The sequence below is a fragment of the Zosterops lateralis genome (assembly GCF_965231275.1).
Source record: "Zosterops lateralis genome assembly, chromosome: 5".
Classification (NCBI taxonomy): Eukaryota; Metazoa; Chordata; class Aves; order Passeriformes; family Zosteropidae; genus Zosterops; species Zosterops lateralis.
This window is the reverse complement of record NC_139766.1, coordinates 9028329-9277871: the sequence shown is the minus strand read 5'-3', so window position 1 is coordinate 9277871 and position 249543 is coordinate 9028329. Positions and strand designations below refer to the sequence as shown.

At 39.6% G+C, this 249543-nt stretch overlaps 3 protein-coding genes across 8 annotated transcripts; 1 reads left to right on the top strand and 2 right to left on the bottom strand.

The window, feature by feature from the left end:
• Window positions 1-14024: 14024 nt before the first annotated feature.
• Window positions 14025-32880, bottom strand: RNF4 (ring finger protein 4; the record flags this gene model as incomplete). Its single annotated transcript, XM_083862360.1, has 9 exons — window positions 14025-14699; window positions 15037-15085; window positions 17673-17838; window positions 19643-19729; window positions 20446-20566; window positions 21016-21179; window positions 29290-29416; window positions 29459-29602; window positions 32875-32880. The coding sequence occupies 9 exons, from the start codon at window positions 32878-32880 to the stop codon at window positions 14550-14552; spliced, it is 1014 nt and encodes a 337-aa protein (XP_083718486.1). The 3' UTR covers window positions 14025-14549.
• A 789-nt stretch (window positions 32881-33669) lies between these two features.
• On the bottom strand, window positions 33670-86924 carry CFAP99 (cilia and flagella associated protein 99). 3 transcript variants are annotated; one of them, XM_083862016.1, is made up of 16 exons: window positions 86744-86924; window positions 83972-84099; window positions 72608-72752; window positions 70491-70585; window positions 63925-64037; window positions 61644-61821; window positions 55448-55528; window positions 52343-52408; window positions 51330-51389; window positions 47341-47429; window positions 44921-45125; window positions 43073-43214; window positions 42137-42288; window positions 40671-40876; window positions 34765-34924; window positions 33670-34147 (listed from the first exon to the last, which is right to left on the bottom strand). In XM_083862016.1, the coding sequence occupies exons 2-16, from the start codon at window positions 84089-84091 to the stop codon at window positions 33980-33982; spliced, it is 1980 nt and encodes a 659-aa protein (XP_083718142.1). In that variant the 5' UTR covers window positions 84092-84099; window positions 86744-86924; the 3' UTR covers window positions 33670-33979. The 3 variants fall into 3 exon arrangements, with proteins under 3 accessions (XP_083718142.1, XP_083718140.1, XP_083718141.1); XM_083862014.1 differs by having other exon boundaries at window positions 83972-84121; window positions 86744-86802; XM_083862015.1 differs by lacking the exons at window positions 72608-72752; window positions 86744-86924 and having other exon boundaries at window positions 83972-84071.
• A 513-nt stretch (window positions 86925-87437) lies between these two features.
• ZFYVE28 (zinc finger FYVE-type containing 28) lies at window positions 87438-234636 on the top strand. 4 transcript variants are annotated; one of them, XM_083861469.1, is made up of 14 exons: window positions 87439-87687; window positions 152305-152445; window positions 172344-172481; window positions 174985-175187; window positions 176946-177035; window positions 179385-179474; window positions 182189-182290; window positions 190935-192299; window positions 203334-203438; window positions 217978-218129; window positions 218700-218816; window positions 220369-220473; window positions 231658-231761; window positions 232679-234636. In XM_083861469.1, the coding sequence occupies exons 1-14, from the start codon at window positions 87649-87651 to the stop codon at window positions 232808-232810; spliced, it is 2883 nt and encodes a 960-aa protein (XP_083717595.1). In that variant the 5' UTR covers window positions 87439-87648; the 3' UTR covers window positions 232811-234636. The 4 variants fall into 4 exon arrangements, with proteins under 4 accessions (XP_083717597.1, XP_083717596.1, XP_083717595.1 ...); XM_083861468.1 differs by having other exon boundaries at window positions 87440-87687; window positions 217975-218129; XM_083861471.1 differs by lacking the exon at window positions 203334-203438 and having other exon boundaries at window positions 87438-87687.
• Window positions 234637-249543: the final 14907 nt, after the last annotated feature.

Below are 249543 nucleotides of genomic sequence, written 5' to 3'. Positions count from 1 at the left end.
GATGCTGAGCAGTAAGTACATCATGGACACTTAAATCAATGTTGTTAGCACATTGAAATGTGCTGGTGGTTGGAACAAAGTAAGGTCTGCCCCAGCCTGATCAAGAAAGTCCCCAGGTCCAGAAAACTGGGAAAGAGGAAGATAGATGGAGATGAAGAGAGCCTGGTCATCTCCTCTCCTCCCTCCAGTCCTCACCAGGAGCATTATACAGTTCTGGTCTGCAAACAAGCACCCACTGAGCTGGAAATCTTTTCAACCATGGCCTCTGATGCAATGGAGACCTGTGGAGGCTGGACGAGTATCTGTGGTTGTGCAGGAAGCAAAAGGAATAAGTAAATCATCCATGGAAGAAGCACTTTCTTTAGATGTTAAAATGTGAGACTACAAATGGATTGGTGTCTGTGTGAGATGGGTGGTTTATTCTCCTCCTTCTCAGGCACAATCCCATGGGAGGACCACCATTCTCACAGCAGGATTTGCTTTTCAGAGAGAAGACCAGGGGGACTCTCCTGCTTTGTAGGCAAGATACAGAGTATGACCTCTATTGCAAGAGAGACAACCTGGGACCAGTTTAGCAGTTCAGGTTTAACTCTGTTAGCACTGCTTAGCCTGGCACAGAGCAGAGACAGTGTGGCAGGGCTTGACTGCCCCTCTTGAGCTCAGGGCTGTCCCCACCCTGGCTGACCCAACAGCAGGATGGCAACCATGCAAGAGCTGCTGGCAGCTGTGGAATGCTGCCTGAGCATCAGCATGGGATGCTGCAAATCCTCTGCCTCCACATCCAGCAGCACAGCACTGCTTTAGGTCATGTATTTGTTATTTGTACCGAGAGGAATTGGGCTAGGGCGTGGTAGGGAAATAGTGAAAGTTTATTTTCCATGGAAAACGATGAAACCCACATGGAAAATCAAAAGCAGACTGACACCTATGCTGTGCAAATCCTTGGCATACAGCTGCTCTGCTTTCTATCTGTGTGAAAAAATGTGTATCTATTTACTGTGCTGAGTTCCAGACAGCACTGTGGTACATCCAGAGGGCACAATAGGCATCTCAATTAGGCTACAAGAATCAGTTCAATGCATTTTGTGTATATAGTTACTGGCAGATTATAGACTTACTAGACATTTCTTCTAACTGGCACAGGGAGCACTAAAGAGCTCAAAAGCTGTTTCAAAATAAATCTCTCTTAACACTTACGTCTGCTCATGAAAGTTATGGTCTTTTAATCTGTCTCTGACGTACTGAACTTCTGCAATATGCTCATTGTTACTGATTTACAGTTCTTGCAAGTGCATTCAGGGCTCGCAAAAAGGTCCAACGAGGCAGAGGAGGGCAAAGGGAAAGAGGCTGCTGCAAGCAAGGGCTGCAGTCCCCTGCCTGGAAGCAGGCACTGTCCTCAGCTTGGGGTACATCACATAATGCCATGGGCTGTGCTGATGCAGCGGCTCTGCCCTGGGGATGAGACAATGCCCTGCCCTGTTCCTGGGGGGCTGATGCCAGTCTCCCTTGGGCACCTGGCTGCCCACTCAGGATGGGGTGCACCTGTATCCCTGGGAAACATGAGACCTCAAATCCTATGTTCAGTTTTGGGCCCGTCACTACGAGAAAGACACTGAGGTGCTGAAGCATGTCCAGAGAAGAGCAAGGAAGTTGGAGAAGGGTCTGGAGCACAAATCCCATAAGGAGCAAGTGTTGGCACTGGGGTTCAGCCCATCACTTGACTGTCCAAGTCAGGCCAGTGAAGGAACCTGATGCCTCCTCTGTGGCCATCACCAGGTTCCAGCTGTGCACAGGCACAGACTGTCACTGCTGGCAGGGAGCCGTGGTAGCAACACTGACATATTCACTTTTCATCTTTAAGGGTCTTGAAACATCAGGATAACCTCAGAGGAGGCTTGGGAACCCTGAGGAGGGCATAACAGAGCTGGAAGTATTTTCTTGTGTGATGGAGGGGCTTGCAGTAGGTGCAAGCCAGCAGCACCTTGCTGTGGATGTGACTTGGGCTGACAAAATGCAATTACTGGATCGGGCATTTCTCCAGGACCCCAGGATTAATGATCCAATTCACATGAAATCTATTACCTCCCCATAAATACTCAACAACATTTTAAAGAGTTAATTTATTTTCCTCTCCTCTTCTCTTCTTCTGCAATTTGCATTATCTGTTGCTAAATATATTATGGCATGCTTTACTCCAGTTCGCCACTTCAAAGACCTCCCCATAGCAGTTTCATGAGTAAATCACTACTTGATCTTATAACTCAAGCACATAGTGTCAACCACAGGAATTTTATTTCAGTCCAAATCACCATGCTTTTGAAAGTTAATGTCCATTATTTTCCTCTAGTAGTTTCATCTGCTCTACTGCAGCAGAAAAAAAAAAAATAATCTGTCTAGCTGAAACCATTAGGTGGAGATCTGTTTAATGGAGGCATCCCAATGCTGCCTGTTAATCTCTCCTGTGGAGCTGAGGTAATTTAAAAAATATGAGTGTTTACTTTGTTCACCTCTCTAATCTGAGGCATAATTTTTTTTTCCTCACAGACTCTGCAGTACACAGAGATAATCATTGGTTAAGCACATCAGACATCTTTCCTCCAGGGAAAAAATATGATACAAATTTATAACTCAGGGATCCTCAACTCCTTGCTGGCCCATGGGTGACTGATGTGGTGGCGTGCACCATAGCACCAGTGACCACCTTCTGTGTCAGGCAAATCAATATCTTCCCACCTTTTGACCCTTTTACAACACCAGCTGGCCTTGTGCCAACCAAATGTGCTAGCAGTTGTCAAGATTCCTGGGAAAAATAGCTTTGGAGGTGGTCCTCTGTTCTGAATAGAGTCTGGTCTTTGCCTCTCCAAGTAGCAGTGCCAATATTTTATGCTGTTGGCAGACTCTTGCCCTTTCTCCAGCCAGAGAATGAGAAAAATGGCTCATTTGGCCTTTGCTCCTGGACTGCTCCACACTGAAGTGCACCTGGCAAAGTCACAATTAGCTCACAATTGGCCAAGCTGCTGGCACAGCACGGCAAGGGAGCAGCCCCAGAGGCAGGCACTGCCTCACCAGTCACCACCTAGAAGGGTGTTCAGCTGCTTGACAGAGAAATTACTATCACAGCAAAATTAATATGAATTAAAATCAGCATGAGTTGAAACAAATTTGAGCTAGGAGAGGAGGGATTCCTCTCTTGGCTCAGCACAGGAGCTCACAAAGGCCCATGTACTCTGGTGTGGGGAAGTCAGCAAGAGCTGCATGCTGTGTATTACTGTCCTGCCCTGACTTATGATCACAATCATAAATAAAAGTGTTTTTCAAGAAAATACTTAGCTCTTGAAGAAAAGTATTTTCTGGTTTTGATGATTCTGTGCAATTTTTAATTTCTAGGCTGCTCAGAAAACCCTGAGAGAGGCCTTATTTACTCTCCATATAAATATTTTCAAGATTTTTTCTGCAGCAAGAAGTTCTTTTCCTCTTTTCCTTGGTTGGTGAACAAGGTGTTGAACCAAGAGGGGCAGCATTAAGAGCACAAGTGACCACCACTATGCTACAAAGTTGCCTACCCCAAACGTCCCTCCAGGACTTGCACAAGGCTGCATTTGTTCTAACCTGCTTAAGATGAGGAAAGACAAATTTTGCCTGGATCTACAGCTGCAGAAAGGAATCAGGTTCTAAATATACCTGAAAGCAAGATTGAAACACAAACAAGGTTAAATGTTGGTATTTAAGTTATAATTCAGCTTCATTTTTTTCATAAAAGAGGCAGAAAAGAGAGAAAATAGTAAGGTGGGAAAATGCCAAGAGTAGTTACAGGAAGCACAGAGAGGGGGTTACCACCACCATGGGCCCAGCACTGGCTCAGAGAGTGCAGCAGGGAAGATCTGTGTGCTCGCAGAGTGCAGCAGGGAAGATCCTGTGTGGAGTGGGATCCCAGGCAGCACCAGCAGGGTGAGGCACGGCAACCTGGCACCGGCAGCACAGACAGCAAAAACTCTGACACTTTGTAGATTTTGCAGCAGCCTCTGCGGCAGGTTGGGCACTTGCCTGTGGAGGGTTTTGAGAGCGGCAACCTCACATCCTCCTCATTGGAACAGCACATCAGTAGAGAAGTTTTTTGCTCCCTCGAAGTTCATTGAGTGCTCATTGGTATCCAGAGGAAGTTCACCTGATGTATCAAAGTGTTCCTCCCTTGTTCACCTCAAGTATCAACTACAGACCTTTTAATGACCTTCACACAGCATGCCTCATTTCCTAAAACGAAGCCGTTCAAAGTTTTAATTTTCAAACCCCAATCTTCAAAGAGGCAATGGAGAAACATTGCTTACTTCAGACTCATTCACAACAGCACTTCTCCCTTTCCAGCATAGGACACTTCCAAGGGTTGGGAAGCTCCTGATACTTGCTGCAGACTCCATTGCTAAATCCAAACTGCCCTTCTCTGAGCTGTATCTTTTTCCATTCATCCATCCACCCATGTGTTGGTCAGAGGTTTCTCCTCTTGTCTCACACATAAAACCCAAGGCAAGATATTGGTGAGATGCCTGGCTCACATCTTAGTGCTGAAGGGGAGAACCACGACTACACATTTTAATGTTTGCCATTAACCTTTAATAATCACTTCCCTCTTACTGGGCCTGTCACTGCTATAAATTTCAATATACTAAATACTTGTGTTAAATTCTCTCTAACAGTCCCCTTGTTAGGCTGAATAAAAGTCAGATTTCTTCAATATGTCCCACCAAGATCCCTAATCATCTCCATTGTGTTTCTCTTGGCTTCCTTAATATTAACAGTATGCAGTTGAAACAGGAACTGCCAGCTTCCTCATCAACTTTAATAACAAGTGTTTAATAATTGCAGGTATAATTATTCACAGCACTGACAAAATATGCTATTCACTACTAATTTCTTCAAATTACTGAAAGCATAAAGCAGAAATAGACTAGTTAGAAAGACATTAATTTTTAATAATTTTCATTACTGTTGTTTAATGAACAAAATTTGCAACTCAGCGTTCCAACACAACATAAAAAGAAAGCCAGCAGGATTCTGGGTTGCATCAACAAAGGCATCACCAGCAAAGATAAATATGTCATTATCCCACTTGTCAGGCCACACCTGGAATACAGTGTTCAGTTTTGGTCCTCACTATGCAAAGAAGATGTGGACAGCCTGGAGAGGGTCCAGAGGAGGGTCAGAAAGGTGATCAGAGGATTGGGAAGCCAGCCATAACAGAAAAGGCTGGGAGAACTGGCTTTGTACAGCCTTGGGAAAAGAAGGCTTAGGGGAGACTTTATTGCCATGTCCCAGTATTTAAAGGGTGGCTACAAAGAAGGTGGAGACTCCCTTTTTATAAACAGTCACATGGAAAAGAGGGGAGGTAACAGGTACCAGTTACTCCTGATGAGATTGGACAAAAGAAGAATTTTTTTTCACACAGAGAACAGTCAGTCATGGGGATGAACTCCCCAGGGATGGGGTGGATTCCCCAACACTTGGCATTTTTAAGATTCAGCAGGACAGGGCGATAGGCCATCTTGTCTAGACTATGCTTTTGCCAAGAAAGGTTGGATCAAGGTTCCTTCCAAGCTGGCACTAAACCATAATAAGAATAAAGATAATGGTGACATACATGCACATATACTTTGGACTTGGCTAGAAAGACTTGACTATCCCAGACCTCTGTCAGGGTGTGTGCCCAGACCAAGATGGTGCAGGACCAACCAACATTGTATTTCCTCATATCGGTTTTATCCTATTTGTAAGTTTTGATTAATCTTACAACCAGAAATCAGGGAGTTATGGCACAAAACCCCACACAAAGGGTTTGGCATAAACCCAGGTCTCCTGTGCACTGTCACTTCCTCCTGTCTCAGACGTCAGTGCATCCAAGAGATTGTTTCCCACCTGTTCCCACCTGGCACAAAATCCTTTTCCAGAAGAAATCTAGCACCAGGGGACAGATTCCCAAGTCACTGCAGGCAAGTCAGTGCTGGATGGTCTCTCCCATAGGATCTTGACTGAAGCACAAGGTAGGAACAACATAACTGAGTTTGGGGAGGTGAGCCCCTGCCTGTCCAGGAACCAGCCAGAGCTGTGCTGTAAAACACCAGGTGTGTCCCAGCAACAGCCTCAAACTCTTCCTGTGTGTTGGACCCAACCTAAATCAGACACAAAGTGTTTTCTATCCTAGTGAACTGCCTCGTGTCCTGGTCTGGCTTGCCATGATTCTGTCTGGGCATCACCATGGCAGGAAATGGGGAACACAAGCCCAGGACCACAGGGTATTTCCCAGCCTATAAACACAACACCTTTCCCAAGGGATGTTTCAGATATTAAGGGTGCAGTCTTGTGGATATTTGCTATTTCAGATGTGGAAGCCCAAGAGGGATGACTGAGGAGGTTAGAGTTGACAGTCTCACTCTTGTCTAGAATATCCAAGCATTGCAAGTCCAGCTGCAAAATCAGTGTGTAGGATAGGTAAATACATACATATTTGTTTTCAAAATAATGTCCAAAAAGCTTTTTCCAGGCAACCTAACAGATACAAAACAATACTAAAACCAATAAAACCCTATAAAATATCTAGGTAGCAATGTTGAGGTGTAACAAGAGTATACACAGCTTTCTTGACCATTTTTAAATAGCAAACACTTTCTACTTGCATGTTTCAGGAGCTGCTCTGCACATGACACAATTATTTCATTCATCTCTTCAGATGAATAGGTACTTCCCTGCTGTGGCTCAGTGAAACCCCATTGCTGCCAGAAGGAGTAGTAGGTTCACAGCAGATCCAGCAAACAGGGTGTCAGCCTTTTCCCTTGGCATCCCTGAACACATGGCAAACAACAGCTCTTCTTTCTCAGGGAAGGAGGCTCCAAAATGAAGGCTCTGCCTGATTTCATGCCTGGGAACCTGGTGACATTTATTAAGTCCCCAGCCTCCAGCACTGCTTGAATTGCTTGTCTCTGCTCCCCTTGGAAAACAGCTTTGGGGGACAATTTGCAGCTCCAGCAGATGGCTGTAGAAGTTTATGGAACTGGCTGATTTTTGCTGATCAAATAAAATTAATAATAAAAAAAATCTATTTTAGGGTCCCAGCACCTCCAGCTGGAAGTCCCCTTTCTTTCCAAATGATGGTGACAGCAGCTGAGCAGCACTTTGTTCCATGCAGTGCTCTCTGCCTTCAGACATGAGAAGACAAAAACAAAAGGAACACTGATGGTGAGTCTAATAAACTGTCTCCACCGACAGAGAACCCTTGGAATGCCCAAAGCACTTCAAATATATTTTAGGCAGAAGTGTCAGAAAATCAGCCTTTTGTGAGCCTTTCTCCTGATTAGCTCTTTGCAATTCATGAGCAAAGACAGCTCCTTCCCAGCGGAGTCCTGGCTGCTCCCACAGCCCCGCGCTCCGTTTGCTCAGCTCAGAGGTGTTAATGCCTCAATATGCAGCAGGCGTTTTCTTAAATGTTGAAAGACTTAAACAAATTATAACCATCCTATCATTTGGCAGGTCAGAAAAGAAGCTTTTAAAGAGCCTTGTAAAACGAATAGCTTAAAACTTCACCCCAGGCTATTTTTAAAATTCATTTGTCTTCACTCCAGCAAGAAGGAAGGCACAAATATATGCATGCTCCATGTCTAAAATTTTGATTTCTGAATTACTTAGAAATACGCTTCAATTTTTGTGGCAACTAATAAATGGTTTGGGGAAATGGTGTTGTAATACTGGTCATGGAAATAGCCACAGTTTCATACCCTTCCTCTGCTGAGCAAGGCTTGAAATTAGATTTATGGAGATATTTATGGCAAAGGAAAGAAACCACAGAACACCACCTCCTTACAGCAGAGTTTTAATGACTAACTTTCATGCTCCTTTCCACTGCAATATATGTGCTTTTAATCACACTAAATATGAATTGCCCACTTGTGATGATGCTGCAAATCAAGAGGTGCCAAAAGAGCCACACAGAAGTTTACATAAAATAATGCTACTCTATCTATCCCATTCCATAGGGGATATCCCATCCCATAAGTGGTATAAACTACTGCTGGAGAAAGCAGAGGCCCTTCACTTTCCCCAGGAAGCAAGAAAAATCCCTCACTATATATGAATACATTTGGTGTACTCCCTGTGAAAAGAGTTCCCATGTAAAGAATTAGAATGTGTTTAAAATTGACATCTGGAAGTGCTCATACAGACACACCTCTATGAACATTAATCCCTTGACCTTTGTAACTTCTGCATTAAACCAACACCATAATCTGTCACTTTCCTGTGCAAGACTTTTAATGCTAATATCTTCTTCATGAAATACGAGAGAGGAAACAGGATAAAAATAAGCAGTTCTCCATTCCCATATTCATTCCTAATGTATCTGCTTTTAACTGCTTACCTAAAACCTCAAGGTAATAACTACTAGGGAAAATATATATGAGGTCTGAATCTACAATCTGTGGGTAGCAGTTACTAGGGGGAAGTAAGGCCTTCAGGTTTACATTGCTGGTGTAATCAAGGGCTTTACTGAGTGAAAGATGTGGCAACCATTCAAAATATTTTTGAAATGGTCTTTGAGGCCTCCATCTCATTCCTGACAAAACCAGGATGTATCACATCAGTCCTGCATTCATCCTGCACCACTGACATGGGTGGGACCCCTCTCTGAAGGGATTCATCAGACTCTTGGTCTGCATTTGGGCTCAGCACTGACAACTCTCCTCGGCAGAGATGGGAATCCTCTCCTACGGGGTTGGGGTTATGTTTCTTTCCTTTTGTTCCTTTTTATAGAATTTTTTTCCCATAAGTTGTTAGGAAACATTAATGACTGAGTGCTTAAGAAAAACAAAAGAAATGGCCAAGCTCAGGGGAGGAGGGCACCTCGTTGCACTTCTCTTATCTGGGAGTTTCTCTCTGAGGGCAGAGATACCACAAGAATGGGGCTGATAAGACACAGGTCTGGGGCAGCTGTAGATCTCTCTCTCTCTCTCTCTCTCTCTCTCTCTCTCGGCTTCAGAGGAGGATGTTTGGAGCTGCTGTTTTGAGGGAGGAATTCGCTGCTGCCGCCAGAGCCCAGCCCAGAGCTGCTGCTTCTGCCCTGGGGTGAGCCTCTGCTCATGAGAGCAGCCACTGAACTGGGACCTTATTAACACCCACCCCACTAAAAGAGGGACCTATATCACCCTGTGCCCAGGTCCCGGGATCCTTGGCTCACCTCTCCCTGCCCTGCCGGGAGCCGGGCTGCCACTGCCTCACCTCTGCTGCTTCTCCAGCACTGCTCCGAGCTCTCACTGCACTGCAGCCTGCACCTCCTGCCTGCCAAGGTGTCCTGCTGGCCCTGCCTGCTGCTTCCCAGAGTCCTGCTGGGGCACTGGGATGGGCTGCCCGGGGTTTGTGAAGTGAGGCCTCCCCCTTCCCTTCCCTTCCCTTCCCTTCCCTTCCCTTCCCTTCCCTTCCCTTCCCTTCCCTTCCCTTCCCTTCCCTTCCCTTCCCTTCCCTTCCCTTCCCTTCCCTTCCCTTCCCTTCCCTTCCCTTCCCTTCCCTTCCCTTCCCTTCCCTTCCCTTCCCTTCCCTTCCCTTCCCTTCCCTTCCCTTCCCTTCCCTTCCCTTCCCTTCCCTTCCCTTCCCTTCCCTTCCCTTCCCTTCCCTTCCCTTCCCTTCCCTTCCCTTCCCTTCCCTTCCCTTCCCTTCCCGCCTGGGCGGAGCCGCCATTACCGTGTTCTCCCGCCCCACAGCGCCCCCTGCAGGCACAGGGGAATCATGGCGGAGCCCTGCCCGCCGGGAGCCAGCAGCGCCCCCGCTGGCCGTGACCGGAACTGCACCCAGGGGAAAGTGGCCGAGAAGGGGCCGCTGCGCTCCTGGGGCTGTTTGTCGTTAGTGCTGTAGTTGCTGCTCTTTGTTTGCTTTGTTATACAGACTAGTAAAGAACTGATATTCCTATTCTCATATGTTTGCTGGAGATCACCTTAATTTCAAAATTGTAATAATTTGGAGGGAGAGGGTTTACATTTTCCATTCCAAGGGAGGCTCCTGCCTTCTCTAGCAGACATCAGTCTTTCAAACCGAGATGGATTTTGGTACCCAACATGGGGCATAAGGACATTGAGAGTAAAAGGGAGAAAAAAGGAATAACAGTTCTTGAGTGACCTAATTTTTTGTGTGCTGGATATAGAAACCTTGTTAGGTGGTGGTGGTGTTGGCAGCAGTGGGAGGAAGTCTCAGACCAGATATTCATGTTCCTTTTACTTTCCCAGAACCCTCAAAAAGAAACTGTAGGAGGATTTAGGATTACAGAAGGAATATGAAGCAACTCTAAAGCATCTCATTGTTCATAAGGCTTAAGTCAACTGTAGAAACAACAATGAATTTGGTTTTTAGATGAAACACAGTCAACCAAGCTGGATTTTACATCATGAGGCAACATCAACATAAAAAAGACAAAGTATTTGGAGGTAAAACCATCCTCAGAAGCCCAAGGGCTCAACTGCATGCTCTCGACCTAGAGATAAAATAGATTTTTACAGAACATTTGAAATAGATTTTAACAGAACATATGAAATTAGCATACACTGCCATCAAGTGAAGATCAGACACAATGCAAGGACACATCTCTACAGTTAAAAAAAACTTCATAGATGGCATCATGTCACCTGTCAGCATTGCCCCAGACCTGTGTCACAACCCTAATCCAGGCAAATTGAGGCTTGAGCTCTGCAACCAGAATGCAGCTATGGCCCTGCTAATCTGTTTCACCTGATATACACCAACACTTATCCTTGGCAATTCTCCTTTGCCAACTGTCTGCTCAAACACAAAAAAGCCGCAAACACATCTGTACAGTTTCCTCTGTAGTTCCAGTTTCTAGCTCATGATGTTCCTGCACTGGTCCCCAATCCATAGCTGTGGTCTCCACTCCAGCCCCCAGGACCATCCTCCCAGTCTCAGCCTTCACTTCAGACACTGCAGCACTGCAAACATTACCCAGATTACACATTCAGCCCAGCCACTGGACCATACCTAGCTCCTTAGACCAGTGCTGGTCCACCCTGGGCCTGGTTTTCTATCTGGTTCATGCTTCATATCCACCCTTTCTGCTTTCCAAAACTGTGATACAGAATCAAACTCCAAGTGAGAACAGCTTTCTGTGGTTGCTGCATGCTTCATCCACCCAAAGTGCCAAATCTGGCAAATCAGAAAGCGTATCTGATTTATCCAATATTCCACCAGAAGCAGATCAAGGGCTTAACTGTAGAAAGGACTCCCCATAACAACAGTCTTCCTGTCCACACAGCCCTCTGTTTAAAACATCTGACAGCTGTTGAACAGCAGGTTACATTATTGCATGATGGAAGTTGTCACTTTAATCCTGACTCGTAAAAAAAGATCCATTATTACAGAATGTACTGTAATAAGGCAAAAGTACAGCAGAAAGCAAAAAAGTTATAAGCTTATTTTAGGATAAAAACAAAAGTATAATGAAATAGCAAATTACTCATCAACATGTGGAAAGGCAGCTACTCGATAGGTGTACAATATAAAGAGTAAAAAATAACAAAATACAATAAAAGCAACTGAGAGGGATAAGCTAAGACCTTCAGGAAACAGCGTCTCTAGTTTCTTTAGAGAAAAAAAAATCAAGTGAGCTTTATTGAGACTTTGAAACTCCCCTGTGCCCAGCTCTCTCCTCAGTGTTCCTCCTTGCCCTCTCTCTGGTAGCTGTTTCACATCCAGCAGGCAATGGGACCCCAGGGAGATTGCCCAACATCCTCCCCCTGCTCTCTCTCTGGCACTGGATACCAGGCTCCCCCATTCACATGCCCACCTGTACCTCACCCCAGTGCCCCTGCCCTGAGCAGGACTTCCCCCTCCTGCCCAGGGCAGCACCTTTCTCCTTTGCCCCACACAAGCCACACTGGTCCCAGCATCTGAAAGGCTTTGGCCTTCAGGATTATTTCCCTCCAAATCAACGACTCCAGCGCAACAAAAAGAAGAAGCACTTGTGATTGATCAATCCAATCGTTTTATTTTCACCTGTTAAGAGAACCCTCTGCCTACCAGCAGAGCTCAACATAGATGGGCAGACAGACTTGAATACAATTAAATACAGGAAAAATTGAACTATATACAACAAGACAGACATCTACATAATATAAAGATTTTTTTCATTTTCTATGAGTTCTTGCCAATATTGCTGGAACTGAAATATATCAGACTTTTTTTTCCCCCCTTGAAGAAAAAAAGCATGTAACGAATTTCCGATTTTTTTCCCATGTACTGAGACATAATATCTGTTTTGAGATGCACAAAATTTGTGGCACTTCACAGGGTACACAAAAGCTAAAAACTTTTCGTTATAGTTTATGATATCTAAATTTTGATTAGATCTATTTATTGAGACACTAACTCTAAAGTGGTATTTACATGGAGGAAGTTGTGCAAAATCATTTAGGCTATGGCTAGTAGACTGTGAAAGATGTATGGTTAAGTGACTCACCCTCATCCTCCATAGTAATCCCTCAAATCCTCTTCTGGTGGTTTTTTTCACATAGCAGCCTCCCCAGGAAAACCAGCCATAATTCACTGTTTATTTGTTAAGCTACCAGGAGAAAGTAGTTTCTGTGACTCCAAAGAGTCTCTATAGTTCTAATGCTGGGCTGCTTCTCTTCACACAATGAATACTTTAAGCATCAACTCTCTGCTTTTTGGGACACAAGTGCAGCCATCACTGTCACCACAGTATCCTGAGACAGTCATAGTCCTTGTGTACCTGTAGTAGCACACAGGAACTCCCTGTGTAACTTTGCAGGAGTCATCCTATTGCCACAATACAGAATCTGCATATTCCTGCTAACAGCACTGCTAAAGCCAGTCCAAACCAGAGTGGGGGAGGTACTGCATTTCTGGAGGCAGCCTTTATGTAACAAAACTCTCTATTACTCTACCCAGAAACATCCTAAATAAAATTGAAAAAAAAAAGTCAACTTCACTTTGGGTTGCAAGGCAGCTTCAGACAGCTAACTTCAAAAGAGCTTCTTTAATTAAAGGCTCCCTACAGATCCCAAGGACAGGGTGGCAAAAACACGTGTGATACCAACATTAACTAAACACATCCTTGTTGTGCTGCACCAGGGCACAGAATGGTTCTTATGGTTTCTATAAGCAACCAACTGTCAAGGGGTGGCCAAGTTTAATTCTGGAGTTTTTTTACAGATGCACCTACCACAGCTGTGAATCATAAACCACTGATTTTAATCATCTCGTCTACATCAACCTGTTTGTATCAGCTCACCCTGGATTCCAGATCAGCTCGGACATTTTAGCTGTAACTTTAAAATAGACATTTACAACTCAGTCCTGGGGAAAAGGTGACTGGATAAGAGTGCATAAACTGGTGTATTCCTGCCTTCTCTACTAGAGAAATTATCTTTCTTAGGAGACATATCTGACTTCTTTTTTAAAGCTGCATTTAAAGAAAACTGGACAACGCCCAGGGCAAAGGGAGATTAGATTAACTTTTCTCTAACAAGCTGTCAACATTGCTACCAAACACTTTCTAAAGTCTCAACTCAATAATGGCAGTACAGTTATTTAATTTTCAATCCTATTCACCAGGCTACATCCAGTCAGGTGTCAATGTAACAACCAGCGAGAACAGCAAAGGGAACACACTGAACTTAAAGCATTACACTGGGAACAACTGATACAGTAAGATGATCTGTAGGTAGTTTGGTATTCAGCATACAGATGAATTTGCTTCTTCATCACTAGGAAGATGAGAACACTGTATTCTTGGTAGTTATTAGGAGAGAGTGTTACAGCATAAGTAAACTCAAGAGATCACCTCATCATATTAGAAAATAAGTTCAGTGTTGGGATTAAAATACAGGAATTCTTGGCAGTTGAAACAATCAAGGAATTATTTTCACATTGTACATGCTGCAATGTGTGTATATACTTGGGATCCCATGGAGTTCATAAAAACATCTGCATGTTCAAATCATCTGCTCAAAACACTTGACTGCTGGTTAACAGCAGATTACTTTATTGCATAACCTTTGTTTTCAATTTAAGACTGATTTATGAAAAAACAACCCATCAATACAGAACTCACTCTACTTGGGCAAAGATGATATGCAAGAAAGCAAGAGTCATGAGCTTTTTACAGGATGAAAAAAAACGTGTAATGGAATTGTAAATTGCTATTCTGTCTTCTGAAAGGAAACCATTCCAGAGTAAGAAAGAACAAAATATTCACACTCCCTCATTTAAGCATTAAAAAAAGTAGAAGGAAATGGATTAACTGCTTCCTTCCTGGTCTAGGTTGCTGGTCTAGTTGAGACACAGTCATTGATGTAGCATGATAACCAGGAACATAACAAAAAGCAACTTGGACCATAAAAAAGCTGTCTAGATACGTTCAAGTTGGTCTCCAAAAAAACCAGTTTTATTTGGATTTGTGCACAACCTGCTGCTCTTTAAATCTTCAGAGCACTGAAAATATAACATTTCCCCCAAAATCCAGTTGAGTCTGTCCTGAGAAATAAAAGTACTCATATATAAATGGGATGATACTGTCTGTGAGTGAGTTTCTTCCTGCAGGTTGGGCAAGAGTTGGCATTCCTAAGGGAATCACGGAGGCACTGACTGCAGAAGACATGGCCACATTTTGTTGACACAATCAGTCGTCCACTTTGCACAATCTGGAAGAAAAGAAACCACAAAAGGCAATGGAATTAAAGAATTCAACTTTGCTGGTCTACTGCCATCACACAAACAGGACTTAGTGTATCTGGAATTGTCCTTGTGGAATAGTAAGGAACCTGAAGATCTTTCAGTGCCATCCTGCCAAGGGCTCCTCCCTCTACCCCCACCACCAAGAAGTGGCTTAGACTGACACGTTATTATGAGCTTCAATGTAAGCTCTGTGCTTCAAGTCAGCTCTCTGTAACATCCCACACCGGCCAAGTGAGTTGTTCACCCCCCTCTGCCCCTTTCTCCCTCACAGAATGTAAAGCATGACAGCATATGGATCCTTACCTCTGAGTAGACATCCATGCAAATTGGACAGCTAACAGTACCAGACGGCCTTGTGGTACAGAGAACAGAACAAGAAAGAACATGAAGCCATTAATTTCACTGTGCATCAAAGGTTACCCACACACAAAATGTCACGTCACTATCTGAGTGCCATGATGCATTTCTTTTCAAGATTCCTGTGTATCTTTAGCTCCTCAGCTTGTGGCATGTAGTAACAAGACTGGGTCTCCCCATCCCAAAGGAAAGGATTTCCCCAGGGGGAAGATACACTCAGTCACCCCGGTCTAGCACAAGAGCTCACAGCAGCCTCTTGCTCTGTTCAGCACCAATCTCCAACAGGCCATCAGCGACAGCTCTGTAACAAAAGCACTGAGCTGTGCCTTGGAAACAAGTCATTCTAGAAAGAGAAAAGGCTGTCAGAAGTTCAAAAATCCCCTGCCCTAATTTAGCACAGCCCAGTAACATGTGCATTCCAAGAACTCTTTATAAAATGTAGGTCAGGAACACACTAACATGAGGAAATACTCAACCTCAAATTTCTAGTTCCAAGGCGGAAAGACCGACTCAGTGTCTGTTACTGAGCTGTGGTTACAGATGTGCCTCTGCTGCCTTCAGCCTCCAGGACAGCAGTACTGCACACACACTTAGCAACAGCCACAGCTCTGCTGCCTAGGGAACACGTCCCAGCCCAAGTGCTGAATATTATCAGCTAGCTGAAATAAAAAGAGCTTCCTGACACTTGTCTTTACAAGCTAATCTCTAGTTTAAACCTTCAGAACTCTTCACCCTAAACACTTGGCTTTCTTATGTCACTGCCAATGCTGAACCACAGTTTGTAACTTATTAATCAAACAGGAATAGAAAGCATGAGATGGCCTTTATCCCATTATCTTCAATTCAAGCAGAGAGCACTACTAACATCTACCCCTAGTTTCACCTACATAATTTAACTCCACTAATTCTCCCATTTTTACTCCTCAAATTCTTGGGGCACCAGCTATAACACTTCAGTAACAAATTACAATTGGTGATAATCTTAGAAGGATGAAGAGTCCAACATTACAAATGGCTCTAGCAATCCCCAGCATCAGGAAGGACCCTTTTGTCAATGTTAAATGCTGCAGCACTGAGTTCTTTCAGCCTTACCTACACAGAGCAGGAAGATGCAATCTTTAACAGAGGAGGCTGAAGGAACAAACTACTACTTTTTATACTATCCAATTAGTGGTATTTGTTCTCTGAAGTACTTAACAACCAAAATTTAAACATCTACAACATCCATTGGCAAAGCACATCCATTGGCAAAGCACATTACGGATTAGAATAGCACAGAACCTTTCGGTGCCATATTTATGACCCGGCACCCAAAAGCTACATACTCAAGTTCTCTCCTACACTGCCTTTCAGTCATCCAAAAGACTCAAAGCACATCAGCCTCAATTAACCCTGTACTTCCCCTGCTCCCCACAAAAAACCCCATCCACTTTAAAGGAATTTTGTGCCACAATTCTTATGTCCTGATGCTTTGGAAGAGGCTACCTAGAACAAAGGCTAGACAAAGTTAAAAGAATAAAGTAGGTATTTATTAAAAGGCCTTCAAAGGCTACACCTTGGGCAGTGCAAAGCCTCACAGAGGCCACACCCAAGATGGACAACAGTCACGAGTTTCTCAGACTATTATAAGTTTGGTCTTTTTGCATATCAGAGGTTAATTGTCCAATTAGAGTTTCACGTAATGAAGTCACATTCCCCTGGTTTGCTCCCACCTGCCCTGGTTCATTTTTGTTTACACTTTCTGGAGCCTGAGGAAAATGGTGTGACCTTGGTTGCCAGGCCCAGAAGGATTGTTTAGTCTGACCAAAATGGGAAGAAAGCTAACTAACATTCTACTAATGCAGTACAGAATGTGAAAAATATAAAAGCTAAAAACTTAAGGCATCACTTCAACTTGCCTAGTCACATAGACACCAGATTTCATTTCCTTAGAGTACATCCTGCTGCAGTGTGTTAGACTTTCTCTGGAGAATGGGGTCTTTACTCACTCAAACAGCAAGATTCCCATCCCACATGCAAACATATCAGGGCTCCATGATATCCAAGGGACAGAACAAGAATTGACCATAAGAGCATGACCTCCAGGACCACCTTGCAATTACACCTTGGGAAGGATAGCAGCTGCTTCGAGAAAGGCAGCAAGGCACAGTATTGTAAAAAAAGCAGGGAATGCATAGGTGTTTTTAGTGGAATTTGCCAGTCTGCTGCCTGCCAGCCTTGTGATCCCAAACCTTATGGATACAAACAGAAGTATTTTATATCTTACTAACTACTGGAGCTTTGTAGGAAAAGGAAATGAAATACATTATGAGCTCTGGCCTGTGACTAATCCCCACTTCCTTGCCATACCCCACACACATCTTTAAAGCTGTATACAAAGCTGTAGATCTGTTTTGGGCTGGCTTTTCATTCTAAAGTGAAAATTGTATTACTTGACTATCATGCAACGTGGGATGTCACACTTATTAAAAGAGGGAACTGAGTAGGTGAAGGCTTTAAAGAAAGTCAAGTGATGACAAATACAACTGTCTCACAAGAAGCACCACTCAATGTTTGGTAGGCCATGAGGCACACACACATACTTTGAATTGGCAGTTTCCTCTTCCAGCGGTCCCAGTTCTCGAGAGGCTTTATCAGCCACATACACGTCGTTATCTCTTGTTTCATCTTCATCATCACTGCTCAGGACACAGCTGTCTGACTGCCGCTGGCTTCGTAGCCTCAGATTTCTCCTCTGTCGTTGGTTCTCTGTAATTTAATTTTGTTAAGTTAGCTATACTATTATATCTCTCCCTGGAACTATCCTTGAAATGAAATATTAGATCATATTCAGCTGGGTTAAAAGCAACCTTAAACTAGTTTCCAAATAGTAAGGCTGAACATGTCCAGACATTGTGAATATTCTGCTACATACTGACACAAAACATTTGCTCTTCTCGCCCTATGAAGAGCTAAAACTTAATCTTGAAGATCCTCAATGTCACACGTTCCATGTAATTACACTACCTGTGAATTAATCTCCCCTATAAAAGGAAGATACTTCTCCCAATCCCGACTGACAGAAACTGCTACAATCCTGTTTTGAGGAACTGCAACAATTGCTGTGTTCTGGGAGAGAGGACTGAACTCAAGTTTAACTCTGCAACTTCAGTATCCACGTAAAAATAATCAAGCTATGAATCAATAAAACAACATAAGTCACAAAACCACTTCCTGTCTAAGTGTTCAGCTACAATTTTTCATACAGGCATTTTTCACTTACTCTTGCTTCATTCAGAGCACAGAACTGATTACGTTCTAGATAAGCAGCTGACAACATACTAATAATGTAATCAGAACCACGTCTGAAAGATGTAAAAGATTAACTTCTCTAGATCTGTAACTATTTTAACATCTAAAGTAGAAAAACAATTAATACTTCTCAGTGTAAAATTTGAAGCATCTTAGACTAGTGAATACTATAAGCACAAATCACTTTCTTTAGTTCCTTCAGTTCCTTCCAATACAGGTTAAACCAAACTTCTGACTTTTTTTCATTCACAACCAATATCCTAGTGCTAATTAAAATTATGGTCAACTTGGGATTTAAAGAAATTCTGTCTTTAGAAAGTAAGTATTTAGAGCAGGTTTTGATATATTTTATTTCAGATACTTTCTACAAACTCTGATACTGACTAACAGAGCTTGTCTAAAGCACTGGACAGATGCTTTAGCAATGTCCTTGGCCTTCTGCAGTTTCAATAAATGCTGCTCAAATTCATTGGAAAAGGCAAGCAAAAAATAATAATTATTACATTTAGGAGAATTCCATCATCAATTTTAAAATGTCAACTCACCTTCGACAATCTTGCATCAATACATATGGGAAGGGAGAGAAAAGAAAATAGAATTAGACTTTGTTGTGCACCCCTAATGTTACATACAAACACCAGCTAGGCACAGGAGTTCCAGCAAAACAAGCTAAGAATGGTAGACTATAACTCTTATTTTGATTAGGAATATCAAAAGTAGTATATTAAATGCTTCTCTGTAAACAACTATGTGGATGCTGATAGTTCTGCTCCCACTGCTCCAATGGGGTAGAAACAGAGGCAACTTATGAACCACCTGAACCCACTCCTCCCTGCTCTCCCAGTTCAGTTTTAGGGTTTCAGGTGATCCTTTCCTGTTCTCCTCAAACAGGCCAGTTCAGCAGTGATGTCCATAAACACTTCATACTACAGCAGCTGCTGAAGAAAAGAAACCAAATTCTATGATTCTATCTTTGCTATATCTAGAAAAACTTCAACTATCAACTGCACCTTTTTATGTTACACTACTTATGATTCATCTATATAAACTCCAGGTTCTGGAGCAAAAAGTTATGTTATACTACCCTATCACTAACTGCAAGTGCATCTCCAGAGCAGCTTCTTTGTTATCTGTAACACAGGACCTTCATGCCCTGACAAGCCAACTCTGAACTTAAAACTTACCCATAAAGTCAGATTCTATCAGGCAACATATGAGAAAACTAATTTGACTACAATATTTAGGCAAGTGTGCTATTCACTACTTACCACAACGGAATCATTGTGAGTTAGATCAACGACTACAGGATCAGAAGATTCACATGTGAGATCCACTACCTCTTCACCAGCTGAAAAACAAAGTTAGAATCGAGGTCAGAGATTGCAGAGGAGGAAAACTGCCTGCAACTGTGTAACAGCTTGAGATTCAACCATCTCCAGTCCATCTTCTCTCCAGGAATGAATCCAACATTTCACTCAAGCTTTACCCTCAGCAGTCTACAGAGAGACTTTACCAGCCCTGCTTTCAGCAAGCTGAAATGCAAAAGAGCAGCTAAGCTCCTCACACAGTTCTGTCAGATGACTACAGCAACAGACAATTCATCTGACAGGAGAATGTTTATCACACAGAAATATAACATGAATCATATAGGATATAACAGTGCTGTGCTCTGCAGACTCCCTTGAGGGATTGGGCACAATTAATGATCAAAGTTTTCCACATCTTAATCAAACGTGGGAGTTGCCAAATTTAGTTTGGCACTCTGTGTAGTGGCAGCTGCTGTAACTCCCATCTCATCTGAACAGACATGCAGATGTTTGAGCAGCTCTTGAGGACCTTTCCTATGCAACTCATCTATCACTAGTGGCAAATGCATTGTAGGTCAGTAACAAACCAACCAGTTTTTGGTAGGCTTGTCATTTAGCAATGCCATTCTAGGCACCTCCTAAAATCATGTTTCCCTTCTCCAGTAAACAGCCGAGAAACTGGCAAAAGCACATATTCAGCTGGACCCTAATCCTCCAGAAGCATTTTCTGTTCTTATCACTTCAAAAGAAAGCTTACCACTTTCCTCAAGTTCTATTGGCTCTGCTTCTGAAGCCATTTCAGCAGTAGAAGCCATGAGCCTGTTTCTTTTTCGAGCTTGCCTAGAATTAACTGTTCCTCCACGGCGCTTCCGTTGAGTCTAAGAGAGAACAAAGACTTTGCATTTTCTGTGCAAGCAATATTAACATAGCCCTCAATTTTGCAACACCAGTGAAAGCACACAAGGGTACAGAAAACACTCCTGTAATAGTGATCAAAAGGTGGTATAGGTTATTCTTACCTGAATTGATTCCAGCAAGGAAAAATCATTACCCCAGATCTCTTACCAGCTGCCTCACCAAGAAAAAGCCTATCATGGTGGTTTGCAAATGAGAAACTAGTTCAAAATTTATTAGGTTTTGCTGACATTGTGACTATTTCTGTGTCACTGCTAGCACCTAGAGCGATTAAAAATCTTTACTGAACTAACACAAAGATTCAATATACTTATTGTCCTGTGCATTAGCTCCAAACTCGTAAAACAGTTTGCTGAAATACAATGGAAAACGTTTCAAGAATCAAGTTTGCATTGAGTAGCAAAATACTTACTGTGCTCATAGTGTTTCTTGATTTAAAACCACTGAAAAAGAGGTACAAACACCAAAAAAGTAATGGCAAGGAAGCTACAGCTATAATTTCCTTAGACTCCTTTAGGTAGCTCACTGATAAAAACTCCAGGTTTCTGAAGGTCAGAGGACGATACTCTTCCAAACCTACCAAAGAGAAGAGAGAAGGTTACCTGTATGAAATGCTTGTACTCTCCAATACCCCCTGCTCAAAGATTCCCATTCCTGGGCCACTAGTTTCTGCCCAAAGCCAGAGGGGAGGGAAGCCAAGCTCAGTATGTGAGCCCCAGACACCTGCAGCTGGGCCTGAAGCCTCAGTCATTCTCACCCATGAACTTAACACCTGAAAAAATGAGTTTGACAGCAACCTAGAAGAATATTAAGAAATCCCAATGACATTGAACAGAAAAGCAACTGAATGATACTCAAGACAATGTCTGTGGGCAGGAATCAGTGGGCATTTTGTCATAAACAGCCATCTTCAGAGAACCTAAACTCCAGATGAGCAGCTTTCTTCTGCAACCCATCTCCAGATTCCAACAGCTGGGAGCCAAACAGCTTGAGAGGGATTTAAAGCAAGTGAAGCAGACAAATTTCAGTTTCAAAATACTTGCTGATGTGCAGGGAAATATGAGTTCACTATAGCTGCTCTGTTACTTGTACCTGTGCATGCCCAGCTACCTGCCAAGGGGGAGAGTGAAAAGCATGAAGGCAGCTCTGAGTAGCTGACAGGGTACTGAAGGTCCCATCCTGGAGCCTGGCTGTGCTACAGTTACCACCTGTCCAACACACAGTGCGGAGCTGGGGCTGGGCACAAGTGGACACGGTGGAGGGACCAGGAAAATGACAACTACGTGTCTTGGGGTGACTGTGTGCTCTGGTATCCCCTGTCATCTGCTCTGTGCTCAGATACGAGTCCTGTAGCTTCAAGTTAGATCCAAGGGGGGTGGGAGGGAAATTGGTGGAATTATTTTGGCACCTGTGTTTAAAAACACAGAGGTAAAACACAGAGGTAAGCCTCTCGCTTTCTCCCAGCATTCTGCTTTCTTTCTCCAGAGAGAGAGCGCAAAAGACAGAGTTTTTCCTTGTTTTTTTTAGCTAGCTTTTTGTTCCTTAGCTGAGTCAATAAGGTTTTTTCCTGGGACTGTGGCTTTTTCTTCTGGAACTGTTCAGCTTTTCTCCAGTCCAAAACACCAGAACACCACCTGGGCCCCCCTCACCACCAGTGGGCCCATGCTGCACCCCAGCTCTGGGGAGAACCGAGCCACACTTACAGAAAGGACTCTGAATCCCCCGTCCCTTCAGAGCAGTGAGAGGTTTTATTACTTAACATTGTGAATTCTTTCTTTCATGCCTGTGAGCAATCTGACTGTTAAATTAACAGGGTTTTTTTCACTTTCTCCAAGGGAATTCCTTTTGAACCTGTGGGAACCCGTGGGGGAGGGGTTGCTAAAACCAGGCTTCTATTAGAGGCAACACTCTTTCGGAAGATTTCTCCTAAATTTGTTGAAAACCAGGACACTATGTTAAATAAGAACTGCTGAACTGCCTCCAGAGCTGACTGATTTTTGCCATAAAGACCAGCACACATGCTGTAGCCTACTCCCAGATGGGGAAACATGTGAACATGCAGTGAGATGGAACTGGACTGGTAGTCAATCCTAGCCTTCAATTAAAAGGAACCTGACTGATCTTTTTCCGCTTCAACTTACTTCATTTCTTAAATCGCTTTCTTAAGTGATCCATTAACACTGAACTGTGACATTATTAAAACAGGACATGCTTGAGAAAAATGCTTACTCTCAATTTGGTACTTATTACAAAGCTCAAAGATATATTTATGTATAGTTTAAAGCAACACAATACACAGTTCATCAATTTTCTCACATTTTTTCATTTTAAAACTGGCGCAAAAGCCCAAATGAAAGTCAATATGCCTTTTTTCCCCCCAGTTGAACCACATATGCCAGACTTAATGCTTAGTGAGTCCATGGGCACAATAGATCTCATTTTCAGAATGATTATGTCTAACACCCTCTCCCACTTTTTTTTAGAAATCTAAACTGACATGTTCTGTTTTTCTGGTAGATAAGAAATAGTCTTATGTTGTCACCTGGGATGTTGAAGGCTCAGGCTACCAGAGAAGGCAGACTGACTCCAGTCTCTTGCTCCCTCAATGCAGGACTCACATATGCAATCATTCCCATAACATTTTGTGTCCAGCTAAGCAGAATTCTCTTCTAACACTTCATCCAACTGTTCTTAAGGTCTAGATTTCACTTCACTTGTTAAGAAAGAAAGCTTCTCTGTGAGTCTTATCAACATTCCTGGGAAGATCCTATTTTACTCACTTTACTGAGTTTCTGGGATAGGAGACAAGAACTTTTAAAACCAGAGCATGCCTAATGTTGCAATCATAAAGAAACCCAACCAAACAAAAAATTGAACAGAGAAACTGTTCTGTGAGCACATTTTCTAGGTGCTATACAAGCTCCTAGTTCCATATGACTATTATTCATGGGTTTGGAGGTTTTAGGAGACCAGGTGAAGAGGAAGGGGGAGAAGACACAGAACAAGAGACGAGGGATGGAGGCAAGGGAGAGAACCCCCCCCTAAACCTTACATATCTGCTCTTTCAAAATAATTGCTCCAAGACAAGTTACCATCTCCATTGACCAGCTACAAATGAAATGAAAAATGACTTAGGTAAACCAGTGTTCTGCACAGAGCAAGAGGATGAACAGGAGTGAGCAACACCTGAGGTACATAAAGAAGTTAGGCCATTGGATTATCTGTAAGTCTTATTTCAACAAGGAAGCCAAGAGACATTTTCTTTGATTCTGCTCAGATACTGAATTAGAAAAAATACCTGGGCATTAAAAAGCTGGGAAGTGTTAGTTGGTGCACAAACCTGAGAAATACAAATAAATGAACTTTATATAAGCTTATGTGCTGGTTTTGCATGGAAGTGACTTTTTCCATGAGAGTTATAGCAAAATCAATCAGTGACTAGGCTTGAATATTGACATCTGGTAAAGCCGCTAGAAAGATGAAACCTCCGTGCCTCTGTGAAAACACAGGTTAAAAATCACAAAAAATTCTGAGAAGTTCTCTTTTCCTTCTGGCCTGGTAAGAGGTAACAACAAGAGGGCCTGGCTCCCTCCTTGCCCTGGGGGAGGAGAGAGGGCCCCGTTCCCGGCGGGATCGGGCCTGTGGCTGCTGTAACATCCTCTGCTAAAGCCCCGGCCCCGGGAGGTCCTGCCAGGCCAGGTGACCCTGCCAAGGGCCAGGGCCCTTTCCCCACCGTCACACCCTGCAGGACCTGCGGGGCCGGGCCCCTCCCCAGCCCCGCAGAGATCACACAGCTGAGAGCAAAGGCAGCTCTGGGCAGGTGGCCCCACAGCAGCCAGAAACCCCAGATCCTGGCCTGGCCTCAGGCTTGATTTTACCACCTCTGGCCACTGCCCAGAAGAATCACCGTGTCTTCTGCAGGCTGTTAACTCTTTCCAGATGAAACTTGCAAAACATTAAATCCTCTCTGCGTGAGAGAAAAGAGAGTGAAGACATGTAGAGACAGTATGAAGACATCTAAGTCAATGAAGGAAAAACTGAGGCCTAGATGGAAGAGAATGAGAAGATGCCTTGGTTTTAGGCTGAAAATCTTTTGTGAGCTATGCGAATAGACTGTAATATGCTAGAGTATCTCTTTAAGTCATGGAAATATGTACTGGGGAGATGATAAGAGTTCAGATTGCAGATATAAATAAGCAAAGGCATTTGTGGTGGACTAAGTAAATACTGAAGTAGCTGTGGTCTTATGAGAAGCTTGAACAGAGAGAGAGAGATGAGATGAAGATGAGGATCTGCCCCTAGAAAGAGAAAATATCTCTGTTCCTAAAGATGAAGAAAAACTTCATCTTTTGGAACCGTTCATCCTTAAAATGATACCCCACAAGTACATGGCCCATATGCAGCTGTGGGAGGCTGTGTAATATGGGAGGGACTTCACAAATGCAGATTCCCGGGCAGCTGCTTTTATGAGAATTAAAAAGCCACAAGAGAACTGTTCTTTCTTGTGGGGAAGTTATCATGACATATCAAAAGAGACTTCTCTCTCTAAAAGAATTATTTTATAGGTGGTAAACTGAGCAAGGGTTTCAAGTTTGTCTCTATACATTGTCTGGGAGAAAGAAAAGAAACTTTTGGGGGAGAGGGAAGTGTTTTAAAGGTTTTATTCTGATTCGTACTAATTTCTTTCTCTCATGTAGTTTTGTTAATAAACCTATCTTTATACCATTTTAAGTTTTGAGCCTGCTTTGCTTTCCTCCTAATCCGATCTCACAGCAGAAATAGAGTTAATAATTCTAGTAGGCACTAGGACCACTACACATAATTCGGGAAATAGGTGAACTTGAACCCACTACACAAATTGGTGTTTCTGCCTGGTTTCAACCTGAAACCGTCACAGCTTATTTTAAATTACAAGTTTCGGAACCGTTTCAAATAGAATCTTTCAGAACAACAAACACTGACATATCTGCATTGCTGAAAGACAGCAAAAAATAAGCTTATTGTATTCATCAGGCAGCACAGGCTTGAATGTAAAATACCCAGAAGGTTTCACAAGACCTGATGCTTTTCAGACTTAACACTCAATACAACCCAGTGCAATGGTTTGCCAATTAAGTATTTTTAGAAAGGGTTAAAAAGTTGTGGGGAACACTGTGATGACTCCAAACAAAAACCTGCACAGATTCTCTTTGGCTATGAGTGACTTATATGCCAAAGGAGAGCTAAAACAGAAGAAAAAATTAAGCCAACCAGCCAACAAATTTAAATCTTAAAATTATGGTGAAAACTGAAGTAACACACAACAGACACGTTAAGACCATCCTATCCACTTTAAATACCCAAACACTTCTTTATCCAGATACGAGAAACCAGCTTATTGACAGGATTACTGTGATGCCTGTGAACACAGGATTACTGTGAAATGTCTCAGAGGATCTCCTGTCAACCCTCAATTGCAGCAGAGGACAGAACTGCCTTTTGACCTAAGTGACAGAGCATACTGTTGCTATTTAAATGGTTTAATCTTCAGAATCTTAGAACAAGACAACTGGGTTTCTTCATAATGAATGCAGAGAGTACATATAAAGCACAACTGTTCCAGCTGCCAATGGCTCAAACCTTCTTCAGAGGCTGGTTCTAAAGAATTAAGGTGAGAATAGATACCCACAGGGAAGCTCATCACTGTAAAATTACCTCAAATCATCACAGGTAGGTTCATCAATATCAACATGGCTCATCTCAGGAGAGTCCTGTTTACTAAGAAAAGCAGACAGCTGGAATTTATTAAGACTACGGAAGGAGTCTTATGATCCAGTAACATTTTTGTTTTATAAGAACAAACCTTTTCTGTGGGGCTATAGATTCCCACATGTTATTGGCTTACTTGGGAAACCTCACTGACCATCAACTCCCAAACCTTCTGAAAACAAAGCAGAGTTTACTTTCTTAAATACACCACAGATCAAGTTCAGTAATGTACAGGAACAGGGAATACACACTGCATGTGAAGAGATACACCCATCTGGACGAATTTCTTAAAAATCTTCAAAACTGCAGGACTAGTTAATTTAATAATGAAGTTTGTTACACAGGACAGCCCAAGTTAATGATAAGGTCTATAATAATGACTTCTTCCAGTAGTCACTATGAAACCATCCAGCACCAAGACTCCCAGGAGATAATACAAATAATTACTGCAGCAACTTTCCCCCTCAACCCACAGACATCCAGTGACCTCACTCACAGCTTTAGCTGCAGTTATCTGTGAGATTTATAGCAAGTCTCACAGCAAGATGCATGCAAACATCAATGAGCAATTCTAAAATGATGTCTTTTTAAAAAAACAAAAGACTTCTATTTGTGTAAAAACTTAGCAGATCAACTTAGCAAGCCAATAAATACTTTTAACTTTTACAGACTTTCTACTGCTTCACTCCAGGATGGTACAGTCCCAGAAAAGGCCACTCCCCTTCCTGTCATACACAGAGTTCCGCACATGCAGTTATTGTTCCTAAGCAGTGTTGATCTCAGAACAAACAGCATTTCAAAGACTACAAGTACCAACTTTGCTCTGTACTAGAGGAAAAAGAAGGTCAAGCTACTTAAAATAAGAATGTTTCACTAGGAGTGGTAACTATTGCTGTTTGTCATTTAAGTCTCCTGTTTTTTCCTCCACAAAAAGTCAACATTTTCACCGAGTTCAAGCTGAGCTAATTAAACATGTTTGAATCACCACTCAAAAACAATTGATTCCCTAGAATACTGAAAACTTTTCTTGCACCACTCTCAAAACAAAGTCTTGTCTCCCACACGAAAGAAGGCAAATTGTCTGAAGCAAGAGAGAGGCATTTTCTCCATCTAACTACCACAAACAAGACTTAAGTTCATATTCATCCTAAGCATGAGAAATACCCTGAAGTACCCACTTAAAGAAACCAATAATGTAAATCCAAACATTGGGAATATGCAAGGCACAGCTAACAACACCATTACATGTTGAATTTGTCAAAATGGGATACTCAAATGATATATAGTTATAGTTTTATATTTTTCAGATCCTCTACTGGATTAGTGTATAACTAATACATAGAGTGTTAGTAAGCTCTCATCACAGTTTGGTCAGATAAAACAAATCCTTCCAGGCCTGAACACCAAGGTCATCATCACAGCCTCAGGCCCGAAAAGTACAAACAAACATAAAGTGGGGGAGAGCAAACTGGGGGAATGTGACTTCACTGCCTGAAGCTGTAATTGGACAATTAACCCCTGATATGCAATTAGAGCAAACTTATATCTGCCCAAAAAACTCCTGTCATCCATCTTGGGTGCAGTGTCTGTGAGGCTCCTGCACGGCCCAATGTACCTGTTAAGAGCCTTTAATAAATACCCACTTTATTCTCTAACTCTGTCTAGCCTCTGCTCTAGGTACCCAGCCCAAGGCATCACTTTAGGACTGCTTCTCATTTCTACTCCAGATGTCTTTTTGTACTCCTAAGAACAGGAAACACTGCCTCAAAGATATATCTGAAAACTACATTTTTGTCCTCAAGAAGATGCACATACCAGACATAAAGTGCCAGACTCAATTTTTTCTTAACCATGGAGAACGCTAATCTTTCACTCTTTTAAACTTTCCTGTTCTTGTTTCCAGTACTTTGAAAGATGCTCTGATTTTCTCAAATGCACTACACCAACCTGAGTGAAAAAAGAAACTGAGTCTCTGTTACCCAAATTAGGTAAACTGCTCCCATACCAAAAGACATTGGTGAGAGGCACCATAAAAAGAGTAAAGATTAGAGATAACCAGGTTACAAACAGAGATACACCAGTCTTTGTGCTCTAAGCAGGCAGCTACATCTACAGACAGACATGACATGTTCATGAATAACCTAAAAGACCCCAAACAGTTCCAAAAACAACCAAGAATCCCCCCCAAACCTACCCACGGAACAAAACAACACACTAAACCTTTTCATGGGCCGTATGTCCCATTCCAGACAGCAAAGAAAAATGGATACTGGCCAGAAGGAAAGGTCAGTGCTCTTACTTGCACAAGTTTCTCCGAGAGACGCCACAACTCACTTTCAATAGTCCCAAAAACCAAATACAGAAGAAAGAAAGAAAAAAAAAAAGTAGTTGAGTTCTTCCACATCCTGTAATCAAGTGCAGGTGCGGGCTGAAGTAGGCGAGCAACATTCCCCCCACTCCTCCTGTCACACAAAATGGGAGGGCAGAGCGACAACTTCATGCAGCTACATCCACCGAGCCCCGGCTGTTCATCCGGAGAAGAACAGCTCCGTGTTCCCGGGAAGAGGGGCAGGAGCGGCGGTGACCCAGCCGTGCCCGCACCGCGGCCGCCGGTCAGGGCAGGGCAGGGCAGGGCAGAAGCGGCGGGGCCGTCCCCGAACCGGGCGGCGGCGGCCCCGGCCCCGGAGCACCTGGACGGGCCGGGGAGGGCGGACCCGCCACGCGGCTTTCGGGGGGGCTGCGGGGGAGCCCCTCGGACGGGGCCGCGCCCGGGGAAGGGCCCGGGCTCCGTCCTCAGGCCGGAGCGGGGGCGGCGCCGGCCCAGCCCCGCGCACCGGTAGGAACGGCCGCATCTCCTCCGCTCCCCCCACTGCGGCCGGGAACGGCTGCTTCCGCTTCCCCTTCCCTTTCTCCTTCCCTTCCCGTTCCCCTCCCTCACCTGTCGCCCCCGACCCTGGGGCGAGCGGGAGGGACGGACCCGCTAGCGCCGCTCCCTCCCGGCCGAGCCCCCGGCCCGCCGCGCTCACCTCAGAGCCGGCCGGCAGCGGCGCACGGCAGCGCCCGCCCTCACGGCCTCACCATTGGCGGAGCCGCGGACCTGCGCTCGCCGAGCGGCCGATGCGGACGTCAATCAGATAGCGGTTAGACGGGTAGCCCCACCTCCTCTGGTGCCGCGGGGCGTGCTGGGAGTTGTAGTTCCACACGGGCCGTGGGGCCTGTGCGGGGTTGTCGGGGCCCGCTGAGTTCTCTTGCTACCCTCGGGAAAGATCTCCTGGTCCTCGGGTTAGTTCGGCCCTGACAGACCCTGAAAGGGCCGGCCGAAGCCAGAGCGTGCTTTTGCTGTGTTCTGTGGAGCTGTTGTACCTGGAGAGGGAGTGTGTGTGAGCTTTGGAGTGGTGTTCTCCACCCGCCCCACCCCCTCCCCGTCTTCTGGGAGCGTTTCACAGAATCTCAGAACCGCGGCATCAGTTAGGTCGGAAAGACCTTTGACATCATCAAGTCCAACCGATGACTAAACACTACCATGTCAACCACAGTGATATACACTGCTAATGCAGAAGGAACAGTTAATGGAACTGTGTGGTGGTTACTGCACCTTGTAACAAGCCAACCCAATCCAGTTCCTTCAGAACATTGCGCAGCTTTTGTACCGAGGACAAAAACTGAAAAAACCCCAACACCTTATGTGGCAGACCACCAGGGCTTCCTAGAAATCCTCAAGAGGCCTCTCTGAGGCTCACAGGGCAAACCCAGGCAGCTTCTAATAGCTAACACTTCTGTGATTAATATTGTCTCTAACACTTCAATATCTAACACTTCTCTGATTAATATGTACAACACAACATAAGGAAAATATTAAACTAATAGAGGCCATCCAAAGGAGGATGGTGAAGGGCCTTGAGGAGAAGCAGCTGAGGGCACTTGGTCTGTTCAGGCTGGAGAAGAGGAGCCTGAGCAGACAGAGTCACTGCAGTTACAACTTCCTTGTGAGGGCAAGAGGAGGGGCAGACACTGATCTCTGCTCTGTGGTGAGTGACAGGAGCCAAGGGAATGGCCTGAAGTTGTGTCAGGGGAGCTTTAGGTTGGATATTAGAAAAAGGTTCTTTCCCCAGAGGGTGGCTGGGCACTGAACAGGCTCCCCAGGGCAGTGGTCTCAGCCCAAGCCTGACAGAGCTCAAGGAGTGTTTGGACAATGCTCTCAGGACAATCCCATGATGTGATTCTTTGGGAGGGTGCTGTGCAGGGCCCGGAGGTGGGCTCAATAATCCTTGTGGGTCCCTTCCAACTCAGCATATTCTGTGATTCTGCAATCCCTGGTTAATAAACACTTCTATCATCTTCAGCCAGGCATGCACATTAGGCCAAGTTACCCCCTGTGCCTCTGGTGCTGTAATAAAGTAACGCCTGCTTCTTAACACTGTATTGGTGTTAAGGAGTTTTATTCTTGCTTTTCACTGACAAGATCATGGCCATGTCCAGTTTTCCTTAAACACCCCCAGGGATGGTGACTCCACCACCTCCCTGGGCAGTCCATTCCAATATCTAATCACCCTTTCTGTGAAGAAATTATTTTTCTCAGTGTGTTTCCAAAAAGCAAAAAAACCTGACCAAAATTCATCAGAGCATTCAGTGTGGGAGACTGTTACCTCATACCCATAGAATAATTACTCCAGATCCAATGTCTGACTCATAAACACTTGCAGAAGTGTTTCAAGGCCTTCAGCTCACTATCAAAAAAGGTTTTATCCAACAGTTTTACCTCAGTGCAATAAGCAGCTGTCCTCTGGATTCTTACTGGCCTGTGCCTGGCAATTGGGCTCTTTGTAGATGAACTGGTAGTTTTCCCTAGTGACTTATCTTCCCTTCTCCTCTTCTGGGTGAGGAGTGCTGGAGATTTGTAGTAGGTATTTCTTCCCTGCCAGCCCAACTTAACCATCTCTGTGTCTTTAACTTCATTTAAATAATAAAAGGCCTGTGTTCTCTAGGGCAGTTTAGATTACCTGGCATGGCAGTCACTGAATGTGAGCTTTCCCTCGTTCCTGAGGCAGATGTGGAAGAGGGAGCCAAATGCCACCAGCAGTGACTGTGTTACCTGAGTGGGGAGCACTCAGTGTCCTGTGCCTGCCACATGGCAAAACCCCTTGGTCTTCCCCAGGTAATCTGGGCTTTGTTACACCTCCTTACACTGTAGTGGCATGTGAAGGCTTCTGTGGCTGTTTGAGCTAAAATGAGAGATCTCTGGAATGTGCAGCTTCCAGCGCTATAAATGTTTCCTTATGAGTCTGTCACTATGATCGGGCAGGTGCAACCTCTGATTTTGTTACTCTGTTTTGATGGATGATTTCCGAGTCAGCTTTGTTTGCTCAGGCTCCTCTTCTTGGCTGCAAATGGTGTAACAAATGAATGAATCATGAATTATTCATCCACCTGCCTTCTTGTGAAGCAAGTGTAGAGGCATTGCTCACTCAGTTATCTGTGTGTGGCTGCACCAGGTGGCGGATGGTCCCTGCCACAGGCACCAGCTGAGACAGCAAGTCTCAGTGAGCTGTGTGGCTCCACAGCTCACCTGGCTCCAGTGACACTGCAGCTGCTTCTGTAACACAAGGCTAACAAGTCCCACCAGACCTTTGATGGCTCTGCATTGCTCACCTCACAGGAATACTGGAGAATGTGCTCTAGAAGCCAAGGCAGAGTGGTTCTGGATAGCATCTGCTGTGGCCAGCATCAAGTTATACCCATTTGTCAGGAGCAAGGTGGTATTTTTTATGTTATTCTGTGTATTCTGTTGCAAGGCCTGCCATCACTGAAAAATCAATGGGTTATATGGATACAAAAATACCAGTATAAAAATATATGGGTATTCCCTTCAAAACACATTCTTCTACATTCCTCAGAATGCTGATTCTGAAAATGACTTTATGCATCAGATCCCAAAGTAACAATAGGGCTACTTGTGACCTCTAAAGGCAAAACTTCTACAGCTGGATTATTGAGATTCCTCTATTCCTCAGTCCTTTCATCTGAGAGCAAAGAAAATATAGAGAAAGAGATAATTCTGAATCAGCTTGATTGTAATTCAGTAAGAATTTTGAAAACTTGGTCCAAAATCAAAGGTCAAGAAGGCTGCAGTGTGATGGGGTTTTGAAATTTCCATGACTTCAATATCTGCTTAATGATGCTTTTCTTTTTTTTCTATTTTAAATTCTTATGAAAAAGTTTAAAAACTGTTCAGCCATGCAATATCCTCGACCATGAGTGTCAGCTGTTAATTGCTGGCTTCTGGAAAATCGAGGTGTTGGAGTCACCAATTAGCTTTATTGCTCTGGAATACAGTGCAAAAGAATGCTGAACAGCCACAAAGAAAGACAAACTCCCTGCCACCAAGGGTTTGTCATTTAAAGATATACAATACCATACTAGTCATGGCATCATAGTTCCCTTTTTCTATGTAATTCTACTTCTATGATTCCTTCTTTTCATACTTCTGTGTTCCTTAACTCCTGCTATGGAGCATGAGCCCTACCTGCATTGCCTTTGTGAACTACAAGAACATTTATTTGGAGTGAAAAATACAGCACATTTTATCCACTTGTGGGTTGTGGAAGTGATCTTCACAGCTAGATGGCAATAAAAGAATTGCATTAGACCTCCTTCAATAAAAAGTGAGAAATGCAATGTTGTGAGAGCATTAGAAGCAGCTGCCTGACTCTAATGTCAGTGACAGTCTCCTTCAATTTAAATATTTGCAATAGCCATAATTAAACACTTAGTAACTGGCATTGAGTTAAAATAGAAATACATTACATAGTCTTACTGCTGGGCAGATTTTAATTCTGATTTATATCATCTTTGGCTCTGTGCCTGGATAAGTTTTCTGATTTAAACGCTGCTTTACGCAATATAGAAATTGTCAGAGGGAAAATTACCTTCTAGGTGAGTAACAGAATTTTTACTTTTTCTGGAAGCAGAAAAAATTAAAGAGATCAGTCTTATGTTCTCCTTTTACTGTTTAAAGACTGAAAAAAAATTCATCTGCAAATAGAGGGAAGGTCTGCCTGGGTCACAGAATCTAGACTGACTTCTGGAGGCTTTCACATCATCTAAACCTTCTGAACTGTTTTTCCTCTAGAACACTGTTGAAACTGACAATCCTCTTACATAGTTCTGTTGTGTAAGGAGACAGGTTAGGAACTTGGGCTGACCGTGCCTTCTGAAATTATGTATAATGTAAACAAATATTCCTTGAGGTTTGCCCTCATTTTTATTCTTTTGGAAAAATGAGTGTAGCAAACCATGGCATAATATACAAAACCAGAAATACAGGTCTCAACATTGTTACACAGATATTTGCCATTATGTTGTAGGAGCTCTGATGACAAAGTTTGAGTTTCTTAAAGTTTTGATTCTAGCAGAAAACAATTATATAATTAATCATTACATAATTATAAAAGAACATAAAAAATTAAGTTATATCACAACCCTCCAAACAGGTTTTTGTTCTATTGTGCCTATAAGACTCACATTTTTCTAATCACACTGTAAAGGTGAAATAAAGAATAAACCCCCACCTTGTAGTAAACAGGTAATCAGATATTTCCAGCAGGCCTGAATTTGTTCCAAATGTATTTTTATTTTAAATCAGAGCGCAGTACACAGGCTTTGGCTCCACTTCGTGCTGCTGCAATGAGCTCCCTTTTCTGAGCTGCTTCTCTGTCCATAAAGCCATGCTGAAGGATTCTGAACTGTCTTTCCCGACTCTCTTCTAATTTTTTCCAATGGTCCCATTGCAAGGAATCCTGCAGGAAAGACACAGAGATGATCAGACTGCAGGTGATACAGTGGTTCACTTTAGAGAATACCCCAAATTTCTATTTGATAATCCTGCTGGCTGACAACATGGTTTGTTTGCTAACACGATTGGGAAACTTGTTAGCATCAAACTTGGCATAATGAACAGAAAAGTAAGTGGAGTGGGTTGCCCAGTTTAAGATGAGTTAAAGATTGCTGCAACTCCACAAAACCATGGGAATGATAAACTGTAACATGCCTTGGGTGGGAGAGGGGTGAGCATCCCAGGATGCTGTGTGATGGGATGTGTGTGATAGGAGCTGGGAAAGACAAGAGTTGGAGATGGGGTCAGGTGCTGTCTTGTTGGGATGAGTGTGTGGTGGTAAGAGTGGGAAGGCAGGTGTGGAATGAACGAGCCCTGCTCTGTGATAGCAGAACATGTGAAAAATAAGTGAGGTCAAGGCCATGGCTGAAGAAATTGTGCCTAGGCAGGAGACAAGGTGTTGCTACTGCCAGCCATGTATGGCACCATCTGCCTCTGCCCCTTGCCAGTGCTGGCAGTTGAGCAAAGGTCTGTGAACAGCAGGTCTATTGCAGAGCTTTTCTCCTTATGTAATAACCAGACCTTGCTTGACACAATTCTGGTTTTCTGGGGGATAATCTTCAAGAGTCCTGCTTGCTTTTTACGCTCCATTGTTTTTTCTACAATCTTCTTCTGCAGGTTTAAAATGCGTTCATCTTTCATGAGCCTTTCACCAGACTGGAACTTTTTCTTTTCTTCTTGCCTGAAAATCAAAAAGAAACAATGAGAAGGTAAAATAATATTATCCCACAGAATAAATCCATCTGAGCACATACTACCATGGTAATAATGAATTTGCTCTTGCTTCTGAGAACCAGTTAGACTCAAAAGAGATTTAAATCATATAACTTGCATCCTTTTGTTGTTTACAGAACAGCATTACCAAACCACATAGAATTTTTTTTTCCCACAGGATACCCTGATGACAATATCTGAAGTATTTCACGCCTGACATTCTTAAGAAAAAAAAACACGTGCAAAACCTGGGATAATACTGGAGCTCTTTGCTTGTGTGAACTATGGAGTTTACCTTATATGATCATTAGTATTCATCTTGATTGCTGTATTCCTTGGCAAATAAAAGATTTTTTTTTTCTGTGTAATAATGCTCAGATACAGAATCAATGGGATGGTGATGTATTAATTAAGGCTAGTTGCTCTGTGTGAGTATAAATTGATAGCAGTGTGTGCAGAATAAAAGTAAGGCATACCAGAGACATTATTGGATAGGCTTCCTTCCCCCCCTCTTCTATTGTAGCCACTTTTCTGTCCCCTGGAATTTAGAGTTTATCTGGTTTTAAATACTTTCACTCAATTGGCCCAATTTACTCACAACTTCTCCAGGTAGGTTACACCATGTTACAGAGTGACTCACTTAATGTCCAACTTTCTCTTTTATTGAACATTGCCCTCGAATTTAGCTTAGTAAGATCAAATTGTAGAGTTAATATTATATCATGAGCAGCTGTGATTCTCTCAGAGCTAAAGCAAGTGTCAGATCTTCCAAGGAATGTACACAATTGTATAGCCATGTTAAATCTGCTAGGTGCAGCTAGCTGGCAAATGACAGTTTTATAAAATGCCTTTTTATGTTGCAGTTGTGCAACATAACAATTGCTTTTATTGGAAACCAAATAAAGCCTCCAAATGACCCAGAGCAGAGTGCACCAGGGCACTGTCCAGCTGATTCTGTAGCTGTCATTCTGTCAGTGGCAGGACTAGTTTCACAGACAAGTTGCCTTTTGAAAAGAAATGTTTTACAACGTTTTACAAACATTTACAATGTTTGAACTCTTTCCTTATATCTTGGGTGTTTTCAGTATAAGAAACGCTTCTCAAGAAGCTGGCAGATGGAGAAGAAGGAAGTTCCTTCTGATGCTAAACCCACCAGTTTGCCTTTAAAGAGTGTCTGTGTCAAGAATCCAAGGATCTAAAGACTTCTTTTTTCTTGGGAGTGATGGCTTTTGCCTTTAGCTTTATCTCTGCTCATAGGAAACTCTGTGACAGCAAGTTTTCTTCAGTGCAGCCATTCCAGACTAGAGGTCCCCAAATCTTTAGGAACTGGATGAAGGGGAAATATGACCTCTGTTACATTCTGAAATAAGACTGTGAACTCTAAGGGACACAGTAAAGCTTGGCTTCTAATTTCCAATTGCTTTCCTGAGATATTCCTGAACCCCTCTGCTCCATGTGTCATGCTCTCTGGTTAGGATACAATTCCTTATCCTCTTTAAGACTATGCTATACTCTGCTACACTGAGATTAATTTCTAACACTATATTGTAAATCTAAAAATTGTTGTAATTGAGGACATGGTTTATTTCTATTTGCACTGTATCAAGGCATTGTATTCCAAAGGATATAGGAGAATATAACAGTAAGGTTTAAGTAAATACTTGATGGTTAAATCTTGTCAGTAAGCAACAAAATCTTTCCTTACATGCAAATCCAGATTCTTGTAAATACAATTAAAGGAAATATAGCAATAAGTTTAACAGCAGCTGCTCCTATCTATTAACATTGTAAATAGTTGCTTATTTCCAGAGTAATAATCATTCCTCTTCTACATGTAGTCTTGTGCCAGCCATCTACACTATTCCAAAAAGCTGCCAATCCCATAGATTTTCAGATACTGCACCATATCATAACAGAAACTCTTAAGAGAGAAAGGAAAGGAAAAAATAACAATCTGGTTTTCTGTTGTCGGTTGAGAACTTTGAGGGCTCAGGACAGAAAAACCTCTTACGATCTGTCGCTTCATATCATGCACTTCCTAAGGAAGTAAGGTAACAGCCTTATTCATAGCAGTGTTTTCCTCATTTGGAGTAAAAGTTTTGAAGCTGCATAATCAAAGTTCAGTCACTGAATCACAGAATGGCTGAGTCTGGAAGGGACCTCTGGGGGTCATCTTGACCACCCCATCTGCTTATGCAGAGTCACCTTGAGCTGCTTGTCCAGATCTGTGTCCAGATGGGTTTTGAACATCTCCAAGGATGGAGATGCCACAACCTCTCTGGACAATCTGTGGCAGTGCTTGGTCATCTTCACAGTAAAAAATGTTTCCTGATACTCCTCTTGTCCTCTCAGTGGCCACCATTGAGAAAAGCCTGGCTTTGTTTTTTTTTACAGCTTCTCTTCACATCTTCATATTTCTGATCCGTCATTACTGATAAATTTCCCCCTTCTTTTCAATGATAGTGAAGAACTCATTATCTCCTTCTCCTGCTCTGGTGCCTTCACACTATGCCCACTTCTCCCCACCTCAGGCCAAGAGAGAGGGGTTACCCTTCCCTCAGTGTGTGTGGTCAGTGTGGTTGGGGAGGGATTTGAGCCCTGGCAGTGGCAGGGAGAGAAGAGTGCTCTGCCATCTTGGCAAACACACCATCATTTGTAATCCAGTGCTGGGAGCCCAGCGTGCTACACCATTACCACAGTGTGAGATGGGGATGTAGGGAAATTTTAGTTTGGTGGGAATCTGTACATCTTCCTCATGTACAAGGAAATCAAGGAGGATTAGTGCCACTCTCCTTTGACAGCTTGAAACCAAGTGAATAGTGAAAGCTTGCAGTCCCAGACTTTGAATCCAACACAAAGTAACTCTCCTGCCAAACCACAGATAATGTGGATGGAGGGAGCCTCAAACCAACTGGTTTCAACTACTGTGTGATTCTTTGGGCATTAGATTGATTGCAGTAATAGATGTCCCTCACTGGAATGAAAGGGAAGTTGTATCTCAAGTACCTAGGCATGTAACTTGAGTACATTAGCATGTATTCAAACACACACAAATCAGCTGGTGCTCGAGTTTGAAAGCTGAGAGCAGAATTGCTTGTCCACTTCAAATGACAGTGCTGATTTTCAAACTGTGAAATTGTAGCAATTAAAGGGATGTCCTGCATATATACCATGCTGCACTCACAAAGCACTCACAAAGCTACTGCTGTGATAGATGTCACGGCTTACAGTCTATTAAAGACCAATGTCTCTGTAATTTTTCATGTTCCATTCCTTATTTTGTTTAATATAGCTCATTATATGCTTGCACAATGTGCTTCTTTGTGTTGATGTATGTAAATGATATTGAAAGGAACCTGGTAGGGACCCGATTAAACTCCAGCTGTCACTAAAGCAGGTTTGCTTAGCAGAGTTTAGCTGCCATACTTTAGCTGATTAGCAGTAGCCTTCAATATAATGCAATTTAAGATATAACACATAATTTTATATTGATGCATAAGGCTAACTTATGAGGACCATTGGTAAGATTTGCTATTCTATCCCTATAATGATTAATCAATTCTGTAAACATAGAAATTAGCTTTTTGTATCTCCTGTGCAACATATGAAGAATAGAACCCAAACAATTAATCACTCACACTGATTTGGGCGGTATTTCAGGATTTAAGATCTGCAAATAAGGCTTAATACACAAAGCCCATAGTTTGTATATAGAGAAATAAAAACTGCATGAAAGCGTCTAGCATTTGTAAATGCCATGGGCAGTATACCCTATTGCTGTATTAACAGAAATAACACCAGAGATCTGGATTCTGTATGAAAATGCATGAAATATACTCCCAAAGAACATTTTTGCTATACTATAATGATGCCTTTTTATAGGAGTTACTTCCAAGTTGCATACATAAATTGCCTAGGAACCATGAAAGGAAAATATCTTCTAGCATGTATAATGAAACATGTATTTCTTTATTTAGAAAGCAAACAGGGCTACATTAAAATTACTGTATAACTTATCAAGAATCTGACCAGATTGACTGATTGATTCAGAGGCTTGAAATTTAGTGTAAAATTTAATTTGGATTCTACTATCTTTGGCATGCTGGTCTGTTCTAAAAAACATTTCAAATGACAGAACAAAAAGTGAATCAAAGCTTCTCATTCAAGCACAGCTTATTTTGGGATCAGAACAATTTTAGTTCTGAATTAAGCCAGAGTCTAGTTTAAAGAAACCCAGCCCTATACAAAATTCACACACAACACATCTAGCAGAACAGATGATTCTTTAGGCAGGTCCTAGTGAAACAGGTTTTATGTAGTACACAAGTTCTTAATGCTTAGTTTGCATGTCTGGTGGAAAGCAGTGGCTTGAGTTGTTCCCACAGGCTTTCACAATACTGAGTGTTTAGCAACGAGAGTACATTTCCAGCTCCAACTCCATTTCAGGTTCTTAAGTCTTAAAATCTTTTTCTGATACATGTTGTAGAAAAGAAGGTCACTGATCTGTGCAGTCAATCCACTGCAGCTGCAGTTATCGATTCATTAAATACATTAAACTATCTTCTCAAGTACTAACATAGTAAAACCCCAGTCTTTAGATATTAACTATCAGCAACAAACCAAATTAGAGATGAGACGAGTGAAAACTAAAGGAATACATCAATACTGCCTTCTGTAACTGAGATGTAGAACTGGATGATAATTGGTTAACATGAATTGAACTCTGAGAAGCCACCTTTGGCAATAAACATGAATCTAAGACATGTCTAAAAACATGTGTTTGTAGCCTGATAGAATGTCTTCTGAATATCAGCCTAAACATCAGTTTGCAAATAAATATGGCAAGACAAGGACTTACCTCTCAAAGCCACAAAAGGGAAAAGATGAAAGACAATTTGAAAGAAAACAGTGGAAAATATTTAAGATGCAGTAAAAATGGTATAAGATCAAGAGGTGTGCTGTGTTGTATACTTTTACATAGACTTTCTTCTTCTCAGCTTTATTTGTAAATAGCTTTAACTTCGATTTTAAAACCTTTGTGGAAGGGACCTGGCTTCTGCATATCTGAACCATCTATGATGGTTATGGATCCTTTATGACAATGAATAATAAATATGATCATTAACAATATTAATGCAGAATTTGATCAGAGAGTCTGTAAGCAAATAATTTCCTTTCTGATCTAATGCTATAATGTATTTAGTTTATACCTTATTTTTGCTATCAAAAAATCTTCATCGTAAAATATTTTTAACTTCTAGAATAAGACCTTTCTTTTCACATTACAGATGATACTCAAGGAAGAAAACTACAGCCATAATATTGGTTTAGATGAGAATGAGAAACAACTTTAAGTGGCAAGCTAGAATGATTCTAATAACATCAAATTAGTTCTGATTAGCTGAAAAGGAACAGAAGAAAGGCAAAATTTCTTTCTAAATATATATTATTGGCTCTGAATCCTGGGGCAATACTGTCAACACTAGCCTATGGAGTGTCTTCAACCATAAACGATGAAAACGATTTGTTAAATCTGATGAAAATTATTTTCAAGAATTAAAATGAAATCCTGGCCCCAGTGTAATCCTTGACAAAAGTCATAGTGATTTATAAAAGGGCTCTATTTTGTTCTCTACTTGTTCTTCTCCTCAAGGGCTGGCAAAATAATAACTAAATTGCAATGTCTTAAATGTCACATGCTGTTTTATACTGACTTTAAAGCAGCTGCTCGTCCAAGTTCTGCTCTGAATTGGGAAATCTGATCCAGTTTGTCTAGAATAAGTTGTTCCTTAGCTTGTTTTTCATGAATTATCTGGTCTCTCTTCTCTTCCTCTGCTGCCTTCTGTGCTTCCTTGAGTAGGGCGAGGCGTTCACGTAGTTCCACTACTGACATTTCACCAAATAAACCATGGCCACCAGTCTAGAGAACAGGAAATATAAGTTTAAATAACACTGTAAATACCAAGAGGAGAGTAAATGAGTAAAACCAGAATATTTTGATTGTGTTCCAATTCACACTGAATATATTCTGATTTCCAGAAATACAGCGATGGTCCTAAACTAACTGGTATTTAGAAACTGTTTTTAAAACCAGAGCATATCTTTCATAAAACATTTAAAGAAAAAAGCATTGAAAAATATATAGAAGAATAATCATAAATACAATATATTTGTTCTCAAAAATTTCCACTTGACTTTAAGTTTTAATTAGATTTTTGACTTTTTAAAATGTGTAAAAATAGGGTTTTTTAAATGTGTGAAACCAGAACAGACTTTACATTAAAAATATGCTTTTTTTGTATTTATCTATTTCCAAAGTATGCATTTCATCTATAATCTATAATGGTATCTACTATTTTAATCAGAAATAACTATGACTAAACAATGCTGTGTACCCAGAAAGTTCAGATCATAATGCCCAAATTTAAAATATTCAAACCTGAATGTTTAATGAAGGCTTTTTAGTATCCACTTTGCAATGTGAATGATAATGAGGTTCTGAGATCTAAAGAGAGACTTCTCTGCTTTAGTTTGCAAACAAAGATGGATCATTTCCTAACAGCCTTGTGAAGGCTTTTAAGTTTTTGGCCCTTGCTCAGTTACTATGAACTATAGACTTACATACACAGGTCATTTGCACAGAATTGTAGCAACTCAGAAGGTTTTGGGTTCTCTTGAGAACCTCTTTCATATACCTGAATGTTCACAGTTTTGAAAGCAAAGGAAATTATTCTTGCTAATTACCATGACCATCACCACTGCAATATGACTAAGTAAAATCAGTCCAAACTTTGTGTTGATTCAGTTCTTACCCTGACAAATCTTTGAATTTGTGAAGATGCTTAGAACATCTTGTAATCACTGTCCAGTCTCTTTTTGGAAGATATTGGGAAACCAAGATTCTACTGGCAAAATTCGAAGAAGGTTCAAGAGGACTAAGATTTCACTTGCCATCAGGATATTCTTCTTGATAAAATTTTCATTTTCTAGACTTTTTCAATGCTCCATTTCAGATCTAACTTTTTCATGCAATATAACAAAATACAACATGAACGGGGCCACCTTGTACTTCATCCATCCAGACTGTGATATATCTGCAGTACACAACCGCTCTGAATGTATGAAACATATACAGTATGTTTACTACTGTAAAAACAGTAGTTTTTCCTTTTGAGCTTACCTCTGTTAAATCAACAAACTTGTGTCTGATGCTAGGTGTAGACTCAATAGCTCTTATTTGTTGAATTAGTTCATATCTTTTCCTATTCTCATCCTCCTTTTCTTCTAAAGCTTGCCAGAGAAGCTCTCCACTTTCTTCGCAAACCTGCTGAACTGAAAGATCAGAATTAATCTCAGTTAGCTGTTTGCCTATTTTAACAAGTAGTCCATCTGGAGGAAAATTCATATGCATTCATGAATAATGATAATAATACTGATCTAAAGGTACTTGAGGGAACAGTCTGGTATTGGTGGGAGGAATCATTAAAGAAACAAATGAGTACTTCCCACCTCCACCATCTATCCTTCTATTCAGCACATAAATGTACTATATACATACACAGACACTTTGAATTACTGATTTGTGATTTTTGTTATCATTTGTACATACTGTTTCATTACTTAATAAAAGGATATTATAAAATAGAAAATATTCATAGTCTTCCAAGCTATGTATATCCTAGAAATAACTGAATTGCAAAGGCTGGTAGGCTCTGCTAGTCCATTTTAGAGTGACTAACACTCTTTGTCTGCTTCAATCCTTATGACTACAAGTATGGAGATACACAAGCAGAGAAGTCTGCATTTGACAAAAAGTGGAGTCATTTACAAGTGCTACTTTTAGATGGAAGGGAAACTGGTTGCAGAACATTAGTGATGTGTTTCTCCTGTTTAAACAAAGAGTAATTCCCGTGACCAGTAACTTAGAATTTCTCATCTACTCATTACCAGCTGATTCCTGAATTCCTATTCATACATTCATGGGAATGTATAGCCTGGATCTTTCCCTCAATTTCACTTTCCCTTCTGTAAAAACTGTAATTGGCCCACTAAAAGAAAGATGAAGTAATTTGGGGATATTTAGCATCACCTCTCATTTTTCTGGCAATATATATACCTATCTGTTGTTTGTATTCCTGGATCTTTGCTTTTGCTTGCTTTACATTCTTGTGTCCTTCCATGACCTGTTCCACCAGCTCTTTTATTTCTTTTTGTTCCTGAAGACGTTTCTCTGCATACAGGTGCATCAGCTCTGCTTTCTAAATCACAAAAAACCAGGTGAATACAACTCCTGATAAGTGGTGATCTGAGTGCCTCAAATCACTGAAACAGGGCAAGGAAAATTGGATTCAAACTATTACATCATCCACAAAAGTAGTAAATGGCTGGAGACAAGAAAGACACCCAGATTTTAAATCCCCTCTCTGTGTTTTATTTACACACTGCCCTGCATGACATTTCCCTCCCACATGTTTCCAAGAGTAGACAAAAAGAGTAATTTCTGGATCTGGTTTTGAGATAGCAAGAAGTGTGCTAATCTAATATACTGCCAGTTGTGTGCCTGCAGGAACTTCTTGGGCCCAATTATAGTTCTTTAATGTCAAGTCCACTTTTGGGTACCATGTTCCTTTCTTTGTCAGAGGAAAAGAACAAGAAGCAAGAAAATTGATTTTCTCAGACTAGATTCCTTGCTGTTCTTCCTGTTTTAGATGGAAGACCAGAGTTTCAAAAGAAAGAAGTGGGTCAGCATGACAGCTGAACACTGGGGAATGGGCAATTGGTGCCCAGCACATCTGGAGATCTGTGTATGGATGACATGCCTGCTTCTTGACAAGCAAAGGGAGCTACATGGCATTGGTTGGGTTAGAGCAAGTCTTATTTGCACATCCCCAAATCTATTAATTTTGGGACATTTCTGCTAATAAATAAAACACATATGCTCTGAAGTTGAAGTGAATATAACAATTGCAATAATTTTGGAGTGAGTATGAGCAATCATGCTGTGCTCAGTTGTACACACTAGGGTTCATGTAAGTTCTTGCTATTGTCTTTCTAAACAAACATGAAGACTCAATGCCAAAAAAGATTGAAAGGTATTATAGGACAGAAAAGAAACTCATTCAGCAAAATTTCCTTTTGTAGCATGGTCTTTATGAAAATTTCATACATTTGTGGTCCCATTTTATGTTGCTGAGACACTGCACTGACATTTGTGAGATGGTCAAGAGACAGATACTGGCCTACAGGGCATAGGAACAAACTGGACAAATAAAAAAGGAATGTGATGGTTGCTGTGAAAAAATTTAAATCTATAGTATTTGGTGATTCTTGAGCACCTGTTTAGTTTATAAGAAAAGCACTGGGAAAATGTAATGTGAGTTGTGAAAATAACAAAAAGATCTAGCAATGATTTTGAGAAATTGTGATTTGCCAGACTGAAAACAGTGTGAAAATATTTCTTGGCATAAATATTCAGTTTTCCATATAGATGGATCCAAAGAGGGTTGCTGAATTTTCACCTAAGAGAGATCTAGGTGTGTCAGATAATATGAAGTAAGTTGAATTATATCAGTTTAAGTTTCATATTTTTGGCTCTCATTTTAACAAGATAAAGCAATCAGTTATATATTGTTGATTTCAATGCTAATGGTGCTTAGTATTTAATTATCTGTTCCAAAAGGATTTGCATAATGACAGAATATAGGGGACCATGCTTTGACCTTCTGCTGTTATTCAATTTACTCGATAAGTGTTAATCAAATAAAAAAACGTTGTAAAAAGTACTTTCATGTATAAGCAAGCATTGCTGTATCTGGAAGTTATAGCCCTCTTTTTCCTTTGTTTGCAGATTACAGTGAGTAAAGACACTGCATAGAATTTTACACCTCTAATAGTAGGTATCATCTGTGCTATGATTTGCACAGATTGGTAGTCAGCAAAATTTGAGCATCCCTGTATGTATTACCTCTTCTCTCAATAGATCAGCTTTCTTCTTATTTTCTTGGATTACATTCTGATGAGCTAGAACTGCCTCCTCATAACTCAGTTTTCCTTGAAGCCTCCTACACTCTATTTCAGTCAGCTGTTCTTCCAAATCTTTTCCACGCATCTGTTTCTGCCATTCTAAGAATTCAGATGGGTCCCCAGCCCCTTGTTGCAAATTTTCAATTCTGCAAGAGAGGAAAAGAAGAGTATACAAGTCTAGGGATCTGGCTTTGTAGCTCTGCCTTGGTTCGTAAAACAATTCCAGTAGCCTTTGATAGAAAGTGTTTGATCTCTGCAGAGAGAAAAGGCAGTCATCACAAAGTCCTTTGACAGATATATTTTAATTCCAGTCCAAGAGGTATTCTTACTATGTGTAAAGCCTGAGAAAGCCAGACTGGAAGAAAGTGCATGAGGGCATGGACCTGAAAGTTTTCAGTAAAACAAAGCCCCAAGAGAGGGCAAACTTTAGCTATGTATGGATTCTCATAAGGAGCAGAGAGAATCAGGGGAAAGGGATGTACATTTTCTCAGAGGACTGCTTTGCTTGGAGGTAGAAAGAACAAATAACTTCTCTCTTTGGCAATCTTCTTGTTCACTTTAACACAGAGAACAAAAAACTTCTGCTTAACACTATTTCTCTTTTATATTTTGTCAATTAAATAATGCTGTAATGAGGCATAGAAGTATTCAGCTGTTAGGCAAAGTCACAACCCTATTTTTTGTGGTCAGCTGAGAGAGAAAAACATAGCAAAGCCCTGGGGCAGGCCCATCAAAGTCCTGCAGCAGAGGAGGGAATGAGCCAATAATTAGGGCACAGACAAAAACATGGAGTGAATTGCCTCCTACAGCCACTTCCCAATGCGATACATCTATATATATTTCTCTCTCTCTCTCTCTCTCTCTCGCTCGCTCGCTCGCTTGCTCGCTCTCGCTCTCGCTCTCGCTCTCGCTCTCTCTCTGACTATTCCTTTGCTGAGTGGAACAAATTTTGCCAGCAAGAGTGAACAGTAATATGGAAGAACCTGAATATACGTGAATAGCTGATAACAGAATCTGAGTGATGTTTAATACCTATCTGCTAAAATCCTGATGCCTGTACCAAAACCTGCTAGGTCCAAAGATCAAATCCAAACTTACATAGTCTTTCCCAGACTTAAAAAGCTATCAATATTTAGTGCTTAGCCTGCTAAGCTGGGTGGATTAGAAGTTGTACTAAGCAAGATGACATGATATAAGTTTTATCTTTATGAAGTTTTTTAGTGAAAATATAATGTGATTCTAGCTGTAGAATACAACCTTCAGTGGCCATCCAGGAGTCACCCTCTCCCTAGTAAACATCCTCTGAAAACCTGTGTTGCTGACACAAGGAAGAATCCTTATGTCAGGATTTCTTAGAGTGCTAAACGCACAAAAGGACCTGCAACTTCTCATTACCCTCCCTTTCTCCCCACCCTGGATTCAGTGTTTGTGTTCAAAGACAGCTCTGCTGCAGTGGGACTGTCTAACATTGGATGGGACTGGAGTGAAAAGATCTGTGTGAGATAGAGCTATAAAAAGTCCTGGTTGGTGTGTGTGTAGTTTCTTCCCAGGAGACAAATTAAGCCCGGGTTAACAGCCTTGGTCCTTGCCTAAGCTACTCCCTAGATCAGCCTGCACCCAGCCCAGGGCCGAGTTGACCCTACCTTCTTGACTTGGCTTGCTGGCTGGACCTCAGCCCAGACTTGTCCCTTTGGACTCTTGCAGCACCCTTGGCTGACCCAGCTGTCTGTCCCTGGATCTGTCCTGCTGCCTGCCAGGACACTGTGGAGCTGCTGTCAGTGAGGACACTGTCCCTACATGTCCTGCTGTCACTCTCAGCTCTTGTCTTATCTTGCTTTAAGGAACAGCACATTCTTAGTGTGCTATATCTTACTGTGATAGAAATGGACAGGTATTTTTATGTACATATAAACAAGTTCAAGTATCAAACTTGGCATGCAGTTCACCACAACCACTGAAGAAAATGGAGATATATGAAATTATTTGGCTTAATACAGATGCATCTTGTACAAAGGACCCAGAAATAGATGTGCATTTGGGTCATTATTTAGTCTGGAGAATTGGAATAAATATAAAAGTGATTCCTGTTGGACTTTGCAAGTGAACACCAGTCAGAGTGCTAAATCAGAACATAGTAACACTGTACAGCAGCTACACAAAAATAATTACTTTACTGTAGGCTTTTTCTTCAACCCTCTCCAATCCACTTCTCTCTTCATTTGTCTGTTTTTATAGAATAGAACGCCCTACAACAGATCCATCAGTTTAGTTTACCTGGATTTTACTTAATTATTTTTGATGTGGTTCATTATCCTATATCCAGGGATGTGAAAAGCAGTCCTGGGTGGAACGTGGGCATACCTTTTGAGCTCCTCTTCCAATTTCCGCTGGTAGAGGGCACCCTCCCTCAAAATGGCTGCTGTGTTTAATTTAATGGGTATATTGTCAATCTGTCAGGAAAGGGAATGTATATCCCATAGTTAGTAATGTAAACCATAAAACAGAGTATAAAAACATCTCAGTGGGTTAAATAAATTGACCCAAGACAGCATAAATTTTGCTTAAAGCATTAATCTGACATTCACAATGAAATTGCATGCTGCTCATAAACCACTCAAGCTGCTTAAGAAATCAGCAAAGTCCCCCAAGTGGATTATAAATTTGTAATCACTCTTGGACCATGTCAAATCCCATAGAATGTCTTCACTTCTTTTCATATTTTCCAGTGCTCGTGTACATTGTGCAAAAGGGTTTCATCTGATTTGGACAAAGACAATGAACTGCCTCTCTGAAAGATGGTCAGTTAGCCAAAACAATGAAGTAAAACAAAAGTGGCACCTTTCATAGGAAGATCTTAGAAGCCTTCTATAAATAATCACTATTACAGTGTAGAAGTATTTCCAAGATGACTGCAATCACCCATTGCCATATCCATTTTCTAGATAGTAGAAGTGCAGAAAAGTTCTCAGAGACTTTCAGGCCTCAAGGTGTAACTTGGACTAGATCCTGTGGCTGCTTTGTTAACTCTTCAAAGTATTGTGCTAAGACTGACTCCCAGACAACTTCTAAATACTGAGGGAGGAAAGGATCAATTTCTCTGCCAGTTAAAATTGTTCCCTGCACAGGTAGGGTATTCAGAGAAAATGGGTCACCTTTGCAGACACATGTAAGAGACCTGATCTGAACCAAGGCAAAGCAGTGCTGCTGAAATAAGAACTGGAATCATTCCTGCAGAAAACAAAGCTTGATCATAACACGTTTGACGTAAATCCAGACAAGTTCTGCGTTCACAATTCAAACATATATTTAAATTCCAAATGAAGAACTTAATGAGTAGCTGAGAAACAGATGCACAGAATCACTCAAGCTACATACTGCAAATATTGTATGTAGAAATATGAAGTCTCCTGAAATACATAACTGGAAAAATCATGTGTTATAAATTATATTAATTAGGTAGGTTGACAATATCAAACACATTCCATCACCTAGAATTCACCAAGTAAAAGGACTGTTTTTACATAGATAGCATATTTTAATGCAAAAAAAAAAAATTACCTGTCAGTTTCTTGACAAAATGATGATAACTTGAAGAATTTAGGAAAAGAATCCAAAACAAAGTATTTTATTTCTTTTGTTTGACTTACTATGGCTTCTTAACGCCCAGTGATATTCTGCCTTTTGATCTGCATCTCAACACATTTCAAAGCCTTCTGTATTATATGAAGTTTGTATTTTATGCTGTACTGTGTATAAAATATTTCCTTAGAGAAGACATTTTCTCTTGTAGATGTTTCCATACTTTTGACAGTTTTCTGTGTCTACAGATTTATTGTTCTGTATTTACCAACTATAATTTGGATAGAGAACTGAACTAAGAACGATTGTGGAAATACCTTAAATTTCAGTTTCACAGTTTATTGACCAGAAAACTGACTGACAATGAAACAGAAATATGGCAATATAGTCAAAATAACTAGGACTCCCAAGAGATGTGCAGGCAGGTATAAGTAAAATAACTGAATAGATTCTTCTATGTCATATAGTAGCAATGAAGTTCTGAATTTTACTCATTCTCTTCTTCTTATGAGATATATTCCCTTTTTTCAAGATGAAAAAATGGAAGCAAGTGGGAAAATTACAGAACAGTAATTCTTGTGGAAAAATAAACTCACTTTTGCCACCTAATGAGCATGCAACAGCTCACCAAAACCAATAAATATGTAAAGAGCAAATACGATATGAGCAAGAGGCAGACTGAGACAGAGTGATGATGCACTTGTACTGTCTCATTCTCCCAGTGAAAAGGATGAATAGATACGTTGGAACAGCAAGAGAAATAATTGTTGCTGCACATAATATATGACTCTAAAATGAAAAAAAAAATCATATATTGTGGGTGTTCTATAAAGAGGAAAGCAAAATACTAGTTTGTTAAAGCATCATATAATTTCATTAATTTTAAGATAGATTAAATTTATATATATATATAGCATAAACTATCCTCTTAGGATTTGTCTACTCAGAGAGTTGCACAGGCAGGAAGGCAACAGGAATAGAAAGTATTTTAAAAGTCAATAACAATATGCCTATCTCTGCTTGAAAGTTACAGCAGCATCTTGAATATCACCTAACTAACCTTAAGGCAAATGTGTTTAGACAAGATAAAACTGTTTATGCATCTAGAGAAGATACCACCAAGTTTTAGAAGTGGCCTTAATCAATGCCAGAGGATACCAGATCCATATTTTTCTCAATGCAATTTAGGCAGATGGCTTGACTCTTGTTAGTCTGCACTAAAGTTTTATTATTTTATATTATCAGAAAGGGCAATGGAACATCCAGAGTTTTGAACTGAGCCCACGTAATTCCAGGTCACGTGTGTTTGTTCTAACTATGTAAATATTTCCTGGTTTGGGTTTTTTCTCTTTCTTTCTTTGCAAAATGAACTAGGATCTTATTACCTTACTGTAATTTAAATGCTGCTGGACTGTAAGCAAGCAGACTGAGTAGCTGATACTGTTACTAAAGATAACTTCAGTGTGTGATAAATGCCAGACAGGCTTTAGAAATACTTGCCAGATGCCCAATCCCCCAAGTGGAGAATCAATCTTTTCACAGTGTTTATGAGCTGTACTTAAATGCATAGTTTTAAAGAGTAGGCAGACCTGCTCACAAGATATTTGAGACCACAGCTGAAATTATTCTGTATAAGAACTTGAAACAGATGAAGGGTGCCAGATTGAACAATATAAGACTGAAGATTATCTGTAGTGCAGTTATTGCAGAAACAGCAATGTGAGTTTTCATGTGTTCCACTGTTAAGGCTGAAAAGCTCTTTTCTCATGTTTACAATTCTCTGACCCTTGAAAATTCTACAAGAGAAGCAATCAGGATAGTGGATTTCATGACCTCAATATGTGTCTGAAGGAAACAAGGCAAACATCCAGCCTGATTGTATATTGTATATCAGACAGTCATTAGCTGGAATGATTGCTCAGCATTCTTTAGGATCTCGTTTTGAAACAGTGATGTACTGGTGCAAGATTCTTCTGTCTTTGTGCTGAGTTCTTAAACCAAGGTTTCACAATTCCTTTTTTGCTGGGGACAACTCTCATTTCATACTATTTTACATAAAATCTTCTTCCTTTGTAGCTGAAAGCACTCTTTAGGCAATATGGTTAGCTTGTGTACACAATATGGTTACAACTGCACACAATTTACCTCAGGGAACCAAAAGGTTCAAGGATCACCCTGACCCCACCCAGAAGGTTTTTATCATCCAGTCTCACCCAGGACCTCCACTTACACCATCTGCTCACTGGCCTGGGAGCTCCAGTTAGAATCAGAAATGGGTTTCAGTTTCCATTATGTTGGGAATTCTGCTACTCCTGGTTGTCTCTCCATTTCTGTCTCCTGCTGTCATGGACCCAGGTTGCTGTTGTAGCTTTGTCTCCTGACTGGACTTTCAGGTGTACCCCAGATCTGACTTGTTACCTTGTTTTGTCCAAGGGTGCCTTGCTGTCAGCAGGACCCATCACTGCCACCAACCTCCCCACATTCAGACACTGTGTCCTGCTTGGTCAGGGCACTGCCTGTGCTTTCATCACCTTGGGCTCCTTATTTCTTTTCTGCCATAGAATAGCCCTGCTCTTGTCAATCCTTTATTTGTGGATTATTAATGGTGCATAGGACAAAATCTATGAACAAGAGACCCAATCCATACCATGCTCCTGGCCAAAGACCTTAGTGTAAAAACATGGATTCAAGTCGAGTTTCCATCATCACAAGATTTGCAAGTGTACAAATTTTCAAGTACATATGACAACAGTTCCTTAAAGGTTACTCACCTTGCTTTGGATCTCTTGAGCCTTGAATGCTGGTTTTCTCTCCATACTGTCATATATGTTCTGCAGTTCAAACCAAAAATATATTATTTCAGAAACAACTTTTCAATTACTCAGCAAAAGATATTAGGTATTTATCAAAACTAACACTTCAGTATTCACCAAATATTATTTTGGAGACTAACAAATACACAGGGGTCATATTTTGGAATTGTAACATACACAAAAACTTGCTCTGTACACCCAACTAATGGGAATACAACCACAGAAAGGTATATTGACTAAATATACCAAATGACCAAATATTGACTAAAATAATGTTAAGAAGTAACAGTGATTCTTTCTTTGACTATGAAATACTATTAACTGAAATAGATAAAAATTAACTGAAATAGATACTGAGAGGGCAAACTAGGATGTCAAAACACACTTCCTGAAATTATTAATTAGTGGTAGAATTCTACTGATGCTTATTAATTTAGTGATGTTAGCTATAGATATGGATGTGAAACTCTCTGGTATCATGGGGATGAACACAGTGAATAGAATATGCAGCACTGATGCTGAAATGAATATATTACATACATAGTTTGATGACATTACTGTGAACTGGGAAGCAACTAAAGCAAGGATTCTGTATGAACAGGACCAGTATTCCCTCAGCTTGGCTGCTCTGAGGCATCAAAATTAATGGAAAAATAATATGTGGATTTAGAGAAATATTACCAGTTTGGAGATTTGTTTGAGCAGTTTCATAGAAAGGTTCCTTGTCTCAAAATTAGGAAAATAATAAAGCAGCACCAGAAGTATAAGAAAAGGGGGTTATGCATTATGCATACAAAGAGGCAAATGCTGGTATAGGGATGTGAAATGACACTATAGCTATAAATCATAGCACATAATTCTTAAGCCCAAACAAACATAATTTTTTCAAATACTCTTAAGATATCTTTAAACATTCCAGTCACTTTTCATCTTCCTACTGGGAAAATTTTAGTATGTATTTTGCACCATACCTCTCTCTTTTCAGGCTTGATGGTTGCACACCTGAACTGGTTAGTATTTGCTTTCAGGAGCAGATCCTAAAATTAAAAAAATTATCTTAAAGAGTGTGGTACATTTAAATTCTCTAAGAATAATTTTATGTCTTAAAAAGTCTTGTAGCCCCAACCACTATATTCACAGAATCATAGAATGGCTTGGGTTGGAAGGGACCTTAAAGATCATCTCATTCCAAAGCCTCTGCCATGAGCAGGGATACCTCTCACTAGACCAGGCTGCTCAGGCTTCCATCCCACCTGGTCCTAAACACTTTTAGGGATGAGACATCCACAGCTTGTCTAAGCATCCTGTGTGAGTGCCTCACCACCTTCACAGTTAAGAATTTCTTCCTAATACCTAATCAAAACCTACCCTCCTTCAGTTTGAAGCCATCCCTCCTTGTCCTGTCACTACTTGCTCTTGTAAAAAGTTTCTCTCCATCCTTCTTGTGGACTCTCTTCTGGTACTGGAAGACCACAATTAGGTCACCCTGAAGCCTTCTCTTGTCCAGCCTGAACAATCCCAATTCTGTCAGCCTTTCCTCACAGGAGAAATGCTCCATCCCTCTTGGTGGCCTCCTCTGGACTTGCTCCATCAGGCCCACGTCCTTCCTGTGATGGGGCCCCAGAGCTGGATGCAGCACTGCAGGTGAGATCTCACCAGAGCAGGGCAGAGGGGCAGAATCCCCTCCCTCACCTGCTGCCCACGGGGCTTTGGATGATCCCAGGACAGGGCGGTGTCTGGGCTGTGAGTGCCCATGGCTGGGTCACGTGCAGCCCCTCACCCACAGCACCCTCAAGCCCTTCTCAGGGCTGCTCTGGATCTGTCCATCCCCAGCCTGTGCTGACACTGGCAGCTGCCCTGACCCAGGTGCAGCATCAGCTCTTGGTCTTGTTACAGCTCATGAGATTCGCATGGGCCACTTCTCAAGCTTGTCCAGGTCCCTCTGGATGGAGTCCTGTCCCTCAGGTGTGTCCACTGCACCACCCAGCTTGGTGTCATGAGGAAATATGCTGAGGGTACACTCAATCCCTTCCTCTGTGTCATTAATGAAGATGTGAAACAACACTGGCCCCAAGATGGATTCCAAAAGCTTGACTTAGTATTTATATAAATTTTCACTCCTGATTCAAGACCTGAAGTAAGCAAGTATTGATTTTCTACACAGTTCTGCCTGAATGTATCCTTTGCACAGGACATCAGGGCTTTGATAGGCCTGCCCATATGAAACATGTTGCTTGTCCAAATAGTAGCTTAAAAGTGTAATAATTATCCATGGCAGTAACTGTTTCCAGCTGACAAACAATGGCTTTGGTTTTGAGTTACATTAGAGAATTATGATCAGGGGATCACTGCACACAATAGGCACACCCTGGCATTAACGACCCAGTCATTATACAGGGAAGTACAGGCAACCACATTTCTAGTTTTTGGATATTTATTTTGGTTGTAAACCAAATCTCTAATCAAAACTGTGAAACACAGTCTAGATTTTCTAATGGCTTTCTGGGCACAGCTGATAACATCAGTGCTTCTATAACTGTCTAGAGTGTGGCTTCCAGTGTCCTCATTCCTCACAGATGCTCAGATGTGGTTCTTACAGTTACAGCTTCTGCAAAAATGCTATGAAACAAATGGCATTTTTCATACATATTTCTGCTAAGACCCATCATATCAGCTTGCTTAGCAAACAGTCTAGGGAATTGACCTTTGTGAATGCTTTGGATGCCTTTAATAAAATTCCAGACATGACAAAAACTGCTGTTATTGCAGCTATAATTTCTGTGGTGGCTTATCTTTGTTTCTTGTATTAATGCATTTTCTTTACTGAAGAATGTGGCTGGTTGTTAAGTGATTTTACAGTTGTCATAGATTTTTGATGGTAAAGGCACTGTGATATTTTAGCTTTTCTTTCCCAGTTTTTCTAGAAAGTTTTTAACATGGAAATAAGCACACAGACAAATAGACGTGCTTTCCCCACAATATGGAAACTATAAAAGATAAAAAATAACATTGTATTGTTTTATAAAGAAATATCAAGCATAGGTAATGTGATGGGCCAGCAAAAGGAATGCAAAGTTTATCCCCCTAGAATCTGTCACACATTAAAGCTTTCACTATAGTTCAGGAACAGAATCCAATTCCCCTTTCATATGGACATGAGGACAGCCCAGAACAGTGATGAATGGACTTGTACTGACCCATTGAAAACTAGAGTCAGGCATTTTCAGAATGAGGGTGGGAGTGTGCTAATAAAAAGGAGTCACCTGGCACACCTTTTATCAAGTTTATATTGTTATTTGATTGGAGATGGTGACTGCATTGTGGGAATGGGAAAAGAAAGTGGAAATGGACATTTAATTAATTCTTTTCCAAGGAGAAGACAACAATCTACATTAACTATGAGCTACCACATTGAACAAGACTCATGTCAAAGGTTTGGATCAAATATGTTTGTATTTTCCAGGCCCTCCCTTCTCCTGCTGTCTTAACACACAGACCATGTACTCTGTTTCTTTACAAACCAGGATGACTTCACACTCCTTCTGTCTACTGAAGGGAATGTATGAACAATATGTAAGAGTATGAATGAAGTCTGCACAAAAAAAGTCAGAATCTGCTGATATTTTAAAAAAGTGAATAACACCTGGTTATTTTTCAGTTACTACAGAAAAAAACTCCAAATATTTAACTTATTTTGCAATTTGAAGCTTTAATAAATAAGTGAATACTTTATAAATCTACATGTCCATGGGACTAGAAGAACCATTGTCAAGAAAATTATCATGTTTCTGCTACTTTGTATGACTGCTTGCAAAATTTCTCTTATGGTACTTACATAATGAGTAAAAGGTGGACCTTGTCCTGGACAATTAGTAATAAAATAAAGAAGGTGGGAAAAGGGTGTTAAAACAGAGTAGAGGATATGAACTTCATGACTCTAGAGAAAAAGCCATGAGCTATTTACTTGCAAAAGCAGATATGTTTCAGATAAGTTCTAAGATTTGTGAAGATGAAACAATACAGAAGAACCAGTTTAGAAGAAAGGAAAGGATAGAAGAAGAACAAAATACACTTACTTTTGCTTTTTGGATATTTTTTGTTTTGATTTCCTCTAGTTGCTTTCTTTCCTTTGGAGGCTTATAGATGCTTGAAGGAACCTGTATTAAAAGACAAAAGTCTCTAGAATATGGGATATAAAACATTCCAAGTGACACATTCTTGCAGGCAAAAAAAAGCTCATTCACTTTTACCACAGAACAGCAGCTATTTTTATTTTTAATATTGATTCTTTTCTATTAGTGCCACTCTAAAAGACAGAGACAGATTCCAATTAGTTGGAACTACCCAGCTTTTCAGTTCTGTTCAATATAACATAACCCCTGGTCAAAAGACCAGAAAGGAAGACAAATTTGGAACTAGTATAAGAAAGGCTAAAGTGATAGTAAATCCTATAGGCCCTATCAAAAGGAGAAAAATGTTTCCAGAATGGGAACAGTTCTGTTTGGTATTTCATAAACTTCACTTTCAGATCAACAACAGCCAAATACAGCAGCTGAATAAAGTGAAGCTGTGGCACCGTGTGTTGTAGTAGGAACAAGTTACAAACTCCAAAGAAGTTCAGGGAAGAGAAATCCTTTGAAGTTTAATAAATCCAGGAACTTCATTGTAACTGAGGTCTTTGAGCTGAAATGGTGGGGCCCTGAGAAAGAAGCTGGAGAAAAGCATCAGATGTCCAATCTCTCTGGTCTTCCCAGGTTTCAGTGTTTAAGCACTGCTGGAAAAAAATACACTGGGCAAAAGGGGCCTTTGCTCTGGTTTACCATGGCTGTCCCAATGTCCTTGTAAGGGAAAACCATTGGAGGTGTGGATTAAATGTTTGGGAGGTAAAGGACTCAGAGCTAGAGTCCCTCTAGCATTAGTCAAAGATCTGGGAAAGCAATCACATGTCAGCTAAAAAGACCAGGACATGACTGGCTGTCAATTGGATCAGCAGGACGCTAGGGACTTCAGGCTGATTTCTGTATGTGCTTGAGCAATAAGTTTATCCCAGAGTAAGCCCTGAAAAAAGACTGGATGTCTCCTTCCTGTGTGGGTGAGATAATCTGACAGTTTACTGGACATCTGCCTAAATATTTATCTTGCTAAAAGTGTGTTAGATCAATTAGAAGTTACGGAACTAATGCAAGAATTAATGGGAAAAATATATATTCTGTCTTGTACTGGAGGTCAAGGAATACGGGAATCCCATCCAGCTTTTTTGGACTATATAATTACAGAATCACAAGGTTGGAAGAGACCTTCAAGATCATCAAGTCCAACCCATGCCCTAACACCTCAACTAAACCATGGCACCGGGTGCCACCTCCAATCTTTTTTTAAACACATCCAGAGATGGTTACTCCACCACCTCCCCAGGTAGACCATTCCACTACTTTATCACCCTTTCTGTAATTTTTTTTTTCCTAATATCCAACCTATGTTTCCCTTGGTGCAGTTTAAGACTGTGTCCTCTCGTTCTGTCAGTTGCTGCCTGGAGAAAGAGATCAACCCCCACCTGTTAGAACCACCTTTCAGGGAGTTGTAGAGAGTGATAAGGTCACCCCTGAGTCTCCATTTCTCCAGGCTAAACAATCCCAGCTCTCTCAGCCATTCCTCACAAGGTTTGTGTTCCCAGCCCCTCACCAGCCTTGCTGCCTCCTCTGGATGTGCTTAAGCATCTCAACATCCTCCCTAAACTGAGGGCCCAGAACTGGACACAGCACTCGAGGTGTGGCCTCACCAGTGCCCAGTACAGGGGATGAATGACCTCCCTGTTCCTGCTGGCCATGCTATTCCTGCTACAGGCCAGGATGCCATTGGCCTTCTTGGCCACCAGGACACACTTCTGGCTCACATTCATCTGGCTGCTGACCAGAACCCCAAGGTCTCTTTCTGCCTGGACACTGTCAAGCCACACTGTCCCCAATCTATAACACTGCAGGGGGTTATTGTGGCCAAAATGCAGGACTTGGCACTTGGATTTATTAAATGTCATCTTATTGGACTCTACCCATCTATCCAAGTGTTCCAGGTCTCTGCAGAGCCCTCCTACCTTCAAACAGATGGACACATGCTCCCAGCTAAGTGTCATCTGCAAATTTACTAATGAAACACTCAATACCCTCATCCATGTCATCAATAAAAATATTGAACAGGGCTGGCCCCAGCACAGCCCCCTGAGGGACATCACCGGTGACTGTCCCCAGCTGGATGCAGCACCATTCACCTCCACTCTCTGGGCCCGGCCATCCAGCCAGTTCCTGACCCAGCAAAGAGTGCTCCTGCCCAAGCCATGGGCTGCCAGCTTTTCCAGGAATGTGCTGTGAGAAACACTGTCAAAGGCCTTGCTGAAGGCCAAATAGACAACATCCACAGCCTTTCCTGCATCCACCAGGCAGGTCAGCTGGTCATAAAAGGAGACCAGGTTGGTCAAAGATGATCTACCCCTCTTAAACCTGTGCTGGCTGGGTCTGACACCCTGGCCATCCTGTAGGTGCTGCATGATGACACTCAATATAAACAGCTCCATTACCTTACCAGGTACTGAAGTCAGGCTAACTGGCCTATAGTTACCAGAATCCTCCTTCTCACCTTTTTTGTGAATGGGAGTCACATTGCAAGCTCATCTGCCAGCTCCCTCTTCACCCTGGCATGGATCCCATCTGGGTCCATAGATTTATAAACATCTAAGCAGCTCAGCAGTTCTCTGACTGCCTCCCCCTGGATTACAGGGGACCATTCTGCTCCCTGACATCGTCTACCAACCCAAAACTACACTTTCAAACAGTCATGAATCTGATGGAATTTACACTGCCTTTGCTATGTGACGTCTTTATCTACAGGTAAAACAAATGCACAAACAGAAGAAGCTAGAAATTAAGTGTACTGGTGAGACTGCTCAAGTATTTTTGTGAGCTCTTAAAGTGAAACAGCAGTGAAAGTATTTCTCAGAAGTATCTAAGAATTTCTATTATGCTTTTATGGATGGAGAAATGAAAGCCTGGAGGATTTGCAAAGGCTTCCACAGGCAGTGAGTATCAGTTTATTTCACTCCTCTTCCTACTCATGTGCTTTACCTGCAAACTGCACTCATCTGCTAGAGTAAGCTGAAAATCTCTTCTCAGAAAGTGCTATGCTTATTCCAAGTAATTGAAAAAGAAAACTTTTCCATCAGCTATTTCAAAAACATTATTTGCCTTATGATTTTAGTTGTCCCATGGGGATGAGTACCAAGCAGATAGAGAGACAATACAGTAATTACCCAATTGTTGGAAGAAGATAAGAAGTCACTATAAATAAACTGTAAATTACAGCAACAGAGAGATCAAAAAAGGCCAAACTGTACCTACTTAGTCCAAATGTGAAAAAGGGGCTTGGGAATAAGAGACACCAACTATGCTTTCCCTCCCCAGGCAATGGTTAGCCTCACATAGCCTGTGTGACTTCCTTTAACCAGAGGATTATTTAGGGAGTAGGCACCACAAGAAGTTTAAGGACTAAAAAAATGAATTATCACTTTCAACTTTGGTACTCATCACTCTAATATTTTTTAAAATTACTGTCATAAGATGGACAAGGGAAAGCTCATGCAATGATATTGTATTGTGAATTTCTTTTTTTATAGATAAGATCACAAATATATTGGTGGGTCTGTATATTTGCAAACAAAATCCTCTGTACTGGCTAAATGATTTCACCCATTTAATTATTTTAAACAATCAGCAGCTTCAGTCATGAAGCTGAAATAATAGAAAAAAAATCTAAAAATACATTAAATTTGGCTGAATGGTGTTACAATGTCATCCCAGTGCAGCCTTTTAAAAAATATATATACATATGGTTTACAGAAAATTGAAAAATAAAATAATTGCATAAACTTATTATTTTAGTATAGTGCTGATATTAAAATAATGGATTTTGTTACTCTAGGCCAGGATATCCAAGAAAGTTGAATGTGTCTAAATAATTTTGCATGTTATCAGGTTTATGCACCTGTCTCTATTTGTTTCCTTTGCAAATCTCAAGGTAAAGCACTCATTTTTCCTTATAGAATTGTATTTATGAATGTGTGCATGCATATGGACATGCTTGTATCTGCATCCACGTGCATGTGTGCCAAGGCCAGTGGAGACACAAATTTATAACCTTTAGACCAAATATTTGGAGTGAATTGTTTTATTATTAAATCTCAACATTAAAATGCTTTTCCTTTTTACTTAGTATCCCCCACTTTTGATGAACATTTAAGATGACGAATGATTATCCTAAGCTTCTAGGCTTGGGTTAGCCCAAGGCCAGTTACTTTCCAAGGCCAGTGGGGAATCCCATCTCATTTTAGGTCACTAAGACAACTACCCTGCCTTCTGCAATAACCCACAGGCCAGCCTTCCCCTGGGGAGGGAATGTGTGCTCAGCACACAGGACAGCAGAGCCATCCCAGCTCCTGACCCAATGTCTGTGTCTCATTTTACCTCCAAAGAAATGCCTGGAATAAAATAATGCTAGAAAGCAATACCTAAAATAACAATCCTGTTAATCAGAATGAACTAATTGCACCATAGGGTTGCAAAAACCTATTGCTCAAATTCCAGATGCCTCCACACAGTTCTGTACAGCTGCTCCAATGGGGAGCAGTAACTGTGGGTAGTGACTACAACAGTCCCTGCTGATTAACCACCTGACAAGTTCTTTGACAGGTGCATAAGAACCATGAGTGAAAAAGGGATATATCATAAAATGAAAACTTTTGTGACAAAATGGATGAGAACATTTCTGCAGCAGATTATGGGATGTAATGTGGAAGAGCTTTATTTCTTTGTGTTCCTCTGAATCACAGACAACCCTTCACCATACAGGAGCCACACCTATGGCTGGCTCTCACCTTACTGACCCTTTCCTGCCATGTGAGCTGTGTTTTCAGTCTCTATTCATTTCAGGATGTGAATTGGTGAAACTGGTAACCATGTGGCAGCGTAAAGTCAATCTTAATTTGCTGAGAGAGGTACAGAAATGAGTAGAAGGTATGTCACTACTACACTAATGGCTTCAGATTCACACAAGCTTTAAATTTGCAAACCTGGCCAGAATGTAAACCAAATTTAGTATAATCCAAACAACACAAATGAACTTCACTAAATGCATCTGCATTAAAGCAAATTTATTCTAAGAGGGGCTGCACAGCATAAAGTTCTAAAATGACAGCAACATGACTCATTCCTATACTGATTAAGTAGTTATTAAATGCAGTTTTTCAGAGCCTGGTATTAAGCTGTTTCAATGTAAAATCCCATTAACTGTATAACACACTACCATTAAATTGCTCTGCCATCCTAAGATGTAAATGGTTTCTAAGAGCATTCAACACATGTATTATTTAAAACCTGAAGTGCTAATACAATGTGGCAGATAATGCCCAAATCTATGACTTCTAAGCCCACTTCCCACTGCATTTAAATACAGATGATTTTGCAGTCTATTAAGTTAGTCATAGTAGCTTGATCCCAGATCCTGTTTGCTTTACACCAGTGAGATAACATCAGCTGTGGGTCTCTGATTTGTACCAGTGTAACTAAATCACAATCTGAGATAATAAGTAAAATAACTTAGCATTTCAAAGACAAATCTAGTCTAATTTTTATGTGAGTAATGGATTTAAACTGAAGGCCTTAATTTTAGAAATTCAGCATTAAGACAAATAAAAATAAAATACCACCTTCAAAGAAGAGCTGCAAACCTTGAGTCCATATAATTTCCAGTGGAACTATCAGTTCTCCATTTATTTGAATGAGAATTCGTTTACAAAAAAAATTTCTAAAATTATGAAACATTTTCATTTGATTATCCTTTTCTTACCTCCTTCAGTGCATTATCCAAAGCAAACATCTTACAAAGCCAAGGGCAATCAGAAACATTCATATCAATGCCGTCATCAATTTATACCCATTTTGTAGTTCTACATCTGAAAGTCAAAAAAGAACTGCAGGAACCAACTTTTCCCTTTTCTCTGCTGGCTTATAAATCACTTACAGAACACTCACTGAAATGAAAATAATTAGTTTGTTGTTTTTTTAAGAAATCTGACCTTTAATAACATAATTGCCAAAGTCCTTTTCAATCTGTCAAAGGTTGTAGATTTTCTATAATTGCTTTAAAGAGATTATTAACTCTCCTACCAAGATTTTGTGCGAAAGCATACATGAAATTTAGTGTCTTTCAAAAAATAAACCAACTTACAGGTCGTCTTTTTGGCAGTACTGGCAGAGGTGCTGGTGAAGGAGGAATGGCACGTGGCTTGGGTACAGTCAAATTAAATTCCCTTGGCTGAGTGACTCTTGAAGTCTTGACAGTGGTGGTACGATTGCTTAATTTATCTGTGAGCTTTTCAATCAGTTGCTGCACTTTTGGCTGCCACCTTCAAATAAACCCAGATTTTTCAATTTTATCTTGTTTTTCATACAAACAGTATGTGAGGTTGGAATTGGCGCAAATTCTGTAATGCTTTCTGCCATTCAGTTTTAATAAAACTGACCAATGAACCTGTACTCAGGATTTAGCTACACTGTATTATTTCACCTCTTGATAGATGCTATCCACCCAGATTACTAGTGGTGAAATAGTCACAGTTTGTATGGAATAAGCAATTACCTGGCCAGTGGATTTTGTGGCAGGATCAGATTAGGAGTCGGAAAAGCAGCTGTCATAGCCTAATTACACACTTAACATACTTAGATGAAGAGACTATGAACAGTGGTCTGAGTGTTGCCACATGTACCAACAGAGCACATGCAGATCAACCTTAAAGCACAGGCAGTTCTAATAGAAAAAATAGAAAGGTCCAAGGAGCTTGGTGAATTATCAAGTGAACACTCAGTAAGCACTGGGGCAGCCAAGAAGATCTTGATTTCTGTGGCTTTGGGCTTGTATCAAGGTTCAGACTTCTTCTAAGGATTGACAGGAAGATGCAGATTAAAGGTAAAACACAAACAGGTATCACAGTCCAATTACGGTGACAGCTTCATGCCTGTTATTATTCCTCTCTCTCTATTTTATCCTTACATATTACACATGCAATGGAGCTTTCCCAGAACTTAAAAAGCAGATGACAGTGCAAACTTACAGTAAGTTGTTTATATGACTGTTACCTGAGGTAGTACTGTCATTACAGGGTGAGGCTTGCAAGTACAAAGCTCCACTAATATAAGACTCTTTATATTAACCTCACTGATACTAGAAAGAGAAACACAAAGACACATTGAAAAGATTTGCAGCTACTGCACTGACTAAATTCATCACTGCATCCTCAGACCCTGAAGGATGTTTCAAACCCAGTAACCAAATCTAGTCTTTAACATTCTTGTATAACTTACATTTGCCACTTCCAGGCAAAATGTGGGTTCATTACATTGAGTGTAACTGACTGTGAAGGACAGCTCCAATAAACTTGGTGCTAATGAAACAAGCAGTGGCCTAAGCTTCAGCCTGCATGAAAGAGTATGTGCAAGAACTGTGTGGGTATGGATGTATATCTCCCTATCTCTCTATCTGTATTTTTATACGATTCCAACCATTTTTTATAAATGGAATCACTACAACAGAATATTCTGAGTCAAATCCTAACTTCAGATATATCCCTATGGTCCTATAGAACTCAGTGGAATTCAGAGTAGAGCAAGCCAAACCTATGTTATATATTTGCTAAAGTGCTAATAAACTACACAGTGTGAAAGGATTAATTCTAGGGACTTTGATATGACAGAACCAGATGCAAAACTTCTTTTCACCTGATATTGTTTGTAGCATGTCTTTTTGTCTGACATTGTTTGCCATCATCTGGGTTAATCTATACTGCATTGAGAAAGATGTGTGACTGCAGCCATATTGGTGTAATTTATCTGTTCTGGGTAAAAATGAGAGTAAAAAGTGATCCAGGAGACTGCCGAGCTACTATTTCTCCACATGAAAATGCTCCATTTTGGCAAGGGTACAGTTGCTACCATATCACCACCTAACCAATGAGTGGATGCACCTCAGAGCATTTAAGCTGTTCAATGGAGCTGCAACTGTGTAAATAAATAATAACTTCAAAAGAATTGCTTATATACTTATCTGATTTGCTCAGAAGGGGTTTTATGACCATCAGTACAAACAAATTTGCGTAAAGCCAAAATCAACAAAGTCAAACATTTTTTCAAATACTTAATGTCATACAGATGTTGAAGTGACTGATGAGGCATGACTCTAAGGTAATTTGAACCTTCTATTTTACATTTTTACAGAGTACAATGTTTTATCTATTGAGGGGCATCAGGGAGCAAATGTACAACAGCTGTGAAAGGACTTTTCTGAGAGAGAACCTTGCCGCTAGGTAAGCTAAAGGGATTGCTAAAGACTTGTGTAGACAAGAAGGGTTCTGAGTGACTTCAATAGGAGAAACACTTTAACAAAAATGTAAGCTTTCAGGGGAAGCTTTCCCCAGCTTTCTGAGGTGGCCAGAGGCTACTTAAATACTACTTACCTTAGCAGTGGATCAATCAAGTTCTCTTTTACATACTCTGAATCGTAGAAGTGACACCATTCATCTTTGATCCATGTGTTCAGATACAAGTCATTGAAGAAGAACCTAAGAAACTAATAATAAGTGGTTTCTTTTAAATATGAATGTTGGATACATGGTGTATATAAGACTACAAAAAGTTGCTTTTTCTACAGACACCACTGAAGAACTTGCTTGTATTTGACCTTGTAATTACAAACATAGATACTTGGTATTTTTAGGTTCTTATTAGCTGGTGACATGTCTTTTATCTCTACTTTGTAAAACACTGATAAATACTAAAATTTTTTTTGTGGCAAAAGAAAAAATAAACTAGAGCCTACAACAAAGAGGTGTGCTGAGTAAACATTAATTGCTTCAAACATTGTGAGGTAAAGGTTTTATTCAAAATTAATTACTACTGGAATACACTGCTTTTATTATAATTTTACAATAGTTTCAGAGTCTAATATACCCAAGGTGAAGTTCTGATTATCTATAAGTGGAAGACCCATGAAGCCCAGAAATATGTCAGGCCTGGCACTGCACCTGAATGACTTGAATTCTGTTCATCTCCCTGGGAACTGGGCAGAGACAATTGCTGAAAACCATAGTAAATGCTATACAATGTGCCTTTTTCTTTTATTGAAATATAGTTATTGGCATATTCCCATTAAAAGAAAAGACTGAAATTTGGCACACTTACACATTGTAGGGGTCTACATGCTAGAGTAATAACAACTAACATTCGAACTTTTTTTTGCCACTCCAGTTCACCAGAAGGTCAAAAGCCTTTAAATCTTGAACTATTCAAATGGCTTTCTGAAACACTCTTGAAAAATGGCACTCAGATTCAGCCTGTGTCATTTACAGCAATATAAATTCCAAACTTGAACCTTAGCTCTTCCATTAAAATTCTTGGAAATGAAAGTACAAGCATGATGCTGAAATAATCACAGTAAAAGAAAAAATGTTCACTAAATAATTTTGACATTATGAGACATACTGGGAAGCAGTGCACTGTCACTTTGAGAAGCTTCAAATAGAGACTTGCAGAGCTTATTAGACTAGACTTGGCATCAGCCGCATCTTAAGTTGTTTTACACAGAGCCATAAAGTTCTTTGTATTGAGTTTTCAGTTCTGCAGAACTACCAGAGAGCTTCTTAATTCAAATGTGGTGCCAGGCTCAAGGTGTCTCAGAACTTTGTGAGTAATTCAGGTTCGACTCAAGGTGTTTGCTATATAGATCTAGATCTATATTCAATAGATCTAGAAAGCCTGCTACTTGGAATCTAGAGTCTTGGTGTGACCATTTCCAAGGAATTAACCTTTAAATTTAGCTATATTTTAATCTATTGTGCTTTTGGTAGTCAAAAGACTGATTAGCACTGCAGGACTAAATGAATATTAGCCCCTGGATTTCCATTCTTGTCTAGAAACTTCTGCTGCTCCTTAAATTTGCAAGTGTCAGCTCATCAACACATTGTCCAAAAGAGGTTATTTCTTCCCTAAGAGCTTGATTATAAACTAAGTGTTGAATTGTGAATAAGTTAGGATTTTTGATGCTTCTAGATTCTGTGGCATTTAATAAGCTTACAGTGAGGAATGCATTTCATCCCATTGGTCTAGAAAGTAATTTATTGTCCTTACAAAGGATTGTCCACCGTAGCACATGCATACTGGATTAAATTTGTCACCTAACAGTAACTTTGTACTTCTGCAATGTGTAAATACAATGTCAAAAAGTTGTAGCAGCCCTCTTGTTAGGGGATAGAAATGAGCCGAGACAGAGACTTCTGCTTTATCACAGCATGAAAAGGGTCCTGGTTTATTCCTCTTTACAGTTCAACCATCCTAACTCAAACTATTCACTGACTCTGGCTGCAGCAGCTCCTCCTGTAGGTTTCCCTTGCAACTTCTGACTGCTGGTTATTGCCTGCTAAACTATGACTACATGTATTAGTTTGCAGACTCTGACTGAAGGCTTACCTAGCTAGACCATGACTGCAGGTTCTAACAATAGGCTCTAACTACAGACCCAGACTGACCTCTCCCCAGAGAGGATTTTCTCTCCCCAGAATCCTTTTTCTTCATGAGCCTCTCATTCCCACTTCCGCAAGGCTCTGATTCCACCACAATCTTCCTCCCACTAGATAACCCACTCCCTTTTATCACACTTATTTTATTGACTATAGCTGTGACTCATCAGGGGCAAGGCTGTATTGGGTAATTAACACAGCTGTTACTTATCAGGGGCAAGGTCACCTGTATTGCCTTCTTCTGCATCAAAAGTCCAGAATGAATTCATACCTTCCACCAGAAAGGATGCACGGATCACTATTTCTACCAGTTGTTGTTACAACATTGTACATCCAGTTATCTCAGCACTGGGTGTGATTACTGTGAACATATCCCCTACCACAGCACTGATCTTATGGGAAACCCTGACTATACATGAAGTTTATAAAAACTCATGTGGACAAGTGTGTATACAGAGATTATAATGCAATATTGATGATGAGCTGATAAACTTAAAGTAAGACAGACTCTGAGGTCTGACCTGGTTTTCAAATTTCTAGGCATTCAGAGAGGTCAGAGAAATAGAAATACTGCAAGTGGTGACTTTTAAATATTCCAGTTATTTTTTTTTTCACTAACTAACATTAAGCTGAACTCCTCCCTCTCTGTGTCCTATTCTACAGCCTAGTCCATCCTCTGAGGCTTCAGTCAGTTGTCCACTACAGTGACATGTGAAACTACTCATCTGAATTGTTTCAGCTCTCACTGACTCTCTGCCTCCTAAATATTTGCTGTAACTCTTTTTCACAAAGCAACTTGACTAACTCTTCACGGCAGATGAAACTATAATAAAGGAACACAGTGATTTCTAACTGTCATATTTAACAGCTGGCTGTTACAGCTTGAGGCTTCCTACAGCAGCACCAGTCTGGACTAGTTACTAACATTTCCCCCTATACTAAAACAAATAGGTAATTATGTGATTGATAAATGCTATTATGTACTCCTGAGGTACAGAGAATTGTTAACTGAGTAATCAGATATCAACAATGTGATGTATATTTTTGTACATTTTTAGTCACAGTCCCCACAGAAATGCTACAGTAAGGATAATGCCACAATATGCATCATACTAGAGAATTCTTGGAACGCAACCCTGGAATGGTCATCCAGGCCCTGCAGGGATTGCAAATGGCAATGTAGGATGACTGGACATCATTTCTGACCAGAGTGTGCCTGAGCCAAGTCCACAATCTTACTTTTGATAAACCCTATCACAGATGGTGATAAGAAAACAGAAACTTTTGTGTTTTGTGAACTAAAATGCTAGGAAAAAATCCCTAATATTTCTGTTGTCTTTAGCCACATGTGACAAAGTTGGAAAACCCAATATCAGCAGTCATTGCTTTGACAGCAGCAGAATGGGGCTTCTCTCAGATTTCTGTTTGGATGTTACCAGTCTCTGTCTCCTTAGCAAAGTCACTTGAAGTCATTTTAGTAACAGCATTATTCTGCTTACTTCTCTGTCTTGAACATTCCAAAACTTTCACTACTCAGACAGCCTGATAATGAAGATCCATTTCCCTTCTGGAAGTGATGGAATTACACTAGCAATGAATTGTACCCGTGGTTATATTTTAATGTATACTCTGGCTGTAGTGACACAAGTGTGTATAATTAAACACTGTTTTGTAATGCATTTTTACAGGTGGGCTGAATTAATACCTTACTTTTGAGAATTTGAACTTAATATTCTTAACACACTTTTACACACTGGGATCATACAGATTTCTAGAAAACAAATAAAAAATGGGAAATTTCCTCATCTGGTATTATCTTTACATCTATGTAGGCATTTGCAGAGCTGAAACGCTTACATTCACAATATAAGCTTTGACTCTTGTGTTAAGGAAGTAACTGCAGGAAACAGCATGTTCTGTTTCTCCATACAGATCAGCCACTGCCTGAAAACATTATTGTCTCAACTTGGACTGGTTTTACCCACCATCCACCATGAGGTTAGTCATGCCCTGCTGTTCCTAACTCATCTTAAATTCTATTACAATGCCCAGTTCTTATGTAGTGGCATTCTTTGACGATCTCAGAAATTCTTTAGAACTGCTTTTAGAAGCAATCAGAACATGAAACAGAATCAACAGGTTCTTAACTGCTAAAAAGAAAACACTATGTATTTTGTATTTTTTACAAGACAATTCAGAAATTACAAAGCTGTTTAAACTTTTTATTTCAACACTGTATTTTCTCTAACACACAAACTCTAAAATTTCAAGATAAATATAGAAGAATAGCATGTAGAATAATAGAATACAAAAATGGATTTGAGCCAGCAATGCATGGCTAATTTCTTAAAAGGATAACCACACTAAAGTTACAAGAATGGTTTTTATCCTATGGTTCTGTAATTCTATCACCATAAAAAAATTTGCATGTATTCTTAATATTACAGAATGAGAGCTTGTGATTTTCTGTTCAAGCAGATGAACATGTGTGAGGTAGCATTGTTATTCTGCCTAAATGAAAATATTTGAACATTCATCAAATGTAGGGAAGCACTGTGACTTTGAGTTGAATGGATTCCATCACAGAGGTCTTTAAGAGAAAGGTCTTAAATTTCCCACAAGTCAATATCATTCACCTGAAGACTATTCATTTGAGTCAGGTTTATCTGCATGATGAAGAAAATTCCACTCAGCCTGTGATGTGCTAAATTTATTTTTTAATTAAAATAAATCTGCCCTATGTAAATATATGTGAATATTTTTTCAGTGTCTTTACTGAACTCAGACACAATAGTTATCAGGCAAAATCTGGAGGTCAGCATCCTAAAGGATGATCCCAAATTTCTGATAACTTCTGTTGCTAAGGCTGCAGATCTGCCTTCTGCTCTTTTGTCTCTGTTGCTGGGGGGACAAAATGCTGCTTCTAAATCCTCTGCTGCAGGTGCATTAATTTAATCCAGCATCACTTTGGAGACAAAGAAACTGTTCTAATGGAAGGGAAGAAAATCTAGGTACCATGGTGATGAGAATCTGGAAAGATACTTAAGCAAACCAAGCCACACCTGCTACAATGATAGCAGGTGCACGACTTTGGAATATGCAGCACTTCCCTATCAGAAAAGAGTTGTTCCAGACAAGGAAGGAGACATTATCTAAACCAGAACATCAGGGCAGTGATGCTTAAGCCATATAAAGCTAGATGAATGGAATCAACAGGAGATAATTGGCATGATGTGGGAAAATTGTGTTGCTAGCTGAATGAGCTCAAGATGCATCCAATCCAGTAGCTCCTGTCTAAGATGTTTACCAAAGAATGGGGCTGGGAGAGCATTTTAGACAGAGTGATTTGTCTGTCTACCAGATTATGATAATTCTTCCAGCCACTCCTCTGTTCTTTCTAACTGTTAATGAAATATATAAATTTTGTCCCTGAATGGAATTAATAATAAGCATTCCATAGTAAGTCCATCTAAAACCAGACAACTTAACCTACTGTGTCCCTACATATTGCAAAGCAATTCTGTTCATTAAAGAGACACTGGCATCCACATGAACATTCAAAGTAATCACTCTAAGGATAAACCTTAGCCTTTTGAGTATTAATTATTAAAATTTGCCTGTCTCTTTAATTCCATCTTTGTTATTCAAACAGCGTGTTTGGACTATGCCTTGAAACATCTGGATAATCAAAGGCTGCAGATGCTGTGTCACCAGTGATTTAATTTTTAGCCCATTTTTCTGAAAAAACAGAGCTTATGAGAAAGCACTGCTGCTCACTTTATCCCTCTGCTCCAGCGTACAACATAGCTTTTAAGATAATTAGCACTTTCATTTTGAAAGAGAAGCAGAAGATAATTATATTTCTACAGTTACAATGAAAAATAGCAAACAAATAGTGGAGCAAACCCCAAATTCATTACTCCAGAATTTTGTTGTTCCACTTTTTATTTGGCAGCACTGGTTTAGTCAGTTGCATGGTGTACTGGGGCAATTGGTATATGCATAGCTCCAAGCCAGGCAATGTTTTTTAGGAAGGAGAAAAAGTGATGGAAGCACAATAGGCTTGATAATGAAAGTGGCAGTGGATTGTTCAGGGGAAAGAAGAACACTAAAAATCAGGAACTGCAAGTTTCAATAGATTCATTGCATATGGAAAAAAAAAAATCTCCTGTCAAAGTCAAAGAAAAAATGAGAGCAGAGGAAAGAGTGAGTGTGCAACTTAAAGGGACAATTGTAAATGAAATTAACTGTAAATTATGTGATTATTTGACCTTCTCAGATTATATAAAATAGATTTTAAATTGATCTTTGACTGAATATAAGAATCACCCTGTAAGTAAAGAAATTGAAGGGTTTTTTGATAACAAAATACTAATTTAATTTCTGAATTTTAACAGAAAATAGTAATTTGTCCATTTAATTTACTCTCAAAGTTGAGAAAAGTCATCTGATCAATCACATACAATGAACAGATAGTTATTTTTTAAAATGTCTTGTACTTAGATTACCTGTTGCATTTTTGCAGTGTCCAAGGATGTCACAATTCTGCTGAAGCGCTGGAGACCAATCTCTTCTAGTTGAAAAGTAGCTAGATAACAGATAACTATCAAAAGATACATACATTTAGAATGCAGCAGGCAATTCTAATAAACCTATACCCTATACTCAACATACTCTGGGATTTAGACTGTTACTTTAATTTTAAATAGTTTTGATAGTGAATTTTTCAACATACTCTGGTTTGTTTTCAGAGAGCATAGCTCTTACTCTTCTGTTACAAATTCATAGTTTATTATACATAACAACACTATAGATAACAAAATTTTAAACATAAAACTTAATATTTCTAGTATTTATTTTGCTTTTTCTTTTTTCCCCAAGTGACCATATTGCCTAAAATGTTGTAACCTTTGTTTTTATTCTGAATTGGGATAAAATCAACTTTTTAAATTGTGACATTTCAAATCTGAATCTTGCACCCCCTCTGCAAGTTCACAGTTCAATGATTGTAGAGGTCTGTTCCAACCTAAATGATTTATGATTCTATTCTATGATACAGGAAGAGACACAGTCAGTACTGTGAAATTTTAGTAGACCTGTAAAGTTCATGGGCTCCTGTATCAGCTTTCATTTGTCCCCACTCACTTTGATCAATCAGGCTTCACTTAGAGTGCAGTGTTTTAGATGCCACCAAATTGTAATGGTAAAATCAGGAAATTCTGACCAATGTGCTGCAGCCAACTCAGTGTATCTTTAGTCTTCAATCTCATGTGCTTTAGTACAGCAACGTATTTAATCAGTCTTAGCAGAATATACATTTATCTCCTACAAGCTTTATTAAATTCAAATCTGCTCACACATAGCAACAGCCTTTATAAGCAGCTTTGATCATTTAAGTGTCAATGCAGCTTGGCAAAGAGAATCACAAGCAGCTTAAAAAAATGTAAGCCAATGACCTTAGACTCTCAACTTGTTGATAAAGGAAAATTTTCTGTTCCTACCCTCTGCCTATGATTAATGGAGGCTTTTGAGTGGACCAGTCCTGACAATCCAATTATAGCAACACTCAGCTTAAAAGTATAATTTATGTGCCCCAGACAATGAAAAACACGGCTCTGGAGAAATGGAGACAATGAAGCATTACCATTTAGAATAAACTCGATACACTAATAATTTTATCCTTGACAGTTTAGGCTCCCTTTTGTTTGTTGTTTGATTTAGATTTCTGTACTTTTCCAGATTGTGACAGAAGTGACCAGAATTGTAATAAAAATTTAGTAGCTTTTAAAACATAAAATGTAGATATATTTATATTAGATAAGTTTATTTGTATTTTTCAACTCCTTTGAATTGAATTGACTTTTAAATATACCCACAAAGATTCAGAACTTATCTGATTAAGAGTACCAGTGATGGGGTATTTGTGATTCCAGTTTACTTAGGGACTTAATAGATCAACCTCAGCACATGTGTATTAAATAAATAGAATAAAATATTTTTAAAATTATTTTTTCTTGTACTTTTCAATACCTTAAATAACTTTGGGAGTAGTAACTGCCCTAATTAACTGTCTCATATTATCAGATATAGTTGTATCAGAACTGATTCTAACCAGGTAACCAATAAAATGAAAATAATTGACCTCACTTCTGGAGACAGAGGGAAGTTTACTTAAGTCATTGTGATGGTCAGTAATGAAGAAACCCATGCATGGATAAAGGCAGTTGTGTCTGCATACTGTGAGATGTGCTGTGTTCCTCAGCATAGAGCTTTGTTACACATTTTTGTATCTGAATGGCAGAGGTACTTGGTTGTATAGAAGAGAATAAAGGGAAATCAATGAAGGACATTTTTAAAAGGGATGGTTAAACTTCCAAGATGCTTCTCTCAGCCACTGATGCTATTTTCCAACTGCATCTTACCTTTCTCAGGTAAAATTCCAGTTAACACTTGTAAGATTTCAGACTAAATAACAATTTCAGGTTTTGGACTTCACATTCATTAGGACATTGGAAAAAGTCCTGTACATCACATTGCACTAGACACAATGACAGTGCTTCCAATGTAAAATTATATTTTTTTAAATTTTGTGGTAAATACATTTGCTATTGTAAAGACAACTTACCTATATAGAGATTATGCTCAGAAATTGGGCAGTATCTGCCATCCTGAACATAAAAGGCATTGACGACCACATCCAACATGGATTTATATTCTGTGCATCCTGCTACTGTATCCAATACAAATTTTTCTTCTGTCACATTAAGAGTCTATAGAGATACAAATTTAATAATGACTGATGTATTCTGGAAAGAAAATAGTGTACAAAAAGTACAATCATTTTGAAGTAACTGGAAAACATGAACAATGAACAGCAGTGCCTTTGGTAGTGCTGCTGCCCTTCTTATGCTATCAAATAGGGGCAGTCCTAGCAAATTAATGGCCCTTGTTAAGTAAAATGTAACTTTCTCCAATGTTAAGTGCTCATTTTACCTGCTGACACAAGCGTTGAGTTCAAAGACCTTCATGTGTGAATGTCAGCAGCTGATGCAAAGAAAATCTGAAGTCTCTGAGCTATGAGCAATGATTAACTTAGTCAACAGTATGAGAAAGTTTCAGTAAGATTTTGTTTTCCCTCAGGAAACCTCTTCTTTGTGGGTGAAGTCTGTGCTACTTAGGGAGACTAAACGAAGGGGAGAAGCTGGACAGAGATTATGGAAAAGACTCTTAATTGTGACTGAAACCCAACTTTGGAGACATGACTAATATAAGCTAAACCAGTGAGTGCCAGGATTCTTTTTAATGAAGACTGTTTCTTATCCAGCTAATGCTCCTGTCACTTGTAATGTTCATGCAGTATCCCAAGAGAACAGGAGAGTAGGATGCTCACTGCCTTCTGGATCCAACTCCATCATCCCTTTAAAAAGTCTGAATGCTCCTCATCTTTACAGAGACTTTCAATCACAATAAATAATATGCAATATCTGCTACTATATGAGATAAACTTCTAGTATGAACCACCTTTAAACATTGCAATAAAATCTGAGGCCCACAACAGTTTGTTATTACATGAATTGAAAATGGCCAGCTGAGCTATGACAAAATGACAAACAATAATGATCCTTTGATTTAAGGAGGTTAGACAAGAAGCCAAGAAAAAAGGCTAAGTGCATCTTCTGAAAACGTGTAGTCCACATTTGATGTATAATCTCTCCCAGAGCTCTGAGGTGTGGGAACAATTGAACTGCAATAATATATCAGATGAGAGGCTCACCTTGCCTGGTAAGCTGTTTGCTACCCTCTTGATGGCTTTATTTCCCTAATGTGATTCATTTCTAGTTTATGGGTATTATTAGAGGCTGCTGGATAGAACTCTGTGAGTTTTCTGATGAGTGACACTATACAGGGCTGTAAGATCAAGCAAATATAAGGCAAAACTTTAAAATTACCACTCTAGTATTTAAATGTAAAAAATTATGCAGAAGAATTCAAAGTGTATTTTCTCAGGTTGTCATTCAGAGCAAGCATAATTTTTTTTCACTACTCCTGCTCAAAAGCCAAATTTCATTCCTTTTAATTTGTGCATCATCACCAGGAAAAATGAGGAAAGAGACTGAAAAAAATCTCAAAATATGCAAAAAAATGTAAAAAATATGGAAACTATGGACTCCATCTTGAAAGCACTGAGGATTCTTGTGAGGCAGACAGTTCATTCCAAATGCACTTTTTATGGATGAAGATTTATGTAAGTCCTTTCATGAAACTAATAAAGAAAACCCATAAATATAAGCCCCCACTAAATGGTGAAATATATATATATATTTATATATATAAATAAATGTTTGATATGAGATCTCTAAGAATTTACCACAAAAGACAAAAGCAAACCTAAATAACTGAATTACAAAGTCAGAGAGGACATAGTCCCAGTAAAAACAGGATTGTGACATTTTGAATCTAAAACAATTGCTCCCCTTGAGCAAATGGTGTTATTTTTGAAGAAACTGCAGAAAAAAGTAGCTCTGTTAATAAACAGAAAGTCGACTGTAAAACTGGTCAAGCCTGTTGAAAACAAGCCCAACAGAAACTCCCTCAACTACCTCTGATAGAAAGCTAAAATTTCAGTTGTTTTCAAGATCTTTATTAGATTAGAATCTTTGCATTCATGTTCTGTGTCATTTGATATAAAGTGCTATGGCAAACCTGTCCTTTTCAAATGTACTTTGGAGAGGTGGCCAAAAGTAGACAAACAGGTAACAACAGGACACCACTTGTGCCCAAATCATCTCCTGTACAGTGGAGACTACACCATAAAAATGCAATTCCCTGTCTACATTTACTCTACTTTTACTGCTCTGAGTTAACAACTTGGTCAGAAGTGTTAGGGTGAACACAGAAATGCTTACTCTTGCTTACACCTTGAGCAAGAATGTACATAACCACTACATGGCCTTGAGAAAAGCAACAGGGTGACAGAAGTGCAGCCTGGGGACAGCTGTGCCCCACAGCATCAGTACTGTCTGGCAATTCTGGGGACCACAGGCCAAAAGGTCTTGTTGTGAAACAGAATCAGTTGAATCTGCTTTCAGCCACAGAAGGTACTAAATGTTCTATTTCTATGTGTAAAAATCGAGAAGAGTTGAGCAGCCTGCAGCTGTGTCACCTAAGGAGTGATCTCACCACTACCCAATCAATTAAACAAGACTGGTGAGGAGGAGTACTTGGATAGGAAATCCCAAAGGTGAGCCAGTTGTTGGTTAAGTCCTGAAGATAATCTAGTGACTCAAAACCCAAGCCAGTGCTTTAAACCAGTTAGGATACTCTCTCAATAGAAAGTATGTGTGTCCTCTACAAATTTCATCAAGGATATTTACAGTTTATCTGTATATCTGAAATAATAATGGCTTTGGAAAAGTAATGTGTTGGATAGGTGTCATTTCTAGCGCTAATTCCTAAATGCATTCTTTCTGTGGGGCTTTGTGCTGTTCTTTATGTCAGTGGGATGTATTTCAGAGTGGGTCAAGTGATCCTGAAATGGTACAGTATGACAGATTATATGTTTATAACACCTTTTGTATGAGGTTTTTACAACACTTTTCTAGCATTAATTGTATTTAATGAGATTGCTTTTGGCTAATATAATTTTTTACATGCAGGAACTATGGCATGGAGCAGGTAAGAGATTTGCCCCAGGCAACACACTAAGTCATCGGTGCTAACAAGAATTAATAAACGCTAATTTGTGAGCATTTATTCTGTCCATCAGAGCAACTTTTTACCTTTTTAAATACACTTTAATCACGTATTTCTCCGAAACAATTAGCAGTTAGCGAAGTTTGCAAGTATGTGTGAGTTCTTCAGCATAAGGAAGGCCAGATAATTTACAGCTGAAAGTAACACATGCAGTGATCATCTTCTGTTCTTTGAATATTAAAAATATCGGAAGACAAAACAGATCTTGAACAGGTACAAATATCTGACAGTGTTTCCTCTATGGCATTAAATTCTAGCTTTTTCTGATTACTAAGTGTTTAAGTTGTAAAAAAACCCTCATTCTGTCTGAATTTATCCTGAATAGTCCTGGGAAAAAAATGTGATTCTTGTCCAATAACATGCTGATTGGTGTTGCCTCCCCCTTTTGGGAAAACTCTAATACCTGTAGCCTGCTTCCATGGACGTATTTCTCCTGCTCTCTGACACACAGTTGGGAAACAGTCAAGTTTCCTCAAGGAGACTGGGTAAGAAGAGGTTTGAACACAAACAACTTCCAGCATGGGTTAGTACAAGGAATAGGATTAATTTAATGGAGAAATATCTGCAAAAGGGAAGCTTTTCCACCGTGAGTCTATCATAATAAGGCTGGTTACAGTGGGACCTGTTTGGAGGGGCCAGAGAGATCAGAAATGGAGAGAAAAAAGGAAAGAAATATCAGCTGTGCTCTGTTTGAGACTTCTCAGGCTATGGATATAATTTAGGTGAAACAAATATTTTAGAAAGAAGATAATATTTGATGAAAAGATAAAATAGCTTTCACCTCCTGAGAGAACTGTGCAATAGTATGTAGTGAACTTGTCTTCTTCTAGGAAGAACGTGCACATTTTGCAGATACAGTCTGATTAGTTTAGAGTGCTTCAGTTATCAGTGCTAGTCCTCTCCAAGGGTCTAATCAAAATGCTGTGAAAATGAAAGAAAATATTCCTACTGACGTCACAGAACCCAGTCTTCTTTCTCTCTGAAGTCAGTGGGAAAAAAACCCCTGGGATCTTTGGATATAAGTAGGAAAATATCCTGCTTCTACTATTCACAGTCTATGTGGGAGTCACAACCTAGTATTTTCCATCTTCAGCAGCCAATGCTGCTGACCAATGCTTACTAAGAGGAACAGTGAACATTATTTTCCCTTGTAATTAATATTAAATCCCAGAAAAATGCAGAAATTCCATAATTTCCTTGAAAAGATCCTAATCTGCAATTATGTTAGTAACTAAAAATACAAAATAGAATTCTATAATTTAGTAGGATTTTTTTTCACCAAATCTATCATTCTTGCATTACATTGTCTTTATATTTAAAGCTATGACTTTTGACATTTTGAGGATTTTACTCCCAACTGAGTAAAATCAGTTAGTTGAGTGGGCATGTGTGAGAAACAGCTGAACCAGCACAAATAAGAACTATGAAGAGTTGTGCCAAATCACACCATGTTCTTGTGAAATGGGAAGCTCATAAACAGACTTATCTTGCTATCAGCATGAGAGGGATAAAGGAGCAGAAAAGTGAATTTGGGGTGGCAGTTCTGGTTTTACAGAAATAAGCTTTTCTGTAGCTGGCATGTATGTAGGAAGGTCAATACGATGGGTCTGATCCTGCAACACTGATTGAAGCAGATAATTCCACTGAAAAGAAAGTGAGTTATTTGCATAGAGAAAGGCACAAACATTGCATGGTAAGTCTTGTGTTAAAATCTGTCTCTTGTTATCATTGCCAGAGTTTGATTCTAACAGTCACAAGGAAGAACAATACCTGAGATGCTTCGGTTAGGTATAAAATTTAATCTATTTTCAAAATGAACAGATGCAGTCCATTTCTATAAAAGGTCTGATGAAATGATACCCTTATATATAACATGCACTGGATGAAAGATCACCTTTGGATATGGATCATTTTTGATAGATTAAGTGAAGAATTCTTAATAAAAAGAAGGGGGTTTAGTACACAAGAATGAAAATATTATCTGGACAGCATCGTCTGATAAAAGGAACATTAAAAAGCATTTAGGAAGATAAACAAGGAGAAGTAATCTGGCCATTCAAATGAAGAACAATAGGAACAGATGTATTTGAATGTGAATATATAATAATTTAAAGATCTGAGACAGACTTAGGAATTATTTTAAGCTAATGTGTTATTCAGGATAATTCAAACTGAATTCTGTTTTAATACCAAGGTCACAATATTGAAGCAAAACCATTTAACTGGACTTACTTGTTTTTAGGAGGTTTGAGGGAAAATTACGATTCTTTGTGATTGAAGGTGAGGGCTTGTTTGTTGCAATTATGTGTCGCCCTGATTTTTCAGCCTTCTGATGTTTTTATTCTTGGACTGGAGTGTTCTCATGCATTATAACATAAACAAAGTAGATTGTTTTCACATTCCTCTCTGTGATGGACTTCTGGCTTGACCAGTGGGGTCAGAGAGGTGTCAACCTCATCCCCTAGTCTCTGGTCCAAGTCCAAACCCTATTTAAACCCCAAACCAAAATAAACTCTTTCTTTTCTCGATTCTCAGCCTGACAGGTTTTTTTCTGTCCATCTAGTGACAATTAGGAATCATCCATCATATTGCTAATTAATCTGTGGTTTTATTGAAAACATTTGCAGTGAAAAACAAGTCCAATATTATGTCATAAACATTGTAAATTACACTACAATAAACACGAAGACTGTAAATAACTAAATTACAACTCAAAGTTCCTGGAAGAACATAAAGTCTGATCACTCACTGAGAACAATAAACAGAAATCCCTTTTATGATGTAAAGTTTACATACTGCAGAAACAAAATATATGGAGTTTAACACCTCTAGACTGATTTTGATCATAACATTCTAATTAGAGCAAATGGTGTTAATAATCTCCCATTATTCAATAATTTAAAATCCTTCCATATTTTCTATCTTTTTCTCTAAAACAAGAGGCTTATAATCAGTGAATTTTCCTAACTCCACTTTTATACAAAAGCCTGAACTAGGAGCTGGGAGATAGAAACTGAGATTTGAATGTGTCTTTCTTGCTCCACGAGTGGCCTTGTGGAGCTCATGCTCTCCCTTGACACCTTGGTTTTAAACACTGACAGCTATCTGGCACTCAGCAATTTGTTTATTCATTTCCATCACACCAGAAGAACATCATATCTTTATATATACAGTGGTTCAGACAGACCTGAAGTACTGTCCCAGTAATAGTTTACCTTTCTTTAACTCACTTTCTTTTTTTTTAGCACTGATTTTCTGATTTTCTATTTGTACATTGAAACATTGAGTGCCTGCAAAGTGCACTGAGTGAAAAATGTATCCCAGTGATTATCTGATGTGGTATCTGCTTGATCTACCTCAATTACAAAAATGCAGGGAAAGATGGGTGCTTTTTCAAAGCACCACACAGGGATTAGGTGTGGAACCATTGCTGCTGTATGGGCTGTGTAAGGCTAAAGCTCACATACATCTAGGAAAAAACATACCACTGGAGAGCAGAATCTAATGCCATCATTCCCTGCAAATAAACTCCTTTTCTCCTGTACACCAAGGTATGTACAGGGTAATGCTTCTGACTTTGGGCAGTCCCTCTGGAATATACTCAGAAGCAGACTGTACAGCCAAATGTTTTCCAAAGGCATTTCTGTCTCAAAGCTTGAAATAAAATTTCCTACACTGAGAGAATATGCTCAGGTGGAACACTGATATTTGAATAAAATTATAAAGATGCATTAAAAAGTTAAAATAGTAATAATCAAGAGTTTAATTCTGCTTCTGCTGAAGTTAATGGATAACCTCCTATGTTATTTGAGAGGAACAAGTTGGGAGCAGCTCACGTGATCATACATGTAACTGATTTTTGACAGGAAGTTGTCAATTTCTCAGGTTTTTACCTGGAAAAAATTGAAAATATTAAGTTGTTTCAAACGAAATGCAGAGTAACAGCTGGGGACGTATTTCAAAGTGGCACACGGGAGTCAGCAGTGCCTTACAAATTTTGGCCTTTTTTGTTTTCTTAGGAAAACCCATGCACATTTTGCCAAGTGAAAAATAGCCATGTGCATGTGTTTTGTGTAAATTTAAACTGTAGCAGTGAACTCCCCTGAAGATTCTGTGCCCTTACCATGCCCAGTCCAGGGCAAGCAGAGCTTTCACTACAATGCAGGGTGAGCCTGGGATAAGCCATGCTGAGTCAGTCTGGGAGCTCAAACTGGTAGAAGAGAGCCTGTCTCACCCATCTTCTCTGTGGCATCTGCCTCTTGTGGGCTCCAGTTTGGAGAGAGAGAGAGAGAGAGAGAGAGAATGAGAGAGAGATTTTTTCATTTGATTTGGGTACAGTAGAGATTGGAACTGAATGTGCAAGAACTTTGAAGTGAGTAGAACAATACCAAAGAGGTGAGCAGGACTTGCTGCACAGGGACAATAGTACTGGAATCAACCACTTGAAGAGATGGAACTGGGACAGGTTAAATAAAGAGACCTGGGCAAGTAAACCTGAGGGCAAGAGAAAGGACAGGGATAGAAAAATGATGGAGCATAGAACAGAACTCAGTTTATCCTTCTCTGCCATCCACTCAATATTTGGCTAGCAGAGTATTCCAAACCTCTACAGTAGAGCCATTGAGCACTGTCAAAATATTAAAATTTCTACACAGTCCTTGTGAAAGAACAAAATATACAATTTCACATAATCACATATTTTGACTTTTAATTATTTATGTAACGTTATATGCATCTAGAAATTAAAAATAAAATCTTGCTGAAGATTGACTATGCTCTGAACTGTTGTCACCTTTGCAGGAGCAGAGTGAAACCAAAAGAAACTTGCTGAATTTTGATCAGAATATTCAACAATGACTGACTGTATATTTAGTAAAAGATACAATATGGAAATCTATGAATTCCTTCTTACTATCATTTGCAGAGCAAGTATATTTTCAACCTGATGGTTTCAACCTGATTTATTTCTTGCCTTTCTTTTTTTCATACATTAATAATGTAAAGTCCTTCATTTTAAAATATAATTGTTTGCCCACTTTCACTTCTTTTCCTGTGCCTCAGTTCACCGGCTATTTTTACTGCTTTAATTTGCAGGGATTCCCACAAGAATGGTCTCATGCCACTGGTAAATGGCTGACAGGGATATTTGGATCAAGACAGATTGTGCCTTCCACACTCCCTCCTGTAGCACTGCATCCAACTTCCTTTCATAACATATTCCCATTTATCATGTACACCAATAAGAACCCTAAACTTCAGTCTAGGATGCTGACCTCTCTCTGTGACATTTCCTTCTCGTTATTGTCAGTTTAATTTCAACAGTGCAATGACAAAGCTTCAGTGCTCTCATGCTACTCCTTTCCTCAGCTATTGGTTCTGTTGCCACCCTGCCTTTCAGTCAAGCCCATAACTCCAGAGGTCATTTTTCATGACTCCAGAGGTCATCTGATTTTTCAGATTTTCCAGAGGTCATTTTTCATAACTCCAGAGGTCATTTTTCAGATTACTCCCCAGGATATCATCACTAGTTTATGTGCACATTTTCTTCACTCTTTTTGAACAGTACATTTCAAATAGTATTTTCCTATCACTTCATAGCTAAAAATCTAAGGTAGTGTCTCAGAATTTTCTACTTTATTGAAATAAGTGTCTCTTTCGTGGGTTTAACCAACCCCATCTTAGGAAACCAACCATCTGGAATGCTACTGTTAAGTTCATCCTGCTAGTCCATTGATTTGACCCACTTACTCCACCTACCATCTCACAGTTGATTCTAGCACATAAAACTAAAGCTGCCTGTCAAGATGCTTCACAACTCAGTTCCATTCTGCATTTCATTTCTTACTCTTTACTGATGTCTTCCCCATTTCTGATCAGCCAAGGATGCTCATCTCTTCACTTCCTTTATTAGATTTCCAAAGAAGTAATTTTGTTTCCTACATATACTTATATTGCTCTTAAAATCTACTTTATTCTGACAGAGGTTTTGCTCTGCAAAATGTCCTTGGCTCCTGGCAGTTTAGGTGACAATGTGTGGCTGTCAGTGGCACTTATTTTGAGGATCTGGCACTTGACAAGACTGGCATCACAGTGGCTCCTGCAGCCTCTGCCAGTGGGATGCTGAATGAACTCCCTTGAACATTTTCTGGAATGACCTGTGTGTTTTTATTTTGAGGGAAATAATCTAGCCCAAAATTGTTGCTATGCCCAGGAACATACCCAGACAGGGAAACAATAGGCTAAGGAGGATATTTCATGGAGGCCATCAACAAGTTGTCAAAGAACTAAACAAGACCTCAGGTATCCCATTAGAAGACATAAAAACTCCAAACCATCCAAATACAATAAAGATATATATTATGAATAAAACAGTGCTAACATCTGAATGCACTGTAAGAGGATGGAAAACTATTAAAAGAGTTTAAAAGAATAGAAGGCTTGTAGAGAAGTCCAATGTGATATACTGCACTAAGTCAGCAAAAAAAATAAATATAGAGCTGTGTCTTGTAATTACTTCGATTTGGTCTCTTGGAATCTGACTCTCCTGATATTTTTCTGGTCAGTAGACAATGGAAGGTTTGTTATTTGTCATGCTGCAGGCATGAGACAAACAGGTATGAATCCAGTCTGTGATTTAGAGCCAGGGTGTTAATCAGGATACAAACTGAAGGAAGTTTCTGCATGGGTTAGTTAATATTGGATAATTGGTAAGTTTTCAAGCCTGGAAATCATGTGTACAAAAATGCTACAATATTTTTAGGATCGTGAAACAGAAAATAAAGAAGTAAGTGAATTTTTCATGATGAATTCAGTACCATTTGGTGCAGAAACAAAGCTGAATTTTATATAAACACAAGTCTTATTTTTTACTTTCTTTGATAAATCCTATGTAGTAGGTGACATGAAACTAACCCAGAGAGAGATTCTGGCCTTACCTTTGGCCTTAGCTAGCCTCCCTGTCCTTCCCCTTCTGAAGGGTTTATTATGAAACTTTAGATTCCTATTTCTCTAACAGAGTTACTGCTTCTTTTGTCTTTGTATCACCTTGCCTGGGCTGAGAAGAACAATGATCTGAAGACTCATTTTTATAAGTATTTATTTTGGCAGCAGTGCTATATGAATTTACCTGCTCTCTGCCCAGTGAAAAAAAATCATTATTTTGAAACTGGATCAGTTCCCTGATGTAATCCAGGGTATGAATGCACAAAGAGTTATGCCAGTACTATAAGGCAGGAGGGCAGGGTAGGAAAGAAGGGGCCTGAGTGGCAACTGTTAGAGAAGGGAAGCACTCAAGGAATGGGTGTGAAGCCCCTCGTCAGCCCCTGGCTTTCTTATCACACCTCCATGGTTTTATATTCTTTTAGTCATTTGTATTTATGCAAAATCAATGCAAAAGACTATCTGACTGAAACAGCAGTGGTTTATACCTTATTGTCAGAAGGGGAAAGGAGCTCTGGAGCCACATTGCAGTGTGGAATCAGAGCTCCAACAATGCCATTTGATAACACATGGCACACACAGACAATAGCAGTCTAAACAATATTACTGTCTTCCCTTAGTGATTTGCTGAAGCTGATTCAATCCAGTAGCTGCCTCAGCACAAGTCAGGGTGACACTGAGGACAAAGAGATGGGAAAGAGGTGACAGATATGGTCAGGAAAGGATGGGAACTGCTTTAGCCAGAACAGACACAAATTGGAAAAGCATGGTCTGGTTACTTGCAGTATTAAATTATAATCTGCTGGCTGATTTATTGTCACTGTCATTCTATCCCACTGTTCTGGTGGTCACTTATGTCCTCAAAGCAAGAATACCTGATTCCTGTGACTCAGCTTCTGAACTGCATTTGTACATACAAATGGATGGTGCTGTCAAAAACTTCTGCTTGGAAAAAAGAAAGGAATAAGAATCTACAAAACGGCTTAGTCTGAACTGGAACAGAAGTTTTCCCTATCACAATCTCATCAATTTTAGAAGGTTGTTTCTTTCTTTTTTTTTTTCCTCTTCCCCTCTTGTTGCCATCCAAGCAGTTTTTCCACCCCTCTGATCTTTACTGCCTTGTTTTCTGGTGATAACCATAAGAAATCTGGACTTTTCTCATGAAAAGGAAATGAAAAATATACTGTACGGGAAATCAATGGAAGTTACAACAACATGTTAGAGAACAGACACCTTTGCATTTAAAATCACACAGTAACAAAATAAACTGTGTACGATCAAACAGAACTTAATATACCTGCAGCATTGTAGCTGATTCATTCAAGAAATCCTCCAGGCTCTGAATTTCAGGGTTAAACTTGTTAAGGTGCTGCACTATTAGTGCAATAAGTTCTCTGTGGCTGACCATCTTCACCATGGAGAATCCTATAAATACAGAAAATCATTACTTTTTCATGCCTCCTTCAGTTGTGGCATAATGGATGGTGATAGGCTCATACAGAAGTTACAGTGCAGTAATGAAGAAGAGAACATTTAGGTCAAGCTTTCAAAATCACAGTTACTACAGATGACAGGAGAAAGGAAAATACAGTAAAAATATAAAGAAAATAGAAGACATAATTACATATTGTAAATATCTTAAAATAGCTTAAGGATAAATGGTTACTGCACCAGGTTATTTGAAAAAAATAAAATAAAAGATAATCTAGAGAAAAGCACAGCCTGTGCCTGTGTGCATACAGGTCCTATTTAACACACTGCTTTTCCCAGTGAGATGCACCAGACAGCAAAATTTTAGTCTTAAATCTCATCACATGTTGCTGTCAGCAGCCTGTTTGTCAAAAGCAACAAAAGAACAGGAACAGAGAGGAATTATAAAGAAGCAATGACTGTTGGTCAGCAGGCTGGGCCATGACCACAGCACTTCAGTGGCCACTGCCAAGATTTCTGAAGGCACAGCAGCTGAGTATTTATGTTTGATGCTTTGGTTGTGAAATGACTGGATTTTGTCTGTCTCAAATGAAGTTTTACCCATATGTCTGAGAATGTGTAGGACTTGTTACCTCAATTTTAATGTTCAGATGACAAGAACTATAATGCATTTGTTCCTACACACACATGTTGTGTGTATGAAAGACCAATGACAGCAATTATCAGGCCTGAAAGTCATTAATCTGGTTTAGCAATGGGAAAAAAATATGAGCACAAAAGTAACTTTTCATGAAAATAAAAATGTATTTTTGAAAATAGTTCTTGTATTTTATATTTTTGAAAATAGTTCTTGTATTTTATATATCATCATATTTTGATGTCAGAAAAGGATTCCTGATCCAGATGACTCATTTCCACTGTGATAAACATAATGCATTTCTTGCTTTTAAATATTATAACACTTCCAGACACAGTGGTATTGTACTCTGCTTTTCAGTACCATCTTACTCAATAATTGTCTAATCTCATAGCACTGAAAAAAAAGTTTGCCTCTGATTATGTTCAATTGAGCCATTTAGGTACCTGTTAAGACCAAGACAAAATGTCCAAATTAAAAAAAAAAAAAAATTCAGCAAAAAAGGGTTGGATCATTACAAGGGATGGCAAATACAGAAAGAGGCATCACTGTGCAAGGGAATCATTGTTCCTCCACTCCTCTGAGAATCATTTGTTTCTCAGGTGAGAACCTGCCAAAGTTCTTACACTCACAAGGGATTTTGGATAAGTGGGAGAGAAAAATCTCTGTACTTCAGACTGAGTCATAATTCAGGCTCCAACAGCTCTACAGTAACAAATGCTTTTTTTCTGGCATACCAGTAAGAAATTTGAGCTCTCACGCTCTGATATCCACCCCTCCCCCCAAATGGCAATCATTAAACCCAAAAACTGGAATGTGAAAACTAAAATGTGTAGTAATGCCTTCAGATCTCTGAACATACAGGGGTTCTTAATAGAAAGAACCCCATTTCTAACTAAAGAAGCTGCTATTATTATTGTCAATGTTTTAAACCATACACATCAGGAATAAAATGCTTTTGGTATGATATGCACCCTTATTTCCACACAGCCAATTAGAAAACTACTCCAGTTGTTACGTATAAAAATGATATAATTTGATACAATGTATAAAATGGCAAAAAATTTCTTCCATTGTCAGCTGTAGATTTCAGTTAAAGGAGGTGAGAACCTGACTTAGCCTTATTTGATGGTGGAACTTGGAGATACTTTGAAAGCAATTACACAGGATAAGAGTGGCCACAATTGCAGGAATTGGTTTCAATGACCTGAAAGGTCCTTTCAGGTTTTAGATCTCCTCGTAGATTCCTGGCCTAGAAAGACTGTGATTGCATTTCCTCCAATGAAAACTGTCCTTCTTAAAAAGAGCTGAGCTAAGCCTCCTTGCAAAATTCAGACAGATCAGATGAAAAATGTTCACTTTGATGATCTTAATTTTAATTTTCATGTATTTTAATGCTTTGCATACCTACTGCAAGTGTTTTCTTTAACATGACACTGTATTTTTTTATCTTTTAGAACTTTACAATTAGATACTTATTGTACAACACCTTCTGCAAATAAGTTGTATTATGTTTATGAGCTGGGTTAGCAAATGGACACCAAGGCTGGCTACTTGCCCAAAATTCCAGGGAGCAAAGCCCACCAACCCAGTGTAACAGAGGCCCTCTTGATTTTATTGCACTTATAAACATCTAATAAATACAAACACTGACAGAGGGTAGGTTTAGATTTGATATTAGGCAGAAATTGTTCCCTGTGAGGTGGTGAGGCCCTGGCACAGGGTGCCCACAGAAGCTGAGGCTGCCCCTGGGTCCCTGGCGGTGCTCAAGGCCGGGCTGGACGGGGCCTGGAGCAAACTGGGATAGGGGAAGGTGTCCCTGCCCATGGCAGGGGGGTTGGAAATAGATAAACTTCAAGGCTCCTTCCAACCCAAACCATTCTGTGATTCTATGACTGTATGAAAATACGGGAACGAAGGAGTCCCGAGCCTGCCCAGGGCACCCGCCCGTTTCACGCATCGGGAATTGCACCCGGCTTTCTTTCCGGAGCTGTCACGTACGGCCACGTCTGCCTTGCAGGCCGCTCCCGGCCCGTCCCCGGCTGTCCCCGCCGCTCCCGGTCCCGTCCCTGGCTGCTTGTTCCTGACTGTCCCCCGGGCGCGTCCCCTCCGTGTCCCGGCGCGGTCCCTGCAGCCGCAGGCACTCCGCGCGCGCCGTTGCCAGAGAGCGCGAGGGCTGCTGGGAGCTGTAGTCCTGCAGTGAGCCCGCCTCAGTGGTACGAAACGGCGCGACCAGGGACCCGGAACTACACGGGCGGAGAAACAAGATGGCGGCGGTTGTTTGCTGCCGTTGCCAAGGAGCTAGTTCCTCGCCCCCGCGGTGTTTCCGCTCACGGGCAGCCAGCGGTGGGCGACCCGCCGGTTGCTGGAGCACGGGCAGCGCTGGCGGGCGCAGGTAGGGCCGCGATCCCCGAGCGGAAGCGCGCAACGCGGCCAGCGAAAAACTACAACTCCCGGCATCCACTGCAACAAGGCGGTCCGTGGGGCGTGGCCGGCGCGGCACGCAGTCTCCCCGCCCCCTCCGCGTGTTACGCAAATGAGCAACCAGGTGGGCGGGGCGACAGCGCGGCCCCGCCCCAGGCCACCCCCCGATTGGGTGGGGAGGGGAGGGCGCGGGGGCGGTGTCGCGCATGCGCGGTGGAGTGGCGCTGCCGCCGGCCGCGCAATGTTTTGGGGGCGGTCGAGGCGGCGCGGAGCGCGCGGAGCCGCCGGACGGTCCCTGCGCTGAGGGGAGCGCCCGCGGCCGCGCCGGGGAGGAGAACACGGCCCGGCGGAGCGGGAGGAGAACACGGCCCGGCGGAGCCTCCCGGCCAGGGGCACGGCTCGCTTCGGTCCTCTGAGCGGCACGGGCGGGGAGCCGGCAGCCCCCGTGGAGCGGCGGCAGCGCGGTGTCGGCGGCCGCGGTGATGATGAACAGGTTCAGAAAGTGGCTCTACAAACCCAAGGCAAGTTGCGAGGAGTCGCCGCCGCCCGGCGCCGCTGCCCGGGGCCACCGTCAGCCCGCGGGTGAAGTCGGGACGCGGTTCCCGGCGGCTCCCGGCGGGTCCCGGGTCGCTCGGCGGGCGGGGGGCGCTCCCGGAGCGGGTCCCGGAGGCGGGAGAGGCTCCGGTGTGGCGGAGCGCGGCGCCCGCTGCGGCGGGGGATGACAAAGCAGCGCGGGAGCCGCGGGGCCGCTCCGGGCCGGGCTCGGGGCTCTGCGGAGGGGCCCCGCCGTGCCGAGCCCGGCCCGGTACCGCTCCCGGCACCGCTCCCGGGGCCGCCGCCGAGCCCCGACCGGGGGATGCTCCGCGCTCCCGCTGTGCTGCTAACGCCGTGTGTGAGCACCTGGAAACTTCCTGAGTTAGGGGATTCATTGGGAGGTGCTCTGTAGGTGCGTGTTTTGTGCCCGTCTCGCTTTGAAAACCTTGGAAGGAATCCAGGAATCGCAGTTTGCTTTGCAACGAAATTATCTTTTTTCTGGCACGAGTTAAGTAACAACTGTCTGCAGAGTGATCTTGTCTGGCGAGTGATGTTCGGATCGTAAATCAAGGGCATTACTGGTTTTGAACGTCTATAGCATCTTTTTCTTGTCCAGGCATTACAGCAGTCAGAATAGTTACTCACTTCCTGAAGAATCTGATTTAATTTTGATTCCTCTTGATCACTATCAGTCGTTTTTTCCTGTCAGTAATAGTATCGAATCTCAGTTTGTAAACCTTCCATGTACTCAGTTCTTTTGGCTGAATTATGGCCAGCGTGTTGCAGTGGGGAAAAAAAAAAGAAAAAAAAAAAAAAGTCCGAGGTGATGCTGCAAAATAAAAGTTCATATTATGCTTTATGGATTTTACATGTAGTCATAAGTCTTCGAGTACTGCTGGAGAGCACATTATTGTCAGATATTGCTGCTAATAGCTCCAAGGAAGATAATGTACAGATTTAGTAACTGAAAAATACAGCAACAAGTTAGAGATAACTTTCATTGGATTTTTCTTATTTTTGTATGTTTTATACTAGGGAAAAACTAAGGGAAGAATAGTTAATGAAAAAAGGAAATACCGTTAATATTAAATGCAGAGGAAATCATTGTGGGTATAGGTTTTGTCAATATTTTTTAAAACAAACTTCACATTGGCTTTTTTTCTAATGGAGATTTTATCCTTTTGTGATAAAACTTGTATTTTGATATACTGTTTTTGTTGTAAGGTGTATGCTTGGCATTCAGGGTCTGTATCAAACAATGAACACTTAAGTTCTGTGGGGCTTCTCTGGGGTGAAGGAACTTTTCAAGCCTGTGGCATGACACTGGGCCTCATAAATCAGGAACACCTATTGCACCACTGCTTTTTGTTGTATATTTATACCTCCTTTGCCAACAGTTTTTCTTAGTTTCAGCAGCTTACAACCTCATTTTTGTTTTGGTATTTGGAATGGGTTGCTGGCAAATTGTTAGAGCTTCAGAAAAAGGCATTTTTGGTGATGTGCCTGTTGAGTGGGTGTAGATTGTGTCATTAAATACACAGAAGTTCGAATAGCACTTGTTTTATAGAGGGTGAGAAGAAGATCTCATACAGAGACTACCTTTCCTGATTGTCTTGCTTGCTTTTCTATTTAAAGGAATTTGCAAGAATTCCTTCCTGTAAGGTTAGTGGGTTCCAGGGTCTGTTTTGAATATAATCCGTTTTGAAGAGGACTTTCTTGGATATTTATTCTGATGGGGGCTCTCACCTCTCAGGATTTATGTTACTTATAACCCTCTGTTGGGTACTATGGATGCCAGGTGCATTTTATCAGTTGGGTTTTGCTACTCCCAGTGATGGGGAATGCTGCTTTTGAAGTATTCCAGGTCCTACTGCCATATAATGGGACCTCTGCATGGCAGCAGATTTTGATAGCACTGGACATTTGGTCCAGAGCTTTGATGGCCATTCAGAGGTACTTTTGAAGGTGAGGGGTGGGATGACATCAGGGTGCAGAAAATTCATAGTACAGCCTGCTCTGAAACCTGAATATATGGTTTAGCTTAATCCTGGGGGAACTATTTCATAATTCATCCCTGAAAAAACACAGCCCCAAAATATGTAAATTAATTCAGCTTAATCTTTTTTAAATGGTAGCGACAAGGAAATGGAATAGAACAGAGTGCGTAACAAGGTGGAATCACAGAATTCTTAGGGTAATAATCAACTATTGCAAGATGCAGGACCTGCATGGAGGCAAGGATATTTACTTGGTTACTGCTGCATGTGTTTGAACATACCAAGAATGGGAGAGAAAATGTGGGTGTAGGAAGTGGAAAGACTTGACTAATGTTGTGAGCATGTCACGAGAACAGCACGACTTCCCTGGGTCCTCTTCCTGCCCAGCTCTGTTCCTCAGGTATGCTGATGTGCCAGATTTTATAAACTGGATCAAATGCCAGTGGTAGAGGTAACCAGAGAATGAAATAAATAGCATGACGTGATCTGTAGAGCTGCTAGGAGGCAGACTTTTAACTGATGTATTGGAGACAGAGCAGAGACAAGATTTTGTTCCCAGCCTCCTGTGCCACATCGATTGTTGTTTAATTTTTAAAGTGTTGTCTGTAATATGTGTTTTGTTTTCGGGGACCGTGGATTCAATGCGTTTTTAAGTGTTTGGAGGGGAGGCTGGTGTTTGCTTCTGAACACTTTTGCAGATGGGTGGTTTGAAGCAGTGATGTTCCCGAATTGCAGCACATCGCTGGAACAAGTCACTCTCTTTGACCTCCTCAGGACACTGCAGGTTTCACAGGCCACCTTCCTGAGACAAAAGAACGATACATTCTAAACCAGTATACTTGTCTCTATGCACAGATATAATAGAAATGTTCTCTGCCACTTCAGGGAATTTCTTATCTTGTACCCTCTGCTGCTGGGACATTCCACAGGTGTCTGGTCAGAACCTGCTCCCAGGCAGAGCTGAGCGTCCTGCACAAATATGAAACTGAACTGGTTTTGCAGAAGTGCAGTGCATTTGATAGCCAAAGAATTCAGAATAATTTCTGTGAATGCTGCTGCTTGAATCTGGAGACTTGCTTAAAAAATGCGTGGGTAACTAGCTCACAGGGGTACCTGCTTTGAATTGTGCTCATGTTTATTGATATTTTGAAAGAGCTGTTTCGTGTATGATGGGAAAAAAAGTCTGTCTCTAACCACAAGTTGAATGTTTTTAATCTGTTCAGCATAACAGACTGAAACATCTTCAGTGTGTATTTATTTTTCCATATTTTTATTTTTAAAATATTGCTTATTTGGTGTTTATATCTCTGAAGTTTTTTGCTCTTAGCTTCTTTCACATAGTAAATCTAGCTGTTAAGGTAAAGAATTTCTTACGTTCCTGTAATTCAGTCAAAATTCATAGTCGTTGGTAGTAAAGCTATTGCTTTGTGAATGCCTTGCCCCAGTTAAAGGATGCTCACAAAATATGCATTGTCTGGAGGTTTTGTTAGGTGTGTTTTTTAACACCCCTCTCCTCTAAGTCTGACCAAAGCTCAGCTGTGCCCTCAGTGCCTGTTTTAAATAAAAAGCTGTCTGACTCCCATGGGAATGTGAGGTGGGTTTGCAGGAATGACCCGTCTTGTAGCTGGGAGTGAACACTTGGTGAGGAGTGGGTACTCAGCACAGCTCTCTCACACCCTTGAGGCTCTGCATCTTCTCCCCCTGGAGTGCTTGAGATGCTGACAATTGTCGTTACTTTCTTCCCGTGCGTTTGTTCTGAAATACTGTTCATGGGTTTCTTAAATCCAATAATTACTTTCTGCAGCTGGATTAACAGATAACAAGAACCTCTTAAAGATGTATCTGTTAATGTGTGTCTGCAGTGGTGCTCTGTGATCAGAAATAGCGTTTAGAGATAAGTGGAGTGGCAGGTACTTGGAGAAGGCTTGTTTCTATGTTTGTGCATAGTGCCTTTTTAAGGATCTTCTTAGCTATATTTCTACGAAAGTAAGCCGTAGCTAGTAGTAATTGTTGCTCCTAGTAGTTGTTAAAGGACTGGGAACAGTAGATATGTATGCTAATTAAACAAACCCCCATAACTTTATAGATAGTAAAAGGCTGTGTTGGAACAAGCAAGTAAGATGAAGAGAGTATGCCAGCAAATCTAGAGCAATCACCTAAAGCAGAAAAGTGAGAGGCAGTGGCAAAACTCAAAAATAGCAAATAACCCCTAGGAGGTTTTCTATTACTTTGCACAAGGAGAAGAGTTAAAAAAAAAAAAAAAAAAAAAAGGTCTTAGGTGAATGTTGAACATCAAAAACTTTATAAAGAGTAATCTCTCTCCTTGTAAGGGTTGCTTAGTGGCAGAGCTGACTCCAAAAAGTAGATGGGAAATACAATAGGAAATAGCTGATTTGGTTTTCTAATGGTAAGAGAAGAAATATATTTGCAGCATTTTTTGTAGGCAGAGATTGTAAGTAGTAAAAGGGATTTTAAATACGAATAGAAGTTCCTTATAAGAATGGAAGATAGTAAAAAAGTACACAGCCAACTGGGCTAAACATAATGCAAAAAGCATTTTTAAAAGTGGGTCAGTAGAATGAGATGCAAGAAGAGAGAGAATTTTTTTGAGCAGCATTTAAATGGATGGAAATGGTCAGAAATGAAAAAGGACAAAGCTGCTGGAATTGCCAAACAGCTGTTGATACTGTGTTTTGGGGAAGTGAATGAAAAAGGAAGGATGATTTCCCAGTGATAGACAGAAAGCAGCTAGCATCTTATTTTAGCTATGATTTCCAAATCTTAAAAGTGAAAGGTTTGCTGTTCACAGAAGAGAATTAGAGTGAGTTTATTCTTGGGAAAAATGTCTTACAGTGAACAATGAAAGAACAGGTAAACACTATTTATAACTTAATTTCGTTTGACTGGTGCCATACAGTATTCAAAACCTTTGGGCACAGCAGTTTGTGAACAGAATTTATTATTTAATGTAATATTTATATTAGCAGCTAATGACTTTCCAAGACAGAAGATTGAGGAGTTTTTCTTACTTGAGAAAACAGCTGTTACTGGGTTTTTGAAAAGTCACTGTTTTAATGATCAGCTCTTTGATCTCACTTATCTGTGTAATTATTCTTGTTGCCCCTCTCTGATCAGAGGCTGCAGCTATTTAACTACATTAATCAGTGTTATTGATAACAATCTAGAGGAAGGCAACTTATAAATCATCATGCATTATTCAGGGTTTTGCATATTGAATTGCTTCATTTTAGAAGCACCATCTAGTGGTTTGAACACAAGTGTGGGAGCTAATAATTCTTTCCTGATGTATTGTAGCACTGCAGTTAAATCAAGACAATTACCTGCAGTCATATTGTTTCTTAGCCTTGGTTTTACCTGTCGCTGGAAGAGGGAAGGAGGCCACTTTTGCAATTGTCTAAGAGAATTGCTTGTTTGTTTTTAATTACTCTGATGTGAAATGTATTTGTACCTTGTGAAATTATTTTTTGATGTGGATTGCTGTGAGCAGAATCATAATATGTCAGATCAAAGATCCATCTAGCCTGGTGTGATGTCTGGTGGTTATTTCTGTCTCTGTCCTGTAACAGGTGCCTAGGGACAAAGAAGAGATGAATGGAAACTGGTATTTCCTCTGGACTCTTTTTAAAAATTTGATGGTCTGCAGCATAGGAGTTTGAGCTATAGATTGTGCTCTTACAATTCAACAGCTCATGAAATTATTTCTTTTAAATGAATAATAACTTTTCAATTGTTTTATATTTCTGGTCTTCGTAATAGTTGCTGGCGTCTCAGTGCTTAAAGCTGTGTTTGATTCCAGTGAAGTAAACGTTTTCTTTAGAGGCTTTTTCAAACAGCCAGTGGTGTGACCTAATGTGTCCCTTGTCCTGCAGACCCATCTTCTGGTGTTTCTCTAGGAAACTTGATTTGGATGTTTAGATTCTGTTGCTCTCCTCCCACAATGTGATGATACTTAACAGAATTTAGAAAAAGCTACTCCTTAGAAATCACAATGCATTTGTCCTAGGTTATTTTAGAGGAATGACAAAAGAATCCCATTAAGAATATCCTCAGCACTGGACCACAGTAGAATATTTTCTTACTGAATTAACTGAAAAATAAACAGTCCAAGTGCTGTTTTTGTGCTTCATTTAACTGCTTTAATAGTTATGATGATCTAGTTTCCTGGCAGTTGTGCTGGCAACATTGACTTAAATTAATTCAGTAAGACTATTTTTAAATAATGGTGTTAAAAATAAATTAATTGAAGGCTGTGTGTGTTTATTTGGTTCACATTTGAAGACTGACCCACCTTCTTAGTGCATGTGAAGGAGCAAGTTTCTCCAGCTTGGTTGTTTTACTGAGGATGATGCTAAATTTGAGTCTGTCTTACCTGTTCTCAGCTGGGTCTTTGTTGTCAACTTGTAAGTATGCAATATTCCAACTATTTATTGTATCTCAAATGGCACACTGGGATCACTGGTGTAATGGCCATATGTCCCCTGCTTGCATTCAGGAAGGGAACTGCTGCATTCCGTGCAAGCTGAGGCTCTTGAATCCTATAAACTGGAGCTGTCCCTAAGTCAGCTAAAGCAAAGCACTCAGCCCGGCTCTGGTGGACAGCTCAGGGTAACAGGATACGGTTTTCCTTTGGGGCAGTGTCAGCTGCTCCTGCTTGAAAACAGGTGAGTGACAAAAGTTGTTATGCATTTTCTGGAAGTCTAGATTTAGGGTGTAACAAAGAATGAGGGTTTTTGAGAGATAGAATGTTTAGATAAGTTAAATATAAAACATTCCTGGCTCATTCACACCTTGCTGCTGTGACTGTAAAGTCTTGCTCTTATTTATTTGTTTTGATGACGTGGGTCAAACTTACTACATCCTGTCTGTCTGTTCTACCCTGCAGCCTTTAGGGTTTTCCTGCTTGTCACTCCAGTAGTCAGTGGCTTTTTTGTATTATTATTTAGGCCTCTAGCCTGACAATTCCTCTTGACCTTTCTGATCCCATAGATGATGCCTCTTCCTCTGGTCCCTCTACATTCACCACCCTCCCCTCCCTCACTGTTACTGCTTTTGAGACTGTTTGGGAATAAGATGCCCTGAAAAGCTGATCAACGGGAACTGAATTGTGCCTCTACTTTGCTCAGTCTGGGTAGGCCATAAGCTTGTTTTTCTTCTCTTTTAGGGTCTTTACTAATACTTGAAAGTCATTTAGAATGAATAATGTAAGAGAGGGCATCACATCAGTGCTGGGTACATCATTCTGGGTGAATGAACTAAAGGGAAGCAAATAGGGGAAAAGAAACTGGAGGAGACAGGTGAAGAAGATGGGGTTGAAGGAAAGACTTGGCATAGAAATGTAAGAAAAATAGTTTGAGAGAGAAAAAAGGAGGATGGCTCTCCTACTCTTTCAAAATGCCTGCTCTTTATTTTGGAATGGAACACAGGTTAATTTAAATTAGCATGATGCTTATGCTGGAATGTGTTAATTCCTGTCATCAAGTGGCACTTTGATCTCTTAGAATTATAGGTGGCTGAGGCTAAACTAACCGGATGCTCAGGGTGTTCTGCATTTCTGCTTTGCATTCTCCTAATTCTCACCTTCCTTTGTAGCTTTTTAATGTAGGAAACATTTCCTGACATTCTGAAGTTCATCAGATGTTCGAAACCACAGTTTTTTCAGGTTATTGTTTCCTGCCAAGAAAGGGGATGAGCTTGAAAGGGGTCTTGAGTGTTTGCCTATAAATGGCTTTTGGGTGTTTGTCATCTAATAAACTTTTCTATGGATAGTGTGGGCTCTCATAGAATTGTCTTTGTCTAATTCTCCTTCTGTAAGCACCAATCTACAGGCAGAAATTTTACTTTGCTGTCTTGGTCCAGTTAAAGTTCGTGTGCTCCTAGCATACAAATGAGAACCTACCAGCATTCTTCCTGTAAAATCCTCCAAATCCTCTCAAAGCACTGTCTGCTTTTTACTTTTTTTCAAGATGTATATATAGAGACTGGATGCTAAGCATTTAATGTTTTTTTTCTAAGTATTTTTTGTAAAGCTGGACAAGTACATCTGGTCAAGTCAACAGCCTTACAAAATATCTTGATGGAATTGATGTCATTTTATGGTGTGAGATGGATGGAAGCCCTTAAAGAATAAGGAGGAGTTAATACAATGTAAAGAAAAGGCAAAAATGCAAAGGGGCTTCAAATCTCATCTGGAACCCATGATTTATTTTCCTTTGTATTTCAGGCAATCTTGCAGGTGTTCACGGAGGTGTAAGAGATGAAGTGGCAATGGCAGCCAGGTTTTTTTTGCATCCCTTGGTGATGAGTGGTGGTCCTGTGGTTGCATAAAGTCCTGTAAGGACATGTGGTGCCATGGGGGTTTATTGCAAGTGTACCCACAGGCCTTTTTTATGTGACTGTAAAGACATATTAGTTTTGCAGTGATTGTTCTTTGTCTGTTTCTCTTTGATATGAATATTTATGGTGGTGAGCCTGGCTGGATCTAAAGGTTTGTTTTGAAGACCATAGACCAGTGTGTTCTTTTGAGGAATGATCTTCCTGTGCTCTGTACAACTATCTTACTTTTTTTGTATAAAGCTGAGCATTAGGAAGTTATGCCATGATCAGCAAAAATAATTGGAAGATGCCTTATGTTAAAAAGTGCTTATTGTGCCCTGACAGGTGCTCACTGGTGTTAATCGTTGATTTGGCTTATATTTTCTTTATACTGAGGTGGTTGAGAACTGATGTGTTCATGTTGGAGGATCTGGTTTCAGCTATTGGAATGGTGTCCTGGAGTTATTTTATGGAAGGGCATCTTTGGTAGTTTTATTGTATTTTGATTATTCTTTTGTTAATGGTTTTGTTGAAGCAGTTGGCTAATTTTATGTTTGAACAGAATGTTATAGCCACCGCAAGTATTCTCATTTTCGTTAACACTGGGTTTTGTGGTTGGTTTTTTGTTTACTTTGTTGTTATTTGTTTGGTTTTTAATTTTTACTGGTTCCTTTTTTTATTATTTTTTTCTCTTAGGCTGTGTCATATCCTTGTGTTCAAAAGTTTTGTTTACTGCTTGCAATGTCTTTGGTTTCCCTAACATTACTTCCACCTAGATTTTTTTGTAGGGTTTTGTGCATAATTGCAAACCTGCTATAATTTTTTTTCCTTCTTGATTTCAGTCAGGAAACTTGACAGATATTAGACCTGATAGTGGTGGTGACAGTAAGGAGACAGGGACTGAAGTAGAAAGGCAGTAGACTTTTTTCTCTTCACTTCTCTCACTAGAAGAGACAAGAAAGCAAGACTTCTTATTGGGCATTTAGACATTTATCTTTACTTTAGAGTCTGTATTCTGTTGACAATTATTTTTTGTCGAGTTATTTTTAAAGTTATATTTTCTCAATTAATTGTCCACATTGTTTCCTTTGACAAATAGTTTATTTCAGAAAGCCTTAGTCTTAGGTTATAATTGTTTTTCAGTTTATTTATTTTTCTATTGAAATTTGAGAGTTACTGTTTGGCAGTTTGATATTAGACAGTCCTGTGTATAATTGATACAATAAACCAGTAAGTTAATGTTAAAAAAACTCTTACTTCTGAATTTGGAGGTATTTTTAGATATGGAACTGGGATTCATATATTTTCTAAAATGAATGAATCTTTAAAAAGACTACATGCTTTTCAGTAAGAAAACATTAAAACCATGTTTTGCTCTGTATTAGAAATGTTAATTTCTTGGTGTAATATATGTATATCTGTTTTCATGGATATATAATCTACTGTTTTGGTGTTAATGAATCAGTGTTGGTGAATTGTGGGTGCCTCATTGTGTTTATCTCCTGTGTGAAACAAAGAGGTTGTCTATTGTATAATGTCATCTGACTTGTTCAGTGCATTTGATCAGCTTGATGAGCTTTTTGATTAATTTAGGAAAAAATGTGTGTGGTAGATATACTTCATAAGAAGTCATACACTGTATAAGACTGTCATAAAGAATAATTCATGAGTAGTCCTGAAGAGTTAATAGCTGACAACCTTTCTCCTGGAAAGATTAGTTTTACTGTAAGAAAAATAAGCACAATTTTTGCTTAAGCCCAGAGTCATTTGGTATCAGTCAGGTCAAGCAGTGAAATGTTGTGAGTTTGGTTCCAGCTCTTCTTACAGTTATTTGTCTCTCTGTTTATGTCCACATGTGCCTGCATGTTGTGTGTGATCCAAAACTTGTGTATTATCTGTGCATCTTTCAAATACAGTCATGCTTCCTATCTCTGAAATGGGGGACTGCAGCATGAAGGTGACAAGAGGTTATTTGGTGCCCTAAATGTAGGTCAATAGCCAAACTAGCCAGAAAAGCTTAATTTGAGGGTTTATCAACCGTTTTATTCCTCATTTGCCACTTCTTTCTATCCAATGGTCTTTATGAGATGGGTTTTCCTTTTAGGTTACCCTGCAATATCATTTTACAGCTGAAGCAATAGACCAGATTGTATGTACTTTGCTATTCAAAGATTGGAGTGCAACTTACTGTTGCCATATGTTTAGATTTAGTGTCCAACTCTTGCTTACAAATGAGAACATATGGGAGATAGGTAATGGTGATTTTCAACTGTTAATTAGTCATGGTTAAAATGATGCCTCACTAGCCATCCCTCCAGTTAGTTCTCTGTCTCATCTCCCCCTCGTGGTACCATCTCTGGTGTATATGGACTTGCCAAACTTCTGAGGGGGGAAAAAAAAGTTTCCTTCCTCTAAAATGGTTCTGTAATTTGGAGAGTGTGAGTCCTGAACTGAGGTGAGGCCTTTTACTTCTACATTTTATATTGTGTTTACTTTTTGTGAAATCAAGTTGCTGATGTCATGCTGCATAGTAAAACAGGAATTAGATGCTAAATGCTGGTATCTGTGATGTAAATAGGCTTTACAGTGTCGGATAAAAATTTTATCAGCAATGACTGATCTTAACCTTTGAACCTGTTCATTGCAAACCTGTGATAGGATGTGGATTTTAGTTACTCAGTCACAGTCTGGTTACTTGAACTCTTGTTATTACACACTCTTTATTACTCCCTTCTTTTACTGCTTATTAAGCAACTTTTCCATTGCAATAACTGAAATCTTCTGTAAAAGAAGATATGGTCAAATGTATTAATGCAACAGTGATGACTTCAGAGCAAAGAGAGAGACATATTTGCCTGTCTCCAGTGTCCAGGATTCTGACTCTCATCAAGAATTCTTGTGCACTCCCCTTGTGAATTTTAAGTCAACCAGGACAGTAACAAAAATGCAGAAATGCTGCTTGGTGCTCAGCTGGTTTTTCAGCTTGCAGCCGTGTGCTCCTGTCTTACCTCCCTGATGTTGGTGTTGGAAATTGTGTAGCTGGGTCTTGCATTGGATCATCTTTCTAGCACAAGTAGAAACTTCCTTGCTTTGTTTATGTAGTTTCTACAGGCTGTTACCAGCTAAACTGGGGAGAGGGTGGCACAAACTCCTCATTTGGCGCCAGAATGATCTTTATATTACCTTGTACCAGCTATGGAGTTGCATCTTCAGTGTCTTTAGGGCTTGTGTCTTATGTTCTACTCATAATGTAAAATAAAATAAAACCCCAACCCAAACTGCACCAATTCTATTGCTCCTTGTTTTGCATGGAAGGTGTTAATTTCTGTAATGCTGAGGCTGGTCTGAAACCCAGGTGAAGTCCTGTGGGACTGAGAGTTGGACTTCTGATTCAGTTCTTTAGCATAAAATAGGCTCACCCAAAGTTATTTTTAGGTGGCATACCTTGTATAAAATGTTAATGCAAGTAATGTTGCAGTGGCAGAGGCACAGACAGTGTGTGCTGGAAGCAAACCTCTGCAGAAGTAGTGAGGCAAGGCACTGAGCTATGCAAAGGGCAGGGTTTCCATTCCTGGACTGCATGGTGCTTTGAGCGAGCTGTTCTTATCAAAAAGAGCTGTGAAGGTATTTGGTGAATTCTCTACTGTGAGTTTGGCATATCTGTTCTGTTTCAAGTTCAATTCAATATGTGAATTATCAAACCTAAAGCTTGTTAATTTTGGGCTTGGAACCAGTAGAGTAAAAGATCAGCTAATTATACTATTTAAACATTAAAAAAATTAAATGCTTTAAAACCATTTCCTCTATTTAATTTTCATTAGCTGGCTCAGAATTAATGTATTGAAATGACAATGTTGTCAGATACTGTAATACTTTTCACTGTGTGCTTACTGTAATGAGATTTAAAAAACTGAGAAAGAGGAGAATACAAATCCTTGTTAATTTTAACCAAAAGCAAGGTTTTTCCTTTTTTTTTTCCTTGCACTTTGTTTACTTGAAAACTAGCCAATAAAACTTCTGCACAGCTGGGATACACAAGTAGAGGTATCCATTACTTTGTAGATTCCTGCCCCCACCTCTCCACTAAAGCAAGCAGTACCCGCACAAGTCACTGCATTCTGCACTGAGTGGCACTGCACCACTTTATACTGGCATTGAGTGGCCACAAAAAGAAAGTTTTGCTCTTCTTGAGGAGCAACTCTTTAAGCAGCAGAAGCTGCTTCTGGGGAGGTTATTTGCTTAATCAACTTAACAGCAATATGAAGGATGACATTGCATAATGTGTTTCCATGTCTTTGTGCCTGCTTGCCCTGGTCCCCAGTCCATTAGATTCATGTGGAGCAATTAGGTGCAGGAGAAAGGCAATGTGATGAGAAGGGCTGCATTCCTGATGTTATTTCCACTGATAACATCTTGTATTGGTGGGGGGGAGGAGAATTTCTTTTGTGATTCATATCACTTTTCTCTTTGGATAAAACACGTTGTTATGGGAAGTCTATTCTTCACCAGCCTTCAGAATTATTTGGAGATCCTAATTGTTTCAGTGAGGGATTTGCTGAGGAATATGGAGATTGAATAGAAACTGTCTATTAAGTGGTGTTGGAGCACCCTCTGCAGCCTCATAATAATATTTAAATGAGCTTTGTACGTGTTTGGTGATAGATTAATGGAATGAATATTCAAAAAGAAAAATTAAGTATCCAGATGCTTTATGCTGCTCTCTAGGCTTATCGAAGTACAATAGTAGGTCCATGGGGAAAATAATCAATTAGCATGCTGAAGACCTTTTGTGTCTGTTATCCTACTGCACCTCTCCTGTAAAGAAAACTCTCAACAGTTCCTGTAGGTTCACTGAAGTTCAGACTGAAAAGTAAAGAGTAACATGTCCAGTGGGAATGGTGTGAGAATTAGATCTGTGTGACAGACAAGTTATAATGCTATTTAACAAATTGAGGAGAAAATCTTAAGAAGTATTCTCTTTTGAACTGCCAGTTCACTGCCTTGTGATCTCAAGTTTCCAGGATTTGGTGACCTCTGAATCGTGTCACAGCTCCATGTTCAGCAAGGGGCTAATTGCTGGTGTCCTGCTGGGATGTTGGTTCAGGTCAGGATGGGAAAGCTTGTGACCAAATGGATTTCCAGTGCTGTGACCTTTTCTCAAATGTTTGGGTTTCCTCTAACTTGCTGTTGTACAACCTGACCCTCCTTAGTTTGAGCTGCAGTAGTTTGCATGAGTGTAATAAGGCATGAGAGACTACAGAGCTGAACCATGAACATGAGTTGTTTTCATAGGTGAAGCTCTTCTTTATGTACAACAGTAATTTAATTTTTGTCTGTAATTTCTTACTACGTCAGTCATAGTATTTATACCAGGATCGTGTCAAGCCTTCTTTGTGTTCCTTCAATATTTTTAAAGGATTCATACAGGATATTTTCATGATACCTAATGAAGCATATAGGAATTTGTTGTGTGTGTGAAGAATTACCTGGCTTTGGGTGATACTATCATAGCTTTTTGTACATGATAGATGATTTGTAGCTATGATAATCACAGAACTGATCAGAGGGTGGTGTTGGAAGGGACCTGTTAAAATTGTCTACTCCATGCCCCTTGGCTTCTCAGGACTCTGTCTAGTCAGGTTTCAAATGTCCCTAAAGATGGAGACTCCACAACTTCTCTGGGCAGCCTGTGACAGTGCTCAGTCACCTTTAGAGTAAAAATGCATTTCCTGATGTTCAGGTGAAATTTCTCACATTTCAGTTTGTACTTACTGCCTCTTTTGCTCTCACTAGGTATCACCACAAGTCTCTATGAGTATTCTGTCCATCTTCCCATCAGATATTTATATACATTGTTAAGATCCACTCTGAGCTTTCTCCAGGCTGAACTGTTCTACTTCTGTCCTAGCATGACAGATGTTTTTAGGGCAGAATCATCAGCCTGAGATAAACTATCTGCAATGTGTCCATGTTGTTTCTTTACTGTGAGGTCCAGAGCTGGACCCAGCACTGCAGATGCCTCTCTGGTCCTGACTGGAAAGGCAGGCTCTCCTCCCTCTTCCTGCCAGCAGTGCTCAGGATGCACTGTTGCCCCTGTGGTGCAAAGGCCTGTTGCTGACCTGTTCTTCAAATTGGGCAAAAATGGTTTTCACCATCTCTTTGGAAAACCTATTGCTCTGCCTTTGTAACTAGTCCCCTTCCAACTCCCAATGCCAATCTAAACCATTCTAACAGCACTGTGACATTTCTGGCCTCTTTCCCACTGCTCCTCTGGTTTGGCTGTGGCATTTGTTGGAGCCCTTGTGAGCTGACTCAGCCTAAAGAAAACAGTTTGGACATTTGTAAGGAGAACTGAACTCTTTCCCATTCCTCTTTCTGACCCTTGGAAAGCTTCTCCTCCCCACATTTGCTGATAAAATCAATTTGACAGTGAAAGGGCAGATGGGCTGTAGTCAGTCATCCTGGAACTGAGTGGTGGCCAGCCAGGTATGCAGAGGTGGGGGTAGAGGATTGAGACAAGTGGGATTACTCTTGGCAACAGCAACTCAATAAAGTTCATCAGTGGAATTGAATCTTTTGTAATATTGGGGAAATGAACATTTCCAGGCCTGTGGATTCATGAACTTCTTAAAAAGTGCAGTTAAAAACCTCACATTCTTCCATATTGAATGAGACTGCCTTAGGTCAAAAGCAGAACATGAACAAAGATCTGAGAGAGAACCTAAATACACATGATGTGACTAAAGCTATTGAACAAGGCAGTGAAGTTAATAAATTTTCTTCTTATTTTTTTAAAAAAGTCAGAAAATAAAAAGGCTGGGTTTTTTCCCAGCTTCTCTTTTGAGGAAAGACAGGTTTTCTTTTAACTTTTCATGTTCAATGGCTGATACTTATTTATTGGACCATAAACCTTGAAAAAGTGTTTATTCTGTTTCATTCTGGGTCTTCTTGGCAGGTTTATGTGTGGGTGCATGGTGTGGGTGGATTTTTTATGATGAGCATAAGGAATCATCAGTTTTGGTGGGGAAAATTCACCTGGGAAGATAACTTTTACACAGAAGCTTTGACTCTGGATACTTGGAATATAGCTGCATTTGCTGATTTAGGTTTTGGTCTGCTTTGGCTTCTAAAATGTCATGTTGAGGCATCTTGAAAGGTTTCCTATTCATGGGAGGTTGGGTAGGCTTTGGACTATTTTTAGAGAAGTCTCTAAAGAAGGTTTTCTCTCTATAATGAAAGTAACCAAAATCCAGAGTGGAGCTGTTTATTCTTATATATTATTCTGATAGGGGTTTCCAGAAGGCACCTGTGAGTTGATGAAAGAATGAAGAATTGAGTAATTTTGCAGATGGTTCCTTTGGGGATGTTGGCACATGAGGAGAGCCTGGGCCAGGGCTGCTGCTGCCTCTGCCACTCTCAGTGGGTTCAGCATCTGTGTGCTGCTGTCACAGAGCACACCTTCAACATCCTCGTTTCCCAAAACCATAAAGCTTTAAAATAAAGCTGCGTTGACTTTTTCTGCCTTCTCCATTTGGAAATAGTCTGAGAGTATTTGCAGTTCTGTAGGCTTACAGGAGTTGCAGAGAGGGAGGAGCACTGCCTCCGTTTTCCAAGGGAAGAGGTATTGCCAAGCTATTCAAAGGCTAACTTTAGCCTGGTGAGGCTTGTCTGCTTCCCACGTTGAGGAAGTGAAAGACACTTCTGCGGGAGACAGTCTGGAGCATCTGTAGCTAGTTTTTAGTGTGACTTTTCTCCTAGAAGAGCTTGTCTCTTATTCTTTCTGCTGACTGCTAAGCATGGCTAGTCACTGCATTCCTGCAAGTCTTGCTTCTGTGGATGCTCCTCTTGGAATTCCTAAAGCGAGCTGGCAAATCTGCTTTCAGCAGTTGAAGTAGTGGTATTTTCTCCAGAAGGGGTACTTCTGTGCTCTGCACACACACACACAAAAAAAGGTAAAATTTTAGAGTTATCAGAGGATGGAAATGTCATAGCTGTCAGTTAAGAGTTTGTACAAGCTATGTAGGATTCTTCCAGTTCTGACCTTTCCTGAAGTCCTGTTCTGTAAGAAAAAAACTTAAGTAAGCCTGACACTAGAGAACGTTCACAATAATGATCATGTTGTTTTAGTCTTTCTCTTCTGACTTTGTCCTTTTATCTCATGAGAACAACATCAGGTATCCTGAATTGTTGTTTTAAAGGTATAATGACTTCCAAGGATGAAAAGAAATGTTAGAAAAGTTTTTTAGTGAGATTCACTAAAACTTGGTTTGAGTGCTTTCATACAGCTTTTGTAAATGGAATTTTTTGTTGGTGCTAGAATGCTCCTAATGGCAGCAAATGTCTCAAGGTGAAATCCAGTTACTGTTTCAGAAAATTCACACTTTGGCTGATTTTTTGTTTAGGGACTTGAACTTGAAAATATTGCATCTATTTTAAGGTAACTTTTTACTTTTTGGTTTAGTTGAGATGGCTGAAAGAAAATAACTTACCAGGATTACAATATTGTATTTTAATACCATATTTAAAGTATTGTATTTTATAATTTTAATACTGCTTAACTGCAAAATTAAATGCCAAATTATATTCTATTGGTAGGTATAATTTTCTTGTTAATTTTGCCATGTCTACAGAGAAAATTTGAGAAAGGATCATTATCTTTGTTTTCTTTCTTGATGCATTTTTTCCCTCACCTGAACTACAGAATCACAGAATGGCTGAGCTCAGAAGGGATCTCTGGAGGTCAACTGGTGCAGCCCCACTGCTCAAACAGGCACATCTAGAGCCAATTGCCCAGGATCATCTCCAGATGGCTTTTGAGTATCTCCAAAGATGGAGATTCTGCCACGTCTCTGGGCAACTGTGCCAGTGCTCAGTCACCCTCACAATAAAAGTGTTTCCAGAGGAAAGCCTCCTGTGTTTCAGTTTGTGCCCATTGTCTCTGGTCCTGACACTGGGAGCCTCTGGAAAAGCCTGTCTCCATCCTTCATCCCCTCTCTCTTTACACATTTACAGATGTAGATGAGACCTTGTTCTATTCTTCAGGATGGACAGTTCCAGCTCTCTCAGACTTTTCTCACAGGAGCAATGCTCCAGTCCCTTCATCATCTTAAATTAAAAATGTTTGTGACAGATTCTTCTTAATACCAGAACTAGCCAAAATAGCTGTTTTGAGAAACATAGTTAGGGTTGTCAGGCCACATTTATCATGCTCTTGTTTGTCATCCCCCAGCAGAGGAAAGGGATTGCTGCAGTAAGGCTTACGTTATAATATGAATATTGAATTGCTGTGGGTTAAAAGAGTCACCAGGATGTTGTTGGGCATCTCTTGGGGTTTCTTGTGCTCAATATCTTGATTTCCATTGCCTGTGGTGGTTTGGCTAAAGGTAGCAAAGTTGTGTTGCACTGACCTTTTTGGTCAGTCTGGGTAGATGAATGTCACATAAAAGGCACTTTTAGAAATGTTCAGGTCAGGACTCCTGCACAATTTAGAAGATTTTTTCCTAAAAACAGAGTGACCTGAAATTATATTGATTTCAATATTTTATGGTACTTTGCATTCATGTATTTAATATGTAAAGCTTGAGGGTAAATAAAATAACCACCCTGGGGAATAATTCAAATTATCCAAAAAGGCTTGATTAGCTCCTCTTGTATCCCACTGTCTCACTCTTCTGGACATCACCAATGTTGGAGTTTTAACCAGTATTTCTAGCAGCTTTCCTAAAGAATTGTTAAATTTGAGCAAAATATCTTGTGAGAATGGGACACTAAAATTGAGTTAAAGCTTGAAGTAAAAATATGGTAAAGCAGAGCCCTCACTTTGTCATATGAAAGATGCAGAAGTTTGCCTTTTACATGGGAATTAATCTGATTATAGAGTAATCATCCTAAATTTGAAAACCTATAGGTGCTGCTTACTTCTGCTTTTCCCTTCAACACATTTAGTGTAAATGTAGTTCTGTTTATACTTTAGGAATGTCTTTTATCTACCTTGTTCATGAGTTTAATTTTCTACTGATCGACTTTAAAGCAATCCCATCAGCCCTTCATGAATTCAGTTTCTTGGGAGTCATGGCCTATTCTTTCCTTCCAGCAAGACTAGATCTGCCCTAATTTAGCACTGGATTAACATTAAATTGTGCTAAACAATTGAAAAAAATACATGTTTATTTAGAGTCAAATCCTGGACTTCTTCAAAGTCAAAGAGAGCTCTTGTCATTCACTTCACTTGGAGGTAAAATTTCATACCCAACTTCTGAAAGGTACTTGGGCTAAGGCTTTGAGGCCAGGCCTGCCTAGTTAATGTTTTATTTATTAAAAAAATAAAATAAAAAATTGTGTAATGTACTTGCCCTTCAGCTGAGCTTTTGGTGGCTTTTCTGTCCGTGTGGCATCTCTGATGCAGCTCGGGGAAGATTTGGTGCAGCCAATTGAAGTATTTTGCAATTTATCAATTTCATTGCATCAGGTAGAGTTGCTGTGATGTGCAGAAACAGATTCTTCAGACTGTGACAGTGAGATCGAACAGCTTCAGTTATTCTCAAAGGTGTTTTCTTATAATTGCACGTGCAAATCCCCTTAGGTAATTAGTAATTATAAATTAGATTGAGTAATTAATTCATAAAATCACTTTGTACAAAAACTGAATGCACATCTTAAGCGGGGGTGACTCTATGTGTTGACAACTGAAGTGAAATATATCTGAGCTAGTTCAGCAAGTGACAATACTTTTAATCAAATATTCTTGTTTTCTTACTATCTGTACTGTGCAGTTTGAGCTGAAAAGCACTGTTGCCCATCACCAATTGTCTGAATAATTTTCACTATAAAGAAACTCTCATAACTTGTAAAATTGAAACATTTGAATGTCTGTGTTTGCTTACATAGTTTGCATATTCTGTTTGACATATAAATTACAAAAATGCTTTCTAGTTGCAACATGTCAGCTTTAACATGGATTTTTACTTTTTAGTTTCATTGAAAGTAATTATACATCTTCAAACATCTACTCATGCAAGGAAACGGGGTAACTTTTAAGAACATAGCTGAAAATGTAATCTTGAATCACTTTTTTTTAGTCTTACAATTTAGCATTTTTAGTGCAGATTTTATTAGGCTTTAGGGATGTTTTAAAACAAGTATAATGCAGCAGGTAGAACAAAACCTAAATGTCTTATTTGTATTTTAATAGCACAAGTGTTTTATTAGGCATTATAAATCAACACAGTGTTGTAAAACAATAATCTCACTGAAAATCAGTCAGTTGTGTTGGGGGGATTGTTTTTTAATTGGTTTCATTATATTTGAAGTGTTTCCAGCAACTTGATAAGTGAATCTTTGCTTGAAATTGTTTTTGCATGTGGTTGGTACATGTAACCAGGGTTGCAAGGAATTGGATACTGGTTTCTTCCGTTTCCTTTGAAGTTTTTACAGGTTTGTTGTATTTCTTGGCATATGTTCTAATATCAGCCATTTCCAGGTAAACAGATTATTATGGGTAAGAACTGAATACACAGTGTAATCTAACAAATTTTAATCTGTATGCTGCATTACTTAAACAGTCTACAATAGAATTTAATAATTTAAGGTTTGTAAATGTCTAAACTTCCTATGAAACTGATTTTTACTAGTTTCTCTTGGAATTCTTCCTTTCCTTAAATGCTTAGCTGAGCAGCAGATGGAGGTAAAGAGTACTCATAAATTGTATCTTTCTTCTAGTTTCTTTTTCTGTCTGTTTCGATAAGCAGCAGATATTTTTATAGTTGGCCAGGATCACAGACTTGGTGCACTGGCAGTGTTAAAGGCCACCTGTTGATAAGGTCAATCTATGGCAAATGTATATCTGTGCTACTTTCTCATCTTGCCTGATGACTTTTGTAATTAAATTACACAAACCAAAATATCAACACTCCGCTACCCTTAATCCTTCAGTTGCAATCCATTTTCTTCCTCACTGTTTTTCTTTGAAGAAATAAATTTGAAGTTTGTCAATATCTCCTGAGTCTTCAAAACAAGACGAAGCTTCATTATAGGTCTGACTCAACCCCCAAACACAAAAAAAATTGCCACTACAGGGAGATATGTGAGATGTCAAAGGACTGAAATTGCACCTTTTTTTCTCATGTTTCAGGGACAGTATGCCTCAGAATTTTCAAGTGCACAGATACTGTGGAACTTGGAGCAAATGTGATGATAATCTAGTGAAGGTGACTTGGTCACTGTGAGGTTCATCACGTGAAGTACATGGAGTGTGTAAAACCTCCTAATACTTGACTCTATATGACAGTGCTTTTTGCTGGAAAAATCACTCTTGTGTTGTTCAACTCTTGTTCTGTTTCAACAGAACATCTGCTGTTGAAATGTCGCTGTTTTGTGCTTCTTACTGAACGCTCTGTATCTGATGTTGGTACCTACATGTGGGCAGTCCAAACTACCTGAAACAATCCAGCTTCTCTGCATAAAATGTGACCTAGAGTCACCACATAAGTTTACACATGTGGTGGTTGACCACATGGTGTTTATGGATTGAAAGGATTTGTAAAATTCGTAAAAAAGCTTCTTTTTATAGATAGGGTATGTTCTTCAACATCAAATCTTTTGTACTCTTTTATTTTCCTCAACGAAGAGCTAAACCTGCTGTTGTGGCAGGGTTTAAAACTACTGAAATTTTATAGGAGTCCAGAAGCCAGAAGTTCTTGAATACTGGTGTTTGATTTCATAATAGGTTTTGCTTGTTGTAGGCAAGTCACATAAAATCACAAACTAGTGTGTGGGGGTGATGATCAGGCTCTTTGGAAGGCAGTGTCTTAAAATCTCAATCAGGATGAGTTGTTTGGACTTACCTTCTAAAAAATCTCTGGTCAACATAACCCCAGAAGTTACGATCTACCTTTCCAAAATAGGCAGTAGTGAACAGGGGGAAATCCTACCTCTGAGTAAATCTATTATAAACGTTTTTCATAGAATAGGTTTCAACAGCAAAAAGCAAGTATGAGCTTTGTTGTGACCACATTTTTATTTTTCTTCATGCTTTTTGACTTTGTTCTTTTTGGTATTCTCTGTCCTTTATGGGCAGCACTAGTGCTGGCTTTCAGCTGTCATCAGTGACACGCTGCAATAATGTGACTGAATGATTAGACCCAAGCCTTGCAGGAAGACACAATCATTCATTTGCAGTAACTATTACCTGCCATTTTCATGTTGTGAAGAGAATCTTTTGCTCTGTTTAGCAGTGGCTTTAGGGCTTGGTTGAGGTTTACATGGCACAGTTTTGGTAGCAGGGGGGCTACAGGGGTGTCTTCTGTGAGAAGCTGCCAGAACCTTCCTTGCTATCTGGCAGAGCCAATTCCAGCCAGCATTCAGTGAGAATTTAAATATATACCTAACAAATTATAAATTAAATTAGTAGTACAGCATAGTTCTGCAGAGGCTTTTCTGATATGGTGTAACTTTGGCAGAAGTATGATAGTGGCAAATTTTTTAATGTGGGATTTTTCATCCATAATATGCCATCTATCTGTACTTTATTTAAATCAGAACTGAAAAGGCCATGTGTAGACCTACCAGGTTCTGAGGGGCTTCTGATGGATAGAGTGAGGTCTGCCCCTTGCAGAACTTGTCTCTGGTTCTTTAGCAGATACTGTTACAGCTCTGTTAGTTAGAAACCTCTCAGATTTCTGCTTGTGTACCAAGGACCTTGAGTTCAGTGCTGTGCATGACACTGGTCATTTCAGGTGAGCAGAGGTGACATTACAGCATTGCTGCACTGACATGAGGAGTGCCTGTCTGGCTGAGTGCAGTCCAGAGGTCACATCATCCCAGCCAGTTGGCCTGTGGTTTACCTGTGTCCCAGTGGAAGGAAGCTGAGCTCTTGTGTCAGCAAGTTCCAGTTTAGTATGTTGTATTGGCTAATGCTCATGTGGTTCTTCAGGATAGGTGGGATTTCTGCTATGTGGAAAACTGTTGGAGTTTTTTTTTGTTGTTGTTGTTTTTTGTTTGTTTGTTTGTTTGTTTGTTGGTTTGTTTGTTTTTTTCCCCGACATATTAAGAATTTCTGTTCCTAAGGCAGTTTGGGGTCCTAAGTTAGTCACATCTATTTAACCTTCTTGTATTTTTATCTTCCCTGCACCTCACATCTCTCTAGTGATGTTGCAATTGCACTGTGCTGGAACTGAAATTGCAGAGCAAAAAGAGGAGGGTGAGGGTTGGGGAAGAAACCAAGCAAGAGAAGAGCAAGCAGGAATGTTCCTTAACCTGTTACTGATTTTGAAATTATAAATTTGCATTAGAGAGGCATGTTAAGTATCTCAGCTAGCTTTCATCTGTACTCTAGTTATAATAAGAGGGTATAATGTGTGCTCAAGTCTTAGTTAAACAAACAAACAAACCCCCAAAACCCTATTCTATGGCTAGAAATATGGAGATTTCCTTGTAAAATTTGGTGCAGTCAACAAGGTTTTGAATACCTACATTTGCTGCCATTCACAGCAAATTATATATATATATATATAGCTTGTTATTTTTGATGGAATTACTTTTGCAGAACTGATGGTGTGCTTTATTCACAAGGTGCTAATACTTCCAGAGCTCAGCTCTGATCTCTGTTAGCTCTTGCTGTTCTGGAAAAATTGCAATAGAAACATGGAAGTGAAAAACAATTATTTGACCAAAAAGCCACATTTCCATGTCATACTTGTGAATTACAAATATGGTTATTAATGATAGTTTACAATGCTGCATTTCATCACAAAACATTGCATTCTTGGAAAAGCAATCTTTTTTCATAGGCTAAAATTTAACATGGCATTCATGATGGCCTTACCAGAAACCATGTGAAAACAGCTGAGAAATGTAATTGCTTCCTTTTCAAAATAGACTAAGCAGAGACAAGAATAAAGCTGCATTTACAGTGTGAAGCACCATCAGTATTTATCTGAGATATGATCTAAGGTACATCGATAACATTTTTGGCTTTTGCTTCAGTGATAAAAGGCAAGACCTTTCTAGATTGAGATCTTGGGAATTATGAGAGGAATGGTGACCTTCTGCCAATTGAATGTATTCCTCTTAAAGAAGGAAAAAAGATGAAAATGTGGTAGAACTTCTTTTTGATGGAATGGTTGTACTGCTATGAATAGTTCTGAAATGATTCCTGGTGGTGAGTAAGTTCAGATAGTTGTAAGCACCTCACTAGTGCTGCTTCTCTGTTCTGGGTCATTGCTTGTAGAGATGTTCTTTGTGGATACTGGCCCCTCTCATGGCAAAAGATAACAAAAATAGTTCCATAGGAAATTCCATTGTTCTTTTGTTGAGATTTATTTTTTCCAGTGGAACAGTATCTCTCATGTGGCATCACCCAGTTTTGGAGATTTGGGGTGATCCCTGGAATTGTGTGCTTTCCACTGGGAGGCTGTTTCAGTTCATCTGGGCATCATTTCACTTGGTTGTTCATAAATAACCCAAATTATTGCCTTTCTCTTGTTACTTCTTAGGTTGTATTTGCTTGTAAACTTACATGTGGATCAATATAGGTGTGCACATTTATCTATACCCATATGTTGACTATATCACTAGAGTTTTGTAATAATGAAGTAGAACTTAGGAGCTGTGATGTATGCTTGAGGTGGACTATCTGATATCTACTTGGAAGATTTTTCCACACCTAACTGGGCTATTGCAGCAGTGGCTTCTTATTGCTGGGCTCTTTGTGGCCCTCACCTGCAGCATTTGTTGCCTGGGCTGAAGGAGATGTTGGGCTGGACACTCACAGACATCATGTGCAGGTGTGTGCAGCTCATATGGGCAGGGTGTGCAAGTGCCTAAGTAAAGGCATTTTATGGATGAAGCTGTCACCAGCCAGGACAGAATGACCATTTCCTCAGCAAGAATAATTTTCAGATTTTTTTTCTGTTCAAATAAAAGGGTTTCCCATCTTATTTTTCAGGGCCAAGCAATATCAGCAGGTTATTGCACATCAAAAAAAAATAAAAGTCTAGCAGATCTTGTAACAGTGAAGTTATTTAGCTTGTCTGTCTTGTATTAAGTGAATCCTCACCTGTGATGGCCTGGCTCTTGCCACTGGCTAAGAGTGTTCACTGAACTTTCAAAGCCTCTCTTCCCCTCCACCCCCTTTTGTCAGAACCACACCACAAATCTGCTGTAAAGACACAATATTAATGTTTCATTGGTGACTGTGTTTCTCTAGCCTTTTTAGAAAAGCTTTAAAAATAACAAGTCTGGCAAGTATTGAGTTGAAGGAGATGTATGTATTGTTAAGAAGTTTTAATTTCTGCTTGTGGAGCTCATACTGTCTTGACTGTCAGAGTTTCAATTTGCTGTTGGGAACCAAGGATGGTTCATTAAAAGCAAGACAGAGGAAACCACTTTAGGGTTTATTCGTGACTTAAAAGAATGTGGCTTGTGGTAGTGTGTTGGAGGCTTTGAAGTGGTGACTCATATTGTGCATCATCAGTATCAGGAAAGAGTGCTTTATATAACGCTGATTTTTGTATCTTGGTGAAGAATTTCAGACAAGTAGACTACATTTAGAAACAGTGAATGTGATGTTTGGAGAAATACCAAGCTGGAAGTTTGAATGATGCACAAGGAACTTGAATAAGCAGCTTTGCAGCAGGGCAACTGGGAATTTCATGTATTTATTCCAGCTTTAGCTGTTATAAGCAATTTGTACTCCCATGATTATTATAATTTTGGAATGGTTTAAGTACAAAATGATGGTCTGTGTTATTATTTATGTCAGATTCTGTATTGGATTTATCATGACTGATCCAGTGATCGCGTTTTCCTTAACTGTCTGTATAGCATAAAACTTGATCAGCTGGAGCTGTTTGGAAATAAAGTGATTTGTGTATCGTCAATATGCAGCATCATCAGAAGGGATTTTTTTCATTCATTCTCTCTGTAGCTTTTTGTATAATTTCTTCTTACTATTAATAAACAATATAACTGTGGCCAAATAAACACAAAGTACCCAGCCTCAAAAAAAAAACCCCAAACCCAACTGTGGAATATTTTGGGAAGTTGTCTAATACTTTCATGCTGTAATAGAAGTACAACACAACAGAATAAATAAACCCAACACTTTTTAGATTTCTGAAGCTGTCTGTTGGATGTGTTCAGGACATAAAGAAAGCTTTGTCCAGTTTCAAGGAGGTGTAGGATGGTAGGGCAGGAGTTTTATGGCCTGAATGGCAATGCACTGTGGTTTAATGTTTATAACTGTACTTTCCCTAACTTTCACTCATCTACAGTTAAGATGAATGTTAATAAGGACTCACAGGAGAAATTTCTAAAATATGGATTTCGTTATAGTGGTAATATGATCTGAATCTGTTTGAAGTCAGATACTTTGATAATTTCCTGTGGTTTGTTCAAGTGTTTTTCTGACTTTCCACCTTTACTCTTATGGCCATTTGAACTCTGATGTTTGGGAGAAGATCATGCAAGGTATTACCTTAAGCTTTTCTTTACAGTTTAGGTCTCAGGAAAGTGATGTGTGGTTCAGTGCCATTTACACCTTCTGTGTCTTGTTCTAGTTTTGGCTTCCATGTCACCACTTGAAGGCTTGTGCTGCCTTAAGATTTGGAGGATTAAAAAATTATTCATATAAACTGCTTATAAATGTACTTTTTTTAAAAAGGAAAATTTCTTTTTCCACAGAAGTGAATATATAAGCCCCCTCATTTTAAAAGATGAATCTGCAGTAGAAATAAGGAGGAATGCAAAATACCTGAAGTTGAATGGTCTTTTCTAGTATTGATATTTGCCTGCTGTGTTTATTGGTTTTGTGGAAGCTTCAAGAAGGAATGAAATAGTTTTTAATTCTTCACTTTCCTTAGTGGTCTGATTTAGTAGGTTCTGCTTCTTAGGTAAAAGAGAAGTCTGCAATCTTTTTGGAAAATTGTATTTTGTGTATTGAGACTTGAGTTTGGAGTACAAGTGCATGCAATTAGATTTTAAGAACTGAATTCCCTTTCTTGTGCTTTCTTGATGTACTTCAGAGAAATTAGGTTTTAAATTGGATCTTATTGATTAAAACCGATACAGTATCTCCTTTGAAAGGCTTTCACATCTATAGGTGAGGATGAACCTAATCTGCAGTGGAAAACTGAAATGGAGGGGTACAGGTTTTGCTGAGGCTGAGCTGGGATTGTCATCTGCATCCCTTAACTCAGTCTGACACAGTAGTTACTGTTCTACCTTGACTGCAATCTCACCTCCTCTGTGGGTTGACTGATGAAAGAACTTTCTTTGCCTAAAATATTGTGTGTTGCTTGATAAGAAAATGCTTTTCCATAAGAAAAGCTGTTTTTCTTGGAATTTTTTGTTCAAATCTCATGGTGAGTGCTGTGAAGAACATTACGCTCTTTTGTGGAACATACATATTGGAATTAGTTACAGAAATCTCTTTGCAAAAATGTTGTACCTTGTAATCTTTTACATTGTATCTGAGCCCAGTTTTATGGTTGCCTTTTTAATGCAGTGTTTTGAATACTGAGTAAGTGATTAATACCAAACATTGACCCTCCTTTTAGGCAGAAGGTTGGTAGAAGTTGGCAGACTCAAAGTATTTTTTTAAGGCCTTGACATTACTATGACAATAGGAGTAAAGACAAATAGAATTATGGTTCCATTGCAAGTATTCAGTAAAACAGCATTTTGAATGATTCTGAGACAATATACAGAATGTCTTGAAAGTGCTTTCTTCTCCTTGTTTTCCTTAAAACTGTAATGGTCACTTTTATGAGAAAATGTGAAGATTTTTGGATGCTTGCTTTTAACTTTGCTTTTGTTTATAAATAACTGTGAGAGGGTCTGAAAAGAAAACTTTTGGTCCACTGAATAGGGGAGATTAAAAAGGATAGTGAAAATCCAGGTATATTAGTGTTACATGGCCTGACTTTCCCTTAAAGATCCTATTCTGTCATGTAAGTGCTAATCTTGATACGAAATAAAGCCTTTTTCAAGATGTCAGACATTATCTGTAAGTAGTAAAGGTTTCTGATTATCTCTTTTGAAAACCTTTGCTTGATGTATTAAGGCTTACACTTTTATTTCTTTTATCAATAAAACGTAGTTCTCTAAAGTATTGAGGAATTAATTCTAATTCTGTTATATGTTGATTTTTTTTTAAAATTTGGTGACAAAAGCCTTCTGCTAGTTATTGTTTAAAGGGTTTAAATGTTACAGAAACTTCCCTAAGGAAATTGCAATGTTTAACAGAAACAATACCCTAAAAATGAACCATAGAAATGTGGTGGGTTTGGTAAAGTCCAAATACCAGGCAGGCTTTTCCTTGCAGGTGCAATGGGACTGTGAAAGTTCCAGAATATTGTAAATGTTACTGTGACTATTACAGCTTCGCAGTAGCTTCTGTGCTTTTTAAAAGTACACAGTTACAGTAAGTTGTCATAAAATCATAGCCAGCAATAAGATCGAGATGCTTATGGAGCAATTTGCTTGTCTCTTGGCTTTCCCAGAGGTAGATATTAACATGCCAAACTTGATCTTTCAGACTTCAGAATTATGACTGACTAGAACTCCTTGTAATTGTTTTACATTTCAAGACTTTTCTTTGTGAGAAAAGGTTATTTTTTTCTTTCTCACTTGCTTTAGCATAACTTTAGTTTAAACCTTTTCTTTTTGAGGGGTGAGGGGTGTTGTTTTAGTGAGTGATACTCTTTGAAAAATATTGATTTGTAAGCTTGCTCTGGAGAGTTGTGATAAATTGAAAACATCAGTATTACAATAGAAATATTCCTGAAATTCCCTTAGTGCTGGCAGATCGTGTGGTAGGTACTCTGTAGTGTAAGGCAGTGTTAGTCTTTTTGAACAGTACAATTTTTCTAATGATAAAATGATTTTTTGTCTTCTGTATTTTTTTGTATTTGGTTCCTGATAGTACACAGCTTCTTGTGTTCACCTTTAAAGGAACTAGTGGTATTCTTATCTGCAAAGCTCTATTTTCTGCAGCTTAGCCCTGAAGGCATTTTAAAAATAAACTTGGCACACTACACCCAGCTATAAAGAGGAAATTTCACTGTATTAAAAAAACCTGCCTGTCTTACAGCTTTTTTTGTTTTACTCTTCTATTTGTTTAACAGTTCAAGTCACTGAAAAGATGTAGTTAAAAGTTGCTTGATCTGTAAATGTAGGTGAAAAGCTGGAGAGAGCCTGTTCTGCAGGAGAATGTGGTGCTGACACACCTGCCCTGAGCCCTGCGCTGCTGGGAGAGGCATCAGAGGAGGCCCCTTCCCATCCCTGAGTCTGGCTGGCTCAGGGAGAATTGTAGCATTTGCTGGCAGCTTTTGCAGGTGAGAGCCCCATTAGCAAAGAGGTGACAGGCAGCTGTGCCACCTTCAGAGAGATCCTGAGCTGTCTCCGAGTGTCACTGCAACACGATGACACAGTGCTGGGGGTGACCTAGAAAGGAAGGTGATGTCCTTGCTTTCCTTGTTTGTTCCCTCTAGTCTTCCCTGTCCTGGGTAGGGGATGAGTGCATTAATACTACACTAAAAAACCCTTCTTGAGCATTTCACTTCAAGTTCAACATGTGTCCAGTACCTCCTTGTGTTTTTGTACCTTTGTTCTTGCCTGCCATGTTTCTTGATCTTTCTTTGGATAGTCCCACCATCCACCCTGATCTTCTCCCGCAGTTCTCTTGGCTGTGCCATTTTGGACCCTGTATAGACTTTGCCTCTGATCTGTGTGTTCTTTTTTCCAAGTGCTTTTGACTTAGGATCAGCACGATACAGTGTTTCTGTACACATTGAGCAGGCTGCTGCCGTATTTGTCTCTTAATTAATTCACCATTAATTTCATTGACTTCTCCAAATGTTTTTTCATTTTCCATTTAGATTCATGTGGTCACTCCAAGCACCTGGATTGTGTACTGTGACCATGTATACTTAAATGGAGCTGCTTTCCACTGTCTCCCTCTTCCCTAATATAGCATGCACCTAAGTTATTTCCTTAGTTTTCTTTGTTTTCCTACCTGAGCCACCTACCCCACCTAATTCCAGCATATGTAGGAGGTTTTGTTTAATATTGAAAGGTCAGCTCTGCAGTTGGACAGTAATACCCAGCTTGTGTTCTTTGCTTTCCTCCCTGCTGCTCCCTGACAAGAACTCCTTGTTGGTTTTTTTTCTCCTGCAGTCTAATCATAAAAACCTTGGCTGTAGCTAAACTGCTTCTGGGATTAATTAGCATGCTAGGCATATCTTGTTCCCCTGTTTATATGTGAAAATCCTAAAGCTCTTTCTCTCTCCAAATATCCAGGAAGTTCAGATCAATGCACAGCAGTGTTGAGGTGGACGGTAAGTTGGGAGAGAAAAGGACATCCTGGAGAGGTGAGAGGTGAGAACATGTACTCTTGGCTGGGAGAGGGAATTTATTCCACGTTTTCATAACCAGAGTTATGAAACATCACCTGGGTGAAGCTCAGGGCAAGGGGAATGCTGCAGCAGCTGACAGATCTTCGGAGTAAGAGGAGAGCTGGCTTATTTTGCTTATTTCCTTTTCCTTGAACAAATAAACACAAAACACTTGTGGTGCCCAGGTGTCTGAGTAGGAACTTTACCTTAGCCCTTTTCATCTCCTCCAGTCTAGCTACAAATATTTATGAAGTTGGTGGTTTTTTTTTTTTTTTTTTTTTTTTTTTTTTTTTTTTTTTTTTTTTTTTTTTCCCCTTTGGAACAGTAAGATTCTGTAGCGTCCTGTATCATACTGGTAATACTGGTTTTCAGATACCACCCTAATGTAGTTCATAGAAGCCACACTCTTTTCCAAGTCCAAGTAATTTTGTCTAATGCTGTTTCAAGAGAACCAGACAGCCTGCTTTGCAGTTCTACCAATATATTGATTTGTACCAAGTTTTGGAGGCTCAAGCTAATGATAGGTAGTAATAATTAATCATCATGTTTCATGCATGAACAAGAGTTTAGGTCTTCTGATGGATAAATAAACAAGTCATAAGTTCCCATCAAGCCTAAACCTAAAGGTAGCAAAGCACAGCAGCTAAATGTGAGCTCTTTGTCTACATTGCAGACCAGTGATCCCAAGTGTCCTTATCCCTAGTGCTACACCTGTGTTTTTACATGGGAAATGTCTTCCAAATAGTTCTTTGTGGTTTCTGTTTACTCATTCAGCCACTCCTTCCACCAGTCCCTGAAAATCTAATACTGAATTTCTAAAACCAGCAGCAAGGTGGGCTGCAGAAGGAGTCCCTTTTTCTAATCTTAGATGAGTTATTATTTGTGAAATTTACTAGTTTTGTGGAGTTTAATATTTCAGTTATGTTGCTTTAGTATGGTGTTTGAATAGTCTAATTGCAACTTTTTAAAGCGACTTACAAAATCATGTTTATTGTAATTTTAGTTAGAGCTAAATGCAAAAAATGTCATAACTTGTATGTTGTAGGTACAGTTGGAGTATCACATTGTATGTAGCTGACAGTGGAGGAAAATGAGCTATTTAGACCTTACTTTACCAAAAAAGCTCCTGCTATTAATTCTGGGTTATTTTTAAGAACATTTTAGCTTGTGTTTTCTCTGAGCAGGATTGAAGGCTGCCTGTTGTGACTTCAGTTCTTTTTCAGCATTGGTATAGGCCTGGTTCCTAGAGCAACTGAAGTTAAAAAATAGATTAAGTGGAAACCTGTGAAGAATAATGGAAAAAATTAATTTGTCAATATCTGCTGTATTAGAGGGAAAGCTATGGATGCTATTTTTATTTTCACTGTGGCGCTTCAAGGCTGTGTTGTTTCCCATGACACTCTAAGACGAATCATTTGACTTGAAGGTGAATGATGTTCAGAGAGTTTTTCTCCAAGAGTTATTCTCCAAGACATCATTGCATGGCAGCCACAAGTTAAATGAGATGATTCTTATATTTAATGTGAAATCATTCCTGTGTCCCTCTGATTATCTAGTAATTCTACCTTTCTTCAAGCTGTCAGTAAGCATAGACAAGCCTTTTCTTTTATATTTTAAATGGTATAGAGTAAAATTTAGCTGGTTTTCGTTTACTCCAATACCCAGACAAGAGTGGGTATGAAATTTTCAATCACAAGCTTTCATGATGAAAGTAAAACCAAGGAAGTATATTCAGAACAACAATGAAGCAGCCTTTTAAGCATCACATAATCTTAAAAAAAAAAGAGATAACAAAAAAAGAGCAACAAAAGTCGGTGGGCTTGTATGATTTTTGAAGGATGATGCTTGACTTGTTTTAGACTGATGGGGAAGGTAATTACTGCATACAGGTTCCTTCTGAGCATGCTGCCTGTCACTAGGTATTTGCATTTTGGAAGCACCAGTTTGAAAACCTCACTTCACCCTATTACTGCAGCACGGACAAATAATGGGACAGGGCTCTATCGGTGCCTGGAAAGCGCCAGGAAGTAAATGGGAAGTCAGGATGTGTGTCTGAGAAGTGCTTTATATGGTTTTTGTAGTCTTCCTGTGGCCTGCACTTTGGATATCAGGGTCACTCAGGTGGGGTCTGCTTTGCACTCCTGTTTGACTGGGCTGTGGTGGCTGTTGTCACTGACCCTGAGTGTGCCAGCCGTGTCTGACCTGCAGCCCTGGGTGGGCTCACCTGTACTGGGGCAGCTCCTGGGAATCCCAGTGACCCTGAGCCTTTCCTGGGCCTCATCCCTTGACTGTCGTGCAGCCTAATGTATGATATTCATGCATAAAACCAGAAGGCAGTTGAAGATTGTGTGACTTAGTTTATTTATTTTTTGCCTTGACTTAAGTCCTGCATGATTTGGTAGCCTTCTGGAAGAAGGCAGAAAAGGGAAAAATGTAGGTAAGTCTGTTACACAGAAGAAAAAGTGTGTAGATTAATACTTTTGAGTGACTCAGAACATGGGACTGCATGTGTATGTGTTTAGGTGAAACTTTGCTCAAAATTTATTTTGTAGCTCAAGAATTCATGCATTAAGTCTTTTTTTTTTAAATGCAACATGTTCAAACCCATGCTACTTGTTGCTTATTGCTAGAAAAAGCCTTTTGAGTTTTGATTTTGATCTTTTTTGGAAGAGTTGATGCTTTTATTCTCTTCTTGAAACATTGACATTCTTTTAAGTAATAAAACAGACTGGTTTTCTTATTTGTTCATTTTTATCTTTCTGCTTTCACCAGGAGTTAAGCATCTTTTAGGATTTCCTTTTAGAATTACACTTTCAGCATTACTAATACCTTTCTTTCTTTTACCTCTTTGGACCTCTGCTTATCTCCATTTGACCTTACAAGCATTTTTCACTCTATTTGTTCTGTAGTTCTCATTGCTACAATTCTTGTTTCCTTAAGAGCAAAACAAACCCCCAAAAGACAGTTGAAATTTATGGGAAAGCTTGGGACATGAACCTAATGAACAGAAGCATCCTAAGTCTAATTTGTGGTGTTCTTTCTTCTACTTTTCTGCTCCCTCAATTTTCTCCTGTGAATTTGCATATTAAAGTCCTCAGAGGAGGGGGATTTGTTTAGTTTTGCAAAGCAATGAAGCCTTCCCTGTATTTAAAATCTAATGTAATTTTAAAAGACACAAACAACTTCATCAGTAAAATAGTAATAAGCTGTAATATGTTGATATGGGCCAGTTAAGCTGCACCTCTCATTTCTTTGGTTAACTTCAAGGAACAACTGCTGCATGCTTAGCACAAGCTTTGATTTCTTTGATTTAATGTTAAAAGCAGTTCTTGCTTTGCAGCTGTTCAAGACTGCCTGATTTTGCTGGGCTGGAACTTTGGGGAGTGCTTGGCTTCCTGCCTGGTTTTCAGCAGCTTGTCAGGGACAGATGTTGTGCTGTCTCCTTCTGAGTATTTTAAAGCTGCTCAAGTGAATTCTTCAGACAGCACTTATAAATCCACATGGAGGCTTTTGAAGGCCAGTAATTTAAACTGTAAGGCTAAAAATTTAAAAGCTCAAATGGCATCTCTGACATGCTATTCAGTGAGAACATGCACAAAAAACTCAGTTGTCAACATTTGCTAGAGTAAAAGTACATTTAGAAAAAAACCCCCAAATTCTAATAAACTCTGGTAATTATTATCTGGTAATTATGTAAATATGAGACAGAAGAATATTTAATTCTTCAGTGAGGAACATGTATCTTAGACGTCACAAAGTAGAGCAACAGCATTGAATATTCTTGTTTTGAACCTGCAAGTGATTGTCATATATTCCCTATGCCTAGTTCACATAATTCCAGATTAATGTACATATTTGAATAAGTTAAATGATTTGCATGTCCATAGCTACTAGGAGAATTTTGGAATATAAATCAAGTCTGACAGTAGTGTCAGTCATAAAAATTGTCAGTGTTTCATGTAATTATAATCTTGGAAATACAAGCCTAGAATATATTTGTTTAAAAAATGCTCAAGTCTAATATTCTATACCATACTGGCATAAGGATAATTTCAAATTGGTAGTAAGAGCTCTGGTTATTGCTGGACTAAAGGAAATTCCAAATAGGACAGCATGTTTTAGTTTTGAGGGTTTTTAAAAATTTTATATCAAAGTATTTTCAAGACACTAAGAATACTAAATATATTCTTAACCTTTTGTATTTTGCTAATCTAGAGAAACTGTTGTACGAGGTAAGGGATAAGATGTCTAAGGAGGAATTCGAAACAGTTGGTGACTTAATGGAAAATTTCACTTAAACAATTTAATACCAGAATTTATTAGAAATATTTTCCTATTTTCTCTTTCATCCTTCTATTTTACTTTAATTACATTTACCATTCTGATACGTATCCTTTATTTTGGGGGTGTTTTGTGGAGCGTCAGCCACTAAAGCAAGTCTCTTGTCAAGATTGACTTAAACGCTCTGGTCGTTTTTCAATGTAACTACAGTGGCTCCAGGAGAACAGAAAATACTTCCATTAGAAGTTAGTTTTGTTTTGTTTTCTTTTCCCTTCTCTATGCTACTTGAATACATCATATTTTCTGCAGTTACCCTTCCTCTTACATTTTTTTTCTGTGAAAAGAGGTATAGGGATTTTGTGTAAAAGTGCTTTGTGTTCTTTAGTGTCTACTGAGGCTGTAAGAAAAGAAGACAGAAGAGATCTCAACTGTTCCTTATTTGGGTTTTTTCTTGTGAATAGGAATGAAGGATGATCCTGAAGTTGAACTAAACTGAGGAATATGAATTTGTTTTGTCTGCGGTCCCTTTAAAGGGGATTTAAAGGTGCTTGGGCTTTTTAAAATGCGTTCATCCTCACATCAGTTTCCTTAGTGGGCTTTTATTGCCACTGTTGTCCATGAAGAACTGATTTATAAAGCAGCACAGTATTTTTGCTTGCCTTGTTGTGAGTTCTGGCACAGTACATTGAAATACAAGGTTAAACTTACTTAGGGGTGACCTGGAAGTTCAGCAGCAACTTGTGCAGAGGCCACAGGATACAGTAGCCTGCAAACAAAATAAACTGTTAATCACATACTTGCACTGAGATAGCCTCTTTCTATATGACCATACTTTTTATATTATTTGTTCCTGTTTCAATATAACCAAGACTTAGTTCGGGATTCTCAAATACTTAATACTTGATACATTAAAAATGAGCTGCAGATAATTTTGTAATTGAAGTATGGTAATAATGGTGTTGATGCATGAGGGGAAAGAAAATCTTGCTTCCTAAATCATAACTGTTCTAAAATCTATGGTAACATGAATAAATTTATTCAGTTAACATATTCCTCGTAGATATACTCAGGGATCTATACATGGAGCTGAGGAGGGAGATGTGAAATCTTTCATCTTTTGTGTTTGCTAGATTAGCTGGTGTTTTATGAGATTTTTTTTGTTGTTGCTGTTGTTGGTTTTATTTTGATGTTGTTTTGGGGGTTTTGTTTTGTTCTTAATGCATGTGATGTTCTTGTGGGAGTCACAGGATGCTCAGTGGATGTGAAGGGGACCTTGGCCCTGCCCCTGCCCCAGGGCTGGGTGAAGCAGGATGGGGATGCTCAGCCTCCTATGGTAGCACTGTGACAGAATGTGCAATAGATGATTTTTCTTTCATTTCTTAATATGTTTTTTTTGTTTTCTCTATGGAACCATATGGAATTTACATAGCTCTTATCTCTGTATATACAAACTCAGCTCTGGGGCTTTGCTATCACTTCTGTGAAGATTTGTCTTTTCTACTGTAACCTTTATAGTACCTTTGGAGTTTGTAAACATACAGTGCTAGGATGATGACCAGTTGTTACAGACTACAGTGTGTATCTTCATCTCTTCCGGGTTTTTATCTTCATCTCTTCCAGATACTTAAACATACAACTGATATTTGAATTGTCTATTCTAATTTATACATGAGAAGAAAGTTACAAATCTAATTTATACGTAAGAAAAAGTTACAGATCTGAGTTCATCAGTTTTGAGTCATCCTTCAGTCATTTCCTGATTTCCCTGAAGAAATCCCTTTCCCTTATGTACTTCTTTCTGGCTTCAAACTTGTACAATTGTAGATGATGTTTTGCACAGTGAGATATATTAATGCAGCAGTACATTTTCCTTTCCAAATGTAATCCATGTCGAATAATGAAAAGCACAGACTGATCTCATTTGTGATAGATGTAGTGTTAGCAAGAGATCATTTCTTCTCCTGTCCTCGATGAAAATTAGGCTGTCAAACATACTAGCTGTCCATGTGTTAGCAGATGGGTTTCCTTGGTGCTAAATGTCACCAAGTTTTATTATGGTAATGGCTTAGAGAAAAAAATGATGGGGAATAGGTTGTCATTAGCTAAACAGAATTTAACAAAGAAAAAGCATCCTGGCAAAGTTTATTTAGAATGATGTCCTATCATCTTACAGTTTGTCTTCCTTGGGGTTTCACAGTTCTGTGGAAGAAAACAAAACATGCAAAGGTACATTATAAAAAAAGCAGGAGCCTCTGCTTCTTCATGACCTTTAGTGTCCATCATGGTGAAACCTGCCTAAAGTTGGTTAGTTCATGTAGCAGATAATTGTCAGTTTGGATTAAAGTATTCTCTTCCAAATCCACTTTAATTTAATATCCTGGGAGTTAGCTATATGGCAGCTGATTGCAAAATCTTGAATGCAAATATCATGGTTTAACTTGAATATTAGCAGTAGACAGTGTGATTCATTTGAAATTTGAATCTCTCCCAGATTTGTAGTAAAATGTTCATTAAGTCTGATCTTAGATGGTGCCTAAAATCTTCCAAGTTTTATTTTTAATTTTTTTGTATTAACTTATGGAGACAGTCACAATAAGGTGACTCTTTAAAATATATGCAAAACTCTGAATTTGAATGTTACAGATGGTTGATTCTCTGCATTCCTTCTCTCATGAAGCAGGCATTAGCACATGGCTTCAGTACTGAACACAAGTTTAGAATATCTGCTATTCAACAGGTCTTTAGAGACAGTAACTGCGTTCAGGATAATTGAATGTGAATACAAAATGGTTTTGAATAACCTGTGCTTAACCAAGTAAGACTGACTCTGCATCAGACTGTCAAATATTTACCTCCTCCAGCCAAGAAATGCTTGTGCAAACTGTTTTCAGCATTTTGAGTGCAGCATCAAGGAGCACCAGGGCAACCAGATTAGTACATATTTGGGGTACTCTTGCTACCCAAAGAAGAAGCATTAAGATTTAAAAAAAAAAAAAAAAAAAAAAAAAAAAAAAAAAAAAAAAGGAAAATAGAAAAAAGGCATGCATTCCTCTTCTGCTTCCTGTCTAGTAATGCGTATGTATCTTCTGATGAATTTGCTGTATGGTTTTGTGCGGGTTTTTTTAAGCTAACCAAGCATCAGCTCTTCCAACAAAACAAACCCTACATGTTGCAAGTCATAGGTTGCTCCTGTGAGCGTTTTTGTCTCATGCCTGTCTCTGCTATTCGTGGTCCTCCAGTCTGTGGTAGGCAGGACTTCAAGAATCTGTCACTGATTTCTAGCTAAGAAAGTTATTCACAATGAACATGTTAAAAATTGTCTGAAAATGCCTGTAAAGATGGGGGGGGGAGACCCTTTTCAAGGTCCCCATCCTCTTCTTTTGTTTTTCAGGACAGTAATGCAAAGTCATTTTGTAGCGAGGATCCTGGGACTGAAGAAAAATGTCTTAGAGTAGGAATCTCAGAGAAATCTCATAATAACACTGTGCTGGTCTGGCTGGGGTGGTATTAGGAAGTTTTCTCTCTGCATAGCAATTGTGGAGTTGTCTCACACTGGTGTCTAAATCAGTGCTGGCCACGAAATTGTGAGGAGACACAGCCAGGGCAGTGTCAGACCTCAGCTGACCAAAGGGATGTTATAGGCTATGCCATACGATGCTGTGCTCACTAGTGAAAACTCAGGGAAAAGAGGAGCAAGGAAGAGGATGTTTCTGGCTATGATACTTGTCTTCACAGCCAAGTGTTAGCTGTGCTGAGGTTCCTCTTCCCAGGAAGCTGCTGCACATCTCTTCCCAGTAATGAATGAATTCCTTTATGGTGTTATTAAACTGTCATCATCTTGATCCATGGGTCTTTTTGCCTTCCTTTTCTTTTTCACTTCATCCCGTGGGAGAGGGTAGTGGGTTAATGCCAGCTAGGTGTTGAGCAGCTGTCTGTAATCACCTCACTTCTAACTCCCTCACTGGACAACTGGCACTGAATAGGCTCAAAAAGCAAATTGAGGATGCATGTGAGGCCAGACCTGTTCTATGGAGTAAGATGTAGTCTGCTGCTCTGAGGCAGGGATTTACCAGGAGAGTTGCAAGATAAAGGATATTTAAACATGCTTAGGCAGTTGGTGTAGCTAGTTAGGATGCATGGGGTAGAAACCAGTATGAGTGATCACTTGTTTAGTGCTCTCTAGCCCTGCTCAGGTGGTGGTGTTGAAGGTGTAAAACAGGCTTTTAAGCAAAGTTCTCTGGAAAGAAAACAATGAAGGCTCATTTGTTTGGTTTCAGTTTATTTTGATTTCTTCAGATGAAGTTGATGCTGGTGGTATCTCCTGTTGCTTTTTGAAAGGGTTTATGTAGTGAGCAGATGTCACTTGGTGACTGTCAGACTGTTTCGTGCTCAGCTGAATGAGTAAACAAACTATTGGAGAGAATGTGCTTGAGGATTTGGAGTTCGTTTCTTTAGAATGCCGTGTCTTTGTAATGTGTATTTACAGGGTGAGAGTTACAGAATGGAGGATTGCTGTATTGACTTGTCAGTGTAGGGCATTATTAATTACAGACTTTGTCTTGTGAGCAAATTGATATAATCTGAGTGTAGAGCTCTTTTTCTGCATGGGTAAGCAAATGCATTAAGCTATAAAGAGATGTATCACACCTACTTTAATATGGGAAAAATTAAAACTTAAAGTTGGTGAGCAGGTTCAACAGTAAATAAACTTACTAGGTCATCAGATAAATGTTTAATGCAGAAGGCAGTTCATCTTCATTCAGTATCTTAACACCTGAGATAAATAGGATATTTGATACATTTTAGTGTTCTGTTCAAATTCCCTTTAAAATGAACTAGATGCAGCTTCATCAGTTTTTACTTGGGAAAATTGTATCATATTGCTACGTATCAGCATAATTAGAGACACTCAGTGATGTTAAAATTGTATGTTTACAAGATGTAAATGCAGTTCTATAGCCATGAAGTCCAGGAATTAAATAGCTGAATTAATCTGGCAGAAGCGAAGTCATGAGGTATTACTGAAAGTGCAGAAAGGAAGTCTGAAATAAACTTGTTTGGTTTAGTTTTATTCTGTCTGTTACTGGTTGATGAACAGGGCAGTTACAGGGCTCTGATGAGCTGTGGGAAGGGCTGAGAGTCATACAGAACTGATCTGCTCTTCAAATGAGTCCATAATAGCTAAGCAACAACATGAACATTCTTCATCTGTTTCAGCTCTTTACTATTGATACCTTTTACATATTGATGAAAAAATTTCACTTCTCAATCTGTAATTTCTGGCAGATTTATTAATGCTGTAATTTTTTTTTCCAAGGTGTATGTAATGAGAGCACCTTAAGATGCTGAGAAGAATCTTAATAACTGGCCCTGAAAAATAACTTAGATTGTCCAGTAGATTGCCTCACCTGCTCTTTGTCTTTCTCCTTCAAAATGGTATTTATGCCATCAGTCAGCATTAGTTCTCCCTCTCTCAGAGAGTTCTGCCTGAGACTCCATGCTGACCTGCTTTGAGAGACTGTATCTTCAGATTTGTATTTCAGTTCAGAATGAGTTTTACAGAATGTCATGTCAGTGGATTTGGATGTTGTACTCTTAAGTTGAAAGCCTTTGAAATGCACAGTAAATACCTAAACTCTTTTTGACACCCTAGGAAGGTACTAGCAGCAAGTAAGGAAGTGATATAAAGAAGCTTTAGTTTGCTCATGTAATTATAGTGGGAGAAAAATCTTAGAAGGTGTGAGAATTAAGATAATGTGGGAATCAGTTGGAAAGCATATGAAAAATTTTAAATTTAAGAACACAGTCCATCTTAAATATGTTAAGGGAACCTTTATATTTAATGACATGTCAAGAAAAGTGATCACTTCTCTCAAAATGCAGCAGTCTTGGTTTTTATCCTACATGTTTTTTTTCTCAAGTATTATTTCAGCTTACTGGGAAAAAAAGTTTCTCCAAATGGCATGAGTCTGTTTTAAAAATATTTTTATTACTTTGTGGTTTATTGTAAACAGGTCAAAATAATAAGATGCTTTTTGTTGCATATTTTTAACTTGAGAGGTCTTAACTTTTGAAGTCATTAACGAATTGCGTGTTACAGCTTGGCTCATTTAGTGTGTTCCCAAGGAAAAAAACTAAATTGCTGCTCCTGCATTCAGCTGTAGTGAAGTGTGCATTAAACTCTGCCTCACCCTCTGTGCTATTCTGAGCTTCTGCATGCAGACAAGCACTGAGTTCAGCCAGGTACACCAGCAAAGCCTTCATGTCCTGGGGACGTTGTCTGCCATGGAATAAAATCACACACTTGGCGGTTTTAACAAATACCAGGAAAAAAAAAAACCACACTTGTAAAAAATTTGGGGAGGTTTTCAGGGAAAGAGCTGAGCTGGTGCAGTGTATGGCCTTCAATTTGGTTCACACAAACAGGGTGAAGAACATACTTTGCCAATATGACAAATTTTTATTGCAGGAATTGCTGGAATACAAATTCTGTGTTAGAATTATGATTTGTAAATTTGTCCTGACTCCACTTCCAGCCTAAAGCCCCACTGGTGGGTGGAACTTTCTTGTAACAGGGCTGCAGTGGCTGTGGTTGAACTGTGCCCTTGGATTCCCTTAAGTCCCACAGCAAATGAGTAAGCTGTGTTCATAGACACAGGAAAGCTCAGTCTTGAGGTAGTTAAATGAGTTGATTTGAATCTGGGAATAGGAGTTTCTTTCCCAGGTGTTCTGGCGTACTTCTGCTTAACTGCTGCAAAAATACCCCATGCAAGTATTGAATTACAAGATTTGATTTTTTTAATGGTCAAATGCCTATTATCCTGAAGTCAGGTAATTACATTGTCTTTTCCAGTACTCCATGTACCTGGCAATGAGTGTGTCATATTTATAGGTAAAAGCAAGCTAGTGATGAGTCATATGATTGGAGGTAGATATGTGAATTTCCAGTCTCTTCTATTATAAAAATGTTTTGTTATTTAACATCTAAGGTACTTAGTTTTGTACTCAGTTTTTATATAGGTTGTCCTACCTAGAGGCTAGTATTTCATATTTGCTTTAACTGTTGCACTTGAATGTGGAAATATTCTGAGTTTGACAGCCTGAGAGGCAGAATTAGTTAAATAAAGGTAAACAATGAGTTAGTCTTTGAGATGTAATCCAGTGGAATATCTGTAGCAAGTCTGGTGTTTTTCTGAAAAGTGCAATGAGACACTATATGACAATGTTTGAAAACCATACCTGTCTGGTAGAAGGACTAACACTGAATAAATGCTATACCCAGCTAGATGCCTTTTGGGGCAGATAATCATGAAGTGATACCCAGTGAAAAATGAGAGAGGAGCCTCTCGATTCACTGCAAGAAGTAATAAAAACTCCCTGCTTAGTTGAGGCCACAGCACTGAGAAGCTGTTCTTTCTTTCCCGTGGCTGTGGGTGTGTTTTAGGGAAATGCAGTGGGGCGAGCTGCTGCCAGCAGTGTGAGCGCGATGGGATTGTGTCATGTTCCCGACAAAGGCTTTGCCACATGACTGCGGCATCCAGAAATAATCACATAATCTCGCTGCTAGAGGGCCTGCCTCAGACTCGCAGCACAACTCTCTCTCTTTTGGAGCCTCACTGAGCTGTCCTTTTTTTTTTTTTTTTTTTTTTTTTTTTTTTTTCTGCAGAAGATGGAAGGAACTTTAAAAATGCACCAGGCCCCTTATATTACTTGTCTGTTTTTTTTATCTGCCAGATGTTGTAGGAAGTGAGTTGTATATTTAAAAATATTTGAAGCTGCACGAATACATAATAATTTTTTTTTTAATTTGAGTTTTGCTTTAGAGGGTGGGTCTTAAAATTAAAAATATTTCCAGGTTATTGCTTCTGAAAAATATGGTGTCTGGGAATAGTTGCAGATAACTGAATTTCTATTTTGTTCCTAAGGTTATGTTTTTTACTTCTGCTGGCATTTCTGAAAATCTCAGTAATTCTCTTATGCAACCACTGGCAGCAATAATACGCTCTGAAAAAGCATGAGAGACCCAGTCGAGGCTAGGAGAGAATTTAATGCTTAAAATAGGGAAATCTATTGAGCAACCAGATCCAGTGAAAGATGCCCCTGCCCACGGCAGGGGGGTTGGACCAGATGTCCTTTAAGGATCCCTTCCAACCCAGCTTGTTTTTTTGAATCTGTCAAGTGCTAATATGTCAAAACTATACATGTTTTGAAACAATTGCTGTTTTTTACTACTTGTCTTTCCTATTTAGATGGCAAAGGGGGGGAAATAGTATTTGTAAAATCTGCTAGGTTTTTATGGGAAGTGGTTTTTATTTTTTAGTTTGTTTTCTGTGGCTTTTTTTTTTTTGAGATGGAATGCAATGTTATGTAATTGTAAAAGACATATATGGGTTTGGTTGGGGTTTTTTTAGTTCTGTATTCAGCACAGCAGTTTACTTGCCCTGTTGTATGCAACATTTAGAAGGCTGTTGGGAAAGGATGCTTCAGCTTTTTTCAGGGGAGGTTTCTGTTATGAGTAGAGTTTATAAAGACAGGCAGTTCTTCTGTCTTGCCTAACCAAAAAAGAAAGGAGGAAGACTGTCTGCCCAAAACTTGGCAGTGTAAAAGCTCAAGGTTGTTCTGCAAGTTTTGGATGTTCAATAGAAGGGGGGAAAAAGGCTGGTTAGAACTGTTAGAACAGTTTTATGTGGTGCAGTCTTACCAGCTGACTGATTTAAATCATTATCTTCTGTCTTGGTGGATTTTCTGATTTTTGGCCTCTAGATTGCCCTTGTCAAACATGGGTTTATGAGCACTTGCCACTGCTGAAGGATGCTTCATAGCCGGGTATCCAGTGGAGTTACCTAAATGCCATTGGATACCTGGTTATGAAGCATCCTTCAACAAGTGCCATACATAGCCATTACTTCCTGGGTATCGAGATGTTGGCAAGTCCTTGCTCTGGCTTTGAGCTTCTGCTCTGCTCTTGTGAGATTTGCCACCCTGCAGTGCTGTGTGCAGCTAGGGGACTCCAGCACAGGCAGGACAGGAACATGTTGGAGCGACTCCAGAGGAGGCCCCAAGGATTCTCAGAAGGCTGGAGTGTTCTCTGAGTGGTGCCAGGCTGGGCGAGCTGGGCTGGTTCAGCCTGGAGAAGAGAAGGCTCCAGGGACACCTCATTGCAGCTTTTCAGGACAGAAGAGGAGGCCTGGGGAGAGGTTTTTGAACAGAGCCTGTTGTGCTGGGACAAGGGGTAGTGACTTTAAGCTAAAAGAGCTTTGATTTAGGTTGTATATAAGGAATAGATACTGTGAGGGTGGTGAAACAGAGCAGGTTATCCAGGGAAGTTGTGGATGCCCCCATCTCTGGAAATATTGTAGGTCAGGTTGGGTGGGATCTGAGCAATCTGATCTAGTTGAAGATATTTCCCCCTCATTGCAAAGGGGTTAGGCTAGATGGCCTTTAAAGGTCTCTTCCAAACCACTCTGTAATTCTAGTAAAAATGTGGAAGATCAACTTCCCCATTCACTTTCAGTTGCCTGTGAGGTCTTCAGTGAACTGATTCTGAAGTTGTTTTTTTTCCAGACACCTCTTTCAGTTAAGGGATAACTTTTGATGCTTCCAAATTATGCAACAGCTGTTTTGTGTAACTTGTTTTTATGGTTATTGCTGTCCTCCCCATGTTCAGTAATGCCAAGAGTCTCATTTTAGAGTTTTGTCTTTTTAGGACAAAACATAATATACATATGGGTAACCATCTAATAAATTGTTGATGTCAGTGCTGCCTTAAAACCTTTTTACTTGCAGTGTAGAAACCATTACAATGTGTGTGTAGAGTTTCAGGTGTGGTGGGCTTTAAAATGTGAAATACAGCTCTTCTGTTGTATGAAATGATTGCTGTATACATGAAAAATGATTTCAGCAAAGCTTTCTAGGCTATTTTAACTTGACTCACAAGTAATAAAAGTGCCAAATGACAAGAAAAATCTTATGAACAGGTGCTCACAATTTTTTTATTTGAATGTCTCAGTAACTTTTCTTACTGCTTATTCATGATATTTTTTCTGTAGGTATTTATTGTTTGAAATTCTAAGAAAAGGTTATGGGAGCAATACATTTTAAGCTCACTGAAGGGTTACCACATTGATCCCTCATCTGAGGCTGAAAGCTTCAGATTTTGTGTGTTTCAGTCTCAGTTACCTAAAAGATCTGAATTTCTTTAGCTGCAAAAGTTTCAGATTTGTAACTTCAGGCAGGGCTGAACTCTGGAATTGTCTTAGATTCTGCCTCTGCAGGATCATTGTGGTGCTGGTGTGTGCGGGGGTGTGAGCTCTGTTAGGGAAAGGTGCAAAAAGCCTCCCACTAGTTTAGAGTAATGTAATTTTTAATTATAATATCTTTTATCCAAAAATCTCCAAGTGCTTTATAAACACTTACAGCTTTATTCTCAAAATATTCTTCTGTATTGCAATGCTTTGCAATAAGGGAGTGCTGTGAGAGTGAAATGTTACCCTAATTTTCCACATACGAGATGGGCATTTTATGTGTCTGGTGCAACAAATGTTCATGATGACATGAGAATGTGAGTCACAGTGTAGACCACAGTTTTATTAACTTAATCATACAGTTGCAGGCGAAATTTAAAGGCTGTAATCATATTGTTAAAGTCCTTGAACTGTTCCACAGTCACAAAGGGATTCAGTGCTAATGCTGGTAGCAGACATTGATACAGCAGTTGCCAGGCCCAAAGCTGATAGTTTTCTAATCATTCACCAGACATGAAAGTTAAAATAGGATTAAAATTGGAGATGTCCATTCCTTATTTAATCCATTTGTTGGCCCATCCTGCTTTTTCATCTTATTTTTAAATACTATTTTGTACAGCCTCTGAGTAATGAAAAAAGTTTGTAAAATGGCTTTTAAAGAACTGCAGTGTTTGATCACTTGAATAGAAGCTAAAACCAAAAAGAAACACAGTAAGAGAAAACAAACTAATTGAACAATACCAACAGTCTCAGCTACAAGAGTTAAGAGGATTCAAGTTCTGCTATTTCCTTGGGTGCCTCCTCATTTCTGTTTTCTTTCTTTTTTTCCCTTGTCTTATTTAATCAATATAGTTTTCAGCTTACTGCTTCTTTATATGATGATTCCTTACCAAAATGTCACCAGCCCAGCAATGCTTCAGGTTACAGTCTATATCACATCAGCTGCCTAAAACTGTAGTTACTGGAGTTACTGGGTTTTGCTCCTACCTGCCCAACAAGGCTGTTTAACAGTGTACTTGTAAAGAGCAGAGAACTTGTTGTGGAAACATTTGCGATGTTTTAATGATTTTTTTCCCTCAAAACTGATCAGCCTTTGGTGGAATAACAATTTTATTTCAGTAAGAAATCAGTAGAGGAAGTTTCTTGGAGATGCAAAGGGGAGGTCTTGTGTAATAAAGCTGAGAACTGTGACACACAGATGTTTATAACCAAGCTTTTATGAAAGGAATAGAGAATAAGGAAGCTTCCCATGAAAAGATTGAAAAGATCTGCTTTTCCTTAGAGGCATGTGAACACCTCTGCATGAAGAGGGAAAGCCAATACAAATATAAAGGCTTCTTGTTTGGATATCTTGTTTATTGTGTTGATTGTGTTTTCTCTAATCCTCAAGCTGCATCAACAGTTGTGTATTTGTGAACATCTGTAAAATTGACTCTAGTGAGAAATTCAAAAAAGAAGAAAGATATGGCATTACTGCAGAACATCAGAAAAAAATCTGTTTCTGTGGTTTTTTAGGTAGCCTGGATTGTTTGGTTTGTGCTTCTTTTTACAAAGAAATAAGTTACTTGTGAAGCTTGAATTAACTCTGTTACTTACATTTTTGGCATACTGTTTTTTCTTCTTTACTTTTAGAAGTAAATAGTGAGGAAAGTTGTATATAACATTGTAAAGGTGAATTGTGAATTTGATTGGTTCCATGCTCCCACTTTGCTGGATAGTGACACCTTTAGATGAATCTAAAAATAAGTTTATAATTTCCATTTTTGGGTTTGGATTTTGGCTTCTTTTCTGCTCTGAGACCTTATTTTCCAGTGTGTATAAAGACTTCTCTCACTGTTTTGCCCAAAATATTTTCTCTTTCTTAATTCCTACTGTATAGTCACATTCCTCAGAATAAGTCCCCGTTTTTTCTGTGTTCACCTACAGTGAGGAAAATGGGATTTTCCAGTTCTGCAATTTAGTGGCAATTCTGAGTTCCATTGGTTTCTGTGCTAAAAATGCAGATTTCTTAGAATATTTGTTGTCTTGAAGGTTCATTTTAATTCAAATATGTGATCATGAACTGAGATTATTGTGCATTAAATTACCACACATTAGCCGTTAAAGCCTGCTTCTTATCTCATTTTCCTGAGTCATGATTTTTCTCCTGTGCTTTCAAGCATGTAACAAATGCTACTGCAAAAGGCTTGGTATGATTGCTGCTAAACTGTGTAAGTGCTGCTCAGCTCCAGGGGTGAAATAACCAAGGTGTCCCGCTCGCAGTGGTGCTTTCTGCTGGTTCATGCAGGACTTGCCTGGGTTTTCTATGGGGTAAGAGTCAACCTCTGACCACTCTGAGGCCTCCAGGGGTGTTGGGCTGAAAGGGCATCCTTTCTCTGTGGAGTCACTTGTTAGGCTTCTCCCTGCCTAAACACAATTTGTGCCTTTGGTTTGTCTCAGAGTTGGTGTGTGATGGTCCTGTGAACCTTGATGTTTTTCTTATATATAGATAAAAAAAGACTTAATTGGTTCTTTACTTTATATGCTACAGTCATTTGTCTTGATTTCTTGGTTTTTAAATTCAATTTCTAGTTTGCAAATAAAAACCTGTCTTACCTGTCAGTGTATATTCAAAAATATTTTTATTTACATTGCCTCTGATGTAATCAATATGCAGCAGCATCCTTTCAGTATCCTTTTAGCAGCAGATGCCAATAAAGCCTGCTTTGCTAGAACAGACACTTAGTTTTGTTAATTTCCTTCATTTGCTAGTATTAAGCACAGAGGATTCACGAGGTGAGGCTGCCCCAGCCCAGAGCAGAGCAGGACAATCCCCTCCCTTGCCCGGCTGGCCATGCTGGGCCTGATGTCCCCAGGACAGGGATGTCCCTCCTGGCTGCCAGGGCACTGCTGGCTCCTGTTCAACTTCCCACTGACCAGGACCCCCAGGTCCCTTTCCCTGGCACTGCTCTCCAGCCCCTCATTCCCCATCTGTCCCTACATCCAGGGTTGCTCCATCCCAGGTGCAGAATCCGGCACTTGCCCCAGTTGAAATTCACTTGGCTGGTGACTGTCCAGCTCTCTCATTTGTGGAGGTCTCTGCAGGGCTTCTCTACCCTCAAAGGCAGTCAACAGCTCCTCCCAGTGTTCTGTCATCTGTGAACCTGATCAGTGTCCCTTCCAGTCCTGCGTCCAGGTCATTAATGAAGATGTCCATCACATGATGTTTTTATCCAGCTGTGTGATGGACATTTTATCCAGGAGGATACTGAGAAGACAGCACTGAAAGCTTTATTGAAATCCAAAATGGTTTTGTCACCTCACTTCCCTTGATCAACTGGGTAGATTCCTTGTCAAAGGGTAGCACTGCTTTATAAACTGGCAAAATGCTAGTTGCTACTTGGTTAAAGAAAACGGAGAGCAACTTGAGCTGTCTTCCTGTGTCCTGTAAGTTTTGCTTATCATCGTTGAACCTATGAATCTGATAGCATGTGCTAAATGCTGTTGGAATACAGTGTTGTATTTTTTTTTGTTTGTTTTCTGGAGAAGCTTGAGTAAAAGCAGAGGTGACAACTCTAGGTTGTCTTTTTTGATTTGTTCTGCTTCATTGTTGAATGTTCAAATAGAAACGTGCCTGTAGTTACTTGATTGGTCAGATCTAAGTAATTGTTGCTCTGCAACAAATTGTTGTGAAGGCTGTACCTACAAGCAGAAGGCAGCTTCTGAAAGCAAAATGTCTTACTAGGTCTGATAATGTTCTTAGACTTTATATTTGCATGTTGTACAGGAAAAAAAGCTATTTCTCAAAAGGAGGTGAGCAACAGCACAACTGAACACCTGAACAAGTAGGCAAGGAATTCATGCACTGCTGCGGAAGGGCAAGGGAGGAAAAGCAGTGTGGAGCTGATGGCCTGTCTGCTGAGCCAGTCTGATTCTTGCCTTCTCTTTGTTGGGGTTCTTCCTTCTGCCTTTTTCTTTTACACTTGCTGTGAAGTTGAAGTCTTGAAGCTGGAGATGGTTTCTCAGAATGGTTTGGAAGCACTGCAGCATAACCAGATCATGAGGAAGCCTACAGTAATCTAAATATTATATCAAGGTTGGTTATTAAGCTGTAGAAAAGGACACAGCAGTTTTTTGAAAACTCTACTTAGGTTATTGCCGAGCTGGAATGAAATTGGTTGTTCTGCCAATAGCCAAAAGATGGAGGATAAGAATTATGAGTGGTGGCATGAAAGCTGTGAATGCCCACTTTTTTTGATGTTAAGAGTTTGTTGTCATGTCCACCTGAAAGGTGTTCAGAATTGGTTTTATATCTACTCTTTCCAAGTGCCACTGAAAAAGTAGGTGTTGCAAAAAAGCCTGTTTTGTCTATGTGAGATACATACAATAAACAAAGAGTTAAGTTTTATTTCAACTTTGTAACAGGCATTCTGTTTTATCAGTTCATTATCAGAAATCAGTTCAATCTGTCAGTTTAGTGCTTTATGTGAACTTTTCCAATGGCAACCAGCAAAAATTTTTCCCCCTTGTATATAAATCAGGAAATCTGTCAGAGTCTGTCTTCAGCCTGGCTGTTCATCCATATGCTGCAGAATGCTGAAAGAACAGGAATGCAGCTATTTCTTAGACAGAGCTATTTTACTGTGTTCTGGAATGCTGGATGTGGAAGCTAATTAGCATTTTTTTGAAATTTCTTTGTAGTTTGTTATTACTCCATGTGAAATTTCACCTGGGTGTATGCAAATGAGTTCATATTTATCTTGGTAGGGTGGTACAATGTCTGAATGGCAATGGCTTACAATAAGAAACAGGATGGGTTCATTTCTTAGCATCTTGCAAAACAGTTTCTCTAAGCAATTTAACCTTTTCTGTGTGAAGCAGTCACTGGGGAACCTTATGTATAATGCTACATTATAATAGGCTCTTGCACATAAACCAGCTTTAAACATTTTTTTTCCCCAGTATGCTGCAGAGGTTCAGTAGTTTGTTTTTAAACTGAGCCAAAATAACCATAACAGCTTTTTGTGGGTTTAGAAACCAGATGTCAGGACTCTCAGAAATGTCTCACTGCCCTAGTGTTGTATTTGAATTTCTACTGCTGCAGATGTGAACTGTGATGGGCTAGTGGGTCATTTGATTCTCTAAAATTATTTTGCAGCTATTGTATCAGAAATTTATATAATAAAATAATATAGCTTTTTATGGTGATGCACATTCTATTGAGAACCTACTAGATGTTGATTTTAAAGAGAAAAAATTCAAACTACCAAAAGAATAAATTTGAATGTATGTGAAAACTTTTTCCTCATAGAGAACTCACATTTCTCTCTTCTCAGTCCTCTGAATTTGCTGCACTGTCAATTTTGCCATCATGTCCAGGAGACTCAGTGATTTCAAGGCATTAGGAAAAGTAAATCCACCAGTGTATACACTTGAATGAATGCATCCTGCAATATGTTACTACTAAAACTACTTACACTTAGAGAAAGTAATTAAATTCCACTGACTAGATTATTTTTTCTCTTCAGAATGGGAAGTGTCCTTTTCACTTCTCTCTCTTATAATCAAAACAACATATGCTGTAATTGCTGGTTTCTTGATGAATTCACAGTAATAATCATGAACTGCTGGTTGTTGGTTTTGGCTTCATGCAGGAAGATTGGTGTCTTGCATGAGATATTGCCAATATACAAGTGAGGATTAGGTTTTTTTGGAATGTGTTTAGTATATTCAGTGAATCTGTACTGCAGGCAGAATGTGGCTTTAATCCAAGGTTTTTCCATCAGTTATTGGGGAAAAAATTGACACAAACCTTGTCCCAGTACTAGATGTAGTTTCAAGGAGCTTCTTCTCTCTATCTCTGCCATTTCTCTCTTTCACTGTCCCAGCAGTGTTTCAGTCTCGATTGGTTTGATCTCAGTTCATGGGCTCTTGGTGCAAGAAGCAGTTCATAGGCTTCTCTCTCAGGGCAAGCTTATGGTAGTGGCCAACTAAACCAGTACATCTATCTCCCCTAGCACATGGCTACTCTTTTTTCTTAAAATCAGCCTTGGTTCTTTACATTTTGCCTGTTTTCCTGTGTGAATTTGTTTTTTTGTTGTGGATTCAGGTCTTTTTGGTTGCTTTTGGTTTGGTTTTGTTTATTGTTTTCTTTCTTGTTTGGTTGGGGTTTTTTTTTGGATAGGCCAAGCCTGCTAATCCGTGTGTAATTTTGGAGCCATCAGGTATGATGTCAGCTTTTCCACTTCAGTCTGTTAATATTTTTCTGAGGAGAAATAGCATGCTGGCAGAGGGCTGCCTCAGCAGCCTGATCCTAGAGGACAAATGGGAAAATCAAGTAACAAGAGCTTCCATGAATGAACACATCTTGTACTTCAGAAGTATTTTGGTGTAGCTAAGCCATCTGCTGCATAGAATGGGAAAGTTCTGAAGGCAGTGTCTGCAATATGTTGGTTCCAGGCTCTGCTTTGTCTTTGCAGGATTTGGTCTTTCTTTTTACTTTGTCTTCATGGTCTCATGTGGGGTCTTTCTCCTGCACAGGCGTAGACTCATTAAAACTGGACCAAATACTTAATGCCCAGTTCTCAGGGGAATGGGCTGTGATTTGACTCTGTCAAACTTTGGTTTTCCTCTGGACTCTGGCACTATACTTTTTTTCCTCTCTCTTTCTGGGGTGCTGAGGCTGCTTATGCCTAAGTGTAATTTTTCTTGGCACAAGCTGACAGACAAATCTGAGAAATAGTCTGAAAAACTGCTACTTTTGACTCTCTTCCCAGCTAGGAACTGTGCTGATTTTATGAATGGGGAAAAAATCCTCAGAGCATGTTATTCTAATCTAGGTGGAGTTTCTGCTTAGGCTGGGTAAGGGTTTAGAAACCTGTGAAAGGACTCAGTAAATCACGTGGGAATATTAATCAATAAACTACCTCCTTCAGAAGCTCAGATATGTTTAATTTCTCACTAAGAATGAATATTCATGTGTCGTCAAAGTATATAAAAGAATATTAGTGACTGAGGTCCACCTGAAATGTGTTTAGAATTGTTTCTATAGCCACTCTTTCAAGGTGCCACTGAAAAAGTTGATGTTGAAAAAAACCTGTTTTGTGTATGTGAGATAAGTAGAGTAAGCGAAGAGTTAAGAAGTATTTTTAAGAGTTGTTCTATCAGTTCATTATCAGAAATCAGTTCAATCTGTCAGTTTGGTGCTTTATGTGAACTTTTCCAATGGCAACCAGCAATTTTTTTTTTTGCCTTGTATACAGATCAGTAAATCTGTCTTGTGGCAGCATGAAAGAGACTTTGGGTTCTTCTAGAGAGTGAGTGAAAAGCTTGCTTTTGTAATTTCAAGTGGTTTACTCCAGTTGCTGTGAAACAGTAAGTTTTTGTGATAATATTTTGTTATAGTCGGGGTTTTTTGGAACTTGACATGGTTGAGAAGGTTAGCTATAAGGGCAGTGTCAGTTTTCGAATTGCAGTCTCCTGTACTGGGCGATGTGTGTGGTGAGGTACTAAGGCAGGGCTTTATTGGAGTGTCAGCCATTGCAAGTCAGAATAAATTCTTCAGCATGTAAAATGAAATGTATGAGAGTCATGTTGTCCTCTACAATTAATTACTGAAGTGTACAACACTGCTCTGCTGGAGAGTTTTCCCATCTGTTGCAGAGGGCAATATGCACAGAGAAATTCTGAATCCATGCTGGCCTGAGCAGAATGAAGAGAAAAGGAACTTTTCTCTTTAAATTCTGATTTTGGGGGTTTTTGTTTTCCTGCAGTATATCTTTCTTTAAGTGCTGTACATGTTTTTATGCAACTATTTGCTCAGAGAGAAATTAAGTGTAAGAGCAATTTCTCCCTTTTTCTCTTTTGGGAATCACAAGGCTCTGTTGGGCCACCTGGAGTACTGGGCTGAGCGTGGGTCCAGCTGGGCAGGAACAGAGTCACTCCTGTGCCACCACAGAGGAACAAATGGCACCCTGAGGATGGGGGGGTGTGGGGTGGCGGACCACAGCATCACTAAGCTGCTTTAAGAGAGGTTTTCTATGTCTGTGCCTCACAAATGCAAACAACTCTGTGGTAAGAAACATTATATATAATCATTAGGAAGTCTAGCAGTCTCCTGGTTTTTCCTGTTTTGCATAATGAAATTATTTCATGGGAAATAAAGATGTTTATAGTAGCTCTTCTGGTAATTTAGCAAGTCTGACTTCACAGGTAATTTAGTTTTTCCTTTATGGCATAAAATAACTTGCATTGCTTTCTTGAAGTTTTCCTTTACTAATACAATTTTATATATACAAGGGCTATTAATGTAATTGTCATAATTCAATTTACAGAATAGTTTAGGGTTGGAAGGGACCTCTGGAGATCATCCAGTCCAACATCCCTGCCAAGGCAGGGACACCTAGGGAAGGTTACATAGGAATGTGTTCAGGTGGATTTTTGATGTCTCAACAGGGGGAGAGTCCATGACCTCCCTGGGCAGCCTGTTCCAGTGCCCTGCCCATGTAAAGTTCCTCATGTTGAAGTGAAACTTTTTGTGTTTTATTTTATGGCCATTGCTGCTTGTCCTGTGCCTGGGCACCACTGAAAAGGGTTTGTTTTGTCAGGAGGCTTGCATTCATCACAAATCCAATTTAGCTTTGGATTTGATGGTCGGAGGATACCAGTGAGAAGGGCTGGGTTTACTGTGGAGCTTCAAGATGTTTTTCAAAGAGGAAAGTTTGTGTTGGGTTTATAAATCCATCTTTTCAGTTATATCTTAGTTTCCTGTGTTTGCTCTGTTCTCAACACTAGTGCTGAGTTTGGCTCTGTCTTAGTACTTTTGATTGTTCTTTTATCTTCAGGTTTTTGTTGCCTTCCTCATTGCAGCACTTCCAGCATTCAGTGACGCGTTAAACAGTGATCATTACATTTCACATATGGATTTTATGTAATTTAAATGTGGAGCTGCCTCTCTCAAAGTGGTCTTTCTGAAACAATCTGCATTCATGTAACACCTGGGATTTTTTGCCATAAATTTTTGGCAGATTATTTTGCTGAATGTGGAATTAATATTTAAATACATATCCCTATAATGAGTTATTGTGTTGTAATCAGTCAGTACTTTTACCATCTAACTGTGATTAGACCCACGCTTCCCCCCTCCCCCATAGGTTGTGCCCTTTTTTTGTCTCAGGTTGTATTGGGTCCTGACTAGTCCTTAGGCTTGTGTAGGTAGTGACACAAACAACCAAGCAGTAGCTGCTTAGAGAGTAGAAATATACTGCCAGCTTGATTTACATTTCTATTTTCAGTCCATTTCAAAATCATAATTGTGTTTTGCTGAATATAAATAATCTTCGATGGCCCTTGAAAATACATGCATATCCCCAGACCTCATAAGTTCCAAGTTATATTCTTTTGCCTGTCATTTCCAGTTGATAAATTCTGGACTTCCTTTTTTCTCTCAAATAAATAAACAAAAAAGTAAATGAATAAAATTTTTCCCAACACATACTTTGAATATGGATATTAGTTATGGTTTTGAATGCTGTTTGTGCCCACAGTAGAATTTTGGGATGTGATGACATCATCTCTGAAGTTAATGTGTCTTCCCAAACAGGACCTTTAATTAGATCTACTCTCTTTTAGCCTATCTCGTAATGATTTTCTATATGTCTCATCAATAATGACAAATAATGTAAAAAATATATCAAGGAAAATAAATAGCAGAAAAACATGATTTATGGTATTATAATATATGCAGTTTAAAAAAATCACTGTTGGTCTTCACTATATTTTCTTTGAACAGAAAATGCTATGTTTTACCTGTAACTTGGTAAGGAAAAGCAACAGAGTGTTAGGAGTTGTAAAATATTCAGTACATGAGGAAAGTGTTGCCTGACTAGGTGAGGTAACTGCTTGGAGGAATAACCAAAAACATTTTACTGTAAGACTTTTCAATAAATTACTTTGACTGTGTTTGCAGGATGCAACAAAGGTGTAAAATACGGGTTTCCTTTAAGTATTTTTCCACAGTTTCTTGGGTCATCTGTATTAAAAGCAGGAGGCTTGTGTTTAATAATGCATTGAGATTTTTTTTAGATCATCATTGGTAGTCCCTGAAGCTCTGCAGGCATTTTCAGTCTGCAGGCTCGCCTGTGTCGTACACACTGGATTTTGGAAATTAAAGCAGAGCTGTGGCTCAGGTATGGTGTAACCAACCACTGCTGGAGGGAGCAAAATGGAAAAAGCTGGAGCTAAATTCAGATGCAAGGCAGTTTGTCTCTGAGATAGTAAGAAAGGGTAAAAAAAAGATTTTTATTTCAGTAGGCTTGAACTGGTGTCTCTTGCCTTCAGAAGGAAATTGTACCATTATGCTCCTGGCAGATCTAGAGGGATCCTGAGATCTCATCTTTGAACCTTGGAATGGAACAACAAAATACTGATTGGGCTGGAGAGATTTGTGTCTGGTTTAGGCAAGACCACTGTGGGAAAGTTCTTCCAGGTTCTGACTTTCACTTTGCATTTGTTACACAAAACAGATAGGCTAGAGCACAGAAAAAATGAGGAATAGGAGAATGCCTATGGTTGTTCTTGTCTGTTTTAAAGCAAATTCCCATGTTTTGGGCAAGGAATGTCGTTGTGTGACTGCAGGTTAGAAAGCTGGATGCAGCTGTTACTGTTTTTAGAGCAGTCTTGAAATTAATGGCAATAATTAAGAACTTGGATTTCAGAAATATCAGGAAACCTTTGACACTTAGATTTTATGTTGCTTAGGGAAAAATATTCACTGTTTCACAGCTGTGAATAAATTAATAGCTTTGATCGAAGACTGGATTTATACTGAACCTTGTGTCAAATGCAGTACTCAGAGTGAAACCAGTGGAAAAATTTAACCTGTTATGTGATTGAAATAAAGCTGCTTCAGCAGGTGTCCTTCCTTAAGGCTTTGGAAGCACTGGAATTCTTTGCCCCATGACATGTGAGAGGTGTCTTGAGTCGTTCTGTGATTTTGGTATGGCCTCTAGTTGGTGTTCATTTCTGGAGCCTGACTGGAGTGTAGAGCCTGTGTAGTGCAAGGATGGTAGAGAGGATATTCAGCTGTGCTGGAAGGTAAAGATTTCTACTGTCTGCTGATAAAGACCTGCAGTAGGTTTTTACATAGAAATAGAAGTGAATTTTTACTTGAATAAGCTAGCATTTTTGCATTACTTAAGCTAGCTTTGTTTTTCGAACATCACATTTCTCCTTCTGTTTGTGGCATCTCCAATGTAGTGTTGTTTTTCAATATTATTATCAAATATAGTAAAGGAAAACTAGTTGGAATCATATTCTATCCAAGGCATTGTAAATTTTGCAGTAAACCTTACTGATAATGCATTTCCTTTTAGTATTAGTTCTGTCTCTTTGGTCATTTAGCATTCTATAGAAATACCTGGCAACCAGAAGTTTGCAGAATGCTTTTGGGGACAGCCACCAGTTATGTGAAAGTGATATTGCTGGTCAATAAAGGCCAGTAGGCAATAGAGTGGATGTGTAATAGCTTTTCTGAAAGCTGTGTCAAGAATGTGGAGAAAGTGTCCATTCATTAAATAGGTAGTGCCATAATTATGTTGGTTTTTTATAAACAGGCAGCAGCCAGGTCAGAGAAACTTGATCTTGCCAGAAGAAACAATGTGTGATTTTTAAATCCTTCTATGACTCACTAATCTGTGTTGACTAGAGGGTTTGTGTTTGTTTTGTGTTGTGTTTGGATTTTTTTGTTTTATTGTTCCTCTCAATAAATGGCTATAGAACTGTTCATACTAGGAGAATATAAGCCTGAAAAGCATTCACAGTTGCATTTAACTTCTGCTTAGTTTTTGTGCATTCTTGCTCTTGATTTAAAAGGAGCAGTTTGGGGTGGAGAATAGCTGAAGACTGATAGAGCTTATCTAACATGCATGCTGATGAGGAGAAGTGGTCAAATTCAAACTATATGCTGAGCTAGCACAGAAAACAGGAATAGCTGTACAAACCCATTTGTCTCCCAGGAGAGATTTTCTGCGTGACCAGGAGACCAAGGACAGACCTTGAAGATATTATCTGAAAAGACCTGTGAATGCCTAATTGAGGAAAAAAATACTCAATTCAGCAGGGAGTGGGAGCAGGGATGCATGGGAGCCTTCTGCCATGCACTATCATCCAATTTCCTGTCTCCAGCAAATACGTGCTTTTTGTGTATTTAAATGTATTTTGTTGTTGTTGGACTGCTTCAAAAGTTTTACACATGGTTTAAAGTCCTGTGTAGTCCTGTTGTTGGTTGGTCTGTCTGATGCCTTTCCTTTGGCTTTCCTCTTGCTCATGTTCTGGTAATTTTCAAAGCCACTATTTATGGTACAGTGTGCTTGGAAAAAAGATACTAAAACAATGAAGTTTCTAAAAGTTCCCCAAAACTGTAGGTAGGCTCTGCCTACAAGGAAGTGGAGACTTGTTAAATCCTTGAGATTGAGGACTGTCTGGAGTATTTTCCTGGTTAGACATGGGTGAATCTCCACTGATGAGTGCTCTGGTGAACATGGGACACCAACCACTGAAGCTTGATGTTACCTGGAAAACAGAGTAGGAAACACTGTGTGACTGATGATGGCACTTGGAAAGCTACTTGTTTCTATGATTTAGCTGAAGTAGTGGAAATAAGATCAAAAAGATTTACTTATGCAAACATTCATTTGAAGTGATCGTCAGAAGGCAGAAGCTGGGAAAAGTTTTTGTGCTGAGGGCTGTACGAGCAGTTTCTTTCATCACCAGGTCTGAACAGATGCACTTCAGAACAAAGTTTTGATGAAATCTTCTTGTTGCAATGATTGATTGTGCTGCTGATACGATGCCAAGGTAGTTAAATCCCAAACATCTGTCAAGGTGTTCATCTTGAGCTTATTGAAAGTCTCCTACAAGGCAAATGAGGTTATGTATGAGCAGCTTTACACAGATGATGGTGCTTTTATTAAAATACGATATGGAACACCTCAGACTCACCCTCAGTTTGCTGAGCCGAAGAAAAATCAAGATGTGCTTTGAACATGAGAAAACTAAGGACTGTGCTATGCCTGTTAATACCTGAGAAGGACTGTGGAGCAACTCTTACAGTCAGCAGGCTCGAACTCGCTGGGTCAGGTTTCCCTCTTGTTGGAGCTTTGCTTATTTGGTTTGGTTGGGTTTTTTTTAGAACAAAAGTCTGGTGCTGAAAGGAAAAAAGGTTATAGTAATGTAATAACATGTTTGACATGTCTAAGAAGAGGTCATTGTTTGCCTAGCTATTTAGGAGTTGCAATAAATATTGAGACACATCTATTAGACATTGGTTAACATAACTAGAGTGGGTTGAAAATCCTCTAATGCAGTAAGTTGTGAAGATGTAGTGTGGCAGGATGGTTTGCATTGCTGCAGGATAAATTGCTGGTTGCCACTTCCAAATGCCACACGATTCCTCTGTGTAAGGTGGGGGCTGTACATCTGGAATTGAAAGTAATCGATCAACAAGCCCAGGGAGCTAAATTGGCTATTTTCCTCTTGATAGGTAACAAATCACTAAAAGCGCTGCAGGGTCAATTTTGTTTGAAGAGATGCTTAGTGTAATGTTTAAATACAAAAATCTAGACAAATCTGAAACAAACTACATAAAAGCATTCAGAGAAAAAAACAAACATTTAAAGAGTAATTTGTATATTTCAATATGTATCCTGACAAGCTGAATTTGTTTCTAAGTAAATATTTGTTCTTTAAACTTGATGTTCTTGCAACAGCCGGCAATGAAATCTGATTAGCTTAAGGTCAGACTCTGAGATATTAGCTGCTGGAGGAGGCTTTGGATAAGTGTTTTCCAAGTTCAGAGGAGTAGGTTGACCTTGTCTGGCTGCTGGGTGCCCACCCCACCATTCTCTCATTCCTGTTCACAACAGGCCGGGGAAAGAAAACAGGATGAAAAAGCTTGTGGGTCAGGATAAAGACAGGGAAATCACTCCCCAGTTGCCATCATGAGCAAAACAGGTGCAATATGGGTAAGGTTAATTTCTTGCTAATTAAAAATAGCCTGCCATAGGTTGGATGAGTAGGCAGCCTTGAAGGTTACCCACCCTTCACTTGGTAGAAGTGGATGCTCCATCCCTTCCCTATAGCAAAATCCCTTTCTCTTCTGGGGTCCATGTTCTTTCCTAGAAATCAAGGCTGTGGCTCAGCTGCAGAGCACTCCTGTTCTGCAGAATAGATGTCCAAAAGCTTCAGTAATTTGTATTCAGCATATGCTTATGTGCTTCCCCCAGAAAATATGGATTTGAGCACGTGCTTTTCCAGATTAGTATGATGAACACTCAAAAATAGAAACTACGTACACTGACCTAATCTATCATGAGTGAAAACCGACAGCATGGCAGTCTCAGATGTTTGGTACTCTAGTTCAGCATAACCGTTATAAGATTTTCCTTTTTAGGGGGTTGGAATTACACCCAATATAGAGAACATTGGAAAAATCTATCCACCTGCTTTTTGTTGTCCTATGAATCATTATCTCACTGGGGTTGTTTGTTTTGTTTGTCTTTTTGCTTAAGGTGCTGCTAGCATTTTATTGTGTTAACAAGCTGTTCACCTGTCTTTCTTGCTTGTGTAATGATATTCTATAGATAAACACAGAGCAGCTGGCAAAGCTTTAACCAGGCTGTAGCTTTTTTTACAGTGTTTTGTTTTTTTTTTTACATATCCTCGTGACCAATTACCAATTGTTGTCTTCATCTCCAAGTCCTTTCTCTTCATGACATTGTACAAAATATGACTGTTGAGGGAGTTTTTTCCTTTTTTTCTTTAACAGATAGCACTTCAGATAGTAGACTAAAAGGAAAATACCACAAACTAAGTAAAAGCCCCAAACCAAACAACACCCCTCTGCATATGACTATGAACTTGGAACAGCAGTTCCTTTTTCATTTAGTATAAAGAAATATTTTTGCTCTTAAACCTTCTGACAGTTAAATGCCAGAATTTTTGACTCATCTGCTTGTTAGAGAACTATTGTTTCTTCTTGCTATTTATCAGCATTTGGAAATTAATGAAAAGTGCCTGTCCAGAGGAAGGATGTGAATACACTTGCTTACATGTGAGATGAAAAATAATCAGATGTAGCTACTTGCTGGTATCCCTTTTGAGGAAGTACCTTCAGTCTTTGGAATTTGTCACCTGCCAGTTAAATCTACTACTGCAACTGTGACTGGTGTAAAAAGTTGTCAATTGACTGAGTTTCTGTTGCTGTAAGTGCGTTACATTTTCATAATGGGGATACGTAAACTTCAGACTTTGTGCCTAATTTCTGTCACTTTTGAACAATAATTTTTTTCCGTCTTAAAATGCTATATAAGTCTTAGTTAAATTTAATTAGCTTAAAACTAGTTATATACAATGTCACTTGTAAGTTTTGAAAATACTGAGTTGGCTCATCAGTGCCTGTATTTGAAGTTTTTAGGGCCTAATTTTACCTTTTGCACAGACCACATTGCCAGCTGGTACAAGGAGTTATTTTCCAATACAGAAGCATCATTTTCTGAACACTGCAGATAGAAGCAAGTTTCTAACCTATAGCTTTCATAAATTCTCATCCTAAAGGGAATGTGCTTTCACTTGGGAAGTCCCTTTTTAAAATTTCTGTGCTATGCAGTAATTGCTCATATTTGGGAGTGTCTGATAATGGCAGCACTTATTTTGGGGAATGGAAAGTTTGAGGTTGATCCTGTGCCTCTTTCCTTTCCCTGAAAATATAGTAGGCAGCAGATTTAGACTGAGAACAACTGGACTCTCCTTATTAGAGACACACTACTATTCTGACCTGCCTCTGAGGGAGGCTGAGATTCCTGTTAATAAAATCCTTGAGCCGAATTAGGGTGAAAAGACACTGAGTGAGCAGTGTATTTGAGGCAGATTTATTTTAAAACAATTCAATTGCTGTGGAAAGTATGTGGGAATTTTGTTTCTCTTCTATAGAAGTATAAAATATCACTAAATACGTGAGGGAAAGAAAGAAAGGATAAGAGTAGATAGTTGAGAGGAAAGATGTCAGCACCTGTGGATCCAGTGATGAGGCTTGATCACTGTTTTGCTGTACTAGTGGTCCCAGATGTGATCCATTGGGAGTGAGGGCCCATGAAACAAAAAGTTTGTAGGTTATATACATTCAGCTGGCATGGAAATGCCTGGATCCCTTCCCAGGGAGGGGATTCTCCAAGTATCAAGTCTTGACCCCACCTCCATGCTTCTCCACTTTATTTTGTGTGCTCACCATGGACCTGAATGGGAAAATTAGCTCCAGAAAGGTGCTGCCCTGTGTTTGCACAGGCACATCCTGTTCTAATGTTCTCACTTGAGTGAGAAATGGGTGTTTGTGGCATAGCAATGCATTGACTCCTTACTGTCCAGGCTTCTAAAACCGCCCTTTCCCTTATCACGGGGGGATTAATAAAGAAGGCTGTGTAGATGCAAGACAGTTCCTCTGATGTGAGTGTCATGGCCTCTCTAAAACCTTTCACTTCAGCTGTTGGAGCTGTAGCAGAATAGGAATGGTTGAGCAAGCAGTTCATGTTTAACCTTCCTGGTAAAGGAAGGGTTGTGTCATTTGGACCCTGCAGCAGTTAAAAGTATTACACATGGACTGTCACCAGTCCTGTGATTGTGAAAGCATTTCATACAATGTGTATAAAATACATGCATTTGTGTAAAATGCGCCTTCTACCAAATGCTCCTTGAAAAGTTACCCCAATGGATGTAGGTTTACTTTGTTCCCATGTCAAAAGGCAGTCTGGATTTACCATCAGCAAAGGCGTATAATTACTGCTTTTCTGTATAGTTTCTTTCCATAGGAATCAAGTCAGGGTTCCTGAGTATGTGGAAAAAACAAAATGCTTAGTGCTGGGAGAATGCCAGTGAACAGTGGGAGATCTGGAGCCTTTCAAGTCCATGGACTTTATTTTAAGCAGGGTTGTGTTTTAGCTGTTGTTCTGAAGACTTTACATGAGCAATTCAAAAATAATGGATATTATTTTCCAGAGGGCGGCTGGCAGACTTCAGAAGATCATGCTATCACTGACTGGGATCTTGCTCATTTGCATGGTTCCCTTGCTTCTGTCTGTTCTTTGGCTTATTTGGGATCATCATATCTTTTTTTGTGGTGGTGGTGGCTGCATTCCTGTTGTGATCTCAGTAGAAGAAAAAAGCCTGAAAAAAATAATCGCTATTTCTCTACAAAAGATCATGGAAACCTGGGGGAAAAATTCTCTTTAACGTTCAAATTATGGGCTCCTGTCAGTTCTAAGATGACGCACGTTTTGTGTTACTCAAAAAAAGGTGGTATTGATACCTCAAAGCTGCTGTTAAAAATCATGCAAAAAGTGCTTGCAATTTTCTTTCAAAAAGAGGACGTGTCACTGAGAACCACCCTCGTTTCTGTAAATGTGTTTTTTAAAGTGATTCTTAGATTCCAGAATTACTTTGTGGTTTGAGATTGGTCTGTTGGCACCCTGGCTTCTTGTTGGTAGTTTATTTTTTGGTCTCTGTCTCATGTTTAGAAGTCTGTGCTAGAATTTTTTCCTCTCTGTTAGTTGCCACTATTTTTTAGCCACAGTTTCTGGTTTTGGTGTACCAGCTCATTACAAGACGTGAGAATAGCATATTTTCCTCTGATAACATGCAATATATAATTCTACAGACCTGTTATTTATCTAATAACCTGTAGCTAACACGTCTCTTGATTTAAGATGTTTTTAACATTCTCTTATAGTCCATTTAAATCCTTTTTGAAAAATCAGATCAGAATTCATTATGCAATAAACTGAACTAACCTAATCCTAGTCACTGTTCATTGGTCAGGCTTGATGGGTAAAGCCAGAATGCAACTGGTTCAATAATTTGTACAAGGCTTTTCTTATGGACAGTTTTATACTGACTTTGTGAATGTCAGGAAGGCATCTTCTGATCTTGCTATCTGGCCTGTTGAGTGGAACTTAATAAAAAGTAAAAATCGTTAAAATAATTATTCAGTGAGTGATCTTTCAGGAAATAAAAGAATGGTGTGTTATTATATAACATGTGAGTTATTTTATTTCATTGGAGAGTTTTTTCCTTTAATTTGTGGTGTGCTGATTCCTGTCTTGGTACTGGCATGATAGTTTTGTGTCTAGTATACAAATAGGGACAGCAAGTTATGATCCATATATGAGGTGATGGTTCAAATCTGTGGAGGATGTTCTCCAGGGGTGTGTTACATTGTGCTGGCAATAAAGATACTCAGGAAAATGGGGACCATTTGATGGGCTGAGTCTGTGGAATATAAAGAGGCATTGGGCAGAAGGAATGCAAGGTGTACTTGTAGAATGAGACTCCTGCCTGGAGAGCTCGTACTCAAGAGGGTGTTGGGATAATAACAGCAATATCATCATATACAAAAAACTTCCTGTGCCACCAAACAAAAATTCTCCCCAGAAATCCCAAACCCATAAGTGCATCCTATAGTGATTATATGGTAAATGGGGTTACTGCAGTCAGTGAATACAGAAATTGGCAAATAGAACTAATGCAAGTACTTGCTGCTGAGGTGGAATAAGGCGGAATGAGCAGTATTGCTGAAGTCTAGAAAATCAAAACAAGAAGTTAGTTTCATTAATTTGTTGTTCAGTGGGATGATTTCCTGAAACAAACTACCAGGATAAGTGGTAGGTCCTCCATGATATGTTTTCAAATTAAGTCTTTCTATTAATTTTAGTACTAAGGATGGGAAGTGCTAGTTCTTACTCTGCCAAAGAATGGTAAGAAATTTGAAATAAATTATTTGAACCATATTTTGCATGAACTGAAAATAAAAATTGGCATTGAACTTGGCACTATCCCTAATTTTCTGTTACGTACTGCAGTAAATTGAATTTGTAAACTTGTGTTTTATTTGCTTTAAGTGGCCCCCTGTGAAGAGATTTAGAGTTTCATGCAGTTTCAACTTGCCAGGGACCACATATGATTGACACAATTAATCAAAGATCACACTACTAATCCACACCAAACACAACACAGTTGAGAGAACTCAATTAAAACTTTTGTTCCTTCAGCTGAAAAAAATCAGCCATGTGGGAGCTAAGTGTCTCAGGCATGCTTGTTTTGCTTGAGACCAGTCTTAAAAAATTGCCTATTTCGCTTCTGAAATGCAATTTAGATTCTTAAAAATCAGCAGTCGTGCTTTGTCACAATTCCATACACAGACTCCTACATCTTTGTTTATTAACTTTGTTTAGAAGGTCTTAATGGTTGTGGATAAAAGCTGAAGGAAAACATAAAAGTCATCGGGTAGGGAATGCTTAAAGAAATGCTTTGCTGAGCTTGACTATAAATACAGAAGTTTAGAATTAAACAGTGTAAAATTTAGTAGTTCAATTACATGCTCTCCCTCTTATTATCATTCATTTTGAATTTTGTTTCCCTGACCATATATCAAAAGCTCTATCCTTCTCCCTGGGCACCTTTATATCAGGGCTATAGTGGAGACATTTTTCAGGAGTGTAGATTTTTGACAGCTTACTCTTAAGATGCTAAAACCAGATTCCTAGCTGTTAATGTTTAAAAAAATCCTTTTGTGGTGCAAACTTTTCCTATTGTTTTTGAGGAGACATTCCTTTATTCATTTGGTCTTTTTTTTTTTAGTTGCTGCTTTGTTTTAATGTAGCCAAAAATCCATTGATGATTCTATTCTTTGCCACCTGAAAGAGTTGTCACATAGTTTTCTCTCTGTAATGCCATGTTTAGTGATATTGTTCTTAGTGTTGTAAAGTGTTTGGCCCTGGTAGATTCAGTGCCTTTCTTTTCTGTGGCTTCATTCTTGTGATGCTCAAAGGGAGGATTCTGACCAGACCATGCTGCAAAGATTACCATGGTGCTTGATAGATTATTCCATTGCTCGATAGGTTTGGGGGTATAGTTTGTTTGTTTTAACTTGGAAAGCAACTTTGTCTTGCTCTGCCTAGAGCTGCAGTCTGCTTCTGTTTAATAAACAAACCTTCTGATTCAGTTGTTTACTCCTCCAGATAATTATGCCACAAGAAGTGAGAATGTCAGAGTGGTTTTGGAGATAATGGTAGCTGAGTAATGTCTCAGATTTATGTGAGATGTTTTTTGAGAGGGTTTTATTTTTTTCTTCAAAGTAGAAAAAAAATTTAAGTGTGTGTAAATAATCTCAGTATCAGTCTTTTCCATGCTGCCATACTGCTTATCTGGCTTACACGTTAAAAAAAAAAAAAAATCACAGTAAATACAACTGGCTGAAGTTGTTTTAGTTTTGGGGGTTTGGTTTGGGTTTTTTTTGCGAAAGTAATGTAATATTGTCCATGTCTCCAATACAGAGAACAGACCCACAGCTCCTTGCTCAGTTCTACTATGCTGATGAGGAACTAAATCAAGTAGCAGCTGAACTGGACAGTTTGGATGGAAGAAAAGACCCACAGAGATGTACACTGCTGGTCAACCAGTTTCGCTCCTGTCAGGTAATCGAAGTGGCAACTTCCTCATTTCACTGGGATTTTTATGTACATTTAATATTACATTAATATTTTTGTATTAATTTTTATTGTCAGAGCTTTTTAAAATAAACCATTGTTAGATGCATGCCTTTCCTTACTTTAAAGGGTATATTCTTGAAAATATTATCCATAAATTAAATTTCCTACATCTCATTTAAGAGTGTTGATGCTTTCCCTGAATAAGAGTACACATTATAAATTTCATTTCCTTTATATAAAATAAGCATACAGAGCTTACAGGACATAAGAAATATTTCAAAATTTCAAGCAGCAAAAAATAGCCATGTCATTTGTAGCTGCTGAAGTAGCTTCAAGTCTAAAATATGATGCTTAGGTGGTATGAGGATTTCAGTATGAAATGTGAATGTTTGCTGTCACCTCAGGACAATTTTAAGTGGAAGGACCTTAGTAATAAATACGCATTTACATCTCCACCAGGTAAAATATGATGCATTTAAGTGTAAACAATGTATTTTGGTTCACCCTTGCTAAAATTTCTTCCTGTTACTCCTAGTAAAATGTACTAAACTTCATTATGTGGAAAAATTTCATCACTAATCATGTTAAGATGAGTTTCAAGAAAAGTGCCTTGATCATTGTAGGAAATGCTCCTATTAGGTTAGCTGAGTCTGTTGAAAAAAAAAAAAACAGTCAGGTGCTCTGTGTTTGCTTGCAAGAAAACTAAATGTTAAAAGTACAGCTTTGTAAGAACACTTACGGAAAAAGAGTAGACAGTGAATGTATTGTTCTGTCAGAAACAATTTTAATACTTCTGTTGACTTTGAATATCTTCACAATTTCCTACTGTATTGTTCCTAGAGAAAAATGTGCATTTAAGGGATTACCAAACTGGAAGCTCTAAGTTTATTAACAATTAAAAATGCAGTGACTTGGAGTGAAAAAAAAAAAAATAGATATGAAAGTTATCTTCAGAGGAAGACTTCAGTCTTCTGTGTGACAGAACTGCTGTATCTAAGCCACCCTTAACATATATTTATCTCACTTCTACAAAGCCTCCAGTACTGAATGTTTCACAAATGTTCTAGTCAAATTCTTTCCAGGCTGGCAGGAAAGGTTTTCTGATATTAAGGGTGGATTAACAGTATCATTGTGCAAGACAAATCTCCTTGGTTGTTTCATCCTTGGCAATGACAATTTATTCCCTGTTTCCCTGTAGGCACACAGGCTTTCTGATGTGTTTCCTATAGTATAGGCAGACATGAAGAGCTGTTCTATTCAAAAAATAGTTTCTCTGAAAGCTTCACCTGTAGGAGTGCAGGAAATGCAGACTGTGATTGCTCCTTGGTCAGTTTGCTTGGCTTGTTTTATAGTGATTCACTACCTTGTGACTCTTAGTATGTTCTGATGCCTGGTTGTTTCATTTGTCAAACAGATTGCTGTTACTAAAGCAATCTGTTGCTAGAACTGAAAGAAAAGATGGAGGTTTTTTTTCTGTAGTTATTTTTTTAATTTGTGGTTTTAAAAGTTCTGAAGAATAGGTCAGATTATTGTTGGATGTCATGTCAAAAAGGGCTTTGCTTAATTAGTCTTACATTTTCTTGTAGTACGTTGTGTAAATGCAGTGGTTTTTGGTTTAAGAATTTGTCCTGTAGTTTCCAAACAGGAGAAGGAACAGTTTTTAGTAAGGATTCAAAATGTAGGTATTTGCTGACCAAATATCACATGGTAGGAGGAAAAATTGGTTTTAGCCTAAGGTGTGGTGGGGTTTGAGAATGATGGAGAACCAACAGCCAGCCCCGGGCTCAGAAAGTCTTGGTGGAAAGTTGTGCATGTAAAAGTAGGGTAGCAGCTGCCATGTGCAATACCTCTGGTATCTGCAAAAACAGTCATGCCATTGAGACCTTTTGGAAATGTCTTTTGAAAAGTATCTTGTGACCGCAGAACATAGTTTATCAGACTCTTGTCTTTGCATGGGTTTTTTGTCCTATTTTGAGCTAGTTTTTCCATGGAAACCTTAGTTTTAAGATTTATAGATTATTCCGAATTTTTATCTCCATGAAATTTACAGAAGCATAGCATTTCTATCAGATTTTAGTGTTTTCTACGGATAAAGGTTTCTAAAATTCCATGTCGTCCTCTCTTGGCATCTGTTTTTAAAATTAATTCATTGTTCCTGGGTTACTTATTTTCAGATCATCCACTGATAGTGTCTGCTTGATTAATAGATGATGTCTTTGAATTTTATTTTTATCAACTAGAGAAAGGAAATGCCTTTAAATTAGTGTGACTTCTTTTTTTTACAAACTGTGATTCTTCTTGGAGAGATGTTGGGCATTATGTTGGATCTTAACGATATCTGAAGAGCCAAGTTTTAAATCCCTGTGTCTGCTTTGAACTTACCATAGTTTTGTTAAAGATCTCCAGATTTATTGGAGTGTGTGAACAGACTCAGGCAAACCAGAAGGTCTCTGCCTAAAGGCTGTAATACTTTATAGTGAACATGCTTGAAGTTTTCTATCTTAACAAACCTGGTAGTGTAAGTCAAGGTAAGTTGAGGGTGTGGTGCATTGTGGTGTTCCTGTAGACGTGCCAAGAACTGCAATCTTCAAGACTGTTGAGGCTTCCTTAGTGAAGAGCTGCAACTCTGAATGTTGTCTTCTGCTTTGTCATAATACTATCTGCTGATAAGAATCACACTTTATACAGTAAATTAACTTCTCAAAATTTCTGAACATCTTGCGGCTTGGTTTTCAAATGCTGTGGGTTGACTGTACAGCAAGATGCTGAGTAGCATAATCCATGAGTAAGAGTGGTAAGATGAGTAAGAAACTGGCTTTCAAAGCTTTTCATTTTCACAATAATGTGATGTAACACTGTTTTCCAGTTATGGTAGCCTGTTATAAAAATGCCATCCCTAATTTTGCTTTGCTGTTGGCATGCCAGTGGTAAAATATTGTGAGAACATAACATATCTATCAATACAGTGTTTTGCAGTTATTGTGTGATTAATACCAATTCAACAGAATAAAACACTTCTTTATTGGTTTCTGTTAAGATTAACAATACCTAAAGTGTGCCGAGATGCACGATGAAAAGCTGTGTAAGTTTTCCTTAAATGAACCAAAAGGTAGGTAGGATGTCAAACTTCAGCTTATTCAACTTGATTGATGGTTCTAGAAGGAAAACTCTTTTTTCCTTAAGAAAAGCATCTCTTTATTAGTGAATCTTCAGTAATATGCAGTGCTCATATCCATCTGAGTTTTTCTTCCCTGCAACACAAATCATTGCAGTATTTTATATTAGTGGCATAACAAGGTGTCCTTTCCTATGCTACTCACATCATCACACAGTATTGAATTTTACAAGAAGTGATGATAACTCATGTACACTTTTGAAATATTCGCTCATGCATTCACTATCATTCTCTAAATTAATTTCTTTTGATTGTTACTGTTTTCACATTGATTAATATTTTGTTAGTTGGCTTTGTGTACTGGTTTAAAGCAATTTATTGGCTATTTAAAGGGAGTTAGGTTTATTATTAAATATTAAAAAATTTAATTTGTTTTATTTAAGAGTAAAAAACTTTGTTTCTAAAGCAGAGATTTGTTAGGACTTCACCAGTAACAAACCTGTGCATAAGTACTTCACATCGTGAGAATGTTTTCAGGATCATAGTCCTTGCTTGCTGAGAATTACTTCTCTGTGTACAGTACTGTGGTCTCAGAATAGCACATGAGTCAGTTCCAGCATGGTTTTATCAGCGTTATTCCTGCAGGTTGTATCTCAGCAGTGTGTCACTTGATCAGCTGAAGTGCATGAGGAAGGAATTTGCCCCATCAGGGCACTGACCTGAAGCAAACCATAGGCTTTCCCAGCTGTGCCGTCCATTTGCACTCGTCTACAGAATAGTAAAATAGGGAATTTATAATATTTGTGAGACATGACTGTTTCTGGCTCACTGGTAGGGAGTGATGGACACTGCATTGACTGGCAGTACATTACACTGGTTCTTCACTCCTTTCCTGCTATTTGCCTTCTTGGGAAGCACCTCCTGAATTACTGCATTTGGCAGCCCAGTGATCCAAGTCAGCTTTAGCAGTTCCAGTTTGCTGTAACATTAGGCTTTAAAATGTCAGCTTTAGTGGACTCCCTCCTGTATAGGTCACTCCTTCATATAGTGCTGAGAAGCACCTGTGAAGCTGAGCTTTGTAATCCACTGTAGCGTATGTAAATGTTACTGAGGAGTTGGAGCCCTTAAAGAAAGTTAATCATATTTCAGTGTTGTGTTTTATCACTTGTCTGTCTCAGTTTCTGTAGCAATACAAAATATGTGGTGAATTTCATAAAAAATGCTGTATTTCAAACGTACTTATTGCCATATTTTTTCAAGCTCAATTTAACAACTGAAGGCATCACTATGAAATAAGCTGAGATACAAGTGTGAGTGGAACCAAAGCTTTGCCCTCACTGTAAAGGAATATGTGTTACAGGCTGAAGGAGCTTACTGTGGGGTGTGGAAAGATGGTATAAATTGAATATGGCAAACAAGGAGTAAAGGAACAGTGCTGCTGGGAGCATACTTGGGGAATCTGCTTTGCCACATGCTAAAATCACAGCCATAGGGTAGTTTGGGTTGGAAGAAACCTTAAATACCACCCAGTTCCAACCCCCTGCTATGGACAGGGACACCTTTCACTGGATTTCCCCAGCATGGGGCAGGACCTTGTACTTGGCCTTGTCGAATCAAAACTTTAATGCAAAAATAAAATATATACACTTTATTTTTGAAATATGTTTTTTGCATATCTTAAAAGCTTAAGAATGTTATTTGCTTTCTGGAGAGGGAGATGGATGGATAAGACGAGTCTAGAAGGGGGAAAGCCCTTTGTCTGATACTGTGTAGTGTCTGACTGAAGCAGTGATAATGTTTGAATATTGGGTCACTTTAGGAGGTGGTTACCAATTTCAGCCTGATATGGGGATTGCAGTCCAGTTGTCTTTCACATCAGCTTTACAGCAGTGTGGGCAGATTTCTGTATTGGTTTTTTATTTAAGAAAACCCCACAAGACACCAACAAGAGTAAGACTAAAAACCCAAACAAAACAAAAAAAACACAAACTGAAACAAAACCAAACAAATGAAAACAACAGACCAGCAAAAATCTAACTCCAAAGAAAATTTTCAACGCAACACCATCGCACAGAACTCTGAAGCTGCTGCAGGGTTTGAAATTGCTCAGTAACATTTCCAGAGTGGAAGAGAAATATGACTGTCCTGAGTGAATTGTCATAGAGCACGCATTGATTTCCCTGTAGTGGGAAATGGAAAGGCTCAAATGTGTGACATTTGAGTTTTCTTATTATATATATTTAAAAATAAATAAAAGTTGATGTAGCATGAAATGACAACACAGGTGGTAATCAATAATGCACAAAGGTGAAACTGAATCTGGATTGACAAGTTGCTAAATAATGAAAAGAGAACTTATCTTTGTGTACAAAACACAATTAATTTTTTATCAGTGAAAAAGGAATGTGATTATATTATGTTAAATGGTGCATGATGGGGTAGCCATAGGTTGTTACTAAAGAGACTGTGATGCAGGGTTACGCTGTACCATCTGCTCATGATGACCACAATCATTGCATGCAAACTCCTGTGGAAAACCACTGGCTTTGATGGAAGATGAGGTAGTCATCCATATAAAACATGAGGTGCTAACAGGAGAGCAAAATGAATATTTTATCTGTATTTCAATTAGAACAGTTTCTTCTTTTGGTCACAAGTTTTATTCAAGTTTAAAAATACAACAATTTTTTTTTTTTATTCGTGAAAGAGAACCCAGCTATAGAAGGCTTTTAATTTCAGAGGTACTGGACTTGCCTAACAGTCAGCATCAGTTCACACTTACCTTCTTGCAAAGATAAAATGAGTTTTCATTCCTTAACATACGATTTTTTGCCCTTGATCATAGTTTTTCTATTGCTAACAATTGGCACGTTGGTACCTTGAACGAGTATTAACAGTGGACCTGAGACACAGTGGTACAATTCCCAGAGCATTTGAAGGCTAAATGAGGACAATGGAGCTAGGTCATTTTAAGCCTGACTTTTTTCAGCGTTTGTGAAGATACTGTACCAGATCCAGTTATGTAGGAATTAATGTAATGTGACGTGTCTGACTATCAGGAGCTTTATAGTCCTTCCACACTCTTCAGCAGTGCCATCAGAGGATTGCTGTCAGCTCTGCTATGGAGTGATTGGCTAAATTTTAATTTTATTTTTTTACTGTTGCAAAGAAGGATAAGTTCTAGTATCAGCCACTGAACTGTTTATGTAGTCTCATGACTTAAATATGGGGCAATTTTCCTTCTTTTCCCCATTTGCACAGGCTAGCACCACGTTAGCAAGATTAATAATACGTGCAAATTATTTATTTTGTGATGTTTCTGTACTTGGGGATTAAGTATTTTTTCTTCTGCTAGAAGCCTTTTCACTTAATCATATAGAAAAATCTCTTTCTTTTATTTATTTTTTTCTTTAATTCTGGGGAAGTATGATAAGAAAGACAAGAAAGCAAGTTAGTCATTTTTTCAAGTCAGTTCTTAGCAGTGAATTTAATTTTCATTGTGACCTTAACATATTTGAAAGCTAAAGCCTATTTTTTAATAAGAAATAATTCATTTCATAATAATGGATTATTATGAAGAATATTTTGTGGAATATTGTGCAATCTGGTTTTCTCATGTGTTAGGTTGTCATAAGTAAGTTTTCATTAAACAAAATCCTTGAATAGAGGATGTGGAGTTGGAAGAGACCCACAAGTATCATCAAGTCCAACTCTTGGCCCCACACAGCACCATCCCCCAGAGTCACACCACGTCCCTGAGAGCATTGTCCAAACACTCCTTGAACTCCATCAGGCTGGCACTGTGACCACTGCCCTGGGGAGCCTGTTCAGTGCCCAGCCACCCTCTGGGGGAAGAACCTTTCTCTAATGTCCAACCTAAACCTCCCCTGACACAACTTCAGGCTGTTCCCTGGGGTCCTGTCACTCACCAAAGAACAGAAATCAGTCTGCCCCTCCCCTTCCCCACGTGAGGAAGTTGTAACTGCACTGAGGTCTCCCCTCAGTTTCTTCTTCCCAGGACAGCATCCCCCAATTCATTTGTTTGTCCCTTAGTCCTTACCCAGAGGTTCTCAGCTGGGCCATTGCCAGCTCCAAGCTCTGTGCATTCCATCCCCTGCATTACACACAGTGCCAGCCCTGCCTGACCTCCTGGAGAGCCTGGGGCCATCCAACAGGGCACTCCAGTCACAGAACTCATCCCACTAGGTTTTGCTTACACCAGTGATGCCAAATTTCTTGGAATGAGCCAAGGCTTTGAGCTCCTCTTGCTGAATCCTCATGCTGCACCTTTAGATGAAAGCCTCTAAGTGTTAAATATGTTAAATATATATCTATATGTGTTAAATACTTGATACAACAAGGACTTCTACATATTGGAAGGAGGGATTACAAAATATTTTGGAGTTGGAGAGAATAGATTGATTTCAAACCATCTTTTTGTTACTATTTGTGTATAATTTAACAATAAACTACTAGTTGAATGGCTGGAGTTTAAGGTGATGGGAGGAAAATAAATTGTTAGCCATTAGGGTCTCTTGTTCAGTCATTGTAACTTTATAACTACCCAGAAAGAATGAGAAGCCTAAATAGTTCACTTGTAACTCCCAAGTCCCTTTTGGAGTAAAGATACACGGCTTGTCTTCTGCCTCCAGTTTACGCTTTTGAAAGGATTTGTGTTAACTTGTTGCTGCACACGGTTCTTGGCAAAAAATAATGCAGACTTTAAGACAGTAATGAAAAATATGATTCATTTTTGAAAGTATTACATATATTAGCAAGCTAGTGTTGCTTTGAAGAAGTTTGAAATGTTTGATATGAAAACAGCTTGTGATAAGGATGAATTTGCTGTTGGAGAGCAGGCTTCAGATAGCAGGCTTTGTTACTGCATGCTTTTCCACTGCTTGCACTCATAAAAACTTACCTTTTTAAAGGCTTTGGGAAATCTACTTGTGTGAAATTAATTATGCAGAAAACGTGCTCTTGGTTAGGAAAGCTTACCTTTTTGCTTATACCACCTACTCTCTCCTGCTGGATTTCCATTTTTTTAGAGTAGTGCCATTTTTTCAACTTCTGAAAACTAGTGTTGATATGAACAGCAGCAGCATTACCCCAAGTACACGGTTCCTCACGCTGTGAAGAAATAAAGCTAGATGCTTCTTACACGTTTTTACTGTTCCCCATTCCATTTTTCTGAGAAAAGCCCAGAATTTAGCCATTCAGAAAATGTAGTGCTCTTGATACTAATGTATGATGTATACAATACGCATTCTTAGGTTTGCCCTGAGAATACATTTTCAGTTCTGTAAAGGTCTCAAGGTTTCTGTGCCTGAAGATTACTTACGCAAATACCAAGCAACAGATATTTGCATTCTTTGATTTCTCAATTGCCCTGTGGTGTCTGTAACTGCTGTTAGAGTTGTTGCCATTCCACATACACAGTGCTCATAATCAAACAATGTAATAATTCATGTAGAGGTGTTAAATGATGATCATCTTGAGGCTGCAAAGCTTGTTGAATTGATTTGTGCAACTGAGGCACTGAGGTAAACTGCCTTTGTGATGTAAGTTCTGGTAATTTTTGCCTTAGAATTGTTCTCGTACTGTGAAAAGGTCTTTTTTGGTATATTTTTTGTTTGCCTTTTTCCTGCTTTTTTCTGTTTAAGTCTGATGCAGACATAAATAATCAGACGAATTCTAGCAGGCTTTCAGAGTCATGTTTACTTTTGACTTATGTAATAACTGGTACGAAAAACTACTTTTCATTTTCATATATTTGTACAAACCTCTGGCCAAAGTGCCAGCCTTGTTTATTATTTGTACCATTTTCCTCTATAGGGATTTTACAAATTTGACTGTAAAATATTTTAACCCCGTATCTGGAATGTGATGAGTTTTCTCAGTAGATCTAATTAACATATTTGTGGTTATTTGGCTTATTCTGCAACGCAAATATCATACTTTATAATTGAGAAAAGAAAATTATGACAGGATTCCTCAACCACGAAAGCAGCATTATCGTGATGTAAATTTTTAGGAGAACTTTAATTCACTCATTTAAAATACACAGACTATAGAAATTATTTGAAGCTTGAACACTCTTAGAATGAGGTCTCCAGAGGTTTGGGCTCATTGGTTTTGTGTTGAACTGTTATTGGATATAACTCTTTATTTGTGGTATAATTTCACACTGGCCTTTCTTTGTCTTTTGTCTACAGCTGCACAAGTTCAGCTTAACTCAATTAATTCTGTACTCAGTGAAATCAGAATTTTCATTGATTTTTAATGCTAAGAGTGTTCTTTCTTTCCTAGCAGGTAAAGGCTTTTAAATGTACCAGTGCTGTGGGTTACCAGTGAGCTTTTTAACTGTATTAATGGAAAGGCATAGAGTGATTTCAGAAGAAAATATTTCTGTAAATTTGAGTAGTTTTGGTCAGAGTTCTATGATAGCTTTAGCAGCTGTGCATGTGGGTTGCCCAGTCTTTGATTCAGGCAAGCCCTTGGGCACTTGGTAGAAATGTTATAAACATTTTAGTTTCAGTAAATATCTTAACTTCATTGCTTGGGTATGTGGTTGAGCATGGGCAAACAAGAGAAATGAACTTTGATGTTATATAAAAAAATAACTGTTGAAATGTGTATTTCTGTGTTATCACACATTGTTCCTTAGGCATTATTCCATGGTCCATTGGCAGTGTCAGTTTAAAAGTTTTCCACTTCAAATTTACACTATTCTTGTTCCTATTCCCACACTTAAGCATGGCACCCCTCAAAGCACATCTTTGGGAGAGCTTTGAAGTTTTAGATCCTTTTCCAAGGCCAGTTTAAATAAGCTGTGGTCAGCTTTACACTTGGGAACACTTGTTCAGCTGTACTGATGCATGTATTTGTAGTGTCTGTGAACTTGAGCAGTCAGCAGTCAAATGACGCAGGTTACTCTGGATCTGTGCACTAAAACCCTTCACAGGTGCCACCAGTATAAGAGCACTGAGAGTGCTGGTGAGACACGGGGACAGGGACTGCAGGGTGACTGAGATGGTGAGATAAGGCACTGGTGCCAAAGGCTGATGCTGCAAAGTGGCCTGACGCCAGCCTCTAATGAAAAGTGGCTTTCTGTTTCAGGTGTAAAAAAACCTTATCTGAAGGTGCCTCCTGCTATCTGATAAGTTGAAGTGGTATGGGAATAAGGAATCTCTGGGGGAAAAAATATATGCCCATTCATTCTGTGCTTTATTGGAATTGTATCCGTGCTGAAGGGAAGCAATTTTTACAAAGAAAGTCAGCATCAACGAGTATCCCTTGATGGAGGAGGCACCTGTGCAGAGCTCAGAGGACAGTGCTGTAGTGGATTGGCAGTGAATTATCTATGAAATTCTAATTGTATCATTAACATTCTTGACAGGAGCAAACTGGGAGTATGTACCATAATCACTGTGAACAATGAGACAGTTCAGAGGTGCAATGTTTTCATGTTTGATTGCATCTGTCCATTGAAGAACATTTTCTTGTAGAATTAGGCAGAAATAGATCTCATTAGAGGAGACAAATTAGCCAAAAGTGAAAGAAACTCCCAGCTGGGTTCTGAAACCTAATGATTGGTTAGAAGTTGGCAAGAATCTATTCCTGATGTTATTTTGTTAATTGATGCACAGGTTAAACAGTGTGGATTGAACTAGGAGTACTTCTGGCTAAAGTAATGGCCAAGCCTTTCTTGCCTGCTAATTTGCAGCCCTGGAGACATTATATTAGTTATGTTAGTAGAGGTCAGTGAAGGAGACAGGAGGGTAATTACTGAGAACAAGGGAAGAAGTTGATTGAAAGAAACCTTCATGTTCACAAAGTTTAGAAACTGTAGCAGACAAAGATATCTTTTAACAACAGAGCAAAGAAGTAAGAACCAAAAGTAGACTCTGTCCAACCCACTGGGCGTTTCTCATTGATCTGTGGTAAGGCAGCAGTTGTGGTCGTTTCCTGAATTGTCTGTATTTGAGGGTTTTTCTAAACTGGAACAGAGCTGGTGGACTCTAGAATAAATTTCTCATTAGGTTTGTATTTAAGAGACTTGATGCAGAGGTAGGAAAGTCAAAAATTTGTGCCAGGTTTAGGCTGTTTTCTGGCATGAGAGTGAGCTAAGACTTACTCAAAGAAAATAATTTTCTTTCCAGTCTTCCAATTTCATTTTGGTGGGGACAGTGCCAGCCTAGGAAAAATAGGAAAACTGAGAACAACCATTTTAAGGTGATAATGTCAATATTAAGCTTAAATCTGAGACAATGCACAATACTTTACTTTTTTCCTGTCATAATAGAGCTTGTAAATTTGGTTGTTTATCCTTTAGAGTTTCATCTCCAGTTCAGTTGTTCTATAACTGATGGCAACGTTTGTCGTTTCATTACTCCTGGTAACGATGACTTGTGTGACTTGCATTGCTCTAACAGATGTCTCCTCTGTGCTGCCTGACATCTTCAAACAGTTGGTGTCAGGTACCTGTTTGCTATTTGGGTTTGCCATTGAGTGAAAGCTCTTAACATTTATTTTGCAAGCAGGCAGACTTGTCAACCCTTTCATATGTTTTCACCGTACTTCACTGCAAATGAACTTGACTATGATTGTTTTAAATGCACAAAGTAACCTGTAAGCATCAGAAGGGTTGGGGGTTTTTTGTCTGTTTGGTTTGGTTCACAGATTTTAAATTTGCCTTTTTTCCCCAGTAATGTCAAGTGATCAGTGGAATGTTGTAGTACAAATCTGCAGAGTTAAACATTTGTTATCAGTAAATAAAATCATTAGTTGTGTGTTTCTAAATGTTGGGTTTTAACAGCTTTTCTTCATAATTTTTGGGAAACTTCTGGTCACTATAGAATAATTAGTAAATGGCTATAAAATAAAAAATGCTTGACTGTAAGTTGGGCCATGAGTACAATTCCATCAACTAAACAGAATTGTATTTTCTTTCTACATTTCATATTTGATCTTATGTAGGGATTGATTATTTAAATATATTTTTTCTTTGAAAATCCTAATAATGTTTAGTACTGTAGTCTTAAATTGTATTTTCTCATGTTAACAAGTTTTTTCATGTGTTTCCACTTGCTCACATGGATCAAATAGGTCATTCTGAGAAACTGCCTGTTATCTAAGACTGTGGACAGAGTGGAATGAAAATGCTGTGCACTGCAGGTCAGGGAATTAATTTGCAGCAGAGAACCATAGGGAAGAAAGCTGGATCCATGCCAACTCAGCAACCAATGTGTTGGGGATGCAGGATGCTTTCTCTGCAGCAGGGGAAGGCAAAGTGAAGATGCCAGTAATTCATGGTGACGTCTCCTTCATTCTGCCCTCTTCATTCCTCTTTTTATTTATTGAGAGTTGTTTGTTGCTAGGCTGGGGCAATACAGAATTTCAATTGCTAGATATCCAAGTTGCCTTTTCATGGTGAATTTTGGTATTACTCTACAGTGAGCTGGGTTAAACTGGGAGCTACTCCCCAAAGTTCATACATAGGAATATCCTATTGCTTTTAGAAAGTGGAGCCTCACAAGTTGCACCCTCAATTTGTGTATGATACCAAGTTGAGTGGAAAAGTTGATCTTTCGGATGGCAGGAAGGCTCTGCAGAGGGATCTGGACAGGCTGGATCAGTGGGCCAAGGCCAGGGCTCTGGGGTTCAACAAGGCCATGTGCTGGGTCCTGCCCTGGGTCACAACAACCCTTGCAGTGCTGCAGGCTGGGGCAGAGTGGCTGGAAAGGCCCTGGTGGAAAAGGACCTGGGGGTGCTGGTTGAGAGTGGCTGAACATGAGCCAGGTGTGCCCAGGTGGCCAAGAAAGACAATGGCACCTGGCCTGTGTCAGCAGTAGTGTGGCCAAGCACAAGTTTTTTGAGTGCCTGAGGCAGCTGAAGATGTTTAGCCTGGAGAAAAGGAGGCTCAGGGGAGATGTTACTGATTTCTACAACTATCTGATTTTGCAGCCAGGTGGGGGTCAGACTCCTCTCCCCAGTAAGGATCGATAAGACAAGAGGAAATGGCCCAAGCTGTGCCAGGGAGGTTTAGATGGGAAAACTTCCTTCATGGAAAAGGTTGTCAAGCATTGGAACAGGCTGCCCATGACAGTGTCTTAGTCACCATTGCTGGAGGAAATTAAGATTTGTAGATGTGGCACTTGAGCACATGGTTTATCAGTGGACTTGGCAGTGCTGGGTTAGTGGTTGGACTTGGTGATCTGAAAGGTCTTTTCCAGCCCAAGCAGTTCCATGGTGCTGCATTCCCAGTGGGAAATAATCAGTTAGCAGATGAGCAAAGAGAGTCTGAAAGCACAGCCTTCAGGATCTAAGATAGACTGGAGGGAAGGCCATAGAGGGGGCTTTGGATCTCTAATGTGGAATCACTGTCTGGCTTCTGAAGCCAGGACTTTTGTGTTTACATTGAAAACCTGTTTGTTACATCAGAGAGTACATCACCTTGCTACTGGTTTCTTCTGTTAAAATAGCCTTTAAAACCCTAAATACTCACTCATTGCTTTAATTACAGTAAAATCTTCATTTATTTTTAGCATTAACTTATGTTCATCAGTGACTTCTAATTGCCATAATGTGACATTGAAGGAGTTCCGGAACTTAACGTTAATCTAGAAAAGGTAACAAAAAAATGTCCTGGACTTACTTAAACAAAAAAGCTAAAATGTCATCTGTTAAGCTCATGGTGATACCAACACAGACCATATTGCCTTGGCTAGATTTTACTGGTAATTCAAAACATGGCTATTAAAGAGGCAATGAACAGCACAGGAAGTTACCTTCCTTTGAAGAAGTCTTGTAAAAGACCTTAGAAAGGTCGTATTAATGTTTAATGTTGTGGAAAAGAAGCATAATTTTATCAATGACATGTACAAAAGGGTATATAAGTTTGCCTTTTGTTGATCTAAACATATGTTTCATAGTATAAGAGATTAATTTCTTGGCATTTTTTGGGTACCTGTTCTGGAAACTCATGCAGCAGATGATGTTAGCTTTATGCTCTGATTATTGAGTATATGGCCATTTACTGATAGGTCAAAAATAAACCGACTTTTTATCCTCTACTGTGGCTACCTACATACATTGTTTCACTACCACTCATTATCTTCCCGATCAAAATGAAATATAAGTGCTGTCTGTAATGTGAAACTCTGAGCTGTGTTTTCCAGGAAATGAGGAGTTTGGAGTAAATCCCAAAACAGAATCTTTGCAATGGTTGCCTGTGCTGCTGTAAAGCCTCAACAGAGTGCCTGAAACAAAACTGTGCACATCCCAGTATGCAGATAAACCAAAAGATAACAGATAAAGCCACCAAAGGAGGCATTAAAATCTGGAAGCTTTTATGTAGAAAGATGGATCAAGTGAAAGATTTACTACTTCAATTCCAACTAATTGATTTCTGTTGCTTAAATTAGAGCAAAATTTCAGTGCTACCATGTATCCAAACCCATTCATTATTAGCTTACAAAGCAGAATACTGTAATTAAATAAATTGAATGTTTCTTGAAGCTCTTCTGAAGAAAAGGCTAATTTGCTTACAATGCATTGGATAGTCTGTCTAAATTGGCTGGCATCCTTCCAGTTTTAAAGCAGCTGAGATCTGAAATTATTATGAGAACAAATATTCCAGATTTTTTATGTAAGTCACTCTGCTCTGGGTGCCATAAGAAAAATGGAAGAAGGAAAGGAAGTGATGGAGATTGTTGGTTTGTTTTGTTTTTTCTTCTTCTGTAGGACGATAAAATAAACCCTGTAGAGCAACAGAGAATTTGGGAAATTGAACATCTTGAAACAGCAAAAGCAATTTACCTTGTAGAAATCTTTCAGTATTTGTACATTATATATCCAAGTTCCATCAACTGTTCTTTCCATAATCTTCCTGTATCTCTGCTAGACTAGGCAGGAAAAGATGGCCATCTTTTTAATTGGCTTTTTCAGTTAGCTCTCTCATAGCCATGTGGGATTTAGATGGTGATTGCTGCACTGTTCCCAGTAAGCATCTCTTTGGAAAGGCAGGTCAGGTAGGCACTCAGGCAAAAAGCAGTCAAGTCCACACACCAGGGCTGGCTCAGCAAAGACGGGGAGAAGGTTGTAACAAACAGGTTTTCAATGTACACACAAAAGTCCTGGCTTCAGAAGCCAGACAGCTATTTCATGTTAGAGATCCAAAGCCCCTCTCTGGCCTTTTGCATGATAAATTCCAGCAAGGATTTATTCCAACACGCCAGAGGGAATCAGGGACAAAAAACCAGACAATATGGTGTGCACAGGGTTAAATATGGGGTCAGGAACCAATGGTCTGAGGGCACAGGGGTGGTACAAAGGGCAGTGCCCTGTAGGGGACGTGGGGCAGGCCACCAGGGATACCACGCCCAATGGGGCTAACATGGAAAGGAGAAAACACAACAATTAGGGACATAGAGGAGAGCAAAACTGGGGTGGATCACATGGTGTTGCAGGGCACTGTGGGGGAAGTCTTTCTTTCAGTGTAGGTGGCAACTCTATGGTATATTCTTCCAGGGCAAAAGTTTCCACAGTCTCTGACAGAATGACCAGCTTGCTTGTGTGAAGCCAGGTAACTATACAGACAGCTGCTACTGGAGATGGAGCTGTTGTGATTTATCTCCATTGGGAAGTGTGTATTAAAATTCTAATTAACTGTGGTTTAACTTAGTAGTACTGCACGTATTAAAAAAAGTCCTGACTCAAAGTTTGGCGTACATGGAGATGTATTGGTAGATCTTGGGTGCTCTGGAGCAAAAGCATCTAGGCATTATAGGAATTATAGGCATTATTGAAGAAGTGAGGAAAAATATTAAATGTCTTTTAAGTGGGCAACAAATTAATTATATAGCTAAACATTAGTATATTGTAAAAAGTTAAATTATCTTCATTATATCATCTTGCCTTTAGTTGCAGTATTTAAATGCATTAAGGTATAAAATTTCATTATGCTTGTAATAATTATCTCCTGAGATTATTAAGACAGAATCTTAGTGCTTTTTAACAGGTGTAATGATTAGAAAAACAGAACAAAACCATGGAACAGTTGCTTACCAGCTGTAAGTCCTCTTTCTTTATTCCATTTGCATAAAATGTTCTTTGATACCTCAGGAATTTTGAATATGTATTTAGGTGATTATGTAAGGGAAATTCAATCTGTCTTGTAGCTGCTGTCAAATAAGACTTCGTTTTAAAAATAATCCATTAAAGTAAAATAAAATTTAAGGAGGAAGGTTTTCCAATATGGCTTTTCCTCTTATTCTGTGTAGCTTTTTAGGAAAAAAACCTAAGAGAAAAATTGCATTTCCCCATATTAAAGTTTGTGGCAAGTAAAATAAATTGGAATATCATGTCCTAAAATGAAATGTAATTGGATTACTTAAAGTCTGATATAACCAGGTTTGAATAGTGTTCTTCTCAGAGTTTCCTGCCTTAATATTTCTCTGTATTTTGTGATACTTTTGTAAAATTTTAACTGGTAAGATTGCTTTTTACCACTGTATCTCTGCAATGCAAAAAGGCTTTTGCAAACTTTGATTAGTTCTCTGAAAACAGGAATCTGGCTTTTTTATCCTAATGATAAAGACCAACCTGTATTGCTCTAGTGATAGAGTGAGAGCTACAGGCAAAGCACCTGGTCTCAAAATAGATCAGTAATAACAGATTTGAAATACTTCATGAGTGACTCATGCCTTTCTACAATTTAAATGTTTTTATCCTCAGTTTCAGTCTTTGCTCTATAACTTTGGGTAGTTCAGGAGTTGTTTTTCTTATGAGACCTACTTTCAAAATACTTTGATTCCCCAGGAAGATTTAGCTAAATAATGGTGAGAGAAGTATATTCAATACCATGAATTAAGAAGTGGAAGGAGAATAGGAAGCTTCCTCTTGTTGTTTTTTCTGACCCTAAAGTGTCACCCCAATTTGGATGTGATTGCTTGGCTAACTCCCTGTTGTCCTGGAGAGAGGAGATGGTGATAGTGTTGTTCAGCAGTGGTTCAGGATGGTGCAGCTGCAGCAGGGTGTGGGCATCTTTGCTCTCTTCCAGAATTTGAACTTCAATTCTCCTTGCAATTCCACTGGGGAATATTTATGGTTGTTTTTCCCTCAGTTCCTACAAGGGGCATCCCTTTGGATTCTAAGGGATCCAGTGCCCCAGTGATCCTGGCAGTACAACAGGCCCATCAAAGTGAGGGGGAGATTTCATCTCTAAAATCAGGTATTGCGTGTCAGTGATTCTAGTTTTCTTTTTTTGTCTCTTCTCATACCTGCTGACCATGGTCTGTGTTGGGATGCCCTGGAGGGGCTAACAAGGCGTTTGATTTTCAGTCTTATTTCTAAAGAAAGGGGTTGATTGTTTCACTCACTCAGGTGTTTTAACTGTATGAGGTGGGTTTTTTTGTCTGTAACAACTTTATTGAAATGAAACATATTATCTTATGACAGCCTTACAAAAAATACTTTATTGTGAAAGTGTTTTAATTGTTAACATGTCGAGTATCTTATACAGTGTGTAATAAATATTGCTGATCGTTAATTTATTTACTTATTTTGGATGAAGACAACTGTAATTACAGCCTTAATGTTAAGATTATTTTGTGGCAACAGCAGGTGTAGTAGTCTCTGCAGAAATTGCAAAAAATGTGGATCATTCTTTTTAGCTAAAGTAGGTTTTGTCTTTTTTGATAGGGAACATACTAAAGGGGCAGGTTTCTTCAAAATTCCTGTCTTCTATTGTTTTTTAAATGCAGGTGAAAATAAAACAGGAAAGTGTAGATTTGAAGCAATTCTATCTGTTGAACAATTTTGTACAGACAGATGTGGTTGTATTTGTTTGAGAAATATTTTAAATAGAATGTGAATTCTGTAAATAGCAGAAGCATGAGACAGACAAAACATCTTTAATGAAAGCACTCAGCCTTTTTCATGCTCTCAATCTACCTTTATTATGTTAATCAAATTCCGTACAGTTCCCAACAGGGGTATGTGAAAATTATCTTTTCAAATAAATGAATACAGATTATTTACAACATATCAAGAAACTGATTATAGGTCTTTGATCATTGTCCTGGTGCAGAGGTAGATCAGAGCAGTTATTAAGGCTCTAATTTGTGCGGTGGGTGTCCTCTAATCCTCCTGGGTGTCTGAGGGATGAGGTGGTAAATGAGTGTGCCAGTCCTTGTCCACTTGGGATTCAGGTGTGTAAACTGCTTTAGATTACAGGATGATTTTAGATATATTCAACCACAATGATCCCAATATAACTCAGTTTCTAACAACTCCAGGGTACCCTGTCGAGCGCTCTTTTTGGAAATAATGGGGGTGTGTATTGTTGGGGCTGGTGAGAGGAGTAATGGGAGTGTATATTGTTGGGGCTGGTGAGAGGAAATGAAGAAGTGTAATTCACTTGTACTTTTGGTTTATTTACTGATATGTAAATATCTTGTTACCAGATAGCTGGTAACAAGCTCTTAATGTTATGTCTCCTCATCAGAAAGTCCCATTAAAGTAGTCAAAGTTAAGTGCAACTAATCTGATTAACAGTTTCCAGAAAACTAAAGAGAGTAAGTTTGCTGCTCTTGTTTCTGTGCAGTATTCTCCTCTGTTTTCACTGTGTATATTAAGACCATGAGAGTTAAATACTGGAGCTTTGCACCTTGGTTAAGGGAGCTTTACAGAATAGGTTTATATGTATTGATTGTAATAGTAGCAATATTAGTGGTAGTGTCTTGTGTACTTCAATGTGTGTGGTGGATGATGAATAAAACCATCAAAGAAAGGAGCTTTTATCATCCAAGAGAGAGGTAGGAAATGAAATTACAGGGAGTTCTCAAAACCTCACAGAGAGATCATGGGGTCTTTTGCAGTTACCTGCTGACCCAGAGGAAGTATATGCAAAAGTAGACATGGATGAAGATTTTAGTTCAAGACCTTGGAACAGCAAGACTTATCAAAACAAGAAATGGAAATCACTACAGGATCTGACTTATGTCCTTGGAACAGAACAGATATTTTGCAATGTTAGAATTGCTGTAGTTCAAAATAAAAGCAGTTAAAGCAAACAGGAAAAGTGCCTTAAAAAAGCAGAATATGTATTAAGGAGGATAATGAAAGATTTTAAAGTTTGGCAGTGTAACTTTGTGTAGAAAACTTGGAGCACTGTTTTATTAGATGAGAAAATAAGTATTATGGTAGAACTATGCAACGCAATGTAGTTAATAATTGACTGAGATATCAAAAGAAGTTTTTTTGGTTGTACCGAGAGGGGGAACTGTGGGAACTGAAAAAGCAGAGGACTTTCACAGCTCTGCAGTAAGGTTACATAGATAGAGGTTTGAAACAGAGTTGAATTTTAGGCCTTGAAATACTTGGAGCATAGAAAGTTTTTGAGCTGCAAAAAATATAAACCAAGCAACTATTGTATGCTCTAAGGTGTATGTGTAGTGTTTATTGATTGGCTTAAATAGATGCTTGTAAGGTTTTAGCAGTATCCTATTGGCTAAAAAACTTTTAAAAGGCCCTGTTACAAAGAGAATTTTGGCTTCTGTTGTTATGGTGAGAGTTTTACCATCATTTATGTCTCTGCCTTCACTGAGACTGATAATGAAATAAAAACTTGTGGAACACCTCTCAGTCACCATGTCCCGTTATTGGTAATTAGATCCAACAGTACTTCACTAATGAACTCTATTAGAAAGTCAGAAAAAATGTTTTCTGTGCAAACAGTATATATGGTATCTTGTGTTTTTTTCAGGATAATGTTTTGAACATCATAAACCAAATTATGGATGAATGCATTCCACACGAACGGGCCAACCGAGACTTTTGTGTTAAGTTTCCAGAGGAAATACGCCATGACAACCTTGCAGGACAGCTTTGGTTTGGAGCAGAGGTAGGTCTGCCATACTTCTGTTGTTTGGGATTAATAAACAGTTCTTTTGTTGTATAAAGCCACCAGTACCTTTTCAGAGTTTTCTGAAGGAGGTACAAAAAAAAAAAAAAATTTAAAAAAAAAACTACAGAGCAAAAGTAGACAAGAGAACTTGCTCTAGGTGGGTGCTCAGAGAAATGGGGATTCTTTAACTGTGGTTTTGGTTGGGCTAAAGCATACAAGGTTATTTTCACAATTGTGTGTTGCCAGTATTCTATAATGAAAATCTATTCTTTCGTGGATTAATATCTGAGTGATTTTTTTTTTCCTGTTCAGCCATCTTGTGTTTTGAAGGTCTTAGAAACAAATAAAAGTGTTGTAGGGAGTTTTGTCAGGACAAAAGTTCAACTCCAGCAAATAAACATGCATGCTATCACTTTGTTTTAATGTCTGTGTTATGCTATAACTCACCCTAAATATGCAACTTCAGGCTGTCATTTGTTGCACATAACTTCCTTGTTTTATGTGTATGCCAAAAATAGAATAGTTCCTGTGCAGAACACTGAAGTCCATTTTTCTTCTCTTAACTGATTTTTCTCAAAGACTTGCTTCTAGAGCAACCTGTAGGAACAAGGAGTTTTTGTAGTGAATGAGCTTCTGTTTTTTTAACCAAACAAAGCCTGAAGTGTCAGAACAAAAGGCTATGATATGCCAGATATTTATTTATTAGTACTGATGTCTTTGGCTAAAAACCAAAAAAAATCCTTCTGACGTCTTTAGTGATTAAACTCTTCAGTTTTCCTGGCCTGAAGGTGACTTAAGGCAGCACCATGAATTTGTTGAGGCTTGAGGGGGAATTAGTTTAGACATCCCACTACACAACAGTGTGTTGTGGTGCTGTTTTCAGTGTTGCCTCTCCTGTATTTAAAGCAATCCTTGGCCTCCTGTTAATATCCTTTTTTTTTCTCTACCAGTGTCTCTGTTCTTTTTCAAGTGCATGTTCTCCATGAAGATTTCCCATCTTGCTCAGTCCAATATGCCTCCATATGTTCTGTTTCTGAAACTTGCTTTGACAGTTGTTAATTGCAGGCTCTTCTGAGTCAGAGAAGTCTCAGAATTTACAAAATTAATTTGCTATGTCAATGCTTTGTAATCCTGTCTTCAGTCTTGTTTTATTCACTGCTGTGTTATATAAGCTAAACCTGTTTCCAAATCAAACTTTCCTGTGTAACCATCAGGCTGGAAAGACCTGTTGGTTTCAGAGAAAGTAACATATGCAGTGATGATGTAATGCAAACTCCTACTGCTGTAGGCACTGTTCTCCTGTAAATTCATGTAGCAAGAAGGTTGTATGAGCTTTATGAGTACACACTTCTGTCCTTGTCAGTACAATCACTGAGTTATCAGATTGAGAATACCTATCAGCAGGTAACACTTACTTTATCCCTACTTCCCACAAATACTGCTTTGGCTGATAAGAAGCAAGAACATCATCTTCTCTAAGTGCCCTCAAATCAATGCATGAGGCTGCTGAGAAAGGATCCCTTCTGGGACTGCAGGTCCCTCATACTGAGTTGCAGACCTGGCTCCCATCCACAGGATGCCAGGGAGAGGGAGATGACACAGCTGCAAATGGAGATTTTTTAAAGGGAAAAAAAACCCCTGATCTTTGAGAACAACTTTGCATGTTTTCAGTTAATAGAAGTATTTCTGCTAATGCAGCAGGTGTGATTTATATTGGTGCTTATTGTATCTGAAAAAGAATAATAAAGCCAGCAGTTGTTTTTAGTGGCAAGATTTTAAAAAAGTGTTAATTATGTATTGCAGTAAAAATCTACTGTTAATGACATTGTCAGCTGGTCAGAGAGAGTCCATGTATAATGCCTGGAGCAAGGAGTCTCTTGAATAGTTGCTTTCCAGACACTGGAAGGGAAGAATTGCTTGGTGACCTGATTTTTGTATATAATCATGATTTCTGTGGGAAGCAGGGTACTGGCCTAACTGGATCCCTGTGTGATAGCCAATGTGAGCAGTTTCACTGTAAAAGACATCACAGTTGGAGAATTTCTGTTCTTTTTATAAGGAATAGATTTATTTTACAAAATCAAGCAGTCTAGTCCAAATCAAAACAGTCCACGGACTATAGTTTTGCTGGATTCTCATCTCTTATGCAAACAATCTGTGTGTGCACAGAGGATCTATCCTACTAATGCTTATTGCCTAACTGGTGGGAGAATAGCTTTAGTTCTTCTGTCAGCTCTGTGCTTCTTGTACTTCAACCTATTCCTCTTTTCATGTCTCCCTGGCTGAGCTGCTCCCTAACCTTTTCTGTGAAAGCTTTTGACTCTTGACATACCAGCCTTAAATCTTTCACTTGTTTAATAATTTGCAGCCAACTGGGACTAAGTAATGCCCTTGTTCAAAAGCACATCTTATTAAATAGCACATCTTGTGCTTTCTTTTTAAGTATAAAATATTCTTACTTTGTAAAAACTAATATTTTATCTCTTCATGTCTTTTATAGTGTTTGGCTGCTGGTTCAATTATTATGAATCGTGAAATTGAGAGTATGGCTATGAGGCCCTTGGCCAAGGATCTGACCCGAAGCCTAGAGGAAGTCAGAAATATCATTCGTGACCAGGCCTTAAGGGATTTGAACCTCTACACAGAAAAAATGAAAGATTCCCTCAAGCATTTTGATGTTCTTTTTGCTGAGTTCGAATTAAGGTAAAAGAGATGAAGTAAATGTGTTGTGAGCCATGTCTTGGCCACTGCAGCTGTTTTGTGGCTTGTTGGTTTTTGGAAATTGGGTGTTTCACTCTCTATTCTTTGAGTGGAAAAAGGATGTAAATTTTTTTATCCTTGTATTTGAATTCCTTAGTAATTTGTTGTATTGTTAGATTTTTCCTTCCAGTGTAGCAATAATGAAAACTAAATGGCTTTTTAGCAATCAACATTTGCTCTCTCCAACTAAACTATAATCCCCCATTTGCATAGTGGCATATGGCATTTGAGGGAGAATTTCCAAAACACAAAAGGAAAGCATAAATCTCTTCTCTTAATGTTTTCTTTGTCAGAGAAAAGGCAACAAATAGGAGATGTTTAAAAAGAAAAGAACAATAACAAATATTCTAGAGACTATGAGGTTTGGTTCTTTTGTGCTTAGTGGTACAAGCAAGATGTACCCAGTGAATTTAAGAAGGCAGATTGAATTCTGATGGAGGAGGTGCTTTTACACAAGCCATAATTAACCACAGGAACTCACTGATTTGAAAACTTGTGATTGAAAAATGACTTTGAGGTTTATAGCTTAATTAAAAATAACTGCTTTTTGGGGTGATGCTTTTTTGCATCAAAGGTCACATTGACCAGTCTTGCATTGTGCTCCGTATTGTAACCAGCTCCTGCCTGTGTGTTAGATGTTTGTGGTGCTGGCCACAGACAAGATAATGGGCAAGATTATCGATGGATCTAATATGGTACAGTCACTGCTGCCCTTAGCAGAACATGTTTCTTAGAACTGGGTAGTCTTGTAATATTTCTTGGGAACAACCCAAGGACTGTCACGTCCCACATTACTGCTTGCCCTTCCTCAATATTGTTATTCTCTTGTGTTCTTTCACTCAGGTAAGCAGGTTTTTTTCTGATTAGAAAAGGCATCATTATTTTGTTGCATTGAAAACACTTTAATTGAAAATGTTGCCTAAAAACATGTTTTTAAGTGTTGGTTTGAGTGCAGACACCAATGATAATCAGTAACTGGTTCTTGGCAGTGTCTGTGCAGCTTCTGGCCTGTCAATACCAACTCTCTATACACAGCATTTTTCTTTATCGTTGTTTTGCAAACAACTTCCTCCCTTTCTGTGTTACTTGTATTCTACAAATGACCAATTAAGTAATACAGTGACAGAAAACCACTAAACTTTTACCAGTGTTTCTTACCTTGTTGAACTAGTGCTTTTGCTAGTAATTCCACATCGAAATGAGGCCAAATTTTAAGTGTCATAAACTGTCTCATCTGGGTAACTGAGTTTCATTAATCTAATTTCAGGTAAAACCTTTATAGATAAAATGTTTGGTTTAAGTCAGATTTTTTTAATTGAGGAAGTACATACTAAACTATTCTGTCATTAAGATGAGGCAGTAAAGATCCTTCAAAGGCCCTGTGCCTCCCAGTAAATAGTTCTCATATCTAAATGTTCTAACATAATTATATCATTATATCAAAATGTGCTATATAATTATATGTCTAGATTACTGCTGACTTCCACTGCCTCAATTCCACTACAATAAATAATTTGGCTGTGTTTCTCATAGATTCTTAGACAATACAGTTTTCATAATGAGTGCTGTTGAAATAAATACAGATTGGTACAAGAAATCATCTTAGGTTTTCAAGATGATTTTTCCTAGGTTTGGTTTTATTTATAATCTTATTTGTTACAGCATGTGAAACAGTGGCATGTTATTTTATAATTCTTGTAGTTATGTGTCAGCCATGGTACCTGTGAAGTCTCCTAAAGAATACTATGTACAGCAAGAGGTTATTGTACTGTTCTGTGAAACTGTGGAGAGGTAAGTTAAGGACTACATCTTAATTTATCTGTTTACTTTCTGTCGGAGTTTTTATAGAAGTACATTAACTATAATCTTGAAGAATTGTTGTAAAACACCAGGTATTTTGCTTTTCTACTAGTATCCAAGTATGAAGGTGAAAGGTATTAAGTATGCTTGCCAGCCACAAGCCTGTGTTTTGGTTTTTTCTACATTAAAAAAATACAAAACAAGATACAAGAATTAATAATCCAACAATAACTGTATTGTTGGTATGCCTAATTACAGATGTGTACATGCATTTAAATAAGCAAAATCTGTTTGAGGCATCAAGACTTGATGATATTTCATGCAAGAATACATAGAGAGATGATTCAAATCATCTGTGAACCTCCAGTGATTGTCATAAAGAACTCATAAAAGCTCTTTGAAATCTCAAAGGACTGGTCTTTGGCTCTATATGTATGAAGGGACGATGATGAAAGAAATCAATTCAGCAATTCATAAGTTCTTCTAAAAGTATAAGGTGTGAAGTGTGAATTTGTAATGTACTGTCTTGAACAACTTTTTTCTTACCCCTTGTGGCAGATTAACTAGCCTGCAGGTGGGCAGTAGAGGGGAACAGCATGTGAAATACTCAGCCTAAGTGGCGTTTTAAGCAGTGCAGCACTACTCTTAAAAGAAAATTAGTGAATCATGTTCTGTGTAGAATTATTAGACACCAGTTGACTGTAAAAGGCCCTTAGAATAAGTGTTGTTTTTACTGTCATGTTAGGAGAATCTGTGAAGTAGGACCCTTGGTCTGGTGTGGTTGATCCTTTCATTAAGGAATGGGGGAGTACAGAGCACACTGCCACAATCTGTGCATGACACCAAGACCAGGGGTGTTTCAGACATTTTGGGAGACAGGATTACAACTCAGAAAAGGTCACAACAAGTAGGAGGAATTACCTTCCATCAGTCAGAGAGCTACTACACATACACATACTCACCTATGGCCCACACATGTCCAGCAGAGGCCACAAAGATGATGTGGGGTCTAGAGAATCTCTCTTAGGAGGAGAGGCTGTGGGAGCTGGACCTGTGTAGAGGAGAGAAGGCTGAGGGGATCTGATCAGTGCACACAAACATTGCAAAGGTGGGTGTCAAGAGGATGGTGCCAGATTCTTCTCTGGTGCCAGGGATAGGACAAGGAGTAATGGCCATAAATTACAACATGAGAAGTTCACGTCAACCTGGGGAAGAATTTCTCTACTTTGAGGTGGCAGAACAGCTGCCCGTGGAGGTTGTGGAGTCTCCCTCTCTGGAGACATTCCAAACCCACCTGGATGTGTTCATGTGTCACCTGCTCTAGATGACCCTGCCTGGCAGGGGCTTGGACTGGGTGATCTGCAGAGGTCCCTTCCAACCCTGACAATTCTGGGATTCTATATTTGCCCAGTAGGAGGAAAAATTTACTTGTAGGTTCAGAAAATCTGTCTGGGCTGTAGGAAGGAGCAGGGAGTGAGGATGGGCCACACAAGTGTGTCTGTCCACTGTTGGCACCAACCAGGGTTTGCTTTGTGGTCGTGTCCCATCCACCACCAGCAGTACTGGCTGGACAAGTGCTGACAAGGAACAAGAAAAAGTTATTTCCATTCCTTTGGGGACCAAAAGCAGGACTAATATGAACTGATATGAGCAAGTCAGAGAAAAAATTGGAGGATGTAATGAGACATATGGTGAAATATGGAAATTGTGAAGAAACCTGGAAAATAGAGCCAAGTAAAAATCCAAACAAAATGGAGCTTAGTTTAAAAGGGGCTTAAGATATTTGAGAAGTTATTTGAGGACAATGTAGTCTCCCCCAAATATTAAATCCTTACACTTCAGTAAGAGTTACTGTGTAGAACTGGGCTGTTCTTCGATGGGTTTTTTTAGATTTTTTTGTTAGTTAAGGGGGAGAATGACCTTGATAATTACAGCAATTTGTATTTGAAAAGGAAACCAAGTACTTTCCCCTATTAATTTAAAAATGTTTCTTTTATTTGAAAAATTGTCAGCACCAGTGGTTTTCAGTATTAAGCTGAAGCTTGACATGAAATAGTAAATAGGGAAAATCTCATAAAACTGAATTGGGTTTTGAATGACTATGAATGCTTTAAGTGTTTAAAGGAATTTTTTCTTGCATTTATGTTTTTATTATACTATTTCTTCTTTAAAGCAAGGACTTAAGCAATCAGTTATATAGTGGTTTAGATTGTACAAAACTAGCACATGAGTTAACTCCTGCCAGTTTGGTTTGGCTTATAACAATTTTTTCAAAATTTTCCTTAGTGAAATATGTTCTTCAAACTTTGTCTTACTAAATAATTTTATTCTTCTGCTTAGAGCCTTAAGGCTTGGATACCTCACTCAAGATATGATAGATGACTATGAACCAGCTTTAATGTTTACAATTCCAAGATTAGCCATTGTATGGTGAGTAATTTTTAACCATTCTCTGCTCTGCCCCATTTAAAGGTTTATTGAAGGTTTGAAAATCTCTGTTTAGAATTTTGATGTCTTTCACCTGAGTTTGCATTAACATTCTTTAAAAAGAGTTGAGGAGGATTGTTTTGTTCTAAATCATTACCAGTTTAATGTAGAACATCAAGACAAAAAAAGAAATATGGTGGATCTCTAAATGGAGAGGGCAGGAACAATTGATCAGGCGTCCTCCAGCAAAATTGAAAAATTCAGAACATCAGTCTTTGCAATGTCATGTTGTCGGAAACACATATTTTGAAAGCACATATTTTTTGACATTCAAAAGCAGGATGACTTAAGGATACAAGTCTTGAAAATGACAAAATTTCAATTAAATTCATGTGTTTTTCTCAATGACTAGTTTTCAGAAGGAATGATCATGGCAAACTGCATTGTAACTGAGTTAGGCTTAAGTCACTTGAAGCAAAGTATTAATATGTGTAACTTTTGTGTAGATTTGTGCTCTGTATTGACCACTCAAGGCAACTAAATTATAACAGTGTTTTTAGTTCATGCAGCTTTTGCAATATTGAACAAATCAGATGCATTTTTCTTAATGAGTCTTCATGGTTTACTAAGGCAGCAGCTTCTCTGGAGAAAAGCCAGCATATTTTTAATATTTTACCATTGTGAATGTTTTAAAGTTAGCCAATATAAGTAGGATAATTGAGGGAAATAAAAAACCTCAAATCCTGAGTGTAATACACTTCCCCTCAGGAAATCCCTATGGCCTGTTGTTCCTGTTAAATAGTATATTGTCTCTAACTGTCATTCTAAAAATAATAACAGTAATAATCTGATTATTGGAAGACAACAGGAATGTGAGAACTCAGTTTGAAGCTGCTGGAAGATGCAGCAAAGGAGAACACATCATGACTAACTGGAAAACCAGGGCTCTCTGGCAAATAGATCATGTCTACCCCAAATTACAAAGAGGGATAGAGAAGAAGAGGTTTAACTGCTCCTGATTATTCAGTGATAAGAAAAGAAATCACTGTCATGTGAAGTTCCACAGAATAACTACCCTGTCCATAAACACTGTTATCTGGAAGAAGCACAACCCTTCTAGGAAATATTAGGATGCAATTTTTATTTCTTTGCAGTGCTACAGCTATATTCAGATTCTGAACTCTTTCAAATGTTACACATATACAGGAGCCATTTCATTTTTTTTTTCTGTATGTTCTAGCCCACTTATTTTTTTTCTTTTTAATTTCTTCCAAGAGTTAAATTCTGTGGCAACCAAACTGCCTAAAAGCCAGAGGAACAGGGACTTGGCATCAGGTAGAAGTTTGAGGAGAGTAGCCTTGAGCTTTCACTGAGCAAAGTAGTAGCATTTGCTTATGCAGAACATAAGACATGAGTCAGCAATAATTGCTGCAGTTTGTGGCAGCCTGCTTGTTGAAGCTTGGAAAGCATAGAAAAAAAAGATAAAATTATGTATCCTTGGCAACAAGATAATTTGTCTTAAGCCACAAAAAAAAAAGTGACTTGCAAAGGAAGCAACTTTTTCTGTCTCTCATCTCCTCTTTCCTGCTTCTGCCTTCAAAACCCTAATCCTTTGGTTGTTTTTTTTTTAATACTTCAGAGGAATTCATATAGCTGGTGACATCAGCTTTGCTGCTCTGCAGTCTTGGTGGTCACAGAGGTGCTTAGTAGGGAAGAACTGGTGACCAAAAGACTTTGACAGTCTTTTTAGCCAAGGGTTACTCTGGATGATTTGCATGCTGGATAGCTCTCTAAAGCAATGTGTAATTTGAGTTGAAGAAAAGGAGCATGACTTTGAAATGCATTCAGTAACAGAGCACTGGCACTGTGGATAGGACGGGGAAAATGGCCTTGGAAAAAGAAAACTCATGTAATCTCAACTGTGAGATTGGGAAACATATATTGTTTTTGCGGAGGATTAAATACTTTTAAACAGTGGTGCCTGGTAGGAATCCACTCTCAGGACACAGTATGGTGTGGCACAGCAGATCTGAAGGTGAATTTTGTTTAATCCGTGACACACAAACAGATTTGGGCAGTGGCAATTTGATGAGGAGGAGCTATTGAGATATCTACAGTGAAGTACCTGGAGGCTCTCAGGATTGTGAATTCACCTGTTTCCAGGGAAATTTGTACCATTTAGAAGCATGTTTTTTTCAAAATGTGTTTTATGTGATGAAGAAAATCTGTTTCCTTTTTTTACCATATGTCAATACCAGGTTATATTTATCTTAGAGGTAAAAAACCTAGGAGCTCAGGAGGTCAGCTACCTTACCTGGAAATTATTTAGACTGAAATGAAAAGCCATCTACAATATCTCAAATCAATGGACCTTCCCCAATGTACTTGATAATAGGTTTCCTTTGTGAGGTTTTTTGTTTTGTGGATGTTTTTTATTCAGCTGCAGCAATAAAACAAATGTGTTCTTCCCTTTATGCTTCCATTTCTTTTTCTGCCATGTTTAAGAAATGGGAACAGAGTGAAGGGGATCTTTTTCCTGTTACTTTAAATAGCATCTAATTCTAGCTGTGAGTGAATAAGGCAAAAATAAGATAACGAGATGTAGTTAAATGTAGTTCTAATGTTTATGTACAGTTGCTTTTCTGACTCTTCAGTGGTTGCTCTGTGTAATAAAATTTTCATTTTTGTGTGTGTTCATGCATGTGTTTGAATTACAGTGGCCTTGTTGTCTACTCCGAGGGACCATTAAACTTGGATCATAAACCAGAAGATATGTCTGAACTCTTCAGACCTTTTCATACTTTGCTAAGAAAAATAAGGCAAGTAATAAAAGATAGTTGTAATTGGTTCTCTTCTGAAGAGAAAATCAGGGGCCTGAAAACTCATAAATGCTTTAAAAAGTGTTTCTGTTTGCTGTGTTAACCATAAACTGCATTTTCCTCTCATCAGCCTGATATACCTGTGAAATAACTAAATGTAGTTTTCCTTTTCACGGTAGTTTTCTGAACTTTTAATCTCTATCATAGTTTCTTTTTTTTTTTTTTTTTTTTTTTTTTTTTTTTTTTTAGTATAATTTTATAGCATTTCAGATTTTCCTGGTGCTTAGATGATGCCTGAAATAGTAAAGTTAGAGTTTATTTTTGGGAGATTCTGTTTCTAATTAGCATCAATGTTTCTCCTTAACTAGACTTATTATATTTTGTCATTATGCTATGATGCAATACTCAGACAATTCTTAACGTAATAGAAATGGCTATCAGTTTTTCATATTGTAAATTCGTTTTTTACAGGATGAATCACTTTATACTTCTATCTATAATGCTTCAGGGTTGGTTATCATTGGAGATGTGGGCTTTGGCTCAAGTATAAAGAACATTAAAATATTTTTTTCTTACCTGAGATCTTTAGAAGACTGATCTGTTACTTTGGAGAAAATAAACTGTATCTTTAAAGGATCTTTATGTTCACTCTTCAGGTATTTTATCTGGATGTTAAAAAAATTTCTTAATCCATAAACCATGTTACTTTCCTACAATTCAGATTTATATACCAACTGCAACTTTTGTTCCTAGCAATATCTAGAGATAATTTGACAGGTTTGGAGTTTTCTTTCCCCTATGTCCAATTTTCAGCAGTTTATCGCCTTCCCTGGATGTCATGGTGACAGTTTGATGTAAGAATAGTTTTCCCATAGTTTATCCAGATTGATCTCCTCTCATCTGTTAGAGGTGAGGCATCTCCTGAGGGAGAATGTAAGCTCTGGCAGGGGTGGTATAAAGGGGAACTATTTCTGAATTTAGCCTTTATAAATATCTAGACCACATCCTCATGTGTCTCTTGAAAGCTTCCTAGTATTTATGTTTAGAAGTCTTATTTTTAGGTACATTAGTGATATTCATATTGAAATGTGAGAATTAAAATTGAGAAATCAACATGTTTGGTTTGTTGGGGTTTTTTGAGTAGTTATGGTTTTATAAAACACTGGGTTAGGAATAGCAACGTGAACTGAGGGGCAAAACTGAAGTTAGAAGGAGGAAAAAGCTTCATTGATACTGAAACTTGGAAACTCCATGAAGTACGTTAAAATACCTTATTCCTAATATGTGGCTATTGCAGATATTTTCACCAGCATTCCACTTGCTGTCTAAAGCCAAAAGGATATTTAAAAGCCAATATTCTTCTCATAATCTGTATTTTCTGCTTTATCCTCATATTTCACAATGTGGAAAATTAAAATCAATGAAGTCAGTGTATTGCTCAGCCCATTTGATTTTCAGTTACTGTGAATGTAGCTCTGGGGCTGAACACAGATTTGTTAAATGCTTGTTTGTTCAATAACTACAGTTTTCAATGCAAACTTCAAAAAATAATCCTTCAAATTCAATTTTGGAAAAGTTCTGATATACTTTAAGACTTGTATTTATTCTGTGAAGGAAAGAGAACATTAAAAAATGTGACTTCAGTTGTCTAGGAGACAAAGTTGGCAAAGTGTTCTTAGTGAGATAACATCTATCAGAGCAAAAATTCAAGCAAGAAGTAATATGAAATTCCATGTCTGGCAGTCTCGGAATTGAAGGGACTCAAATACTGGCAAGAACTGAGCTCAAAAAGATCCTTTACTAATATTCTTGAACGAAAAATACTTTGAATGAAAATCAAATGAGATACAAATAAGTGTGCTGTTCATGTAGGGTAGTTGAATTGCTTTCAGAAGTACCTGAGATGTGTAGGGTTGGGTTTTTTTTCTTGTCAGTATTTTTTTTATACTCATCAGGCTGCAGTCCATACTCTGTGAGAAGGTTCATAGAAACCTATGAAGAAGATGGAATGATATCCAATACCCTTATTTCTGCTTCCCAACAAAGGAAGAGTGTTTTTTCCTGCAGTCTTTCTCCAGTCTCTAGCACTAGTAGTTAAGGCATGAAAATAGATTCAGAAATCCTCTGTTAAAAATAGCTGCATTTTGTATTCCAGTTGTGTGGCTGTTATTCTCGGGTTTGGTTCTTCACCCGAGATTCAGGTGGTTGAGTGTCTTTTGCCCTCTGAAAGCCCTGAGCCAGGTCTTAAGAAAGAAGCAGAGTCTTCAAGGTCTTGTTTTTCAGGGTTTTTAGTTTTATTTCATATCTCACAATTCTCTATGCCCAGCTGAGATCTGAACAGCACCCAGGACATGAGGTGACTACCCCCCAGTGGAGCATTGCTGTCCTCTTATACAGATAGTTACATGTCTCTTATTTACGTTTACGGGCCAATACCTATTACTTGTATAAAAGGATCATTTCTACTTTGACCCAATCCTCTTAAACTACTTTGTGCCATCATCACTGCAAAAAATGCAGGCCAGGGAAGAAGGAGAAGAACCCAGGGCACTGCCCTAAATCCTCCATCTTGTTCCCCATTTGCCTCCATTCTAAGAAACCCAAAACAACAAAATTTTCCACCCTGTGATTCACTGCACTACTGTTTCTCACACCTTTGTGGTTTGTAATTCTTCTCTCAATGTTTGAAGCCTCTCCCACAGACTGAAGTCAAAGACTGTGTCGTCCTGGACTCTGTGCCGGGGGTCTACTACAACCCTCCTGTACAGATCTCAGACCCTCTTGCTCTGGTCCCAGGCATCTCTGCCAGGGTCCCTAACCCTCCAGGGTGCCCAGAGGGATTCCCTGGACTCTGACAGTTATAAGAATATAGAACATCCTAGTGCAGAATGTGATCACATCCTCAGTGAATTTCTCTGTAAAGTTCTGTAACTTTTTAGCAAACGAAGTATTTTAGCTCATGGAGCAACATCATATACAGAGCTGATTATTTTGTAGGATTACAGGTAATTAATTTTTAAACTGTATTATCCTAAAATATCCATAAGGCAGAGGTAAGTACTGTATTTAATTATGTTGATCCGCATAACTAAATCAGAACTAGCAGAGATGATAAATATCTATTAGGTATGAAAATTTTTGGTGTCGTACTGGTGGCTGATGACTTTGAAAACAATAGAGATTGTTGAGGCTCTGAGAAAAAGCAGTAAGGGCTCTTGCTGAGCTTTTGGAAAGGTTGAGCAACAAATTATGGCTTTGAATGTTTTAATTAATATCTAAGCCAGGTGCTTGTGTTGACTTTTAGTTTGTGTGTAAAACATTAGATTTGGTATTTTTTACATCTACCAATGCATAATTATATAGTAGTGCTGTCTCTTTGCCTTTGAAACTCTGGCATTTGAACGATTTCTGCCAAACTACTGCAATCTGCTTGGGGAAAACACAGATCACATCATCTGCTCTATGCATAGATCTGTGTGCCTGTGACACTGAATGTTCCTGTGATAAAACACTACCTATACTATATATACATTTGAGACTGCTGTACTGAGATTTTTCAGAAGTCAGCAGTCTTGGGATTTTGCAGTATTCCTTAATTGTGCCCTATTTCAGAGCTCTTTGCTTTCCTAGTGCTTGTTTCTGGACCATTACAAGTGGTGGCAGGGTCCTTATGGGTTTTGGTGGTGCAGAATCAAGCAGATTGCACATCAAGTGCTGCAAAATCAGAGGATCATACCATTCTAAATACACTTGAAACCTTTCTGTATCATTGACTGGAAATTAAAGTAAATAAACATGCTGTCTATGTTAAAGAATTGGGTGGGGACGTTGGGAAATTTGTGTTCACCGTGTGCACAGTGATTAGAGAAAACTGCATAGTTTTCCTGAGGTGACCGTGTTCAAAACTTTGAGTTGATTCAAAACCGTGGTAGTAAAGGAGTGCCAGTGCTGTTTGTTACATACCTCAGTGTTGGTTTCTCAGTGTGGGTGTGTCAGACAGATCTGTGGACTTTGGTGTGCAGAGCTGAGCAGAGTGGGAGGATGCATGTGGCATCCCTGTACCTGCGCTGGGCTCCTGGGGTGGCAGCTCCAGTGAGGTAGCTGGTTGTGCTCCCTTTGGAGCATGAACTGAAGCACAGGCTGGTAATGACAATGAAGCTATTCTCTGACAATGAGGCAGTTTAAAATTCTAGTCAGAATAGGAGCAAAGTTAATGGAGGAGACTTGAGGAATGTGCAGGATTAGGGGGTTTGTGGCCCTGTCTTCTGTTAAGCCAAACTTGTCTTTAAAGACATCTGGCCTCATGTCTTTGAAGAACTCATTTCTGTACCCTGGATATTGGCAGTAGAGTAAAATATGTTAATTGGTTTTGCAGTAGGCTGAGCAAATCTCTACTACTGCTTGTAACAGGCAGAGCACATCTGAAGAACTTGCTTTGTATTTCTGCCAGTAGCTGTAACCACTGAAAGAAGAATGTTCCTCGTATTTTGAAAGCTAGATTGCCTTTCTGTGATACAATGCCAAAAAGAGTAAAAGCAGGTGAAACCTCAACATGCCCTTTTTAAAATTCGGTATTTTCTGAAGCCCCTCTGAGAAGAAAGCACATTGCTGCTCATCAGAGTGGATTGCAGAAGCTGATTTTACCTGTGGCTTCTGAATAATGTAAGCAGAGAGAGAAATCCTTTTTGTCCATATTAGCAGAATGAGTTAAAGGTTCTTCAGCAGAAAGGAAATAAACCACTGAAGTAGCTAGAATTTAATTAAACTTTATAGTTTACTGATGATGCCTGATGTTTAATTTTTTAGTAGTGAAATGTCACATTTCTTTCCATATATTGCTTAACATTCATTTTCAATATCTTCATAGTTATTTTGCAGCATGGCAGATTGGCAGTGAGTCCTGTATAATAATCTAATGTACAGTGTATCAAAAAGGTAACTATTGATCAAAAATTTGTCATCTTTAAAAATGACTGGTGAATCTAGGGAATTTTAACCAGAGAAGTGTAGATAATTCCCTGAGCCTCTTTTAGAATGAGCTGTATTTGTTAATAGCAAAACTTCCAGTGTTTGGATTAGGCAAATGAGCATATTCCCTCTGAATTCAAAGCAGGATTATTTCTCTACTGAAATTATAGAGCTGGTAGTCCATGTGTAATTCAACTGGTGATGTTAGTCCTCCAAGGCTGCCTGGATCTGACTCATCTAAAAAGATATGAGCACTGTCAGCTGACTTCACTGGTGGTTGTTGCTATTATTATTATTTTTAACCAGGCTTTATCCTCATAACTACATACAATTGCTCTTAAATTTTGAGGTGTTGTTATTGGCAGAAATAAGAATTCATTATTCAAGTCCATGGAGCTCACCAGTGTAAAGTCAATATGTGTTTGCAGCACTGAATTTACAGTGAATGTGTGGAACCTGTATTGGATAGGTCTGAGCAGCCAGGCTCTCTGAGCCTTTGGAAAGGAAGCAGAGTAGCTCTGGACACCTAGACATTCAATAATCATGGGTGCTGCCATGTGGTGTTTCTGGAGACTGAATAAAACCCCAGAATAGATGCTGGAGGTCCAAAGACTCAATCTTAGATTTTCCCTGGGCCTGGTGTATCATTCTCAGTTATGCTCATGGGGTGGGATGGAAAGCAAATTCCTTTGAACGTTGCTGGTGTCGTCTCTGTCTGTTGAAGTTGTTCATTCTTCTCTTGTTTTGAGAAGTGTGTGTGGCTGTGGTGTATGGAGAAGCATAGCTGATGTTTAAGCAGTTTTCTCTTGGTCAGTTCCTGACACACAGTTTTTAATCCATTCAAGAAAAGCTCACTGGGGATTACTGAACACAAGGATGCTGCCTTAGGTCAGAAATTCCAGGCAGTAGGATCTACTCACAGGGATCCCTGTGTGTCTGTCCTGTGCTTATGCTCTTCCTTAGGACCCATGAGGAGCCAGGATTCCCTACTTGATGGACCCTGGCCCAACCCATGAGTTTCCTATGTCTTTAGTAACTTTGTTTATGTGAGGGACAAGCTTAAACCCTTCACTGTTACATTTGTGTTCTTACTCTGTTTGTTGTGGTTTTTAAGTATGAAAGCCCCAACTGTTTTTAAAATCTCACATCACTTTGTTTATGCTTATAAAATTCTGCATCAATGTTTCTGTAAATACTAACAAAATGGAAATTCGTAATACAAAGCCTCATGGCAGCAATCCTGTTGTTCTGTGTTTTTATTCATCCTATTGGTATAGTTATTTCAAAAATAAACCGTGATAATATTACTGTTTTTATGTTGACCTTAAAACTTAAGCCATTCTCAGTTTGTTTTAAAGTGATATTCAAATGCTTAATCTCTTACAGACACTGGTTAAATACAAGATCTGAATAATAATAAGGTGGTATCATTTTGTCTACATACTGTGTAGACAAAAGAAATGAATGTATAGGTACTTAAAATGTTTTAGTGTGCCAAATAGCAATACTGGTTTATAGCTTATTAGGCAGGTGGGTCTAACAAGGATTGCCCATTTTCCTTTTTTACTTACTTATGACTTAAAAAAATGGTCAAACTTTGAATTTGAAGATGCATACGGGATGATTCTAGGAAATTCTGACCTGTGTTTACAGAGTGTGAAAAGGGGGGGTACAATTTTTCTTATAAGTGGTACTTCTGGAGGCTAAGAACTTTTTTTAAGGGTCATATAAAGGAAGATTTAAAAAAAAATAAAATGTTAATTGTGTGGAATGTACATAGCCATATTTTTTCTGACTTAAGAATGCTTATCTAAACTGTTAGCTTTTTGAAACTGTAGGTAGTTGATATACAGGTGAAACACTAGTAATTTTTTTTTTGAGCTATTTGAAAAATTGGTAGTACTTGCAAAAATATTTGGTCTTTGAGTTATCAAATTAAGAATATAAACCATTGACTAGAAATCCAGATGTGAGATGTGTTGAATTTTTCTTTGGTGTTTTTTTGGCCTCTTTTTTACTCCAAAGTTACTTCTTTAAGGAAATTCTTTTAATATGTGCATATTATTATGATTATGCTAGCTGTATGTCACCTGCTTACAAATTATTCCTAAACACATGAGGTATAACGGACTCCTAACCTCTGTTGAACAGGTCTTGCTTTTCCCATCCATTTGTTTATGCTAAAATACACTTACTGATCTTTGAAAATGATGGCAGGAGTTCTTGACAGAAGATACTTGTGTATGTGGCTTCTAATTGAGAAGGATAGTGTAAATCAAATTCAGACCTAAGATTACATGCTGCTGTGTCTATGGATTTGTTTTTGAGTTATCCAGCACTTAATAACACTTTGTTTTCAGGTGCCCATAGTCCTAAACTGCAGTACTGAGGACACTTGGTAACACTGGAGATGCTGCATGTCTATAGAAAACACAGTTTACTAAATTTCTCAGTGTTTGCTTCTAGACCTGCTTTGTTCTTAACATCATGCAGAAGCTTTACTCCTTAATGACCCACCCAGTGTCGTGGCTTAACCCCAGCTGACAGCTCAGCCCCACGCAGCCAACTTGCTCACCCCTCCAGTGGGTTTGGGGAGAGAAGCAGAAGAGTTGAAGGGAGAAAATTCATGGGTTGAGATAAAGACAGTTTAATGGATAAAGCAAAAGCCCCACACACAAGGAAAGCAGAACAAGAAATAAATGCCTCACTTCCCCAGGCGGGTGTGCAGCCATCCCCAGGACAGCCGGGCTCCATCACATGTAATGGTGACTTGGAAGACGAATGCCACCCCCCTCCTCCTTCTTCCCTCAGCTTTATATACTGAGCATGATGCCACATATATGATATGGAGTATCCTTGGGTCATTTGGGGTCACCTGCCCCAGCTGTGTCCCCCCCAGCTCCTTGTGCACCCCCAGCCTCCTCCTCACTGCTGGGGTGGGTGAGGAGCAGAAAAGGCCTTGGCTGTGTGTGAGTCCTGCTCAGCAATAATAGAAACACCCCTGGGTTATCTACACTGTTTCCAGCACAAATCCAAAACATAGCCCCATAGCAGCCACTGTGAAGAAAATTTAATTTTTGCCAGTCGAAGCCAGAAGACTGAGTTGAGTGTTTGAGGCAGGAGAGAGTCAAGTTCCAATCCCCATTTCAGTGATCCAGCTTCCAGATACGAGTGCTGCATAAAGCAATATTACTATTTTATTGAATTCTTTTATCTGACAGTATAATGCCGTGAAACTTCTGCAGTACTCTTTTGCAGAGTAATTTTCTGAATCAACTTGAAGGATAGAAAATTGGTTTGCTAATCAAAGTCAAATTTGTGAATTAAAAAAATAAAATGATAAAATCAATCTAATTGTGGGTGACATTTTCACTATAAGTGATGGGGAGGGAAAAAGTTCCATTTTTGTGTGTGTTTTGGTTTATTTTGAGGCTTCACTGCAAGCATGTATATAATTTTATGCCCTCTGTTTGCATGAGTAATCTCAAATTCAGGCATCAGTAGTCACGTGCTCTGGATATGAATGCCAAATGCACCTTGAATTACACAGTCAGAAGTATTCTCTGCCCTCAAGTTCTGGATTTCTGCACTAACAATAAAAGCTTTTTTAAAATCTGTAACAGCAATGCCTCATGATTATAAATGACTAGTGATGTGTGTATTTCTTCGTTTTCAGGGATCTCCTTCAGACACTGACCGAGGATGAACTGCACACACTGGAACGTAACCTGTGCATCTCTCAAGATGTAGATTTTCCTGTCAGAGCAGATCCTGAAGTACCCTCTGTCATTGCACCAGGCATAACTGCGACTTTGCCTCCGAAGGAACTTTCAGCAAAAGCTGAGAACACAGAGGCTGAGCTGGCTTGTTCCATGCAGTATGATGAGCAGGAGCTGGAGCAGCTGAACAGGATGGTACACAGAGTCGGCGATGAAATGTCTTCTCTGCTTTCCCCTCCAAGCATCTGTCAGTCTCCAGCTCACAGACCTAGCCTAAGAAATAGTTCTAGCACAGAAGCTTCACCAACAAGACACCATCTTGACAACTTAACTGATGAAGAGGACAGAGTGTTTTTTATGGATGACTTAGATGGAGCAGGAGAAGCTCTGGCTGGGTTGGATTCTGTCAGTGATACTTTTGCTTGGGTGAATAACCCTTGCCACAATTCAGAACAGAACTTGCAATACAGAGATGCTTTGCTTTATGAGAATGGCCATCAGACAGAGGAAACTTTGCTTTTAAAAGATGCTGAAAGTGACTTAAGCAATAACAACAATGTCGAAGATGGAAAACAGATGTCTGGCATTTCAGTTCCAAATTCATGCAGCTGTCTAGAAGGTCCGGACTCACAGTTATACCTCAATGGCTGGGATGCGTACGCGGATGACGCAGAAACGGCGGAAGTGATAGCACACAGGACAGGGGGAATGAAAATATCTGCTACTGTAATATTCAATCCTAAATCTCCTTCTAGCTCAGAATCCCCAGTAACAACCCCAGAAGCAGCTATTAGTTGTGTTCCTGGATCTGCTAATCCATTAGCAAATGAGGAGGAGGATGAATCCCATAAACTCAGTATAGCTGCCACAAACTGTCTAATTAATTCCTGTGTGTGTTGTGGCAGCTGTGAAGACAGCAGGGAGGACGGTGTTGAAGGTTTAAAGACTAAACATTCTGCAGGAGGTGTTGTAAATGCTTCATACACATTAGTAAAGTCTAAGGAAATGGACCATGTAGATAACTTGGACAGTTCAGTCCCTGAGCAGGAAACATTAAAACCTGAAACTTCTGCTTTGTTAGCAGAAAGAGACTTTGGCAGTGAAGAGCAAAAACTGCCAATCTCCTCTAAGTGCCTGGCACATTCCTCAGGTTCACAGGTAGGAGCAGAAAGTGACTCCCAAGGAGAAGCAGAAAATATCTCAAATCAGCAGAAGAAATGGGAGAAAAGAAAACAGCTGTGTGATAAAAAAATGGACTACAATGAAGATTCTAGTAGTGAAAGGACAGCAAAGGAAGATGTAAAATCAAGATCTAGTTCAAGGTAAGAGGAACATGATGTCTTGGTAGTAATTTGCATGTACAGAAATTCCTGTATCCTTGTACTGCAGTGATTGGTGTATTGCTAATGGTGATTTTAAGGACAATAGAGTGTTGCAGGATTAAGGAATTTGTCCATATACATTTTTTTAATGCAGGTCGCTTTTTATCAGGATATCAGCTTTTCTGCAAAAGGTTTGGAGATCATTTGAATTTTAATCGTCAGGTGCCCGTGTATCATTGAAATCAATGTTACATTACCTGCTTAATGTATCCAAGAGGGCATTGCTGCTAAATGACCTGGGTCATTAATTCCATTGTACTCTGCTGTTTTATAGGAGAAGTGTGTCTGGCTAATACTAAAAAGTTAACTTTTGCATCAGTGCATGGGATTAAATTGTTATCTAAACACATTTTACCTTGACTTCATTTGAGAGAAAGGGGTTGATGTGACCATGTTGGCTGCAGGCACAAGTGTATCTGTGAATCTGTGTGTGCTGAAGGAGCTGAACGAAGTGGCTCTTAACCCTGTCAGACCATTTCAGCCAAAGCTGATAGAAGAGCAGAGGTCATGAATTAAGGTTCTGCATATTTAATTGTAATAAGGAACTTGATAATGGGGAGATGACATCATATTATTTGTAATAAAGAAAATGCCACGCTTCAGCTCAGCTTTGATTAGACACTGGGGATCTTACACAGATCAGTAGAAAACCTGACATCATTTTGGTTTGCTGTTTAGAGGATAACATGCTTTGTAGTGAGTCCTCAGTTTCCCTGAAGTATTAATGTCATGAAGCAGAGGGAAGACATTAGAGATAAGTTACCTTTGTTTTCTGTATTTCTATGACAGCTGGCTTTCTTTATGTGTGTGGTGCAGGATCTCTCGTTTTGTTATGTTCATAGAGCTCAGGATAACACAGTGGAGGTAGCTTGAGCCACAAAGCGTAACCACAATATAAAAGCTACAGAAATAAGTGTCCCAATTGAATTATGAAATATTTTACTAGTAGTGGAAGTAAAATCATGAGTTCTTTGGCCTGGACCTAGTTGCTTTTTACAGGTTAAATCAAACTTAGCATGCACAAGACTAAACTTACCTTTCTCATTTTTCTGACTATTTGCTATCTTAGGCTTACAAGTATGGTCATATTCAAGGCCTTACAACAGGGTTTCTAAGTGGACTTCATTTTAAGGTGTAATACACAAATCCCTTTGGCATTTTTGCAACACTTCAGGTAGAATACTATGTAAAAGTAATCACTGTGTTGATAAGTTTCCTCATAAATTAGACAAATTCAGATTATTTGTCTACCAGTTTTTGCCTTGGGTAGGATATTAAATGAATTTTTGAGAACCAGTCTGAAAAATATAGTAAAATTTTATATATATGTGTGTGTGTGTAAGTTACTATTTCAGCTTCCGATGTTTTGTGAATGTAGTAACTTCTCCACTGACTTGTTCAGCCTCTGTTAATATTGTTTAAAAACTTTATCTGAGAATTTGTCCCTCTACAAAGAGTTCTTTAAGTCTGTCTTCCCATTTAGTTTTGTTTGCTTCTGGTTCCTGTCTGGCCTCTCCTGCCTGTTGTGATTTTGTAGACCTAAGTCACATTTTGTCAATGTGATTACTTTTTCAGATTGGAAAAGTCAGAGCCTACTTGATCAGAAGTTGTCCACAAATAGTCCATACTTTTGATCACACCTTATCTCTTGCCCTCAACAATTTTCAATTATACGATTTCCTCTTAGCAGTAAGTGAATCAGAACTGCACTTACTCAAGATGTGAGCAAACTGTGGATGTGCACAGTGGTATAATTGTTTTCAGTTGTTTTTCAGTGGTTCTCAGTATTTGACTTGGAATTTTTACTAAGTGGTGTGCTGAGGTTCTTTGTCTGCTAAAGCCCCAAGATGTTGCTTGTGACCTCAGAGGCTGTCATTCTGTATCTGTTGCTAAAATTGTTCTCCGTGTGTTTACCAGTTAAATCTTCCCATTTTATTACTTGTTACTCAGACTAAGATCTTGGGCAGTTGTGCAGTCTATTCTGGTTATTACCCTGAATAATTTTGCACTGGTAGTAACCTGTCAGACCTCATTGCTCTCCCTATTTTTGCAGGTCATACACAAAAACAAAGCTCCCAAGGTGCTGAAGAACATCAGCCATGACATCCCACCCTTCTGAGAAGGGATGGTTTAACAGCTTCTCCCAGTTTATGATTAAGAATTATCTGTCCTTTTTGTGCCACTCCCTCTAATGCTGTAGCTCTTTAGTTGTCTTAAAATCCTTTAGTGAGGTATTTTGAAAGAACCTGTTTGGAAATCCAGAAGCTTGACAGATGAATCACCATTCTTCACAAGCTTCTTGACCCTTTCACAGAGCTCCCAAGAGGTTCCCTCTGCAGAAGTCACGTTAGTTCTTCCCAGACAGACCTTCATATTCTTGTCTACTTATTGTAGCGTTTGATACATTTTAAGTTGCTTGGTATGATCATCAGGCTCTCAGAGCTAGAGCTGTTGGAATCCCTGTGGAGTCCTTTTTATTTTTAGGGATGTCCACCTTTAGACTCCAGGCATCAAGGAAGTTTTAAAAGAGAGCTTAATAATTCATCTAATTCATTCTTGAGTTCTAAAACTCTTGAGTGAATGTTTTTGAGTATTTTGTTAACAAGTTAGTGGGATTTGTCTGTTTTCACCATAGCCTCTTACACAGATATTTCTTTGATTACTTGTAATTAGCTGTATTCATTTTTGAGACTACAGTACATCTGTTATTGGCAAGGATTCCACCTTTGCAGCAATAGAGCAGTAGGGATGAAAGTATTTTGTTAATAGATTGTTGCTGATTTATTTGGAAGCATTCTAATACCACCTCCTTAGGTATATTCTGTGAAAGATGGAGATGCTGGGGTTCTACTGAGACCCAGATTAAAAATTTATATATAGATAGATCCTATTTTTTCCATATATGTATGTATGTAAGATTTGAGTCTTGCCTCTGAATCACAGTCATGTTATCAGCAAGAGATAATTCAGTTACAAAATAGAACTTTGTGGACCTTTCCTTACTCATGCTGCCTGGGCAATGACTAATCACTGCTTTTTGATGGTATTTTTAAATTGGAAGATCACATTAGGCTTCTATGACTGCTCCCTATTACATGCTTGTGAATGCCAACTTGAACATAGGGGAAATGTTGGAGACAGTAGATTATTTTCAGAATGATGGACCCATTAACTAGAACAATAAGCAATCTCATACACATGGAATAGCTGCAGGATAGGCTCATTCATCAATTTGATAAATGTATTTACTTTCTAGTTACTGTAAGTCACCAAGTAGAAGAAAATGTTCTTTCCCTTTTCTGAATAAAGCAGCTCTCAAAATGTGTATGTTGTGACACAAACTGTTTGTTTTAGTAAGTCAGTCATCTTACTACACAATATGACATTAGAGGTATAATCTCTGTGATCCAGATGGGTTTACCATAATAATCCTTGTATCTGAAATAGCTGGTATTTCAGGTTTCTCTGTCTAGCTTCAAAATTCAGTGGAGTTTAAAATACAGATTAAATACTCTTCTACCAAAGATGTTATAGAATCATGGAATGGTTTGGGTTGGAAGGGACCTTAAGGATCATCTTGTTCCAAACCCCTGCCATGAGCAGAGACACCTCCCAGATTGCTTAAAGCCCCATCCAACCTGACAAACATTTCCAGGAATGGGACCTTCACAGATTCTCTGTGCCAGGGCCTCACCCCCCTCAGAGTAAAGAATTTCTTTCTACCTATTCAAAACCTACCCTCCTTCAGTTTGAAGCCATCCCTCCTCCTCCTCCTGTCACTACCTGCTCTTATAAAAAGTCCCTTCTCCATCCTTCTTGTGGACTCTCTTCTGGTACTGGAAGACCACAATTAGGTCACCCTGAAGCCTTCTCTTGTCCAGGCTGAACAATCCCAACTCTCTCAGCCTTTCTTCATAGAAGAAATGCTCCATCCCTCTTGGTGGCCTCCTCTGGACTTGCTCCATCAGGCCCACGTCCTTCCTGTGATGGGGCCCCAGAGCTGGATGCAGCACTACAGGTGAGATCTCACCAGAGCAGGGCAGAGGGGCAGAATCCCCTCCCTCACCTGCTGCCCACGGGGCTTTGGATGATCCCAGGACAGGGAGGTTTCTGGGCTGTGAGTGCCCATGGCTGGGTCACGTGCAGCCCCTCACCCACAGCACCCCCAAGCCCTTCTCAGGGCTGCTCTGGATCTGTCCATCCCCAGCCTGTGCTGACACTGGCAGCTGCCCTGACCCAGGTGCAGCATCAGCTCTTGGTCTTGTTACAGCTCATAAGATTCTCATGGGCCACTTCTCAAGCTTGTCCAGGTCCCTCTGGATGGAGTCCTGTCCCTCAGGTGTGTCCACTGCACCACCCAGCTTGGTGTCATGAGGAAATATGCTGAGGGTACACTCAATCCCTTCCTCTGTGTCATTAATGAAGATATTAAGTAATTCTAGTCCCAGTAGGCACAGAGGGACGCCACTCATCACTGATGTCCATCAGGATTTGAGCCACTGACCACTGCCCTCTGGATCTGACCATCCAGCCAATGTCTTATCCATAGAACAGTCCATGCCTTGAATCCATTTCTCTCCGATTTACACACAAGGATGTTCTGGGGGACTGTGTCAAAGGCTTTAGACAAGTGCAGCTAAATGACATCCCATAGCCCTTCCCTTGTCTGCTGGTGGAGTCACACCATCACAGAAGACCATCACTGAGTATTGACAGGTCTGTGCTACTTGGGTTTCTAGTCATAGCTGATGTTATGTCTTTCTTTGTCATTTGCTTGTATCTCAAAGGGATAAAACACCAACAGCACCCAAGTCTTGGGCAGCAGTGCTAATGAGATGCAAATATGAGAAAAGCACTAGCAAAGATGCAGTATCTGATTTGCTGAAGAGGCAAGGTGATAAATAAAGGCTGTCATGTAGCAAAACAAACTGTTAAAGGGGGAAAGCCATTGAAGAATAGAAGATGATGATGCAGCTACAAAAAACACTATTTGGTGTTTTCAGTTAAAAAAGGATGTTAGTTAGCCCCAAAATCAAGCTTTAAATTTGTATCTAGTATTCCTTGTTTTTCAACTGGAAGCAAACTATACAGTTTTTTTTTAAATGTTCATTTAAACATAAAATTCCACCTGCTCTTTCACAGAAGAAAGAAAACTAGAAAAAGGGAAGATAATTTTGTGTTTTGTAAATATTTGTCTTTCTGTTCTCTCCAGAGCTGAGGAGTCTATGTAAGCCTAATGATGTTTTATGAAGTTTGGCAACTTGTTTGATATTGTCATACAACACTGGTGTTTTCATGTTTTAATCTTAAATACCTGTTTGTGTTGAATGTTTGTTTATCTACATAGTGACCTCAAAACAGTTCTGATATTAAAAAAGGGACTATTAAGTGTATTTTCTCACTTTTCCACTGCAGGTCTATTTAAAATGACTAGCCAAAGTTTTACAATTTTTTTTTTCATTTTTCTTGATCTGTTTGAATGTATTCTTGGTGAAGCCTTTTGCAGTGTACCTGGCAGTTGGCAAAAGGAGCTGCCCTTGGTAGCGAGGAGGAATTCTTACCTTTACCCTTCCTGCAAGCTCTTGCTGTGTCCATTGGCTGTTGGGTGCTGGCTCTGTTTGCATTTACTTGTGGGGGCTAAAAAATAGAGTATTTTGCCATATCATTTTGCAGTTTAAGGAGGAAGAATGAGGCGTCCTTGGAAAAGCATGTTTTGCTATTTGTTGATCTATATTGCAACTCTAGAATAAGAGGAATAATTTATTCTTTAGCTTGGTATTCAAGCTGTCTCTTTTATTAGTCATGCAATTCTTTAATCCTAAATTGTATATATTGTACAATAGTTATGTATTACAATAGTCTATATTGTAATAGATTAAAAATTTTATTTCCTCAGCGTATTAGAATACTCTGTAAAAAAATGAACACCTGTTTCAGACAGTTGGTTTCTAATTTTGCTTTTTTTGGCCTGTACTTTATTTTGTTCACTCCTTAGCAACATGTGGCGTACACGTTTTCAGTACAGCAACTTTAAGATAAGTAATTCCACCTTTATAAATGCATGGAAAAGAGCCATTCAGCCATTTGTATTTTGGAGGTGGCTAACATTTGCTAAAAAAACCAAAACCAAATTCACACAAAATACCTTCCTAGCTTGTCAGAGTTTCTCATTTTTCTACAAGTATTCCTTTATCAAAACTAGATTAATTGATACTGAAATGCAAATAAGTTTGAATAAATGTCCTAAATTCATGTTTTTCTATAATATTCTTATCACAGTAAGATTTAAGAAAATTGTTATATTTTTACATGAAAATGTTTTCCATTAAAAAATAATGGAGAGCCATGCAAGTTCATGTAAACAAAAATATAACTGTTTATTGTCTTGTACTGATTAGTCTTTTAACTAGCTATTGAGGAGAGGGAAAAATTCTCATCAGCAAAAAGCAAATAGTACTTGATTGGGAATCAAACATCAGCCTTTTAACTGCAAAACTTCCCTTAAAGCAATCCTTTATCTGGCTGTTGATTGAAGTTCTTTGTTCACCTTCTAGTGTTCTGTTTATTGCCTTTGTGCAACTAGCCAAATTCAGATTCAGTGTAAATTAATTTATTCAGTCCCTACTCCCCTTCTTTTTAACAATGCAAGTCTCGAATTTGGAAGGGCAGTGTTTTACCTTGCCTGTTAACATTGATTTTGTGCAGTATCCTATAACACAACTGCTGTTACAAAGCTTAAGTGTCACTGTTTTATACCAGCTTCCCTTTTAGTAGGTCCTAATATCAGTTAAAGCAACAGTGAATTGTAATAGCTTTCAATGTTGGGATTCCTGAAATAACAGGTTAAAAAGTTTTTAGAGATAATTTTTGAGTGGATTTTGGTGTGACACATGAGGCTTTAGAGTCAGCCCTCATGTAGTGAGCCAGTCAAACAATACTTGTGCCAATTAACTATTGTAATATGAAATGTAATTGTGTTCAATTAGTAGCATTCATGAAGAAGCTGTCCCCTGAAACAGAGGTTTAATTAAATGTGAGAGGCTAGAAACATATTCCAGTAGAAAAAAGCATGGATAAAATAAAGGTGGCTTTCAGTTTGTTTTTTCTTTTTAGAATAGTTACAAAAATGGCCAACAGCTTTGAATAAAGGGTTCAGTCTGCCAGTATTCCTTGAAGAGGCAGCAATATAACCCTGTGTCACTTTGCTCCACGTCCTCAAATCTTTATTCTGTAATTTCATCAGAAGTGCTGAAGAATTATGTTTTGATAGTGCTCATTATTATCCAGTGCTAGAATGTAATTTTTAAAACAGCACCATGGGCGTTTAAGACCTACAAATGAAAGAAACTTTTGCCACCTTCTGCAGTTTAAGCAGTCCTGTGAATCCCAATCCAACACAACATTATTGCAAATTAGCCTGACATGGTGAAGCTCAGGTCACCTGTGGGCTGATGTGGGAAGGAAGGGTTAGCAGCTCTCAGCTGCAGAATGTGGCTTTATGCATGGATTTTCTCTTATAATTGTGCTAATGAATGTGTGTGCTGAGCCATCATCAGCTGATAATGGCAATCTTGAGATGGGAAAAAACAGGTCAGTTCACCTCAGGATCTACCAGCACCTTAGAGGAGCAGAGAGGATCTTCAGACAGACATTAAGAAGACGAAAATTCTAGTTATCTTGAGTCTGTGTGTACTGAAAGCAGTGAGTATATTAGGAGTCTTTTCTATTTATTGGTTGTGGATTTTTGTTTTGCTGAGTTTTTAAAATGCTAGTTAGTATAACACTTAGTATGAAACAGAATTACCATTATTGGGTTCCCATTTCTTGGCACTAAATAAAGGCAGAACTTCTTACGTGATGAGTTACAGCCTGAATATGAACCAGTAATAAACACTTGTAAATCATAAATACTGCTTCCCATACAGTAAGTCAGTCTATGTGGATACACAGGAATGACAAAAATGTTTACATGTTGTAATTGCCTAAACTAAACATAGTTTATTACAACAAACCAATGTCTGTGAGTGTAGTTTCTGTCAAGTGTATTCAAGCATTTTGCATTGCCAAATGATGACTGACTGGCTGAATATCTAATCCTGCAGTTAGCAGATTGTTCAGTGTGATCAGGTTTGTGATCCAAGACAAGAATGGAGAAGTGGAAAATGAAGGCATTTATGAAGCAGTTTGGAATGATAGCGTTAACACTAGTGTTAAGACAGGGCCTAAAAACTGATGAGATGGTGGAACTGGTGAGAAGGACTTGTGCTGATAGGAACTGGTATGGAATGAGAGAAGATTGAAATGAGAGGCAAGCAAGTATGGAGAAGAGATGAGGTGAGGCTCATTGCCTGTTCAGAAGACATCTGTGAACATGCAAGTAAAGATAATGTTGAGGCAGTTGATAATGCCAGCTGATTGTGGGCCATTATATTCATTATGCTCACCGGGTTTACTTACCATGAAGGTCCTTTGTTTTGCCTTCTTTCTCAGACTGGCAGGATTGTTACACTGGAAAAATCTGGAAATAGTGGAGAGGTGAGAGAGCATAAAAGAAGATGCTGAGTTTGCTACTTTTTCTTGTTTCCTGGTTCTGCTGTTCAGAGATTAGTTTGTTCTGGACAAAAGAGTGATGTGCTTCACTTGCCAGAGAGAAGCAATGAGGTATTTGCTGTAAGACAATGAGTTAACAAAATTTGATGGTAAATGTAAGAGGAGTTTAACAAAGTTTGATGGCAAGGTACACTTCAGAATTTAGTGCATAGAGGGTAGGGGTCAAACAAAGCTGCTAGGGAGACCCTTTCATTGAGTCTTGAGGTTCAGAGAGGAGTGTGGCTGCAGCTGGATCTGGACTTACTCCCAGATGTGATTATTTATATATGTGCAGTTAAACTTTTTATCACTTAGCTAATATTTCAACATTTCAGCATGCTTATTCCCAATGCACTTGCCAAGTGTCTGGTGTGATAAGGATTCACTCAGCCTTGAGGAGTAATCATGAGAGGCATCCCAACAGGGGAGATCCTGGCATGCTGCCTGCTGCCACACAGGAGAGCTCAACAGGTCCTGAACTGTCCACTACTTTTGGGCTGAGTGACTTATAGTCATATTTGCATATCCATTGTACTTTGGTTGGTGTGTGCTCAAATAGCTGTACAAGTTTTATGGCCCTTGGCTACTGTGGTGTTACTTGTCTCCCCAGAGCCCAATTTGGGTACAGACATTCAGACTGCCATTTCTTGCTTATGTTTAAAAAGAAAAGGGAGGGGCAAGCACACCACCACACCTGCCTAATCATGGTGTGAAATTGTGTGCTAATGGTTTTTTTAATACCATTTAGCTGCTGTAAAACAGATAGTAAAATTACATTTTAGTAGCATGACCATATTGTAAGATTGGATGGGTAAAGGTGATGAGCTATAAAAGAGTAAGGCTTTGTTTAAATGCATATATCTCTTCATAATGAGCAGAATTAGCAAGGGAAATTACATAAAATGAATGAAAGTTAAATAGATTTTTGTTCAAGTCTGATAAAATTATTTTCCGGTTGTGAAGCCTCCTTTCAACTAAAGCATGGCACACTTGGGATTTGTTTTCAGATTGGCAGTCAGAAATGAGAAACATGAAGGGGTACATTTTCTGACTGATTAGTGGGAGGTATGCAAACAAATCCTATTATTTCTTAGTGGGATTAGAGCACATACCTTCCATACACTGCTTTGAAGAATTACCCTTAAGCATTCTTCCAGATTGCTAGCTGAAAAAATAGCTATAATAGTAAATTTGGTAGAAAAAAAGAGTTTGGAACGTAACTGGTCTGCATATATCTAAAAAGCAAAAGAACATTACAGAATCTGCTAATAATTGTGGAGAAGTAAGGTAAAATCACCCTGACCTATATAACTATCTCTCTAACTGGAGATGTTTCTTAGATTTCTCTTTGCATTGTCCAAAGATTTCTGTTGACTGAACATTTGAGTTCAGCTGGCTTTAATGAATCTTCTGCACTGCCTAGAGCCAATACAACTTTGAATCTCTGCTCAAGATAACATATTTTCTTATCTCATATAATTTAATTTTTTCTCAGCTTGTGGGATTTCCAGTAGCTGAGCAGTAAATTGTTACTCAAGAAATTGTTCCAGTCTTTACAAGATAGTTTTATAAGTGCTTATGAAACTATTTTTACTCCTCTAATCATCGTTTATGTTGATAATATGATATCAGATCTGAAATTGTGTTATTTAGAGGCTTTTCATTAGTCCAGGGATGCCAGAGACAAGTTGTTTGCCATTCGTTTAAATTAGTCATATCCTTTTACTTAGTAGCTGGTGGATACTAACAAAGTGTCAGTGGTTTGCCATGGGACTGCTCCTTCCTCGATATGGGTTGGCTCAAAGCACAAAATTTGAGGTACATATGTGGCACTTACAGGGACTGAGCAAGGGTAGGGCAGGTGTATTATCTTCAGCTCCATCACCGAAGTGTCAACTTTGTTTTCTAATAAACCTTTTCCTTCCAGTGGAGAACAAATGTAGGTCCAACTTGTCACAGCGTTCAGAAGTTTTTGAAGTGTGTGGATTACTGTGCCTTGGCCTGAAACCCAAGATGACTTTATGAACTTTCAGTTTGGTTATGTCTTCAGTTTAAGGTTATACCACACTTAGCAGCATGGGCATGCTATTCCCTCTATCTCCAAAGAAAATGTAGGACTTGCAGTTTTTTCCTGAATATTTTAACTGTATGGCATGAATTAAATTGAAGATTGTTGTTGAGATGTGTGCCCACTGACTTTGCTGAACTGCTGTCCTTTTGGGAAGAAAACAGAATAGGTTTGTATCATTTTCTGAAGAGCAAAAAAATGCAACTGCCCATTTATTATTATTTTTGTATAACCCATGACAAGCCATGACTTATCACAATGCTGTTTTTGCCTTTGCTCCCTTCAGCAGTTCATTTTGTTTCCGTATGTTTTTTCAGTTCTCAGGATGGCTTACGTGATTCCCCCCTCAGCTCCATCTCCAGCAGTGACTATGAGAGTGTTTCTGTCACTACATGTAGTCTCTCCAGCATATACGCTCTGAGGTAATAACATCCGTTTGCAGTCAGATTTGACAAATGGTATTGGGTTATGCTTGGTTAAAAATTTTCATTGAGTTGATCAAGTGACAGCAACACTTCTGAGTATTCTTCCTTCTGAACAACAGGTGCTTTTTGTTTGTTTTGTTTTTTTTAACCTGCCAGCTTTCTTCAGTGCTGTGACAGATGTGAAGCAACTATTTAAAGTTTTTAATGCATGCAGAAATCACTTACATATGTCCATGATCTCTCTTTTATTTATCCATATAGCAGTTCTCAGAAGATACTTCAGGCTGACAAGTTGCAAATATTTTCCTTAGCTAGCCCTTAGCTTTCTAGAAAACATGTTTTTTCCACTTTGTTTTGCCTTGTATAATAAAAGATGTTCCAGTTAACAGTTTAACTTGCACCCTGTTGCTGGTCAACACTGGTAAGAATACAGTGAAGAACTGCTTCTGACTTCACAGAATATTCTGAGTTGAAAGGGCCCCACAGAGGTTGTGGAGTTCAATTAGTAAGTGAATGGCCCATACAGGGGTTGAAACCATGACCTCGGTGTTATTAGCAATACTATTTTATATTCTCATCTTCTGAAACTGCATGGGAGTTTAACTTTAGTTTTACTCAAAGTACTTAATGAGAGGGATAGAGGAATTAAGGTTAGGGCAGAAATATGTAACTAAAACATTAAAATGAGATCTTTGCATTTTTCTTCGTTTGTATAACATATATGTATGTGATGTATTGCATACACTGTATGCAATAACACTTTTGCTTTGGTACAGACAGGTTGAAATACCACTACTTCAGCTGATGTAGATCATCCTCCACTGCTTCTTGTCCTCTCTTTTTCATCTGTTTTTCTCTCCCCAGAACTTCATTTGAACTTCAGGATTTTCAAATTTCATCTAGTTTGGGGAATAAAAAGAGGAGATGAAATGGATTTTCTAATAATGATAGATGAAATACTACAAATAATAATTGGAGGGTTTCTTAGGATGTACCTGTATTCAAGTTCAGTTTTTTAGAGTTTCATATTTTTAAAATGAGGGCAGAAAGATGCAACAAAAACTGTTTTTCATTGTTTTAATTTTGAAATACTTTTGACTGTTCTTCAAACAAAACCCAGTTTACCTGCATGCAGCAGTTGCCGTGTTCCAAATACTATATACATTGAATACTGTTCTACACAGGGCTGAATGGATGGTAGATGTAGCCTCAGTGACTCTTCAGAAGTAACTGGAGCAGTGAGAATAAGTCCTGATTTGATGCACCACCTCTTTTGAAGACCTTGCTGGACTGCCTTTGTACATTAGTGTTGCAGTTGCCACTGTATTGGTAGTTAGGTGAAAGAAAGTTTGGTTTATAAGGCAGTATTTTTACGTGTGCCTTTGTGCTATTGTCCACTGAAATACAGCATTGCATCATCCCTGGGTGAATTGATGAAATCTAAGTTGCCTGTTTTTCTGCATCTGATGGATCTTACCAGAGATGTAGCTATTTTAGTTTGTGGTCCAGTAAAGCTAGCCAGCTTGACTATGATGACAGGAGTTTCTCGTTTTAAAAACATCTAAAACTTCTTTTAATGATTCATTTTAATGAAACAAAAGGGAAAAAAGAACACTCTTAAGTCTAACTGCTTCACAGTAGTATGTTCCTAGATCTTTGTGCATAGAAATGTAATATTCGGTTTGTCTATTTGTATAATTTTTTAGAATATGTTATTTTTAGGTGCTCCTCTGCTTTCTCTTTAGTTTTATTTGGCCATTAAATAGCTTCTCTAGAGTTGCATTATTGGTTTACTACAACAAACATGTTCCTTGCAAAGACAATCTCTAAAATGTTCTTTCCTGAAATAACTAGGTTTTCCATGATGCCATATGCATATCCAAAATGATACCTAATCTGGGAATTTGTTTCTTTTCCTTCTGAAATATGCCATTTTAATGTATCTAATTTCTCGCTGTTTACACTTAACAACAATTAGACATTAAATGTAACATTTGGAATTTTATCTGAAGAATAATTGGCTAAAGATGGAATTCTTGAAATACATTTGTGGCCTTTCATCCTCTTGTGAAACATAAACAATTCCTTTGTGCTATTAAGTAATCAGTACTGAGACTGACAGTCATCTTGTCAGATTGCAGCATGTTTTGGGAGTATCTTCAGAAAGTTTAGCTGTGATAGCAAAACCAATTTAACTGCAGTAGCAGTGTTGAACTAATAGTGTACTATATAGCACAGATGAAATTGATTTGAAACAATGAAGTATTGTATATGTGGAATTCTGTATAAATGTTCATTTAGTGTTTTCCAAATGGAGAACCAGGGAAAAACTTCCCACTCTTTGAATTCCAGAGCACCGTTCAAACCAGTGGTTTGGGTTCTCACATGGTTCTGCTAAGGAAAGTCTGATGATTTCATTGGTACCTGATCTGTGTAAAACATTCTTCTTTCTAGTCTCAGAAGTCTGGTGGTCAAGAACTTAAATGTTCAGCCCAGTCTAGAAGGTAATTTTTTGCAAAATGTTCATTAAGCAGTGTCCAGACTTGAGATGCCCATACCAGTAATCAGCTTTCTCAGCAAAGAATAAATGTGTTCTGTGTATTTTAGAAAGTTTCCAAGAAACTGTGGTTTTATGCAGACTTTGAAGGTGACACAGAAGTCTTTTGTACATCAGTGTGATTGTGAAATAATATTGCTGACTGGAGTGAAAATTGCCCTACAGTGAGAAAGTGGCAGTTGGTCCATTGATTATAGTAGCTCCACGAAAAAACGTCCATCCAGTTTTTCCGTTTTTTCTTTCCATAGATGTTATTTTTAGAACCATTTTTAATATAACTATAACTTACTACATTGTAAACAGGCAGCTAATAAAATCCACTCCTGAAATCTTACCCATTTAAATGTTCAAAGTAGTAAAGTCAGTGGTTTTTGAAAATAAACTTCAGGAGTTTGTCAGCTTTCAACATGTCTTTGAATTATTGGACAAGATCCTGACATAGCCATTAATTTGAGTGGAAACCTGAGTGAAGGCTGTCGGTCTGCTAACAGATTGAGACGCATTGATATGCTCAAAGATTGGACCTAAGTTTTCTGAAAGACCGGAACTAGAAAATGCAAGAAAAATGTTGATTTGGGAATGATGAGGAAAAATAAGTGAGACAGCAGAAGAACAGAGTTGGTACAATTAGTTGATTTTGAGTCTTATTGGAGTTTTTGGTGTAAGAGTGCCAGGGAGGAAGAAATACTGATGAATCTGTATTCGAGTATTTGCCTGCCTAGAGTAAGCTTTACATGCTAAACCCTTCTTCTTTGTTTTAAGGTTATAAAGAGCCAATAAATGAGAACTTTAAATATAACTAATAACTCTTAAAACTAACCTTAACATTGCACTAGATGCTTTCCCTAGTCAACAGGTTGGGGTTTTTTTTAGAGATGTTATTGCAGCTTAACTACTGGTGGTTTTTAGTATATTTTTCTACTATTTAAGGCATTTTAAAAGATTGGTGGTAAAGTTTTAGCACATTGTTTACAGTCTGTAAAAGGCAGTATCTGCAATGAATTGTGACTCAAGTTTATGCCAAAACAGCAAGACTCTGCCAGCAAATAGAGTGGGATATTTCAGTTAGAATATCTGTATTTGTGTATATGTGGGCAGACATTGATCGTTCTTAGTGTAAAATATTGCTTTATTTTATATCAAGTGAAACCTCCCCTAGTACAACTTGTCCTCTCCATGTGGCTCCTTGTGGAGAGTCAGCCTCCATCCTCTTTACAGCCACTCTGTATGTACTGTGATGAGATCCCCTGGAGCCTTCTCCAGGGAATAAATACTGAATTCCTTCAGTCTCTCCTCATAGAACAGGTTCTCATCATCTTCATGGCCCTCCTTTGGATGCTCTCCAGTCTGTCTGTGTATTTTCTTGAACTGTTGAGAGCACAGCTGGACACAGGAGTACTCCAGGTGTGACCTACAAGCTCTTTGGTAGTTTGGGATGGTCACATCTCTCATCTCTGCTGGTGGTGCCCCTGTGGGTGCAGCCCAGTATCTGATTTGCTTTCATTGCTGCTTCAGCTTCACTGCTGAGCCCTGTTCAGCTCCTGTTCTGCATCAGGACTCCCAGGTCCCCCTCAGCACAGGATCCCAGCCTGTGCCAGGCTCTTTCCAGGCTGTTTGGTGTCATCACTGCTGCAGGACCTTGCACCTGTCTCTGTTAAACTCTGCACTCGTCCTGCCAGCTCAGTGTTCCAGCCTGTCCTGGTCTGTGAGATGGCTTTCCCTGCTGACACCTCCACCTCACCAGCCAGTCTGGTGTCACCAGCCAACCTGGTGATGGTGCTTACAATCTTGTCATCCAGATAGTTTTGGTGAGGCTGAACATGTGAGACTCAATGTCCATCCCTGGGGACTCCCACTCATGGCAGGCTGCCAGCCCAAGTACAGACCACTGATCAGCACTCTGAGTGTGAGCTGAGCCAGTTTCTTGCCCGTCTCTCAGACCAAGCAAAGTACAGGTGGGTGGACAGTTTCTTACAGCAGAAGGTTTTATACAGTGCTTTCTCATCCATAGAACTCAGTGTCTTGAAAAGGATTCAAGAAGGAAAAAGAACTTGGTTATTCTCCAGGATTGTGAATTATAGTAGAGAATTCAGTTCTTTCATCTCGTGGTCCAGACCTTAAGCTATCAAAGCTACAGCACAAATTACATGCCTACAGGTTTTAACAGAGACCAGAGCTACTCTGGGTATCTTATAGATCATAACATGGAGTACAGCAAATACATTAACAATGCATTTTAACTGACTGATCAGTCTACCTGATCAGCTCTGTCTCCAGTTCTTCTGTCTTGTACCTTTACCTTTGTTAACATGGTCAGGTTACATTGAAGCTATGCAAAATGACAGATTCGTTCTGCATTAATGTTTGGTAATGTCATTTTTGGTTTGATCAGTGCATTACTGTAGATTTTCTTTCCCCCTTTTTTTTTTCTTTAGAGCTCTTCATTATGGAGAGATTGTTCACAACCAGAAAAAAAGCTGTTAGTAATGGTTTTACATGTACTGTACTGGAGTCCTGGAAATAAAGAGCTCAGTGAGCAGAGTTGTGGGAAGAGAAAGGGGTTTATTCCTTGAGCAAATCTAAATCACTTCCAGTATACATGCTATTCATGCCTAATGATTTTGAGCTGCAAACTCTGTGTGTGTCTCTTAGGCAGTGAGAGTCTGTGCTGTTTTGCACAGCTCTGTCACTCAAGCAGTGTGAGGGCAGTATTAATACAGTCAGAAATAGGTTGCTGTATACAGTCTTTTTGTTTAGCTGCTAAATCCCTTGCCCCAACAACCAGCTGAGCAGTACCAGCAAAACAAAAAAGCCAGCGTTGATGAGGTCTGTCAGCTTTTGCCTCTGATTTTAGTCAGCGAGACATATGTGACTGAAGCAGATGTCTCTGGGTTATCACCGCCAGGATTCTTCTTGATGTGTTTCATGCCTATCTTGTTCTTCACCCTGCAAGACAAAAAAAAAATTCATCTCCAAATGGTGCAGCATTTTCTAAGTTATAGTGTTCCTTTCTAGGATATTCTACAGGGTATTTTATATTTTATGCATATCCTTGTCTTTAGTAACAAGTAACTGGATGCAAATTTTTATTTTTTCTGAGGGATAACCCAGGCAGCTAGTGTTAACAAGTGCTTGTTACAGTGGGAAGGTGAAAATTCAGTTGTTGGAAGTTTTTTGGTCTTTCCCTATTAAAATTATGAACTTCATATTTTAGAGGTGTTAAAATGTTCGATGTGGTTGAATAAATGTAGAATGTATTGCTCTTTGTGTAAATCAAGTAAAATAGGGCAATATTTTAGGCTGACTAGCATCAGTGGCAGAGGCAGTAAGACTGTTCTGGCAGAATTGGTAGACACCCCACAATTTGCCATTTGGGGGCTGTATTCCAAGTGGCATATCAAACATACCGTATGGCTGGAGACTGACACAAAGTGATCATAATGGGCTTGTCTTCCTGTTTCTGTAGCTCAGTTGCAATTTTCATTTTTAGTAATTTGGCCACAATTATAATCATTTTCATTTTAGTGATGTGTAAAATCTGCTGTTGAATGTCACTTGGTGTTCCCTGTGATAGTTGTAGAACAAAATTACTAGCTTCCAGAAATTAGGTTTTATTTTACAGATTAGGGTTTTTTCCCCCAGTAAAACCCTTAGAATAGCATGTTTGGGAGTTTTCAGATTATGTGTAATTAAAATCACTATAGTAACTGCAGTTTTTTCAGAGTTTTTGTCCATGCCTGAAGATACATTTTAAAACCACAATTAGATTGGAGGAAAAAAGAGAGGATTTCCTCATACTTACAGCAGTATTGAAGGTGAAAAATAAAGAGAAAGCTTTATTTTCTAATTCAAATTTTAAGATTCTGCCTAATACTTTAATTAGCTTTTCTCAGCTTTGACTACTACATCTGGATACGGAATTTTTATGGGATTCTCCTGGACCCTAGGATGCATTAATGCTTCTGCTGCTTGTTCTGTTGGGGTTTTTTGAGGGAACTGATGGAAGCAATATGAAAATGTTGTGCTGATAAGTTTCCCTATCCCTCAGAATTCCTTGTAGTGGGAAGTGTTTTTGGAGCTGCATCTCCATCTCCATTTCTGCCCCATACAGGAGTTTCAAGTCAAGAATGGATCTGAAGGAACTGAATGCTAAATTAATTAATTCACTTGTTGCGATGCCGTGCAGAACTGTGGCTTGCCCATGGCAGAGGACATTGCTAGGGTATATATATAGCTGTATAAAATTTCTCCTTGCTCTCAAGTACTTGTATCAGGTACCCAAGTTCTGCCTGTCCTTTGTCAAGTTCTGCATAAAGTGTAAAAGCTGGGACTGCTCTATCTCTGTCCCTGCCTTGGATACCAGAGCTGGTTTTACACTCCATTTCATCATAAGTCCTATACTATTTGTGGTTTTCATTTGCAGTTTTTCCAGTTTGGTATATATTTTTGAAGTTTAAATATTTCTGTTCTCTAATCTCATTTTATTTATCCTTTTGCAGTATGAGTGAATGATTGAGAGCTTTAAATGCAAGTTTGATTGAAAGAAAGTGCTGGAAAAAACATCATGGTGGAACTGAAAAAGTCATAGCAGAACCAAGCAATATTCTAACTTCTTGGTTTTTTCCATTCTGCTTTTCCTTGAATTTTAAAATAACTTTATCTTGCAAGTTTTATCCCTTTTTGGTTTAAACTATGGGAAAAGGATTAAATGTGGTACCTTGCAAGTATCTGACATTAAATTTGATGGTTTGAAAGCACCACTGTTGATTACTAATGCTCCTTAGTTATTTGTTCATATGCACACTTATAGAAGTTTTATCTATAATGACCAAAAAGGCTGTCTGGGAGAGAGCACTGTTAAAGTTGATAAATTCTGCACTGGCAGTGTTGTTTACTTTAATTTCCATTTGAAATACTGTATCTTTGCATTCATCTGAAAACCCAGTCCAGAGTGCTAATGAGTTTGAGTAAGCTGTAAGTTCTCCTAGGCTGAGTTTCTTAGAGAGGATTTGTTTAGCAAGATGCTGCTTTAACAGCTGTGGTTTCTGCAAAGTCCAAGTGAGAATGTTCTGCAGTTTGAGGTCTGAACAGCTGAGAAAAGATCCAGTATGTTCTTCCAGCAGAGTGGGGAGCTACAGAAACTGCTGAGGTCTTACTGTTGGAGAAGTTCTTATTGTTGATTCCAAATTCAATAGAGTTCAATGCTCAGGACTTTTCCCTGACTGAAGATACCACCTATGGATAATCCTGTTAGCCAAATTTCTCATTTTAATGAGCCAACCTCAGATTGCCCACCTCTACAATGGCAAGGGAAGCTAAGGACAGGCTTCTGCAAATCTTCAGTGTAGGAAAAGTAATTCCCCCCACTGAGGAATTCAGAAGGCTGACAGCAGATGGGGCTTCTAGCACATGTTTATCAAGGGTGCTGGGCATTGCTCATAAATGTGATAATGCTGTTCTCCAGTCAAATCCAGTTCTTCTGGTGATTTCTACCTAGAGGGGATCTGCATGCAGTTATGTTATTTGTTTCTCAAGACAAAGTTCTGAAGCCTTGGTGTGCTTTAAGGATGATGGGTTGATTGGTGGGGTTTGTTCACCCTCTTTAGCTGTTTCTCTTTAAAAGAGAGAGGAAATAACTAAGGGGTTATATTTTAAAACCCCCTTGACTTAATAAAATATTAGGGTTTAAAAGACCAGAAATAAAGTTCTGCATTAAAGCTTTTCTTAGTCTCCTTCAAATGTAGTTTCTGGGGTCATTCCGTAAAGCATAATCCTTTGTTAAAAAACTATATGCTATTACCTAAATAATAGCATGTCATGTTCTGGCTTGGGTTTAAGTGACTCTAAAATTGATTGTGTAGCCACCTACTTCACTTAAAATAATTGTAAGAAGCCATGATTATCACAATTTCTCTTCCAATGATCTCAAAACTAGCACATGTTAGAAGCCAACAGGTTTTAGCCCACTGTTTATTGCATTTCTTGTGAGAGTGTCCAAAAAGAAACACTAGAGGTACTGCAAAAAGCAGGATGAGAAGTAGTTTGGGGTTTTTTCCTTACTGATGTGGGAATTACATATCTCCTACCTAAACTCCTATAATTTTCCTCTTGTCATTTCTCATGTATGCAACTTTTGTCTTTCCTGAAGTATTGTGTTTGAACCTTTACATGGCCTTTGGAGCTGCTGTTCGTTCTTTGTACAAATTGGAATCCAGAGTTGACTACAGCCTTCTGAAGTAGAAGAATAAGAGTAGTAGCTTGGCTGACAGGTTAGTGGTGAGATTCCAGTTGCAGCCTACATAAATATCAGTGGGAACTATATACCAACTTGCTGAAGTTGTTTTAGAATTTGCATGCAAACAAAGATTTGCCTGCAAACATTTTGGTTTGGTTTGTTTTTTTTTCATTTACCATAAGGATGAAAAAATTAAAATGGGAGAGAATCTTAAATATTGTAGATTGGATGGAAAATGTATATTATTGATAATGTACACAGAGCTTAAGGTGGTCATTATGCTAAACTCTGCATGAGCAGAAAATGAAAGTTGGGGAGCTCATTGTCATGTGTTTTGAGAAATATTGTAAGAACTAAAATATTCTAAATGTACCTGTGTAAATGGGGAACTTCACATGAGACACCTACGCATGTATGTATCTTTATATATACATGTGTATATAGTACATGTGGTGTTAAATAATGAACATGAGAGATTTGTTAAGGCCAACTAGTGCAAATGAATTTATATCATTTAAGTGCAAAGAACTGCACTGGTTTATAATTTGTAGACAATCTCTCATCAATTTTAAAACGAACACTAATTTATATTTAAGAATTGGGCTACTCACCCTTTGTAAAAACTTCCAACATGGTTTATAACTGTAATGTTCTTCTGTGTAGAACATTAGGAATGTGTGAAATCACAGAAAACTTTTTGCAAAGCTTCAACATTTCTCTTCTGTCAAGGGTCTCACCTGCTACTGTACAGCACTTACCAAACTTTCCTGGAGAGCACCTTGGTCTTAAAATACATCTCTGGGTGAACCTCTGCATCAGAATGGTACCATTTAAGGCATGGATTTTGAATTCACTGTGAAGTGGATTCACCACTTTTACATTCCCACTACAGCAGGAAGGTGTTCCCTGTTTTGTTGCAGTTACATTCTGCTTCTGCTTGTGTAGTTTGCTGGAGATTTCCAGAAGAAGTGAATGGGAATCCCTGATGTCACAGGGATTGGATATGTTATGTTGGATAACATAAATGGTTAAGGTTAGTCACTGAATTATGTATTAACAATTTTCTAGTAAAATTTTATAATATTGTTAGAGAGTTTTCTTCTTAGACTTCATTGAGGTGAGTTTGTGTGGCTGAAACTTGAGCCCTGTCTGTTTAGAGGCACCACTGACAATCTTCTGAGATCTTCTACTGAAAATCAGTTGTCATTGAAGACCTTGCCTGAAATCAGAGACTTAAAGGGTGGTCTTAATTTCCTTTTAAATTTGGTGACATAACCCCATCATATATTTTTGTTGGAGCTGGATAATCTTCAAGTTCCCTTCCAACCCTAACCATTCACTGATACTGTGATATAGAACAGATTGAGTCCATTGGGCTTTCTCCTTTGCAAGTAACCCTCTATTGCTTTTGATTAAGATTTTGAAAGATAAAGATACAAAACCAGATTTTTTTTAAAAGTATTTTTGTGTTTAATTTGAAAATGTGAAAATTCAGTTGATTTTTTGAATTCATTGTATTTGACATAGTGCTTTTAAATTCTTTTTGTCTGTCACTGCTGTGTATTTAATGCATTTTTATGATACTCTGAGGGTTGGTTTGTGAATAACAAGAAATTCTTTCAGAGAATCTCATATATTCTGCATTCATGCAGATTTCAGGTTTAAAGAACCAAACATTTCTAGACAAATCTGAAAGGAGACATCTGTGAGTGGACAGAGATTTCTACAGCTGTTGCTATGTTTTGAGCTCAAACATGAAATACTTAAATTTGGACCAACATTGAATCAGTTGACTTTGGTTGTTTGGTTTTAGACTTTTCTGCTTTCACTGGTTTTGGATGAGTGGCAATGACCACCAAACACAGCTCAAAGCCTCCAGTATCACAGATGGTTACCTAAAATGTCTGTCCACTTCTGAAAATGTCTGTCATTACCTCCTTGTCCCACAGTCCTGTTTATCATTATGTATGAGTACTGCTACTTAAACTGGCTCAGGAGTGTCCTTTGGAGCACAAAAGCAATAAAGCAAATTGCATCTTGGTAAAAGATTGTATTGTGTACAATTACATTATTGGCTTTTGTTTGCTTATACATATTTGGCTAAATTTCACAGTAAAGCCTTGAGACCAGGCAGCCATTCTAGAGATACACCTTGAAAGTGTTCAAAGGGTCTTGTGGCTCTTCTAATGTAATAAATGAAGTGTAATTTTAAAATGGGTGGCTGCAGCCAAGTTAAGCAAAAAACTAATTCATTTTATCTACCACAGGGTATCTGTTCCTTTATAAGGTATAAGCAGATTTACTGTTTGGAATCAGCCTTTGGCATAACGTCTTATTTCTTTGTATTCACCTTCAGATGTGTTAGCTTTGCAATGGTTTATAGTCTGAAAAATTAATGCATGATAAGCATTGTGTATATGATAAATGTTTCTTCAGGGGAGTTCCATGTGTATTTTGGTGTTACCGCTTTGTAACCTAATTCCTTGGACTATTCAGGGTTCCTTTCAATCAAATAGTTGAGAAAATGAGGACTTGTCTCTAGCAGTTTTATGGCTGTTTGTGTTGTGCAGATACTGGCTGTGAACATTCCAGATCCAAGTGTTGTCTGACATTAATGAAATGCTTCCTAAATATCTGGTATTGGCTGAGAATGTTGATCCAAACTACCCCTGTTAGATGAGCCAAGTAGAAAAGGTATTCTTTACAGGGAAAAAAAAAAATATGCTCCACCATGAAGATCACATTTCAGGTTTGTTTTCTATAATATCAGTTTATAAAATCATGAGAATCTATTTGCATGGATGCGGGCATTGCTGTTTGGGAAACTCTGTGTTGTATTTTTAAAAAGCTGGCTCTTGCTCTGTATCTGAAACAATTGCAGTGTTTCTGTTATTGCAGTATTTCTGACTGTCTCTACAATATTGTATTTTTGGCTACATTCTTTAACAGTTAGATATATTTTAATGTAAAGAACAGATGGTTGTTAGTTGTTCTTTGAGAGTCATTTTTGTCCAAGTTGGACTTGGTTGTGTTGGTAAAGGCAGAGTAATTGTTTCTAACTGTAGCAATTCTTAGGTCCAGTTTTAGATTTCTCTGGAGCATTCATTTTTTTGTTTTGTAGGAGCAAAGCAACCCAGGTACAAAATATCCTCTTTTCTGAACCTCTTGTATGTGGATACTGTTGTTTACATGGGAGTGTGCACATGAAAGAATGTCATAAATGTGAGTGTGCAGACATGCTGATTTTCCATCCCACAGTGCTGGAGCAATTCACATGTGCTGGGGATTTTGAGGACAAAACAGTCCCAGCCAGTCTTGTGGTGACATGGCCAGTCTTAATGACACACCGCAAAATCTAACAGAACAGTCTGCAATGGAAGTAGGTCAAACCACATTCCCTGAATGAAGTAGGTAAAACTGCATTCCTCCCAGCTGGAGGAGGCTCAGAAAGGCAAACATTATGATTAAAATTGGTCAGAATTGTGGAATGAGCCTTTCTTTATTCCTTTCTGCAAAAGGCAAAGGACCAAATTTTTATTCTTCAAAAGCATTCTTCACAGCTCTCTGCCTACTTAACACCTTCCTTTTTAATATTTCTTCAGCTGTGATTCGGAGGGAAAAGTCATCCTCGATTCAGCCCCCTGTTTTCCCCTGCACTAAAGTTTCTGTGTATTGGGAGTTTTGAGGAGACCTTTGTATTTGGGTTATATAATTACACAGATTGCATTTGACTCTGTCAGGAGGTCCATGCTTGCCTTGGAGAGCAATTTATGGTGCATATGTGTGTATCACAAAGAAGATTCTTACATAAAACAAAAAGTAGAGCCTATTTGGCCACATTGTAAGGCAAAGTCCTTTATCTGTGTGTGAGAGGGTTTGTGTGAACAGGCATCCTCTGACTGCCCACCCTTGTGAGTCGGGAATCCCTTCCTGGCTCTCCCTGCCTTTCAGGTCATTCCTTTGTAAGTCACATTTGTACATGACCTTTGCATTGTCTTGAACACAGACCTTTCCACACTGACAGGCTCGCTGTTATAACATCTACTATATCCCCTTTGGAAACAAAGCAAAATTGAAAGAGAATTCTCACTTCATTCTCAATCTTTGATAAGCCCGGTCAGTCATGGTGCTTTTGGAACTGTAAACATAGAAATAACATCTCTTTACAAGAATTTTCTTTTGTTAGTAGCAACAGATGACATGAACAAAATGAGTCTCCTGCAAGCCTAGTCTTTACTCTATGTTTGAAAGAATGGGGAGCCATTTAAGGTACACATCTTCCATTGATATTTCTATCAATAACTAATCTCCAGTACTTATTTTTTTTCAGTCTGTTTTTCCTAGGGCTTTTAAGATTGGGTGGCATAATTATTTCTCTTTTATATTTCAAAGGATTACCTGTACAGGTAGAATTTGAAAACTATATCCTATAAAATTTTGTTGTAAATAAATATATTACCTATGTGTCTTCTCCCAAAATAACTATTCATGCCTACTGCAAGGATGGCATCTGCAAGATAGTCAATGTTTCTGCACCTGATAAAAGCCGATTGAACTCAAAATGTGTTAAAAATTACTTTTTTGTTATACATGCTACTTATACATGCAGTAAGTAGCTCTTCTTTTAACACAGTAGTTGTCTGTAGAATGATGGAGTTTTGAATAGCAAAAGTATGGTTTTTAGTAAAGTAATCTAGGTTTTTGTAATAATTGCCAATATTAATTTCTTTCCAATATGTGGAGAAAAATGACTTGAGTGTAGTGGAGTAAGAAGACTCCTGTCTCCTTTGGTCAGCACAGTGAATCCTTAGGACTTCAATGTAGTTACATCCTGTGCTCTAGTCCCATTTAAGGGTTTTTAGGGGCAAAGAGCTACTTTTCCCCTAAGTACTTCCTGTTTTACTTCCTGTAAATCTTGATTTACAAATACCTAAGGTAATTCCTGATATTTGAACATTCTCCCCAAGGCTTCCCTGCTGTCTCACGTTGTTTCAAGCTTCTTCTCTGTAAGAGAAAAGTGAAAGGGGGGGTGGTGGTGGTTGTGAAAGTGTTGGAATATCTGGCATCTGGTTTTTAACAGAAAATTTAGAGCTTGAGTAGACATTTGGTGGCATATTTAAATCTCTTTAGAGTTGATGAGCCATTCTTTACAATAGTTTGACGTTTCAGCAATTTCTAATGTTACATTTGTAAGGGAATTAACCTACCTCTACTGTGTAAATCATATTTTATTGCTGCTCTTTCCATTTTTTTTTGTTAAAGTTATATTTAGATTCAGTTCTTGCTATGTTAAGGTAACATAATTCAGAATTTCTTATTTTTCCCAAATAATTTCCATGTTTGTAAATTTCTAAGTTGACTTGAGGACTGACCTTCATATTTTTAGGTTGATATTCCCCTTCAGGATTTGTGGTGGAGTTATGGTCTCAGGACTGAGCTTTTAGAAGAACTTAATGTGAAAAATGGCACAGCACTTTGTAACAGCTAAGGAAAAAAATGCAGTAAAATACGGAAAAGTGATTTTCTGCTTAAAGTTTTTTTGCAGCTGTCACAGAGTGAAAATCAAATGTGATGGTGATTGGTCGTGTGCTGATTTACTTCAACCAGAATTTGCAGCAATTAATTCTGGTGCTATAGAGTCTTGCCTGAGTCATAAAATCCTTGAGGATTTGCTGAACATCCTGAACAACTGAGTGAAGATTTACATTACTTTCCTTTACATTACTTTTTTTCTCTGACAGCAGTTTAATGACAAGTTCTTGTTCATCTGATGACATCGATCAGGAAGAAATCCAGCTTGCTTTGCAGGCTGCCAAAATTGCCACACGAGAGAAGATCAGATCTAGATTTCATGGCAGTAATGATCTTATTCACCGCCTTTTTGTCTGTATCTCAGGTAGGAGAATCACTGAATCATTAAACTGGTTTTGGTGGAAGGTTTTGGCTTATTTTGGGGGGTTTTTGCACAATAAGTTGTGATAGAAAGTACTAGAGATGAAGTTTCAGGAAGACTCTGTTTTTGGGGCCTTAGTTGCAGTCTGGTTTGTAAGGACCTGTTGCCTGTTTGGAACTTAGAAAATCAGAGATGCTGACATCCTAGACTTGTAGTGTTGAAGAATTTTGACTTGTGTCAGGTTTGATTTTTCCCTGGTCATGCCTTGTTGTGTTCAAGGATTGAAATTTGACTTAGCAGTTCCATTTTCACGCAAAATCAATCTCTTAATATTTCCTGACAAAGGATAAAGAAAATCTGTATTGGCTTGCAGGTAGCATAAAAACCAGAATGTTACTTGGCCATTATGGAGAATTAATTTAATCAGATGTTCAGTTTTTACTCTTAACATGAGCAAGTGATCCCCTAAAAATACACGAGGCCATTACAGCTACTAACAGGCAGATTTAAACACTTTTTACAAGGATGATGTAACAGTCTAGAAATGATTTACCCATTTTCTCAAACTCTGAGGTGTTGCTGACCAGCTGCAGACAAACTACGCTAGTGATCTGAGAAGTATCTTAAAGACCTTGTTTGAAGTTATGGCAACCAAACCTGAAACAGAAGACAAGGAAAAGCAGAAGAAAGGTAAAAGATCTGAACATTTGTTTTCTATAATGAATTTCTGATGGTAGCCCAGTGGGGATCCATTTGACACAAATTCCCCTAACATATTGTTATCTTTTTGACAGGATTCACTGTACAGTGATTCACCTAAGTTTAAAAGGAGTCATGGAAACAGACTGTAAACAGGATGAAGTCCCTGTACAGGAACACAGGAGTTTGTCTTAAGGCAAATACTAAAAAGAATTAGTCTTCAGAGTTCATTTGCTGTTTCCATATTTCTATATTTAACAGCAGCACACAGTAGCCCATATAGTTTATACCCTGTAATTTATGCAGTGTTTGGACTTCGTAGATTTATTCCCCCCCAGATTTGTTTCATACTGGGTACATTTTAAGTTAGCAAAGAACAGACTAGAAGATGGGAATGCTCAGTAAAGTGCTGAAATCTGTCCTGTCTTAAAGACATTGAAGAATTTGGCTTCAAGACAGGAAAATGCCACATTTCAATTCTAGATAATTAAAGTTATGGAACCAGAACTAGATCATGAACCAACAAAAGATTTTTTTTTTTCCTCTGTTACCATTTTTATTATTTCTTTTTTAAGTGGCAAGTGTGCTAACTTATCTATAAATAACCATGTCATCCCAGCGAGTCTGCAATTACCTTTGTCCTTTGTTATCATCAGAACTACCAGCATCTGAAAGTGATCAGAGATCTATTTTTTTTCTCCTTTCTCTCCTCCGAATTGAAAACTTTTTGTTTCTCCAAGTTTCATTTAAAAGCATTGAAGTTTTTTATGTGAAACACTTAGTTAAAACTTGGATCAAGTTAGCAGAAAAAACCTACACTCCAGTCCCAGTTCTGCAGTAGGATAATGCACAACATGCATTACAGTCTTCTGTTACTTTTGGTTGAAACTTCCACAACAGTTCTCTGGTGGCAGCCTGTCATGGTGTGTAAATAGACTGGCTTTTTTTATTGTTAAAAAATACGGGGTTAGACAGAATTGCTAGAAAGAGAACAGAAGAGCTCCTGAACCTTCAAATAAGAGTAATAAGGAAACTGGAGCTGTAAAGAATGATCACTGGGGAATGTATATTAATTAATAGTCCTTGGATGGATGTAATTTCTAATAGATGAACTCTTACATTAAAGATTGACAAAAGTAAGCATAAACAAAATGAGTGAAAAAAGGGGAGTTCTCCAGTGAAGTTTCTCTTTGATATATGTGATTTGACGTGTGTGATTCACCTTGGGAATCTCTCACTGTTCTCAAAATCTACTTGTATTAAAGGATCCAAGTTAAGATTTGGGAAATAAAATGTAGATGCGATTAAACTAGCAAAAGTAAGAAAACTGCATGTCCTGTAATAATAGCATCTTTCATTTCTGTTGTCATCCCAAAGAAGAATAGGAGACTTGTAAATCGCTGTTTGTGTCAGGGTAGAGAAAAAGCAGGAAGTCTAAGAAAGTGCTATTGTGGTCTAATCCCATGAATCCCATGAAAGTTCTAACATGAATCTTTGAAGTGAAAATTGGAAAAACATGAGTACTTTTTGAATTGTTTTGCAGTTAATCATGGTTTAAGGAATGCAGCATTGGAAGACTGTGCTTTATGTCAAGAAAGTATATCATCCTCAGAACTTGCAGCAAAAGCCAGAGATGGGGACTTTGAAGGTATTTTCTTTTTTCTAAGAATTAAAATGAGACAACACTGATGTATAAAAAAGTGATCATTAAAATGAAAAGTCTTTTAATGTTTGGCTCTGGAAAGTGAATGTAAAATATTGTCATGCTGTTATAGAGAAAGTCAGAAGATAAACCGATCATATTTCTTTCAGGTTTTTTCTAATAGCCTCATGAAACTCTTATCCCCAAATTGTCATATTGAGTATGAATTCCTCTGTATCAGTGCAGAAGGGATCTGTACAGTAAAGGTGTGTATTTAATACAGCGTGTGATGTTACATCTGACGAGTTTCTGAGGGCTGTGTGAAATGCAAAGCCCTAAGTAAGGTCTTCTCAGCCAAATCCAAAGAGGGTTTTTATATAGTTTGCTGCCTGTGGATGTGCTGTTTTCATCCCAAGGTAGAAGTAGCTTTCATATTTTCTTTACTTTTCTCTTTGATCAAGTTATTTTGGCTAATATTTTCACATTCTTCACCACAATATTTTAAAGAAAATTACAGTTTTATGTAAGTCTGCTGAGACTCAAATCTCACTGAGTACATGGTAAGAATGAAGAAAGCATGTAAGTCTCAAAGTTTTGGTTGAGGTTCAAGTATTCTGAAAGCTCACGAATTGTTTCTCTTTTATTAATCTGAGCTTCTTCAGAATAAGTTATGGGCTGAAGTCCTATTATGGCAAACTCAGTATAAAAAATGGATTAAAAGATATCAGAGCACTTGCAGTCAAAGAATAAGAGGAGAGATATATGAGATGGAGCAAACAAGAAAGCAATCAGCTTTGATCTTCAAGACTAAGTGGTGGTTTCAGCACACTAGGAGCCCAATTATCAGAGCTGTAATATGTCTGTCTGTGGTCAAGTGAGAAGTACAAGACAACCATCAGCTATGAAACTGTATCTGAGCTTCCCAGAAACTCAAGTGAGCAGTAATTTCCTTGTGCTTTAAAACTTTGATGTACTGTTATGCATTTGTCCATGTACACTACTGTCCTTCCAGTGAGAGGTTTGGAATGCAGGATGACAGAGCTGGCTGATAAAGCAGTGTGGCCTCTGCTTGTATGTGGAGGGTGGTGACCAACAGAAAAGAAATACTGGTTCATGTCATTTGTAATAAAGATCAAAAATCACAGGGAGGAAAAAACAAGAAACTCTTAAAAATTAGATTTTAGAGTAATACTGCATATTTGTAACTTATTTTGTGCTTATATAAAACCTATGCTTTGCTTGCTTACCCTTCTTCTGAAGCTGCAGGCTAAAGGATTTAATCTGTTTAGAACAGCAGGGCTAATTCATGTATAATGCACTGTAGAAATATTATCTCTTCTGGAGGAAGGTGATTTCAAGGCAGATAAAGAACTATTCAGTAGTCATTTTAATTGATTTTTCTATTGTGCTGTAATTCAGAATGTCACAGAAGGTGCAGGAAGGAACAAATCTTTAAGCAAAATCCTTACCACGTGTAGGCTATATTGCAGAAGAGTGCGAGGTTATTCCTTCTCTACCACCTCAATTCATTGTCTTTTGTTTTGGATCAATGCTGATGCTTTTGGTGAATTTGACTTAGAGAACTTGAAAGCCAGTTATTCTGAACTGCAGGATGCTACACAAGCCTCTCACAGTGGATGTATATTTTGTCACAGCAAAGTCACTTCTCTTCTCTGGCACGTTGCTCAGCTTTTAAGGTTCTTCAGCCTTTCATGGCAGCTGCTATTGGCATGGGGAATGTTTTATGTTTGGTGAGGTGAGTTGGGATGTTATTTACTGAAATAAAGGGACAATGGTTTGAGTACTTAGGTGATGCTATGGCCAGTGCAGTAAAGGGGAATCTTTGGAGGTACAAAAGGCCCTGCAGCACCCAGGCAGTGTGAATCAGTTATGAACCTGCTCTAAGTGAATGATAACACCAGATATGTAGTATTTGTAGCATATGCAGATAACTTCAATCAAAACAACCCGCTGCCTGCACCTTTATTCCAGAATAGCAGGTGTTTTATGTGTGCCTGCATGGTAGGAAGCAGATCTTTGTGGGATAACCAAGTCCCTTTTGAGTAAGTAGACATGGATGCCAGGATGAGCTTGGCTGCCTTGGCCCAGTGTTGTCCCATGCTAACATATCCTCTAAACTGAGCCAATTAGCAGGTGCTCGTGCAGGTACTCTGCTTTTGGTGCTCACACAGCCTCACTGGGAAGGCTTGGCCATGTCTGCACCAATCTCCTTGCAGACTTTCTCTGGGAGCCTCCCTTGGATTATGTGTAAGTGGTTATGCTGTAAATATCTACCTGTACAAACCCCAGTGCAGCTCTTCTGACTGTGTAAACTGAAGAGTGTAGTCTCCTGTTACTTGCCTCCATTCCTGATGGGCAGGAATTTTATGTATCCCAAAGAGACAGAGGATGCTGAGGAGTTTGGAGATAAGCTCCAGCTTACAAAACACAAGAAGTCACAGAAAGTCTACTAAGAAGGACCTCTGAAGTGGGTCTGTATGCTGAATTTATGGGAACTTAAAAAACACACCTCACCTCCAATACATGCCAAACCCCTGTCCCTTCAGGTCACAAGTTGTCATAGCTGGCAACACTGTACAGACTTTTTTCTGCTGAGGTGTGCAGGGATAGCTAATGGGATACATGGTTTTGCCATCCCTTAGGCATCCAGCATGAGGCATAAACTTCCACTAAGATTTTAACCTCAGCAGCCATGTGCCTTTTCCCCCTTACAACACCTCCCCATGTATCTTGTTTTTGCTGGCCACTGTGGAAGGAACAGTCCCTGACTTTGGGTGATGTTTTGGGTGCAGATGGATGTCTGGAGTATAAGGCAGCTTTTGCTTCTTGAATATTGTTCCCTATTTCTTGCAGTGAGCCTGATGGGTTTGTCCTTCAGGCCAAATCTGGCCATGGGCCATCAACAGGAGTACAGGAATACACCACAGTTATCACTGTAAATGGATTCAACGCAAACACTGAGAGCATCAGAGTTAATTAATTCCTTTTTTGTACGTCAGTCCTATACCTCAGGTCACTCAATTATTTCAACCGAAAGTGAAAACAATTTAAAGCAAAGGAGCACATCAGTAGCTCTCCCCTTCTGCCATTGTGGCAGAGTATGTATCAAATTTAGAAGGTCCAGCCAACTACCTGCCAGGAAATCTCTTCCCTATTATTAAATAAATCTCTCTAACTGAATGTAGCAAGTGTTTTAAATTGTATTCAATCAGTGATATTTTTAAAAAACCCTCAAAAATGGAAAACAAGCCCAGCAACCTGAACAAATAAATAGCCTTAAGATTGTACTGAAGGTTTCAGCCTCTACTCACATTATGAAGATGAATCACTTGTTTTTGTCAGATTTCTCATTCTTATTGTATATAAAACCCACCAGCTGGTCTGGGTCATAAAACAAATATGAATGTTTATTATGAGCCAACTGACATTGGCAAGGGTTTAAGAGTTAAATCCTGTGACCTTCTGAAGGTTGAAATACAATAAACTACAGATTAATTGGCATTCCAAAACAAAAGCATGAACCTGTGGTCTGTATGTTAATCTTTGTTGTCCTGATGCTCTAAGATTATTGTCAAGGAAGTATACGCATTTATACTTTGTGGAGTATTAAAAAATTGTATATATTTATAGGGAGAGCATGTAAAACAAAATTTATTTTCCTGTGGTAGAATATTAATTTATGCCATATTCAATAAGTAATTTTTAAATACAGTAAAATTTATTGTCCTGGTTGTACAATGGAGGTGATGGCCAGTGGGGTACAAAGTTCTGTGTATAAACTCAAAGCAAATTGTAATGGCTGGCTACAATTGGGGCTCTTGGCTGCCAGTGGTGCTTGCTCTGAATTGTATTAACAGCAGACAGGGTCTGTGTGCTGGGAGCTTCCATGGTACTGCCCTTCTCCCTGTGATCTGGCGAGCCACAAGCCAGCACAGGAAGAACCTTGTTGGGAAGTTCCTGAGCTCCAACTTGGACAAACCACTGTTGGTTATGAGAGCTGACTGAGAGTGGGTAGTGTGGGTCACACAATGTAAAGGAAACCTCTGCCTTTGAAAATGTAAGAAAATTGCTCTTATTAAACCCAATGTAAATGCATCCCTGATCAGGACAGGGCTGTGTCATTCTTAATATGCAGTACAGCTTTAGAAAGACCAAACACTGGGGAAGTACAAGTTTGGTGTCTTTCTGCCATTTATGCATCTGACATCATATTTCCAGCCCTAACAGAAAACTTGCTTTGTATTGCTGGCAGATTCCCATGTATATACATAGGTGTACACACACACACAAAGTAACTTCTTGACTTCAAAATTATTGCTTTTTAATGTTTTCATTTATCAGTTTGTTAATGGGATAAAGCATAACTGCGACCCTGTTCACTATATTTGGGAGCATTACATTTATCCTTGTGAGCTTGATGATTGTAATGCTAAACTTAGGCAAATCTGAGTTTTACCATACATGTATTTTGGGATAACTTATTACTCAGAAGGATTGTTCTGTTATGACTGAGAGAAATGCGAATATTTTAAGTTATCCATGTAATGACGTTAAAGGCAGGATAAGAAAGTGAGTTACACTTCTTGTCCTAGAATAAGCATGTGATATCTAGGAATCTAAAGATTTTTCTCAAGGAAAACCTGCAAGCATTATAAAGCTGTGGGTGCTCCATGAAAAAATTTGCTGTAGCATCCTAGCTCTCTGTGCAGCTGTAAGTGCATTTTCACTCCTGATCCCTCTAGCATCTGTACAGAACTGCCTTGCTTGCTACCACCTACTTAAGACTGCAGACATAATGGATTTGCTGTGGCTGCCAGTACAAGTATCTGTTTGTGCCAAGTAGTGTAAGCATCTGTTTGCTTCACAGCACACACTATTTCTCCCTGATCTCTTGCCATCCACCCCTCCTGTCTAGTCACAGGCTCTCCTGACTGCTCTCCAACCAGCAGCACAAGCACAACTCAGAAGTTTGCAGTCCTGAGGCTCAAGCTCTTGTTCTTGTTGCAGTAGGAAGTCACCAGGTCACAAAAACCCACCCATGCTCCTGTACGTGCAGAATCTCATCACTATGACTCTAGAAATAGCTGTCAGCCCCAGCTGAATGCTTTACTTTTTCTTTTGTCGTCTATGTGCCTATGGTTACTCTGTTATTTATAATGATGACCAGCAACACTTTGTAAATGAGAGAAGTTAAACTGTTGCACAGTTCAGTGGCCAAACATGTTCTGTCCACAACTTTTTACTTTTTCTTTTTTTCAGCAGCTCTGCTTACACTGTGTGAGAGAGGAATCTAGCATCAAATTTCCATATGGAGGCAATGGTTTAAAATCAACTGACCATATTTAATCATGCATGTAGAATTACAGGATTCTTACAGGTTTTAGATTGTAGTGCAATAATTGGATCTGACTCAGGCTTTAAGAACTTGCTTAAAGAACTTTTTTCCTTTCTCAAAGACTATTCCTTTTGTTGGCACTATGTGGAACTTGTTGAGACTTCCTCGCAGTACTTATGGGAAAACATCCCCTAAATACTGTAAAGAAGAGGCTTATTCAACTCTGTAGCATCCTAACTGGGATTTTGATTAGGTTTGAACCTTTTTGTCTAGTAAATACATGTTTTGAGTGTTCTGGTATGTTTTATGTAGATCTACATTATCAACTTTTTTTCTATTTTATAGTGATTTGTAGGTCTTACAGAGGATATTCCTACTACTGGTTATATGGAAGATCCAAGTCTGTCTCTGCTCCATCTGATTTAAAGTAAAGATTTGACCCATATCTCAATGGAAACCAGTGTTTCTGTAAGAGTTCCTCCATTTTATATAAATCATTATTTTGCCCAAAGAACCAGTTGCTGATCATGTACCTGCACAGAATGGACACAGAATGACATCATTCAAGGTGATGTTGAATCAGGCAGAGCAGAGGCTTGAGCCCAAGTTTGGGAAGCTCTATGTCTTGGTGAAAGCTTTCTAGATTTGCACAGAAATTCCATCCTAAGAAAGCTATTTGACCAGAACTGAAGCTAAGAAGTCTGTACCTCTTTTTCTCCCTCACCCCCAAAATTTTCATCAAATTATATTAAGCATAAATTTTTTTTTATATATTTCAAGGTGGCTGTGTAATCAGCATTGAATCTACTGAGCAAGGACAATTACAATTGCCTATTAGAAATCTTACATCAAAGTCAGAGATTGCCCAGAATGACATGTGGAAAAATCAGGTGTGATGAGGGACAAAAAAGGTCCATTTTACTGTGGCAGTAGAAGTGAGGGGGTAAAATCAAGTCACCTTAGTTTTCTACTTTCTGTGCTTAAAACTGAGAATTTACAATCCTGCTTTCATCAGAAGAGCTCCAGCAAGCATTCTGACCTTTTTTTCAGCTGTGAGAGTATTGTGCTGTGACAGCTGCAGCAGTGTCAGTTCCACAGGCTGTTGTAGGAGCAGCTCTCTGCAGGTTAGTTTGGTAAGAAGTGCAATCAGGGTTATTTTGCATGATGTGCTCTGACATCTAACACACATCAGTGCAGGAGGAACTTCAAGTTGGAGTTCTGCATTAGGAATACTTGATAGAAACAAAAGATGCAGAAAGGAGTGTTGTCTCTGAATTGCCTGGCTGTAACACAAACACCACCACAAGCTTAGGGTTTAGCAGCTGTTCTTCAGCAGGGAGTTGTGGTGTGCATGTTTCTGTTTTGTTTTCTACCAGAGTATAGATTTGCTAGCCTAGGCTTTCTGCAAGCTCCCACCAACTTTTGGGGTTGTTTCTCTCTCATCAGTCTCTTGTGTCTCAGCATCACAGAAAAAACTTCAGCATTCTGGGCTAATGTTTCAGTCATCAGAGTCGATGGATCTGGGTCCATGGTCTCTTCCTCTTGTGTCCTGAGACAGAGAGATGATCTTGGTTTTCTAAGATTAGATGGGACTGCATTAGGTCTAATGCACATATTTAAGCCAAATTAATTAATATGTTCTTTTTGACAGTTTAGAGTGTCTGTGATTTTTTTTTTTTTTCCTGTGATTATGGTTTTCTTAAAGCTCCAGCATCTTGGATTTATCTGACTTAACTTTTAGAGCAGAAAATGTTTTTAGCTAATGAGATAGCATAAACATGTAAAGGTGAATGCCAAAAGCTACAGAATAAAAAAAAACAACCTGTAAAATTTCATGATTTATGAGAAATTGTAATGCACGATGTTTGAATAGTTAAGAGCCTTTTTCAGTCTTAACACTATTTAATTTTATCTTGTGCCTTTTCCTTTCTCTAAACTTGTTTCTTATTCATTTAAATACTTGTTTCTCTTCATTTCTCTGCCTTTTTTTCTGTGCACGCTTTTAATGTTTTCTTCTAAAATTTGTATCTGTAGTCTGTCTCATTAATCCCATCCTTCCCTTCCTCCTCCTCTTTGATGTTTGTGCTGTGGACTTCATCCATTTCCCAACAGACTTCTCCAAACTCTCATTGCATGATAAAGCACTGGGCCAATTAGCCCAGGAACAAGGTTTTCCCTCCCTCCCTTGTCCAAATCCCTGAAGCACAGGCAGATAATGCTTTAGAGACTGGATATTGCTATTTGCTGCAGCATGCAGAGCTAATGGAGCGGCGTAGCCTGGAGAAGGGCTGTAACATAAAAAGCCCGTGGATGCTGAGCTGCTGCCCTGCTTCCAGCACATCTTCAGGCTCGTGCTCGGGGTTTAATTTGTGTAACGCACTCTCCACTCCTCTCATTGAAGCTTTATCCCCTCATGAGAGGGCTCTTCAGAGAGTATTTCAAAAGCCTGTTCTAAAAAAAGCCCAGTGACTCAATCGTTGGTGTGTGTAAGTCAGAGAGGCCGCTCCCGAGGCGGAGCGAGATGAAGCTGGGGAAGGAAACCAAGGGATGGGATCCTGTTGGCACCAGGACTTGTGTGGGCTTGAATCATCAAGACTTCATCCTTCCTGTTAGGGTGAGCACTTTGGCTCCAGTCCAGGCCTGCATTTTATTTCTAAGTACACAGACTCCCAGCTCTGTGTTTGTAGTCAGTGTAAGGCCATTTTCAGTCAGCTGGAAGGAAAGGCATTGGGGTGGTGGCCCAAAGTTCCCTATTTCAAATGTTACTTTAGTGCTGCACCGCTGTGATTTTGTGCAAGACATCCCTCTCCTGATTTCTCCCCACACACTGACTGTAGCTGGGTGACGAGGATTAAAGCAGTTACATTTGTACAGCATTTTGAATGTTAAAAGCTGTTACATAACCAAGTGTTACTATTTGGGGGTGTGCTGCAGTGCAGCAGATCTTGGTGCGAGCAGTTGGGATGTTGGGAGGGCACTAAACCCCTGAGGCAACAGGGCACGGGACTGGCTGTGCACCCCTGCTGATGAGTCACTGTCTGGGGGAAAATGTGCCCTTTAGCCACCCTACTGACTCAGCTGATGTGACACCAGTGTGGAGGCAGAGTCCCTCTGCTGTGGGAGGGTGTTCTGTGCAGAGGGTTGTACTGTTTCTGTATGTCGCCAGTAAGTTGTGAATTAATTTTTACAAAAACAAAGTTTTCAGATTAATTCATGTGTCAGTCAAGTGATTCTGTAACTGTGAATTATGGTTTATATGATGATTATTAAAGGTCATTATTTATCAAAAAATTCTGGGTGAGTTTGGGTGTTTCGTTAATTTGGTTTTTTGGGGGTTTTTTTGTTAGTTTGTTTTGGAGGGGTTTTTTTTGGGTTTGGGGGATATTTTTGCAGATTCTTTCTATTTAGCATGGAGGCAAATCCATGCAAGATCAATTAAAAAGTAACTTTTTCAGCATTACACTTCAAGGGCAACAACAGAAATCTATGAGGGAGCTGGAGGGGGAAGCAAAAACAACTCTGTCTTTCCCCCACGAAAACAAAGCAAACAAAAAACTCCTCAAAGAAACCCAAACCAAAAACTGAACAGTTGATAAGAAAGCTGCTTTCTGTTTGATGAGTTCCAGAGTCTTTGTGGGCTTGTGTTGGCTTATAATGTGTGTGGCCTACCTGTGATCTGAAGGGTGGCTGCAGCTGCTGCAGAAGTGGCACATCACTTTGAGATGCTGCAGGGGATACAGAAAGGGCCTGTGCTTTGTGGCTTTTCTGTGAATATTAAAATCAGTAACTGTCTGAACCTGGTAGCCCACACTGCAATGCAGCTGATAAACCATTGGTATCAAGTTGAGCATCTTACCAAGGCTGCTTTCACCAGATCTGCAGAGGGAGACCTGGTGGCACAGAGTTTGATTAACTTCCTAAATTTTGCTGTTTTCAAAATGAGTGAGAATCATTGGATAGTTAAATCCCTGAAAACATAATCTATGTAGAGACAAGTTTTAAACAGGAGCATTATTATTGGTTCATATTTTTGCTTTTTGTTTTGGATATAAGTGGTAAGCCAAGGGGCCTCCTGGATGGAGAACACAGGGATGCTCCATCAGACTTGCCATGGTTTCAGATCAGAGAAAATGACAAAAGTTCTCAAAATCTAAATCATAAATTGATATTAGAAGTAAGTTTCACTGGGCAAGATAAATGTAGTGTCTAGGGAGGTTGCAGAAAAGGAAAAGAAGTGGAAAGAAGACTCTCTTGGCTCCACTTTTATTAATGCTTGACTTAAGCTGGCAGTCTTACATCTCTCTCATGCTGAAGGAAACCCTGCCTTTGAACCAGGAGCCTTGTGTCCCCACAGAACATTTTCTGGTGAACTGTTCTCAGGGTTGAGGTGAAGGCTTCTATGTTCAGTCTCCTTTTTTTCCACCACATTGCTCATTTCTCTGCACATCAACTTCTGTGTTTGGTTACTGGCCCTGTAGGTGTGACCTTTATCAGACCGATGTGCTCATTAAGTGAAGGATGGCTTCCTTAAGCTAGTTCAACCTATAAAATAGTTTAGAGAAGCCTATAAAAGCTGAGTCAAATTATAAGTTCTCTTTGTTTTTATTAATCTGCTTTTTGAGGAGTTTCTCACATTGAATGCTATATCCTTTGTACTTTTGACAAATGTTGCAATGTGACAAACACAGGAAAACTGGTCATAGTTATGTTGGAACAAAACAGTGGATTTTTCATTTAATTATCTTTCTGCCTGTAGCTATAGCCCTCTTAACCTCTGCATTAACTCCACCATATATTTTATTGTTTGATAGTATGCTCCTTGAGGCAGGGATCTTGCTTGTCAGGTTTATAAATCAGCAATTGCATGGCTTGGAAACTGTAAATAATACTCGGAAAGAAGCTGCATACCAGGAACTTGGATAAATACACCCAGCAGTTCATGTTCACTGTGTCCATGGATTCCTTCTGGACAGAACTTGCTTTGCACTCGTTAGATTTTTTTCAACTTAATTAAGCAGTCAGCTTCATCATTTCTACACTTGTAACTCCAGATTCTTTGAGGTCATGTCAGCCTGTCGTGAGCAGAAACAGCTCAACAGAAGGGAGCCTGATACCTTCTGCCTTGCCAAAACCAAATCATTTCCCTGCTTGTCTTTTATGGGAGGTTGGAGAGCTCACAGGAGACATAAACAACTGAAACACGCTGTTCGTGGTAATGGGCAAGTTCTTTCTCTGCTAAGCCTCATACACTTGATTTTGTGGTTTTGCTGTAGTTACTGGTGACTTCCAGTAAGAGTCCTAATAATTTAGCAGATGGTAGTCAGGCTTTGGGTTTATTACCTGTATAGTTGCTTGCCTAATTGCAGAAAAGCAGTTGGCCTTACTGGAGGGAAGGCTGAAGAGGCTGGGAATGATCTCAGTTCTAAGCTTGTTTTGATGGTGGATGGCACTGACAAAAACACCTGTGATCCAGCTCTACTTTAATAATCTCTTGTCTTACTTTATTTTGCTTATCTCCTTTTCCCTGCCACTTGCATTTGACTAAGATAGATTTTATTTTGAGTCCAAAGCTGTCATGGGCCATTTTAGTGCCTGATATGCTCTGCCCAAAGGTGGATGCCTGGCAGAGTAGAGGGGAGTTGAGCCCTCCTAGGCATCCTGAACTCACTCAGCTACTGTTTGCAAAGCACCTGGAGAAATGGAGATTATTTCTATCTTATTCTGCTGCTGCTGTTATATTTTATTCTCCCTACTTCCTTGAAGATCTGGTAATCACATGTTTGTTTTTGCTCTCTTTTGATTTATGTTCCCTTTTGTTGCTGTGTTCCTGACAGATCCTCCTGACTGGGTTCCAGATGAAGTCTGCAGCTATTGCACTGCATGCAAGGCTCCTTTCACAGTCATTCGCAGGAAGCACCACTGTCGGAGCTGTGGCAAGGTAATGACTCAGTCAGACATGTGAGAACTACCCACCAAAGAGAGCAGCAAATTCATGTGTACCACAGCAACCCAGCTGCACAGCAAAAAGTGCAGGGTTCTCAATTCACAGGTGCTTTTGTGTGCCTGGGCTGCCAACTCTCACAGCTTATGTTTAAGGGTTGGAGAGGGGTTTGACTTCTATACAGCAATAAGCTGTATAAAGCTAAAGGCAGAATTCCCTGTTGAGAGCACTCCCCACCCCAACACAGAGTCACTCTGGACTCCTGGTGGAAGCTCTAATGAGCCAGGGCAGCCTGCACTGCCAGGGGTGATGCACTCACAGCTCAGCTGCAGGGACAGTGTGTCCCTTTGCTTTCTTTGCAAAACCTTTGCAGGATCACTCTGGTGTGTAGGGCTGCTGCTTGGCAAGTTTGTGGGGGTGGAAGAGGGAGTGAGGGAGAAAAATGCAGTCATGTAGCACAGGAAGCCAGAAATCTGCAATCCCATTTTGCTTGCTGGCTGGTGTACAAGTTAGAAAGGAAGAGGGCAGAGAAGATGCTTTCATAACCATGTAGTGGACTTTGCAGGAGTATGAAATTCAGAGATATTCACAAATATTCCCCTAGTCTTTCTTTAAAACCAAGGGAGAGATGCTTCTTTGCACTTCTTAGGAGCTGCCTTCTCCATGACCTGCAGAGATGGACAGGCCAGCCTTGGCTACTGTCAGTGCTGGGCACCCTCACCAGAGGGACTGAGCCCGGCCAGATAAACTGGTTATTGGGATCACAGGGATTGCCTGCTGGGGCCCTTCACTTGCTGTGTTGAGGATGGTGCTGCTGCCAGCTCATACAATCTTCTCTCCCCGCCCTTGAAATCAATTCTGACCCATCTCGTTCTTCAGAGGAACTGAAGAGAAATTTCCCTCTTGTTTTTCAGATCTTCTGTTCCCGCTGTTCCTCCCACTCTGCTCCATTACCTCGTTATGGCCAGATGAAGCCTGTCCGTGTTTGCACTCACTGTTACATGTTCCATGTCACTCCTTTCTATAGTGACAGAGCTGGTATCTGACATATTAAACTACTGGTTTGTCTTCTGGAGTCTTACATGGACTGATATATTTGACCTAAACCAAGAATTAACTTGAAAGAGGGGACCCAGTGAGGGCATGTAGGCTTTGACATCCATTATTATAAATTTTGTACAGTTTTTATTGCATTTTACTAAGCTGCTAAAGGGAACTATGAAGCGTCTGTAGCTCTAAGGCTACAGTACAGTCTTCCATAAATTTATACATTAATGTTACGATGCCATATGCAGAACAAATGCACTGTGTGGAAGGAAATAGGGCTCAGAGAATTGAACAGGCATTGCTGCTTATCTTACATGCTAGGAACAGAGTAGCCAGTTAATTAGTCCATCCCCAGCAGATCAGTCCCAAAGCTCAGACACTCCTGTGCCCACTGGAATCCCAACATGGCTGTGGGCAGCAGCACTCTCCTACCTGCTGCCGTTTAACTTCCCCATTTCTAGATTTTTGCTACCTATGCTAGGATTAATTAAAAAAATCTATTTCAAATCTGTATTCAATATTTACAAAGGCAAATTTTTCAGTGAGTCCCATAGGAAGCACTGAAGGCACTAAAACAGTAAATTTCTGTTGCCTTTCATTTACCAAGCAGAGCAATAACTCCAAGTTGTCTTCTAAAAATTTTTACAACTTCCAGGTCCATAGTTTGGAGTTTTGGAAGTATTTATAATCTGAATTATTTATGCTAAATCTTGTTAATAGAAGTCTGACACAGGTTTGGTTTCTATGTCAGCATTTAAAACGTAACAAACATCAGAGGAAGTGGTTAACCAAATAAATGAGTTCATATTAAAATAGATATTCTTGACAGTTTGGCAGGAAAATTTAGTAGACAAGACAAATTATTCCTCCCATACTGAGGTTTTTTAAAAGGCAGATATGTAATGAGATATCCAAAAGGTCTTACAGAATGGTCAGCCAGAGAAGGGTACTTGTTGTCCACATTTGGCAGAGTAACCATGTAAAATAGTGCATATTGGTACTTCACTCATGCTAACGACTCAGAAGACATTTGTATTTATTTGAAACACCAGGGAATAATTCTTATCTCCACTTGGAGAGGAAAGAAATAAGATTCACATGGATTCATGCTATGATCTTGCACGAACTATTTGCAGTAAGAGCTCCCTGAGCACTGAGGTTTCAAAGGCATTTGGACCTGCTTTGAGTTGGCCACATGAAAAGCAAGACAGTGTGTGCTGTGGTTACAGAGGAAACGAGATCAAGAGCTCTTTGCTGTGCCCCCTTTCCTGACTTGTGGTGTTACACACTGTGTTTCAAAGTGATAAATACAAAAATGGGTGAGGAAGTTGTTTGCGGTTATCACCCTCAAGACAGGTTGTCACTCAAAATGATACAGCAAAACTGGCCAGTGTTCATTTTTTTAAATTTTATTTATTTTTTGGGGGACATTCCCTTTGCTCAGTGGTTTACTGTTCAGTGTTAATGAGCCATATGAGGGTGCTGCAGTTTGGCACTACTGTCATTTTGATTCAGATGAAACAGCTTCACTTAGTTTATGTGTAATGCACAAGCCTTATGATGCTGTTTGTAGACAATGTCAGCTCTGATGCGTTATCCTCACTTATTTATATTTTTTATTATTATTACTTCCCTGAAATCCTTCTCATGAAATCTTTGGGTTGGAGTGTCTGCATTCACCAGTGTGGAAAGGCATGGGGTTGGGTGATTGGTGGGAGATGGGTAATGTGGTGCAAGCAATGATACTTATTCAGGCTTAAATCTCAGGCTTCACATTGCAATGGTTATTGCAGTTTTATTTTTAGGAAAAAAAAAACCAGAAAAACACACAAGAAATTTAATGCTTCTTTTATAGGATAAAAAAATTGCAACAAACTTCAATTGTGAAATAAATATGCACAAAAAGTTGCTTCTGTGGAAAAAAAAAATCTTATTTAATGCACTGAATATTTATTTAAGCTTGTTTTTATTTTGTAAATGCTGTAATTCAGAATCATTTCCATAAATATGATATTTAAAGATCTCAGACACTATAGTTTCTTATGTAAATACAGACTCCTATTTCTCTTACTGAAAAGCACAATGACTATATCAATACTAATATACATTTGCCTCAAGGAAGACTTTCATCTTGTAATCTCTTCAGATAATTAAAGTGTCAGGACTTTCTACTTCCATGTGCTGGATTGCTCTTTCATTTTGGGGTCTGTTTACATGGAGTGACAGCTGCCATCCTGTGAAACAAACTGGCCTTAACTCTTTCTCACTTTGCAAATAACATGAAAGAATTTAGTTTAAATTTTAAAATGGAAGTCACCAATACAGTGAAGGGGTGGTAAGTCAAAGCTGGAATACCAGCCTGTCACTTAACATTGCCTCGTGCTATCTCTTGCCACCAGCTGAAAATCTCCCTTCCCAAAATACCTTGTGTCAATGGCCACTTCACACATCAGGCATGTTTGATCTGCCTGTGTCACATCTGAATAATCTTTCCTGTGGGGGATACAAATCTGCAATGAAAACAGCACTCCTTGGATCTCCATGCACAGTTATCCTTGGGAAGCACAAATGCCCAGTGCTGCTTTGTTCTGGCCCCTGTATGAGATGCAGCTGTTAAAGGTTTTATGAGAATTAATTTTCGTTTCCAGAGGACTTAATGCTGTGTGGCTTTGGAGTGCCATTTCACTGAACAGAGAACATGTTACAGCTCCATGAAGTTGGGATCTTGGCTTCAGTGGTGCAACAATGGGGAAACTTTATGGGGAACCTGCACAGAAATGTAAGATCGCATTTGAATTAACATGCATAATGTTTATGGGCAAATAATGCTGCCTTCAGGTGTGTAGGAATAAGTGAACAGTAGAAATTTATCCTAAAGGAATTTTTTAATCAAAAGGGGGATTTCTCCAGAATACTATGTGTTCCAGAGCAATTTTCCTGTTGGGGATATCACAGTGGGAGTGAAGAGGATAATAAGGTAAGAGCAGCATTGGCAAAGGTGGCAATAATTCGCCTGGTGCTGGACTCTCCTGTATGGCAGTTCCCTTCTGAATCATGGCTGTTTCCAGGGGAAAAAAAAATTACAGTAAACTCCAGAGTGGTCCTTTCTAGGTCTGTACAAATTGCACAGCCTTTCCAGCTCCCTCTGGATTTGTAAAAGCAGGTGGATATCAAGGCTTCCTCTGCAGTGAAAGGAACTTCAGTAAAATACCTCTGCTTCCAGGGAATAGCCCTGCCCAGAACATTCAAACAGACTGAGAAGCTGCCACACAGCATCTCAGTGAGAGGGAACCTGGATGGAAGTGATGGGTGAGGAGTGACCTTTGTGTGCAGTGTCTGAGCTGAAAGGAAGGAGGAGGGAAACAGGCCGTGTGTGCTTGTGCCTGTACTCAGGGGGGGAGATGGGAAAGGTGGGCTGTGGGAGCAGAAGATTGACTGTAGGAAAGCCTCAAACACAGTCCTGCCTGGAGCTGGAGAAACCAGCTCTCAGTGCCTGGCTGAACTCTCAGTTCATGCAAAGTCAAAGCTGCTGGGGCTGCATCCGATGGTTTCCGTGGCAACCCCCGATAGCATCTCTCTGCCAGTGCCAAGACTGCAGCACTCTGTTCCTGCACAGGCAGGCATGGAGGCTCCTGCTTTCTGCTTTGTCAGAGGGATTGTGATGGCTCAAACATCTTCATCTGTAACCAAGGTTTGTACTGCAGCCAAAAGCTTACTGTGTACTCTATTTTCTAATGACAGCATTTCACTGAATTATGCTTTATGTTGCTTGTCTGGAATAAATTGTCTCTGTAGGCATCCTTTTGGCTTCTTTTGGGGGATATTTAGCTCTTCTTTCTCCTCTTCTACCTTTTACCCCACCCCATCACTGTTTTCAGTTTCTGTTGTGTATAAACTAGACTTACTCTGTGGCCTCCGTGGATATCTTACACATAGTGAAACATTAAGACAACTCAAGGAGCTTCCATCTTTATTGGTTTCTGATCTTGCCCTTGAAGTTCCCAGGCACAGGCTTGTTTCAAACCACTTGGTATCCTTGTACTTGCAGTAGCATCCTGCCACACAGGTCCTTCCTGGCTGCCTGAGGTGTCATGGGTCTTGCACTGAGGTGTTTAAAGTTCTGCAGTATTCCTTTACTTTGTGGTGGAGAAAGGATAGATCCTAATTCTCAGGTTCTAATAGCTGTTAGTAAATTATAGATATTACCATTTGGCTCTTTTTTCCTCTCTCTTAAACCAAAAAATGGTAAAATAATAGGCCAGAAGGATGAAGAGGAGAAGACTTGTTAAAGCAGCTCTGGAAGTGTGAAGATGATGTTTTAATGAAGTAATTGGTCTCTTTGAAAACAAGCTGTAACTGCATGTGCTAGGAATGCTGGGGCTCATGCATAAAACAAACTGGGCAATTAGTCTTTCATGAACTCATTTCATTTCTTGTTTTCACTAAACATGAAGGCTCTGAAGTGTAAAGAACGATTTTCCCTCATGTTTCACTCAAAGGTATGAAGCTGATTTTTCTTCTCAGTTTTTCTCTGCAAACAGCCACCAGCTTGTTGGGGCTCTGACTGAACATGTCTGCAAAAGGGAAAATCCTGTGTCCAAAGCAGCCAAAAGTGGGACCTCTCAGCCTCCCACCCCTGAGGAGCAGTGAGAGGTGCCCTGGGCATGAGCAACTGCAGAGGGGCTGTTGCTCATCTCCAGCTGTGGATGATGCTCCCATCTGCTCTTTCTGAGGGGCACAAGGTGTCTGACACAGCCCAGGATGTGAGAGACCACTGTGCCTGGGAATGGCAGAGCCAGCAAGCACTGAGCTGTAACTACTTCACATAATACAGAGATTTTATTTTCTGAAAACAACCCCAGGCCAGGCACTCTCACAACTTAAAACTCATGTCATACTCAAGAAAATCTTACTTAGGTATTTCTGCATTTTTACATAGTTCTTCACAGGGCAATAAAATGTTGGTGTTATTGCCATGACTTTTTTTATTCACTGAGTTTAAAAAATGATATAAAACAGCAGCAGGGAGGGTGTTTTGAGGTGACTGATTTCCATGTAATATTTCAGCATCAGCCAGTTTTCAGGTTTTTAGCTGGAATTAGGCTGTGGTTCCAATGGGCTTGTCAGTACAGTGGAAGATGATGATAGGAACTAGTCCTGAATAGCATTTTTACTGGTAACCTCTCTGATGATGTCCTGTAAAACATGTTAAAAATAACTGTCTTTCATAAGAAGTGTGTGTGAAAATGATGCACAAGTGCCTCTGCCTTTTTGGACAATTTGAAGAAAGTTGTCCCTCAGCTTCCCAGGGCTGGGCCAGTGCTTTGGTCATGAGATGGCACTGTCAGGTATGTTAAAAGCAGTGAGATTGTCCTGGCTTTATTACCAAAGGACCTGTGCCATGCCATCTTCCTCTGTGTTTGGGGAGCCTCTGACATCAACTTTTGAGGTACTTGATAATTTTTTCTGGTCAAGATAATTTGTGATTGCTGCTTCGCTAACAGCTTTTCTGTTTATTATGCAGCAGTAAAGCCTGCTGGTTTGAGGTTGTTTTGGTTTCTTAAATTGATTTCACTTTCTTTGGCTTATCTGCAGAAAGCTGGAGATTAATAATTGAAGATATAAACAGAAAAATAATCACTTCAAGTTCATAAATATATTTAGAAGAAACTACTCTATGATGCTCTCAAATACTGGGAAATTATACAGTAAAAACTGAACCCCAAGTAGTCCAAAAATCCTGGGTGTCCATCCCTGAACCCTCTGCTTTTGTTTAGGAGGACTTGTAGCTGCTGGAAAGCTACAAGTTTTGGGGACTAAAACTTACAGCTTTCAGCCAGTGACTGTAACTTCTTTGTCTAGAAACAACTCTTCTGTAATTTAAAAAAATAATGAAGGAAATTGCTATACTTCCCATCTAAAGAAGCTCTGTTCAAAGAAGAAAATTGAAATAATTTGGTCCAAGTGTCTTGGAACAAAATATAAAGCTACCACTAATTAATTCAGTGACCTATTTTATACCTTCTCATTGCCATGTCTTTTAGAGTTTCTTTCAGGACACAACATCAGCCTTGCTTGGACAACAAAGCAGGAAAACCTTGTACACCTGATAGGTGTTCTTCTCTCTCATGTTTGTTCCTCACATTCTGCTTTCTGCCCTTTCTCTTGCTTTTTTCTCTTTATAAAGGAATGAGTTGGAGTTACTCTAAACTGAGTCTCAGGGAGAATGTTTCCATATTTCTTTTCTGTAGGGAGTGTTTGAAATACGGCTGTGTCTAGTGTCTGTCTCAAAAAGGTGCTTTGTGAAAACCTGAGGATGCAGAGTTGCATCCAGATGCTGCCTCCACACAATTTTGACTTATATTAGAACAAAAACAAAGTAAAGCAGCAGTAAAGAATCCAAAATTCAGGCTGGTGTGGAGTGTGAAGGCTTAATGGTATCTTGAGTGCTTACTGAAAGTACCCAACACGAGTGCCAGACTCTGCCACGCCAGACGCGAGGCCGCAGGTGGTGCAGCCCTGAGCTGGGGACCTGGGACCTGTCCAGGCTGGAGGGAGAAGCCAAGGAGCCAACAGCTCAAGGGACACTGCCCAAAGATTTTTTTTTTTTCACAGGCTGTTTTGCTAAAAGAAATTCCCAAGAGGAACGCAAGGTGTTGTCTTAACTACTGCATTGAGGGTATTTTCAATGGGCTTGGATTAAAACCCATTGGGTGTGCTACTTCTCTCTTCCTACCCAGTGTTAAAGAAACACTGTTCCTTAGCAGGTGAAGGGGACAGAGAGGCTGTTGTCTTTTTGCTTTCTGATTATATTTTTACATGTGTTTTCTGCTTGATTGCTGCTGTAAGAAATGAAAAGAAAAAAAAAAGTGTTCACTTCTTGAAAATCTTAAATTCCCATTCATGCAACAAATAATTCTCATAGTGTGTTCTAATTGCAGAGTGCAAATAACTGCCAATCATTAAATAATGTTAGGTTGTTTTTAAACAGAAAAGTCATTAACCCCAAATCAAGCAATTATGAAAGCACTTCCTCTGAGAACAAACAGCTCAGAAGGCGCTGGGAACACCAGCACCATGTGATAAAACCCTCTGCCCCGTGTGCTGCTCCTGGAGCCTTTCCAGTGCCTTCCCAAGGTTCAGATGTTGTCACAGCATTAGCTGCCAGAGGAAGTCTGTTCTTGCCAAATTGTATCTTCTTGGCTGCTCTGTGCTCTTGTGCCGCTGGTGTTCAGCTCTGTCAGCCTCTGCAGGGTTGCATTTATTTGTGATATTTATAAAACAGATTAAGCACCTGGCACGAAGGAGGATGGGACTGAATGGGGGAAGGCATCCTGCTGAAAATGTTCCTGGTGTGTTTTGCTGTGAGGGAAAAGCCATAGGAGTGACCAAGGGCTTGGAAATGTTCAGATCTGCAAGTTATTGAATGTATCAAAGAGAGATACTGTTGCAGACACCATCAGTAAATGCCTGCACTGGGTGCACAGGTCTGGGGAGCTGGGCTCCTCCTGGCAGGGATCTAATGGGAACCAGTGGCCAGAAGTTGAGCCATCTTACAGGCACAGGGGTGCAGCCACCCATGTTGGGAGTAAGGCAGAAATAACCACTCAGTGGGGCTGTCCTGTGACAGAGGTCGGGGTCCTGGTGGTCTCAGTTTATAAACTGGTCCAGGAAGTTACCAAGAGGAGGGATTTCTCTGTGGGCTGATGTGCAGGAGGGAAGCAGTGGCACAGGCAAAGCCACCCAGTGCTCTCCATCTCCCTGTTTCACCCCAGAGCTAATCCTGCACCAGGGCTGGAGTCACACTGGCATTGGGCTGTTACAAGCAGCAGGAAAAGAAAGGTAATGAATCAAGCACAAGCAAGAGGGATGCAGGGTGGAACATGCTCCCATTTAGGAGCCCAATGACTAAACGAAGGGAAGGAAAATCCCTGACCATAGAAATCTCCCTACGTGCAATTCCTAATCAGCTACAGGAATCACTTCCCAGTTTGCCAAGAACAGTTCTCCTGTCCTTACGAGCTGGCTGTGATTTCCTGCAGCACTCATTTATACTGGTGTCATGCTGAACACATTGCTCCTGCACAGGCCAGGCTGGGCTCTGGGTACCATCAATGTGCCACAATGCCTCACTTTGGGAGCTGTGTGTGGCTGTGTAGAATCACTGCTTCCACACACCCTGCCTGCAGCTAGAGAAGAAATAACCCTTCTGCTTTGTTTTCCTTCACAAATGCTGGCCACAGAGGAGCAGGTTTGCCTGAGGAACCAGACCTGGAACCACTGTGGCCAATCCTGCACAGACCTTACAGTGAGGTGCAACAGAAGATGGAAGTAAACTTAGTTTTTTACACAACAGGGATTCATATCCTCACCCAGCTGTGAAGGACTGGAGGGGGGAGCTATGTCTTTCCTCTGCCTGAGCAAAGTGCCTTCTGTTCCCCCATCACTTCTGCTGAGCCCCTGTCCCAGTCCATCCCTTCAGAGATGCTCAGGATGAAGGGGTTGTTGTGAGCATTTGTTTGGGCCTCCCCACTGCAGAGATGTTGCAACACTGTGCTGCAGTAGAGTCTGTGGGATTTTGTATAGTAACTCCTTCCTCAACTTAACCTTGTACAATGCACAATGCTCCTGATCTTTCCCTGCCAACCACAGTACCAGCATTGGTTACTGTGCCCTCACACTGCTCTAGGTGTGTTATCTCCATCCTACAGAAGAGCTTATTAAAATACTCAGGAACACAAGATCAGCTCATCCTGTCCTGCTATCTCAAGCATCCATGAATAATCCCTTTCATAAATCACTTGTATCTCATCACAGAGGTAAGTGCAGTTCTTTCTACTGTATTCAAACCTTAATCTTCTCACTAGACCAAGAGTTTAAGAGATGCTGAAGTCTCCAGATCCTGATGTTTTAGTGGTCCTTTGAAGCTTAACCTTGGATCTCAGAGTCAGTCATCCCTGTTCCTCCTGCATGCCAGGGGACCTTTTGCTCTCTGCCTGTCACCTGGAACCTTATTTAGAGATGTGTCTGGTGGGAAGAAGAGAGCTTATAGGGAATGTCTGTGCTGCTGTAAAGAATGGTGTGCCATGTAAACTGAGGGTGGCTCTGTGCCTGGGGTGGCTCTGGGCTTCGGCTTGAAAATCACAGCTTCTCCTGATCCTCTGAAGGTGATCAGTGCCCTTTCCCTTTCGTAGTCTGCTCATGTCTAGAAGTGGTCTCTGGCCTTCATTTCTGCTTGTAAAAACTTTCTGGATGCAACAACCACAGGTGCTTTAAGGTGGACCTTAAATGGCTAAACTCTGCTCCCACCTCCATCACTCCCCCTTGGGCCTACAGCTCCATCTCAGGTGTTTATAACACCGTGGGGCAGCTCAGCTCGTGAGGGTGCTGCCTGCTGGCTCACTGCTGTGTACAGCACACCTGAAATAGTGTGGGGTGTCTAAAATCTGCTTCCAGGGACCGTCTGGGGAGCAGAGTCCCTGTGCCAGGCTGGGGGGTGTGGGTCATGCCTGCAGTCTGGAGCACAGTGTTTGTAGCTTGATATCAGGCTCACCTTTTGGTAAATGCAGCAGAGATTGATGGGTTTGTTTTGCTTAGGTGGTAATGAAGCAGTTAATTGCACTCGGTAATGGCTGTCTCTGCCCAGCTGCTCAGGGAAATATCTTAGAGGCTTGCCCCACAGATCCTGGGCTGTGTAAGCACATCCAAGCCATCGCCCAAATCCCTGGCCGCTCAGCTTTCCCAGCTCCCTTGTTGATTGCTTTGCTCTTTCCAAACACATGTTTTATCTCCTTGTTTCACCAGCCCTCTGTGCTAAATGTTGTGTGCAGCGATTGGCAGCAGGAGCGGTGCCAGCGGGGGCTCCTCCTGGCTCGGCACCTGCGGGATCAGGAGGTTGTGCCGCTGCCCATCCAGCGCATCCCCGCCGTGTTGGGCATTCCCACCGCGGCTCCTCGCTCTCCCCGGCTGGTTCGGCTGGTTCGGGGCTCTGCTCTGCCGTGACTGATCTGCACAAGCCCTTCCAAGTCTGACACGTGCTGAAACATTTCCCTTCCTTCCCGCCCTCACCGATAGTTCCCTGTCCCGCTGCTCTGATGGAGCATGAACTGCAGTTCCTGCGCTGCATCCAACAGCTACAAGGTTGGGTTATTTTTCTTCACTGGGACTTTCAGTTATTTTTAAGGCCCGTCGTAGCATCCTCAAGTCACCTTCCACCAAAACCAAAACATCTCGTATTTAAAATGCGGCAAAGCTGTTCTTTCCAGTTCTTCTTGCCAGATGACAATTTTCCCACCTTTAATGTCCCAGCCGCGCGGGACAGGGAGCAGGCAGCCCTTCTGCTGCCCTACCTGCTGTCACAGCGCCGGGCTCTGCCTGTGCCCAGTCATTAATTACCCTTTTGGGTCCAGTGCTCGAGCTGCGTGGGAGCCGATTGTGTTTGGGGTGGATGTGAGTACCGGGTCCTCCATCCTCTGCTCTGCTGTCACGCAGGAGCGTTAATGCCAGCGTGGAGCACGACATTTGGGTCACTGTCAGCGGTTCAAAGGCTGAAAGCTTTCCCCCGGCACAGCGGCGGGGATGGCGCTGTCCCCTGTCCCGGGTATGGGCCCGGCACCAGCGGAGCCTCCGAGCCCCGGGCTGACACCGGGGGAGGGCCCAGCGCTCCTGTCTGAAGTGAGAAATAAGATTTTCAACGCTCCGTGAGCCCCAAGGAGACCACGATCTGCAGCGGGAAGCGGGGGGCGAGCAGCTTTCCCGGCTGGGGCAAGAGCAGCGATTCGTGTTTTCACGGGCAAGCCCTCTGGGCAGGAGGGAAGCGGCGCTTGTCCCCTGTGGCAGGCAGGGCTCCCGGGGCGGAGGGTTTGTCCCCGGGGCCGATGGTTCGGTGTGTCCCGGGCCTGAGGGCCGGGGCAGTGTTTGTCCCCTGTGGCAGGCAGGGCTCCCGGGGCGGAGGGTTTGTCCCCGGAGCCGATGGTTCGGTGTGTCCCGGGCCTGAGGGCCCGCGGCCGGCGCGGCGCAGTCTCGGTGTGACCCCGTGCGGCCGTCGGGCGCAGTGCGGGCCGGGCCGGGCCGCGGGGCCTGCGGGCCGGGGCACGGTCTGGAACGCTGCGGGCCCATTAATCGCCAGCCCCAGTTTAAGAAAACAATCTCAAAACCAACAGAAACAAACAAACCCCCATCTGGCTCAGCGCCGGAGCGCCAGCGCTGACACAGCTCATCCTCTCCGGGCTCCCCTCACAGCCCTCAGCCCGGGCACTCACCGCCGGCCGGGGCTCCGGGGCTGTTCGCTGGTGAAGGTGGAAATGCCAACGAGCCGCTGAGGTAGCCAGGCCTCCAGATCTCCTTGGAATTGCAGCTGGATATGAGGGGCCGTCTCAGTGTTTTCCCGTTCTCGAGCCGTCCAGAAATGGAAATGCACACTTGGGGTTGTTCAGGCAGGACTCGGTGCCCAGAGCCGAAGCTGCTGTTCAGTTCCCGTGGCCCGGCTGTGCCCGGAGCCAGCCCCGGGTGTGTGTGTGTGTGTGTGTGTGTGTGTGTGGGGCTGCCTCATCCCTTTGCCGCCCCGGTGAGGGTGAGGGCAGGAGCTTTGCAGTTCGCTGTCTCAGAGATGACAACCGTGCCCACCTCGGCTGATGTGGGATTCTGCTGGAGCCTCTGGGCTTAAAAATCCACTCAGCCGCTGGAAAGACCCCAGAGCAGCTTGTGAACATTTACAGCAGCACATCCGAGGCGAGTTTTGGAAGCTTGTGGAGCAGGACAGCCTGGGCTGGTGTTGCTCCTGCAGTGCTGTGACAGCAGAGAACAGAAACCAGTTCCCAGTGATTTGCAGTTTAGTTCTCTGATTTAGAGTCTGGAAAGTGCAAGAGTGTGTCTGCTGTGCTGTCCTTGCCAAGGCTCTGTTTAATGTCATGTCCTGGGGTGGGAAGCAGGAAGGAGCTCTGCTTTTCTGCTGCCCTGTCACAAATCATTGGTCTAGGGCTGTTTTTCGTTACAGTTTTCCACTTGTTTCTCTTCCTGCACTTGTCAGGGGTCTGCCCCACGGTTTTGCTCTTTCCAAACATTTCTTTGATCCATGGATTTTGGTTCAGGGAGCAATAGGGTGAGAGATTCCTCTTGGAGGGCATTCCCAGCTCAGGTAGGAGCAGTAGCCATGCAGTTGGCCATCCCTGTGTGTGATATCTGTGATCATCTTTGCATGACTTCTACTGAAATTCAGCATGACATTTTACACTCACCCCATGAAAAGATCACCTCATGGCTGGGTGATACCAGGAGAAGCAGGCAGGATGAAACTTCTCGGAAGAATGACATTTCAAGGCCTCCCAAGGCTTGTTTGTTAATTTATGCTGACGAGTATTTACAAAAATTTCCATGCATCCAGCCCAGAAGGTCCTGCTGTCTCTGGATGAGCCATACGGAGCAGTGCTCAGCTTCTGCTCCAGAAGCATCTGTGCCTCTGGGCACAGCACGTGGGACCAAGGCGCTGACCATGGAAACCTGGTGAGCAGCTGACACGGCAGAGTGGGGCCAGGCTGCCCTGCAGGGCTCCCACACGCCACTGATTAAATGCTCTTCCTTCCCCTAGACTTGGAAAACTGACTGTTAACTTGACTTAAAGCCTCCCTGTGGGTTTGCAAACTTGGAGATTTTTTTTTTTCTATGAGATGAGTTCTCCTTGCCAAGAAGGTTTTAATAACTCACCATGAAATTTATAGAGTTTAAATTTAAACCACACGTGGGAAAGTGGAGCTGTAACAGTTTAATCCAATTTAACCTTGAGCGATCCGTTCCACAGCGCTCAGGCAGACAATTCACACCACAAGCAAAATTCCCCTGTGGGGTGGCAGACAGCAGCTCTCTCATCATGTGAGTGTCCCTTCCAAAGCACAGAGGACCAGACTGGGCCATCTATGTCCCTGTTTCATTCTCCTGCAAGTCTCCCCTTGGAAACAGCAGGAATCTGATGCAGCTTGGAGTTGGGCATACCCCTAGGCAGAAGATAAGTCTTGTTCTAGCTGTTATGTTTTCTTTCCTATGCTAAAGAATATCCTTTTCATGCTACCTCCTTTTCCTGTCCCATCACAAGAAGGTGGCACATTTCACGGGTGACCATTTAAATGCATCTGGCTGTGGAAGCAAACTGCTGGGAGTCTTCTTGGTACTTTCCAAGGAGAGGAGGTGGGAAATTTCATTTCCAAGTCAGCCAGATGATGAAAAGTTTTATTTCCATTGACCTGCTTTGTCTTTTGTAGCAAAGTCAGTTTTATATCACCACTGCTCCAGCGTGGAGACCTGAAAGACCAAACATACATTCCTAGCACAAGTCAGATACAGGATATTGGCCAAAGCCTGTTGAGTGGAGATGGAAAGTGCCCCAGCCCTGGGAGGATACAGCAAGTGCATTCAGAGGTGTGTTGGTGGCTTAAACCTGGAAGGGCACTCTCATGGTGTCCAGCAAAGGTAAGAAAATTCAACAATGAGCAGCTGAAGATGCCTTTATATATCATATGCACCCACAGCAGTTGTGGCTGTTCTAGTAACAAGAACTACACTGAATAACTCTCTGTTGCAGTCCACAGCAAATTGTGCCTGTTGCAAATGGCCAGACGTGCTGATTTTTTTTTTTTTTTTCTGGGGTGCCCAGCTGGAGACCAGAAATCCAGGCTAGAACTGTCATGGTTGGCAAGCTTCCAGGAACCATTGCATGAATGACAATGCTGATCCAGCTGTGTTTGCTGTGTTTCTGAACAACTACTTTTGGTGCTGCCCTTGTTGGTGGTATCTCAGCCAAAAAACAGTAGCAGCAAATTCTACTTTTCAGACTTTTATTCTTTTCCCCTGGGCTTGTGCATTTAACAGAAGGTCATCCAATAATTTGCTTTGGTGAGATTTGCTTGTGTGCTCTATTTCTGTAGAGAGGGATACTCATCAGATAATTTTTTTTTATATGCATTAGATATGATGTGGTGAGACCAGAAAAGAGTTTTGTGACGTGTTCCCAGCCAGGTAGTTTCCCAGGGAAGTTGGCTGCTGCCTGTGCAGCTCAGGTTGGAAACTTTGGGGTGCCAGAAAAAGAAAATATTCCCCAAACTGGATTCCCTTGCGGCTTGCCAGTTATACCAGGCTGACTCACCAAGGCGGAGGTTTCCGGAATGACTAATGACTGAGCAGGCATTTATTTTTGCCTGTCTAATGGGACGCATCTTACAAAGTCTCCAGTTTCCATACTGGGGGGTGTGCTTGCCCTTTGAAAATCAGATCCATGTATTGTGTATCAAGTTGACTGTACCAAAAAAGAAACCACAACCTTGAGACTGGGTAAGTGTCCATGGTAGGCTCCAGGCTGCTAACAGCAAGGTGCTGAGGCAGCTACTAGAGCTGCCCTCATGTGCTCCCATGCTTCATTGCTGGCATGAGCAGGGCCTCAGTTACAGACTGGACTTCTCAAAGCCTTGTGTCCTCATGTAAAGGGTTAATACACTAAAAGGGAATTTCCTTCCTTTTTTTTCCCTCATCAGGGTAGCTTTTGTTCTCCTGTTGCCATCTTTCTGCCCTTGATCAGCACATCAAGTTCTACATGCTTAGGCCTGACCTGAAGTTGCTCTTGACCAGCAGGTCCATGTCAGCTCCACAGGAGACAGGGCAATCCTAAGGTGATTGTGAGAACAAAAGCTTTGTAACATTATATGTTAATTCTCATAATGGCTGTGACTGTTTGTTCCTGAATCCCTGTCACAGAAGAAATACAAAAATTAATCAGACTTTGATACCAAACTCTCCATTGAGTACCCAGATGACAGTCAGTGGCTTCACACCTGATCCCACTGAGATATTCAACTGCAGGAGTGGGGAAAGCCCAGCTCTGGCTTGTAAAATCTGCCAAGCAAATCTACTGCCCTACACAATTATGTCCCCTAAAGAGCACCCACTAGATGTGAAAAGGGTTCTGGTTCTTTTTGGCCTTTCTTGTGCTGTGTTTCATTAGGCTCTGGAACTGTTTGTGTACTCTCCCTGCTCTTTGGTGACAGCAGCAGCACAGGTTCAGATCTTCATCCCTGCTCCCTGCTGCTTCCAAGGGCACAGCAGTGCTGGGCTGCCATGGACCTACTCAGCGCCCTCCTGGAAGATGTGCCAAGAAGGTGGGTGGTTTTCCAGCCCTATCTAGGGACACATGTCCCACCTGTGAGGCAGGTCTGTGGAGCCAGGTGCTGCTCCTGGTTTAACCCTCACCAGGATTAAACTGCTTCACTCCCCCCACTCAGCCCCAGGGGAAGCCTTGTGGCTTCAAAACACAGAACTGTCTCCCTACAGAGAAGAAATAGGAGCTGCTACTACAGCCAAGGAAGAGTCTTTCCACTCCTCCTTTGGACTCACAGCCACCCCTGAAACTGGATGTGTGTCTATGAGTGTTTTAAAGCTGATTTTTCCTGAGTTGAGGCAGCAGGGAGATTTGGGCACAGTCACAGTGGACTGGTGATACCAAGAGCATCCAAGTAGCCTTGGCAAATATGACTGTGATCGAACCAAGCAGTGTTCTGTGCACTGCACCAGCAGCTCATCAAACTCACCTTTTCCTGGGAATAAAAGTCTAGTCTCAGGCAATGAAGGAGCAAGAGAGCATTAGGCTTTTAAGAAGCAGACTTCAGAGACTGCATCCTCAAATTTTCTGCCATTTAAAATGTTTCCCTAAGGTTTTACTGCATGTAAATGAAATGATAATTACAATATTTTAATCCAATTAGCTCTCTTCATGATCTGGCAGGTGCAAATTGGAGATGGATCAAACTTTTTCTTGCTGTGGATTATGCCTGGAGCCTCCTTAAAGCTGCCGTCTGGCCCTGTGTATACACGCTGTACAGAGCGTGCTACAGGGGGACTGCAGTGAGGTCCTAAATTATGTATAGTGTATGAATTATTGCTGAAATGCATCACTAAGACTTCACTCATCGAACATTTCCAGCTCCATGCGAGCAGCATGGGAAAAGCCAAGTATTTGCCTGTGGCGTGGGCAAGGTTTTCGTTTGCATGGATTTAAACAGTGTGTGTCACTGACAGTCACAGGTCACCTGGAGTTAATGCATTCCCCTACATCTTGAAGGAAATGTATTTTGCAAGCTCTCATCTGATTAGCATGGAAATTACACTGGGATTTCTTGTGAAAATGGGGACAGAGATGAAAAAAAAAAGTATCTTGATGTGTTATTTAAAAAGAGAAAAACTCTTTGAAGGCCAGTGCAGCTGCCCTTTCTCAGGCACATCTCTCAGCTCATGTCAGGGAGAGCATCCTCTCTTCCTCCTGCTTACCAAAACCAAGCAGGGAGCAGGGAGTCCACCCTCTGCAAGGCAAAGGAGAGGGATGTCTACAGTGAGGGCTCTGAGCATGGCATAGGCTGGCAGCAACCTCTGAAGGACAGTTTCACACAGGTTTTCCTAACACCTGTGGATATGACTAAGTTAAAAATGGTAGAAAACTGCCTGTTAACAACCCCATTCCAGAAAGTGCGTTTGAATAACAGTAGCGTTTTTGTCCCACTGCTCTGTCCTGATGTGGCCCTATCACCCCAGGGACCCCAAAGGGCATTGAAAGGATGACAGAATTGCTTCTCAACAAAACCCAGTACAGTTGTTCTTGCAGCGTTACGTCATTCTAGGAATAAAATGGCAACTTTTCTTTGACTGTTTTATTTTATTCTATGGGAGTGACTACATTTGCTGAGAAACAAATGCAGAA

Coding starts and splice junctions, on each gene's coding strand:
- CFAP99 (XM_083862016.1), bottom strand. CDS start 84,091: ATGGTGAAGATGGTCAGCCACAGAGAACTTATTGCACTAATAGTGCAG. Junction 72,753..83,971: donor AATCAGCTACAATGCTGCAG/GTATATTAAGTT, acceptor GTATCTCTATAG/ACTCTTAATGTGACAGAAGA. Junction 47,430..51,329: donor CTCAAGAGATCCAAAGCAAG/GTGAGTAACCTT, acceptor CTTTCCTGACAG/ATTGACAATATACCCATTAA.
- ZFYVE28 (XM_083861468.1), top strand. CDS start 87,649: ATGATGAACAGGTTCAGAAAGTGGCTCTACAAACCCAAG. Junction 203,439..217,974: donor TCCAGCATATACGCTCTGAG/GTAATAACATCC, acceptor TTTCTCTGACAG/CAGTTTAATGACAAGTTCTT. Junction 231,762..232,678: donor ACTGTCGGAGCTGTGGCAAG/GTAATGACTCAG, acceptor CTTGTTTTTCAG/ATCTTCTGTTCCCGCTGTTC.